This window comes from Ranitomeya variabilis, chromosome 8 (assembly GCF_051348905.1).
Source record: "Ranitomeya variabilis isolate aRanVar5 chromosome 8, aRanVar5.hap1, whole genome shotgun sequence".
In the NCBI taxonomy this organism is placed as follows: domain Eukaryota; kingdom Metazoa; phylum Chordata; class Amphibia; order Anura; family Dendrobatidae; genus Ranitomeya; species Ranitomeya variabilis.
In genome coordinates, this window is record NC_135239.1 from 153,732,308 (window position 1) to 153,988,741 (window position 256,434).

General features: G+C 46.7%; 1 protein-coding gene across 1 annotated transcript; it reads right to left on the reverse strand.

Annotated features, from left to right (window-relative positions):
• Positions 1 to 4,623: 4,623 nt before the first annotated feature.
• LOC143787962 (cytochrome P450 2D15-like) lies at positions 4,624 to 176,537 on the reverse strand. Its single transcript, XM_077277232.1, has 9 exons — positions 176,161 to 176,537; positions 147,087 to 147,258; positions 51,995 to 52,147; positions 31,152 to 31,309; positions 13,634 to 13,807; positions 7,927 to 8,068; positions 7,633 to 7,820; positions 5,776 to 5,917; positions 4,624 to 4,958 (listed from the first exon to the last, which is right to left on the reverse strand). Exons 1-9 carry the CDS (start codon positions 176,353 to 176,355, stop codon positions 4,777 to 4,779), a joined length of 1,506 nt encoding a protein of 501 aa, XP_077133347.1. The 5' UTR covers positions 176,356 to 176,537; the 3' UTR covers positions 4,624 to 4,776.
• Positions 176,538 to 256,434: the final 79,897 nt, after the last annotated feature.

The following is a 256,434-nucleotide window of genomic DNA, read 5'->3' on the forward strand; positions in this document are numbered from 1 at the left end:
AGGATTTGCTTTGCTCCTTTTTGTAGTTATTACATTTTCCTTATTTATTTTTTTTTTCTATTATGACAGACTTTGATATTTATGACAGATTTTAATATCTATTCATGCTTCCTCACTGTATATTAGTAAATTCTATTTTTATATGGATGTCTTCGCCTAAGGCTGTTATTATAATGTATTACATATATCCCTGGTCATCACTAGGATAATATACTTCAATTGTACTTCTATAATTGCTTTTCCTCTTTCTATCATACATTTACTTGATAGTCATCATCTTTCATATTACCCTTGTTTATCTCCTGATATATAGGATTAATACTATATTTAATCTGCACTAAGCACTTTTCTTACTTTACTCTTATTCATGATTATAGAGGATTAGCACTTTTTCAGGATATGGCAATAATTAGTATTGTCTTTGGCCCTTTATTAGCACTCATCACTTTCTCTCTAATTAAAATTAAAAAATTACTTGCACATGGCTAATTATTAGGTTGTAAGATATGTATATGGGTGTTATAATAACCACTTCTGTCCTATGGTCTCTTCTTCAGCACGTTTTACTTTTCACTTTCAATATATCTGCTTTTTAATTTATACTTTGTCTTAGATAATTATTACGGGGAAATCTTAGTTTATACGGTTATTAGAATGGGATCTTGATTATTTGGTGTTTCCTTCTTCATACCTGTCCCAGCACTTAATCACATTATGTTTATTATATACTTGATCTTTATACGTGCACTGTCACTTTAATTACACTAATTGAATAAAGTATCTAATCCAATATCTATTGTGTATGTTTTCCAAGGGGCTTTACACCCATTTATAATTTATTCCTTTCACTATTTGCTCCTCTATTTTGGGTATGTAATTTAGTTTTTATTATTATAGTACTAGACTTTATATTCTTTTTATCTTAAATCGTGTCCGCACTACTATTGTGCCATTAGATGGAATATATTATTCTTTCCATTTGTGCATTTCTTAATTTACATCATTCATTTTCATTGTCACTACCCCATATTGGTTATAAACATGTTACAAACCTCCATTACACTTGTTCATTTACTGATTTTTATTTATTTGCATATATCCCATACAATGATACAATCGTACAATCTTACATCATATCGTTGCTCTGCTATTTCCCCTTCTTGCTTGCCGACCGAGGACACTGCGCATGCTTTTCTTCTTGCAGCCCCTGCACCTCTGCGAGTGCTCTGGATATGGACCGCATGCGCTCCAGCATGTGTTCCATGGAGCGCGGTGCTGGAAGTGAGGTATTTAATGAGGGGCGTGACAAGGGCTTCATGCGCTAATCATGTCCATCCGGCTCCGTTCGCATGGCGCTACAGCATGTGCCTCATTGTTTACTAGACACCAGGTATTACCAGCACACCTGTATGACTAATGGGATCGCATTGTTCCAAGGGCTAGGACCTTACTGACCACATTATTCATGTCCACTTGACCAGTCTTTTACTCCTCAGCACCAGGTACTTATACCACCTTTCATCCATCTTCAAACACGCCCCCGGAAAAAGATGAAATTGAGTAACATGCGTCGGGGTGAGGGGGGAACATCGGGTCTGTCCTGCAGGCGATACCTTTGGCTTATCATTAAGGTAATAACTTTTATAGCTTATACCTATTGGTCACTTGACATGTTTTGCGCATTATAATTCTGATTGATGTGTTTGTACGCTGTATCTTCCTACATAAGGATCTTTTGCCTTATGTTGATTATTACATAGTGACACTTATTACTTATACCTTCATCCTATATATTGATTTGTGTCCTCTTTTCATCTATTTAGGATTTTGATCTCCTCTCTTTGGCATTAATTATTGTATGTGTGATTATTTCCATTATACTATTATACTTATTTACTAGCCCTATAGTATTAGAGTATATACTAACATATATCACACCCTTTATACAGGACATATGTATTGAACCCCCTACTGGGCACTCTGCTAATTTTAGTTCATTTTGCCTTTTTTAATGATTTTTTTAGTACAGTTTTTATCTTGTTACAAATAAAGCATTGTAGTATTAATGTCTCTCTTATTTTGGCTGGATATTTTTATGTTAGTCCAATTTTGAGTTGATAGATTTGTTTGAACTGCCATTACCTATAGTTATATTTTGGACACCTTTGTATTAAATATACAGCTATAGGTAAAAAAAATGGTAGCTGTTTTTCGCGGTCGTACTGTCACAAACAATCTATAATGTCGATTCAGTGTTTTAAACTTTTTCTCGCCATTATTGCTGCTAAGATATGAGCTGTTACTATTAAAATTGCCCACAAAATGGCTTCTGCTTTCCTTGCCTTTGGATTTACACAGGTTATGATAGTGTCTCTTGATTGATTGTGCTGTACCATGTGATGTGATAGTTGCAAGCTTTATCAGTAAGAGTACACGGGTGTACCTGGGGTCATGTGAGGCTTCTCTGGTATAAGCAATCTTTTGCCCCGATGAGCGTTTCACGATAGCTTCTTCCTTTTTGGTGGTCTTGTGATGAAAAAGGAAGAAGCTATAGCGAAACGTGCGTCGGGGCGCCACCTGCAGTCAGGTTATGTATATTCTATTCATGCAAAACTTTTACCTCCTCACCACTATTACCTAGTCACTGAATAGCACTATGCATTTGAGTTTATGCACTATGCTGATTGAACCTTGATAATTACATTATACATGTGCCTTCAGCATTAACTAGCATTGCCAACAGCACCTTTACTACTATTAATATGAAGGGTGCATATTGTTTTTAGATGAGGAGTGTTTTCTTGTGGTATTCTTTTAGGTCTTCTCTTGATTTTGAGTTTCTACCTAGCACTGGAATCTAGTTATTCGACTATTTATTAGGTACTAGATGGTGGCCCGATTCTAACGCATCGGGTATTTTAGAATATGTATGTCCACGTAGTATATTGCCCAGCCACGTAGTATATTGCCCAGTTACATTGTATATTGCCCAGTGACGTAGTATACAGCAGAGCCACATAATATATTGCCCAGTGATGTAGTATATTGCCCAGTGACGTAGTATACAGCACAGAGCCACATAGTATATTGCCCAGTGACGTAGTATATTGCCCAGCCACGTAGTATATTGCCCAGCCACATAGTATATTGCCAAGCCACGTAGTATATTGCCCAGCGACGTAGTATATTGCCCAGCGACGTAGTATATTGCCCAGTGACGTAGTAAATTGCCCAGTGACATAGTATACAGCACAGAGCCACGTAGTATATTGCCCAGCCACGTAGTATATTGCCCAGTGACGTAGTATATTGCCCAGTGACATAGTATACAGCACAGAGCCACGTAGTATATTGCCCAGCCACGTAGTATATTGCCCAGTGACCTAGTATACAGCACAGAGCCATGTAGTATATTGCACAGCCCATGTAGTATATTGCCCAGCTACGTAGTATATTGCCCAGCCACGTATGACACAGGTTAAAAAAACAAACATATACTCACTTTCCACAGGCGCGTTGTAGCTCTGTCGCCTGTGTGGGGTGCAGGCGGCAGCTTCCGGTCCCAGGGTGTGATGACGTCGTGGTCACGTGACCGTGTTGCGGTCACATGACCGTGATGTCACGACAGGTCCTTGTCGCGCAGGACCTGTGATGACGGCGCGGTCACATGACCGTGACGTCATGGCAGGTCCTTCTGCCAAACCATCCTTGCCATCGGAACGTGCTGCTTGCATCGCGAGGAGCGGGAAGGCGGCGTAGGTGAGTACATAATCATTTTTTATTTGTTTTATTATTTTTAACATTAGATGTTTTTACTATTGACGCTGCATAGGCTGCGTCAATAGTAAAGATCTTGGTCACACAGGGTTAATAGCAGCGGTAACGGAGTGCATTACCCGCGGCATAACGCGGTCCGTTACCGCCGGCATTAACCCTGTGTGAGCGGTGACCGGAGGGGAGTATGCGGGCACTGGGCAGTGAGTGCGGGGAGTAAGGAGTGGCCATTTTCTTCCGGACTGTGCGCGTCGCTGATTGGTCGTGGCAATGGTCGTGGGCGTTTTGCCACGACCAATCAGCGACTTGGATTCCATGACAGACAGAGGCCGTGACCAATGAATATCCGTGACAGACAGAAGGACAGACAGACAGACAGACAGAAAGACAGAAGTGACCCTTAGACAATTATACAGTAGATACTACTAGACCTTAATAATACAGTATTTATTGAATATATTATTTTTTTATATATTTTTTAATATAAATTTGGAACTTTCTAATACTATTTATTACTTATACTGTTGAAGGGTCTATTAGTATAAGGATACATCATCGATTGGAAAATCCTTTGCTTATACGTCGAATATTATAAGCACTAACTGAATTTTAAAATTATTTCTCATAAATTAATTAATGTTGATTTCTTGATAACCATGAGAGACCAATTTATCTAAAAGAAAAATAATCACTCGTATATATACACTTAGATATTAATTTTCCTCTGCTTGCAGATCCATTTGGTATTTACCCGCTGATTAATTCTTTTAATTTATGTATGTTTTTCAGTATTTAAAAAAGATTTTTTGTATTTTCTTAAATAATTTGGCATATGCTTCGTGTGTATTTGTAGGTTTAATCTTTAATGTGGAAGTGCCACTTATAGCTAGGCCAGCTCTTGTTTGTTTAACATTATACTGATTAAATTTCATTTTCTATCTACAGGGAAATAAAGAGGTAGATGCAGTAATGTAAAATATATCAGATCTTGTGATTTGAAAGTTACACCCTAGCTACAACATGAATAATGTAGGGCTGAGGACTTAGTGTAAATGCAAAAAAAGGATCTTCTCTTGGGCGAGGTTGGTCATTTGGAATCTCAAAAGTAAGTTGTTGTAAAAGGGTGGTAAAAAACAGGAAAAGTTCCATTCTGGCAAGTTGTTCTCCCAAGCAAGCCCTCCGACCTACAAAAGAAAAAGATCTTTTGAAAACTAGTACACACTGCAGCTTAATCAAATTGTCAGATAGAAAGGGATATCCAATTTGTATGTCTTATCTAGGTATAATAAAATAAATGTCACAAGAGACCATGTGTCACTAGAGTCAAAGATTAAGGTTTTCAGCCCTGAACTTCTTGCCTGGTGACCCTGATCTCCTGCGACCACAAATTTGAACTGAATCAACATCAACATAATGCCAATACAGTTTAATCCCATGGCCTACAGCTTACAAGATGAAAAGGTCATCATATTGTTTGTGGAATTGTTGGGTAGCATACTGTGTAGAGGATGGGTGGGGGAAAATACTGTGTGTGGGTGCCTGTGGGGGATCATATTGTAGCAGCTGTGGGGCCATCATACTGTGTAGGAGGAGTTGGGGGGGCATTGTACAGTGTGATATGTGCTCCAAGGGTATCATACTAATGGGGGAAGATGTGGGGGTGTCATACTGTGTGGGGTGGGCTGTGAGGAGTATCACGCCGTGTGAGGACTATGGGGACATTATTCTATGGGGTATGACAATGACATAATATTGTGGAGAGGGGTCATTGTTGCGGGAACATATTGTGTTGGACTGGTACTGTGGGACTTCATACTGTGTGCAGGGGACATTTTGGAGGGCATCATACTTTATTGGGGACCTAAAGGAGTATCAAAGTTGAGGTTTCAGTAGGGGTATAGCTAACTGATCCCTAAATTATCACAGTAGCTATACTGCCCCAATAATGTATAACCCTTGCATATAAGATATGATCACTAACACAAAGAAGACTTTCCTTACCTGCAGAAAATGGGATAAATGCCTCTCGTTTTAAAAACTTTCCATTCTCATCAAGGAAATGTTTAGGGTAAAATTGTAAAGGTTTCTCCCAGACTTCGTGATCTTTGAGCACAGAGGACAGGTTGGTGATGATATTAGTGCCCTGTGGAAAAAAGGATGACAAATCTTTAAGACTGAAATAGAACATGAATATAAGCATCATGTATATATATATATATATATATATATATATATATATATATATATATATATATACTGCTCAAAAAAACAAAGGGAAAACTTAAACAGCAGAATCTAACTCCAAGTAAATCAAAGTTCTGTGAAATCAACCTGTCCATTTAGGAAGCAACACCGTTTGACAATCAATTTCACATGCTGTTATGCAAATGGAATAGACAACAGATGGAAATTATTGGCAATTATCAAGACACACTCAATAAAGGAGTGGTTCTGCAGGTGGGGACCACAGACCACATCTCAGTAGCAATGCTTTCTGGCGCTGATGTTTTGGTCACTTTTGAATGTTGATTGTGCTTTCACACTCGTGGAAGCATGAGACGGACTCTACAACCCACACAAGTGGCTCAGTTAGTGCAGCTCATCCAGGATGGCACATCAATGCGAGCTGTGGAAAGATGGTGTGCTGTGTCTGTCAGCGTAGTGTCCAGAGGCTGGAGGCACTACCAGGAGACATGCCAGTACACCAGGAAACATGGAGGGGGCCGTAGGAGGGCAACAACCCAGCAGCAGTACTGCTACCTCAGTCTTTGTGCAAAGAGGAACAGGAGGAGCACTGCCAGAGCCCTGCAAAATGACCTCCAGCAGGCCACAAATGAACATGTGTCTGCACAAACGGTTAGAAACTGACTCCATGAGGATGGTCTAAGTGCCCGACCTCCACAGATGGGGGTTGTGCTCACAACCCAACACCGTGCAGGATGCTTGGCATTTGCCACACAACACCAGGATTGGCAAATTCACCACTGGTGTCTTGTGCTCTTCACAGATGAAATCAGGTTCACCTTGTGCACATGTGACAGACATGACAGAGTCTGGAGACGCCATGGAGAGCGATCTGCTGCCTGTAACATCCTTCAGCATGACTGGTTTGGCAGTGGGTCAGTAATGGCATGGGGTGGCATTTCTTTGGAGGGCCGCACAGCCCTCCATGTGCTAGCCAGAGGTAGCCTGACTGCCATTAGGTACCGAGATGAGATCCTCAGACCCCTTATGAGACCATATGCTGGTGCGGTTGGCCCTGGGTTCCTCCTAATGCAGGACAATGCCAGACCTCATGTGGCTGGAGTGTGTCAGCAATTCCTGCAAGATGAAGGCATTGCAGCTATGGACTGGCCCACCTGTTCCCCAGACCTGAATCCGATTGAACACATCTGGGACATCATGTCTCGCTCCATCCACCAACGTCACGTTGCACCACAGACTGTCCAGGAGTTGGCGGATGCTTTAGTCCAGGTCTGGGAGGAGATCCCTCAGGAGACCATCCGCCGCCTCATCAGGAACATGCCCAGCAGTTGTAGTGCGGTCATACAGGCACGTGGAGGCCACACACACTACTGAGCATCATTTCCTTGTATTGAGGCATTTCCACTGAAGCTGGACCAGCCCGCAATTTGATTTTCCACTTTGATTTTGAGCATCATTCCAACTCCAGACCTCCATGGAATATTAGCTGTGATTTACATTGATCATTTTTAGGTTTTACGCTTCTCAACGCATTCAACTATATAAAGTAATGAAATGTTGGCTGTAATAATGTCATAATTGTTAGTGGACCCTGGATATTCCTCCTGTTTATCTGGCAATACAAAAATCCAAGATATTACCCATCTATTTTACCTTTGGAATAAAGTAACCTTTTATCTCCATGTCTCGGTAGGTCATGTGAGGAAAACCCAAGGGAGCAATATCTCCACATCGTTGTACTTCATGGATCACAGCATTAGTATATGGCATTAGCAGAACATCTCCCATTGTTGGTTTCCGTTCTCTTCCAATTATTCGATCAATTTCTTCCTGTACTTTGACTGAACACAAATGAGCATTACTACAGGAATATTTATCCATACCTTACTATATGATGAATGTACCTTATTATGTGATTACTACACCTTACTATATGTTTTTACTCACATTGTACATCTGGGTAGAGGATCATAAACAGCACTGCCCACCTCAGGGTGGTACTTGTCGTTTCTGACCCAGCGATAAATAAATCATATGTTGTCATGAGCAGGTTTGCTTCATTAAAACTGCTGGAACCATCTTCTTTCACCTAGAAGAAACCAGTTTTAATCATGTGATATTTGGGTTTAGACTCTGGATCATGGGGAAACAGCATTGGGCCTCCTATATGAGCAGTAGTTGGCACAATACACTTAATTCACTATGTACAGACAGGCAGAATGTCATTCATTCATTTAAAGGGAACTGGACAGCTGATACATGCTGTCTGATTGACGGGCAGCATGTATCAGACATTGGCTGCATAATTTCAGCCATGCATATTTAACTCAATCACTGCAGCATTTCAGAGAGCAATATAGTTTAATAGCTGTATGCAAGTGATATTGTCGCATTAGTAGATTTAAAAGATAGAAGGTTAGAGGAGGGTTACACACTGTAGCAAATAAGTGCAGCGACCAGCTGTAACTGTCACTTGTCTATGGTGACAGATACAGATAGTTAGGTAGTGAGTGATTTCACTATATTATGCAGAGTAATTTATGATCAAAGAATTATGAGACTAAATAGTCAATCCCAATTTGTACAATCCATGAAAAAGCCTGGAGTAAGAGGAAAAACTCCTGTGAAGTCATTAGAAGTCCATCAATCATTGGAACTGAACTGAACACCTGTCAGGAGGATGTCGGTCATACAGATTGGACAAATCAAATGCACGTGCAAAGTATTTCTTACGGACTACATTTAAGCAGCGGTGGTTCCTGCTGAAATGTAGATTCCTACTATAAAGTGCAGTGTGCCTCATCCATTGTGTGCCCCCCCCCATCTGTTATCAACTGCGGTGGATCCTTTGTACAAATTGGGATTGACTACTTTGTCTCATTATAATTCTTTGATATTATATATGTATAAGTTACTCTGCATAATATATTGAAATCGCTTCTCTACCTAAGTATCTGTCACCATGGTCGCTGCAATTATTTGCTACAGTGTGTAACCCTCCTCTAAACTTCTATCCTTTAAATATACTAGCGCAACAGTATCACTTCTCTTAATATATACATACCTTGTAATGTTTTCATATCCTGTTCCATCCAAATGTGTCTGGATCCCAGAATTCCAAGCAGCGGAAGTTCACTGACCGCCATAATGGGACACCCAAGTGATGGGTGTCTCAATATGGTAACTGCTGGTGGTACGAGCCTCTTGCCTCTTTCTAGTTATATTAAAAATATAAATCTGAAAATTGTTTGTATTCAGCTCCCTGAGTTAATACTTTGTAGGTCCATCTTTCATTGCAATTACTGCTACAAGTCTTTTGGGGTATGTCTTTTGCCCATCTAGAGGCTGAAATTTTGCCCACTCTTCTGTTTGAAATTGCTACAGTTTAGCGAGGTTGCATGGAGGTGCCTGTGAGCAGCTGGACTTGGAGCATCTAATGTGATGCGCTACTTCTGGGGCAGCTGAGGGCTTGTATTTTTAGGCTTAGAAGGGCCCAATAACCGGGGAACTTTCCAGTCTGATAATATCAGCTCACATCTGTCTGCTTTATCTTTGCTGGTTTCATAAAATAGGGGATACCCCACAAATTAATTAATTTATTAAATTAAACAAGCACAAAAAGCTGTAGAATAAACTCCACATGAAAGGCAATAAAGGGTGCAATTTTAAAATATGTAGTGAGGTTGCGAAATTATACAGTACTAGATGGCAGCCCGATTCTAAAGAATCGGGAGTCTAGAATCCATATATACTTTATTTATTCAAATGTAAGAATAATACAATTAATAAATAATAGTAAGAAAGAACAAAAAATGGCTGCACTCACCAGCTCTTGACAATTCTTGTTATTTAAGGTACAGTTACACAGGATCCATGAACATGCTTATGAGGGGAGTGATGAAAGACATCAGACAACAACTTTGCGTGTTGTGGCAAATGCCACAACAACGGTTCTTTGCTTAAGAACAATAATGTAAATAATAAATAATATATATCAATAACTATGTATATTGGTATGTTCTTTCTTGGCACAAATTGCAGGAAGTAGTATTCTAGGCAATTATATATTAGATGGGCATTTCCTGAAGGAAATACATGGTGCTTGAACAGCGCTACCAGCTTTACAGCAGCACTTTTCACACACGGGACTGGGGGGCGCGCTTACTTTTGCACCCGGGGCCGGGGGCGCGCTTACTTTTGCACCCGGGGGCGCACTTACTTTTGCACCCGGAGGCGCACTTACTTTTGCACCCGGGGGCGCACTTACTTTTGCACCCGGGGGCGCACTTACTTTTGCACCCAGGGACGCACTTACTTTTGCACCCGGGGCGCACTTACTTTTGGGGCCGCACTTACTTTTGGTGGGCGGGGCTCCTCGGCCTCCGATTTGGTTGGTGGGGCCCCTCGTCCTCCGATTTGGTGGGTGGGGACCCTCGGCCTCCGATTTGGTGGGCGGGGACCGGCCTCCGATTTGGTGGGCGGGCACCCTCGGCCTCTGATTTGGTGGGCGGGGACCCCGGCCTCCGATTTGGTGGGCGGGGCCCCTCGGTCTCCGATTTGGTGGGCGGGGACCCTCGGCCTCCGATTTGGTGGGCGGGGACCGGCCTCCGATTTGGTGGGCGGGCACCCTCGGCCTCTGATTTGGTGGGCGGAGACCCCCGGCCTCCGATTTGGTGGGCGGGGCCCCTCGGCCTCCGATTTGGTGGGCGGGGACCCTCGGCCTCCGATTTGGTGGGCGGGGACCCTCGGCCTCCGATTTGGTAGGCGGGGCCCCTCGGCCTCCGATTTGGTGGGCGGGGAACCTCGGCCTCCAATTTGGTGGGCGGGGCCCCTCAGCCTCCGATTTGGTGGGCGGGGACCCTCGGCCTCCGATTTGGTGGGCGGGGACCCTCGGCCTCCGATTTGGTGGGCGGGGCCCCTCGGCCTCCGATGTGGTGGTCAAGGCCCCTCGGCCTCCGCTTTGGTGGGCGGGGCCGGGCCCCTCGGCCTCCGCTTTGGTGGGCGGGGCCGCTCGGCCTTCGATTTGTTGGGCGGGGCTCCTCGGCCTCCGATTTGGTTGGCGGGGCCCCTCGGCCTCCGATTTGGTTGGCGGGGCCCCTTATCCTCTGATTTGGTGGGCGGGGACTCTCGGCCTCCGATTTGGTGGGCGGGGACCCTCGGCCTCCAATTTGGTGGGGGACCCTCGGCCTCCGATTTGGTGGGCGGGGACCCTCGGCCTCCGATTTGGTGGGCGGGGACCCTCGGCCTCCGATTTGGTGGGCGGGGCCCCTCGGCCTCCGATGTGATGGGCGGGGACCCTCGGCCTCCGCTTTGGTGGGCGGGGCCAGGCCCCTCGGCCTCCAGTTTGGTGGGCGGGGCCGCTCGGCCTTCGATTTGGTGGGCGGGGCTCCTCGGCCTCCAATTTGGTTGGCGAAGCCCCTCGGCCTCCGATTTGGTTGGCGGGGCCCCTCGGCCTCCGATTTGGTGGGCGGGGACTCTCGGCCTCCGATTTGGTGGGCGGGGACCCTCGGCCTCCGATTTGGTGGGCGGGGACCCTCGGCCTCCGATTTGGTGGGCAGGGACCCTCGGCCTCCGATTTGGTGGTCGGGGACCCTCGGCCTCCGCTTTGGTGGGCGGGGCCCCTCGGCCTCCGATTATGTGGGCGGGGTCCCTCTGCCTCCGATTTGGTGTGCGGGGACCCTCGGCCTCCGCTTTCGTGGGCGGGGCCCCTCGACCTTCGATTTGGTGGGCGGGGACCCTCGGCCTCCGCTTTCGTGGGCGGGGCCCCTCGACCTTCGATTTGGTGGGCGGGGACCCTCGGCCTCCGATTTGGTGGGCGGGGACCCTCGGCCTCCAATTTGGTGGGCGGGGACCCTCGGCCTCCGATTTGGTGGGCGGGGACCCTCGGCCTCCGATTTGGTGGGCGGGAACCCTCGGCCTCTGATTTGGTGGGCCTGGCCCCTCGGCCTCCGATGTGGTGGTCGGGGCCCCTCGGCCTCCGCTTTGGTGGGCGGGGCCGCTCGGCCTTCGATTTGGTGGGCGGGGCTCCTCGGCCTCCGATTTGGTTGGCGGGGCCCCTCGGCCTCCGATTTGGTTGGCGGGGCCCCTCGGCCTCCGATTTGGTGTGTGCTCTGCCTGGGGCCACTGTGCTCTGCCTGGGGCCCCATATGCTGCCTGGGGCCCCTGTGCTCTGCCTGGGGCCCCATATGCTGCCTGGGGACCCTGTGCTCTGCCTGGGGCCCCTGTGCTCTGCCTGGGGCCCCATATTCTGCCTGGGGCCCCTGTGCTCTGCCTGGGGCCACTGTGCTCTGCCTGGGGCCCCATGTTCTGCCTGGGGCCACTGTGCTCTGCCTGGGGCCCCATAAGCTTCCTGGGGCCCCTGTGCTCTGCCTGGGACCACTGTGCTCTGCCTGGGGCCCCATATGCTACCTGGGGCCCCTGTGCTCTGCCTGGGGCCACTGTGCTCTGCCTGGGGCCCCATATGCTGCCTGGGGCCACTGTGCTCTGCCTGGGGCCCCATATGCTGCCTGGGGCCCCTGTGCTCTGCCTGGGGCCCCATATGCTGCCTGGGGCCCCTGTGCTCTGCCTGGGGCCCCTGTGCTCTGCCTGGGGCCCCTGTGCTCTGCCTGGGGCCACTGTGCTCTGCCTGGGGCCCCATATGCTGCCTGGGGCCCCTGTGCTCTGCCTGGGGCCCCATATGCTGCCTGGGGCCCCTGTGCTCTGCCTGGGGCCCCTGTGCTCTGCCTGGGGCCCCATATGCTGCCTGGGGCCCCTGTGCTCTGCCTGGGGCCCCTGTGCTCTGCCTGGGGCCCCATGTTCTGCCTGGGGCCCCTGTGCTCTGCCTGGGGCCACTGTGCTCTGCCTGGGGCCCCATATGCTGCCTGGGGCCCCTGTGCTCTGCCTGGGGCCACTGTGCTTTGCCTGGGGCCCCATAGGCTGCCTGGGGCCCCTGTGCTCTGCCTGGGACCACTGTGCTCTGCCTGGGGCCCCATATGCTGCCTGGGGCCCCTGTGCTCTGCCTGGGGCCACTGTGCTCTGCCTGGGGCCCCATATGCTGCCTGGGGCCCCTGTGCTCTGCCTGGGTGTAGGACACTGGTGACGTCACTTATCTCCGGACATTAGCTCCGGACATTATCTCCGGACATTAGCTCCGGACAAAGCCACGGAAGTTGGCACAAATTGCAGGAAGTAGTATTCTAGGCAATTATATATTAGATATCTGCAGGATATCTATCTACATATTATAATGTGTATTTAATATCTTTGTATCACCTATCTATCTATCTATCTATCTATCTATCTATCTATCCGTCTATCTCTTTATATTTTTTTTCTTGGCTGCCAGGAGAGTAATGGCTGTGAATTTATTGTACTTTGCTGGTACCTTTGAGATGTGTGTGTAAAAATTGGACGTCTTACAGATGGTCAGAGTACCGTCCATTTCTTTTCTCGCAGCCTTAGACTTGCGATGGTGAGTCTAGTCATACGCGGACACTTGCAGCATGCTGTGATTTTTTTCCTCACTCCAAATCCAACTGAGTAAACATGCAGCTATGTACTGCCTCATTGAATAACATTGGTCAGAGTGCAATGCAATATATTTTTTCTTGAATTGCACTAGTCCGTTTTATATGCTAATGTGAGAGAGCTCTAACAATGGCAAAAGTGTTCCTACCTTTTCCATCTCCACTAGGTAGGCATCAATAAAATCTCGGGTATAATTCGGATCCCAAGTTTCCCGATGCTCTGCAATCATTTCCTTTAAAAATGCGACCATCTCATAGTCCGGTTCCATCACTTGGTCAACAAGCCATGGGATGTGGTTGAGAAAAGGAATTTCATTTAGAATCTAATTCAAGAATAGGACATAGAATCATAATTAATATCTACTGAATATATGACTGTTCAGCGTGTTCATAACAGGGTCATTTGCTAATGGTCCATAAGGAATGTGATTCATTGCTATGACATTTGTTAGTAAAGTGACAAAATAAAATGTACAAAAGTGTGAACCACTGTAACTACAGGCAGTGCTGCATTTGTTGTAGAGGAAGCAATGAACCAGGGAATCGATATCATATTTCCCCCATTCAACATATTGCATGATACATATTTTTACCCTATTCAATGGAGGTTATACCTGAAATCTAAATATAGCCTGAATACCTCTTAACTTAAAGGGGTTGTCCACTACCAGAGCAACCCCTTCTTAAATAAAATGTTCAGCCCCAATAAAATATACCTATACTCACCTACCGTGTAGGCTCTGTTCCAGCACTTGATGCCCGGTGCTCAATCAGCGCTGGCGTCACTGTCTCCTCCTTCGGACCAACTGAGCATGAAGCGTAAATCCAGGCTACAGCTGATCTCAGGCTTCCTCTTCATGTTCATTTGGACAGGAGGCAGAGAAAGTGACACAAGTGCTGAATGGGCATCTCATGTCATTTCACTGCATCACAGCCCCAGAACCGCGAGTGCAGACACCACTGGAACTGAGCAGACACAGAAGGTGAGTATAGGTGTATTTATTTTATTAGGCCAAACATTTAGTTTCGGAGGGGGTTGTCCTTGTAGTGGTTAACTCCTTTAATGGCAATAGTAATAAAAAATTTTATGATCGTCATGATGATCACAATTAGAGATGAGCAATGATTTGTGCCACCATGAGCATCCGCTGCAGTCAATGCAGAGGCACCCAGGATTCTGGGCCAGGGATGCTGGGCACAGGAGTGAAGACTGGCTACCATTGACTGTCACGTAGTTATCACTATTAAAAAAAAATACATGTCCAAGAAGTTCACTCGAGGGATGGTAAATGATGGAGAGGATGGCTTATAAGTGCAAACATAATGCAAGACAGTCTGCTCCAAAAGAGATAATCTTTCCCTTCTCATCCCAATTGTCGATGCACTGAACCAAAATTTTTACATTCACATAATTATTTATGGGATTTTTTTCTAAAAAAAATAAATAAAAAGCATCCAAGCATTTTTACAAACCATCAAAGATTCCCACAGTGACCAGCTCTCGGAGTAGACAATTCCACAGATTAATAGTTCTTCTGGCAAAGAAGACTTATCTCTTCTGGAGATGGAACCATTTTTTCAACAGATGGATGGAGTGCTCTTTTGAGGGAGTTTTACATGACACTACTTTTGCCCATATTTTGTATGTGGGTCATGACTACGCAACTTAAAAAAAAAAAAAAAGCACCACTATAAGGGTTTTTTAAATTTATTTTGGTGCTAGAGTATTATTACTAATTTATGTTCCCTGACTCTAGTAATATACTTACCAGCCACCATTTTCTGCTCTTCCTGGTGCTGCTCCGGTCCCGATCCAATTTGCTGTGACCGCAACTTCTGACTGACTGTAAGTCAGAGGTATCAGTCACAAGCTCTCAATGTAAGCCTGTGCAAGCCTTGTTATGACTTCTTTCTGTCTCTCAGACTTAGGCCGGAGTCACACTAAATATATGAAAAATCGGTCCGAGTCTCCCTGCCAAGAGTGGCACGAGTGTAATGCAAGTGTCATGCGAATACAATCCGATTTTTCACACCTAGCATCCAATTTACATCCGAATGCAATGTGATTGCTATCCGATTGCAATGCGATTTTAACATGAGCTTATACATAGAGCAATTCTCTACAGTATGTCATTTACACATTGTTTTCAAAGGAAATATTCATCAAAACACACATATTATACATATATATGTGAGGCAGTGACGGGTGTCACAGGTAGGGGTCGCTGTTTGCGCTCCCTAGGATGCACACGGAGGTGTATTGAGGTCATGAGGGGGTATTGCAGTCACAGGTGTAGCTGTGATTGCAATGGTGAAGAAGTGACTGATGTCACAGGTAGGGGTCGCTGTGTGTTCTCCCCAGGACATTCATGGAGGCGTATGAAGGCCATAGGAGTGCATGGCTGTAATGGGCGTAGCGGTGACTGCAATGCTGACTAGAAATAATAAAAATAAGTGTAGTCTTGGACATGTTAGTGTCCAAGGCAGATTTAGGGAAAACCTGCTCTTGGATGTTGTGTTGTGAAACAGACTGCAGGATGGTAGTCGTGCAGTTCATTTCATTCCGGGCATGGTTTTCCATGTGGCTGAAGGCCACAGGTTTCTTTGCTAAAAACCCTGTAGGAAAGGGTTTGGGTGTGTTAGGTGTAATGCCAGTATGAGTCTGGTGTTCAGCGAGAGTACAGAGTAGAAGCCCTGCAGAACACTGTTTTGTGTGTGAAGAGAAACAAACAAGTGGAGTTGCAGTTCCAGCAGCAGCAAGAGGTGCTGCATTTGCAACAGCGGCAGCCTGAGGTGCTGCAGTGGAAGCTACCAGAGCTTCAGCGGTGTCCAGAAGAGGCCAAAAAGGTAAGGGGTGATCAGTGGGTCCACCAATGGTCCTATGTAGAGTCTCGGTCTGCCAGGTCTCAGGTAAATGACTTGATGTAGTTGGTGGAGGAGTGGCTCAAACCTAAGTTTTGTCCCTGACTGAGATGGTGGAGAGAGTGGTAGTTGATCGGAGGGTGCGGGCTCTGCTGGCCGCCATGCAGTGTTGGGTCGGGCTAAGGGACCTAGGCACCGTGTACATGCTGATCGGATTGATTGAGTGGTATATACCCACTCAGGATGTAATACGAGAGCCCGGGCATGGGGCTATCAACTGTTCTATGATATCTGAGCCCATGGACTGCAGGAACACGCACCATGAATCTATGTGTGCCCAGCCAGTATGTACCACCACTACGGGCACTGGTGGCAGCGAACTGCAATTTTGCCAGGTATTTGTAAACAGGTGCTGAACAGAGACTCTCCTGGACACAAGGAGTAAAGTGACTCTGGTCCATAGGTCCCTTGTTACCGTGGACAACCCCAAAGGATGGAAAGGGAAGGTGATGGGTATTGATGGGAAAATCCATAAATATCCAACTGCGAAGGATACATTTTCCACATCATGTGGGGACTTTAAACATGTGGTGGGAGTGGTGAAGATCCTTCCATAAGGGACTGTGTTAGGGAGAGACTTGCCCCTGTTTTGGTTCCTGTGGGAGACCAGGGTCAACCCTCTAATGGTAAAGGTTGTGCCGGGCATAGAACCTGAAGATGCTGAGATACCTGCCATAGGGGTGGCCAACCTAGGGACAGAGTGTAATCCTGATAGGTACCCCATAGAGGTGCTGGCAGGAGAGGTGGAAAATGTTGTTTCGGGCATAGAACCCAAAGATGCAGAGATACCTGCCATAAGGGTTGCCAACCTAGGAACAGAGTTTAATCCCAATAGGCTCCCCCTAGAGGCATTGGCAGGAGAGACCGAAAATGTTGTTTCGGACGAAGAACCAGAAGATCCGGTATCAGGGATATCTGCCACAAGGGTCGCCAACTTAAGGACAGGGTGTAACCCCAAAAGGCTTCCCCTAGAGGTTGTGGCAGTAGAGGTCATGGAGACCCCACTGATCCCCGAGCTGGAAATATCCCCTGGTAAGTTCGGGACAACTCAGTTCCAGCGTCCCATGCAGAAAGGCCGGTGTAAAAGCCGCAGGTTTAAGGAAGAACCGGGAGTGTATGGTCGTGGAGGTGACTGGGCACGTATGCATGAGGAACCCTCTGGCACCAGCCAAGAATGTGCCTGGGGCTCAGGGTAAAATATATAGAGGGCTCGCTAGACAGCCACGCTGGGAGGCTCGATGTCAGGACTCTGAACATTTTTTACCTTTTGTGCATTACTGCCCTTTTCCAAGATGGCGTCTTTGGTCTCATGTGCACTGTGTCTTCCTGCTATAAAACTCCACCCCAGCCTTCAGTCTGTGCTAGAGTATTCTGCCTTGCATCCAGCTCCTGACCTCTGATTACTCCCTGGCTATATACCTGCTCCTGTGAACCTGTGTGGTGATCCTGCTACTCTGCTCTGAGTTCCTGCTGCATACACCAGTTTCCAGTAATCCTCCTTCATCTGCTGCTCGTGTTTACTTCCACCTGCATTTGCTGGACATGTAAGATGTTTTTGCTCTGCAAAAACCTGAGACTATTAACCATGCCTCCCTGGTTGAGCTAAGATATGATTTGAACTGCCTTATAAGCTTATCTATCTGTGTTTGGACTAGGACAAGGATTTATTCGTGTCAAGTATCCTCAAGAATAACTGTGCTTCATAAACTTTCTGCTTGATTGCATTTTCCTCTGAAGTTTCCTATAGACTGCTAAGCTGTGTTTAATATTTACACCAAGTGTTGTGGACTTGAGTTTCTCTCTGCACCTGTTTGAATTACCGTATGATAATATAGACTTTACCACTTATAAAACTGTGTCCTGTAGTTGTCTTGTTCCATGCAAAGAGTCTCCTGAGTTACCCCCTATAATTATTACACTCGGGTTCGGGTGTGACATAATATGTATGTATGCTCGGAGTCGCAGCGAAGAACTGAGGTGTTTCAGCATGACGTAGTCACCGAGGCACGGGTAAGACTATGGAGGAAATGGTATCAAGGGCCCGAAGGCAGGTACTTAGGTGACAGGATGAGCTGCGGGGTTAGTGAAACCAAAATAAACAAGGTCGAGACCACCCGAAACCAGCCGAAATCTACAGTTAAACATAAAAGTGGGTGTGTCGTCTGCAACAGAGAACGGGGAGGTGGGTGGTCCCGTAGTGAAGTATGGAGGAGAAAGGCAAAAGGGAAAGATGCATGTGCCGATCGATGGTACCGGCATCTTTGGTTTCTTAGTGCAGTATCGGGTGGGGATGTCACAGGGTTATGCAGATGCCTTGTCACATGCCCATGTGGGGTGACAAGTGTTCAACCCCACAGAGGGGGGGATATGGGAGGCAGTGATCAGTGTCACAGGTAGTGGTCGCCATTTGTGCTCCCCAGGATGCACACAGAGGCATACTGAGGTAATGAGGGGGTATTGCAGTCACAGGTGTAGCTGTGATTGCAATGGTGAAGCATTGACTGATGTCACAGGTAGGAGTCACTGTGTGTTCTCCCCAGTATGTGCATGGAGGCGTATGAAGGCCATAGGAGTGAATGGCAGTCATGGGCGTAGCGGTGACTGCAATGCAGACTAGAAATAATAAAAATAAGTGTAGGTTTGGACATGTTAGTGTCCAAGGAAGATTTAGGGATAACCTGCTCTGGGATGTTGTGTTGTGAAACAGACTGCAGGATGGTAGTCATGCAGTTCATTTCATTCCAAGCTGGGATTTCCATGTGGCTGAAGGCCACAGGTTTCTTTGCTAAAAGCCCTGCAGGAAAAGGTTTGGGTGTGTCAGGTGTAATGTCAGTGTGAGTCTGGTGTTCGGCGAGTGTGTAGAGCAGAGGCCCTGCAGAGCACTGGCTGTGTGTGTGAAATGACACAAGCAAGCGGAACCGAACAGCCAAGGCAGCTGAAAGGTCTGACAAAACATGGCGGTGCAGATGCCCACGGCAACTGGTCAAAGGGAGGTCCAGCATGTTTAGGGACTGCAATCTAAAGCAGTGTAGTATGTAGTGTATGAAATGGACATTAATACTACTATGCACTTGTGTGGATTGGACCATTAATATTATGAAGTGAACACATTAGAGACTTTGTGTTTGAACTTTGTGGGTCACTACCTCATCACCGCACAAGTGTGCTACTGTGGTGCCCCTGAGGGTCCAGTGACCACAGAAGTACTGCACCTCAGCCAGAGGTGTGATAGCCCACTCTCGGGTAAGGAGGGGGCACTACCCGGTACCCGCACACTAGCATTCCACACAACACCACTCCAGGCCAGAGAATCTGGGTGGACCCTATTTAGGGAGGGCCCCATGTCAGGCAGGAGGGGGAACTAGGTAGAGTGTGTGGGTGGAGGAAGAGTTGTTATAGAAGTGGAAGTGAGGCGGAGTTAGTGAGTAAGAGGAGGATGGAGGAGTCGGAGAAGAGCTCGAGAGAGAGAAGGAGTCCTAGGGGAGAAGGAAGTGAAGAATCCACCCGTGGTGCCCAAATCCACGCCAACCATAGTCGGGTGGAGGGACCAGGTCGCAGTGGGGGGACCTGCTCCAGACTAGTGGAGAGACTTTAGGACTCAGGACTGTAGGACTCAGCTAGCAACCCGGAGGCTGTGGTATCTGTAGGTTCCACAGCCAAATCTACACACATTCGCTAAAAAAGCAACTAAATAGGGTCAAGGGGACCAGGAGGATGTCACTGGACAGGAGCTAAGGCTGCTGGCTTGGGACACTGTGCGTAAGGGCAGAGACACACTGACAAATTTGTCGTGCGAGAATCGCATCGTAAAACTCATACTAAATGTTGGCTCTCCTGACCCGAGCTTGACAGCTGCATAGTAATGCATCATGCTGTCATGCTCAGGTCAGGAGAGGTGCCGACCAGTCCGTGCAGTGTGATATGATTCTCGCATGAGAAATACAGCAGTCTGACTCTGCCCTAAGGCGCAGGGCAGGAGGGTGATAGCCAGGGCTGGTGATTGTAACCTGGAGCCTGTGAGTAAAGTGTGAAAATGGCACCCTGCTGTGTCCTCAGAATTATTTACTGCATCACCTGCCCAGTACTGCAACATTGACCATCATCAAGTTTTCCACATTTCTGCCCTGAGGCCCCGCTCTACCCATGGAGAGCCGTAACATCTTTGCTGCGTCACCATCGGTTCCAGTGGACCTGAACCGCAGCGTCGGCCATCCCTTGCCGAACAACACAGGTGGCGATACGACTTAATCCCCTATAAACTTTACCCCCTTACATATCATTTTTTTATTGCACGCCCAGGACCACGGATTAGGGTCACGGCCCCGTGACTTCCCAAAAGAACTGTCCAACCCGGTCCAGAGTACCCCATGGCCCTGGTGGGCATCGCACTACCGCTGCACTACTATATATATATATATATATATATATATATATATATATATATATATATATATATATATATATATATATATATATACACATACACATACCTCCCAACTTTTGAAGATGGGAAAGAGGGACAAAGTTTGCGGCGCGCGTTGCGCGCCGCGGAACATTTTAGGCCATGTCTCTGACCACACCTATTCATAATTAGTCACACCCATATCCACATCCCAACCACACCCATTTAGCACTGCTGATCACACTGTTTCATATACAATAATTATAAACAAAAAAATATGGCAACACAGTGCTCCATACTGTATAATGGCCACACATGATGCTCCATACTGTATAATGACCACACATGATGCTCCATACTGTATAATGACCACACATGATGCTCCATACTGTATGATGACCACACATGATGCTCCATACTGTATAATGACCACACATGATGCTCCATACTGTATACTGGCTGCACATGATGCTCCATACTGTATGATGGCCACACATGATGCTCCATACTGTATAATGACCGCACATGATGCTCCATACTGTATAATGACCCCACATGATGCTCCATACTGTATAATGACCGCACATGATGCTCCATACTGTATAATTATCCCACATGATGCTCAATACTGTATGATGACCGCACATGATGCTCCATACTGTATAATTGCCCCATATGATTCTCCATACTGTATAATGACCACACATGATGCTCCATACTGTATAATGACCGCACATGATGCTCCATACCGTATAATGACTGCAAATGATGCTCCATACCGTATACTGGCTGCACATGATGCTCCATACCGTATACTGGCTGCACATGATGCTCCATACCGTATACTGGCTGCACATGATGCTCCATACCATATACTGGTTACACAAGATGCTCCATACCGTATAATGACCGCACATGATGATCCATACTGTATAATGACCGCACAGGATGCTCCATACCGTATAATGACCGCACATGATGCTCCATACTGTATAATGGCCACACATGATGTGCCATACCGTATAATGACCGCACATGATGCTCCATACTGTATAATGACCGCACATGATGCTCCATACTGTATACTGGCCGCACATGATGCTCCATACTGTATAATGACTGCACATGATGCTCCATACTGTATAATGACTGCACATGATGCTCCATACTGTATACTGGCTGCACATGATGCCCCATACTGTATTCTGGCTGCACATGATGCTCCATACTGTATAATGACTGCACATGATGCTCCATACTGTATAATGACTGCACATGATGCTCCATACTGTATAATGACTGCACATGATGCTCCATACTGTATACTGGCTGCACATGATGCTCCACACTGTATAATGACCGCACATGATGCTCCATACTGTACAATGACCGCACATGATGCTCCATACTGTATACTGGCCACACATGATACTTCGTACCATATAATGGCCACACATAGCTACTCCTACAAACGCGGCTGCGCTCCGTACACTTTGCACACACGGCTCCGCTCTGTACACATGCGCTCCGCTCCATACACCTCGTACACACATGGCTCCGCTCCATACACCTCGCACACACACGGCTCCGCTCCATACACCTCGCACACACACGGCTCCGCTCCATACACCTCGTACACACATGGCTCCGCTCCATACACCTGGTACACACACGGCTCCGCTCCATACACCTCGCACACACACGGCTCCACTCCATACACCTCGCGCACACACGGCTCCGCTCCATACACCTCGCACACACACGGCTCCGCTCCATACACCTCATACACACACGGATCCGCTCCATACACCTCATACACACTCGGCTCCGCTCCATACACCTCGTACACACACGGCTCCGCTCCATACACCTCGTACACACTCGGCTCTGCTCCATACACCTCATACACACTCGGGTCCGCTCCATACACCTCGTACACACATGGCTCTGCTACATCCACACTGTACACCTCCTGACCCCATACAAGGCATTACTTACCTCATCGTGGTGGCAACCAGCACAACTGAGTCCTGCAATCCACGGAGGTCCCGATCATGTGACCCCTGACTCCTCCCCTCCTGTGACCTCATCATAGGTCCTGCAAGCAGCCATATGGAAGGGTAAGGGCCCGGGGCATGGCTTAACACAAGGGGGCGTGTCGGTCCTGTGCTGTCTGCGGTCCGGGATCAGAGCGTCCAGTGCGGGGCAAAGGCAGAAAACCGGGACAGTCCCGCACAATGAGGGACGGTTGGGAGCTATGTATATATAAAATATATATATATGTAGATCTATACATATCTTTGTCTTTGTACATATACTGTTCTGAAAGTGCACGTCTGTTAACTTGTACAGCAAAGTAGTGCTTTCACAGAAAAGGTGATACTTCTGTATTGTTCTGCTCCACTCATTGATCCATTATCTTGCAGAAGCTTCAGCCTTCCCCTCTTCCATCAACATCCTGCTCCTACACATCACATACTGCTATCATGCAGCACATATTCCTCCTGCACTTAAACCAGTTACCTACCCTTTCTGGCTCTCTGCACACTGTGAGTTCAGTGGAGGAGGGATGAAAGTAGCAGCACACAGACACTGAGTGAAGAGGACCTTGCAGAAGTCATTGCCTCTTCTGTGTCTACACTACTTATCAGCTGGCGGCTGATTACACTTGCACTGTTTACAAAGCAGGACTTGTGGTTGATATTCAGAGTGCCAGAGCTGCTAGCTTTCACCAGTGCAGAGGCTAAGGGTACCGTCACACAGTGCCATTTTCATCGCTACGACGGCACGATCCGTGACGTCGCAGCGTCGTATGATTATCGCTCCAGCGTCGTAGACTGCGGTCACACTTTGCAATCACGGCGCTGGAGCGATGCCGAAGTCCCCGGGTAACCAGGGTAAACATCGGGTTACTAAGCGCAGGGCCACGCTTAGTAACCCGATGTTTACCCTGGTTACCAGCGTAAACGTAAAAAAAACAAACAGTACATACTTACATTCCGCTGTCTGTCCCCCGGCATTCTGCTTCTCTGCACTGTGTAAGCACCATAGCCGGAAAGCAGAGCGGTGACGTCACCGCTGTGCTCGCTTTCCGGCCGGCAGGCGCTCACAGTGCAGAGAAGCTGAGACGCCGGGGGACAGACACCGGAATGTGAGTATGTACTGTTTTTTTTTTTATGTTTACGCTGGTAACCAGGGTAAACATCGGGTTACTAAGCGCGGCCCTGCGCTTAGTTACCCGATGTTTACCCTGGTTACAAGCAAACACATCGCTGGATCGGTGTCACACACGACGATCCAGCGATGTCAGCGGGTGATCAAGCGACGAAAGAAAGTTCCAAACGATCTGCTACGACGTACGATTCTCAGCGTGATGTCTGATCGCAGTAGCGTGTCAGACACAGCGATATCGTAACGATATCGCTAGAACGTCACGAATCGTGCCGTCGTAGCGATGAAAATTTCACTGTGTGACGGTACCCTTAATGCACAAACTAATAATAATAATAATTTTATTTATATAGCTCCAACATATTCCGCAGCGCATTACAAATTATAGAGGGGATTTGTACAGACAATAGACATTACGGCATAACAAAAATCACAGTTCAAAAATAGATACCAAGAGGAGTGAGGGCCCTGCTCGCAAGCTTACAAACTATGAGGAAAAAGGGGAGACACAAGAGGTGAATGGTAACAATTGATTTGTTGTTCGGACCAGCCATAGTAAGGGTATGTGCACACGTCAGGATTTCTTGCAGAAATTTCCTGAAGAAGACCGGAAATTTTCTGCAAGAAATCCGCTTTTTTTTTTTTCCGCTTTTTCCCGGTTTTTTTCGCAGTTTTTTTTAGCATTTTGCAAGCGTAATTAGCTTGCAGAATGCTAAAGTTTTCCAAGCGATCTGTAGCATCCCTTGGAAAACTGATTGACAGGTTGGTCACACTTGTCAAACATAGTGTTTGACAAGTGTGACCAACTTTTTACTATAGATGCAGCCTATGCAGCATCAATAGTAAAAGATAGAATGTTAAAAATAATTAAAAAAATGGTTATACTCACCTGCAGACAGCCGATCTCCTCAGCGGCGTCCGTTCCTATAGATGGTGTGTGTGTGCAGGACCTTCAATGACGTCGCGGTCACGTGACCGCGACGTCATCGTGGTCATGTGACCGCGACGTCATCGCAGGTCCTTCACACACACCATCTATAGGAACGGAAACGGCAGCATGCACCGCTGAGAGGCGGGAAGACTCCGGGGGCCATCGAAGGTGAGTATATGACTATTTTTTATTTTAATTATTTTTTTTTTACCAATTATATGGTGCCCAGTCTGTGGAGGAGAGTCTCCTCTCCTCCACCCTGGGTACCAACCGCACATGATCTGCTTACTTCCTGCATGGTGGGCATAGCCACATGCAGAAAGTAAGCAGATCAATGCATTCCTAGGTGTGTGGAACCCCCACAATTCCGCAAATTTAATGAACATGTTGCTTTTTTTTCAGCAATGCGATTTTTTCGCGGAAAAAAATGCAACATTTGCACAAGAAATGCGGAATACACTGAAAATAATGGGAGGCATATGTAAGCGTTTTTTTTGCATTTTTTTGCGTTTTTATCACGTTTTTATAGCGAAAAAACGTGAAAAATACTGAACGTGTGCACATGGCCTAAAACTCACTTCTCAAACTCACTTCTTTTGATGCTGGGCATCATGTGAGAGTGATGACAGCAGAGCAGGGGAGCTTGGGGAATCCCTTGGAGTGGACTCCAGCTGAAGTCGGCTCATCTGACAGAGGCTCCTGCCACGAAGAGGAGCTTTTCTCTGGTCTGGTGTATGCTTTGCTTGGCAGTTTTTTTTGTTAAATCATTAATATAACATCAGCTTTTAAAATAAATAATAACAATTTTAGTTCACTTTAAGCCATGCATTTAATTACCTGACTTCCCTCTCTCTCTCCTGTGATGTGCATGGCACAGTCAATACTCAAAAGAATACTACTTTGAAGATCGTTCCCTTCAGCTTGTAGCATAACTAGTGTTGAGCATTCCGATACCGCAAGTATCGGGTATCGGTCGATATTTGCTGTATCGGAATTCCGATACTGAGATCCGATACTTTTGTGGTATCGGGTATCGGTATCGAAACAACATTAATGTGTAAAATAAAGAATTAAAATAAAAAATATTGCTATACTCACCTCTCCGACGCAGCCTGGACCTCACCGAGGGAACCGGCAGCGTTGTTTGCTTAAAATGCGCGCTTTTCCTTCCTTCCGTGACGTCACGGCTTCTGATTGGTCGCGTGCCGGCCATGTGGCCGCGACGCGACCAATCACAGCAAGCCGTGACGTAATTTTCAGGTCCTTCTAGGCATTCAGTATTTTAAAATTACGTTCCGGCTTTGTGATTGGTCGCGTCACGGCCAACATGGCGACGCGACCAATCACAAGCCGTGACGTCACGGGAGGCAGGAGACGCGCGCATTTTAAAATGCGCGCGTGTCCAGCCTCCCGTGACGTCACGGCTTGTGATTGGTCACGTCGCCATGTTGGCCGCGACGCAACCAATCACAGAAAGCCGTGACGTAATTTCAGGTCCTTCAGTATTTTAAAATTACGTTCCGGCTTTGTGATTAAAATGCGCGCGTCTCCTGCCTCCCGTGACGTCACGGCTTGTGATTGGTCGCGTCGCCCATGTGACCGCGACGCGACCAATCACAAAGCCGGAACGTAATTTTAAAATACTGAATGCCTAGAAGGACCTGAAAATTACGTCACGGCTTGCTGTGATTGGTCGCGTCGCGGCCACATGGCCGGCACGCGACCAATCAGAAGCCGTGACATCACGGAAGGAAGGAAAAGCGCGCATTTTAAGCAAACAACGCTGCCGGTTCCCTCGGAGAGGTGAGTATAGCAATATTTTTTATTTTAATTCTTTATTTTACACATTAATATGGTTCCCAGGGCCTGAAGGAGAGTTTCCTCTCCTTCAGACCCTGGGAACCATCAGGGATACCGTCCGATACTTGAGTCCCATTGACTTGTATTGGTATCGGGTATCGGTATCGGATTGGATCCGATACTTTGCCGGTATCGGCCGATACTTTCCGATACCGATACTTTCAAATATCGGACGGTATCGCTCAACACTAAGCATAACTCTTTAAAATTATTTTTAAGGTTCCTCCACCTACCACTTATTCTATCATTTGTTCCCACGTGGACTATGACAGCTGGATCATCACCAGCTGTTGTGGTCCAACCGATTATCAACCTGCTCCTCCACATGCCAAGCCCTGGCAGTAGGGAAATAGCAAATGATTCGGGTGAGGCGGTTCCGGCAACAAATTATTCTATCCATCTTCTCAATCACAGAATGTCTATAACAACCAACTGTCCAACTTTACCTACATTACCTTCTCATCTACTAGCTGGGCTGTTATAAAGAGCAAAATTCACTATGATTGCCATTTCTGAGACTGACACCCTTGCATCATCACCCAAGTAGACAATTTTGATTGGAAGCACAGACATTGGAGTGGTGTTCCTTTTCTTTGACTCTTTTGCACTACTGCTTACTACATTAACCCAGCTACTTACCTACTCATTATTATTACCATTATTATTATTTATTATTATAGCGCCATTTATTCCATGGCCCTTTACATGTGAGGAGGGGTATACATAATAAAAACAAGTATAATAATCTTAAACAATACAAGTCACGACTGGTACAGTAGGAAAGAGGACCCTGCCCGTGAGGGCTAACAATCTACAAGGGATGGGTGAGGATACAATAGGTGAGGGTAGAGCTGGTCATGCAGCGGTTTGGTCAATTGCTGGTCAAGCTTGTCGGAAGAGTCTTCGGGTTCTTTTTGAAGGTTTCGATGGTAGGTGAGAGTCTGATATGTTCTGGTAGAGACTTCCAGAGTAGGGGTGATGCATGAGAGAAATCTTGTATGTGACTATGGGAAGAGGAGATAAGAGGGGAGTAGAGAAGGAGATCTTGTGAGGATCGGAGGTTGCGTGCAGGTAAGTGCCGGGAGACGAGGTCACAGATGTATGGAGCAGACAGGTTGTGGATGGCGTTGTATGTCATGGTTAGGGTTTTGTACTGGAGTCTCTAGTCAATGTAGAGCCAGTGAAGGGATTGACAGAGGGGAGAGGCTGGGGAATAGTGGGGGGACAGGTGGATTAGTCAGGCAGCAGAGTTTAGAATAGATTGGAGGGGTGCGAGAGTGTTCAAGGGGAGGCCACAGAGTGGGAGGTTACAGTAGTCAAGGCGAGAGATGATGAGGGCATGGACTAGGGTTTTTGCAGATTCTTGGTTTAGGAATGTACGGATCTGTGAAATATTTTTGAGTTGAAGGCAGCAGGAAGTGGAGAGGGCTTGGATATGTGGTGTGAAGGAGAGATCAGTGTCAAGGATTACCCTGAGGCAGCGAGCTTCTGTGACTGGGGAAAGTGGGCAGCCGTTTACTGTAATGGATAGATTCGTTGGGGGGGTCATGTGAGATGGGGAAAGATAATGAATTTTGTTTAGAATTTTGTTGTTTAGAAATCTAGTGGAGAAAAAGGATGAAATATCGGACAGACATTGCGGGATTTTGGTTAGTAGGGTGGTGATATCTGGTCCAGAGAGGTAGATTTGTGTGTCATCAGCATAGAGGTGATACTGAAAGCTGTGAGATTCTATAAGCTGTCCCAGGCCAAAGGTGTAAATGGAGAAGATCAGGGGCCCCAGGACTGAACCTTTTGGGACTCCGACAGATAGGGGTGAGGTGAGAAGGTGGTGTGTGAGTGGGAGATGCTGATTGTCTGGTCTGTTAGGTATGATGAGATCCAGGATAGGACCAAGTCTGTGATGCGAAGGGATGAGAGGGTCTGTAATAATAGGGAATGATCCACTGTGTCAAAGGCAGAGGACAGGTCCAGGAGGAGGAGGACAGAGTAGTGTCGCTTGCTCTTGGCGATTGTAAGCGGTCGAAGAGGGAGCAGGAAGAGAGGTAGGAGGATGGTTCAAGATGGATGTGTTGTTCCAGTAATATTGAGGCATAGGGGAGATGTGATATTGAGCGATAGCTAGATACAGAGGATGGGTCAAGAGAGGGTTTTTTGAGGATAGGTGTGATTGAGGCATGTTTAAAGATTGAGGGGAAAACACCAGTTGTTAGTGATAGGTTGAAGAGATGGGTTAGGGTTGGAATGAAGACTTTGGTGAGGTTTGGGATGAAGTGGGATGGAATCGGGTCAAGTGCACAGGTGGTGAGATGCGATCTTGAGAGTAGAGTGGAGAGTCGATCTTCTGTAATGGTGGAGAAGTTGGCTTTGGAGGTGGAGGGCTGGGAAGTGGGGAGGAAGGGCTCTGGGGGTTGTCGACCAAAACTGTCTCTGATGTTATCAATCTTCTGCTTGAAAAATGAGGCAAAGACTTGAGCTGAGATGAGTGGGGAGGGATGAGGTGCTGGGGATGGAGGAGAGAATTGAAGGTGTTGAATAACTGTTTAGGGTTGTGAGACAGGGAGGATATGAGAGATGAGAAGTAGGTTTGTTTAGCTGTGGCGAGTGTGGCCTTGAAAGTAGTGAGGGACTGTTTGAATGCGATGAAGTGCTCGTTGGAGTGGGATCTCATCCTGACTTGCTCATCCATCCTCTATGTCTTTTCGACTGCTTGCTTGTTCAGTGAGCATCATGCTCCTCCCAAGATTGCCCTGAGAATTTCACTTAGCACGTCCAGATTTCTAATACAAGCTTCCAGATGGAGAACATGTTCAAATTTGTCATAGTGGTTGTTATGGTAAATATTTTATACTTTGCTTTATTATTTAGACAATTGAATCTACTTATATATCTTCGATAGTTTGTATTTTAGTATTAGCTTTATAAGTGTTATTCATAAAAGCAATAACACAGGGAGTTATCTCTAATATAGAAGTGTATGTGTGTTCAACATTTCTTTTGTCTGTGAAAGTATGGTAAGCTGACTAGAACTGGCTAGAATTTTTTTTTTACAGAATCCATAATTTACGATTTTGTTTTTCCCAACTTAAATATCTTCTGCCTTATGTAAGCCATTCCCACTTTTACTTTTCTTATCTCTGTGCTTGTAATAAAAACTTACAGATTGGGATAATTGTGATAAATTTCTGCGCTGCTGAATCACTAGAATTCCAGAATTATCAGTACACGTGGCTTTATTATTATACTCGTTTCAGAGTTCAAGACTCCTTCATCAGGAAACACTACAGGAACAAGTAGTGTCCTGATGAAGGAGTCTTGAACTCTGAAATGTGTAGAATAATAAAGCCACATGTACTAATAATTCTGGAATTCTAGTGATTCCGCAGCGCAGAAATTTACCACAATTATCCCAATCTGTATCTAACAGCTGGTCCTATCTGGACTCCTGGATCTGCTGCAGTGAATCCTTTCAATGCTTCAACTCAGCTACATCTGGTGAGTGCAATCCTATGGATTAACGTTTTAATCTTCTCAGATAAGACACTACAGTATTTGCACTCTTTACATGTAATAAAAACTTGTGACTGGGCTTCTGGGATCAGTCAAGCCAGTACACCAAGAAGCCCTGCTTGTGTGCCCTTGCCTCCGATCGATTGACTCCCTGATTTGATCAGAACTGGCAAACTGTAAAAATTTTTGAGTTTCTCTCCAAGCGGGTTTCCACTACATGGTTTTCAACCTGATACTGCTGCTCCAGTTGTGCATACATTTCTGCAATAAAGGAAACCTCCAATATTGCTATCCATTACCCAAACAAGCAGTAAAGAACAATAAATGTTGGGGAAAAGTAGCAATCCTTGAAGTTAATATCGACACTTTACCAAATCTTGTCACATGACTTACACCAATTTGGCACTCTACACAAGAAGAAGCATTACCCCTAACACATCCTGTCTAAGGCCTCTCACCCAGGCAAATCAAACACATGTATACAACTGGAGTTTCTGGATTGGCTTCTTACCCCAGGTCATGAGGTATGACTGTCTAAAGCAGTGTTTCTCAACTCCAGTCCTCAAGACTCCACAACAGGTCAAGTTTTCAGGATTTCCTTAGTATTGCACAGGTGATAATTTCATCACCTGCTCAAGCATTAATTCCATCGCCTATGCAATACTAAGGAAATCCTGAAAACATGACCTGTTGTGGGATCTTGAGGACTGGAGTTGAGAAACACTGGTCTAAAGGGTCAATATTAACTTTTATGATTGCTACATCCAATAGGTGGCATTAGATTTCCAGTTTTCTTCCTCTCTGAAAAGGCTACCTTGGTATTTTCAGAAAGAAGATATTAGTGACTGTAACGTTAAAGCTGTTTAATTACCTGAGCCAAGAGCCCGGATTCAGCCTTCAAGACTGCATTAAAGATGCGTAAAAGTCGTAGAAATTTTTCATCATTGTACTCAAACCGATCTCCAAATGTAATGGAACAGATCACATTACTAACAGCATTGTTTATGAAGTAAGTTGGATCAAACTGATCTGTAGAAAACACAATAATGATGAAAATGTAATATGTGAAATCGCATGTACAGAGTTAGAGGTTTTCACATTAAGGTAACATGGTACTGATAATTATTTGCCTAAAGAACTGGGAATATTAAGTTTACAGAGCAGTGAGGTACTCGGTATCGGGTCCGGTCTTAAAGGGGATGTCAAAGTGGCTGTGACCCGGTCTGTGGCCATGGGCGCCCAATAAAAGGGGAAAGGTCTTTTAAAAGAAATTGTGAATCAAGTCTGTTGTTCGTTACACCACCTGTGGTGTTCAGTCAGTAGGGACCGATGCTGCTTAAAGGGGTCCTCTGGAGTGATGTTGTTGCAGCAAGATGGTAACGCTTCCCACAGTTGAAGCGGGATCCCCAGGGCTTCCCAGGTGTAGGGCACCGATGATGTGGTGGATGGTATGGCGAATAACAAGGACACAGGTTTGCAGTCTTTACCTGGTTTACTGTAGCTTCAGGCAACTGAAGTCCAGGGCACCAGACAACAGGGACAGGCAGGGCTCGGCTGGCTTAAAAGCAATTCCAGAGTCCCCTTCACCAGGTGGAGATCAAAGCCTTCCTCCAAGTGCGGTGGTGATGTGGTCTCTTACTGCCTAAGGCTTCACATAAGATCCTCACAGTTCCTCTCTGTCCCCCATGAAGGTTAGGACACAACCCGTATGACAGGTGAGCTGGGCCTTTTTACAGGGTCTGTTGCATGACCCAGGCCCTATAATTATCACTGTGTCTCCTGGGTCTAAATGCGGACAGGTGATGTGCAATCCAGCTGTCCTGCCGGTTTCTGCTATGCCACTATAGAGTTCAGCACGGCCATGGTTTTCCGGCTACCGGAATCTGCACTAGCAGGGAGGTAGCCTCTTCTCTGCTGTGCTCCACTTGTGTTTCTCTCCTGTGCTTTCTCCCTCCTACTCTCTTTTTACAAGTTGTTCTTTCCTTCTCAGTTTCCTCTTTCGGCCAGTTGCTGCAGACCCCCACGTCTGCTCAGCTATTCTCCTATCGTACCAGCTCCACCTTGGCTGATGTTCCATGACAAGCTCCCTTCTGGCAATCTCTCTCTCCAGGGGCTGTAGTACCTCAGACTACAGGGCCCCTTCAGACTTTCTGGCACTCACTGCCGTCTGCTCTCTCCTCTGCCTCTCTGACAGGAACCGACTACTTTCCCTCCAACCAGAATGTATTTATAGGGGAGTTTACCCTAAACCGGTTTCAGAGCTCCCCCTTCTGGCCTGGAGTGTGAACGTGTTGTATGTGAGATTTACATAGTGAAATATATCCTTCATTGCTTCTAAGCGTGACATCCCTCTCCCCAAGGGGAAAGCAATGCCACTGTGACGACCAGGACCTGGGGATCCACATAAGTCCTGCCAGACCTTCTTGGTTATGCCTCTTCTGTCAGCCCCATACTACGTTCATCTTGAGCCCACGAGTTGAGCAAATATTTTGAGAAGTAGACTCTTGGCTTTTTGGCAATTAGAGATGACCAAATCATGTTTTATATTTGTGTTTCAATGTAGGCAAATTTTTCATTACAGAGCAATATTTAGGAATTCTAAGATAATAGAGATTGTAGTGCTGTAATACAGATTCCTATTTTAGCCTATTATGAAAAACTTATTAGTGAGTAAGATTTGATTATCTCTGCAAGCAAAATATTCTCAAGAACAAAACATATTTTGATCAATCTAGTAGGAAAAATGTATCATAGACGCACTGTATATCCAAGTAACTTGAACAAAAAGTGTGCATGTATTGTTTACATTTGTGTACATCTACTATATAATTGTCTAAGGGTCACTTCCGTCATTCTGTCTGTCTGTCTGTCTTTCTGTCTGTAACGGAAATCCCAAGTCGCTGATTGGTCGCGGCAAAACAGCCATGACCAATCAGCGACGGGCACAGTCCGGTGGCAAAATGGCCGCTCCTTCCTCCCCGCAGTCAGTGCCAGCTCCATAATCCCCTCCAGTCAGCCCTCACACAGGGTTAATGGCAGCGTTAACGAACCGCATTATGCCGCGGTGTAACGCACTCCGTTAACGCAGCTATTAACCCTGTGTGACCAATTTTTTACTATTGATGCTGCATATGCAGCATCAATAGTAAAAAGATCTAATGTTACAAATAATAATAATAATAAAAAAAGGTTATTCTCACCTTCCGATGTCGCACGCTGTCCTCGGCAGTGCAAGCAGCAGGTTTCGGTGCCAAGGATGCTATGCGAGAAGGACCTGCCATGACGTCATAACGTACATCTCTGTGCTATATACTATGTAGCTGGGCAATATACAACATGACTGTCCAATATACTATGTGGCTGTACAATATACTACGTGCTCTGTGTTATATACTACGTAGCTGTGCAATATACTATGTGGCTGTGTCGGTTCTGTTATATACTACGTCAACTGTGCAATATACTTCGTAGCTCTGTTATATACTACGTGGCTGTGCAATATACTACGTGGCTGTGCAATATACTACGTGGCTATGTTATATACTACGTGGTTCTGCTATATACTACGTCGCTGACCAATATACAACCTAGCTGTGCAATACACTACGTAGCTGTGCAATACACTACGTGACTGTGTTATATACTACGTGGCTGTGCAATATACTACGTGGCTCTACAATATACTATGTGGCTATGTTATATACTACAAGGCTCTGCTATATACTATGTGGCTGGGCAATATACTACGTGCCTGTGCAATATACTACGTGGCTCTACAATATACTACGTGGCTATGTTATATACTACATGGCTCTGCTATATACAGCACAACGTGGCTGACCAATATACTACGTGCCTATGCAATACACTACGTAGCTGTGCAATACACTACGTGGCTATGTTATATACTACGTGGCTGTGTTATATACTACGTAGCTCTGCTGTATACTACGTATGCTGTGTTACATACTACGTAGCTCTGTTATATACTACATAGCTATATTATATACTACGTCGGTTGTGTTAAATACTACGTCACTGTGCAATATAGTACTAACCCAATGGGATACAAAGTATCAGAAAACACCACTCAGGAGATGGTATAAAAGAGTAACAATTTTTATTGAAAATACACATATACTAAGACAATTAATAATAAACAAAACAACAAAAAAAACAGTAAGAGGAAGGATAATACCCGAGTAAAGTGCACAAAAACCAGAAGAATGAGGTAGAAGGATAATATTGCTGCAGGCTATGGGGATGAAGTAGATATCAATAGTATACTAACTCCGTAATAACATACATGAAAATTGGCCATCTTAGCCTGAATATAAAGTGCCAGTGCAGAAAAGAGCTAGCATAGTTGTAAACACATACCCATAAAATCCGCCTGTCTGTCCTCAGCCTCACAAGGGAGCCCCGACGCGCATTTTGCGTTCTTTGCTTTATCAAGGGGAGAGAAATTGTGCGTAGTACGTAGCCTGTGCTATATACTACCTACATATTCTAGAATACCCGATACGCTAGAATCGGGCCACCATCTAGTATATATATATATATATATATATATATATATATATATATATATATATATATACATATGTATATATATATATATATATATATATATATATATATATATATATATATACAGTTATATATTGTGAGGCAGTAAGGGCAATCATATACAAGGGCCGTTATTTGTCTAACGGATGTGCATAGAAGTGAAAGGGTGAGGCAGGAGACATCATACTGTTGTACACCAAAAGTCAAGCCTGCAAGGAGTGTATTTAACCCATTAGTGACTGAGACAATTTTGACCTTAACCCCTTCATGACCCAGCCTATTTTGGCCTTAATGACCTTGCCATTTTTTGCAATTCTGACCAGTGTCCCTTTATGAGGTAATAACTCAGGAACGCTTCAACGGATCCTTGCGGTTCTGAGATTGTTTTTTCGTGACATATTGGGCTTCATGTTAGTGGTAAATTTAGGTCGATAATTTCTGAGTTTATTTGTGAAAAAAATGGAAATTTGGTGAAAATTTTGAAAATTTCGCAATTTTCACATTTTTAATTTTTATTCTGTTAAACCAGAGAGTTATGTGACACAAAATAGTTAATAAATAACGTTTCCCACATGTCTACTTTACATCAGCACAATTTTGGAAACAATTTTTTTTTTTGCTAGGAAGTTATAAGGGTTAAAATTTGACCAGTGATTTCTCATTTTTACAACAAAATTTACAAAACCATTTTTTTTAGGGACCACCTCACATTTGAAGTCAGTTTGAGGGGTCTATATGGCTGAAAATACCCAAAAGTGACACCATTCTAAAAACTGCACCCCTCAAGGTGCTCAAAACCACATTCAAGAAGTTTATTAACCCTTCAGGTGTTTCAGAGCAGCAGAAGCAACAAATAGGGGAAAAATTTACATTTAACTTTTTAGTCACAAAAATGATCTTTTCGCAACAATTTTTTTATTTTCCCAAGGGTAAAAGGAGAAACTGGACCACGGATGTTGTTGTCCAATTTGTCCTGAGTACGCTGATGCCTCATATGTGGGGGTAAACCACTGTTTGGGCGCACGGCAGGGCTCGGAAGGGAAGGAGCGCCATTTGACTTTTTGAATTAAAAATTGGCTCCAATCTTTAGCGGACACCATGTCGCGTTTGGAGAGCCCCCGTGTGCCTAAACATTGGAGCTCCCCCACAAGTGACCCCATTTTGGAAACTAGACCCCCGAAGGAACGTATCTAGAAGCATAGTGAGCACTTTAAACCCCCAGGTGCTTCACAAATTAATCCGTAAAAATGAAAAAGTACTTTTTTTTTCACACAAATTTTCTTTTAGCCTCAATTTTTTCATTTTCACATGGGCAACAGAATAAAATGGATCCTAAAATTTGTTGGGCAATTTCTCCTGAGTACGCCAATACCTCATATGTGGGGGTAAACTACTGTTTGGGCACATGGTAAGGCTCGGAAGGGAAGGAGCGCCATTTGACTTTTTGAATGAAAAATTATCTCCATCGTTAGCGGACACCATGTCAGGTTTGGAGAGCCCCTGTGTGCCTAAACATTGGAGCTCCCCCACAAGTGACCCCATTTTGGAAACTAGACCCCCCAAGGAACTTATCTAGATGCATAGTGAGCACTTTAAACCCTCAGGTGCTTCACAAATTGATCCGTAAAAATGAAAAAGTACTTTTTTTTCACACAAAATTTTTTTTAGCCTCATTTTTTTCATTTTCACATGGGCAACAGGATAAAATGGATCCTAAAATTTGTTGGGCAATTTCTCCTGAGTACGCCGATACCTCATATGTGGGGGTAAACCACTGTTTGGGTGCACGGCAAGGCTTGGAAGGGAAGGCGCGCCATTTGACTTTTTCAATGGAAAATTAGCTCCAATCGTTAGTGGACACCATGTTGCGTTTGGAGAGCCCCTGTGTGCCTAAACATTGGAGCTCCCCTACAAGTGACCCCATTTTGGAAACTAGACCCCCCAAGGAACTAATCTAGATGTATAGTGAGCACTTAAAACCCCCAGGTGCTTCACAGAAGTTTATAACGCAGAGCCATGAAAATAAAAAAATATTTTTCTTTCCTCAAAAATGATTTTTAGCCCGGAGTTTTTTATTTTCCCAAGGATAATAGGAGAAATTGGACCCCAAATGTTGTTGTCCAGTTTGTCCTGACTACGATGATACCCCATATGTGGGGGTAAACCACTGTTTGGGCGCACGGCAGGGCTCGGAAGGGAAGGCACGCCATTTGGCTTTTTGAATGGAAAATTAGCTTCAATCATTAGCGGACACCATGTCGCGTTTGGAGAGCCCCTGTGTGCCTAAACATTGGAGCTCCCCTACAAGTGACCCCATTTTGGAAACTAGACCCCCCAAGGAACTAATCTAGATGTATAGTGAGCACTTAAAACCCCCAGGTGCTTCACAGAAGTTTATAACGCAGAGCCATGAAAATAAAAAAATATTTTTCTTTCCTCAAAAATGATTTTTAGCCCGGAGTTTTTTATTTTCCCAAGGATAATAGGAGAAATTGGACCCCAAATGTTGTTGTCCAGTTTGTCCTGAGTACGATGATACCCCATATGTGGGGGTAAACCACTGTTTGGGCGCACGGCAGGGCTCGGAAGGGAAGGCACGCCATTTGGCTTTTTGAATGGAAAATTAGCTTCAATCATTAGCGGACACCATGTCGCGTTTGGAGAGCCCCTGTGTGCCTAAACATTGGAGCTCCCGCACAAGTGACCCCATATTGGAAACTAGACCTCCCAAGGAACTAATCTAGATGTGTGGTGAGCACTTTGATCCCTCAAGTGCTTCACAGAAGTTTATAACGCAGAGCCATGAAAATAAAAAATTATTTTTCTTTCCTCAAAAATGATTTTTTAACCCACAATTTTTTATTTTCCCAAGGGTAACAGGAGAAATTGGACCCCAAAAGTTGTTGTGCAGTTTCTCCTGAGTACGCTGATACCCCATATGTGGGGGTAAACCACTGTTTTGGCACACGTCGGGGAGCGGAAGGGAAGTAGTGACGTTTTGAAATGCAGACTTTAATGGAATGGTCTGCGGGAATCATGTTACGTTTGCAGAGCCCCTGATGTGCCTAAACAGTAGAAACCCCCCACAAGTGACCCCATTTTGGAAACTAGACCCCCCAAGGAACTTATCTAGATGTGTGGTGAGCACGTTCAACCCCCAAGTGCTTCACAGAAGTTTACAACGCAGAGCCGTGAAAATAAAAAATAATTTTTCTTTCCTCAAAAAAGATGTTTTAGCAAGCAATTGTTTATTTTCACAAGGGTAACAGGAGAAATTGGACCCCAATATTTGTTGCTCAGTTTGTTGTGAGTACGCTGATACCTCATATGTGGGGGTAAACCACTGTTTGGGCGCACGTCAGGGATCGGAAGGGAAGTAGTGACATTTGAAATGCAGACTTTGATGGAATGGTCTGCGGGCGTCACGTTGCATTTGCAGAGCCCCTGATGTGCCTAAACAGTAGAAACCCCCCCACAAGTGACCCCATTTTGGAAACTAGACCCCAAAAGGATCTTATCTAGATGTGTGGTGAGCACTTTCAACCCCCAAGTGTTTCACATAAGTTTATAACGTAGAGCCGTGAAAATAAAAAATAATTGTTCTTTCCTCAAAATTATGTTTTAGCAAGTAATTTTTTTTTTTTTGCAAGGGTAACAGGAGAAATTGGACCCCAATAGTTGTTGCCCAGTTTGTCCTGAGTACGCTGGTATCCCATATGTGGGGGTAAACCACTGTTTGGGCGCACGTCGGGGCTTGGAAGGGAGGGCGCACCATTTGACTTTTTGAACGCAAGATTGGCTGGAATCAATGGTGGCGCCATGTTGCATTTGGAGACCCCTGATGTGCCTAAACAGTGGAAACCCCTCGATTCTAACTTCAACACTAACCCCAACACACCCCTAACCCTAATCCCAACTGTAGCCATAACCATAATCACAACCCTAACCCCAACACACCCCTAACCACAACCCTAACCCCAACACACCCGTAACCCTAAATCCAACCCTAATCCTAACCCTAATCCCAACCCTACCCACAACTGTAACCCCAACACAACCCTAACCCTATCCTTAACCCTAACCACAAGCCTAATCTTAACCCTATTTCCAACCCTAGCCCTAATTCCAACCCTAAGGGTACCGTCTCACATAACGATTTACCAAAGATCACGACCAGCGATACGACCTGGCCGTGATCATTGGAAAGTCATTGTGTGGTCGCTGGGGAGCTGTCACACAGACCGCTCTCCAGCGACCAACGATGCCAAGGTCCCAGGTAACCAGGGTAAACATCGGGTTACTAAGCACAGGGCCGCGCTTAGTAACCCGATGTTTACCGTGGTTACCAGCGTAAAAGTAAAAAAAAAAAAACGTACATACTCACATTTCGGTGTCCTTCAGGTCCCTTGCCGTCTGCTTCCCGCTCTGACTGAGTGCCGCCATACAGTGAGAGCAGAGCGCAGCGGTGACGTCACTGCTGTGCTGTGCTCTCACTTTCCGGCCGGCAGACAGTCAGAGCGGGAAGCAGACGGCAAGGGACCTGAAGGACACCGAAATGTGAGTATGTACGTGTTTTTTTTTTTTTTTTTACTTTTACGCTGGTAACCACGGTAAACATCAGGTTACTAAGCGCGGCCCTGCGCTTAGTAACCCGATGTTTACCCTGGTTACAAGTGAACGCATCGCTGGATCGCTGTCACACACACCGATCCAGCGATGACAGCGGGAGATCCAGCGACGAAAGAAAGTTCCAAACGATCTGCTACGACGTACGATTCTCAGCAGGGTCCCTGATCGCTGCTGCGTGTCAGACACAACGTCATGGATCGTACCGTCGTAGCGACCAAAGTGCCACTGTGAGACGGTACCCTAACTCTAATTCCAACCCTAACCCTAAGGCTATGTGCCCACTTTGCGGATTCGTGTGAGATTTTTCCGCACCATTTTTGAAAAATCCGCAGGTAAAAGGCACTGCGTTTTACCTACGGATTTACAGCGGATTTCCAGTGTTTTTTTGTGCGGATTTCACCTGCGGATTCCTATTGAGGAACAGGTGTAAAACGCTGCGGAATCCGCACAAAGAATTGACATGCTGCGGAAAATACAACGCAGCGTTTCTGCATGGAATTTTCCGCACCATGGGCACAGCGGATTTGGTTTTCCTTAGGTGTACATGGTACTGTAAACCTGATGGAAAACTGCTTCGAATTCGCAGCGGCCAATCCGCTGCGGATCCGCGGCCAATCCGCTGCGAATCCGCTGCGTATCCGCTGCGTATCCGCTGCGTATCCGCGGCCGATCCGCTGCGTATCCGCTGCGTATCCGCTGCAGATCCGCTGCGGATCCGCTGCCGATCCGCTGCGGATCCGCTGCCGATCCGCGGCCGATCCGCTGCGTATCCGCTGCCGATCCGCTGCGGATCTGCGGCCGATCCGCTGCGTATCCGCGGCCGATCCGCTGCGGATCCGCTGCCGATCCGCTGCGGATCCGCTGCCGATCCGCTGCGTATCCGCTGCCGATCCGCTGCGGATCTGCGTCCGATCCGCTGCGTATCCGCGGCCGATCCGCTGCGTATCCGCTGCCGATCCGCTGCGGATCCGCGGCCGATCCGCTGCGGATCCGCTGCGTATCCGCTGCGGATCCGCTGCCGATCCGCTGCGGATCCGCGGCCGATCCGCTCTGTGTGCACATGCCATAACCCTACCCCAAACCCTACCCGTAACCCTAACCCTACCCCTAACCCTACCCCTAGTTCTAACCCTAGTTCTAACCCTAACCCTAGTGGAAAAAGAAAAAAAAAAAATTCTTTATTTTATTATTGTCCCTATGGGGGTGATAAAGGGGGGGGTTATTTATTATTTTTTTTATTTTGATCGCTGTGATAGAACCTACCACAGCGATCAAAATGTACCTGTAAGGAATCTGCCGACTGGCAGATTCGGCGGGCGCACTGAGCATGCGCCGGCCATTTTCCAAGATGGCGGCGCCCAGCGAGGAGACGGCCGGACACCGGGAGGATCGGTAAGTATGAAGGGGTGGTGGGGGGGGGGTGTCGGAGCACAGGGGGGGTGATCGGACCACAGGGGGGCTTTATTCACACAAGGAGGGAGCGGACAGGAGGACGGGGGAGCCGGCAGGCGGACGGAGGGGACCGGAGGACTAACGGAGGACTGGGGGGGCGATCGGTGGGGTGGGGGGGGTCCACTTAAGTATTTCCAGCCATGGCCGATGATATTGCAGCATCGGCCATGGCTGGATTGTAATATTTCACCAGTTTTTTAGGTGAAATATTACAAATCGCTCTGATTGGCAGTTTCACTTTCAACAGCCAATCAGAGCGATCGTAGCCACGGGGGGGTGAAGCCACCCCCCCTGGGCTGAAGCACCACTCCCCCTGTCTCTGCAGATCGGGTAAAATCGGAGTTAACCCCTTCACCCGATCTGCAGGGACGCGATCATTCCATGACGCATACGCTGCGTCATAGGTCGGGAAGGCACAGACTTTCATGACGCAGCGTATGCGTCAAAGGTCGGGAAGGGGTTAATAACCAAGCCAATTTTTACAATTCTGACCATTGTCAATTTATGAGGTTATAGCTCTGGAACGCTTCAATGGATCCCACTGATTCTGAGACTTTTCGTGACATATTGTACTACATCTTAGTGGTAAAAATTCTTCAATATAACTTGCGTTTATATATGAAAAAAACAGAAATGTTGCAATTTTCAAACTTTTAATTGTTGTACCCTTAAATTAGAGAGTAGTGTCACACAAAATAGTTAATAACTAACATTTCCCACATGTCAACTTTACATCAGCGCAATTTTTGATACATAATTTTCCTTTGTTAGTACATTATAAGGGTTAAATTTGACCAGCAATTTCTCAATTTTGCAACAAAATTTACAATACCATTTTTTTAGGCACCACATCACATTTGAAGTGACTTTTGGGGGTCAATATGACAGAAAATAACCAAAAGTGACACCATTCTAAAAACTGCATCACTCAAGGTGCTCAAAATCACATTCAAAAAGTATATTAAAGGGCCACTGTCACCCCCCTCCAGCCGTTATAAACTAAAAGAGCCACCTTGTGCAGCAGTAATGCTGCATTCTAACAAGGTGGCTCTTTTAGTTTTAGGTTCAAGTATACCCCAAATGAAGCGTTTTTATACTTAGCCACAATTCCTGTCTCTAGCCAGGGAGGCGGGTCCTCACTCCCCAGCTTGGCCAGCTCCTCTGCTGTCACTCACATCTTCCTGCACTTTCGGCGCCGCCCCCTCAGCGCTGTTATAGTTTCAAAACCGGTGCCTGCGCTGTGTAGTGGTGTCCTGTGCAGACGCAGTAAGCTCTGGCCATCTGATGTCCCAGCCAGGCTTGCACGCTGCGCCTGCGCGGGCATTGCGGCCAGCCACCTTTGGAATCCCCGCCCCGCACTGTGTTATGCATTATGCACAGTGCGGGGCGGGGATTCCAAAGGTTCCACCTATACAGAATATTCCGTGTAATGGCTGATACCAGAGAACAAAAGACATCCACAGAACACCAGGATGGATCGCTGCACAGCAAATAGCTGTAGGACCTGCGATGACGTCACTGCCATGTGATTGCCCTAATCACATGGCAGTGACGTCATCGTAGGTCCTACAGCTATTTGCTGTGCAGCAGATCCATCCTGGTGTTCTGTGGATGTCTTTTGTTCTCTGGTATCAGCCATTACACGGAATATTCTGTATAGGTGAAACATAAATATATACTGATAAGAAGACGTTTTCCGGGGATTCCAAAGGTGGCTGGCCGGCGGCCGCAATGCCCACGCAGGCGCAATGTGCAAGCCTGGCTGGGACATCAGACGGCCAGAGCTTACTGCGTCTGCGCAGGACACCAGTACACAGCACAGGCACCGGTTTTGAAACGATAACAGCGCTGAGGGGGCGGCGCCGAAAGCGCAGGAAGATGTGAGTGACGGCAGAGGAGCTGGCCAAGCTGGGGAGTGAGGACCCGCCTACCTGGCTAGAGACAGGAATTGTGGCTAAGTATAAAAACGCTTTATTTGGGGTATACTTGAACCTAAAACTAAAAGAGCCACCTTGTTAGAATGCAGCATTACTGCTGCATAAGGTGGCTCTTTTAGTTTATAACGGCTGGAGGGGGGTGACAGTGGCCATTTAACCCTTCAAGTGCTTCAAGAGAACTAAAGCAATATGGAAGGAAAAATTAACATTTAACTTTTTTCACAAAAAATTTACTTTACACCCAAACTTTTTTATTTTCTCAAGGGTATCAGGAGAAAATGGACCAAACTATTTTATTGTGCAATTTCTCCTGAGTACACCCATACCCCTTATGTGGGGAAAATCCATTGTTTGGGCACATGGCAGGGCTCAAAAGGGAGGCAGCATTGTTTGTCTTTTTGAACGCAAAATTGTCTGGAATCAATGGTGAGCATCATGTCGCGTTTGGAAACTCCCTGATGTACCTATACAGTGGAAATCCCCCAATTCTAACTCCAACCTGAAGACAACCCTAACTCCAACCCTATCACTAACACACCCCTAACCCTAATCCTAACCCTAACTACAACACAACCCTAACTCCAGCACAACCCTATCCTCAATACAACCCTAACCGTAACACAACCCTAACCACAGCTCTAACCCCAACCCTAAACCCAACCCCAATCCTAACCCCAACCCTAAGCCTAACTGAAAAGAATGGAAGCTTTTTTAAAAAATTGTTATTTTTATGAAGCTAAGGGGGTGACAAAGAGGGATCTGATTTACTATTTTTTTTTTTATGATCACTGGGTTACGGTCTATCACATTGATCAAATTTAACCAATAGGAAAAATTACTGTTATTATTTATTATTATAGCACCATTTATTCCATGGCGCTATACATGTGAGGAGGGATATACATAATAAAAAACAAGTGCAATAATCTTAATCAATACAAGTCACAGGTTGGAGCAAGAGGCCCTGAGGATTGCTGAGGTACCAGGGGAGCTGAAGGGACCGCATTTTTCTCTTCTGATATGCTAGATCATATCAGAGGAAAGAAAAATTAATTGAAAATCGGACTTTTTTTTTTTTTTAGATTGGGGACCATAAAAACCAGACCTGATCATCTTCTCCAGGGTCTCCGCTACCCCTGGTGGCCGTAGCCCCCTGGGCCATTAAAAAGGGGAATAAATACCCTTAACTGCCACCATTAAAAGGTGTATCGGCGATCGTAAAAAGGTTAAATATGTGTTGTGATGTGGTTTTATTGTATTTCGTGAGTAGTGTGATCTGTGAATATGCATAGAGTTCTATAGGCACTAATTGATAAGTTAATGTAATGTACTGTAACTAATATATAGTGTTGTAAGGTACTGATAGTGTTGCGTAAATACTGTAAAGTTAATGCCGCCTATTGTGAGTAACATGCACTCAGCTCAAGTGTAGGGAAAGTCTAGGATATACCTCAGAGATTATGACATAGAGCTGATTAGACAGTGATAGGCATTGTACGTGTAATGTGCTTAGTGCTTAGGCCATGTGCACATGTTCAGGATTTTTCGCGGTTTTTTTTCACGTTTTTTCGCTATAAAAACGTGATAAAAACGTGAAAAAACGCGAAAAAAACGCTAACAAATGCCTCCTATTATTTACAGGGTATTCCGCATTTTTTGTGCAAATGTTGCATTTTTTTTCTGCGAAAAAATCGCATCGCGGGAAAAAAAGCAACATGTTCATTAAATTTGCGGAATTGCGGGGATTCCGCACACCTAGGAGTGCATTGATCTGCTTACTTCCCGCATGGGACTGTGCACACCATGCGGGAAGTAAGCAGATTATGTGCTGTTGGTACCCAGGGTGGAGGAGAGGAGACTCTCCTCCACGGACTGGGCACCATATAATTGTTAAAAAAAAAAGAATTAAAATAAAAAATAGTGATATACTCACCTTCGATGGCCCTGGAGGCATGCTGCCGCTTCCGTTCCTTTAGATGGTGTGATGCAGTGACCCCTGTAACAGGTAGGGGGCGCTGCATGGTCTCTCCAGCATATGCACGGAGGCATATTGAGGCCACGGGTATGCATGGATGTGGTAGTGAGACAGTGTCCGGCATTGTGGTTAATGGGAGGTATGTGTCACAGGGATGGATGCTCCCTGCGATGCAACCCAGAGTATCTTGTCATTAGAGCACGTAAGCACTGATGATGTCATTTAGTGCACCTGGGTCCGGGTTGTGGGTAGCTATGAGAGATGGGAGGGTCTGGCTACCCACATCCCTCACCACTGGGTGAGGGCACTCACTGTACCTTTTTCCCTGCAGGAATACGAGGACCTGTAGTGATGTCATGATCACGTGATCAGCCCATGTGATATACCTCACCTATGGGGTGTGGTTACAAGGTACATAATGTGACCAGGGTGTGGGTCACAGCTCTCTGTGTAAGTTCCTGTGTTGGAAGACCTGGGAGAAGGCTTCCTGAAAGCACATGCTGGTGTTGGGAGGTCTTGGGAGGAGGACCGGATCCCTGAACAGCACAAGGAAAGGACTACATGTATGTGTTTTATTGAAGGTCAGTTACTGAACTGTGCGGCATGCAGTCACCCAGGACAACTGGACAAAGTAAGGTCCTGCATGTTTACTGACTGTGCTTCAAAGCCATATACTGTGAAGTGCTAAGTATTATGTGAGGTCTGTGATGTGGAACATGGCCTTCCGTGGTTTATGCTGAGTGGATAATAAACCACATGGACTATTTATGAGAAAAAAACATGCCTGTCTATGTTTATCCTGCTGCCAAGCGAGTATTCCCAACCCGCAAGTAAGTGCAATCTTACATATGGTGCTCGATGCGGGCAACGATCCAGCACGCACACGTGGAGTTAATTGCTGTGGCTCGACAGGGCCACGAAGATTGTGTCTGGCTGTAACTCAGCGGGGTTACCAAGCTGACAAGCGGCTTGCAGTGGATCGGCGGGTCCACGAAGGGGACAAGCGGCTTGCTGTGGTTCGGCGGGTCCACGAAGTCTGCGGTAGAGCCTTGTGGAGTGTGGCCGCGGTTGCAGCGTGAGGTTCCGCAGCAGCTGGAGCTGCAGTGGCAGCAGCGGCGTCTTGTGGTCGTCAACCGGAGGTGCCAGTTGTGTGTGACTGCAGCGGGAGCTGTGGCGGTACCAGCGGGAGCTGGTGAAGTGACATATAAAAAAAAAAAAAAAAATTTTGTGCAGACTCTTAAAGGGCCAGTACTAGCCCAGAGACATAGGGGTGTACTGGGCGAACTGGGGCCTGAGTGCCGTGGGGAAGTCCACGGGGTGTAACCCAAGGAAGGGAGTATCCCTAATAGTGAGTGGTGACCCAAATGGGGATGGTTGCCCAAAAGGGGCGGAGTCCCAAAAAGGGGCGGTAACCCGAACAGGGGTAGTAGCCCAAAAAGGGGTGGAATCCCAAAAGGGGGCTGTTTCCTGAACAGGGGTGGTGTCAAAAAGCAAAGCACTTGCCCAAAAGGGGGCAGAGCCAAAAAAGGGGCGGCAATCAGTGAGGAGTCACGACTGTGTTCTTTTTGGCTGGATGGAGAGTGTGTACGGGGGTTGATAGACCCGGGGAGAGAAGCGTCTTTGCTGAGAACCCTTCCAGGAAGTTCTGTGTCACCTGGGGACACTAAACATCTCCAGGTAGCCACTCTCTACATTGTCGCAACTGATGTTTCCACATACCAGGAGGTGGCTGTAGTCCCAAACTTGCCATATCCTATCGTAATAGGACAAGATGTGGAAGCACTGTGGGACTGGTGGAAAAAGAGTGAAGTATTTGTGGAAATTATGTGTATGAGAGGTAGTAATGTTGAGAATGTGCCCCCTAGAGTTGACAGTCCTAAGGTGGGCATGACCAAGGAAAATGGTGAATGGGCCCAACTTAGTGACACAACGTTGGCAGAAACACCTTCCAAGACTGATGGGTCAGACGACGGGTTGACCAGTGGGGTGGGAGCATCTGCCCAACTTACAGACATGTCACCTGGTGTGTACCCCAAGATGACTTTAAGTGACGTGGTTAATAAAGCCCCTGAAGCTGACACCCAGTTAGGGAGCAGCGGGAAGGTTCACCATGTTGTGGGGTGTGAGACTGGCTCTGGGGGTGACTGTGACATGTCTTGGCCAGTAACAAGCACTACAGCAGAGTATGACGCTGTGCAATCAGAGGTACTGACACAGAGAAATGACAGGGCTCCACAGGCTGAAGTCATGATAGCGGTGGCAGCCATTCCAGAAAATGTGACTTGTTTAGGTGGGGACGGTTGGTTCCCGGATGACTGATCGGGTGGTGGTGACTCCCATTCAGACGGTGACGAAAGCGGAAAAGAGGGCAGTAAGACTGACTCTGGTATAAATAACAAAACTTCCCGTCGCCGGAGACGTAAAAGAGGAAAAGGGGCTGAACAAATTGCACCCTCGGAGAAGAGTGGTAAAGAGGAGACCGGGACAGATGCCAACAAAAATAATGTCCTTGAGATAGAAGTTGCCAACTCCGCGCAGCTGGATCAGGTGCGTTACCTGGAGTCCGAGCTCTCAGCAGTCAAGGCCTGGCTTGTAGCGAAGGAAGCACAGGGGTTCGAGGAACTCGCTAAAGGATTATCTCGTGAGAAGGAAAAGGTGGCAGATCTACAGGCCGAAATAAAAATACTAAAAGGGCATGTGGAACGAGAAAAGGCCCTGAGACAAATGGCGGAGCACAGGTTGGGTGAGCTGGAGAAGGACGTCTCTGAGCTCAGAAGTCACCTGACAGTGTGGCACAGTGAGAATAAGGCCTTAGGCGAAAATGTGGTAGTGCTACGAGAAGCAGTAAGAGATCTTCTGCCAGAGGAGAAGTTACAAGTCCGAGACGTACAGCTGTCAACCCTGAATGATAACAAGGCAGAGCTGCCGATGCCCATCTTGGCAAAGGATGTTGAGAAGTGTAAAACTGAGGAAGAGCTCGCGCTAAAGGCAGAACAAGACAGTCACCTGGTCGTGACAGATGTCTTGATGGAAGTTTCGGAGGTAAACCAGGAGCCATCTGTCCGTGAAGAAAATGAGACCTCGCTCTTCAAGTGCGTGGTGGAGATACCCGAGGACATGCGGGGTGCATGTACTAGTGAGCGTGCGCATGAGGCCTTTAAAAAGGCAGTAGAAGCATGTAGTGTGCACTGGGTACCAGAGACAGAACAGTTGGTGATACTGTTGACTAAGGAAGTCACAGTGAAGCGGGTGGCTATTCTAAGGGATATGCACCTACAGTACAATGTCTCCACATGAAACGGATGATCCTGTTGAGAAATGAGGAAGCCGCACGACGTCTGGAGCTTGCGAGAGAAGCTCAAAATCAGCTAGGCTTTGTGGAAGAAGTCATCCAAGTGCCCAAAGCTCTGGTGGCGAAAGTCGTCGGAAGACTTGGGAGAGTGATGCAGGAGATAGTGAATAAATCCGGTGTGAAGAGACTAAGGATTCCGGCAGATGACGAGGCCCAGGACGTGGGTGAAGATGGGATGGTTCCATTCCTTATTGTCGGGTCCATGGAGAGTCTTGAGAATATCCGGATGCTCCTGGGGTATCGCGTGGCGTACCTAAAAGAAATCGAGCAGCTAAGACGTGAGAGGGAGCAGATCAATAAAGAGCTGCAGAAAATGGGAAACAGATGGCCGCCAGCTTCATCTCATGGGTTAGAGAGGCGAAGAGGTTCGCTAACGGCTGAAGGTCCTCAAGGTGAAGCTAACAGAGGACATAAAGACCATGGAAGAAATGGCCAGCAGAGAGGTTACAGAAAGAGGCCTGATGAAAGAGATAAAAGAAGTGTCATCTCAGTTAGCTCAGGGCTGTTTGACTTAGGTGGGAGACCCGGTAGAGGACGTGTTGACAAACAGTCAGTCCAGACAGGTCATATGGGTGCAAGGGGATTGCGACGCCAGATTGACCATGATGCCCAAACCCAACTGAGAGGGCCCTCTCGACTAGTAGGACAAGGTGACGTGGGTTCCCGGTATCGGAACCCCGGGTTTATGTCATGTGTCCACCCCAATAGGGTTGAACAAAGGGGGGAGGTATGTGATGCAGTGACCCCTGTAACAGGTAGGGGGCGCTGCATAGTCTCTCCAGCATATGCACGGAGGCATATTGAGGCCACGGGTATGCATGGATGTAGTAGTGAGACAGTGTCCGGCATTGTGGTTAATGGGAGGTATGTGTCACAGGGATGGATGCTCCCTGCGATGCAACCCGGAGTATCTTGTCATTAGAGCACGTAAGCACTGATGATGTCATTTAGTGCACCTAGGTCCGGGTTGTGGGTAGCTATGAGAGATGGGAGGGTCTGGCTACCCACATCCCTCACCACTGGGTGAGGGCACTCACTGTACCTTTTTCCCTGCAGGAATATGAGGACCTGTAGTGATGTCATGATCACGTGATCAGCCCATGTGATATACCTCACCTATGGGGTGTGGTTACAAGGTACATAATGTGACCAGGGTGTGGGTCACAGCTCTCTGTGTAAGTTCCTGTGTTGGAAGACCTGGGAGAAGGCTTCCTGAAAGCACATGCTGGTGTTGGGAGGTCCTGGGAGGAGGACCGGATCCCTGAACAGCACAAGGAAAGGACTATGTGTTTTATTGAAGGTCAGTTACTGAACTGTGCGGCATGCAGTCACCCAGGACAACTGGACAAAGTAAGGTCCTGCATGTTTACTGACTGTGCTTCAAAGCCATATACTGTGAAGTGCTAAGTATTATGTGAGGTCTGTGATGTGGAACATGGCCTTCCGTGGTTTATGCTGAGTGGATAATAAACCACATGGACTATTTATGAGAAAAAACCGTGCCTGTCTATGTTTATCCTGCTGCCAAGCGAGTATTCCCCAACCCGCAAGTAAGTGCAATCTTACAATGGTCTGTGTGAAGGACCTGCGATGACGTTGCGGTCTTGTGATTGGTCGCGTGACTGCTCATGTGACCGCTCACGCGACCAATTACAAGCCGCGATGTCATCGAAGGTCCTGCACACACACAGCATCTATAGGAACGGACGCCGCTGAGGAGATCGGCTGTCTGCAGGTGAGTATAACCTTTTTTTTTAATTTTTTTAATTATTTTTAAACATACTATCTTTTACTATTGATGCTGCATAGGCAGCATCTATAGTAAAAAGTTGGTCACACTTGTCAAACACTATGTTTGACAAGTGTGACCAACCTGTCAATCAGTTTTCCAAGCGATGCTACAGATCGCTTGGAAAACTTTAGCATTCTGCAAGCTAATTACGCTTGCAAAATGCTAAAAAAAAGTGAAAAAATGGGAAAAAAAACGCAAAAAAAAAAATGCGGATTTCTTGCAGAAAATTTCCGGTTTTCTTCAGGAAATTTCTGCAAGAAATCCTGACGTGTGCACATACCCTTACTGTTAGAAAACAGTGACTGTAATTATGTGAATGGTTATATTTGCACAGCAACAGACTGCTGGGGCAGACAGAGTAAAAAGACAGTAATGTTTGGTCCAGCCCAAGGGGTTAGGGCCAGTAAAAGTCAACCATTTCCTGGTTTAGTCAGTTAGGCTGGGTTCACACTTGCGTTTGGCTTGTCTGCGTACTTCCTCCCTTAAGCTCTGCTTACTTCCGCATGCGTCCTGTGTCTTCCTGCGTACCTATCTTTAATATTGGGTATGCAGGGACATGCATTGTATGCGGATGCATCCACATGCGGCATTTTGACGTGCCCACCGACCGCACGGGAACGCAAAAAGTTGCTTTCCCGTGCGGTCGGCGGGCACATCAAAACGCCGCATTCGGACGCATCCACATACATCGCATGTCCCTGCGTACCCAAAGTTGAAGATAGGTACGCAGGATGACGCATGCGGAAGTAGGCAGAGCATAGGCGGAGCTTAAGGGACAAAGTATGCTGCCATACGCAGACCAGCCAAACGCAAATGTGAACTTAGCCTTAGTGAAAGAGTTCATTGGTGACAGTTGCTAGGCAGAGTTTAAGGTGCAGTAGACTGTAAGCAGGACAAAGTACAAGTTATGCTGGGCGGTATGAGGTGTTATCAAACTCACTGCGGATATTCCTGCAACGTCCGAAGCTCAAGTCAGTGGCTATGGAGAGCACCAACACCCCTTCCATACAGAGGAAGTTGGAGGTGAACTGCGTGAGGGAAGTGTTATGGTTCTCGGCAATACTGCAAGGCTGAATGGAAAATTCAAAATTTCGCCACTTTACAAAGGCATACTAAACCTGGAGAGCATTGCAATTAGAGCCACAGCTGTGGTTACAATGCAAAATAAAAGAGTGTGGATTAGGTCAAACTATTTGACCAAGTCAGATTTAAGAAAACCTGACATGGGTTTTTATTTTTGGAGAGACCTGTAGGAAGGTTGTGGGGCGGATCCCAGTTAAACTTTCATTTAAGGTTTGGGTGTGTTAGTTTTCAGTTTGCAAGTATCAGAGCAGGAGCCCATTAGGACAGGTCTGTGTGAGATTCAACGCAGGCTAGAGCCAGAGAAAGTAAAACCTCATAAAGACATTCCGGCTGCAAACCGAAGGATAAAACTGCTGGATTTATTTTGTTAGTTTGAAAATAAAGACGTTTATGTTGAACTTTCTTGAGTCATTGCCTAATACTGCACGGAAGAGAAAACAGATGCCTTACAAATATTTATATCTCTATATATAATCGCCAGTTGGGACTTCCGGCTGCTGTCCCCGAATCCCATAAGGTACCGCAGCAGTGTCACTTGCACCTGCGCAAGTGACATACACGTTTCCTCTATTCCCAGGCAGGCGCAGAAACAGCCGTGCCGTTAGTATGCATGCGTGGGAATAGCGGTGATGTGTATGTCACTTGCGTCTGCCCAAAAATACAAAAATGCAGAGGGATGATATAGAACAGATATGTTGGAAAGCGCAAATGGCGTGAGACATGTCCTCTGCTTCTGTCAGCACCACTAGGCATACACAGATGTTAATTTCACCGCACTCCCAATGCGATAGCAGCGGGCCTATTTCTAGTATATATATATATATATATATATATATATATATATATATATATATATATATATATATATGTTTTATTTCATTTTTATTTTTTTACTATAATCCTTACACAACCTTCTGTAACTCACCTTTTTGAGATTTAAATTCAGAACAAAGGAACTGTGCTTCTTCTGTCACTCTCTCCTCCAGGGATTTCTTGCCCATCCCAAAGTTTCTAAGTGTTGTCAAAGCAAATCTTCTTTGTTCTTTCCAAGAGCTTCCATAGTGAGCTACTACTATGCCTAAAATATAAAATGTTCATTATCAGTGAAAGAAATATAATGTTTAACCTTCAATTATATGATCTATTTTGATTTATTCCAGTATAAAAGGTGAATGTTTTTAGCCATTAATTATTGCTGATTATTCTGGAATCTGGAGTAATAATATGAATGCTATTTTTCCATTAACACCTACCAAGCACTGAAGCTAAGAAAAGATTTTGTTCATTCATGCTGGCACCATGTGTTTACAGAAAACATTTTATTTTCAAATTACTGTTAGATAGGGGCACTAGTATATGCACGTTAAACAGCTGCAAATTATACCACATAGATCAAAGGAGAACTAGAAATATAATGTTAATTATTTGCGCTATGGTTAGATGTGCATGCTAGACGATAATTATAGAAAGGACAAGAAAAAGGAACAGAAGAAGGAAACCAATAGATTTCCAAAACGTGTTGAATTTTGGTCTTTTCTGCTCACCGTACCTGATCGCGTCATCATCACATGATCGCGACCTTCAAGTGACCAAAGACATCACACAGGTCCTGCAAGTATTGAAGGCAATACCGCCGGGCTCTGTGCACAACCGCTTGTCACTGGCCGGACCAGCGCTCCAACTTTCTACAGTTTCTACTACTTGCCTCACAAGCTGCCCGCCAGCAATATTCCTAACCCAGGGAATTTATTTAAACTAATACGGATGACTTTTTGGGGAACACTAAGGAGACATTGACCTTCCCACAGCCACACAAGTTACTCTCTGATCAGTTCCATTATTAATGCATGCATAGTATCATCTGAGGTGAAAAACCTTTCTTTTTCTCTTCCTTTCTATAATTATCTTCTAACACGCACATCTATCCATAGCACAAATAACTAACATAATATAACATTTTATTTTCCTATTAAAAAAGTCTGGAAAAAATATCTTTAACCCCTTTACCCACGAGGGTGGTTTGCACGTTAATGACCAGGCCAATTTTTACATTTCTGACCACTGTCACTTTATGAGGTTATAACTCTGGAAAGCTTCAACGGATCCCGGTGATTCTGACACTGTTTTCTCGTGACATATTGTACATCATGACAATGGTAACATTTCTTTGATATAACTTGCGTTTATTTATGAAAAAAATGGAAATAAGGCGAAAATTTTGAAAATTTTGCAATTTTCCAACTTTGAATTTTTATGCCCTAAAATCAAACAGATACAGTGCCTTGCGAAAGTATTTGGCTCCCTGGAACTTTCAACCTTTTCCCACATATCATGCTTCAAACATAGAGATACCAAATGTAAATTTTTGGTGAAGAATCAACAACAAGTGGAACACAATTTTAAAATTGAACACAATTTATTGGTTATTTAAAATTTTTGTGGAATTTCAAAAACTGAAAAGTGGGGCGTGCAATATTATTCGGCCCCTTTAACTTAATACTTTGTTGCTCCACCTTTTGCTGTGAATACAGCTGCAAGTCGCTTGGGATGTGTCTCTATCAGTTTACCACATCGAGAGACTGAAATTCTTGCCCATTCTTCCTTGGCAAACAGCTCGAGCTCAGTGAGGTTTGATGGAGATCGTTTGTGAACAGCAGTTTTCAGCTCTTTCCACAGATTCTCGATTGGATTGAGGTCTGGACTTTGACTTGGCCATTCTAACACCTGGATAAGTTTATTTGTGAACCATTCCATTGTAGATTTTGCTTTATGTTTGGGATCATTGTCTTTTTGGAAGACAAATCTCCGTCCCAGTCTCAGGTCTTTTGCAGACTCCAACAGGTTGTCTTCAAGAATGGTCCTGTATTTGGCTCCATCCATTGTCCCATCAATTTTAACCATCTTCCCTGTCCCTGCTGAAGAAAAGCAAGCCCAAGCCATGATGCTGCCACCACCATGTTTGACAGTGGGGATGGTGTGTACAGGGTGATTAGCTGTGTTGCCTTTACGCCAAACATATCGTTTGGCATTGTTGCCAAAAAGTTTGATTTTGGTTTCATCTGACCAGAGCACTTTCTTTCACATGTTTGGTGTGTCTCCCAGGTGGCTTGTTGCAAACTTTAAACAACACTTTTTATGGATATCTTTGAGAAATTACTTTCTTCTTGCCACTCTTCCATAAAGGCCAGATTTGCGCAGTGTACAACTGATTGTTGTCCTACGGACAGATTGTGCCACCTCAGCTGTAGATCTCTGCAGTTTATCCAGATTGATCATGGGCCTCTTTGCTGCCTCTCTGATCAGTCTTCTCTTGTTTGAGATGAAAGTTTAGAGGGGCGGCTGGATTTTGTTAGATTTGCAGTGGTATGACACACCTTCCATTTCAATATGATAGCTTGCACAGTGCTCCTTGGGATGTTTAAAGTTTTGGAAATAATTTTCTATCCAAATCTGGCTTTAAACTTCTTCACAACAGTATCACGGACCTGCCTGTTGTGTTCTTTGGTCTTCATGATGCTCTCTGTGCTTCAAACAGAACCCTGAGACTATCACAGAACAGGTGCATTTATACGGAGACTTGATTGCACACAGGTGGATTATATTAATCATCATTAGGCATTTAGGACAACATTGGATCATTCAGAGATCCACAATGAACTTCTGGAGTGAGTTTGCTGCACTGAAAGTAAAGGGGCTGAACAATATTGCACGCCCCACTTTTCAGTTTTTGATTTTCCATTTGGCATCTTTATGTTTCAAGCATGATATGTGGGAAAAGGTTGAAAAGTTCCAGGGAGCCAAATACTTTTGCAAGGCACTTTAGTTAGTATTTAAATTCTCCACAAATCATCCAGCGATGATCTTCACACTTGATTTTTTCAAGAATCAGAGCCAAATTTTCATAACTTTCCTGCAGATGCACAGAGTCCAACAGGAAGTGATGTGTGATGTGAACTCATTTCCATTATGCAGCAAGACTGCGTTTAGGCTTGTTTTGGAAGTACTTTTAAATAAGTAACATTGGGATGATTCATATTTGATTATTATTGCCTCATGAGCCAGGGACTTTACTACAAAAAACAAGATTCCCCTCTTTAGAATAAAACAATGTGAATTCATGTTGAGGCCTGTCATTCATAGAAATGTCAGAGCTGGAATCTTCCTGTGCTGGTACTGCATTTTCTTTTTCATCATCTAACTTGATCTCATCAAAATTAGGGGACGCATGCAATACTGCTAGTTTGCTGCTGTGAACTACTGGACGAATAGCTGATTTTAAGTTAGGGTAAGTTAGTCCTTTTTTCGTTCATCTATTGAAACTTTTAACGTCAACTGAACAAGAATAGCAGTCATGACTGTGGTCCAGCTATTCATACCACATCACTGGAATAGCAAAGCGAAAACTTGGCTTCTTGCCTTTGTACCACAAGCGGAAGATCTTCGCATATCCTGCACACCTTATGGGGAGCTCAGGTCTTGATCCCCAAGCTGCAAGTAGGCAAAATAGACTTTCTTCACAAAATCACTTGTTTTTTTGTTGCGTTTCAACAGTGTATTCAAAACAAATAAAACAAAAACAGTTCAGAGAAATAACACAGCCTCTTTGCAGCATTTTCCAAGAGTAAAGTTTGAACATTAACAAAATTGAATTGTATTGTACTGTACTGGCACGCTCAAATGCACAACTAGTTATGATGGAGTTACTGAATGGGACACGTCAGGGCTTGTTCAGCCTGATTGTCTCCAACCACAACTCACCCCCACCATAACGACTACCAAGAATATAGAATAAGATAGAACATGATTGACTCTGCGATGTAGTCCAAATCCCCTTCCCCAAACTACTGATATAATTATCACTGTCCCTATTTCCTTCCCATTTCCTTCTCTCCTCCTCACTTTCCTCGTTTTTCTTTTGTACTCTTCATCTTCTTTTTCGATATCTGTTTTCAAATAGGGAATAGCTCAGAAAATGTTTGTTACATTTATAAATTCAGCAGCTGTACACCCAAAACAGCTACAAACTCATGACAATAGAGGTGAACATGATACATAGATATGTAAAAAGAGGGACACAAATGTGCAAGGTGCAATCAGGTATTCCTAAAAGTAAGCTGGTAAGTGATACTAAGTAAACCAGAAAGGAACCAACACACCTAATAGTGAAAAGTTGAAAGAGGAATATTAAGTGTAACTTGTATAGAGCATGGTTTACCTTGAAGTGCCACCACCCCAACGCGCGTTTCGGGTACAATGCCTGCTTCTGGGGGAGTGGCATCGCAAAGATGTGGTTGCTTTAAATAGTTGCCAAGAACGAATGGACAAAACTGTGACATATCGAGTGTATATGAGACTGTTCTGGATAGGCACGTGAACAGCCGACACAACCCAGAAGTCGGTATAGCCAAGGGCGCCATTGGGAGAAGAGAATGCACAGCTCACAGGAATGGCAACACTTGAAACTAAAATTCTAGTACGTTATCCTTACTCTTTACAGGGTCATTTGACTGTCTGTTGTGAACTGTGACTTATTGCTCTTATATGATTTATCTTATTTCCAGATAGGTGTATATTTCTCTCACTGGGAGATTGAATTTTAGTTTAAGGTACTAAATAATCTTCTTTTTTTCTTTCAGTATCTTAGCTAAGTTTCCGATTCTGTTCCTTTCCTATAGTTTGTAGTCAAAATGCGGGTTAGCTATTTTTAGAACAGAAATAGTGATTTTTCCTAATGAAACTGGTGTCATTTGGAATTTGGTAGCCTTGTACAATACTTTCTATGCTTAAATCACTGAATTAATGATCGAGTAGGATGGGGGATGTAATGAATGGTCTAAAAGATGAGCTTCGATTACGGTAGTGAATTTATGGGTGTGTTTTTATCAATGGACTTTTCTAATTCTGTCCAACTGGGTCTATTAGTTCTTTTTATGAAAACATTCTTACTCTGCATAATTATATTGGAAAGATAATAGGCAATTAAGTTTGGAACACCCATACCATATCATTTTAGTTTTTGTTTGCAGATAGTCTGCTTGGAAACCCTAGGTGTTTTGGAGCTCCATATAAATTTATATATTTGTTTCTAAAACTTTCTCATCCAAATTTCAGAAATATGAATAGGTATTGATGAAAGATGTACTGAAATTTTGGAAGTAGCGACATCTTATAAAGGATAATCTTTCTTAACCAGAATGTTTCTATTTTTTATATATTAATGATGATGTTTTGAATTCCTTATATACAGAAACCACCGGATCACTAAACGGAGGAGGACATGACTTTGGGAGGGGTGGACCTTTAACTCCTGCAGCTTTGTTTGTATAGCGGTGTAGATTTCAAGAAAGAGTGATGTTGCTTTAAGACGAAGGAGCACAGTATTTCTGTGCCTGGTGTGTTGCTGTGAGGAGGGTGGGGCTTATATAGAGGAAATAACTGTCTCTCTCCCTTTTGGGTATGTGCACATGTTGCAGATTTGCTGCGGATCGACACGTCGCAGGTTTGCTGCGGATGGGACAGTATAGTCCCATCATCCGGCTACTGTGTTCAATTTGAAAACAAAACACATACAAACATATAGACATAGAGTATATACAACATACAGTATATACTCACCACACAGCTAATCCCCGAAGCCATCGTTCATCTGTAAGAAATATAAAAATAAAAAGCCAACAATATACTCCCTGATCCGCAGTATTCCATGTAACAACGAGTGTCCCACGACGATCTGCCGTGGACAGCTGGCACATTGGCAGATGTGACCGATCTCCAGGGGCTCCGGTAATACAATGACGGAAGGTATCCTTCTGCACTGTATCCCTCCACCGCTGTGAGTACAGTATAGTTCATACTGTCACTTGCAGGACAGCTGCGTGGGAAAATTCTCACGAGAGAAATGAACTCATTGAACCCTCAGTGATAACACTGCAGAAGCCATTGTCTCCTGTCACTGTGTCACTGGAGCAGTGACATCACCCGATGTTACTGTTCTATAGGGGAGAATGTCGTGGGACACTCCTTATTAATTGGACTGTGTCGGACAGGAAGTATATGGTTTGTTTATTATTTTTTGCAGGTGATCAATGGTGGTTGTAAGTATGGTGAAACTAAGAATATTAAAATACTTTTTTCTGGCTGTCTTTTTTAACTCCTTCAGTACTATAGGATTAGTAATGGATAGGTGTCTTATTGACACCTCTTCATTACTAACTGGGCTTAATATCACCTTACAATCAAAGGTGACTTAACCCCTTATTACCCCATATGCCACAGCTGCAGGGCAGTGGGAAGAGAGAGGCTAAGTGCTGGAATTGGCGCATCCTACAGGTGTGCGATTTCTGGGGTGGCTGGGAGCTGGTATTTGTAGCCGGGGGGGTAGGCAATATTCATGGTCCCTCTCTGGGCTACAAATATCAGCCTGCATCTGTCTGCATAGCCTCTCTGGCTATACATTATAGGGGGACCCCACGTCATTTTTTTTTTGGGGGGTCCCCCTAATTTAATAGCCAGTAAAGGCTAAATATACAGCTGCGGGCTGATATTCATAGCCTGGGAAGCTCCATGGTTATTAACCCCTTCCCAAGCGATAAACATCGGCCCCCCAGTCACTGGCTTTCCCACTCTGGACTTGAAAATTGACGCCATTTTTTTTCCCATTTTTTGATAAATTAAAGTTTTTGCATTTAAGGCCTGGGTCACACTTGCGAGGAACTCGCACGAGTCTCGCACCTCAATACCCGGCACTGCCACTGGCACTCGGGACTGGAGTGTGCGGCTGCATGTATTTCTATGTAGCTGAACGCTCCAGTCCCATTGCCGGTGGCAGTGCCAGGTATTGAGGTGCGAGACTCGTGTGAGTTTCTCGCTAGTGTGACCCTGGCCAACGCAGATTTTGTGTGTGTGTGTGTGTGTGTGTGTGTGTGTGTGTGTGTATCTTTATGTACCATATTATTATGTTTATTACTAAACATCGAGCTTGGTATTATCTATCTATAGCTCTATCTATCTATAGATCTATCTATCTGTTATCTATCGATTTATCTATCTGTCTGTGCCGCTGGATCCTTTTTTTTCTCACAGACTTGTATTAGCGACGGATTGCGACGGATGGCCTCACGTTTCCTGTCGTTCGCCGGATCCGTCGAAAATTGTCTGTCTGGTGGCCAGAGACAACGGACAAATTAGCGTTTTTTGTGCACATTGAAAAAAACGGACAGTGACGGATCCGTCGCCATCAGTCGTTTGCTAGAATGGAAGCCTATGGTGCCGGATCCGTCAAATGACGGAATCCGGCGACGGATTTGTTTTTTTTAAATTGAGCATGCTCCAATTTTTTTTAGGATCCAATTAGCCGGATCAGCTAGTCGGATCTGGCGAAAAAACAGATTTGTCACATCAGTTTTTCACAATCTGCGAACGATACGCTTTTTTCAACATTCGACGGATTGCGACTGATGGCAAAAAATTGATGTGTGAAAGGGGCCTAACCGCCAAGTTACCTCATGTGTCTGCTGCCACTTACCTCACACACTGCAGAGGCAGCTCCTGTGTGACCTCCCTGCAGACATGGCTGATATATCATATTACTGCTGTATTATACAGAGTCTTCATGAGTTTTGGGTGCTGCTGACTATATAATATGGGGAACAAGGGTTGTGAGCAGATATCTGCCATGACACAGTGTCTGCCATTACTATAGTGGAGCTGGGCAGGCACATGTACTAGACTAGACATGTGTGAGAGGGGAGCAGTTGGGGGATGGTAGTTGGAGTGCCCCCAGATGCAGGGCCGCGGGGTATTTGGTACCGGGCCTCTCTGTCTCGGTCCTGGGGTTGTCACGGTGGCTAGACCCAGTCCGTGACCCTGCTAAGGGGCGTCCAATGAAAGGTATGATGATGGTGCGTGGTGCGATGAATAACGAGGACACAGGGTTGCAGTCTCTTTACCTCTTTACTGAAGGCTTCGGGATCTGCAATCCAGAGCACTGCTAACAGGGCTGGCTGAGACCGGCCGGTCCGAAGGCACATCCAGAGTTCCCTTTGCAGGTGGAAATCAGTGCCTACCTTCTAGCGCCTGTGTGTTGTAGTACCTCCCTGCTGAGCACCACGGGATAGTCCTCACAACTGTTGTGTCTGTTTCTGATGTTCTTTCTCTCTCCGTCCCCCAGATGATATGGCTAGGACGCACCCGTATGACGGGGTAGGCCTGGAGTGGATAGGGACCCTAGAGACGCCCCTCTCCCACAATTGCCTCCGTTGTCTTCGTTAGGTGTAAAAGGGTGAGACAACCAACCTGAAGTTAACTGTCCTGTCGTAGTTCGAAGTAATACTTAGAGTCTGTTACTTCCTCGGTGCCCCGGCCACCGGCTATGCGCCTCAGTAGGATGTTGCCACGATCTTAGGGCACGACTCCTACTGGTTCTATTCTCCTTTGTGCTGTGATCTCGCTTCTCACTTCTCCACAATAAACCTCGCTTCATGTCCTTTCTAAGAAGCCTGCCGCTATATCACTCAAGCACGGCTCCGTAACGATCTGTCCTTTTCGCTAGGCCACTGTCAGGATCCCACCCCTGACAGGTCCTCTCCCGAACTCCCTCGGGCTGCTTTCTCTCTAACTTCCTGTCCAACCCTCAGTTTTACCAGAGCGTGAGGAGTGGCCTACTAAATAGAACCACCCTCCTGGGGGCCGGAGTGTGAAGTGTAGTCTGTGTGTGATACCTGGTCAGGTGAACTCCTTTAGTGCAATCAGACGTAACATCACCCTCCTTAGCGGCAGAGCGACATTACTGCAACGACCAGGACTCTGGGGCGCTGCACTCCCCCCCCCCCCGGTTAAATCCAGTACTCCCAGACTAGGAAAATAAGAACAACAATACACGTTAGCAGAAAACACACAACATTTTGAAATACTATAAACAATTAAACACTATGAACAAGTAAATATACGTAACAGTGCTTCCCTTTATGGGAGGTGAGAACACTTGGACGTTGCAAAAACTTTGGTCATGCACAGTTCATGACTCCCAGTTCAGTGGGTGCAAACTTGAAAAAGTAGGGATCCCGGGTAAACAAAGGGATCCCTTTTGAAAGTTTTGGAGCAATTCACCTTCCATTACTCCATTGTCCATTGTTTTAAACTTGTAACAAAGATATTTACACAAACACTTTGAACCAAATGACAACTATCGTTAATATTTCCAAGTTTTGTAGCGAAGGGGAGTCTGATTCTTGGTGCTACGTGTGGACCTCCACAGTGCAGGAGTTGCTACCGGCCTAACAGGGCCCGCTGCACTTGCTATCACTGGTGTAGTGCACTGTCTCCTAGCTACACTTCTAGTAAGCCTAGGTAGCACTGGCATGTTGGAGCTCTCAGGGCTGTTGCTACTAATGGTGGGCATGGCAGATTCACCGATAGCAGAGGAAGGACTTGCCGGTTCAACTGCTGACACGGCATCTTCCGGTGGGGTCGGCTGTGCTTGCGGGCTCAGATGACCCGGCACCACATTTAGTTCTGACGGTTTCGGTTGATGAAACCTTAGGACCGGTACCACAATGGCCTGATTTATTTGAGTCCAAGACTGGGGAAAATCGCCAAGGACAGTGTGTATCATCTTCTCTTCTTCCACGGGGAAGACGTCCCGGGGTCTGTCTCCCCATCTCTCAGCTTGTCAGGGTATATTTTAAGGTGGTCCCTGGATATTGCCGCTGAGGTTTCCCCTAAATCTTTGCTGATGAGACAGACCTTCGTATTGTCGAAGTCGGATGGCAGGATGGTATACGGTTCCGCTTCCCAGTGGTCATCGAGCTTGTGTAGTCTCCTCTTCCATTTGAGGACTTGCTCACCGGGTGACAAGGGAATCGCAGGAGCATGCTGGTTGTAGTCTCTTTCTTGTTTTTGTCTGGCTTGAGCGAGACTCCTTTCCACGCATTCCTGTACTTCACGGTACCTTTGTTGCCTCTCTGTATCCCAATCCGCATCTGGCGAGATATCTTCGGGGGTCAGGACCCTCATGTCCAGATCAACCGGTAACTTGCTAGACCTTCCTCGCATCAGGTACGCTGGAGTGCAGTTGGTGGAATTCACCGGGATGTGGTTGTACATATCCACCAGGTCCGGCAACTTTGTGGGCCACAAGTTCCGTTCCTCCACAGGTAAGGTCTTCAGTAAGTCAATCACCACCTGATTCATTTTCTCACACATCCCGTTGGTTTGTGGATGGTACAGTGTGGTTCTGATCTTCTTACACCCGTACAAATTGCAGAACTCCTGGAACACCTCCGCTTCAAATGCGGGCCCCTGATCGGTCAGTACCTTCTCCGAGTACCCATGGGGTCTACAGAAGTACTGCTGAAAGGTTTTGGCAGCCGTCCTAGCCGTTAGATCTTTGACCGGCACGACTACCAGGAATCTGGAGTAGTGGTCCACGATGGTGAGAGCGTAGATATAACCTGACCGGCTAGGTGTTAGTTTCACGTGATCTAGCGCGACCAGCTCAAGCGGCCGTTTGGTGAGGATGGGCTGCAAGGGAGCCTGTTGGCTGTCACAATCCTTCCTGCGCAGGCTACATGGGCCACACTCTCATCACCACTTCTCGATGGTTTTCTTCATGCCAATCCAGTAGAACCTCCCACGGAGTAGCCTCTCTAGCTTCCTCCATCCGAAATGTCCTGCCCCATCATGGTATGCTCCCAGGACTATTGGCACATCTTGTCTTGGGACCACAATCTGCCATACCAATTCATGAGTGCGTGGGTCGATGCTTCTCCAGCACAGTTTACCATCGTGAATAAACAGTTTGCCCCTCTCCTTCCACAGCTTTAATGCCTCTGGTGGATCATCCGGGCCGGGAAGCAAACCTGCCTGCGTCAGGAGCTCTTTCACCCGACGGACCGCAGGGTCACCATCCTGGTTCTCTGCCCACCTGTGATGGGGCAGGGGATTCAACGGGGTGCCCTGCTTATCCTTGCGCCTGTTCTCCACCTGATGGGAGCACTGGGTGGCCTTGGGGCGATGGAAAGCGGGCAGCTCTACCTCTTCAAATGCTTCTGGATCTTCCTCCGTTTCGGGCAAGTGGGGCATTCGGGACAATGCATCGGCATTCGCATTCTTGTGCCCTGCCCGGTACTTGATGGTGAAGTCGTAATTGGACAACCGGGCCATCCACCGCTGCTCCAAGGCACCGAGTTTCGCTGTGTCCAAATGCGTTAGCGGATTATTATCCGTGAAGACGGTGAATTTTGCTGAGGCCAGGTAGTGTTTGAACCACTCCGTCATGGCCCAGACGACGGCAAGGAACTCCAGCTTAAAGAAACTGTAGTTGTCAGGGTTCCTTTCAGTGGGGCGAAGCTTCCTACTGGTGTAAGCGATTACTCTTTCCTTGCCTTTCTGGACCTGGGACAGCACGGCTCCCAACCCCACGTTGCTGGCGTCCGTATACAATACAAACGGCTGGTCATATTCAGGGTAGGCTAGTACCTCTTCTCCCGTCAGCGCTGACTTTAAGCAGGTGCACGATCCTTCCAGTCCATTGTTCGAATCAAATGGGGTATTCTTACCCTTGGGTTTCTTGGATTGGCCCACCAACAGGTCTTGCAATGGCGCAGCCTTCTTGGTGAAGTCCTTGATAAACCTCCGGTAGTAGCCCACCAACCCGATGAACTGCCGGACTTCATGAAGGTTACCGGGCGTCAGCCAGTCCTTGATCACCGTGACCTTGTCGGGGTCGGGGGCCACTCCTTCAGCACTCACCACATGGCCCAGGTACTGTACTTTAGGTTTTAGCAGATGGCATTTGGACGGTTTCACCCTTAAGCCAAAGTTGGACAGAGCTCAAACACCTCGGCCAGGTGCTTCAAATGGTCTTCATAGGTCTTAGAGAATACAATGACGTCGTCCAGATATAGCAGCACGGTTTCAAAGTTCTTGTGTCCCAGACAGCACTCTATCATCCTCTGGAACATTCCCGGGGTGTTACACAATCCGAACGGCATGTAGTTGAATTCAGAGACCCATCGGCATCGTGAAGGCTGTCTTTACTTTGTCCGCCTCTGCCACAGGAACCTGCCTGTACCCACTAGTGAGATCCAAGGTGGAGAAGTAGTTAGCGGAGTTTAAAGCAGCCAAGGACTCCTCTATCCTGGGCAGGGGGTATGCATCCTTATGTGTAATGCGGTTTAGTTGCCTGTAGTCCACACACATCCTCATGGTGCCATCTTTCTTCCTAACGAGGACTAAGGGAGCTGCCCAGGGGCTACAACTGTCTCTCACTACCCCAGCCTCCTTCATCTCTCGCAACATGTCCTTGGCACACTGATAATGAGCTGGGGGTACAGGACGGTATCTTTCTTTTATGGGGGGGTGATCTCCTGTGGGGATATGATGTTGAATCCCTTTTACCTGCCCGAAATCTAGGGGGTGCTTGCTGAATACCCACTCATACTCATGAACCACCCTGTAGGCTCCCTGTTTCTGATGAGATGGGGTAGAGTCAGTGCCCAAGTGTAATTCCCGACACCAATCTTTCGTCTGCCCTGCAGAGCCGTTGCTCTCCGCCGGATTGGACGGGACCAAGGGCCCGGGTGCCTGTGTCACACTATTATTAACAGTAAACAGCTTGGCAAGTGTGACATATTTGGTTAGGTGGACCTCTTCCTCCCCACAGTTAAGAACACGTACTGGCACCCTTCCCTTGCGGACGTCAACCACCCCTCTGGCTGTCAGGAGAGTAGGCCTATGATCTGAATACACAGGTTCTACCAGGGCCTGATAGTCATAACCCCTGAGGCCTATGGCTGCCCGACACCATATTAACATTTCACTCCTGGGGGGTATTGCAATTTTGGTTTGAATCACTCACTGTGACCCGGCCAATCTCACCACCAGTCAACTCCACCTGCTGTCTCTGCATCAGAGCTCTGATTTCTTTCTGCAAGGCACGTTGTTCAATGTAGCCAGCTGTTTCTGCTACCTGCTGCAACAAGACAATATCTTCCGCAAGACAATTTTCTATGACATTAGTACCAATGGTCATCATGGGGTTACTTTCACGTCGGTCAATATCAACAATGACAATTCCCTGGGCCTCCAATTCTACCTGCCCCACATTGATGGTGACCTCTTTATACCCCACTTGTGGCAATGGCTGACCATTACTAGCTATTATGGCGAAATCATCATCGGGGCCACGGGTAATGTTGGTGTCCTCCCAATAACGTCTATAAAGGATGTAAGGCATAGTCGTCACCTGGGAACGGGTATCCAGCAAAGCGTTCATGGGGATACCGTCGATCACGATGGGGAGAACTGGCCGCCCTCCGATGTATTTGGCTCTCCAATTTTGCGGGCCTGACCATCCTACTTCTGGGGGTTGGCCCTCTGCCCCAGGGGTTGCTCGTTTAAATGACAGTACCTTGCAAGATGGCCCACCCGGTGGCAGCGGCAGCGGATAGGTCGTCCGTCCCAATGAAAACGATCGTCGTCTCTGCCTCTGGTCGACGGAACCCTCCTCGGTCGCTGCCAGGGGACATCCTCCGGTCTGGAAGCCAGCTGGATCTTCTCCTTGGGGGCCTCCTGCAGGGATTGGACGGTCCGGGCTAGGGCAGCAACGCTCTTGGTTAGCTCCTGCATCTGCAGGGGAGTCGTCCTCCAGGGTCTGGGCATCGGCCTCAGCGGAAATGGGCGCGTCTGGCGCCACCTCCTGGTGGTACATGAGGGCTTGACGCGTGGGAAGTACGGCATGGCTGGGCTGTCGCTCTGGTAGCGCCTGGATGGCTTTATCTTTGAATTGCGCAAAAGTCAGGTCTGGATTCTGCATGGCCAGGAAGTGCAGTTGGGCCCTTTGGTGACTGCACAGGAGCCCCTCGATGAACCGCTCTTTCAGGAGTTTATCTTCATCTTGCATGCTGTTTGGGTCACTCTGCCTGATGGCCCGCAGTGCCTCCTGGAGATTAAGGGCATAGTCCCGTAAGCTATCCTGCGGCCTCTGCTTGCGCCCATAGAACGTCAATTTAATTTCCGTAGCGGTGCGGGTGTCAAAGGTGGCTTTGAGCTTTGCAAAGACCTGCTGTGCAGTTCTCTTATCCGCGGCGGGCCAGGACTTCACTTCTCTCATAGCCGCTCCAAAGAGTTGGCCGGTTATCATATGAACTTTCTGAGGCTCCGTCAAGGAAAAAAACTCGAGCAGGCTACAAATCCCTTCTTTAAAGTCAGTTAATGTATGGGATTCTCCAGAGTATCGCGGGAGCCAGGCTGCTCCAGGTAGGTACGGCATGGAGAAGGGGCATGTGTTGTGAATTCCGTCTGGGCTCCCTCTGGTGGCCTTTAGCGTTACTGCGGGTCTGTAGCAGGGCTCAGCTGCCTCATTTCCTGCTATGCTGGTTCCTATTTAACTCCACCTGGACCTTTACTTGTTGCCTGCTGTCGTTGTATTCAGTACTGGTTCTGACCTCTCCTGGATTTCCCTTGTGACCTGTCTTTTTCTGAGAAGCTAAGTCTTACTAGATCTTTTTGCTCATTGTTTCTTTGTATATGTTTCTCAGTATATGATGTGTTCAGTCCAGCTTGCTTATATGTGATTTTTCGCTTGCTGGTAGCTCTGGGGTGCAGAGTGCGCCCCTCACATCGTGAGTCGGTGTGGGGGTTCTTGTACTTTCTGCGTTGATAGTTTTTGATAGTTTTTGTGCCGACCGCACAGATCCCTTGCTATCTTCTGTCTATTTAGTGCTAGCGGGCCTCATTTGCCTAAACCTGTTTTTCATTCCTACGTTTGTATTTTCCCCTTAACTCACCGTTATTATTTGTGGGGGGCTGTCTAAACTTTGGGGTTATTTCTCTGAGGCAAGTGAGGCTTTGCTTTCTCTCTAGGGGTAGCTAGTTTCTCAGGCTGTGAAGAGGCGTCTAGGTTTTTAGGTAACGCTCCACGGCTGCCTTTAGTGTGTGTGGATAGGATCAGGATTGCGGTCGGTATAGTTTCCACATCCCCGGAGTTTGTCCTACTATTCAGGTTTACCTATCAGGTCAGTTTGGTGATCCTACCACCGGATCATAACAGTACAGCAGGCCAGTAAAGAGTTAATGCATCGCAAAAGAGGGATAAGAGAAATCCTGAGTTCATTTTTTTTTTCCTCTGCAGTGTGTCTAGCCTTTCTCCTCCCCTTAATCTCTGGGTGGTTCAGAATTCAGCTGCAGCTATGGACCTTCAGAGTCTGTCTTCTAGTGTGGATCGTCTCACTACAAGGGTACAAGGCATTCAGGATTATGTAGTCCACAGTCCTATGTCAGAGCCTAAGATACCTATTCCTGAGCTGTTCTCCGGAGACAGATCTAGGTTTTTGAACTTTAAAAATAATTGCAAATTATTCCTTTCTCTGAGACCTCGTTCCTCTGGTGATCCGGTTCAGCAAGTTAAAATTATTATTTCTTTGTTGCGTGGTGACCCTCAAGATTGGGCATTCTCTCTGGCGCCAGGAGATCCTGCATTGCTAAATGTGGATGCGTTTTTTCTGGCGCTTGGAGTGCTTTATGAGGAACCTAATCTGGTAGACCAAGCAGAAAAGGTTTTGCTGGCTCTGTCCCAGGGTCAGGATGAAGCAGAGGTTTACTGTCAGAAGTTTAGGAAATGGTCTGTGCTCACGCAATGGAATGAGTGTGCCCTGGCAGCGATTTTCAGAAAGGGTCTTTCTGAAGCCATTAAGGATGTTATGGTGGGGTTCCCCACGCCTGCGGGTCTGAATGAGTCAATGTCTTTGGCCATTCAGATTGATCGGCGTTTGCGGGAGCGCAAACCAGTGCACCATCTGGCGGTATTCTTTGAGCAGAAGCCTGAGTCTATGCAATGTGACAGGATTCTGACCAGAATTGAACGGCAAAATCACAGACGTCAGAATGGGTTGTGCTTTTACTGTGGTGATCCTGCTCATGTTATCTCAGAGTGTTCAAAGCGCACAAAAAGGTTTGCCAAGTCTGTCACCATTGGTACTGTACAACCTAAATTAATTTTGTCTGTTACTTTGATTTGCTCTCTGTCATCCTACTCAGTTATGGCTTTTGTGGATTCAGGTGCTGCCCTGAATTTGATGGATTTGTCTTTTGCCAGGCGCTGTGGTTTTGTCTTGGAACCTTTGCAATTCCCTATTCCACTAAAGGGAATTGATGCCACGCCATTGGCCAAGAATAAACCTCAGTACTGGGCTCAAGTGACCATGTGCATGACTCCTGCACATCAGGAGGTGATTCGCTTTCTTGTGTTACATAATTTGCATGATGTTGTCTTGTTGGGTCTGCCATGGCTGCAGGCTCATAATCCAGTCCTGGATTGGAAAGCAATGTCTGTGTCAAGTTGGGGTTGCCAGGGGATTCATGGCGATGCTCCTTTGGTGTCAATTGCTTCTTCTACTCCTTCTGAAGTCCCTGAATTTTTGTCGGACTACCAGGATGTATTTGATGAGCCCAAGTCCAGTGCCCTACCTCCTCATAGGGATTGTGACTGCGCTATAAATTTGATTCCTGGTAGTAAGTTCCCTAAGGGACGACTTTTTAATTTGTCTGTGCCAGAACATGCCGCTATGCGGAGTTATATAAGGGAGTCTTTGGAGAAGGGGCATATTCGCCCGTCCTCATCCCCTTTGGGTGCGGGGCTCTTTTTTGTGGCCAAGAAGGATGGTTCTCTGAGACCCTGTATAGATTATCGCCTTCTAAATAACATCACGGTCAAATTTCAGTATCCTTTGCCACTGTTGTCCGATCTGTTTGCTCGGATTAGGGGGGCCAGTTGGTTCACCAAGATAGATCTTCGTGGAGCGTATAATCTTGTGCGTATAAAGCAGGGCGATGAATGGAAAACAGCATTGAATACGCCCAAAGGCCATTTTGAGTACTTGGTGATGCCTTTTGGGCTTTCTAATGCCCCTTCTGTTTTCCAGTCCTTCATGCATGACATCTTCCGAGAGTATCTGGATAGGTTTATGATTGTGTACCTGGATGATATTTTGATCTTTTCTGATGATTGGGAATCTCATGTGAAGCAGGTCAGGATGGTATTTCAGGTCCTGCGAGCCAATGCCTTGTTTGTGAAGGGCTCTAAATGTCTCTTCGGAGTCCAGAAGGTTTCCTTTTTGGGCTTTATTTTTTCTCCTTCTACTATTGAGATGAATCCAGTCAAGGTCCAGGCTATTTATGACTGGACTCAACCTACATTGGTAAAGAGTCTTCAGAAGTTCTTGGGTTTTGCTAATTTTTACTGTCGCTTCATCACTAATTTTTCCAGTGTGGTGAAACCTTTGACGGATTTGACCAAGAAGGGTTCTGATGTGACGAATTGGTCTCCTGCGGCCGTGGAAGCCTTTCAGGAGCTCAAACATCGGTTCTCTTCGGCTCCTGTCTTGCGTCAGCCGGATGTCTCTCTTCCCTTCCAGGTCGAGGTTGATGCTTCGGAGATTGGAGCAGGGGCTGTCTTGTCACAGAGAAGCTCTGATGGCTCTGTGATGAGGCCATGTGCTTTCTTTTCAAGAAAGTTTTCGCCTGCCGAGCGGAATTATGATGTTGGTAATCCGGGAGTTGTTGGCAATGAAGTGGGCATTTGAGGAGTGGCGACATTGGCTTGAGGGAGCCAAACATCGTGTGGTGGTCTTGACGGATCACAAGAATTTGACTTATCTTGAGTCTGCTAAACGGTTAAATCCTAGACAGGCTCGATGGTCGCTGTTTTTCTCCCGTTTCGATTTCGTGGTTTCATACCTTCCGGGTTCGAAGAACGTGAAAGCTGATGCCCTTTCTAGGAGCTTTGTGCCTGACTCTCCGGGAGTTTCTGAACCGGCTGGTATCCTCAGAGAAGGGGTGATTTTGTCTGCCATCTCCCCTGATTTGCGACGGGTGCTGCAGGAGTTTCAGGCCAATAGACCTGACCGTTGTCCACCGGAGAGACTGTTTGTCCCGGATAGATGGACCAGTAGAGTCATTTCCGAGGTTCATTCTTCGGTGTTGGCGGGTCATCTGGGTATTTTTGGTACCAGGGATTTGGTGGCTAGGTCCTTCTGGTGGCCTTCCTTGTCGCGGCATGTGCGTTCCTTTGTGCAGTCCTGTGGGATTTGTGCTCGGGCCAAGCCTTGCTGTTCTCATGCCAGTGGATTGCTTTTGCCCTTGCCTGTCCCGAAGAGGCCCTGGACGCATATTTCCATGGATTTTATTTCGGATCTTCCAGTCTCTCAGAGGATGTCTGTTATCTGGGTGGTTTGTGATCGTTTTTCTAAAATGGTCCATTTGGTGCCCTTGCCTAAGCTGCCTTCCTCCTCCGATTTGGTTCCACTGTTTTTTCAGAATGTGGTTCGTTTGCATGGTATTCCTGAGAACATTGTGTCTGACAGAGGATCCCAGTTTGTGTCCAGATTTTGGCGGTCCTTTTGTGCTAAGATGGGCATTGAATTATCTTTTTCATCGGCCTTCCACCCTCAGACGAATGGCCAAACCGAACGAACTAATCAGACCTTGGAGACTTATCTGAGATGTTTTGTTTCTGCTGATCAGGATGATTGGGTGACTTTTTTGCCATTGGCTGAGTTCGCCCTCAATAATCGGGCTAGTTCTGCTACTTTGTTTTCGCCTTTCTTTTGCAATTCTGGTTTTCATCCTCGTTTTTCCTCAGGTCAGGTTGAGCCTTCTGACTGTCCTGGGGTTATTCCGTGGTGGATAGGTTGCAGCAGATTTGGAACCACGTGGTGGACAATTTGACGTTGTCACAAGAGAAGGCTCAGCGCTTTGCTAACCGCCGTCGCTGTGTGGGTCCCCAACTTCGTGTGGGGGATTTGGTATGGTTGTCTTCTCGTTATGTTCCGATGAAGGTTTCCTCTCCTAAGTTCAAGCCTCGTTTCATCGGTCCTTATAAGATTTTGGAAATCCTCAACCCTGTGTCATTTCGTTTGGACCTCCCAGCATCGTTTGCCATTCACAATGCGTTCGATAGGTCATTATTGCGGAGATATGTGGTGCCTGTGGTCCCTTCTGTTGATCCTCCTGCTCCGGTCTTGGTCGAGGGCGAATTGGAGTATGTGGTGGAGAAGATCTTAGATTCTCGTATTTCGAGACGGAAGCTTCAGTACTTGGTTAAATGGAAGGGCTATGGTCAGGAGGATAATTCCTGGGTTGTCGCCTCTGATGTTCATGCGGCCGATTTGGTTCATGCCTTTCATTCGGCTCGTCCTGATCGGCCTGGGGGCTCTGGTGAGGGTTCGGTGCCCCCTCCTCAAGGGGGGGGGTACTGTTGTGAATTCCGTCTGGGCTCCCTCTGGTGGCCTTTAGCCTTACTGCGGGTCTGTAGCAGGGCTCAGCTGCCTCATTTCCTGCTATGCTGGCTCCTATTTAACTCCACCTGGACCTTTACTTGTTGCCTGCTGTCGTTGTATTCAGTACTGGTTCTGACCTCTCCTGGATTTCCCTTGTGACCTGTCTTTTTCTGAGAAGCTAAGTCTTACTAGATATTTTTGCTCATTGTTTCTTTGTATATGTTTCTCAGTATATGATGTGTTCAGTCCAGCTTGCTTATATGTGATTTTTCGCTTGCTGGTAGCTCTGGGGTGCAGAGTGCACCCCTCACATCGTGAGTCGGTGTGGGGGTTCTTGTACTTTCTGCGTGGATAGTTTTTGATAGTTTTTGTGCTGACCGCACAGATCCCTTGCTGTCTTCTGTCTATTTAGTGCTAGCAGGCCTCATTTGCCTAAACCTGTTTTTCATTCCTACGTTTGTATTTTCCCCTTAACTCACCGTTATTATTTGTGGGGGGCTGTCTAAACTTTGGGGTTATTTCTCTGAGGCAAGTGAGGCTTTGCTTTCTCTCTAGGGGTAGCTAGTTTCTCAGGCTGTGAAGAGGCGTCTAGGTTTTTAGGTAACGCTCCACGGCTGCCTTTAGTGTGTGTGGATAGGATCAGGATTACGGTCGGTATAGTTTCCACATCCCCGGAGCTTGTCCTACTATTCAGGTTTACCTATCAGGTCAGTTTGGTGATCCTACCACCGGATCATAACAGGCATGATGGCTGCCGTAGCCGCGGCGGTATCCGGCGGGCTGATGGGGGCGGCAAGCTCTGCGGCATACGGCGGTGATACAAGGCCCGCGGCTGCGTCTACTGCAGGGCCTGGAGGTGCCCCCGAGCCTGCGGCTGCGGCCGCCGCCTCCACTTCTCCCGAATCAGATATGGCCGCTCCTCCCCTCTGCTAAGCTGGTGGAAGTCGGGGTTCCTCTTCCGGATTCGGCACCTCACCGCGTCTCCTCGCTCCGTGCTCTTTTCGGCCGACTCCGCCCACGAAGCTATGGTGGATTTTGGCGGGCACTTTTGGCGGCAAGTGACAATACACAGTCTTTGCAATAAATCACGGTTCAAGCACAATTCAGACACAGTTCCAAGGCACATATGACCTGATTCTTCAGGCTTAAGTAGATCCTGTTCGTGACGCCAAGTTGGAGCGCCCCCAGACGCAGGGCCGCGGGGTACTCGGTACCGGGCCTCTCTGTCTCGGTCCTGGGGTTGTCACTGTGGCTAGACCCGGTCCGTGACCCTGCTAAGGGGCGTCCAATGAAAGGTATGATGATGGTGCGTGGTGCAAGGTGCGATGAATAACGAGGACACAGGGTTGCAGTCTCTTTACCTCTTTACTGAAGGCTTCAGGATCCGCAATCCAGAGCACTGCTAACAGGGCTGGCTGAGACCGGCCGGTCCGAAGGCACATCCAGAGTTCCCTTTGCAGGTGGAAATCAGTGCCTACCTTCTAGCGCCTGTGTGTTGTAGTACCTCCCTGCTGAGCACCATGGGATAGTCCTCACAACTGTTGTGTCTGTTTCTGATGTTCTTTCTCTCTCCGTCCCCCAGATGATATGGCTAGGACCCACCCGTATGACGGGGTAGGCCTGGAGTGGATAGGGACCCTAGAGACGCCCCTCTCCCACAATTGCCTCCGTTGTCATCGTTAGGTGTAAAAGGGTGAGACAACCAACCTGAAGTTAACTGTCCTGCCGTAGTTCGAAGTAATACTTAGAGTCTGTTACTTTCTCGGTGCCCCGGCCACCGGCTATGCACCTCAGTAGGATGTTGCCACAATCTTAGGGCACGACTCCTACTGGTCCTATTCTCCTTTGTGCTGTGATCTTGCTTCTCACTTCTCCACAATAAACCTCGCTTTGTGTCCTTTCTAAGAAGCCTGCCGCTATATCACTCAAGCACGGCTCCGTAACGATCTGTCCTTTTCGCTAGGCCACTGTCAGGATCCCACCCCTGACAGGTCCTCTCCCGAACTCCCTCGGGCTGCTTTCTCTCTAACTTCCTGTCCAACCCCCAGTTTTACCAGAGCGTCAGGAGTGGCCTACTAAATAGAACCACCCCCTGGGGGCCGGAGTGTGAAGTGTAGTGTGTGTGATACCTGGTCAGGTGAACTCCTTTAGTGAAATCAGACGTAACATCACCCTCCTTAGCGGCAGAGCGACATTACTGCAACGACCAGGACTCTGGGGCGCTGCACTTATGTATGATGAGGAGAGGCTGCACTAAATGGCAGTGCAGTGTATACTGACCCTGGGTTGTGCTGATTATCCACCCTTTCCGATTTATGGAGTCTGGTAACCTGTATGTGATCTCATCTCTGCTACATACTAATCATGCTAGGTATACAGATCCCTTGTATCCAGCTTACTCTCACTATATGGCTTTATTCACACAAATATTTTTGATCGGTATTTCATCAGTATTTGTATGCGAAAATCAGGAGTGTCTCCAAAACACAGAACGGGAGTTCCACTCCTGCTTTTGGCATACAAATACTGATGCAAAATACTGACCAAATACTGATGTGTGAATAATCCCTGTATGTGGTATCTGAGTGCAGACTCCATCCATATGCTGTATACTTATCATGTATACAGACCTGTGATACATGGTATCACTTCTCACTCTGCAGTGTACGGATCATGCGGTGTATAAAGATGCTCGAGTGCTCGTTGCTCGGGTGGAGCAAATTGGAATATTCGGGTACTCGGACAGAACAACGAGCCCAATGTAAGTTTATGGGGGACCCAAGCACTTTTACCGTGATCCCCCCCAGAGGCCCGTTTAAGGTCTAAAAACATTTGAAAATGATGGAAACACTGCTCAATTTACACGGGATCATCATGGCAAATGTCCCTGGAAACATTTCTGACTCCTAGGTCACAGCTGTAAACAATGTTGTCAGAGTTTCACGCCATTTTTACAGGTGCACCAAAAAACATACAAAAACAAAACCAAACTGGATTTTGGTGGGAAATATGTTAAGATACATCCTTTCCAGGGCAATGATTTGTATATAAGGCAAAATAATTAACCCCAGACCAAAATGTTCCTCCACCACTTGGGTTATGTTCACATGCAGCGTTTTTGATGCGTTTTTCAACTTTAACATTGCTTTCAACCAATACAAATACATTCTCTGGGAAATGTAATTGCAACATTTAACAACCCTAGCTGGCCATGTGGTGTGTGACACACAAGCAGACCCATCTTGTTTCATTTATGAAGGAGGGACTCTTAAAGTCACAAAGCCTATTTTTAGAGGGGCATAAGGCGGCATTAATATTCTAAAAGGGCCATGTTTAAACATGCTGTTGTTGCCTATGCAGTGAGTGGCTGTGCTGCCAAGAATTACGACACACCCCAATACCCCTTTCCCAAGAGATACAGGAGCGCTTCCTGAAAAAATGTTGCATTGAATGCAAGGCCTGCCCTGCTACCAAGTCATATGCACCCCAATAAGCCTTTGAACCCAGGTACTGGATGGCTACAGGAAACCCACTTCACATTATTCATTTTGTAATCCCATACTGTTTTCTTATGCATTGACTGCAAGGCCTGCCCTGCTACCAAGTCATATGCACCCCAATAAGCCTTTGAAACCACATACTGGATGGCCACAGGAAAACCCACTTCACATTCTTCAGTTGTTCCTGCCATACTGTTTCCTTATGCATTGAATGCAAGGGCCAGATTCACCCAAATTTGCATGCACCCCAATCCCCCCTTGGAAGAAACATGGAAGAGGGCCTCATAAAAAAACACTTTCCCATTACAAAGGAGCCGGTCTCCTAGACTTGTAATGCCCATACACTAAGTGTATGGGCTGGCAAAGATTTTTTTCTGGGGGTACACATAAAAAAAATGAAGAAAATAACAAAAGGGTATACTTAGTTTTATAACCACAAAAGAAAAACAACCCTAAAAGATTATTTTTAACAAATGTACGATTAAAATTTTTCTTTACTTACAAATACTATTACCAACACCAAAAAAAAATAGGCTAAGTATCAGGGCCGGCTCCAGGTTTTTGAGGGCCCCGGGCGAAAGAGTCTCAGTGGGCCCCCCCCCCCCTTTAAAATATATCACGATTCATGATGCCCAGATACAGCGGAGAAATATAGGTATAGTACAATGCCAGATTTCACTTCTTACATGAGTGATAGCTATTGTAAATTCTGCAGTGTATATATACAGGGGAGAGGTACTGTGCAGTGTATATATACAGGAGGAGTGGTACTGTGCAGTGTATATATACAGGAGGAGAGGTACTGTGCAGTGTATATATACAGGGGAGAGGTACTGTGCAGTGTATATATACAGGAGGAGCGGTACTGTGCAGTGTATATATACAGGGGAGAGGTACTGTACAGTGTATATATACAGGAGGAGAGGTACTGTGCAGTGTATATATACAGGGGAGAGGTACTGTGCAGTGTATATATACAGGAGGAGCGGTACTGTGCAGTGTATATATAGAGGAGGAGAGGTAATGTGCGGTGTATATATAGAGGGGAGTGGTACTGTGCAGTGTATATATACAGGAGGAGTGGTACTGTGCGGTATATATATACAGGAGGAGTGGTGCTATGCAGTGTATATATACAGGAGGAGTGGTACTGTGCAGTGTATATATACAGGAGGAGTGGTACTGTACAGTGTATATATACAGGAGGAGTGGTACTGTACAGTGTATATATACAGGAGGAGTGGTACTGTACAGTGTCTATATACAGGACAGGAGGAGTGGTACTGTGCGGTGTATATATACAGGACAGGAGGAGTGGTACTGTGCGGTGTATATATACAGGACAGGAGGAGTGGTACTGTGCGGTGTATATATACAGGAGGAGTGGTACTGTGCAGTGTCTATATACAGGACAGGAGGAGTGGTACTGTGCGGTGTATATATACAGGAGGAGTGGTACTGTGCAGTGTATATATACAGGGGAGTGGTACTGTGCAGTGTATATATACAGGAGGAGTGGTGCTATGCAGTGTATATATACAGGAGGAGTGGTACTGTGCAGTGTATATATACAGGAGGAGTGGTACTGTGTGTACAGTGTATATATACAGGAGGAGTGGTGCTATGCAGTGTATATATACAGGAGGAGTGGTACTGTGCAGTGTATATATACAGGAGGAGTGGTACTGTACAGTGTATATATACAGGAGGAGTGGTGCTATGCAGTGTATATATACAGGAGGAGTGGTACTGTACAGTGTATATATACAGGAGGAGAGGTACTGTGCAGTGTATATATACAGGACAGGAGGAGTGGTACTGTGCAGTGTATATATACAGGACAGGAGGAGTGGTACTGTGCACTGTATATATATACAGGACAGGAGGAGTGGTACTGTGCAGTGTATATATACAGGACAGGAGGAGTGGTACTGTGCAGTGTATATATACAGGACAGGATGAGTGGTACTGTGCAGTGTATATATACAGGACAGGAGGAGTGGTAATGTGCAGTGTATATATACAGGACAGGAGGAGTGGTACTGTGCAGTGTATATATACAGGGGAGTGGTACTGTGCAGTGTATATATACAGGAGGAGAGGTGCTGTGCGGTGTATATATACAGGAGGAGTGGTGCTATGCAGTGTATATATACAGGAGGAGTGGTACTGTGCAGTGTATATATACAGGAGGAGTGGTACTGTACAGTGTATATATACAGGAGGAGTGGTGCTATGCAGTGTATATATACAGGAGGAGTGGTACTGTGCAGTGTATATATACAGGAGGAGTGGTACTGTACAGTGTATATATACAGGAGGAGTGGTACTGTACAGTGTATATATACAGGAGTGGTACTGTACAGTGTATATATACAGGAGGAGTGGTGCTATGCAGTGTATATATACAGGAGGAGTGGTACTGTGCAGTGTATATATACAGGAGGAGTGGTACTGTACAGTGTATATATACAGGAGGAGTGGTACTGTGTGTACAGTGTATATATACAGGAGGAGTGGTGCTATGCAGTGTATATATACAGGAGGAGTGGTACTGTGCAGTGTATATATACAGGACAGGAGTGGTACTGTACAGTGTATATATACAGGGGAGTGGTACTGTGCAGTGTATATACTTCAACAGCCGCCCAGCCCAGGCCCCCAGCACCTGTCCTGTATATATATTATATACACTGTATCTATACAGGCTGTGCTGGGGGCCTGGGCTGGGCGGCTGCTGTAGTATATATATATCAGCTGCAGCCGCCCAGCCCATGGCCGCCCCAGGTCACCCAGTCCCAGACTGTCAGAACATACAGCGATATAGCATTGCACTCACTCAGGTGCTGGTAGGAGCTCGGTCTCCTTGATAAGTTCAGGAGTGCACACAGTCAGGAGATTCAGAGCAGGAGAACTCTCCGCCCACAATGTCACGCTGGCTGTGTCCTTAATTAACCCCTATGTGTGCCTGGCCCTGCACTGACAGTGAGAAGATGCTTGTGCCAGCGCAAATTGAAAGGGTAGAAAGGGTTAAAGCAGCCAGATGGCTCTATGACTGTGTGAGTGGGCCCCCCTGTCTCGTCAGGGCCCCGGCAATTGCCCGGCTAGGCCGGGTGTTGACGCCGGCCCTGCTAAGTATTGATATTGATAGGTAAAGGTCTTTATTATGCCAGGGATATCGGATAGTGGTACCAAAGTCCTACTTTGACCCTAATCAGTTCCTAATGGACTGTACTTTCCTGGCAGTGGAGGTTGGCACTCTAAATTCGACATGGCGCCCCCACTCCGCATCGGCTGTCGCTCATGACCCTATGATGCCCTATCAACTACCCAAGCCCAAAACCTAACACTATGCACACAAAAACACTTGATCTACCTGAGTAGTGTATCTTGTGTTAACTTTCAGGAAAATAGAAGTGATAATACACTTCAGCCAATTGGTACAGACTAAAATGGATCTATACTGGTATAGAAGAAGAAGAGCACTCACCCTCCGCAAACTTTTTTAGTCTTTATTCTGGCATCATATGAATAGCAGGACCATATAGGGAGAACAGTGGATCCAAAAGACGACGGCCGTTTTGCGCTGCCGCGCTTCTACAGGTCTAGAAGGCAATTGGCTATTGGCAATATAACGCAAAGCCAGCTGTGATCAGTATGTGCTGATTATCTAGCGTGCTGTTGGTGTGGACTCAATTTTTTCTTTTTTTTGCTAAAATGGAGCTATACTTCCTTATTTGCGTTTAAATAAGAAACTATTCTTGGCAATACCCTCCAATCTGGGTTAGGATATATATAGAGCCTGATTAGCCACCGAAAACATCATGGAGGGATAATGACCCAAAAAAAACAGAAAGAAGGGGGGAGATTTATGTGGAATCTCCTCCAATATAAATGACTTCTTTTGCCATTGAACAAAAATAGAATTATTCTTACCGTTAATTCGGTTTCTAGGAACCTTCCACGACGGCATACGGAGGTTGTCTCTTTGCCCTAATGGGGAACAGGAAACACAGAGAGGTTAAAAGGACCTCCCACCTCCCACTTGCCAGTGACTTACAACTGAGACCATAGCATCGGTTTACCTTCTGAATCCCAGAATTAATCCAGGAATATATAGAGGGAGGGAATTAGCGCCGTCGTGGAAGGTTCCTAGAAACCGAATTAACGGTAAGAATAATTCTATTTTCTCTAGTCACCTTCCACGACGGCATATGGAGGAATACCAACTAATTTGATACTAGGGAGGGACAACGGCCTGAAGAACCTTGCGGCCGAAGACCAAATCCTTATTGGATAACACATCCAACCTATAATGTTTGGAGAAGGTGTGAAGTGAGGACCACGTAGCTGCCCTGCAGATCTGCTCCGGAGATGCGCCTGCTCTTTCTGCCCAGGAAACTGATGTAGATCTGGTTGAGTGGGCCTTGATCCCTACCGGAGGAATTTTGTTTTGAGCAAGGTAGGATTCTGTTATAGCTTTTTTAATCCATGTAGCAATGGTATTTTTGGCTACCTTTTTCCCCTTATTTTGTCCTGAGGAATGGACAAAAAGGTTATGATCAATTCTAAGATCTCGAGTTTGATCCAGGTAATGAAGCAGGATACGACGAACGTCCAGAGTGTTAAATTTCCTTTCCTCTGAGTTTGCAGGTTTGTTACAAAAGGTAGGTAGAACGATTTCTTGAGAACGATGAAATTCAGAGACCACTTTAGGAAGGAAAGAAGGATCCAGACGGAGTATTATTGAGTCATCTCTAACCAGTAAATAAGGTTCTCTTATTGATAAGGCCTGTAATTCACCCACTCTTCTGGCTGAAGTTATAGCCACCAAAAAAACAGTTTTGTAAGCAAGATTTTGTGGGGAGCAGGAAGACAGAGGTTCAAAGGGTGGACCCGTAAGACCTTGAAGTACAATGTTAAGATCCCATGGAGGAACTATGATTTGTTGCCTAGGGTTTATTCTGACTGCTGAGGTCATGAATCTTTTGATCCAGCGATGGCCTGCTAGATCTTGATTGAACATAGAACTGAGCGCAGAAATCTGGACCTTCAGGGTACTGGGTTTCAGGCCCATTTCCAAGCCTTTCTGTAAGAAATCTAATATCTTAGGTATATCCGGCCTGAGAGGGTCTGGAAGAATAGGTAGGCAAAAAGATGAAAACTTTTTCCAAATTTTATTGTAAATGGCGTTTGTTACTGGCTTCCTGGATTTTTGTAAGGTGGCTATGACAGGGATTGATAGCCCCTTTGCTCTCAAAACCTGGGCTTCAGAAACCATGCCGCTAAATTCCATTTCTGAGGGTCTGAGTGGAGAACTGGCCCCTGAGAGAGGAGATTGTCTTTTATTGGTAACATAACCGGCCCGTCCACTTGTAGTTGGATGATCAAGTTGAACCAACTTCTTTTGGGCCAAAAAGGAGCAATCAGAATAGTTGGAGTCCCTTCCATCCGAATTTTCCTCAGCACCTTTGCAAGGATTGGGATTGGTGGGAATGCGTAGGCCAGATGAAAGTGCCAATCTTGAACTAGAGCATCCACTGCTCTGGGATTGCCTGTTGGGTTCAGGGAAAAAAATGTTTCGACTTTTGCATTTTGATGGGAGGCAAAGAGGTCGACATCCGGGAGACCCCACCTGCTTACTAAAAGATTGAACATTTGAGGATCCAGACTCCATTCGCCCGGGTGGATGTCTCGCTGGCTCAGATAATCTGCCTGAATATTGGCAGTACCATTCAGGTGAGTTGCTGTCAGGGAAAGCAAGTGATTTTCGGCCCAAGCAAAGATTCGAGCAGAGATCTTCTTTAAGCTGGCGAATTTTGTACCGCCCTGGTGTTTGATATGAGCCACCGTGGTCATGTTGTCTGAGTGTATCAGAACATGTTGGCCAGAAATCTGATGATCTGCTGCCAAGAGAGCTTCTTCCACCGCTTTGAGTTCCCGGAAATTCGAAGATCTCCCTCTGATCGTCTGGTCCCAAAGACCCTGATAAGGAACCTGATTTATCACGGCTCCCCAGCCCCTCTTGCTGGCATCTGTCTTGATTGTAGTTATTGGGGACTGAACCCAACTCACACCTCTGAGAAGATTTCTCGATCTCATCCACCATGTTAAGGATGCTTTCACCCGACCTGGTGTGCGAATCCTTCTGGTCAGTGAGCTGGGACGACCATCCCAATTGTCTAAGACATGGGTTTGAAGAATTCTTGAGTGGGCTTGAGCCCAAGCCACCGACTGAATGCATGCTGTCATGGAGCCTAACAGCGACATTCCCTCTCGGAGTGTAGGAGATCTCATCTCCTTGTATTTCCTGATCTTTACTACTAATGGTAGTCTGTGATCGTCTGGAAGAAAGGACATTTGTTTTATTGAGTCCAGAACTACTCCTAAAAACTTCCTGGTTTTTGAGGGTTGAAGCTGAGATTTCTTCATATTCGGAATCCAACCCAGAGACTTCAATATCTCCAATGTAGCTGACACATGGGATATTAGGGTTGCCTCGGTGGGAGCTACTATCAGCAGATCGTCCAGATAGGGCACTACACAAACCCCTTGTCTCCGGATAAAGGACACTGCCTCTGCCATTACTTTGGAGAACACCCTCGGGGCTGATGAAATGCCGAATGGGAGGACTCCGAACTGATAGTGCTCCACCTGGTGATTTCCCTGTATCGCAAACCTGAGGTATTTTCTGTGTCTCGGGTGGATAGGAATGTGGAAATATGCATCCTTTAGATCTATAGTTGCCATAAAGGAGTGTTGATTTATTAAAGGGATGGCTGATTTTACAGACTCCATCTTGAATCTTCGATATTTCACGTACTGATTCAGACCCTTTAAATTTATAATAATCCGAACTTCCCCTGATGGTTTGGGAACCAGAAATAAACGGGAATAATGTCCTAGACCCTGTTCTGACTGAGGAACCGGGGAGATCACGTTTGATCTCAGAAGATTTCTGAGACCCAATGTTAACAAATTGTGATGTCTTGCCGGAAGGGAAGTAATTTTTAGACCCTGAGGGGGGGGAGAAATTAACTCGATCAAAAGGCCCTGCTTGATAACATTGAGGACCCAGTGGGAATTGGTGATGTTTTCCCACTGATCCACATATTTTGAGAGTCTTCCCCCCACCGGGTCGGAGTCATTGTTTATCTTGTTGGGATGACTGCTGCTGCTGCTGCTGCTGCTGTTGAGGGACAAAAATATTTTTCCCTCTCCCTTTTGCATAGCTCCACCTGCCGGTTTTGCCTTTACCCCTCGGTTGAGAGGGCTGCGACATTGGGGCACGAAAAAAACGTTTTTTCGGTTGTTTTTGCTCCGGGAGCGCTTTTTTCTTGTCAGTTGCTTTGTCAAGAATGTCGTCTAATGCTGGGCCAAACACATAGTCTCCTTTAAATGGAATGGCGCACAATTTAGCTTTAGAGGTGATATCGCCACTCCATAGCTTGAGCCAGAGAGCCCGTCTGGCAGAGTTGGAGAGTACTAGAGACCTGGCAGCGACTCTAACGGATTCCAGAGAAGCGTCCGCCAGGAACCCAGTAGCTCTAAGCAGTATAGGAAGTGAATCCAACATTTCACCTCTAGGGGTACCCTGCGATATGTGAGACTCTAGTTTTTCTAGCCAGCAGGAGAGGGCTCTGGCTACGCAGGTAGAGGCGATATTAGCCTTCAGGACAGATGTAGAGGATTCCCAAGACTTCTTCAGGAGACTCTCAATCTTCCTGTCCATAGGATCTCTCAATTGCGAAGAGTCCTCAAAGGGGAGTGCCGTTTTTTTGGCGACTCTGGCAACCTGCACATCAACTTTGGGAATGTCTAGTTTGACAAAATCACCCTCTAGAGGAAATCTATGTTTCATCTCTGAAGACATGCTAAGGCGCTTTTCAGGGAGTTCCCATTCCTGCTCAATCATGTTAATCACATTAGCATGAATGGGGAACCCTGTCTTTTTCTCCGATCTGAGCCCACCAAACATATGATCCTGTATGGACTGTGGTACAGGTTCCTCTTCAAGTCCCATCGTGTTACGTACAGCAGAGACTAGGTCCCCGATATATTCTGAGGAAAAGAGGTATTTCCTGACCTCAGCCTTAGGGGATGCAGGATCTTCCCAGCCAACAGATGAAGTTTGAGAGTGGTCTGAATCAGAGTCTGATTCAATGACCTGTATCTTCCTCTTCTTAGCTGGGGAGTGTGGTGGCGGAGGTGGAGGTGTGAAAGCTGCCAAGGAAGATTGTACCTCCTGTTTAACAAGAGAGCGAATTTCATCTAGTAGTGATGGTTGCTCCGCTTTAATTATCTTGTCAGTGCAAGGCTGACAGAGTTTTTTATCCCAGTTAGGAGGGAATTTAGCAGCACAGACCGGGCACTTCTTCCTATAGTTAGCTTTGGGGGTAGACCTTTCTCCCTGAAATAAAGAGGGAGAGAGGAGTGAGGAGCTAAACCCCCTAATGGAACTACCTCCCGGATCCCGTCCCTGCATACTCACAGTAGCAGGGGCAGCGCTGGGCTCTGCAGATGCAGGGCATAAGGAACCGTCCATACTGAAGAATTTTTGGTCTTACCTCAGTGGTGGTTCAGCAGGTTTTTATGGAGAGCGCTCCCAGCACCTGCCTCCAGCGGCCGAATCTCCCCCTCCCCCTCCGGTATCCATGTGTGGGACGCCATTGCTCCGAACACGCCGGCCGGCGAAACCCGGAAGTACCGGCTTCAGGGAGCATACGAAAAAAACGGAAGTGACGCGCGCGACCGCTGACGTCACTTCCGGAACGCCGAGCCGCATGGAGGGGAAGAAGCCGGGAAGCTCAGGAGGATCCCGGCTGGGGATCCAGGCCTGCTTTACCCTCGCGGGGGCGCAGGAAGGCCTGGAGGGGGTCCCGAGGTACCTGGCATACAGGACGACGGGAGCAGCGTAAGGGGAGGCACAGAGCGACGCCAGCTGCCCGGCTAAGCAGGTAAAACCCGCATAAAAAAAAACAAAAAAAAAACACTGTATCATGCTAGATAAAACATAATAGCCCACTTATCTGAATAGCATAAAGTTGTTTGTCCCGATGTCCTTGTCCCTATGCGTTTCGCCCCCTCCTAATGTAAGGGCTCATCAGGGTGTAATAATTATAGGAGATAACTCAGGAGACTCTTTGCGTAGAACAAGACAACTACAGGACACAGTTTTATAAGTGGTAAAGTCTATATTATCACACAGTGATTCAAACAGGTGCAGAGAGAAACTCAAGTCCACAACACTTGGTGCAAATATCAAATGCAGCTCAGCAGTCTATAGGAAACTTCAGAGGAAAATGCAATCACGCAGAAAGTCTATGAAGCACAATTATTCTTGAGGATACTTGACACAAATAAGTCCTTGCTTAGTCCAAAACACAGATAGATATGCTTATAAGGCAGTTCAAATAATATCTTAGCACAACGAGGGAGGCCTGGGTAATAGTCTCAGGTTTTTGCAGAGCAGAAACAGCTTACATGTCCAGCAAATGCAGATGGAAGTAAACACAAGCAGCAGATGAAGGAGGATTACAGGAACTGGTGTATGCAGCAGGAACTCAGAGCAGAGAAGCAGGATCTCCACACAGGTTCACAGGAGCAGGTATATAGCCAGGGAGTAATCAGAGGTCAGGAGCTGGATGCAAGGCAGAATACTCTAGCACAGACTGAAGGCTGGGGTGGAGTTTTATAGCAGGAAGACACAGTGCACATGAGACCAAAGACGCCATCTTGGAAAAGGGCAGTAATGCACAAAAGGTAAAAAAATGTTCAGAGTCCTGACACAGGGGACCATGAATAGGAGCAAGCTGTAGTGGCATCATAGTGGATGTGGAACATCCACATCCACTATGATGCCACTACGGCATGTTTAGGTCAATAGCGACCAGCTAAATTAAGAAAACATTATGACAGTTGCACTATGGCATTGCACTGTGTTGTTGTCATAAGAGACCAGCAAAATTGAGGAAACAATATGATTTTCTTTAGCATGCTATGCATTATTATCTTGATCACTGATAATCAATAATGGAGCGGGAGCCAATTAAGGCATTATAGTAGAAAAAAGGAAATATACATCCTAGTCAGGCAGTGAGAGGTTACTTATTCCCACACAATAAGGTTCACACATGTAACTATTGTGCATATGGTATCTGAGTGGTATAATAGGTTATTTATGGAGAAATTGATGTAATACATTGGGGTACGCAACCTAATCGGGCGGTTGTATTTTTGCATTTGTATCTTCATTTTTTATAAAAAATTATTTTATTACTTGGTTAATCGTAAATAAAGTGATCAAAATTTTACTACAGGCATATGCTTCCTTTTCTCTGCTTGGATTGAGTATTGGTATGGGAAGCGCCATTGTTTAAGCCTTGTGTATATAGGTCTAAGGCATTATAGTATTTGCAGCCTTTAAGCACACTAGCATTTTACCTTTAACCAAGTTTTTGTTCAATGGCAAAAGAAGTAATTTATATTGGAGGAGATTCCATATAGATCCCCCCCCCCCCCCCCACTTCTTTCGGTTTTTTTGGGGGTCACTATCCCTCCATGATGTTTTTGGTGGCTAATCAGGCCCTATATATATCCTAACCCAGATTGAAGGGTATAGCCAAGAACAGTTTCTTATTTAAACGCAGATAAGTATCACTCCATTTTAGTCTGTACCAAATGGCTGAAGTGTATTATCACTTCTATTTTCCTGAAAGTTAATACGAGATACACTACTCAGATCAAGTGTTTTTGTGTGCATGGTGTTGGGTTTTGGGCTTGGGTAGTTGATAGGGCATCATAGGGTCATGAGGGACAGCCGACGTGGAGTGGGGGCGCCATGTCGAATTTAGGGTGTCAACCTCCAGTTCCATTAGGAACCGATTAGGGTCAAAGTAGGACTTTGGTACCACTATCCGATATCCCTGGCATAATAAAGACCTTTACCTATCAATATCAATACCTAGCCTATTTTTTGGGGTACACATCAACATTCTGTGTAAATATTTTTATTACAGGCATCATAAACACCTTTGCAAAAAACTGGAGTGGCTGTAGCAGCACAGAACACGTTAACCCTATTGATCTAGTGGCGGTGGATGATGAGACGTAAAAATTACCCCAATTTAAAGGAGCGGGTCTCCTATACTTGGAATGCCGACACACTAAGTGTATGGGCTGACAAACATTTCCCCATGGGGGTAAATTTAAAAAAAGTTTATTTGCGGGCATCATAAACACCCTTGCAAAAATCTAGAGAGGCTGTAGCAGCACGGAAGACATTAACCCTGGTGATCTAGTGGCAGTGGATGATGAGACGTGGAGGGAGGCCTTATTAAAAAATAGGCCCAATTTAAAGGAGCGGGTCTCCTAGACTTGTAATACCCATACAATAAGTGCATAGGCTGAAAAATATTTTCCCCTGGGGGGGACACCTCAACCTACTGTGTAAATAATTGTTGTTACAAACATCCTAAACACCCTTGCAAAGCAATGTAGTGGCTGTTTCATCACGGAACATGGTCACCCTGGTGATGTAGGGGTGGTGAAGGAAGAGACATGGAGCATGGCCTGTGAAAAAGGTCTTCAGAGTTTAAAGGAGCAGGTCTCCTATACTTGTAAAGCCCATACACTAAGTGCATGGGCTGACAAACATTTTCCCATGGGGGTACATTTTAAAAATTTTTTTTATGGGGATCATAGACACCTTTGTCAAAAAATTGACTGGCTGTAGCAGCATAGAACACGTTCACCCTGGTGTTTTAGTGGTGGTGGATGATGAGGATAAGGAGAAGGAGTACACCAAATAGCCAAAATCAGGAAGCGTATACCCATGTGTGGGTGTGAAGAGGTGAATAGGAATACACCTCCCAAAAAGACACTGTATTGGAGGTTGAGTTTCACTATCATCTGGTGGTGTAAGGAAGTCTGGCCCAATCCAGCCCTTGTTCATTTTTATAAGAGTCGGCCTGTCTGCATTTTCCGTTGACAGGCGAATGCGCTTATCTGTGATAATTCCACCAGCGGCACTAAACCCCGCTCTGACAAAACGCTAGCAGCAGAGCAGGCCAGGATCTCCAAGGCGTAGAGAGCCAGTTCATGCCATGTGTCCAGCTTGGATACCCAATAGTTAAAAGGCACAGGGGAATCACAGAGGATGTTGGCACGGTCAGCAAGGTACTCCCTCAACATCTTAGAAAACATTCCATTACTTGTTACATTAACCCACACCTCAGGGCCAGAGCGATGAGAGGGTCTGAGAAAACTGTCAAAGAACTTTGCCAGTGTTCCCCTGCCTCTGCTGGATTGGAGTTGAGTCTCTCTCACCTGTACTCCTTGGTTGTCCAACAAACTATTATGTCTACAGTCAGCGTTTTGAGACAGGAATTTTTTTTCTAATTCTGCAACAATGGCCCTCTGTTAATGCACCATTTTAGTACACATGTCTGCCTCTGGAAGATGAGATTGAAAGTTCTCCTTGTAGCGTGGGTCTAAAAGAGAAACTACCCAGTAATGACTGTCACCCAAAATTTTTATAATACGAGGGTCACGGGAAAGGCAGCGCAACATAAAATCAGCCATGCGTACCAGACTGGTAACAGGCAAGCCTTCCGTGTGCTCACAAACAGGACGACTGACCAAGGTATCCTCCTCTTCTTCCTCCCTGACATCAGGTCATCCACGCTGAACAGACGGTATGACAGATGCGCTTGTAGTACCGTCTACAGCGCATGAAAGTAGCTCCTATTTTTCCTCCTCCTCCTCTTCCTCAATGTCAAACAATCCATGTTGGGATGATATAAGGCTGGGCTGTGTGTAATCATCCTGTATGGTTCCTTGCTCCATGTCCTCCTGCTCCGACTGCAATGCATCTTCTTGCATTGTGAGCAGAGAGCTTTTAGGAATGCAGAGAAGCAGTGGTGATGCTAATTATTGCATCATCGCCGCTCACCATCTTGGTGGACTCCTAAAAGTTTTGGAGGATGTTACATATGTCTGTCATCCATGTCCACTCTTGAGGTCTTATGTGTGGAGTCTGAACTGAATAACGATGGCCTTGTTGATGCTGCTATTCAACAATTGCCCTCTTCTGCTCACAAATCCTTTCCAAAATCTGCAGTGTAGAGTTCCAACACGTGGGCATGTGGGTACATCACACACCAGTCGGTGAGCCAGAAGCTACAATCGCTGCTGAAGCACAGCAAGGGCGGCTGAAGTTGTAGCTGACTTTCTAAAATGGGCATACGGGCGGCGTACTTTCACAAGCAGATCCGGCAGTTCTGGGTAGCTTTTTAGAAACTGTTGAACAACGAGGTTAAGCACATGGGCCAAACATAGTACATGTGTCAGTTCGCCTCGCCTCAGAGCCGCCACTAGGTTCCTGCAATTGTCACGCACAACCATGCCTGGCTGGAGATTCAAGGGTGTCAGCCACAGATCTGCCTGCTCTTTCAGAGCTGTCCACAACTGTTCAGCATTGTGCGGTTTGTCACCTAAGCATATTACCTTCAGCACAACCTGTTGCCGCTTGGATTTGGCAGTGCTGCAGTGAATCCAGCTTGGGAGTGATGTGCTCATTTCAGAGATGGAGGCTGAAGAGGAGGAGGAGGTGCAGGAGCTGTAGACTGTTTAGGCAACCCTGATTGACATAGGGTACCCAATCCTTGTCGGCTGGAGTACGTGTTCCATCCCAAGGTCTGACTGGGTCCCGGATTCCACTATGTTAACCCAGTGTGCCATCAGCGAGCTGTACCATCCCTGGCCACAAGCACTTGTCCACATGTCTGTGGTTAGGTGAACTTTCCCACTAACTGCATTGTTAAGGGCACAGGTAATGTTGTGGGACACGTGCTTGTGTAATGCTGGGATGGCCCAGCAGGAGAAATAGTGGCAGCTGGGGACCGAGTACCTTGGGACGGCCGCTGCCATCAGGTTGCAGCAAGATTACATCTCCACGAGCCTAAAAGGCAACATTACCAGCGCAAGCAGATGAGAAATGTGTGAATTTAGCAGTGTGGCCTGTGGGGCGTTGGCTGCTTATTTCCACTTGCGTTCCAATGACTGGGATATGGACAACTGAAGGCTGCGCTGGGACAAGGATGTGGACTTGCCTGATGATGGTGCTATTTGAGTGTGGGTAACGGCAGGTGCAGGGCAGGAGTCATCTTCGCAAGCACCGTGGACAGGGGATTGGCTTGCATGCACAACAGTGGAAGAAGCAGTGGTGTCACCCGCAGACACTTCCTGGAGCCTGGGGTTGGGCCCACAAAGTCGGCTGCTTTGCTGCCATGTGCCTGATCATGCTGGTGGTGGTCCAACAGTTGGACTGGCAACTTCCGTCATGTTGGTGTTACGGGAAACGGTTGCCTGCCTTCTGTCTGCAGCCACCACACTGCTTCTCTCTGCCTGAAGGGGTGCTATGCCTCCCTGCCCCTGTGTGCTGCTGTCCTTGCTCTGCATGTCCTCCTGCCAGGTTGGGTCAGTTACTAGATCATCCACCACCTCATCTTCCACTTCCCCACCCTGGTCCTCCTCCTGATTTTCTGGCAATTGTGTCTCATCATAGTCCACCTCTTGTGACCGTGGCTGCTCAAAAATTTGGTCATCACTACATGGAATCTCATCTTGCCCCACTTCAAGTGGACCTGGCAAGAGGTCCGAATCTATAAATGGAAAAGGGAACAGCTCTTCAGAGTGTCCAAGTGTGGGATCAGTTGTCTCAGGGCACTCAGCATGGTGGATGGAAGAAGGATCAGGTGAGTAATAGGCTGTAGGTAATAGCAATTGGATATCTAAAACTTGACTTTTATTAAATCATGTTTAAAAATTCAAAAAAGATGCGACATATAAACACCAAAAGACAATATGGGACAGGGGACCCTAGTGAGGAAAGTGCCCTATGCCCTACACAGAAGGAAAAGACTCACAAATATACATATAATAAAATGACAGTACTGATTGTTCCCTAACTGGTATTATACCAAACCAGGGATGGTGCGAGTTTCCACTAATTGTATAGTGGGAAAATAACGCCTATTTTTCTTTATGACCCTTGGGAAAAGAATTACCAATTAATGAGCAAAGGGCACTGTATCCCAACCCAATCATCCATATAGGGCACAAAGTAAAGTGAACTGATACCTTCCTGTGAATATCAGTGCAGATTGGTGTCCAACCTTGCAATGCACTTGTACACAATATGCAAAACCAATCATACAAAGATTATTATGTTGAGTTCCAGCCCACAGTATTATATCAGTAGGCTTTTTAAAGGAATCATAAGGCCTGCATTTGTCACTATGCCGGTCTATTCAACTATGAAATTATATTCACTAAGGAATTATATCAGGAGGCTTATTCCACCATTCATATAAACATCCTTCTTATCAAACAGTAACTGTCAATAGCAGCATAGCAGTGAGGCTTCATCAAGCTTATACCAACATCCTAAAGAAACTGCAAACCAGCATTTTTTTTAAATAATGGAACATTATGGCCTTTTAGCAAAAGTTCCTGGGCATCCCTTTATAATGGGTTAACAAATACTGGACTTGGTATGTATATGTGTATAGCTTGTTTTAGCTGGACAAGCATCTTTAACCAGTATATATAATAATAATAATAATAATAATAATAACAGAAAAAACCCAAATTAATGGGTGGATCTCATCGGAGATTTGGAGAGATTCCCCTCTGTCTGGAGTCTCCCAGTGTGGTGAGCGGAATAGAAGCCCCAGCTATGGACAGCGTCTCCCGACGCGTTTCATCCTATGGAATCATCAGGGGAGTATAAAAACCTGCATTTGCCGCTATCGCCGGTCTCTCCCATTCTGTGCTGTTTTATAGATTCATACTTCTGGCGCGTCTAAGAGGCTCCGCCCCTGGCGTGTGACGCGTCCTTAGTTCAAGGATCTACTTCCGGTATATTCGGAGCACTCGTACCTATGATGAGACGCAAGTATCCCAGAGAGGTGGAACCCAAGCGTTCACCTCTAGGAAGACTGACACTCAAAGTGCGCAATAGTTTAACTGTCTCCTTACCGAAATAATTGGATGCATATGGTGCGCCGATGGGCAAAACAGCGCTCCAATAATCCAAATAGTGCAGCGCATGTATTATAGAGATGTCCGAACCTATACTAGCAGACATTTCTACATGGGCTGAACATTTCATAAAGAACGAATTTTTTAATATACTGCGCTCTTTATGTGCACCATGTGGCATGATACAGTTTTATCTCGAACACAAAAACCCTTAACACTGACTGAAGTTCTCATTGGCTTGGGGTTGCCGATATATGGGCAAAGGGGGACCAGGTATCAGGAGCGGTGGACAAAGGATTTAATTTGGACGAGAAAAAAGGGTCATAAAGAAAAATAGGCTTTATTTTCCCACTATACAATTAGTGGAAACTCGCACCATGCCTGGTTTGGTATAATACCAGTCAGGGAACAATCAGTACTGTCATTTTATTATATGTATATTTGTGAGTCTTTTCCTTCTGTGTAGGGCATAGGGCACTTTCCTCACTAGGGTCCCCTGTCCCATATTGTCTTTTGGTGTTTATATGTCGCATCTTTTTTGAATTTTTAAACATGATTTAATAAAAGTCAAGTTTTAGATATCCAATTGCTATTACCTACTTTGAGTTACTCATTGGATTACGCACCGTGCTTATATATATGAGTAATAGGCGGTCCAGATTCATGGCTAATCATCTTGACCGTGTGGAAGACAGGGTGCTGGTGCTGGTGGCCAAGTAACTGGAAGTATTATCCGCTATCCAACCAATAATCTTTTCACACTGCTCTGGCTTCAATAGTGCTGTCTTGCTGCGGTCCCCTAGAACTTCGGACACTAAGGTCCAGCGAGAAGATGTGGGTGTTTTTGGTGGCCCAATTTCAGTTTTCCCACGGCCTCGGCATGCACCATCACCATCACGTCCACTACCCCGTCCCTTGCCATGCACCTTGTCCATTGTAAATGGACTAGAATATTTTACGCTTTCTCTACAAATGGCTGAATTGGGAGCGAACTTGTATGTGATACATGTGAGGGAAAACCACACTTTAAACTATCTGGACTGTAGTTAAAAATGTTTCTTTGGTTATTAAATTGGTGTCAATAAGTAGGGAAACAGCAAAAACACTAGAATATCTAGGCCTAAAATGGTCAAATTTTTAGCACAGATATATGAGGCCTGTCCCGGAGAAACCACACGGACAAATATGTGGCCTATATTTTTTATTTTTTTATGCAAAATAGTAATGTATATAACCAGAGTAACAGACAGGAAAAACACTAGAATACCAGCTTAAAATGCCCAAACTTGGAGCACACAGATATGAGGCGTGTCAAGGAGATACCACACTGCCAAATATGTGGCCTGTATTTTTTATTTTTTAATGCAAAATAGTGCTGTATATAACTAGAGTAACAGACAGGAAAAAGAATGGAATACCGGCCTAAAATGCCCAAACTTGGAGCACACAGTTATATGAGGCCTGTCACGGAGATACCATACTGCCAAATATGAGGCCTGTATTTTGGGGAGGTCTGGTAAATAGTGCTGTATATAACTAGAGCAACAGACAGGAAAAAGAAAGGAATACTGGCCTAAAATGCCCAAACTTGGAGCACACAGATATATGAGGGCTGTCATGGAGATACCACACTGCCAAGTATGTGGCATGTATTTTTTTTTTGAGGTCCGCTAAATAGTGCTGTATATAACTAAACTAACCCAAACAATAGATACATAGTATCAAAACACACCACTCGAAGAGGAAGAGTAAAAAAGTAACACATTTTATTAAAGTGCAATTATTACAAAATTCATAACAAAATACAAAATAAGAGGAAAGGATTTTTACCCAAGTATGATGCACAAAAATAGGATAGAGGCGGTGAATGACTCAGGCTCTGGGGTTATGTTAGCATATAGAGCCATCAGCGTGGTAACATGCATAGCAAGATAGCCATATCTCTAAAGTGCAGAGTGCAAATGCATGAAGAGTTAATACAGCAGCCAACACATACCCATGTAGTATGCCTGTCCTCGATCACGGAAAGCCCCGACGCACGTTTCGCGTACCGCTTTATCAAGGGGGAGAAAAATTGTGCGTGTTGTGTCCCAGAAAGATCCCGGTTTTTAAGGCATCCATATTAACATAGCAACCAATAATGCATCGCGCATGGCACCGCCGCCTCCGGGTCCCAGTTACATCCGTTTCCGGCACTCATTATCGGCATACGGGGAGGAAATCCTCCATGACGTCATATCCGCACAGCCGATAAAGCAGAGGCCTTCAACAAAATGGTGGATCCCGAGCGCAGTGCGCACGTGCGTCGCCATCTTGCCAGAGCCGAAATTTTAGTATAGGGAAAAGGTAATCATTTCCAAAACAGGGCCCATTTAAATGACATGCGCCGCCAGAAACCACAGCAGTGAACAATGCGGAGCACAAAAAAAGAAGGAGAGGAGAAAAAGATAAAAGGTACCACCACCAGGTCACAAACAGAATCTATTGGCAGCCAGTTAATAACATATACATATAACGTATATTGGGCCATATTATCACATTAGATCATGTATAAAAAGAGAAACATAGAGAAAAGACACAAAAGCAATATAATATACAATAGACAAAAAATCATATAACTTATTATCCAAAGAGTCCCTTCCATACATTCTCCTTATCTCCAAGTCAGACCAATAGAGAGTTCCAAGTTGATACTCGCAGAAGGCTGTAATAGTATCCCTTACGTGTTCCACTAGAGATGCCGAAAAGAATATAATAAGGTGCCCAATCAATGTAAAGAAAAAAAATGCCTTAGACCGGAGCATTTTTGAAGATGACTTTTCCATAGTTATTACTAGAGTAAAAAAAATAATGAAAAAAGAAGAACATAAACACATAAATAAAGACACAACAAAAATTAAAAACATGCAGAAGACTGTAAAAACGGAGCAAAGCTCAATTTTTCATTAAGTCCCACAGGGGACATAGTGCCAAGTTCCACAATCCACCTGGTTTCGGATTGTGCTAATAGCTGCTTCAACTAAAGTAACAGACAGAAAAAAACACTGGAATTCCGGCCTAAAATGCCCAACCTTGGAGCACACAGATATATGAGGCCTGTCACAGAGATACCATACTGCCAAATATGAGGCCTGTATTTTTTGGGGGGTCTGCAAAATAGTGCTGTATATAACTAGAGTAACAGACAGCAAAAAAATGGAATTTAGGCCTAAAATGCCCACATTTTTAGCACACAGTTGTATGAGGCGTGTCACAGATATACCACACTGTAAAATATGTGGTCTGTATGTTTTTTGTTTTTTTTTGGGGGGGGGGGTTCAGCAAAATGGTGTGAAGAAATTGTGTACGACACGCAAAAAAAATCTACTCTACCGTACCACAAAAAAATGAAAGATTTTTCTGCGTACTCATAAGTGACTTTTGGGACCCCTTTAAAATTGCTGGATTTTCACGCTGTGCTAGGAAAAGGATCTGGCGGTATTGTGCAGTGTCAAAAAAGTAAATGGAGAAAAAAATGGCTCTGGATTGCTTTGCAATAAAATAATCTCTATTAACCTGGCAAAAAAAAAATTCCTAGCCAATTATACCTGGGGCTAGGTATATACGGTCAAAATATCCTATAGGTAGCAGCAGCAGACCGTAATGGAATGGACCCTCTTGATGTATGCAATGATATCTATATACACACATACAATGCCTGCAGGCCTTGCACTGATATGTATAGAGGACGTACAATCCCCTGCCTACCTAACACTGCAGTCTATATACTCCGGAATTAGTCCTTAGAAGGACTGTTGGTTTAGCTGGATTTGAGTAGTTTAGGATGGTAGACCCCACACAAACTAAGAAATCCCCAAATCTGACCCTATCTCAGCAGCAGCTCTCCCTATACTGTCTGATTCCGGAGCTGAATGTGCCGAGCAGGGTGGCGTCCGGTCTCTTATACCCCTGATGATGCTGTGCGGCCAGCCAATCACTGCAAGACCACAACAAAGATGGCTACGGCGTTACAGTGCCTGGCAGACACTCCCTACATGTTGATTGGGACTCTAAAGATCACCAAAAATGCAAGCTGGAGACCCGAGTTCCCACTGAGTAATCCCGGAAATGCTCGGTGCTCACCGAGTACACAGAGTGCAGTGATACTCGGACGAGTAACAAGTAGTGGCGAGCATGTTCGCTCATCACTACATATAATCTGTACATGACTTCCAGCTCAGTGCTTTATTTCTGTAGCTATGGCAGCCTTTAGTCCTCTTATGTTACATGGTGTCCTGCCTGATATATCCATCGTGTTTCTGTATATTGTCCCCCTCATATGTTTGCAGGATCGGTGTATACCCACCAAGTGCTTGTTTTATATTACCTAAGATAGTGAATAGCACAGGCCTGAGTGGATCACCTGGAGCCTTACTACATATGTTTTATCATATATAAAATAAATATTTGGGGAATAACTCAGCACATGTTGGGGCAGTGAGTGGGCACTAATAACTCAGCGCATGGCGGGGCAGTGACTGGGCACTCATAGTGTGATGCTGCACCTTGTTCTGGAGGACACATCATGGGCCCATATTTCAGCTGTCTCTCGTCAATTGTATGTAGGTAGCGTGACTGACTGGGTTATAGACCTTGCAGTTTTCGGCATATACACCTATGGCTGCAGGCAGCTTATACTAGACCTAAATATTATATTTCTTTCTATTTATGTGCAGCTGGTGATTTGAGAGCCATGTCAGTCTGTAACGGCTGTAGAAGAGCAGGCAGCTTCTCATTTATTGTTGCAGCATATAACACAGCATTACTCATCACTAACTAGATCTGACCTTATGATGCAATATTTTCCAGCATCAACCCGTTGTATCCCTTGGTTGTAAACTGTAACTTATATGTATATACATGGTGTTTCATCCTCACTTATCCCACATATTATACATTTGAGGAACTGAATTTAAAAAAAAGTTTTATGAGGGTAAAGAGTTCTCAAAATTAGTGTCTAGTAAAAGATACCTATGTTTTCAATTAAACTTCACAATAAGCTGTCATGCGGATACACTGTTGCTGGTCATTATATGTATCTATATAATACATTTAAAAAACCAGTTACCGTATTTTCCAGCGTATAAGACGACTTTTTAACCCCTGAAAATCATCTCACAAGTCGGGGGTCATCTTATACGCTGGGTGCGGAGTGTGCAGGGGGCGATCCTGGATGGTTCCCAGGGTCTGGAGGAGAGGAGACTCTCCTTCAGGTCCTGGGATCCATATTCATGTAAAAAATAAAGAATAAAAATAAATAATATGGGATATACTTACCCTCTGACAGCCCCCGGCTCTCAGCGGTGCAAGCAGCGGCCTCCGTTCCTAAGGACGCATTGAGCGAAGACCTTCGATGACGTTACACGACCGCGACGTCATCAAAGGTCCTTCACTTAATGTATCCTTAGGAACGGAGGCCGCTGCTTGCACTGCTGAGAGCCGGGGGCCGTCGGAGGGTAAGTATATAAAATATTTTTTATTTTTATTCTTTTTTTTACATGAATATCGATCCCAGGGCCTGAAGGAGAGTCTCCTCTCCTCCAGACCCTGGGAACCATCCGGACCGCACACGCTGTATAAGATGACTGGGAATATAAGATGACCCCATCTTATACAGCAAGTATATCCCAAACTCCATATTTTATATTGAAAGGTTGGGGGTAGTCTTATACGCCCAGTCGTCTTATACACCAGAAAATATGGTATTTGTTTTTCCTTTTTAATAGGTCCTTGAAATTACTTATAATTTGGTCAGTAGGGGTAACTATCTCAGGTATGGACTCCTGGTGTGAAGGGGTAACCATCTTAGGTACACCCCCCTGGTTTGGAGGGGTGTCCATCAAAGTATGACCCCCTGGTAAGGAGGGGTAACCATCTCGGGTATGGCCTCCTGGTATGGAGAGGTGACCATCATGGTATGGCTCCTTGGTCTCCAGAAACATTTATATCTTATAAGACCGGCTGAGGCTCTAACTGTGCGCGCTATAAGAGAAATTAAGGCAGTGCAGTGAATATTAATTTCTTTTTAGCAGAGAGCACAGTTACAGCCGCAGCCGCTGGCTCCTGCCTCTGTGACCCGCTGCTCTGCCTATCCCCCTCCCTCGCCAACAAAAAAGTGTGCTGAAAAACTTGGCTTATACATGAGTATATAAGGTATATCAAGGGCAATTAGACCTGTTTTATATTGCCTTAAATTGGTGGGTATACCTTTAATAGAGTCATTTATTCTGATTGCTACTATCTTTGGTTCCATAATTAATGAAAATAAGATAGGGCACAATAGACACCCCTGTCTTGTTCCATTAGAAATATTGAATACTTTAGAGGGAAAATTGTTCACTAAGCCACTGGCTGATGGATTAGTTGCTGACATATAATTCCAATTTAGCCTATCAAAGCCTTTCTCTGCATCCAGGGAGATAACAAAAGCTGGGGTTCTTTATTTTTCTATATATGATATTATGTTGATAGTGCTAGTGGCATCTGTTCATTGCCTTCCTTTTACAAAACCAACTTGATCTCTGTGGATGCAGTTAGGAAGAAATTCTGCTATTTTTTTGATAATTTTTTTATTTTAATGTCTGTATTTAACAAAGATATATTGGTCTATAATTTGAGACCATGGTGGGATCATTAATTGTTTTTGGATTATTGATATTGTGGTTTAAAGATTCTCTGGTAAGAAGTCACTATATAAGATGAGCAAACTTGTCCGGAAAACGTTCGTCAGTCTCAAATTTGGCAAAAACCTTTCACATACTGATTCGTGTTTGGATTCCCAAGCTGTTCTCCTAAAGATTGGAAAAGGTTGGACAAAGTTCGGTAAATGACCTAATTCACTAAGGGTTCTTTCAGACCTCAGTGTTTCCTGTGGCAGTATGGGCCGCAAAATGTCCCTGTGTAATCAGTGTGACACATCAGCTGTACTATTCCCGCTGCTCCCCTGCGCTGGGTGATGAAATGAAGACAGCTCACATCAATGTCCCCTGATCATGCTGCAGTCAGCGCTAGCATGGGACAATGTTCAGAATTGTATTCAACTGTTATCAGCGAGAGCAGGTGGCTGCTGATGGGAGTATTCATCAGCCGCAGCCTGCGTTATAAGTAAATACATTTTAAGAAATTACTTGGGGTTCCCCTGTATTTTTGAAAAACAATAAGTCAAAACTGATAGCTGTGGGCTGCAACCCTCAGCTGTCAGCTTCAGCAAAGTTGGTTATCAAGACAAGAGGGGTCCATTATTTTTTAATTATTTAAATAAATAATTTTAAGAAATGTTGTGGGGTCCCTCCCATTTCTGACAACCAGCCAAGCTAAAGCAGACAGATGGGGGCCATTGATATTGCCCCCCAGCCTAAAAATAGCAGCCCGCAGTCGCCCCAGAAAAGAAGCATTTATTAGATTGTACCAATTCTGTTGCTTTGCCCGTCTTTACCCACTTGCCCTGTGGAGATGGCAAGTGGGGTTTATATTTGTAGGGTTGATGTCACTTTTGTATTGTCCGGTGACATCAAGCCCATGGCTTAATAATAGAAAGGTATCTATAGTTGTATTGTAAATAAACACACCCAGAATAAAGTCCTTTAATTGAAAGAATGACACAGACTCCTTTAATGAATCTAAATTAAACCATACTCATGTCATTGCCTATGCCACTGAAGCCATTGTCTCCTGTAATATAACAAAAATAAAAAACAACCTTATCTCTCATCTGTCCATTGTTCTGTCCCATGCCATAATCCATGTCTGGAGATAAACAGTTTTCAACCTGGACAGTGCCAAGATGCGACCATCCAGGCTGAGAACCACTGAGGATTGAGATGCTGCAAGCGCAGCATCCGTGAATAGTGGTGACGTCATTGAGGTTTTCACCAGTTATCTGGCCCCTGAACTGCGGTGATCTCACCAGGTGAGTAGTTCTCTTGGTGGGCAACTTTGTGTAACATTTGATAAGACCCTATTTGCGCTTTTGTGTCTTCCTCTTTTCTCTGACTGCGGTGACCTCAGTGAGATCTGCGCTGCACCATCAGATTTTTTCTCACTGTGTTAGCGGTGATCTCACCCAATTTGTATGGGATAGATTTGAATCTGAGAATACTGTTTACTTCTAAAAACTATTTCCTCCAGCTCAGTGCCTCTCTAGAAAGGTCTGTAGAAACTTTTATGTCCTGAAATGCTGTTGGCAATTTTGGAATTTCTTCTCATGTCCATCAAAATTTTGTTTAGTTTGGTAAAAGTAGAACCTATCGATAACCTCTCTGGGTGTTTCTCTTGAGAGAAATTTTGTTTTTTGCAGTATATGCGCTCTGTCTGGTAGATCTAGTAGACTTGTAGATGTAAGACTTTGTGGACCATGTCCTTAATAGTGATGAGCGAATATACTCGTTGCTCGGGTTTTCCCGAGCACGCTTGGGTGGTCTCCAAGTATTTGTGACTGCTCGGAGATATCGTTTTCTTCGCCTCAGCTGCATGATTTATGGCTACTAGCCAGCTTGATTACATGTGGGGATTCCCTAGCAACCAGGCAACCCCCACATGTACTCAGGCTGGCTAGCAGCCATAAATCAGGCAGCTGTGTCAACAAAAACTAAATCTCCGAGCACTCACAAATACTCGGAGACCACCTGAGCATGCTCGTGAAAACCCGAGCAACGAGAATATTCGCCTATCACTAGTCCTTAATAGAAGTTGCTAAATTAATTTGTGCCATGTTTTCTGGAATACCACTAAATTTGACATTGTTACAGTGGTTTTGATCTTCTATGACTGACAGTTTTAGTTACATCTGCTTTAATGCATGTTTTAACAATATATGGTCTTTTTCAAGCTAATGGTGTTTAACTGTCATTCCGGCTACCTTTTTTTTTTCATTTTCTAGTACCTTGATTTTTATAGAATCCGTAGAGTATCTATTTTTTTTTTAAATATTGTTTTCAATTTGTATAACCTTGTCCATAAATTGTTTCATAAGTTGTTCTATCAATGTAGATTCAGGTGTATGAGTATTTGAAGTTGGGGGGTATTTGATCTTTGAGAAAACGGTGGATATTACTGGTCTAGTTTAGGGCATCGTTTATCAGGAGAATTGTCTGATTCTTCACTAGGGTCAGATTTATAATTGGAACATCTACAGCTCTGGCAAAAATTAAGATACCACTGCAAAATGTTCAGTTTGTCTAATTTTTCTCTTTATATGTATATTTCTGAGTAAAATGTAAATAGTTATTTTAGTCTACAAACTTCTGATAACATGTCTCCGAGTTTCAAAGCCATAAATGTTGTTTTTTTTTTCTGAAAAGGAGAAATTGTCAAAATTAAAAAAAAGTGCTTTCAGACCTCAAATAATGCAAAGAAAACAAGTTCATAATAATTTAGAAACAACAATATCAATGTTTTAACATAGGAAGAGTTCAGAAATCAGTATTTTGTGGAATAACCATGATTATTTAATCACAGATTTCATGCGTCTTGGCATGCTTGCCAAAAGTCTTTCACCCTGCTTCTGGCGCAAACATTTAAGCAGTTCCTCTTTGTTTGATGGCTTGTGACTATCCATCATCCTCTTGATTACATTCTAGAGGTTTTCAATGGGGTTCAGGTCTGGAGATTGGACTGCCCATGACAGGGTTTTGATGTGGTGGTCTCTTAATTTTTGCCAGAGCTGTATATTCAGAATGGAACTTGACACTCACCTTCTTTTGTGTATTAGCCACAGGGCCGGACTGGCCATCGGGCACTTCTGGCAAATGCCAGAAGGGCCGGTGCCAGTAGTGGGCCGCTCGATCCGCCTCCCCCCGCTGCCGACGACTCACCCCCCCACCGTCGCATTCAACTACGCCGGTACAGTTGAATGCAATGATGGAGCAGAGAGTGCCTAGAGACGCTCCCTCTCCCATCATTCCCCGCTCTGCCTCTGACACTGGGGGTGTGCGATGAGGACATATCATCACGCACCTGCTGTGTCCCAGGCAGACTGCAGCCGCTGAGACAGGAGCAGGAAGCAACGTGGGGCACCAGGAGAGGTGAAGAGTAGTGTTGAGCATTCCGATACCGCAAGTATCGGGTATCGGCCGATACTTGCGGTATCGGAATTCCGATACCGGGATTCCGATACTTGCCGCGTATCGGATACCGGAATCGGAAGTTCCAAGATTCAAAATGCAGAAATTCAGCCAATGAGAATGATTCCAAGTGTGGGCACATCCTGTTTAGCATGGAGGGCATGAAACTACTGGCAAGGCTGTGATTGGCTGCTGAAATGATGTCATGATGCAGTTTAAAAGTCGCTGGCGCCATTTTGCGATCACTCTGCTGTGAATTCAGTTAGTGACAGGACGCTGTTTGCTGACTGAGGGACAGTTTAGAGATAGCGATTTGCTTCTTTGTGCTTTCCAAAGGCTAATTTAGCAACCGCTGTGTTCACCTACTATTCACCTTGCTTTTGCCTTGTAGCGCTGTTTTCACAGCGATCTGCAAGGTCTGTGTGTGTGTGTGTGTGAGTGCAGCCCACTCTCTAGTCTGAGTGCAGCCACATAGGCCATCCATAGCTGGTTGTATTCAGTTCAGGGAGGGTGGTTCATTGCCTCATTTTTTTTTTTATTTTTTTTTTCAAGTAGTGTAGTCTGCTGCTAATTTATTAAAAAAAATCCTATTAGTGTCTTTCCACCCGTCTCCAGCTAATTTGTGGAAAAACACTACATAGGATAACGTAGAGGAGGGTTTTTGGGCCTTGCAGCGCCGTTTACGGCTGTCTGCACGGTCTCCGTGTGACTGCAGCTCGCCCTGTAGTCTGTGAGCAGCCATAGCCTGGTTGTCTCCAGCTCAGGGTTGTTCACTGCGTCATACCGCCAAATCAATTTTCATTTTGTTTTAAGTAGTGCAGGCTGCTGCACATTTTTTCCAAAAATTCCTATTAGTGTCTTTCCACCCGTCTCCAGCTAACTTGTGGAAAAACACTATATAGGATAACGTAGAGGAGGGTTTTTGGGCCTTGCAGCGCCGTTTACGGCTGTCTGCACGGTCTCCGTGTGACTGCAGCTCGCCCTGTAGTCTGTGAGCAGCCATAGCCTGGTTGTCTCCAGCTCAGGGTTGTTCACTGCGTCATACCGCCAAATCAATTTTCATTTAGTTTAAAGTAGTGCAGGCTGCTGCACATTTTTTCCAAAAATTCCTATTAGTGTCTTTCCACCCGTCTCCAGCTGATTTGTGGAAAAACACTACATAGGATAACGTAGAGGAGGGTTTTTGGGCCTTGCAGCGCCGTTTACGGCTGTCTGCACGGTCTCCGTGTGACTGCAGCTCGCCCTGTAGTCTGTGAGCAGCCATAGCCTGGTTGTCTCCAGCTCAGGGTTGTTCACTGCGTCATACCGCCAAATCAATTTTCATTTTGTTTTAAGTAGTGCAGGCTGCTGCACATTTTTTCCAAAAATTCCTATTAGTGTCTTTCCACCCGTCTCCAGCTAACTTGTGGAAAAACACTATATAGGATAACGTAGAGGAGGGTTTTTGGGCCTTGCAGCGCCGTTTACGGCTGTCTGCACGGTCTCCGTGTGACTGCAGCTCTATCCGTTGTCAGTTCAGCCCCCAAAAAATAAATAAATAATAAAGTTCACCAAACACACCAGTTACACCACTTTACATTTGTGTAGGCCACATTAGCTCATATTAAAGTCTAGTCCACACTTTAGAAAATTAGTGTTTCTTATACCTGTTAGGAGGAGTTGCTCAGGAATAAGCACACAAAGCCGTTAGTACTTTTCTGCTTATCTTTATCAGTCAACCAAGATGAAGAAGGCAGTGAGTAAGGCACGTGGGCGTGGGCGTGGGCGCGGAGCAGGGAGGGGACGTGGGGATTCTGTGCCTGCTGCGGGCACCGGTGACTCATCAGCACCCACTTTCACCAGGCAACAGTCATTCATGCGCAGCTTTGTGTCAGAGCGCCGTACACCGCTGCTGCGTGAAGACCAAATTGAAGCCGTTGTCGGATGGATGGCAGCTAATGCATCAACTTCAATTAGTGCCACATCCTCTCAGACACAGAGCACTGGAGAGCAGCCATCTGTCTCTTCACCACCTGCCAAATTGCCCAGGCAGACAGAGAGCCCAGGACAGGAGCTGTCTCTACTTCTGTTCTCTGAATCTCTTGGCTTGGAAACAGGGGGCCAGCCAAGCAGCATTGGAGAAATGGAAGAAGAGGCAGGGTGCAGTGATGCCCAACAGCTTTTTCTCTCTTCCTCTGAAGAGGCGGGTGGGCCAGTGCCTCCGGTCACCACATCGCAGGCCGCATCAGCTGATGATGACACTCAGGTGCCACTTACTGGTGCGTGCTCTGCTGCTGAGACTACCCAGGAGGAGCAGTTGGGGGCAGAGGGTAGTGTAGATGATGAGGTCCTTGACCCATCTTGGCGTGAGGGACAGGAAGGTGGTGGGAGCAGCTCTGAGGAAGAGATTCCCCGTACGGCCCAAAGAGGGAGAGGGAGGGGGAAGACTGCGGATCCTGCAGCCTCCGCTTTGGCACCCGTTAGGAGCATGTCTCTTCCAAAAGCCAAAAAGGGCGCTCCCAAGACTTGCAGTGCCTGGTCCTTTTTTGACACAGTTGCAGATGACATTTGCTATGTCAGATGCAAGGTGTGTCATCAAAAAGTCAAAAGAGGTCGAAATGTCAGCAACCTCAATACCTCCAACATGTGGAAACATGTGCACAACAGGCACCCGGCGGAGTTAGAAAAACACACTGAAGAGCTAGGCCAACCAACAGCGGCAGCTACCACCTCTTCAGCTCGTGTTGCCTCTTCCTCTAGCTCACACGCAGCTGGTTCGGCTTCCTCCCAGGATCGCCGTGGAAGAACCTCTGGCCCTGTTGTCCAGAGACCCGCTGTAATTCCACCCGCAGCACCACTTTCCCAGTCATCCACACACTCCCAGCCCAGTCTACAGCCATCGGTAGTACAGGCATGGGAGAAAAGGCGGCCTTTCTCGTCAAACCACCCACGAGCACAGGCTCTGACTGCAGGCATTGCCAAACTTCTGTCACTGGAAATGCTGTCATTCAGGCTGGTGGAGACTGACAGCTTCCGTGACTTGATGTCATTGGCAGTCCCACAGTACAATATGCCTAGCCGCTTTTACTTCAGCAGGCAAGCCGTCCCTGCCCTGCACAAGCATGTGGAGGGACACATAAAACACGCGCTACTGAACGCCGTCAGTAGCAAGGTCCACCTCACCACCGATGCGTGGACCAGTCAACATGGACAGGGGCGATACCTTTCCCTCACTGCCCATTGGGTTAATGTCGTTGAGCCGGGTACAGACCGTGCGAGTGGCGCAGGACGTGTCCTGCCCACTCCAAGGATTGCAGGAATCCATTCTGTACGCATTGACTCCTCCTCTTACACCAGTTCCTCAGAATCATCGCTGCAGGAGCCGTCACAGTCCACCTCCACATGGACCCGTGATGAACGTGTACCTGTTACGACCGACATGAGCACAGCCGTGGCCAAACGTCAACAGGCCGTCTTGAAATTAATTTTTTTGGGGAATCGTAGCCACACAGCGCAGGAGCTCTGGAATGCCATCAAGCAGGAGAGCGATGTGTGGTTTGTGCCAGCGAATCTCCAGCCAGGCATGGTAGTGTGTGATAATGGCCGAAATCTGGTGGCAGCTCAGGGCCTCGGCAACCTCACTCACATCCCATGTCTGGCACATGTGCTCAATTTGGTCGTGCAGAGCTTTTTGAGGGACTATCCGGATCTTGATGCACTGCTGCACAAGGTCCGCCTAGAGTGTGCTCACTTGCGGCGTTCCAGCACGGCAAAAGCGCGCATTGCGGCTCTGCAGCGCCGACACCGCCTGCCGGAACATCGCATCATATGTGACCTACCTACCAGGTGGAATTCCACGTTACATATGTTGGAGCGGTTGTGTGAGCAGCAGCAAGCTGTAATGGAGTACCAGCTGCTTCAGGCGCAAAGAAGTCGCACTCAGCGCCGTACAGACTTCACAACCACAGAGTGGGCCACTATGAATGACGTCTGCCAGGTTTTGCGTCCCTTTGATTATTCCACGCGGATGGCGAGTGCAGATGATGCACTAGTCAGCATGACTGTCCCCCTTATCTGCCTGCTTGAAAAATCACTGCAAGCGCTAAGGGATGATGTTGTGGAAGAGGTGGAGGATGAGGATTCACCATTTCCATCATCTTCTGGACAGTCAGCGCCACGTGGTTCCTCACAAACGCGTAGGCAGGGGACAGTTTGTGAGGAGGATGAGGAGGAGTCAATGGAGGAGGAAGACATCCGTCCAGAGGAGGGAGTTACCGAATTGTCCAGTACTCAGTGTGTACAGCGAGGGTGGGGTGATGACGAGCGGGCAGATATCACGCCTCCAGCAGGGGACAGCGTTTCTTGGGCAGTTGGCAGTCTGCAGCACATGGTGGATTACATGCTGCAGTGCCTGAGAAACGACCGCCGCATCGCCCACATTCTCAACATGTCTGATTATTGGGTGTTCACCCTCCTCGATCCTCGCTACCGGGACAACGTAGAAAGCCTCATCACACCGTTGAACCGGGAGCGAAAAATGCGGGAGTACCAAGACACACTGGTCAATTCCATCATCTTCTCCATTCCAACTGAGAGAAGTGCTGCTAGTGCATTCCAAAGCAGCTCAGTGCGTCCAGGCAGTGGTGGAGGCTCTGCACAAAGAGGGAGCAGAAGCAGTGCCTCTGCCCAAGGCAAGACCAGTATGGCCCAACTGTGGCACAGTTTTCTGTGCCCCCCACAAAAGTCTACACCATCACAGACGGCTCCAGTCAGCAGGAGGCAACGGTTCCGTCAGATGGTGACAGACTACATGTCTTGCCCTCTTGCTGTACTCCCAGACGGCTCTTCCCCTTTCAAGTTTTGGGTCTCAAAGCTGGATACATGGCCAGAGCTAAGCCAGTATGCATTGGAGGTGCTGTCTTGCCCTGCGGCCAGTGTATTATCGGAACGTGTCTTTAGTGCTGCAGGTGGTGTACTAACTGACCGTCGCATGCGACTATCCTCCGATAACGTTGACCGGCTTACTTTCCTGAAAATGAACAAGGCCTGGATCTCGCAGGAATTTGCCACTCCTCCTCCTGATTAAATAATTAGGTCACTGTATACGTTATCCAGGTCTCCTGTTGTGTTCATCTTTCTACCACCCGAACTTAAATTCCTGGGCTCCAACACCGCCAGTTGAGGCTCAGAAGTGCCGTCTGCACAGTCAAAACATACGACCCAGTGTTATTGGGTTTCAGTAACGTCAGCTGATCCCCAGCTGTGTAGCCGGCAATGTGTCATGCGACCGCCACGCTGACACAACAACTGAAATGTAAGGGAATCTGTCCCCCCCCCCCAAGGCGTTTGTTACTGAAAGAGCCTCCTTGTGCAGCAGTAATGCTGCACAAGGAAAAGGTAGCTATTTTGGTTTAGCTCCTTGCACACGCAGAACTTAACACTTATAAAATGTGTCCACTGATACCGTAAAACCGTCCCGGAGGAGGGACTTTCCTTCGTAATATGACGCAGCACAGCCGTCATTCCTCCCCCCCCGGCGCCGCGCCCCGGCTCCTCAGCGTTGTTTGATTCCGTCCCGGAGCCTGCGCTGTTATGTTATCCCGTGGCCAGGCACACTTAGCGCTGCCCGTCTTCTGGCATCATTTGGTGTCAGGATGGCTGCGCCTGTGCGGCCGCGCTGGCCGAGGGCCCGCCTCGCAGTGTCTTCTGATTTAATCCCACTGGGGGCCTGGGATCCATGGACATGCGCAGTGCATATCTGAACCTCCACCTCTCACTCATCTCCCTACGGCTTCTTCAGACTGTTCGGTGTCAGCTGGTCCCTAATAGCATGCCACGGCCGTGACACCGCACAGTCTTAAGAAGCCGTAGGGAGGGGAGTAAGAGGCGAGGATATGCACTGCGCATGGCCATGGATCCCAGGCCCCCAGTGGGATAAAATCAGAAGACACTGCGAGGCGGGCTCTCGGCCAGCGCGGCCGCACAGGCGCAGCCAGCCTGACACCAAATGATGTCAGAAGATGGGCAGCGCTAAGTGTGCCTGGCCAAGGGATAACATAACAGCGCAGGCTCCGGGACGGAATCAAACTACGCTGAGGAGCCGGGGCGCGGCGCCCGGGGGGGAGGAATGACGGCTGTGCTGCGTCATATTACGAAGGAAAGTCCCACCTCCGGGATGGTTTCACGGTTTCAGGGGACACATTTTATAAGTGTTTAGTTCTGTGTTTGCAAGGAGCATGATGAAAAGAGCCACCTTTTCCTTTTGCATCTTTTGTGCTGCACAAGCTGGCTCTTTCAGCTACAAACGCCTTGGGGGGGGGGTTAAAGGTTCCCTTTTGACTTTCTCAGGCTTCGGCCTACATTGTGTTCCTCTGCTTTTCCACCTGTCCCTGGGCTCCAACACCGCTAGTTGCCGTCCAGAAGTGCTGTCCGCACAGTCCCAACAGTCCCTCCTCTGTTATTGGGGTTCAGTAACGTCAGCTGTTCCCCTGCTGTGTGTGTGGCAATCCCTCCTACCTCCTCCACCTCCTCCTCCTCCACCTGTCCCTGGGCTCCAACACTGCTAGTTGTTGCCTGGTAGTGCTGTACGCACAGTCAACAGTCCCTCCTCTGTTATTGGGGTTCAGTAACGTCAGCTGTTCCCCTGCTGTGTGTGTGGCAATCCCTCCTACCTCCTCCACCTCCTCCTCCTCCACCTGTCCCTGGGCTCCAACACCGCTAGTTGTTGCCTGGTAGTGCTGTACGCACAGTCCCAACAGTCCCTCCTCTGTTATTGGGGTTCAGTAACGTCAGCTGTTCCCCTGCTGTGTGTGTGGCAATCCCTCCTATCTCCTCCACCTCCTCCTCCTCCACCTGTCCCTGGGCTCCAACACCGCTAGTTGTTGCCTGGTAGTGCTGTACGCACAGTCAACAGTCCCTCCTCTGTTATTGGGGTTCAGTAACGTCAGCTGTTCCCCTGCTGTGTGTGTGGCAATCCCTCCTACCTCCTCCACCTCCTCCTCCTCCACCTGTCCCTGGGCTCCAACACCGCTAGTTGTTGCCTGGTAGTGCTGTACGCACAGTCAACAGTCCCTCCTCTGTTATTGGGGTTCAGTAACGTCAGCTGTTCCCCTGCTGTTTGTGTGGCAATCCCTCCTACCTCCTCCACCTCCTCCTCCTCCACCTGTCCCTGGGCTCCAATACCGCTAGTTGTTGCCTGGTAGTGCTGTACGCACAGTCCCAACAGTCCCTCCTCTGTTATTGGGGTTCAGTAACGTCAGCTGTTCCCCTGCTGTGTGTGTGGCAATCCCTCCTACCTCCTCCACCTCCTCCTCCTCCACCTGTCCCTGGGCTCCAACACCGCTAGTTGTTGCCTGGTAGTGCTGTACGCACAGTCCCAACAGTCCCTCCTCTGTTATTGGGGTTCAGTAACGTCAGCTGTTCCCCTGCTGTGTGTGTGGCAATCCCTCCTACCTCCTCCACCTCCTCCTCCTCCACCTGTCCCTGGGCTCCAACACCGCTAGTTGTTGCCTGGTAGTGCTGTACGCACAGTCAACAGTCCCTCCTCTGTTATTGGGGTTCAGTAACGTCAGCTGTTCCCCTGCTGTGTGTGTGGCAATCCCTCCTACCTCCTCCACCTCCTCCTCCTCCACCTGTCCCTGGGCTCCAACACCGCTAGTTGTTGCCTGGTAGTGCTGTACGCACAGTCCCAACAGTCCCTCCTCTGTTATTGGGGTTCAGTAACGTCAGCTGTTCCCCTGCTGTGTGTGTGGCAATCCCTCCTATCTCCTCCACCTCCTCCTCCTCCACCTGTCCCTGGGCTCCAACACCGCTAGTTGTTGCCTGGTAGTGCTGTCCGCACAGTCAACAGTCCCTCCTCTGTTATTGGGGTTCAGTAACGTCAGCTGTTCCCCTGCTGTGTGTGTGGCAATCCCTCCTACCTCCTCCTACCTCCTCCACCTCCTCCTCCTCCTCCTGTCCCTGGGCTCCAACACCGCTAGTTGCTGTCCAGAAGTGTTGTACGCACAGTTAACAGTCCCTCCTCTGTTATTGGGGTTCAGTAACGTCAGCTGTTCCCCTGCTGTGTGTGTGGCAATCCCTCCTACCTCCTCCACCTCCTCCTCCTCCACCTGTCCCTGGGCTCCAACACCGCTAGTTGTTGCCTGGTAGTGCTGTACGCACAGTCCCAACAGTCCCTCCTCTGTTATTGGGGTTCAGTAACGTCAGCTGTTCCCCTGCTGTGTGTGTGGCAATCCCTCCTACCTCCTCCACCTCCTCCTCCTCCACCTGTCCCTGGGCTCCAACACCGCTAGTTGTTGCCTGGTAGTGCTGTACGCACAGTCAACAGTCCCTCCTCTGTTATTGGGGTTCAGTAACGTCAGCTGTTCCCCTGCTGTGTGTGTGGCAATCCCTCCTACCTCCTCCACCTCCTCCTCCTCCACCTGTCCCTGGGCTCCAACACCGCTAGTTGTTGCCTGGTAGTGCTGTACGCACAGTCCCAACAGTCCCTCCTCTGTTATTGGGGTTCAGTAACGTCAGCTGTTCCCCTGCTGTGTGTGTGGCAATCCCTCCTACCTCCTCCACCTCCTCCTCCTCCACCTGTCCCTGGGCTCCAACACCGCTAGTTGTTGCCTGGTAGTGCTGTACGCACAGTCCCAACAGTCCCTCCTCTGTTATTGGGGTTCAGTAACGTCAGCTGTTCCCCTGCTGTGTGTGTGGCAATCCCTCCTATCTCCTCCACCTCCTCCTCCTCCACCTGTCCCTGGGCTCCAACACCGCTAGTTGTTGCCTGGTAGTGCTGTCCGCACAGTCAACAGTCCCTCCTCTGTTATTGGGGTTCAGTAACGTCAGCTGTTCCCCTGCTGTGTGTGTGGCAATCCCTCCTACCTCCTCCTACCTCCTCCACCTCCTCCTCCTCCTCCTGTCCCTGGGCTCCAACACCGCTAGTTGCTGTCCAGAAGTGTTGTACGCACAGTTAACAGTCCCTCCTCTGTTATTGGGGTTCAGTAACGTCAGCTGTTCCCCTGCTGTGTGTGTGGCAATCCCTCCTACCTCCTCCACCTCCTCCTCCTCCACCTGTCCCTGGGCTCCAACACCGCTAGTTGCCGTCCAGAAGTGCTGTCCGCACAGAGCCAAACACCTCGCCAATGTGTTAGTGGGGTTCAGTAACGTCAGCTGTTCCCCTGCTGTGTATACGGCAACGTGTACTGCGACCGCCACGCAGGCACAACAAGTTAAATTTAAGGGAACCTGTCCCCCCCCCAGGCGTTTGTTACTGAAGGAGCCACCTTGTGCAGCAGTAATGATGCAAAGGGAAAAAGTGCCTCTTTTCGTGGTGCTCCTTGCACATGCTGAACCTAACACTTATGAAAAGTGTCCCCTCCTACCGTGATACCGTCCGGTAGGTGGAACTTTCCTTTGTGATGTGACGCAGCACAGCCGTCATTCTTACCCCCTTGGCGCCGTGCGCCGCCTCCTCAGCGTTGTTTGAATCAGTCCCGGAGCCTGCGCTGTTAGGTTAGCCCTTGGCCATGCACACATTTTGCGCTGCCCGTCTTCTGACATCATTTGGTGTCAGGCTGGCTGCGCCTGTGCGGCCACGCTGGCCGAGATCCCGCCTCGTACTGTCTTCTGATTTCATCCCACTGGGGGCCTGAGATCCGTGGACATGCGCAGTGCATATCTGAACCTCCACCTCTCACTCATCTCCCTACGGCTTCTTCAAACTGTGCGGTGTCAGCTGGTCCCTAATAGCATGCCACGGCCGTGACACCGCACAGTCTGAAGAAGCCGTAGGGAGGGGAGTGAGAGGCGAGGATATGCACTGCGCATGGCCACGGATCTCAGGCCCCCAGTGGGATTAAATCAGAAGACAGTACGAGGCGGGATCTCGGCCAGCGCGGCCGCACAGGCGCAGCCAGCCTGACACCAAATGATGTCAGAAGACGGGCAGCGCAAAATGTGTGCATGGCCAAGGGCTAACCTAACAGCGCAGGCTCCGGGACTGATTCAAACAACGCTGAGGAGGCGGCGCACGGCGCCAAGGGGGTAAGAATGACGGCTGTGCTGCGTCACATCACAAAGGAAAGTTCCACCTACCGGACGGTATCACGGTAGGAGGGGACACATTTCATAAGTGTTAGGTTCAGCATGTGCAAGGCCAAGGACCATAATTAAAAGAGCTAAGTTTACCTTTTCCAGCATTAGTGCTGTACACGATGGCTCTTTCAGCTACAAACGCCTGGGGGGGGGTTAAAGTTTCCCTTTCAACTTGCTCCAGTGCAGGCTTCGGCCTACACTCTGCTCCCTCTCCTCCTCCTGCTGACCCCGGGCTCTAACACCGCCAGTTGGGGCCTGGTACTGCTAGCTGCACAGAGAAAAACACCAGCCAATGTGTCAGTGGGGTTCAGCACCGCCAGCTGTTCCCCTGCTGTGCAGCCGGCATCGTGTCCTGCAAAAGCCACGCAGACACAAGAACTGAAATTGAAGGGAACCTGTCCCCCCTCCCCCAGGCGTTTGTACGTTTTTAAGGCCACCTCGTACAGCGGTAATGCTGCATGTGTGCAAGGTGGCTCATAAACGTATTCTCCTCGCACATGTGGAACTGAAAACACGTCTAAAATGTGTCCTCTGTGTGACCATTTAACCGTCCCGGTGGTGTGACTTTCCTTTGTAATGACACGCTGCAACCCCCTTGGTAGCGCTGCCCGTCTTCTGGCATCATTGTTTGGCTGCCTGCGCCTCTGCGGCCGCCCTGACCCACACAACGCCCCTCGGTGTCTTATTTCTTGGGACTGCGAGGGTGTGATTTATGGGCATGAGCGGTGCATATCTTCGCCTGTTGTCACTCATCTCCATCCGCCTTCTTCAGACTGTGCGGCTTCATGGCCGTGGCATGCGATAAGGGATCAGCTGACGCCGCACAGTCTGAAGCGGGTGTAAGGACCCGAGTGTCAGAGGCGAACATATGTGCTGCGCCAGGCCATGAATCCCAGCCCCGCAGTGTTTTAACAATGTTAAGACACTGCGGGGCTGGGATTCATGGTCATCGCGAACCGCACCGGCCGACATTACATGAGGTCAGAAGATGGGCAGCGCTAACAGCGCTAGGCCAGGGGATAACACGACAGCGCAGACTCCTGTACAGCAAATAACAACGCTCAGGAGGCTGCACCCAGCACCAAGGTGGGATTCTTGACATCTGTGCTGCGTCTCATTACGAAGGGAACTCGCGCCTCCAACACAGTTTGACTGTATAAAGGGCTAAATGTTATACGTGTTTCATTCGGCGTGTGCAAGGAGAAAAATTAAAAGAGCAACCTTTGACTTGTGCGGCACTACTGCTGCATAAGCTGTGGCTCTTCTAGTTTGTAACCCCTGAGGGGGGGTTAAAGGTTACCTTTGAAATAGGTTCAATTAGGCTTCGGCCTACACTCTGCTCCACCGGCAGAGCCCGGGCTCCAACAACGCTAGTTGCTGTCCGGAAGTGCTGGCTGCACAGAGCCAAACACCTCGCCAATGTGTCAGTGGGGTCCAGCACCGCCAGCTGTTCCCCTGCTGTGTAGCCGGCAACGTGTCCTGCGACCGCCACGCAGGCACAACAGACCCAAAGCTGCCGCCAGTGCAGGCTTCGGCCTACACTCCCCTCCCCCTTGCTCCTCCTCCTGCTCCTCCTCCTGCTGACCCCGGGCTCTAACAACGCCAGTTGGGGCCCGGTACTGCTAGCTGCACAGAGAAAAACACCAGCCAATGTGTCAGTGGGGTCCAGCACCGCCAGCTGTTCCCCTGCTGTGTAGCCGGCAACGTGTCCTGCGACCGCCACGCAGGCACAACAGACCCAAAGCTGCCGCCAGTGCAAGCTTCGGCCTACACTCTGCTCCATCTCCTCCTCCTGCTGACCCCGGGCTCTAACACCGCCAGTTGGGGCCCGGTACTGCTAGCTGCACAGAGAAAAACACCAGCCAATGTGTCAGTGGGGTTCAGCACCGCCAGCTGTTCCCCTGCTGTGCAGCCGGCATCGTGTCCTGCAAAAGCCACGCAGACATTTGCTCTTGTACCTTCTGCTCCCCATCCTGGTTCCAGTACCGTCAGCTGGTTCCGGGCAGAGCCTTTGGCTTAGGTGCCTCCCTCTGGGTATCCGAGTTCCACCAACGTCAGGTGGTCCTTGGTAGTGCTTTCAGGCACGGGTACCTCCTGCTTAGTAACCGGGTTCCAGTAACGTCAGCTGGTCCTCGGTAGTTCCATTGGCTCTTGGACCTTCGGCTACCCATCCGGGTTCCAGCACCGTCAGCTGGTTCTCGGCACTGTCTTTTGCTCTTGTACCTTCTGCTCCCCATCCTGGTTCCAGTACCGTCAGCTGGTTCCGGGCAGAGCCTTTGGCTTAGGTGCCTCCCTCTGGGTATCCGAGTTCCACCAACGTCAGGTGGTCCTTGGTAGTGCTTTCAGGCACAGGTACCTCCTGCTTAGTAACCGGGTTCCAGTAACGTCAGCTGGTCCTCGGTAGTTCCATTGGCTCTTGGACCTTCGGGTAGCCATCCGAGTTCCAGTTCCATCAGCTGGTTCTCGGCATTTTCTCAGCCTTCTTGTACCTTCTGCTACATTTCCAAGTTCAAGAGACTAAACACGATGACCCGGAAGACCACCCCTAAGATGACGACGACACCAGAGACGACAACCACCGTGATGACGACGACCCTGGAGACGATGACCCTGAAGACCACCCCGATGACGACGACCCAGGAGACGACGACCCTGGAGACGACGACGACCTGGAAGACCGAGAAGCAGAAGAACAAGAGGCTGCAGAACAAAGAGCAGAAGAACATTAAGCATAACACTAAATATCAGAGCAAAAAATATTATCTAAATTATAAGCAGAAGAAGACTAAGCAGTGTATGGGGGTGAGTCCGTTCCTCCTCGTGGTGCCCCTGGATAAAGCCTGATGCTGTAGGCCAAACTGAACGCGGACAAATGTAACTCTTTTGTGACAGGCAGAACGGAAGGTGTAATCTTCAAACTTTTATAGATAACAACTACGGGAATGCCTGTCACAAATAAGAATATGATGAAGAAGTTGAATATGAAGAAGATAATAGTTAAATAAAAAGAATATGAACAATGTAAAAAAAAAAAATTAGAGGTAGAATAAGATGAATAAGGTGAAGATAGTTGATGTCAAAGAAGCTGATGATGAGGATAATGAAGAAGAAAGTGTGGGAGAAGTAAAAAAGAAGGTGAAGGGCGTGGAAGTAGTGAAACATCAATATCTGACAAAATAAAAAAAAAATTAACATAGTCAAAATCTTTCTACCGCCGAACGTCATAAAAAAAAAAAAAAATCCTGCTATTCTATTACATTGGGCTAAACCTCTGTGCCTTTAATATCTCCGCCACGTCCCCCAATACATCCTACATTATTCTTAGTTGTTTTCCTTCATGTAGAATGAACCTACAAGTTTATAAAGGGTTTATTTTAATTCCGATATTTTCGTACCATTGACTTGCATTGGGATCGGGTATCGGTATCGGATTAGATCCGATATTTTGACGGTATCGGCCGATACTTCCCGATACCGATACTTTCCGATATCGGAAAGTATCGCTCAACACTAGTGAAGAGTGTGTTTTTTGGTTTTTTTAACTGGACTGTGGGGTCATTCTCGGGGGGTGGGGAGGAGGAGAAGAGATGCGGGCTGTGCTGTATACTACTGTGCGGGCTGTGCTGTATATAGTACTGTGTGGGCTGTGCTGTATATAGTACTGTGTGGGCTGTGCTGTATATAGTACTGTGTGGGCGGTGCTGTATACTACTGTGTGGGCTGTGCTGTATATAGTACTGTGTGGGCTGTACTGTATACTACTGTGTGGGCTGTGCTGTATATAGTACTGTGTGGGCTGTGCTGTATATAGTACTGTGTGGGCTGTGCTGTATATAGTACTGTGTGGGCTGTGCTGTATATAGTACTGTGTGGGCTGTGCTGTATACTGTACTGTGTGGGCTGTGCTGTATAGTACTGTGTGGGCTGTGCTGTATACTACTGTGTGGGCTGTGCTGTATATAGTACTGTGTGGGCTGTGTTGTATATAGTACTGTGTGGGCTGTGCTGTATATAGTACCCTGTGGGCTGTGCTGTATATAGTACCCTGTGGGCTGTGCTGTATACTACTGTGTGGGCTGTGCTGTATATAGTACTGTGTGGGCTGTGCTGTATACTACTGAGTGGGCTGTGCTGTATATAGTACTGTGTGGGCTGTGCTGTATATAGTACTGTGTGGGCTGTGCTGTATATAGTACTGTGTGGGCTGTGCTGTATATAGTACTGTGTGGGCTGTGCTGTATATAGTACTGTGTGGGCTGTGCTGTATACTGTACTGTGTGGGCTGTGCTGTATACTACTGTGTGGGCTGTGCTGTATATAGTACTGTGTGGGCTGTGCTGTATATAGTACTGTGTGGGCTGTGCTGTATATAGTACTGTGTGGGCTGTGCTGTATATAGTACCGTGTGGGCAGTGCTGTATATAGTACTGTGTGGGTTGTGCTGTATACTACTGTGTGGGCTGTGCTGTATATAGTACTGTGTGGGCTGTGCTGTATATAGTACTGTGTGGGCTGTGCTGTATATAGTACTGTGTGGGCTGTGCTGTATACTACAGTGTGGGCTGTGCTGTATACTAGTGTGGGCTGTGCTGTATATAGTACTGTGTGGGCTGTGCTGTATATAGTACTGTGTGGGCTGTGCTGTATATAGTACTGTGTGGGCTGTGCTGTATATAGTACTGTGTGGGCTGTGCTGTATATAGTACTGTGTGGGCTCTGCTGTATATAGTACTGTGTGGGCTGTGCTGTATACTACTGTGTGGGCTGTGCTGTATATAGTACTGTGTGGGCTGAGCTGTATATAGTACTGTGTGGGCTGTGCTGTATATAGTACTGTGTTGGCTGTGCTGTATACTACAGTGTGGGCTGTGCTGTATACTAGTGTGGGCTGTGCTGTATATAGTACCCTGTAGGCTGTGCTGTATATAGTACACTGTGGGCTCTGCTGTATATAGTACTGTGTGGCCTGAGCTGTATATAGTACCATGTGGGCTGTGCTGTATATAGTACCGTGTGGGCTGTGCTGTATATAGTATTGTGTGGGCTGTGCTGTATATAGTACTGTGTGGGCTGTGCTGTATATAGTACTGTGTGGGCTGTGCTGTATATAGTACTGTGTGGGCTCTGCTGTATATAGTATTGTGCGGGCTGTGCTGTATACTGTGTGGGCTGTGCTGTATATAGTACTGTGTGGGCTGTGCTGTATATAGTACTGTGTGGGCTGTGCTGTATATAGTACTGTGTGGGCTGTGCTGTATATAGTACTGTGCAGGCTGTGCTGTATATAGTACTGTGTGGGCTCTGCTGTATATAGTACTGTGTAGGCTGTGCTGTATACTACTGTGTGGGCTGTGCTGTATATAGTACTGTGTGGGCTGTGCTGCATATAGTACTGTGTGGGCTGTGCTGCACATAGTACTGTGTGGGCTGTGCTGTATATAGTACTGTGTGGGCTGTGCTGTATATAGTACTGTGTGGGCTGTGCTGTATATAGTACTGTGTGGGCTGTTGTGATTTTGCTTTTTGCTCCCTCTAGTGGTCATTAGTGATTTGACTCTGGAGCTTCTGTCTTTTCCTATATCCTCACCTGGGCCGTTAGTTCAGGGGCGTTGCTATATAAGCTCCCTGGACCTTCAGTTCTATGCCTGGCATCGTTGAAATCAGAGCTAATCTGTTGTGCTCTTGTCCTGTGATCCTGGTTCCTGTATTTCTAGCTAAGTCTGCTTCCTTGCTTTTTGCTTTTGTTTTGTTTGGTATTTTTGTCCAGCTTGTTCCAATCTGTATCCTGACCTTTGCTGGAAGCTCTAGGGGGCTGGTGTTCTCCCCCCGGACCGTTAGACGGTTCGGGGCTTCTTGAATCTCCAGCGTGGATTTTTATAGGGTTTTTGTTGACCAGATAAGTTATCTTGCTATATTCTGCTATTAGTAAGCTGGCCTCTCTTTGCTGAACCTGGTTCATTTCTGTGTTTGTCATTTCCTCTTACCTCACCGTTATTATTTGTGGGGGGCTTGTATCTTGCTTTGGGGTCCCTTTCTCTGGAGGCAAGAGAGGTCTTTGTTTTCTTCTCCTAGGGGTAGTTAGATTCTCCGGCTGGCGCGAGTCATCTAGCGATCACCGTAGGCATGATCCCCGGCTACTTCTAGTGTTGGCGTTAGGAGTAGCTATTTGGTCAACCCAGTTACCACAGCCCTATGAGCTGGATTTTTGAATCTCGCAGACTTACACGTTCCTCTGAGACCCTGTCCACTGGGGTCATAACAGTATGCCAGGCCAGTATTAAATGTTTAATGCATTGCAGAAGTGGGATTATAAGAAAGAAAATTTTGAGGTTTTTTTTTCCCTCTCTCAATTTTTTTTTTTTTTTTTTTCTTTTCCCCTTTACCTCAGAGTGGCTTAAGCTTGCTGCAGACATGAATGTCCAGACCTTGATTACAAGTGTGGACCAGCTTGCCGCTCGTGTGCAGGGTATACAAGATTATGTTACCAGAAATCCTAGGTCTGAACCCAAGATTCCGATTCCTGAACTGTTTTCAGGAGACCGATTTAAGTTTAGGAATTTCAGGAATAATTGTAAATTGTTTTTGTCCCTGAAACCTTGTTCGTCTGGAGACTCTGCTCAACAAGTAAAAATTGTTATTTCATTCTTACGGGGTGACCCTCAAGATTGGGCTTTTTCGTTGGCGCCAGGAGATCCGGCATTGGCTGATATTGATGCGTTTTTTCTGGCGCTCGGTTTACTTTATGAGGAACCCAATCTTGAGATTCAGGCAGAGAAAGCCTTGCTGGCTATGTCTCAGGGCCAGGACGAGGCTGAGGTGTATTGCCAAAAATTTCGGAAATGGTCCGTGCTGACACATTGGAACGAGTGTGCACTGGCCGCTAATTTTAGAAATGGCCTTTCTGAGGCCATTAAGAATGTTATGGTGGGTTTTCCCATTCCCACAGGTCTGAATGATACCATGTCCCTGGCTATTCAAATTGACCGGCGGTTGCGGGAGCGCAAAACCGCAAATTCCCTCATGTTGTTGTCTGAACAGACACCTGATGTGATGCAATGTGATAGAAAAACCGCAAATTCCCTCATGGTGTTGTCTGAACAGACACCTGATGTGATGCAATGTGATAGAAAAACCGCAAATTCCCTCATGGTGTTGTCTGAACGGACACCTGATTTGATGCAATGTGATAGAATCCTGACTAGAAATGAGAGGAAAATTCATAGACGCCAGAATGGCTTGTGTTACTACTGTGGTGATTCTACACATGTTATCTCAGCATGCTCTAAACGTATATCTAAGGTTGTTAGTCCTGTCACCGTTGGTAATTTGCATCCTAAGTTTATTCTGTCTGTAACTTTGATTTGCTCACTGTCATCTTATCCTGTCATGGCGTTTGTAGATTCAGGTGCTGCCCTGAGTCTTATGGATCTCTCATTTGCTAAGCGCTGTGGTTTTATTCTTGAACCATTAGAAAATCCTATCCCTCTTAGGGGTATTGATGCTACACCATTAGCAGAAAATAAACCGCAGTATTGGACACAGGTTACCATGTGCATGACTCCTGAACACCGCGAGGTGATACGTTTTCTCGTTCTACATAAAATGCATGATTTGGTTGTTTTGGGGCTGCCATGGTTACAGACCCATAATCCAGTCCTTGACTGGAAGGCTATGTCAGTGTCTAGTTGGGGCTGTCGTGGTATTCATGAGGATTCCCTGCCTGTGTCTATTGCTTCTTCTACGCCTTCGGAAGTTCCGGAGTATTTGTCTGACTATCAGGATGTCTTTAGCGAGTCCAGGTCCAGTGCACTGCCTCCTCATAGGGAATGTGACTGTGCAATAGATTTGATTCCAGGCAGTAAATTTCCTAAGGGAAGACTGTTTAATCTGTCGATACCTGAACATACCGCTATGCGTTCATATATCAAGGAGTCTCTGGAGAAAGGACACATCCGTCCGTCTTCTTCCCCTCTTGGTGCGGGATTCTTTTTTGTGGCTAAAAAGGACGGATCTTTGAGGCCTTGTATTGACTATCGGCTTTTGAATAAGATCACTGTCAAATTTCAGTATCCTTTGCCGCTGTTGTCTGACTTGTTTGCCCGGATTAAAGGTGCCAAGTGGTTTACCAAGATAGACCTTTGTGGTGCGTACAACCTTGTGCGCATTAAGCAAGGGGATGAATGGAAAACCGCATTCAATACGCCCGAAGGTCATTTTGAGTACTTGGTGATGCCTTTTGGGCTCTCTAATGCCCCTTCAGTTTTTCAGTCCTTTATGCATGACATTTTCCGGAACTATCTGGATAAATTTTTGATCGTTTATCTGGATGATATTCTGGTTTTTTCTGATAATTGGGACTCGCATGTGGAGCAGGTCAGGATGGTCTTTAAAATTTTGCGTGAAAATTCTTTGTTTGTCAAGGGCTCAAAGTGTCTTTTTGGTGTACAGAAGGTTCCCTTTTTGGGGTTCATTTTTTCCCCTTCTGCTGTGGAGATGGACCCAGTCAAGGTCCGAGCTATTCTTGATTGGACTCAGCCCTCGTCAGTTAAGAGTCTTCAGAAGTTCTTGGGTTTCGCTAACTTCTACCGTCGTTTTATCGCTAACTTTTCTAGCATTGTGAAACCTTTGACGGATATGACCAAGAAGGGCTCCGATGTGGTTAATTGGGCTCCTGCTGCCGTGGAGGCTTTCCAGGAGTTGAAACTTCGGTTTACTTCGGCGCCTGTTTTGTGCCAGCCTGATGTCTCGCTTCCCTTTCAGGTTGAGGTGGATGCTTCAGAGATTGGAGCAGGGGCCGTTTTGTCGCAGAGAGGCCCTGGTTGCTCTGTTATGAGACCTTGCGCCTTTTTCTCTAGGAAGTTTTCGCCTGCGGAGCGAAATTATGATGTGGGCAATCGGGAGTTGTTGGCCATGAAATGGGCATTTGAGGAGTGGCGTCATTGGCTCGAGGGTGCTAAGCATCGTGTGGTGGTCTTGACTGATCACAAAAATCTGATGTATCTCGAGTCTGCTAAACGCCTGAATCCTAGACAGGCCCGCTGGTCATTGTTTTTCTCCCGTTTTGACTTTGTTGTCTCGTATTTACCAGGTTCAAAAAATGTGAAGGCCGATGCTCTTTCCAGGAGCTTTATGCCTGATGCTCCTGGAGTCGCTGAACCTGTTGGTATTCTTAAGGATGGTATTATCTTGTCAGCTATTTCTCCAGATCTGCGACGTGTGTTGCAGAGATTTCAGGCTGATAGGCCTGATTCTTGTCCACCTGACAGACTGTTTGTGCCTGATAAGTGGACCAGCAGAGTCATTTCCGAGGTTCATTCCTCGGTGTTGGCAGGTCACCCAGGAATTTTTGGCACCAGAGATCTGGTGGCCAGATCCTTTTGGTGGCCTTCCTTGTCTAGGGATGTGCGGTCATTTGTACAGTCCTGTGGGACTTGTGCTCGAGCTAAGCCTTGCTGTTCTCGTGCCAGCGGGTTGCTCTTGCCCTTGCCTGTCCCTAAGAGACCTTGGACACATATCTCCATGGATTTCATTTCTGATCTTCCGGTGTCTCAAGGCATGTCTGTTATCTGGGTGATATGTGATCGCTTCTCCAAGATGGTCCATTTGGTTCCTTTGCCTAAGCTGCCTTCCTCTTCCGATCTGGTTCCTGTGTTTTTCCAGAACGTGGTTCGTTTGCACGGCATCCCTGAGAATATTGTGTCAGACAGAGGATCCCAGTTCGTTTCCAGATTCTGGCGATCCTTTTGTAGTAGGATGGGCATTGACTTGTCGTTTTCGTCTGCTTTCCATCCTCAGACTAATGGACAGACGGAGCGAACTAATCAGACTTTGGAGGCTTATTTGAGGTGTTTTGTCTCTGCTGATCAGGACGATTGGGTGACCTTCTTGCCGTTGGCTGAGTTTGCCCTTAATAATCGGGCTAGTTCCGCCACCTTGGTTTCACCGTTTTTCTGCAACTCTGGTTTCCACCCTCGTTTTTCTTCGGGTCATGTGGAACCTTCTGACTGCCCTGGGGTGGATTCTGTGGTGGATAGGTTGCAGCGGATCTGGAATCTTGTGGTGGACAACTTGAAGTTGTCACAGGAGAGGGCTCAGTGCTTTGCAAACCGCCGCCGCGGTGTGGGTCCCCGACTACGTGTTGGGGATTTGGTGTGGCTTTCTTCCCGCTTTGTTCCTATGAAGGTTTCCTCTCCCAAATTTAAACCTCGTTTTATTGGTCCTTACAAGATATTGGAAATCCTTAATCCTGTATCCTTTTGCCTGGATCTTCCTGTGTCGTTTGCTATCCACAACGTGTTTCATAGGTCCTTGTTGCGGCGGTACGTTGTGCCTGTGGTTCCTTCTGCTGAGCCTCCTGCTCCGGTGTTGGTCGAGGGCGAGTTGGAGTACGTGGTGGAGAAGATCTTGGATTCTCGTCTCTCCAGGCGGAGGCTTCAGTACCTGGTCAAGTGGAAGGGCTATGGTCAGGAAGATAATTCCTGGGTGGTCGCCTCTGATGTTCATGCGGCCGATTTAGTTCGTGCCTTTCACACCGCTCGTCCTGATCGCCCTGGTGGTCGTGGTGAGGGTTCGGTGACCCCTCACTAAGGGGGGGGTACTGTTGTGATTTTGCTTTTTGCTCCCTCTAGTGGTCATTAGTGATTTGACTCTGGAGCTTCTGTCTTTTCCTATATCCTCACCTGGGCCGTTAGTTCAGGGGCGTTGCTATATAAGCTCCCTGGACCTTCAGTTCTATGCCTGGCATCGTTGAAATCAGAGCTAATCTGTTGTGCTCTTGTCCTATGATCCTGGTTCCTGTATTTCTAGCTAAGTCTGCTTCCTTGCTTTTTGCTTTTGTTTTGTTTGGTATTTTTGTCCAGCTTGTTCCAATCTGTATCCTGACCTTTGCTGGAAGCTCTAGTTGGCTGGTGTTCTCCCCCCGGACCGTTAGACGGTTCGGGGGTTCTTGAATCTCCAGCGTGGATTTTTATAGGGTTTTTGTTGACCAGATAAGTTATCTTGCTATATTCTGCTATTAGTAAGCTGGCCTCTCTTTGCTGAACCTGGTTCATTTCTGTGTTTGTCATTTCCTCTTACCTCACCGTTATTATTTGTGGGGGGCTTGTATCTTGCTTTGGGGTCCCTTTCTCTGGAGGCAAGAGAGGTCTTTGTTTTCTTCTCCTAGGGGTAGTTAGATTCTCCGGCTGGCGCGAGTCATCTAGCGATCACCGTAGGCATGATCCCCGGCTACTTCTCGTGTTGGCGTTAGGAGTAGCTATTTGGTCAACCCAGTTACCACAGCCCTATGAGCTGGATTTTTGAATCTCGCAGACTTACACGTTCCTCTGAGACCCTGTCCACTGGGGTCATAACAGTGGGCTGTGCTGTATATAGTACTGTGTGGGCTGTTCTGTATACTGTACTGTGTGGGCTGTACTGTATACTACTGTGTGGGCTGTGCTGTATATAGTACTGTGTGGGCTGTGCTGTATATAGTACTGTGTGGGCTGTGCTGTATATAGTACTGTGTGGGCTGTGCTGTATATAGTACCGTGTGGGCTGTGCTGTATATAGTACTGTGTGGGCTGTGCTGTATACTACTGTGTGGGCTGTGCTGTATATAGTACTGTGTGGGCTGTGCTGTATATAGTACTGTGTGGGCTGTGCTGTATATAGTACTGTGTGGGCTGTGCTGTATATAGTACTGTGTGGGCTGTGCTGTATATAGTACTGTGTGGGCTGTGCTGTATATAGTACTGTGTGGGCTCTGCTGTATATAGTACTGTGTAGGCTGTGCTGTATACTACTGTGTGGGCTGTGCTGTATATAGTACCGTGTGGGCTGTGCTGTATATAGTACTGTGTGGGCTGTGCTGTATACTACTGTGTGGGCTGTGCTGTATATAGTACTGTGTGGGCTGTGCTGTATATAGTACTGTGTGGGCTGTGCTGTATATAGTACTGTGTGGGCTGTGCTGTATATAGTACTGTGTGGGCTGTGCTGTATATAGTACTGTGTGGGCTGTGCTGTATATAGTACTGTGTGGGCTCTGCTGTATATAGTACTGTGTAGGCTGTGCTGTATACTACTGTGTGGGCTGTGCTGTATATAGTACCGTGTGGGCTCTGCTGTATATAGTACTGTGTAGGCTGTGCTGTATACTACTGTGTGGGCTGTGCTGTATATAGTACCGTGTGGGCTGTGCTGCATATAGTACTGTGTGGGCTGTGCTGCATATAGTACTGTGTGGGCTGTGCTGTATATAGTACTGTGTGGGCTGTGCTGTATATAGTACTGTGTGGGCTGTGCTGTATATAGTACTGTGTGGGCTGTGCTGGATATAGTACTGTGTGGGCTGTGCTGTATACTGTACTGTGTGGGCTGTGCTGTATACTACTGTGTGGGCTGTGCTGTATATAGTACTGTGTGGGCTGTGCTGTATATAGTACTGTGTGGGCTGTGCTGTATATAGTACTGTGTGGGCTGTGCTGTATATAGTACCGTGTGGGCTGTGCTGTATATAGTACTGTGTGGGCTGTGCTGTATACTACTGTGTGGGCTGTGCTGTATATAGTACTGTGTGGGCTGTGCTGTATATAGTACTGTGTGGGCTGTGCTGTATATAGTACTGTGTGGGCTGTGCTGTATACTACAGTGTGGGCTGTGCTGTATACTAGTGTGGGCTGTGCTGTATATAGTACTGTGTGGGCTGTGCTGTATATAGTACTGTGTGGGCTGTGCTGTTTATACTACTGTGTGATCTGTGCTGTATATAGTACTGTGTGGGCTGTGCTGTATACTACTGTGTGGGCTGTGCTGTATATAGTACTGTGTGGGCTGTGCTGTATATAGTACTGTGTGGGCTGTGCTGTATATAGTACTGTGTGGGCTGTGCTGTATATAGTACTGTGTGGGCTGTGCTGTATATAGTACTGTGTGGGCTGTGCTGTATATAGTACTGTGTGGGCTCTGCTGTATATAGTACTGTGTAGGCTGTGCTGTATACTACTGTGTGGGCTGTGCTGTATATAGTACCGTGTGGGCTGTGCTGCATATAGTACTGTGTGGGCTGTGCTGCATATAGTACTGTGTGGGCTGTGCTGTATATAGTACTGTGTGGGCTGTGCTGTATATAGTACTGTGTGGGCTGTGCTGTATATAGTACTGTGTGGGCTGTGCTGTATATAGTACTGTGTGGGCTGTGCTGTATACTGTACTGTGTGGGCTGTGCTGTATACTACTGTGTGGGCTGTGCTGTATATAGTACTGTGTGGGCTGTGCTGTATATAGTACTGTGTGGGCTGTGCTGTATATAGTACTGTGTGGGCTGTGCTGTATATAGTACCGTGTGGGCTGTGCTGTATATAGTACTGTGTGGGCTGTGCTGTATACTACTGTGTGGGCTGTGCTGTATATAGTACTGTGTGGGCTGTGCTGTATATAGTACTGTGTGGGCTGTGCTGTATATAGTACTGTGTGGGCTGTGCTGTATACTACAGTGTGGGCTGTGCTGTATACTAGTGTGGGCTGTGCTGTATATAGTACTGTGTGGGCTGTGCTGTATATAGTACTGTGTGGGCTGTGCTGTTTATACTACTGTGTGATCTGTGCTGTATATACTACTGTGTGGGCTGTGCTGTATACTACTGTGTGGGCTGTGCTGTATATAGTACTGTGTGGGCTGTGCTGTATATAGTACTGTGTGGGCTGTGCTGTATATAGTACTGTGTGGGCTGTGCTGTATATAGTACTGTGTGGGCTGTGCTGTATATAGTACTGTGTGGGCTCTGCTGTATATAGTACTGTGTAGGCTGTGCTGTATACTACTGTGTGGGCTGTGCTGTATATAGTACCGTGTGGGCTGTGCTGCATATAGTACTGTGTGGGCTGTGCTGCATATAGTACTGTGTGGGCTGTGCTGTATATAGTACTGTGTGGGCTGTGCTGTATATAGTACTGTGTGGGCTGTGCTGTATATAGTACTGTGTGGGCTGTGCTGTATATAGTACTGTGTGGGCTGTGCTGTATACTGTACTGTGTGGGCTGTGCTGTATACTACTGTGTGGGCTGTGCTGTATATAGTACTGTGTGGGCTGTGCTGTATATAGTACTGTGTGGGCTGTGCTGTATATAGTACTGTGTGGGCTGTGCTGTATATAGTACCGTGTGGGCTGTGCTGTATATAGTACTGTGTGGGCTGTGCTGTATACTACTGTGTGGGCTGTGCTGTATATAGTACTGTGTGGGCTGTGCTGTATATAGTACTGTGTGGGCTGTGCTGTATATAGTACTGTGTGGGCTGTGCTGTATACTACAGTGTGGGCTGTGCTGTATACTAGTGTGGGCTGTGCTGTATATAGTACTGTGTGGGCTGTGCTGTTTATACTACTGTGTGATCTGTGCTGTATATACTACTGTGTGGGCTGTGCTGTATACTACTGTGTGGGCTGTGCTGTATATAGTACTGTGTGGGCTGTGCTGTATATAGTACTGTGTGGGCTGTGCTGTATATAGTACTGTGTGGGCTGTGCTGTATATAGTACTGTGTGGGCTGTGCTGTATATAGTACTGTGTGGGCTGTGCTGTATATAGTACTGTGTGGGCTCTGCTGTATATAGTACTGTGTAGGCTGTGCTGTATACTACTGTGTGGGCTGTGCTGTATATAGTACCGTGTGGGCTGTGCTGCATATAGTACTGTGTGGGCTGTGCTGCATATAGTACTGTGTGGGCTGTGCTGTATATAGTACTGTGTGGGCTGTGCTGTATATAGTACTGTGTGGGCTGTGCTGTATATAGTACTGTGTGGGCTGTGCTGTATATAGTACTGTGTGGGCTGTGCTGTATACTGTACTGTGTGGGCTGTGCTGTATACTACTGTGTGGGCTGTGCTGTATATAGTACTGTGTGGGCTGTGCTGTATATAGTACTGTGTGGGCTGTGCTGTATATAGTACTGTGTGGGCTGTGCTGTATATAGTACCGTGTGGGCTGTGCTGTATATAGTACTGTGTGGGCTGTGCTGTATACTACTGTGTGGGCTGTGCTGTATATAGTACTGTGTGGGCTGTGCTGTATATAGTACTGTGTGGGCTGTGCTGTATATAGTACTGTGTGGGCTGTGCTGTATACTACAGTGTGGGCTGTGCTGTATACTAGTGTGGGCTGTGCTGTATATAGTACTGTGTGGGCTGTGCTGTATATAGTACTGTGTGGGCTGTGCTGTTTATACTACTGTGTGATCTGTGCTGTATATACTACTGTGTAGGCTGTGCTGTATATACTACTGTGTGGGCTGTGCTGTATACTACTATGTGGGCTGTGCTGTATACTACTACTGTGTCGGCTGTGCTGTTTATACTACTGTGTGATCTGTGCTGCATATACTACTGCGTGGGCTGTGCTGTATATACTACTGTGTGGGCTGTGCTGTATACTACTATGTGGGCTGTGCTGTATACTACTACTGTGTGGGCTGTGCTGTTTATACTACTGTGTGAGCTGTGCTGTATATACTAATGTGTGGGCTGTGCTGTATATACTACTGTGTGGGCTGTGCTGTATACTTGTCATGGGGAGACTAGGTAAGCTAAGGCTGGTTACCTGGGCCCCTGCAATATCCCTCAGACTAGGGAAAACCCTGTCTGTCCCTCTCCCAGAATTTACACTAATGGTGTGCTTGTCTGGGCCACCAGGCCTGGCCCTGACTCCTGTTTCAGCCCTATGCTGAAACCACTACTCACCACCCAGTGAATAGACCACACATCAACCCCCACAGAAAGCACAGACAGGGAAGACTAAAAAAGCACCACGCCGCAGACACACAGGAAAACACAATAATGTGCCCAGGGCAAAACAAATACAAATATAGGAAGGAGAAATATAACAAAGGATAATACACCACCAGATACGATATTTCTTCTCCAAGACCACCAGTCCAGACCGGAATCACTAGGCACGAGGCACAAGCTATAATCAGCGATGCCCAAAGTCCAGCAATACTATTTAAAGGCCGTGGGCGTGACCCAGCCTCCAAACCGAGTACCAGCTAGATTAACCCTGGGCAACCAGGATAAAAATCTAGCCGGCGCCACTGAGCGTATAGTGGACGAATGTGGAATTACCGCTGTCTGTCGGACGCCCTAGTGTGAATAGCGTCCAACATGACAGTACCCCGCCTTCTACGAGGGACCCCAGGGCCCACACGGCTTATAGGACCCGGCTTGTCCGGATGGTGGCGGTGAAACATACTGACCAGCCGGTCCGCATGTATGTCCGAGGCTGGTACCCAAGACCTCTCCTCCGGTCCATAACCCCGCCAGTGTACCAGGTACTGTAAAGTGTGGCGCACTACTCAAGAGTCAACCACCTTGGAGACTTCAAATTCCAAATTGCCATCCACCAAGACCGGAGGTGGCATCGGCGCCGCGTCCACGGAACCCACCACCTTTTTTAATAAAGATCTGTGGAACACATTGTGTATCTTATATACGGTAGGGAGCTCCAATCGGTAGGCTACCGGGTTAATGATGGCGGCGACCCTAAATGGACCAATAAACCTTGGACCTAATTTCAGGGATGGTATTTTGAGCCTTATGTTTTTTGTGGACAACCACACCCAGTCACCCACACTCAGGTCCGGACCTGGCACACGTCTACTGTCAGCCACACGTTTGTACCTAGCACCCATGCTCAGCAAGCGCTGTTTCACTCTCCTCCTGACAGATGACAGTTGTGCTCCTAGCTGGTCCTCCTCCGGGACGTCAACAGAGCCCCCCTGACGCAGAGTACAAAATTAAGGATGGTGCCCGTAAACACAAAAGAACGGGGACACCCCAGACGATTCCTGACGGTGATTATTTATGGCAAACTCCACCAAAGGAAGGAACGTCGACTACACCTCCTGATTGTCAGAAACAAAGCAGCATAAATACTGCTCCAAATTCTGGTTCATATGCTTGGTCTGACCATTTGACTGAGGATTAAACGCAGAAGAATGCGACAACTTGATCCCCAGCCGTGAGCAAAATGCTTTCCAAAATTTTGCCACAAACTGAGCACCCCTATCAGACACGATGTCAGATTGACCCCGTGAAGTCTGACCACCTCCTGAACAAATACCTGAGCCTGAGTCTTCGCGTTAGGCAACGAAGGCAAGGACACAAAGTGCGACATCTTTGAGAACCGATCAACAACCACCAGGATGACCGTGTTCCCAGCTGAGGAGGGCAAGTCTGTAATAAAATCCATGGAGATCTCCGTCCATGGCCTACTGGGTACCCTGAGAGGAGTAGTGTGCCAGCAGGACGGGAGCAGGGCGTCTTAGCCCTAGCGCACGTGGTGCATGCTGACACGTACGAGACCACGTCCTGTCGGATTTTGGGCCACCAAAACCGACGCGACACCAACTCCAAGGTACCCCTAACCCCTGGGTGGCCAGCCAGGACAGCATCATGATGCTCACCCAACACCTTTAGGCGAAGATGGAGCGGTACAAACGATTTGTTAATGGGAATGCTGGTTGTACCTCCTCCTGAGTCTCAGCAATCTCAGCCTCAACCTCGGTCGTGAGAGCCGAGACCACTACACCCTTTTGGAGGATGGGTACCGGATCTTCCCGAGGTTCTCCCCCCTGAAAACACCTGGACAAAGCATCCGCCTTAGTGTTCTTAGACCCCGGTCGGTAAGTAACAAAAAAGTTGAATCGCGTGAAAAACAATGCCCAGCGAGCCTGCCTGGGGGACAGACGCTTGGCTGACTCTAAATAAAGCAGATTTTTATGATCGGTGATAACTGTAACCTGGTGGACCAACCCCTCCAAGAAGTGTCGCCATTCCTCAAAAGCCAACTTAATAGCCAACAACTCCCTGTTGCCGATATCGTAGTTACGTTTGGTGGGCGACAGCTTCTTGGAAAAGTAGGCGCATGGACGCAACTCGCCCAAGGATGAGCCTTGAGACAGCACCGCCCCCACTCCAACCTCAGATGCATCGACTTCCACGGTAAATGGTTTTGATACGTCTGGTTGCACCAGAATGGGGGCCGAAGCAAAACTGTTCTTCAGGAATTTGAATGCGCGCACAGCAGCCTCAGACCAGGCGGAGAAATTGGTACCATTTTTCGTCATGTCAGTGAGCGGTTTAGCAATGATGGAAAACCCAAGGAACCTCTGGAGCGTTTTTAGGTTATCAGGCCGTTCCCAACGCAGCACCGCTTGCACCTTAGCGGCGTCCATTTTAAACCCTGAAGCAGACACAATATAACCCAAGAAAGGCAACTCCTGAACCGAAAATTCACATTTCTCAAGTTTTGCATAGAGCTTATTCTCTCTGAGTAGCTGTAACACCTGCCTAACATGCTCTAAATGAGTATCACAGTCGCATGAATAAATGAGAATGTCATCTAGGTACACAATAACGAATTTCCCCAGGACATGCAAGAACACATCATTTATGAAATGTTGAAATACAGCAGGCGCGTTTGTCAACCCAAATGGCATCACCAAATTTTCAAAATGACCCTCAGGACTATTAAAAGCCGTCTTCCACTCATCCCCTTGACGGACACTTATGAAGTTGTACGCCCCCCTGAGGTCAAGCTTGGAGAACCACTTAGCACCAGCCACCTGGTTGAACAAATCAGGTATCAGCGGCATAGGGTATGAATCACGAACCGTAATCTGGTTTAACTCCCTGAAATCCAGACACGGGCGTAACCCACCATCTTTCTTCTTAATGAAGAAGAACCCCGCTGCCACAGGCGAGGACGAAGGCCTGATGTGCCCTTTGCTCAGACTCTCAGCAATGTAGTCTTTTAAAGATTGCCTCTCAGGACCAGAAATGTTAAACATCATTGCTTTCGGCAATTTGGCCCCCGGTTTTAACCTAATAGTACAGTCATAGGGTCGATGTGGTGGCAATTCTGAGCAACCCTTCTCAGAGAACACATCCGCGAAATCCAGCAGTGACTCAGGAATGCTAGGAGTCACAGCGGACACACATGTGGCCAGGCAATTCTCCTGGCAGAATCCGCTCCACTGGATTATGTCCTGGGTTTTCCAGTCAATCACCGGGTTGTGCATAGATAACCATGGAAAACCCAGAACCATTTGTGCAGGAAGATTACTGAGCACCCTACATGTAACCTGCTCAAAATGTAGGACACCAATGTGGAGTTTCACCTCAGCCACAAACTCAGTAATCTCCCCCTGTGGGAGAGGAGCGGCATTGATGGTGACCACCCGGATAGGATGAGGCAGTTTTTCGATCCTGAACCCGGCTGTGCGCGCAAACTCCTCATCAATGAGATTAGTGGCAGAACCACTATCCACAAAAACAGTGATTGGCAGCTCTCTGCCAGCGACCATAACTCTGGCAGGGAGCATACATTGAGAGAACACCATGGAAGATATGCATAAGCTCAGATTGGCCTCTTCCACACCCTCTGAGCTTAGTAGTTTTCTGCCGTTGCACTTTTCTTAGATAACAGAGGACAAGCATTTACATAATGCCCATTATTATTTTACCACAGCAAAAACAGACTCCCTGCTTCCTGAGTGAGGGGTCTCAATGATGTGACACCCCTGCGATTTGCATAGGCTGCAGCTACCTCACGTGCACCTACGCCCTCCCCCATAGGCGGCATCTCTTGCGCCCCCTGATGCAAACGGCGATCAATGCGGATAACAAGACTCATAGCAGACTCTAGAGAAGCAGGAGTCTCATACATCAGGAGAGCTTGTTTAACCCTTCTCGAAACCCCATGAACAAACTGACTCCACGGCGTGGGGTCATTCCATTGTGTGTCCACCGCCCAGCGGCGAAATTCAGAACAGTAATCCTCCGCCATTCGCTCCCCCTGGCGGAGAGCACATATTTTAGATTCTGCTAGAGCCATTCTGTCAGGATCATCATAAATGAGCCCAAGAGCAGAAAAAAACTCTCCACTGAGTTAAATGCAGCTGAATCAGATGGTAAAGAAAATGCCCATGCTTGGGGGTCCCCGTTCAGTAATGACAACACCAGGCCCACAAGCTGAGCCTCATTATCTGAGGAGATCGGTAGCATACGAAAATATAATTTGCAAGCTTCACGAAAAATAACAAATTTACTGCGTTCCCCAGCAAACCTCTCAGGTAAAGGGATCTTTGGCTCTGCAACTCTACCTGCAGTTTCAGCTTGCACATTAGATACTACTAGACCCTGTTGCTGAACCGCCCCCTTCAACTCAGTGACCTGTAAGGACAGCGCCTCCAACTGGCTGGTTATGGAAGTCATGGGATCCATGGAATACAAAATTTGGGGGCCGATTATAATGTCACGGGGAGACTAGGTAAGCTAAGGCTGGTTACCCGGGCCCCTGCGATATCCCTCAGACTAGGGAAAACCCTGTCTGTCCATCTCCCAGAATTTACACTAATGGTGTGCTTGTCTGGGCCACCAGGCCTGGCCCTGACTCCTGTTTCAGCCCTAGGCTGAAATCACCATTCACCACCCAGTGAATAGACCACACACCAACCCCCACAGAAAGCACAGACAGAGAAAACTAAAAAACGCACCACGCCGCAGACACACAGGAAAACACAATAATGTGCCCAGGGCAAAACAAATACAAATATAGGAAGGAGAAATATAACAAAGGATAATACACCACCAGATACGATATTTCTTCTCCAAGACCACCACTCCAGACCGGAATCACTAGGCATGAGGCACAAGCTATAATCGGCGACGCCCAAAGTCCAGCAATGCTATTTAAAGGCCGTGGGCGTGACCCAGCCTCCAACCCAAGTACCAGCTAGATTAACCCTGGGCAACCTGGATAAAAATCTAGCCGGCGCCACTGAGCGTATAGTGGACGAATGTGGAATTACCGCTGTCTGTCGGACGCCCTAGTGTGAATAGCGTCCGACATGACAATACTACTACGCGGGCTGTGCTGTATACTACTGTATGGTCTGTGCTGTATACTACTGTGTGGTCTGTGCTGTATACTACTGTGTGGGCTGTGCTTTATACTGCTGTGTGGGCTGTGTTATCTACTATGCGGGCTGTGCTATATTATGCAGGCTGTGCTATATACTATGCGGGTTGTGCTATATACTATGGGGAGTATATTATATTCTATGTGGGGAGGCCATGTTATGTACTATGTGGCTGTATTATATACTATTGTGGGGGTATAATATATTCTATGGGAGAGGCTGTGTTATATACTATAGGGGGCTGCATTATATTCTATGGGGGGCTACATTATATATTATGGGGAGGTGGGCTGTATTATATTCTATGGGGGTTACATTATACTCTGTGGGGTGGCTGCATTATACTCTGGGGTGTCTGCATTATACTCTGTGGGGTGGCTGCATTATACTCTGTGGGGTGGCTGCATTATACTCTGTGGGATGGCTGCATTATACTCTGTGGGATGCCTGCATTATACTCTGGGGTGGCTGCATTATACTCTGTAGGGTGGTGGCAGCATTATACCATATGTGGGCTGCATTATACTGTATCGAGGACTACGGGAATACGTTATACTATATGAAGAACTATGGGGTGCATTATACTATGGGAAGTGAATTGGACTACATGGATGACTATGGCGGGTCATTATGCTATATGGAGTACTATGAGGAGTGTATTATGCTATATGGAGGACTATGAGGAGTGTATTATACTATGTGGAGGACTGAGAAGTATTTTAATATATGGAGGACCATAGGGAGTGTATTATACTATATGGAGGACTGTGGTGCACATTATAATATATGGAGGACTATGGGGTGTATTTTACTAAACAAGTAAAATGCTGCATATTCAGATTGTTTTTGCCGGAACAAAAATCATTGTTCTCAGCAGCACATCGCCGGTGTAAACTGTAGATGTGCTGCTGATATCATGATACTGTATGGTGATTTGTTAGTGATCTATTAGTGATCGTTCTGTCCCATCATTATTCCTCAGCTGGTGAAAAGAGGCCAGGAAACAAGCATTGAACAACTTCAGTATTGTCGATCAAACTCATTTAGCGGCCTGAACTCAGCGCACGTAAATACAACAGAAATGCTTTTGTGTGATGTGCAATATGTTAGCATTTGAGGCCACATTTTAAACTTTGCATAGGGCCCCACTTTGCCTAAAACCGGCCCTGCCTACAAGTGTACAAATATATTATACAGTCACCATGTGACAAGTGGGCCTGTGTAACTTCAAATGCCAGGGCTGAATTTTAGTCCCAGTCCGGCCCTAATTAGCCATATACCACTAATTTCTGTTTGGCAATCGTGATATTTATTGTGAGCTGAGGGCTTAAATTTTATCACTCTATTAATACATGTATAGGGGCTACAAGGCCTCCAGCCATCTACAGTGGATTATTGGCTTATTGTATGGTGTACAATTCTCACCTTATTTTATGATACCTATAGTTGAATACAACTAAAGGTACATTCACACTGACCAACTTTCCAACGATAACGATAGCGATCCGTGACGTTGCAGCGTCCTGGATAGTGATATCGTTGTGTTTGACACGCAGCAGCGATCTGGATCCTGCTGTGATATCGTTGGTCGGAGCTAGAAGGCCAGAACTTTATTTGGTCGTCAGATCGGCGTGTATCGTTGTGTTTGACAGCAAAAGCAACGATGCCAGCAATGTTTTACAATGGTAACCAGGGTAAATATCGGGTTACTAAGTGCAGGGCCGCGCTTAGTAACCCGATATTTACCCTGGTTACCATTGTAAAAGTAAAAAAAAAACACTACATACTCACCTTCTGATGTCTGTCATGTCCCCCGGCGTCCGCGCTGCTGCTCAGAGCTTCCTGCACTGAATGTGTCAGTGCCGGCCGTAAAGCAAAGCACAGCAGTGACGTCACCGCTGTGCTTTAGGGCCGGCGCTTACACAGTGCAGGGAAGCGGACGCCGAGGGACGCGACAGGCACCGGAATGTAAGTATGTACTGTTTGTTTTTTTTACATTTACACTGGTAACCAGGGTAAACATCGGGTTACTAAGCGCGGCCCTGCACTTAGTAACCCGATGTTTACCCTGGTTACCCGGGGACTTCGGCATCGTTGGTTGCTGGAGAGCGGTCTGTGTGACAGCTCTCCAGCGACCACACAACGACGAAACAGCGATGCTGCAGCGATCGGCATCGTTGTCTATATTGCTGCAGCGTCGCTTAATGTGACGGTACCTTAAGAGGCAGGGTTTCATCCTTAAACCCTTTTGGCTGTTATGCTTTGGTAACTGGTTATGATATCTGACTCAGATGCACAAGGCAGAAATAAATGCAAGGCCAACAGCACATCTGACAAAAATTAACAGGAATTAACCAGACCCAGGTGGAAGAGAACATACCATAAGTAGAAGTGAAGGACAGCATCCAATCGAGGTGAAAGTGAAAAATTCTTCTTTATTGTGCCATAAAATGCGACGTTTCAACCCAAATGGCTTGATAAAGACCCATTTGGGTTGAAACGTCGCATTTTATGGCACAATAAAGAAGAATTTTTCACTTTCACCTTGATTGGATGCTGTCCTTCACTTCAACTTATCAGATGCACAAGGGTCTGTTATATGTTTTGTGTGTCATATTATGTGGGGTTTTTTAGAAACAAATCTTATTTTTGACTAGCACAATAAAAGTTATGTTTTAAAATCCCCTTTTTGCTATAGCAATTATTCACAACTGGGATTCCGGTACTTATTGTCCGTTTTTTTTCGTCTTTTGACAAAAAAGACAAATTTGTTGTTTTTTATTTATTACAGATCCAGAGCTGCCCAAAGCCTGTATCTATGCTGTTAGCTGGGAATGACTCAGCTATTTCTCGGTTGACAGTGGCTGTGAAGAAAAATCTCAATCCAAACTATTTTTTTCCGCATTTCATGGGATCCAAAAGAGTTCCTTGATAGTCATGAAGTATCCAGGCAAGATTTGGTCCAAAGTTTAAATTTTTAAAATCCACTGGAATTTCTTTGTGGTAGCTTTTGCAGGACTTCTTCTGTAAGAGCTCAGTTGAGCATGTCCATGCTGCTTGAGCTTCAGCTCACACTTTTTTACTTTTTTGTTATATATTTCTTTTGAATGGAGTAAAAGGGTGATGATTAGTGATGAGCGAGTTTGCTCGTTACTCGAGGTTTCCGAGCATGCTCGAGTCTGAACCAAGTGCTGTCGGTGCTCGAAAACGATGCTCAGATCCCTGTCCCGCATGTTGAGTGGCTTAAAAAAAAATTGCCTGCCATACACGGTTAAGCTGTAGCCATGTTTATTGGCTGAATTACAGCCACGAAACATGCAGGGCAGGGATCTGAGCATTGCATCTGAGCACTGGCAATACTCGGTTGAGACTCGAGCATGCTCGGAAAACTCGAGTGACGAGCACGCTCGCTTATCACTAGTGATGATTTAAATGTGTTTTTTTAATGTTTAATATTTTTGAAGAGTTTTTTTTTTACTTTTTACTGGCTTCAATTGTCCCCATAGGGGACTTGAACCTGCGATCATTCAATCCATACATTCGCCTGAGCTACATGCAGTGGGGCTTCAGCTGTGCCAGAAAAGAAAAATAATGACAAAGTAAAAAGGTAGAATGTATAGTGTATTATGTTAATATAGCAGAATGAGATCTTGTCTTATATTTAAGCAGTTTGGTATGTTTGTTTCTAGAGTAAATATCCATTTGGATTCCCTGGTGAATAGTTTGCGTCTATGATCTCCTCCATTTGAGGGTCTGTAAACTTTCTCTATTCCCATGAATCTAAACTCTGTTAAGTTACCATTGTGAATTTGGGCAAAGTGTTGGATATGGCAGATGCTGAAATAGCCGAAGGGCTAACTGCATTTTAAAGACGCCTCCTTATACGCCCTTTCAGAGGTCCAGTTGTGCAGCCCACATATTGGATCTCACATATGGTACATTCAATGAGATATATTACATGTGTGGTACGGCAAATGATGACATCCTGTATCAAAAAAATGTGTTTGCGATATATAGAGTTGAAATAATTTTTTTTGTGCATATTTGCAAGATCTGTAGCAGTTCACTCCACATATTTAAAAAATTGTTAAATGAAGCCATATTTTTTTTTGTTGTGATATTTATTACTATCACTGTACTGTTGGTAAGCTGGCAAACACGTATCTGCCACGCCACAAACTTTGTCTGACCTACCCCCTGCCATAGGGAACTGTAGGGCCAAAACCTTGGGTACTACCACCCTACTAGTGTGTTGCCACGGGGAGCAAACCTGTGGAGGTCCCTCCATCAGTGTAGCATTAGCAGGGCTGTGCATAACATTACCTCTAATAGCAAGTGAAGAGAACTGTGCTCCGGCCGCCCGGAGAGGCCTTAAGCCTGCTTGTTTTATAAGAAGAGGACACCTTCTTTCCTACGCACAATATCCAGTGTAACCTATACTACCACCACTCAGTCTTTAAATGAGAGAGACTGTACACTGTTTTCTCCTTCAGTAAAGTGTTACATTTACCAAATCACAGGGGTGTCTGGCTGCTTGTATTGCATGAACATCACGGGTGCTCCAACACCTGCACCCAGACACCATCTCTACAGGAGTGCCCTTCGAGGGTCTTATGTCATCTCCATAAGTATTACCTACTGCTATTGGCAATTGTTGTGGACACAAGGGAATTGTTAGGGGTCCAGCGACCCACTTCAGCTACTGAGAAATTACAATCTGCTGCCAGTAGAAGTACATGTCCCATTTGACCCCTTTGTAACATCTGGGGCCTCCCCCATGGCTCACCACATTATGGTTAAAAAAAATTGTCAGAATGGCATAAAAAACAAGAAGTGATACTCAACCTACCTACCACTCGCTGTCCCCCTGCCCTCCTTTCCCAGGCCTCTACCTCCTGCTGCAGCAATGACATTCCATCATAAGAACATGTGATCAGTCATAGTCGGTTGATCACTGGCTGAGGAGGGTCTCTGCTGTGGTCAATGTTTGTCTCAACAGTCATTTAAGTTTATCAAAAAGGTAAAGGTAGTGTAATGGAAGCGGTGGGTGTCCATAGGGAGAATATCACTGCTTGTTCTTTTAATGTTATTGTTAAAAATAATTTGTCAATGGAAAATGACACATTTAAAAAAAAAAAGTTAAATGAAGCCATGTTTTTTTTCTTTGTGATACTTATTGTTATCAATGTACTATTGGTAAGCTGGTACACCCAATATTTTTTGCTTATTTACAGGGGTTGCCCTCAATGAAAGATTTTCTGGTATCTCCGTACCCAGTCTACTATTACTGATTGAAACAGTTGTCATGTAGCTGTAGATTTGTTTCAGTGTGCCAGTGATACTTTGGGTACTGTGAGATATGAGATGTCGTCATACATTGAGTTTTGTAATGTGCATACACTGAAGATTCATAAATTTGTGTTGTAAATTGTATTTTGCTGCCATCTACTGATCAGTGTACAGTTGTGTGAAAAAGTGTTTGCCCCCTTCCTGATTTCCTATTCTTTTGCATGTTTGTTACACTTATTGCCCGCCATCTAAAAACCTAAAATTAACTGTGGTTTATCACATCTTTGGGAATTGGAATTCAACTGCCACACCAGTTCTCAATCAAGATATCACTTGAAGGGAAACTACCGTGTTTATAGATCATTAATAAATCAATGTAATGTAGCATAATATGCTGTTATAACCAAGTTTTGAATGCATTTCAAACATATTTCATGTGTTATAGGAGTTTAAAGAAGGCACTGGAGGCTGACATCTTGCTTTCACAGTAGCAGCACGACACTTTCACTCGAACTAACTCCCTATAGACATTATTTCCCCTTCATTTCATTAATTTTATTGGACGTGACTGGGTCACTGCTGCTGTGACAACCCCATTAAGAACCGTCGGACCCAGCCGGAGTACCCCACTGCCCTGGCGGGTGCTCCACTACCTGACACTCACTATCCCCCTGCCCTCTTTTCCCAGAAGTCTACTTCCTGCTGCAGCAATGACATTCGAACATAAGAACATGCGATCAGTCGTAGTCGTAGTTGGTCGATCACTGGCTGAGGAGGGTCTCTGCCGTGGTCAGTGTTTGTCTCAGCAGTGTTTTCATTTTGTCAAAATGGTAAAGGCAGTGTAATGGAAGCGGTGGGTGTCCATAGGGAGAATATCACTGCTTATTCTTTTAATGTTGTCATTAAATACAATGTGTCATTGGAAAGTGCCTTATTGCTTAAATCAGGATTTTGTGTTAAATGAACATTTCTTCATGTTTGTGCTTATGCAACATTAGTGATGGCCCTTGTTGACAGTAATAATCCAAATAGCACATAACTACTGTGGTGTAGCACAACCAGATATTTACTTCAGGCTTTGCTTGCAACACATTGTTATAGTATATATATATATATTTATTTATATAGAGTTGTGTTAATTCCAAAGTGCAAAATAGGCAGGCTGTGTGAGCCTTGTATGTGTGTATGTCTATGAGAAAGCTCTGAATGAGGTGAAAGGAAAAGAAAAAAAAACAATCCCTGAATGAGCATGTATGAATGAGTCATCATTATATAAGTATCATTACTTATCTAACTGTTGTTGAAGGTCCAGGATGAATGAGTTGTGGATATGTCTATATGTGGTTTGGCCGGACGCGGTCAGAATCAGCTTATTCAAGTTGTGCAGTGATTTGCCTGTATAGAGAAACTGTTTTTAATTCCTAGAGGATGAATGTTTGAATGTTTTATAGAGATTAAGTCTGAAAACTGCTGCAATCCGTTTCTGTGTGTGTGAGGCACCAAGCTCTTATCAGCGCGAAATACCTGATGGGAGGGGTGAGTCAAGCCCCTGCGCTAATTGCTTGTAATTTCTCCCCTCGGTGCTGTGGGCCAGAGGAAGGGGGGCATGGAGCTACGCTCAAATATTGTCCTTGGTTTAGTACACGCTGAGAGATTTGTGTTTAAAGCAATAAGTACTGTATGAAATTGAAAGTGATAAAGAACTGTGCCTATTTTAGAGGAAACTTGTAAGTGATTGAAAAGATTGGTAAAAGATTCTCCTGCTTCAAGTTGAGTGATTGATATAGCAAATTGAGGATCAACAGAGGAGGTAGCCAACTGCACAGCTGATGTAGTAGGTGAGAGGCCTAAGACAGCTGGGCCTTCCTTCTACAGTGAATTTACGGGTCAGAGGTGGCATAACCTTCCCGTCCATGGAACTGAGCTAGTGGGTCAGAGGCCTAACACATCTGGGCCTTCCTTTTCTAGCCAGCTGATCTAACGGGTGAGAGGCAGTTTTAGCCTTCTCGTTACATCCTTTAGGTTTACCGGGTTAGAGGTGGCATAACCTTCCCTCTAAATCTTGACACTCACACTGCAGGTGAGTTGTCTGAGCGGATAAGTTGAAGCCATGGGCAACTTATTCTGTGTGCAGTCAGGGCCCCCAATGGGATCCAAAAACCGCTGTATAGATTGGAAAAAGGAAGCAGTGAAAGATGTAAAACCAGTATTGAAAAAGGCAAAAATGCCAGTGAGTGGATGTTGTTGTTCAAAAAGGCACAGACAAAGGAGGAAAATAGCAAATGGATAAATGGCATCTGAGAGAGTGCAGCAGGACGAAAGTAAGGTGTATTATGAATGTTTTGATGCTTAAAAGTCTGACTATGACTGACACATTACTGCTACGGTCATACCTTTGTATAACCAGAGACCCAGACAAGACAGATGGACTGTGGTCAGACAAACCCAGACTGGAGAAATACTTGTATGATCTGTGCTGCAACCCGACCTAAGAGAATTACACTGAATCCTGTCCAGACAAGATCACATGTAGTGACATAAGAAGCTGACACAGGATTGTGGTTGGTGGATAGTGGGGACATCAACTTTTGGGAGTAGGCTGACAGTAATCCTTTTGGGAAGGAGCTGTAGACCAGCATGTCATGTCACCCCCAACCGGTCATCTAGTCACCCCCACCACCAGAGAACCAACCACATCAGGTAGGGTAAGGCAGATACAGGAGTATTATCCCTGGAGGCCCTCTGATTAGCTAGCTACGCTAAAACAATTGGCTGACTCTAAGAACCAACCTTTCCCATTTTTCAGATAAAGACAATATGATGGACGTATAAGTGCACCCACCTGGGCAGGCCTAGGGAGTTAGTGAGCACAAAAGCAGGTGACGTACTAAGATGCAAATTAAGACTTTTACGGATGTGACAAAAGGAGAGAGTGTAGAGATGTACTTTAGATGGTTACAGCTGAAATGGGAAGACATGGGGTACAGTCCAGTAAACCCACTTGATGTTAAAGTATTGGTAAATACTAGTGTTGAGCGATACCGTCCGATACTTGAAAGTATCGGTATCGGAAAGTATCGGCCGATACCGGCAAAGTATCGGATCCAATCCGATACCGATACCCGATACCAATACAAGTCAATGGGACTCATGTATCGGACGGTATTCCTGATGGTTCCCAGGGTCTGAAGGAGAGGAAACTCTCCTTCAGGCCCTGGGAACCATATTAATGTGTAAAAGAAAGAATTAAAATAAAAAATATTGCTATACTCACCTCTCCGACGCAGCCTGCACCTTACCGAGGGAAGCGGCAGCGTTCTTTGTTTAAAATTCGCGCTTTTCTTTCCTTTACAAGAAGTCCAGGCTTGTGATTGGTTGCGTGCCGCCCATGTGGCCGGGACGCAACCAATCACAGCAAGCCGTGACGTAATTTCAGGTCCTTCAGGATTTTAAAATTACGTTCCGGCGTTGTGATTGGTTGCGTCGCAGTCACATGGGCGACGCAACCAATCACAGCAAGCCGTGACGTAATTTCAGGTCCTTAAGGATTTTAAAATTACGTCCCGGCTTTGTGATTGGTTGCGTCGCAGTCACATGGGAGACGCAACCAATCACAAGCCGTGACGTCACGGGAGGCTGGACACACGCGCATTTTAAAATGGGCGCGTGTCCAGCCTCCCGTGACGTCACGGCTTGTGATTGGTTGCGCCGCGGTCAACCAATCACAAGCCGGGAGGCTGGACACGCGCGCATTTTAAAATTTTAAAATTTTAAAATGCGCGCGTGTCCAGCCTCCCGGCTTGTGATTGGTTGACCGCGGCGCAACCAATCACAAGCCGTGACGTCACGGGAGGCTGGACACGCGCCCATTTTAAAATGCGCGCGTGTCCAGCCTCCCGTGACGTCACGGCTTGTGATTGGTTGCGTCTCCCATGTGACTGCGACGCAACCAATCACAAAGCCGGGACGTAATTTTAAAATCCTTAAGGACCTGAAATTACGTCACGGCTTGCTGTGATTGGTTGCGTCGCCCATGTGACTGCGACGCAACCAATCACAATGCCGGAACGTAATTTTAAAATCCTGAAGGACCTGAAATTACGTCACGGCTTGCTGTGATTGGTTGCGTCCCGGCCACATGGGCGGCACGCAACCAATCACAAGCCTGGACTTCTTGTAAAGGAAAGAAAAGCGCGAATTTTAAACAAAGAACGCTGCCGCTTCCCTCGGTAAGGTGCAGGCTGCGTCGGAGAGGTGAGTATAGCAATATTTTTTATTTTAATTTTTTCTTTTACACATTTTTACATTAATGTTGTTTCGATACCGATACCCGATACTACAAAAATATCGGATCTCGGTATCGGAATTCCGATACAGCAAGTATCGGCCGATACCCGATACTTGCAGTATCGGAATGCTCAACACTAGTAAATACATTCATTGACGGTATGACCAAAGACTTACGAGACGCAGTACAGACAGCTAGACCTGAATGGAGGAATGTAGATCCAAAAGATCTCCTGAAAGTTGCTAAAGGAGTTGAACAAACTAGGACAATAAGACGACGTGTCATGTATGCTGGAGTACAAGGAAAACAGTAGAGATGTAATGAGGGACCTAAAGACTTAGAAACAGTAAAGTGCTGGAATTGTGGAGAAAATGGACACTCAGACCAATCTTCCACCTTCTTCACCTCCAGACTAGGAAACTGACAAACCAGTGACAAATGTGTGCCCTGTTCTTGTCCCCTCTGGACCTGGTCCGTCCTTGATGGCCACCATACCAATGCCGGGAGGGAAAGAGACAGAATTCTTGATTGACACTGAGGCAGCCGGAACTGTGGTACACAAAGACTTGATAACGTCAGACATGATTACTGACGAGACTGTGGAATACGTGAGTGTAGAGGGACAAGCGACTGAAGCCCCTATGACTAAACAAATAAGACTAGAATCACGAGACCGTGCTTAGAAGAGCTGCTTACAAACTTATTGTTAGTGACAATACCCCTATGGATTTGCTGGGAGTAGAGTTGAGTGCTGGCTAGGCCATCATACAGTACTCTCCTGAGGGTATTACAGTCACAAGTCCCCTTTCATATAAACGCTTGGTGCAGAGGGACGTCAGGGTCTTCCACGTGCACATTATACCACAGGTAAATCATGCCCTATTATAGTTACACTTAATTCCATTCATTTACCAGTTTAGTAGTTTCCTTACACAAGATGGTATAGTTACCGTGTATTTCTAGGTTGTCTTCATATGATATATAGTTTTTTTAGCCATTCATTATATTGGCTCAACCCATAATCACTGTTTATTTGTCTCTTCCACTTCCTATACCTTATCGCAAGCAACTGGTATTGATATTTGGTATTTTTCAAATCCCTTCTTTTGTATTTGGAACTGTTAGTTATGGATTTATATAGGGCTGCTACATTCTTAAAATAAGCTTGTGCTTTGCTGTGGCCTATGGCATTGTGCTCTCCCATTTTACGACTCAGTATCTTTCGTAAATATATATTTTCATATATATATAATTTTCTTTTGGTAACATATTCTGTGAATCAAATTTAGTTTTCTTAAGAGGTACTCTACCCAATCAAATACGGGTATAAATAGTATTTGGACATTAGTGTCTGATTTATATAAACACTTGTGTAATATTTCAAAAATGGTGTATATGGCAAGAGTGGTGAAGGTAATGCCTGACACCAGAATGTCTGAGGACAGGAAAAAGAGTCAGGTGCCAGACACCTTTGGGCAAGGGGAAAATCTGAGGTGGGTCGACTGCCCATTCCCCTTGTTTTGATTAAATTAAAAGAAGGGACCACTCCTCTTTGGTTAAAGCAACACCCCTTTGTATCCCATTAAGAAAAAAAAAGGACCCAAGGGTTCCCCTGACACAGAATAGTTCATGACTTACAGGCCATTAATGATGTTACAGTGAGTGTGATCTCAATTGTCCCTAATACACACACCGTACGGTCACAAAATGTTTTACAGTCATTAATTTGGCAAATGCATTTCTTCTCTGTACCCCTGCACCCTGACTGACAGCATCTTTTCTCTTTTACTCACGAAGGTAAACAATACTGTTGGACGGTCCTCCCAAAAGGGGGAAAGAACTCCCCAACCATCTATTCAACAGTGATGGCAGGGATTCTTGAGCAGTGGCAACCACCTCATCCACAGACTGTACTATTGCAGTACGTGGATGAACTCTTGCTCTGCTGCCCGGACCAGACAGCAGTTCCCTTGCTGTGTTTTTTTTTGGCAGAGAAGGGTTGCAAGGTCTCACGTGACAAATTACAGTATTACAAACAAAAGGTGACATTTTTAGGACATTGTATTGCTGAATGTACAAGACACCTGACTGAAGACAGAAAACAGGCAATACAAAATCTCCCTTTACCCAGGTCACACCAGCATCTACGCATTTTCCTAGGTTTGGTGACCTACTGTAGGCCTTGGATAAGGTCTGCTTCACAAATGATGCAACCACTCTATGACAGGTTGTCATCAAACCCCTACAATCTCACTCAAGAAGCAATTGATTCTCTGAAGCTGCTCATTGTGCCAGCCCCGGCCTTAGGCATTCCAAACTATGATCAGCCATTTTTCTTATTTTGAACAGAGCAGGGAGGACATGCTACCGCAGTACTGACACAGCAACGTGGAGAGGAACAGAGACCAATAACTTACTACTCAGCACAACTAGACCCAGTGATTAGAGGGTCTCCTACATGTGTCCGTGTTGTAAGAACTGCTGTATTACTGTTAGGGATGTGAGCTCACACTGACTTTTTCTTTTGACAATTTGTTCCCCACATGACATTAATGCCATACTCGTACAAGTTCAACCAAACCATCTGTCCATGGCAAGACAGATTAGACTTGAATGTGCTCTAATACTAATTTAATGAATACGTCACCCTCAAAAGATACAATGTTCTGAATCCAGCCACTCATCTGCCTGTGGATTCAGAAAAGGGGGAATTGGTGACAGCATTAGAGGGAAAAAAAAAAAGTACACTGGTACGTTGACGCACAAACATGACTGCATAGGAACTGATGAGTCAGGAGACAGTATGTTTTACATATGTTTATGAAAAACCTGTTCCTAATGCATATGTTGAGGTTTTTATTTTTGTAGATGGCTCCAGATACCACCAGGATGGGCGATTCTACACTGGACATGCAGTAGTATCCTCACATGAGGTAATCCGAGTTGAACCACTCCCTCCTCACATGTCGGTGCAGGAGGCAGAGTTGAAGGCACTCACTGAGGCGTGTAGAGCTGCTGCAGGTAAAGTCGCTAATATTTACACAAGATTCGAATTGTGCATGGGGAATATCCCATGATTATCACCCTGTCTGGAGAAGCATAACGTTTCTTACATCAGCCGGTAAGCCCATTAAAAATGCAGAGCTGGTGAAACAATTAGTGGAGGCATTGACGTTACCAGTCCAGGTTGGCATCGTCAAGGTAACAGCACACACGGACGGTGACTCTGTGGAGGTAGAGGGCAACAGAAGGGCGGACGAGGCTGCTGAAGTAGCAGCAAGGTGGCCTAGGGAGCAGTGGATGGTGGCGGAGAGTCAGCGTATTCCAGCCACACTGAGCCTAGATGTCCTGAAATCCCTCCAGCTGCCCAAACAGAGAAGGAACACGGGGGAGAATGGGAGCTGAGCTGAACTCAAGAAGAGTTTTGGGAGAATAAGGATAAATTGTATATACCAAGGTCCCTGTTCCTAATTATGACACAAGCAACACTTGGCCCCATTCACACCTCAAAATGTCACATGTGTCCATGGTAGATGCCTTCCGGATCGCTCCTGGTTTCAGTTACGCAGCAGCAAAGCTCGTACGGTCATGCCTCATCTGTGCACAGCACAACCCTGGTAAAACAGTAAAAATCCCTAAGAAAGCGACACCCAGGCCTCTCTACCCGTTTCAGAGACTGCAGACTGACTACATACAGCTAGCCAAGGTAGGAGTGTGTGAAAAATGTCCTAGTATGTGTAGATCTCTTCTCTGGTTGGCTGGAAGCCTATCCGATAAAATGTGCAAATGCTAAAGTGACTGCAGACAACCTGATGAAAGAACTGATCTGCAGGTATGGTGTCCCAGAAGCCACAGAGAGTGATAGGGGTACACACTTCACGGGAGAAATATTGAGGGAAGTCATGCAGGCCCTGGGAGTACAGCAAGCATATCATGCACCATATAGACAACAAAGTAGTGGGAAAGTGGAAAGACTAAATGGGACACTTAAACTGAAAATTCAGAGGCCATGGCAGACACAGGAAAGAGCGGGGTAGAGTGCTTGTCTCTTGCACTCTTTCTAGTCAGACACACTCCAAATAGAAAGACAGGCTTGTCCCTTTTTTGAAGTCCTGTTTAGTAGTTTGCCAAAGACTGGTCTGTACTTCCCACAGGTGCTACAAATGCAACACGGTGCTATGGCAGCCCATGTCCAGGCCTTGCAGAAAATACTTAATGTGGTGCATAAACATATGTTTTCATCCATTCCAGATCTTAATGCCAGTGCAGACGCACATCTGCTGATTCCAGGTGATTGGGTGGTCATACACAGACACGTGAGAAGGAGCCTAGATCCACGGTTTGACGGCCCGTTGTAAAGTCCAGCTGACCACATTCACTTGAGGGAACGCCCACCTGGATCCATGCCAGTCACTGCAAAAAGATCTTTTCACTAGCAGAAAGACTGTTGTTCTAATCACCTTGCTGGCAGTGGTAGGATGTTTTGCACCTTACAGAGACACTGAATACACTTTTAAATGTCGACAAGGACAAAAACTGCTGGACTGTTGGATCTGTACACACAGCCCAGTATCTGCAAGGACTATGCTGTACTTTGCCATACCCCAGGAGCCAAGGAGGGTATTAACACCACACTGCATACACAATGAGACTTGGACTCAGATTTTCTTGGTTCCTTAAAGTTATTAATAAGACTAATACAGTATAGAGACTCCTTTTTAAATCCAGCCGATTGGCTTAGCGGCCTAGAGGGTGGGATTATTTTTTACTTGACTTGACAGACTTGTATGCAAATTTTGTTGCTTTGCTTATTGTTTTATGTAGCCGTAAAAGCGCTAATATATGTATTACCTAAGGCTGAACCTTCTGTAGTATATCATAGGCCCCGTATGGCCACTGCTGACGGGGGAGTTGAGTGTCCACACTGAGGGTGGATGGGCGAAGCAGGTAGAAAGCCCCCTTGTGGGTACTAGACCCATGAGACAGTAGCTCCTTTGTGGACATCAGCTGACCCCCTGGAAAAGGTTATACCATTTACAAAAGGGGGAAATTGTTATAGAAGGGTTAATAGTTTGCCTTTAACTGCCTTGCCTTTAAGTGCCTTTTACCTTTAAGTGTTAGAATTACTAGAATCTGTTGACGCAGTAGTCTGATGGTCTCCCCCTTCAAGGAGACTACACTTCTTATCATGTATGTTCTCAATAGTCAATCACAACATGTTCTGAGCTATGGTAAATAGAATATGACCCTGGGTGATGGTGGGGGCTACATGAGTTACATTGAAATGCATTATGTGTAAATGGTATAAAACATTACTTTGGCTTTTTATATATCAGATAAAAGTGACGTGCTCACAGGATACGTGTGAGGTGTCTTTTGTCTCCAAGCGCTTGTTAATTAAGGGCGTAAATCCACAATTAGGCCTCACTGGTGATCTGTCAGCTGACGTTAGGTCAGAATGAAAACAGCTACGACAACATAAATAATCTTTCTAAACATTGTACCTTTAGTATCTCCAACACATCCCATTTTTTCATAAGTAGGAAATCGCGGACGATCTGCTATGTCTTCAGACCTGTTGATCAGAGCTTCCTTATTCACTTCAAATCCATTGAGTACCACCATTTTTGTCCAGAAGAACTGCAGACTATATACATTCCCAAACTGTTTTCCTAGCTGTGAAAAAAGAATAACATATATATTTATAAAGAACACATGTCATGTTTTCGCTGTGAAAAAAGAATAACATATATATTTATAAAGAACACATGTCATGTTTTCGCTAAATTAAATCAATGAAGAATGCAGAAATCCTAACTTGACCATAGATATAAAAAAAATACAGTTAGGTCCTGAAATATTTGGACAGTGACACAAGTTTTGGTATTTTTAAGCCATTTACCAAAACATATTCAAGATACAGTTATATAATCAATATGGACTGAATGTGAAGACTCGACTTTAAATTGAGCATATTCACATCCTAATTGGAGTAAGGGTTCAGAAATTAGAGCTCTTTAGCTGCCACATTTTAAAGCGTCCCAAATTAATTGGACAATTATCTCAAAAGCTCTTTAATGGACTGCATGGACTAATCCCTCATTAGTCCATCATCATTTAGACAAATAAATAAAAGGTCTGGAGCTGATGCCAGGTGTGGCATTTGTATTTGGAAGCTGTTGCTGTGAACCCACAACATGCAGTCAAAAGAGCTCTCAATGGAAGAGAAACAGACCATCATTAGACAGAAAAAATAATAAATCCATCAGAGAGATAGCATAAATGTTAGGAGTAGCCAAATCATTGTTGCATTCTGAAAAAAGAGCTCACTAGTGAGCTTGGGAACACAAAATGTCCTGAACATCCACAGAAGATAACAGTGGTGTATAATAGCAGAATACTTTCCATGATGAGGAACTACCCCTTCACAACATCAACCCAAGTGAAGAACATTCTCCGAGAAGTAGGTGTTTCAGTATCTAAGTCTACAATAAAGAGAAGACTACATAAATGCAAATACAGAGTGTTCACTACAAGGAGCACCCCATTAATTAGCCTTAAAAAAGAAAAGTTAGATTGGATCTTACAAAAAACATCTAAATATGCCAGCCCAGTTCTGAAAAAGCATTCTTTGGACAGAAGACACTAATATCAATCTGTACCAGAATGATGGGAAGAAGAAAGTATGGAAAAGCTCATGATCCAAAGCACAAAACATCCTCTGTAAAACATGGTGAAGGCAGTGTGATGCCATGGGCATACATGGCTACCAATGGCACTGGGTCACTAGTGTTTATTGATGTTACTAAAGATAGAATCAACTGGATGAATTCTGAAGTGTGCTGGGTGATACTCTCTGCTCAGATTCAAAATATACTATGAAAGCAACCAAGGAGTTTTTTTAATTCAAAGAAGTGGAATATCCTGCAATGGATGAGTAAATCACCAGCTTTCAACCCCATCGAGCATGCATTTCCCATGCTTAAGATAACACTTAAGGCAGAAAGACCCACAAGTAACCCACAACTGAAGTCAGCTACAATAAAGGCTGTTAGAATCTGTTTAGTTTGTTACTATATGCCATTTTCTTGTGGAGTTCTGGCTGCTGGTCTCTTTCCTCTGGTTCTGGGTTTGTCTTGGGTCAGGTGTTTGTTTCACTCTTTATTAACCAGCATCTGCCTCCCAGTCCTTGCTGGACAACAGTCTTAATCTGCTTGAGCTCTAGCTTGGTTTTTTTTCGTCAGTGTCCCGTGTGCGCTAGGTCTAAGGCTTCTCATACTCCGGCGGCAGGGTTGCTTTGCCCGTTAGAGGTTCCTAGTTCAATGGATTTTATCACCGACCTGCCGGTCTCTGAGGGTTTTTCTGTTATCTGGGTCGTTGTGGACTGATTTAGTAAGATGTGTCATCTGGTCCCATTCAATAAATTATCCTGTGCTAAGACACTTGCCAGGGCATTTGTGAAAGAGATTGTCAGACTCCATGGTTTTCCCACGGGCATTGTCTCCGATAGGGGACCACAGTTTGTGGCTCATTTTTGGTGTGCCTTTTGTGACAGACTTAAGATTCATTTGTCATTTTCGTCGGGCTATCATCCACAGTCCAATGGACAGACCGAGAGGAAGAACCAGGACGTTGAGCAGTTTTTGAGATGTTTTGTAGCGGACAATCAGGAGATGTGGTCGGAAAATCTACCATTAGCTGAGTTTGCTCTCAATAATCATATAACTTCTTCGGCTGGGTGTTCTCCTTTCTTTTGTTGTACTGGGAAGAATCCATCTTTCGGTCCTTTTTCTAGGATTGGGGCGGCAGTGCCTGAGGAGGAGAGTTTTTCTGGAAATTTGGAAAGGGTTTGGACCAATGTGCACCATAATCTTAAACAGGCTAATAGGAGGTCTAAGAAATTTTTTGACAAGAGTAGAAGGGAGGCGAGGTTTGTTGTTGGGGACACGGTTTTGTTGTCCTCTAGGAATCTGCGTTTAAAGATCCCTTCTAAAAAATTGGGGCCGAAGTTTGTGAGACCTTTCAAAGTGGTTCACATGGTCAATTCGGCAGCGGTGAGATTAGACATTCCTTTGTCCTGGAAAATAATTCAGTTTTTCATGTATCTTTGCTGAAGAAGGTTGACACGCCAGATAAGGTGGCTATTCCATCTGCTCCTCCAATTGATGAGGACTACGAGTTTGAGATTTCACGCATTCTTGATTCCAGGTGGCATAGAGGAGGGTTACAGTATCATGTGTCCTAGAAGGGTTTCGGTCCCGAGGACATTTCGTGGGTGAAAGCTGTGGACGTCTCAGCTTCAAGATTAATTAAGGCTTTTCACAGGAGATTTCCAAATAAGGCCCAGCCTAGAGGATCCGGGCGATCCTCGTTAAACGGGAGGTACTGTTAGAATCTGTTTAGTTTGTTACTATCCGCCATTTTCTTGTGGAGTTCTGGCTGCTGGTCTTTTTCCTCTGGTGCTGAGTTTGTCTTGGGTCAGGTGTTTTTTTCACTCTTTATTAACCAGCACCTGCCTCCCAGTCCTTGCTGGACAACAGTGTTAATCTGCTCGTGCTCTAGTTTGGTGCTTTGCTTAGTGCTCTGTGTGTGTTATTTGTGCAGTACTGGTACCTCTGGTTCTGCTAGTCTTAGTTTCTGTTTTCTACTAGGAGGTGACCCGTTTTTGTACCCAGTCCTTAGTTCTATTAGGGTACCCCTTCCCCTTATCTATAGGTCTTTGCTTGAGATTAACCTAGGATCATTGGTGGGTCTATTCGCAAGGAATGGGTTGCCTACTCCATCGTAGGGTTTCAGCCTAGTCAAAGTGCAGGGTCAGTTTTCCCCCTTCTACCTTAGTCCTGTGTTGCAGATCCATAACAAAGGCCTGGCAAAGCATTACAATTGAGGAAACCCAGTGTTTGGTGATGTCATTGGCTTCCAGACTACAGGTAGTCATTGCCTGCAAAAAATTCTCTGCAAACTACAAAAAATTAACATTTTGCTTACGGTAAAGTTAATTTTTCCAATTACTTTTGAGCCTCTGAAATGAGGAGGCTTTGTAGAAAAATGGTCGCAATTCCTAAACATTGTGTATAAAAGCTGTTGTTACATAACAGAATGTATTTTCAATGAGTTTAACAATATATATAATTTTCTGATCAATGACGGTTTTATGCTTGTACTTTTATTTACATAATATTCCTTGGATCAGGGTCCCTTTCCTGTTGGAGTTGAGTCATATTAAAGCTGTCATGCTGTGGCGATCTTCGGTAAGAAAGAGAGGCCTCAAACTCTCCATGCAACTGGGACCCTAACTATTCCTGTCCTGGGGGTACTTTTGTAGGTAGAAAGGCCCAAGTTTCTGACCTTAATATGCTCCTGTTAAACCCTGATCTATCCCCTCATCCAACATATGAGGCTTGGGACAGAAATATAAGGTAAACAAGACACAAAGACAAAACAGGGATAATAGAAACCAACAAACATACAAACACTCACCAAAGGTAAAGAGGTACATAGGGAAGGATGGGAATGTGCCAACCAAATGAGAATAGGACAATGAGGAAAGCACCCAAAAACAGCATGTAATAATCTCCAGTAGCAACATCAATCTCCTATTCAGCACAAAAACTCCAAGGAGCTAGGAAGCAAAGCTTTCACTGGCAAGACAGATAAGGTCTGACCAGGTTTTATATTGAAAGGTAATGACCAGATCAGAAGCAGCTGAAAATGGAGCTACAAGTTTCTGATCAGAATAGAAAGGTTTGATAACCTCTTCAGCAATAAAGGAAACCAAATCAATTTAATGTGGGACACAACCACACAAATGGAAGATCTGCGATTCACAATACATAGTAATCTTCTAACCTCAAATCTCAAAGGAAGATGTGACACACTTGTGACATATACATTTCTCACCAAAACACTATTCCGTTTTCTGGGGTACATTTTTTATGATATATAACACTCCGAAAAAGCATTAAAGTTTTTTGCTGTGTTAAATTTCTCACCCATACACTATTCCGTCTTCTGAGATGCATTTCATTATAATATAACCCTCAAAAAACAAATGTATTGGTATTATATTGGCTATCCATAAAGTATTACGTGTTTTGAGGTACATTTTTTAAGCATATAACCCTCAAAAACCTTGTTTAAAAATGTATTGGTATTATATTGCTTAACCATAGATTTTTTACATATTCTTGGGTAGATTACGGTGGTATATAAGCTGTTATGATCCGGTGACCTTGGAGCCGCATGAAAACTTTCTCTGGAGTCGGTGGAACCTGTACTGACCACAAATCCTGAACTAACACCGCAACTAGAAGTAGCCGTGGGGTGTGCCTAAAAAACCCTAGACACCTCGACACAGCCGGAGGACTAAATACCCCTATAGATGGAAATAGAAATGCTATCTTGCCTCAGAGCAGACCCCCAAAGGATAGGCAGCCCCCCACGAATAATGACTGTGAGTAGGAGAAGAATAGACACACGCAGGTAGAAAACAGGATTTAGCAAAAGAGGCCACTCTAGCTAAATAGGAAAGGATAGGACAGATTACTAGGCGGTCAGTATTAAAACCCTTCCAAAAATATCCACAACAGATAATACAAAAAGTTCCACAATCTAACTAAAGACATGGAATGTATATCTGCCACTCCAGAGAATCCAGCAAGACTGAGAAAATACTGACAAAATCTAAGCTGGACAAGAAAACACAAAGAATAGCACTGAATTGTGAAGCACACAGCACGTGTGCCACAGGAAAAAAAAAACCAGACACTTATCTTTGCTGATTTGGCAGAAAGACAGGAGGAACCAGGCAGAGGTCCACACCTCCCAACAACAATTGACAACTGGCAAGGACTAATGAATCCTGCCACCTAAATACCCCAGTCAGAACTGCAATCAGCAGACACACCTGACCAGGACTGCAACCCAGGGACAACTGCATTAACACCTACTACCATCGGAGGGAACCCAAAAGCAGAATTCACAACAGTACCCTCCCCTTGAGGAGGGGTCACCGAACCCTCACCAGCGCCCCCAGGCCGATCAGGACGAGCCAGATGAAAGGCACGGACCAGATCAGCAGCATGGACATCAGAAGGAAAAACCCAAGAATTATCCTCCTGGCCATAACCCTTCCATTTGACAAGGTACTGAAGCCTCCTGTTGTGAACTCTGTTTCCGGGCTCCCTCCTGTGGTCATGAGTGGTACTGTGTGAGTTCTCTCTTTGGGCTCCTCCTGGTGGCTCTTTTTGTTATTTTGCAGGTTTCTGGCAGGATCAGCTGTCTCGTCATCTGCTAGTTAGGTTTCCTGTTTAATCCACCTGGTCCTTCATTCCTTGCCTGTTGCCGTTGTATTCAGTGCTATTCTGATTGCTCCTGTCTACATCCGTTATCAGTCTCTCCAAGAGAAGCTAAGTTCTGTTTGCTTATTTTTGCTCATCTGTGTTCAAGATGTTTCCTAGTATATGATGAGTTTTTGTCCAGCTTGCTAATATGTGACTTCCCTGCTTGCTGGTGCTCTGGGGTGCTGAGTTGCTCCCCCCACATCGTTAGTTGGTGTGGGGGTTCTCGCATTCTCTGCGTGGATATTTTTGCATAGGGTTTTTTACTGACCGCACAGATCCCTTGCTATTTTCTGCTATCTAGCGTTAGCGGGCCTCATTTGCTTAACCTGTTTCATCTCTGCGTTTGTCTTTTCCTCTTAACTCACCGTTATTATTTGTGGGGGGCATCTATATCTCTGGGGGATTTCTCTGAGGCAAGTGAGGTCTTTACTTTCTCTTTAGGGGTAGTCAGTTTCTCAGGCCGTGAAGAGACGTCTAGGATTTCAGGAAACGTTCCACGGCTGCCTATAGTGTGTGCGGTTAGGATCAGGTTTGCGGTTAGTCCAGTTACCACATCCCCAGAGCTCGTCCTATTATTTTCTACTTAGCTGGTTAGATTTGTGATCCTAAGCCACTAGGATCATAACAGCCTCCGCCTCGAAAAACGAGAATCCAAAATCTTCTCAACCACATACTCCAACTCCCCATCAACCAAAACAGGGGCCGGAGGAGGGAACAACAGGCACCACATATTTCCGCAATAAAGATCTATGGAAGACATTATGGATAGCAAAAGAGGCCGGAAGCGCCAATCGAAAAGACACTGGATTAATAATCTCAGAAATCCTATAAGGACCAATAAACCGAGGCTTAAACTTAGGGGAAGAGACCTTCATAGGAACATGACGGGAAGACAACCAAACCAAATCCCCAACCCGAAGCCGGGAACCAACACACCGACGACGGTTAGCAAAACGTTGAGCCTCCTCCTGAGACAACACCAAATTGTTCACCACATGAGCCCAAATCTGCTGCAACCTGTCAACCACAGAATCCACACCAGGACAGTCAGAAGGCTCAACCTGCCCAGAAGAAAATCGAGGATGAAAACCAAAATTACAAAAAAAAGGCGAAACCAAAGTAGCCGGACTAGCCTGATTATTAAGGGCAAACTCAGCCAATGGCAAAAAGGCCACCCAATCATCCTGATCGGCAGACACAAAGCATCTCAAATAAGTCTCCAAAGTCTGATTAGTTCGCTCGGTCTGGCCATTTGTCTGAGGATGAAATGTAGAAGAAAAAGACAAATCAATGCCCAGCCTAGCACAAAAGGCCCCCCAAAACCTAGAAACAAACTGGGAACCTCTGTCAGACACAATATTCTCCGGAATACCATGCACACGAACCACATGCTGAAAAAACAACGGAACCAACTCTGAAGAGGAAGGCAATTTAGGCAAAGGCACCAAATGAACCATCTTAGAAAACCGGTCACAAACAACCCAGATAACCGACATCGTCTGGGAAACCGGAAGATCAGATATAAAATCCATAGAAATATGCGTCCAGGGCCTCTCAGGGACCGGCAATGGCAAAAGTAACCCACTAGCACGGGAACAACAAGGCTTGGCCCGCGCACAAGTCCCACAGGACTGCACAAAAGAACGCACATCACGCGACAATGAAGGCCACCAAAAGGACCTACCAACCAAATCTCTGGTACCAAAAATACCAGGATGACCAGCCAACACAGAACAGTGAACCTCAGAAATCACTCTACTAGTCCATCTGTCAGGAACAAACAATTTCCCCACAGAACAGCGGTCAGGTCTATCAGCCTGAAATTCCTGAAGAACCCGCCGTAAATCAGGGGAAATGGCAGAAAGGACCACCCCTTCTTTCAGAATGCCGACCGGTTCAAGGACCTCAGGAGAATCAGGCAAAAAACTCCTAGAAAGGGCATCAGCCTTAATATTCTTAGAACCCGGAAGACACGAAACCACGAAATCAAAACGGGAAAAAAACAAGGACCATCGAGCCTGTCTAGGACTCAGCCGTTTGGCAGACTCGAGGTAAATCAAATTCTTATGATCGGTCAGGACCACAATACGGTGCTTAGCTCCCTCAAGCCAATGTCGCCACTCCTCAAACGCCCACTTCATAGCCAACAACTCCCGATTGCCGACATCATAATTGCGTTCAGCAGGCGAAAACTTGCGGGAGAAGAAGGCACACGGTTTCATTAAAGAACCAACAGAATCGCTCTGAGACAAAACGGCCCCTGCCCCAATCTCAGAAGCATCAATCCCAACCTGAAACGGAAGAGACACATCTGGTTGGCGCAACACCGGAGCAGAAGTAAATCGGCGTTTAAGCTCCTGAAAGGCAGAGACAGCCGCAGAGGACCAATTCGCCACATCAGCGCCTTTTTTCGTCAAATCAGTCAAGGGTTTAACCACGCTGGAGAAGTTAGCAATGAACCGGCGATAAAAATTTGCAAAACCCCAAAATTTCTGAAGGCTCTTCACGGATGTGGGTTGAATCCAATCATGAATGGCCTGAACCTTAACCGGATCCATCTCCATAGATGAGGGAGAAAAAATAAAGCCCAAAAAAGAAACCTTCTGCACTCCAAAGAGACATTTAGACCCCTTCACAAACAAAGCATTGTCACGAAGGATCTGAAATACCATCCTGACCTGTTTCACATGAGACTCCCAATCATCGGAAAAAATTAAGATGTCATCCAAATATACAATCATGAATTTATCAAGATAATTCCGGAAGATATCATGCATGAAGGACTGAAAAACAGATGGAGCATTAGAGAGCCCGAATGGCATCACAAGGTATTCAAAATGGCCTTCGGGCGTATTAAACGCAGTTTTCCATTCGTCACCCTGCTTAATACGAACAAGATTATATGCCCCCCGAAGGTCAATTTTAGTAAACCAACTAGCCCCCTTAATCCTAGCAAACAAATCGGAAAGCAAAGGTAAAGGGTATTGAAACTTGACCGTGATCTTATTCAAGAGGCGATAATCAATACAGGGTCTCAAGGAGCCATCCTTCTTAGCAACAAAAAAAAATTCCGCTCCCAACGGTGAAGAAGATGGCCGAATATGCCCTTTCTCCAAAGACTCCTTAACATAACTCCGCATGGCGGTATGTTCCGGCACAGACAGGTTGAAAAGTCGGCCCTTAGGAAACTTACAGCCTGGAATCAAGTCAATAGCACAATCACAGTCCCTATGCGGTGGAAAGGAACTGGACTTGGGCTCATCGAATACATCCTGAAAATCAGACAAAAATTCTGGAACTTCAGAAGAGGAGGAAGAGGAGATTGACATCACAGGAATGTCATTATGAACCCCCTGACAACCCCAACTAGTCACAGACATAGACTTCCAATCCAACACAGGATTATGTATCTGCAACCATGGAAACCCCAGCACAATAGCATCATGCAAATTATGCAACACCAGAAAACAACAATCTTCCTGATGGGCTGGCGCCATGCACATGGTCACCTGTGTCCAAAACTGGGGTTTATTTTTAGCCAAAGGTGTAGCATCAATGCCCCTTAAAGGAATAGGGTTCTGCAAAGACTGCAAGGGGAAACCACAACGCCTGGCAAATTCAAAGTCCATTAAGTTCAAAGCGGCGCCTGAATCCACAAACGCCATGACAGAAAATGATGACAATGAGCAGATCAAGGTCACAGATAACAGAAATTTAGGTTGTACAGTTCCGATGGTAAATGAACTAGCGATTCTCTTTGTACGCTTTGGGCAGACTGAAATGACATGAGAAGCATCGCCACAATAAAAACACAACCTATTCTGACGTCTGAATCCTTGTTGTTCCATTCTAGACAGAATCCTATCACACTGCATAGGCTCAGGCATCTGCTCTGAGGACAACGCCACAGCGCGCACAGTTTGACGCTCCCGCAAGCGCCGATTGATCTGAATGGCCAGAGACATAGAATCACTCAGACCAACAGGCGTGGGAAACCCCACCATAACATCTTTAACAGATTCAGAAAGACCCTTTCTGAAAATTGCCGCCAAAGCATCCTCATTCCATTTAGTCAGCACAGACCATTTTCTAAATTTCTGACAATACAATTCTGCCGCTTCTTGACCCTGAGACAGGGCCAACAAGGTCTTCTCCGCTTGATCCACAGAATTTGGTTCATCATATAATAATTCTAGAGCCTGAAAAAAGGCATCTACACTAAGCAAGGCCGGATTCCCAGATTCCAGGGAAAATGCCCAATCCTGAGGGTAGCCACGCAGCAGGGAGATTACAATTTTAATCTGCTGAATGGGATCACCAGAGGAACGAGGCTTCAGAGCAAAAAACAGTTCACACTTGTTTTTAAAACTCAAAAATTTGGACCTGTCCCCAAAAAACAAATCAGGAGTAGGAATCCTAGGCTCTAAAAGCGGAGTCTGAGCAATATAATCAGAAATACCCTGTACCCTAGCAGCAAGCTGGTCTACACGAGAAACTAATCCCTGAACATCCATGCTAGCAAAATACTCCTCAGTCACCCAGAGGAAAAGAGGGAAGAAAAGACAAAACAGGCTACAGAAAAAAAATGGCTCTTTCTTCCCTTCTTCTGAGATGCATTTAACTCATTGTTGGCCAGTTGTACTGTTATGATCTGGTGACCTTGGCGCCGCATGAGAGACTTTCTCAGGAGTAGGTGGTACCTGTACTGACCGCAAACCCTAATCTAACACCGCAACTAGAAGTAGCCGTGGGATGTACCTAACACGTCCTAGACATCTCGACACAGCCGGAGGACTAAATACCCCTATAGATGGAAATGGGAATTCTATCTTGCCTCAGAGCAGAACCCCAAAGGATAGGCAGCCCCCCACAAATATTGACTGTGAGTATAAGAGGAAAGACACATGCAGGCAGAAAAATAGGATTTAGCAAAAGAGGCACTTCTAGCTAAATAGAAAAGGATAGGACAGAATTCTAAGCGGTCAGTATTAAAATCCTAAAAACATCCACAGCAGATAATACAAATATTTCACATCTAACTAAAGACATAGAAAGTATATCTGCATCTCCTGAGAATCCAGCATGACTGAAAAATCCAAACAAAGTCTAAGCTGGACAAAAACATAATAAATTGCACTGAATTGCAAAGCACACTGCATGTGTGCACAGAGACAAAAAAACAGACACTTATCTTAGCTGAATCTGCAGCAGGGCATGAGGAGCCAGAGAGAGATACAATCCCTCCAAGTACAATGGACAACAGGCACAAACTCATGGATCCTGCACACCTAAATACCTAATAGAGCTGCAATCAGCAGAAACACCTGCCCGGATTACAACCCCAAGACAACTGCACTACCACCAACAACCACCGGAGGGAGCCCAAGAGCAGAATTCACAACAGCTAACAGGAGAAATTGGACCCCAAATGTTGTTGTCCAGTTTGTCCTGAGTATGATGATACCCCATATGTGGGGGTAAACCACTGTTTGGGTGCACAGCAGGGCTCGGAAGGGAAGACACGCCATTTGGCTTTTTGAATGGAAAATTAGCTCCAGTCATTAGCGAACACCATGTCGCGTTTGGAGAGCCCCTGTGTGCCTAAACATTGGAGCTCCCCCACAAGTGACCCCATTTTGGAAACTAGACCTCCCAAGGATCTAATCTAGATGTGTGGTGAGCACTTTGAACCCCCAAGTGCTTCACAGAAGTTTATAACGCAGAGCCATAAAAATAAAAAATAATTTTTCTTTTCTCAAAAATGATTTTTTAGCCCACAATTTTTTATTTTCCCAAGGGTAACAGGAGAAATTGGACCCCAATAGTTGTTGTCCAGTTTCTCCTGAGTACGCTGATACCCCATATGTGGGGGGAAACCACTGTTTGGGCACATGCTGGGGCTCGGAAGGGAAGTAGTGACGTTTTGGAATGCAGACTTTGTTGGAATGGTCTGCGAGCATCATGTTTCGTTTGCAGAGCCCCTGATGTGCCTAAACAGTAGAAACCCCCCACATTTTCCATTTTGGAAACTAGACCACCCAAGGAACGTATCTAGATATGCGGTGAGCACTTTTTACCCCCAAGTGCTTCACAGAAGTTTACAACGCAGAGCCATGAAAATAAAAAATCATTTTTCTTTCCTCAAAAATGATGTTTTAGCAAGCAATTTTTTTTTCACAAGGGTAACAGGAGAAATTGGACCCCAATAGTTGTTTCCCAGTTTGTCCTGAGTACACTGATACCCCATACGTGGGGGTAAACCACTGTTTGGGCACAAGTAGGGGCTCGGAAGGGAAGTAGTGACGTTTTGAAATGCAGACTTTGATGGAATGGTCTACCGGCATCACATTCCATTTGCAGAGCCCCTGATGTGCCTAAACAGTAGAAACCCCCCACAAGTGACCCCATTTTGGAAACTAGACCCCCCAAGGAACTTATCTAGATGTGGGGTGAGCACTTTGAACCCCCAAGCGCTTCACAGAAGTTTATAACGCAGAGCCATGAAAATAAAAAATAATTTTTCATTCCTCTAAAATTATGTTTTAGCAAGCAATTTTTTTATTTTCGCAAGGGTAACAGGAGAAATTGGACCCCAATAGTTGTTGCCCAGTTTGTCCTGAGTATGCTGGTACCCCATATGTGGGGGTAAACCACTGTTTGGGGCGCATGTCAGGGCTCGGAAGGGAGGGAGCACCATTTGACTTTTTGAACGCAAGATTGGCTGGAATCAATGGTGGCGCCATGTTGCGTTTGGAGACCCCTGATGTGCCTAAACAATGGAAACCCCTCAATTCTAACTCCAACACTAACCCCAACACACCCCTAACCCTTATCCCAACTCTAGAAATAACCCTAATCACAACCCTAACCCCAACACACCCCTAACCACAACCCTAACCCTAATCCCAACCCTAACCCTAATCCCAACCCTAACCCCAACCCTAACTTTAACCCCAACACACCCCTAACCCTAACCATAACCCTAACCACAAGCCTATTCTTAACCCTATTTCCAACCCTAGCCCTAATTCCAACCCTAACTCTAATTCCAACCCTAAGGCTATGTTCCCCTGTTGCGGATTCGTGTGAGATTTTTCCGCACCATTTTTGAAAAATCCACAGGTAAAAGGCACTGCGTTTTACCTGCGGATTTTCAGTGTTTTTTATGTGGATTTCACCTGCGGATTCCTATTGAGGAACAGGTGTAAAACGCTGCGAAATCCGCACAAAGAATTGACATGCTGCGGAAAATACAATGCAGCATTTCCGTGTGGTATTTTCCGCACCATGGGCACAGCGGATTTGGTTTTCCATAGGTTTACATGGTACTGTAAACCTGATGGAACACCTGCTACGAATCCATAGCCAAATCCGCACCGTGTGCACATAGCCTAATTCTAACGCTAACCCTAGTTCTAACCCTACCCCTAACCCTAACCCTAGTTCTAACCCTAGTGGAAAAAAAAAATTATTGTCTTTATTTTATTATTATCCCTACCTGTGGGGGTGATAAAGGGGGGGGGGTTCATTTACTATTTTTTTTATTTTGATCACTGTGATAGGTTTTATCACAGTGATCAAAATGTAGCTGGAACGAATCTGCAGGCCGGCAGATTCGGAGGGCGCACTGCGCATGCGCCCGCCATTTTGGAAGATGGCGGCACCCGTGGAGAAGACGGACGGACACCGGGAGGCTCGGTAAGTATGAGGGGGGGGATCGGAGCACGGGGGGTGATCGGAGCACGGGGGGAGCGGACAGGAGGACGGGGGAGCGGACAGGATGACGGAGGGGAGCGGAGCACAGGATGGAGAACTGGGGAGGAGATTGGTGGCAGTGGGGGGGGACAGATCAGGTTTTCCAGCCATGGCCGATGATATTACAGCATAGGCCATGGCTGGATTGTAATAATTCACCAGTTTTCATAGTGAAATATTACAAATCGCTCTGATTGGCTGTTTCACTTTCAACAGCCAATCAGAGTGATCGTAGCCACGGGGGGGTGAAGCCACCCCCCCTGGGCTGAAGTACCACTCCCCCTGTCCCTGCAGATCATGTGAAATTGGAGTTAACCCTTTCACCCGATCTGCAGGGACGCGATCATTCCATGACGCCACATAGGCGTCACAGGTCGGATTGGCTTTCATGACACGTACGTGGCGTCAAAGGTCGTGAAGGGGTTAAAAGCAAAAATCCTGTTGCTCTTTTCTGCAGTTATCTTGTTTATTTGTCCACACTTTTGTGTGCAGCAGTCCTTTTTGTTGCTGCCATACTTGTCCTGAGATCATTGTAGGGAGATAGAAATAGAACTACAGTCCTTGGATTTTTTCAGATATCTTCCAGCCACTTGCTGCCACTTACATTGCGTTGTGTTACACACTGTGCCTGAGTTGTGGTGCTGTCTCCCCCCCAAAAAAAGGGAGATTCAAATTCTCACAAAGTGGATATACGTCAGTTCTGTTAGTTTGTTGTATATCAGCCAGCCACGTTCTGCCACTTACATTGTTACATAGTTATTAAGGTTGAAGGAAGACTTTAAGTCCATGTAGTTCAACCCATAGCCTAACCTAACATGCCCTAACATGTTGATCCAGAGGAAGGCAAAAAAAAAACATGTGGCAAAGAGTAAGCTCCACCTTGGGTAAAAAAATTCTTTCCCGACTCCACATACAGCAATCAGACTAGTTCCCTGGATCTACGCCCTATCAAGGAATCTAGTGTATATACCCTGTAACATTATACTTTTCCAGAAAGGTATCCAGTCCCCTCTTAAATTTAAGTAATGAATCACTCATTACAACATCATACAGCAGAGAGTTCCATAGTCTCACTGCTCTTACAGTAAAGAATCCGCGTCTGTTATTATGCTTAAACCTTTTTTCCTCCAGACGTAGAGGATGCCCCCTTGTCCCTGTCTCAGGTCTACGATTAAAAAGATCATCAGAAAGGTCTTTGTTCTGTCCCCTCATATATTTATACATTAAAATAAGATCACCCCTTAGTCTTCGTTTTTCCAAACTAAATAGCCCCAAGTGTAATAACCTATCTTGGTATTGCAGACCCCCCAGTCCTCTAATAACCTTGGTCGCTCTTCTCTGCACCCCTCTCTAGTTCAGCTATGTCTTTCTTATACACCGGACACCAGAACAGTGCACAGTATTCTAAGTGTGGTCGAACTAGTGACTTGTATAGAGGTAAAATTATGCTCTCCTCATGAGCATCTATGCCTCTTTTAATGCATCCCATTATTTTATTTGCCTTTGTAGCAGTTGCCTGACACTGGCCACTGAATATGAGTTTGTCATCCACCCATACACCCAGGTCTTTTTCATTGACGGTTTTACCCAGAGTTTTAGAATTAAGCACATAGTTATACATCTTATTACTTCTACCCAAGTGCATGACCTTACATTTATCCCCATTAAAGCTCATTTGCCATTTATCAGCCCGAGCTTCTAGTTTACATAAATCATCCTGTAATATAAAATTGTCCTCCCCTGTATTGATTACCCTGCAGAGTTTAGTGTCATCTGCAAATATTGAAATTCTACTCTGAATGCCCCCTACAAGGTCATTAATAAATATGTTAAAAAGAAGAGGGCCCAATACTGACCCCCGTGGTACCCCACTGCTAACCGCGACCCAGTCCGAGTGTGCTCCATTAATAACCACCCTTTGTTTCCTATCCCTGAGCCAGCTCTCAATCCACTTACACATATTTTCCCCTATCCCCATTATTCTCATTTTATGTAACAACCTTTTGTGTGGCACCGTATCAAAAGCTTTTGAAAAGTCCATATACACTACATCCACTGGGTTCCCTTGGTCCAGTCCGGAACTTACCTCTTCATAGAAGCTGATCAAATTAGTCTGACATGAACTGTCCCTAGTAAACCCGTGCTGATACTGGGTCATGAGGTTATTCCTCTTCAGATACTCCAGTATAGCATCCCTTAGAATGCCCTCCAGGATTTTATCCACAGTAGAGGTTAATCTTACTGGCCTATAATTACCGAGTTCAGTTTTTGTCCCCTTTTTGAATATTGGCACCATATTTGCTATAAGCCAGTCCTGTGGTACAGACCCTGTTATTATGGAGTCTTTAACCCCTTAACGACCGCCGATACGCCTTTTAACGGCGGCCGCTAAGGGTACTTAATCCACAGCGCCGTTAATTAACGGCGCTGTGGAAAAAGTGAATAGCGCCCCCCAGAGTCGGATTTTCTCTGGGGTCTCGGTTGCCGAGGGTAGCCGAGACCCCAGAGAACATGATTCGGGGGGTTTTTACCGACCCCCGAGTTGCGATCGCCGGTAATTAACCGTTTACCGGCGGTCGCAACAAAAAAAAAAAAAACGCGATTTGCCGTTTAATTTCTCTGTCCTCCGATGTGATCGCACATCGGAGGACAGAGAAATGTGGTCCCCGATGGCCCCCAATAGCCCCCCAATACTTACCTACCTCCCCCGGTGCTCCTCGTGTCTCCCCATGGGCGCCGCCATCTTTTTTCCGGGAAAAAATGGCGGGCGCACGCGCAGTGCGCCCGCCGCCCGGCACCCGGATGTTCTTTGGGGTCTCGGCTGCCGGGGGTAGCCGAGACCCCAAAGAACATGATCGGGGTCGGTTTGCACCGACCCCTGCTTTGCGATCGCCGGTAATTAACAGTTTACCGGCGACCGCAAAAAAAAAAAAAAAAAAGCGATCAGTTATTTCTCTGTCCTCTGATGTGATCGCACATCAGAGGACAGAGAAATAGGGGGATTCGGGGACCCTATCATACTCACCCGGGGTCCCTGGATCCTCTTCTGTCTTCTCCTGCCAGCCGGCTTTTTCATCATGGCGGGCGCATGCGCAGTGCGCCCGCCATCTGCTGCCATCTGCCGGCCGGCAGGAGAAGACAAGTTAGGGCTAAAATTAGGGTTAGGGTTAGGGTTAGAGTTAGAGTTAGGGTTAGGGTTAGGGTTAGAGTTAGGGTTAGGGTTAGAGTTAGGGTTAGGGTTAGGGTTAGGGTTAGAGTTAGGGTTAGGGTTAGAGTTAGGGTTAGGGTTAGAGTTAGGGTTAGAGTTAGGGTTAGGGTTGGGGCTAAATTTAGGGTTAGGGCTAGGGTTAGGCTACTTTCACACTAGCGTTTTTTGGCTTCCGTCGCAATGCGTCGTTGGAGAAAAAACGCATCCTGCAAAAGTGCTTGCAGGATGCGTTTTTTCTCCATTGGCTTGCATTAGCGACGCATTGCGACGGATTGCCACATGTCGCATCCATCGTGCGACGGATGCGTCGTGCTTCGGCGGACCGTCGACACAAAAAAAACTACATGTAACTTTTTTGTGCGACGTGTCCGCCATTTCCGACCGCGCATGCGTGGCCGGAACTCCGCCCCCGCCTCCCCGCACCTCACAATGGGGCAGCGGATGCGTTGAAAAAACAGCATCCGCTGCACCCGTTGTGCGGCGCTTACAACGCTAGCCTCGGTACGTCGGCCCGACACACTGCGATGGGCCGAGTACGACGCTAGTGTGAAAGTAGCCTTAGGCTTCTTTCACACTTGCGTCGGTACGGGGCGGTCGCAATGCGTCGGCCCGATGTACCGACGCACGTTGTGAAAATTGTGCACAACGTGGGCAGCGGATGCAGTTTTTCAACGCATCCGCTGCCCAGTCTATGTCCTGGGGAGGAGGGGGCAGAGTTACGGCCACGCATCCGCGGAAAAATGGCGGACGCAACGTACAAAAAAAAGGTTACATTGAACTTTTTTTGTGATGACGGGGGCTAAAGTTATGGTTAGGGTTGGGGCTAAAGTTAGGGTTGGGGCTAAAGTTAGGGTTAGAGTTGGGATTAGGGTTAGGGTTTGGATTAGGGTTGGGATTAGTGTTGCGTTTGGGATTAGGGTTGGGATTAGGGTTAGGGTTGGGATTAGGGTTAGGGGTGTGTTGGATTTAGGGTTTTGATTAGGGTTATGGTTAGGGTTGAGATTAGGGCTGTTTTGGGGTTAGGGTTGTGATTATCGTTAGGGTTGTGATTAGGATTATGGATCGGGTTGAGATTAGGGTTAGGGCTGTGTTGGGGTTAGGGTTGGAGTTAGAATTGGGGGGTCTCCACTGTTTAGGTACATCAGGGGGTCTCCAAACACGACAGCCAATTTTGCGCTAAAAAAGTCAAATGGTACTCCCTCCCTTCTGAGCTCTGCCGTGCGCCCAAACAGTGGTTTACCCCCACATATGGGGCATCAGCGTACTCGGGATAAATTGGACAACAACTTTTGGGGTCCAATTTCTCCTGTTACCCTTGTGAAAATAAAAACTTGGGGGCTAAAAATCTTTTTTGTTGGAAAAAAATATATTTTTTTATTTTCACTACTCTGCATTATAAATTTCTGTGAAGCACTTGAGCTTTCAAAGTTCTCACCACATATCTAGATAAGTTCCTTAGGGGGTCTAGTTTCCAAAATTTGGTCACTTGTGGGGGTTTCTACTGTTTAGGTACATAAGGGGTCTGCAAACGCAACATAACGCCCGCAGACAATTCTATCAAAGTCTGCATTCCAAAATGGCGCTCCTTCCCTTCCGAGCTCTGCCGTGCGCCCAAACAGTGGTTTACCCCCACATATGGGGTACCAGCATACTCAGGACAAATTGGACAACAACTTTTGGGGTCCAATTTCTCTTGTTACCCTTGTGAAAATAAAAATTTGGGGGCTAAAAAAATCTTTTTTGTGGGAAAAAAAATATTTTTTATTTTCACTACTCTGCATTATAAACTTCTGTGAAGCACTTGGGCATTCAAAGTTCTCACCACATATCTAGATAAGTTCCTTGGGGGGTCTATTTTCCAAAATGGGGTCACTTGTTGGGGGTTTCTACTGTTTAGGTACATTAGGGGTCTGCAAAGGCAACATAACGCCAGCAGACAATTCTATCAAAGTCTGCATTCCAAAATGGCACTCCTTCCCTTCCGAGCTCTGCCGTGCGCCCAAACAGTGGTTTACCCCCACATATGGGGTACCAGCATACTCAGGACAAATTGGACAACAACTTTTGGGGTCCAATTTCTCTTGTTACCCTTGTGAAAATAAAAACTTGGGGGCTAAAAATCTTTATTGTTAAAAAATATATATTTTTTATTTTCACGACTCTGCATTATAAACTTCTGTGATGCACTTGGGCATTCAAAGTTCTCACTACACATCTAGATAAGTTCCATGGGGGGTCTAGTTTCCAAAATGGGGTCACTTTTGGGGGGTTTCTGCTGTTTAGGCACATCAGGGGCTCTCCAAACGCGACATGGCGTCCGATCTCAATTCCAGTCAATTTTGCATTGAAAAGTCAAATGGCGCTCCTTTGCTTCCGAGCTCAGCCATGCGCCCAAACAGTGGTTTACCCCCACATATGGGGTGTCGGCGTACTCAAGACAAATTGTACAACAGCTTCTGGGGTCCATTTTCTCCTGTTACCCTTGGTAAAATAAAAATTTGGAGGCAAAAAGATCATTTTTGTAGAAAAAATTCGATTTTTTTATTTTCACGGCTCTACGTTATAAACTTCTGTGAAGCACCTGGGGGTTTAAAGTGCTCACCACACATCTAGATAAGTTCCTTAAGGGGTCTAGTTTCCAAAATGGTGTCATATGTGGGGGGTCTCTACTGTTTAGGCACATCAGCGGCTCTCCAAACGTGACATGGCGTCCGATCTCAATTCCAGCCAATTCTACATTGAAAAAGTAAAACGACACTCCTTCTCTTCCAAGCTCTGCGGTGCGCCCAAACAGTGGTTTACCCCCATATATGGGGTATCGACGTACTCAGGAGAAATTGCACAACAACTTTTGTGGTCTAATTTCTCCTGTTACCCTTGTGAAAATAAAAATTGGGGGGCAAAAAGATCATTTTTGTAGAAAAAATGAGATTTTTTATTTTCACGGCTCTACGTTATAAACTTCTGTGAAGCACTTGGGGGTTCAAAGTGCTCACCACACATCTAGATAAGTTCCTTGGGGGGTCTAGTTTCCAAAATGGTGTCACTTGTGGGGGGTTTCCACTGTTTAGGCACATTAGGGGCTCTCCAAACGCGACATGGTGTCCGATCTCAATTCCAGCCAATTCTGCATTGAAACAGTCAAACGGTGCTCCTTCACTTCCAAGCTCTGCGGTGCGCCCAAACAGTGGTTTACCTCCACATATGGGGTATCGGCGTACTCAGGAAAAATTGCACAACAAAATTTGTGGTTAAATTTCTGTTTTTACACTTGTGAAAATTAAAAAAAATGGTTCTGAAGTAAAATGTTTGCAAAAAAAAGTAAAATGTTCATTTTTTTCTTCCACATTGTTTTAGTTCCTGTGAAGTACGTAAAGGGTTAATAAACTTCTTGAATGTGGTTTTGAGCAGCTTGAGGGGTGCAGTTTTTAGAATGCTGTCACACTTGGTTATTTTCTATCATATAGACCCCTCAAAATCACTTCAAAGGTGATGTGGTCCCTAAAAAAAACATGGTGTTGTAAAAATGAGAAATTGCTGGTCAACTTTTAACCCTTATAACTCCCTAACAAAAAAAAAAATTGTTTCCAAAATTGTGCTGATGTAAAGTAGACATGTGAGAAATGTTATTTATTAACCATTTTTTGTGACATATCTCTCTGATTTAAGGGCATAAAAATACAAAGTTTGAAAATTGCAAAATTTTAAAAATTTTCGCCATATTTCCATTTTTTTCATAAATAATCGCAAGTAATATCGAAGAAATGTTACCACTAACTTGAAGTACAACATGTCACGAAAAAACAATCTCAGAATCAGCGGGATCCGATAAAGCGTTCCAGAGTTATAACCTCATAAAGTGACACTGGTCAGAATTGTAAAAATTGGCTCGGTCATTAAGTACCAAATTGGCTCTGTCACTAAGGGGTTAAAGATTAAAAATAATGGTCTATCAATGACTGTACTTAATTCCTGCAGTACTCGAGGGTGCATCCCATCTGGGCCCGGAGATTTGTCAATTTTAGTGATTTTTAGACGCCGCCGTACTTCCTGCTGGGTTAAGCAGGTGACATTTAATTGGGAATTTTTATCACTAGTCATTTTGTCTGCCATGGGATTTTCTTTTGTAAATACTGATGAAAAAAAGTCATTTAGCATATTGGCTTTTTCCTCATCCTCATCCACCATTTCACCCAGGCTATTTTTAAGGGGTCCAACACTATCATTTTTTAGTTTCTTACTATTTATGTAGTTAAAGAATATTTTGGGATTATTTTTACTCTCTCTGGCAATGAGTCTCTCTGTCTCAATCCTTGCTGCCTTGATTTGCTTTTTACAGAATTTATTTAATTTTCTATATTTATGTAATGCCTCCTCACTACCTACTTCCTTTAATTCTCTAAATGCTTTCTTTTTGTCACTTATTGCACCCCTTACAGCTCTATTGTGTTATAAAATACAGTGGGCCTGAGTTTGGGTTCAGTCTCCCCCCAAAAAAAGTGAGATTGAAATGCTCAAAGTGGATATACCTCTGTCCTCTTAGTTTGTGGTGTATCAGCCAGCCACTTGCTGCCACTCACATTGCATTGTAAAATACACCGGGCCTGAGTTTGGGTTCTGTGTCCCAAAAAAAAAGTGAGATTGAAATTCTCACAAAGTGGATATACCTCGGTCCTCTTAGTTTGTGGTGTATCAGCCAGCCACTTGCTGCCACTTACATTGTGTTGTGTTATTCACTGGGCCTGAGTTGTGGTGCAGTCTCCCCCCCAAAAAAGGGAGAATTAAATTCTCAACAAGTTTATATACACCTTCTACCTTGTTTTACAGTACCATATAACGGTTGTTATTTTGGTTAGATTTTCACAAAAATGAGGAAGTCTGGTGGAAGAGGCCGTGGGCGGTCGTTGCTAGCTGGTACTGATGGTGGTGGTGGTGGTGGAGCATCTGGTGGTAGTGGGAAAAGCAAAATAGCAGCTAAGGCTGGAGGTGATGAGCCAGCATCATCGTCTGCCTACACAAGGCCTCGAAGGCTCCCTTATCTGGGAGTAGGAAAACAAGTTTTAAAGCCGGAGCAGCAGGAAAAAGTCTTGGCTTTCATTGCTGACTCAGCCTCTAGCTCTTTTGCCTCCTCTTCAGAAAGTTCCAAATTTAAAAGCAGCGAGTCGTCAGTGGATGCTCCCGGTCAGGAACAAGGCGCTTCCTTGTGTCCTTCACCAAAACCAAAAGTGAAGGATGCGTCAGGAGATACTACAGGTTACTCCATGGAGCTCTTTACACATACCATGCCTGGGTTAGAAAGGGAAATTGTTAACAGCCCATTACAAGATGAATCGGACATGGAGTGCACTGATGCACAGCCACAGCTAGATTATTATGCTGTTCCATTAACTCAGATCACTGCATTGCCCTCGCAGTGTACTGAGACTGAATCTGACCCTGATGAGACTATGGTGCCCCGTCCCGAACGCTATAGCACCTTACACGGTGACACAGAGAAAGGTGCATGACATTGAAGAGGAGGTGATAGATGACCCAGTTGTTGACCCAGATTGGCAGCCATTGGGGGAAGAGGGTGCCGCAGACAGTAGCTCAGAAGCGGAGGAGGATGATCCGCAGCAGCCATCTACATCGCAACAGCTTTCAACTGGCAGGTCCGTCTCAGGCCAAAAACGTTTGTCAACCAAAAAAATAGTTTTAGGATAGCGTGGCCAGCCGGTGAAAGTAGCACAGCGTGCAATGCCTGAAAAGGTATTCCATAGTAGGAATAGTGGAGTGTGGCAATTTTTTAACCAAGATCCGAATGATCAGTGCAAAGTTATCTGTAGGAAATGCTCAAAGACCTTAAGCAGAGGGAAGAATCCCCAAAATTTAAATACAACGTGCATGCATAGACATTTAACCAGCATGCACTTGCAAGCCTGGACTAACGACCAAACGTCCCATACCATTAGTGCACCTGCTCAGAATGAAGGTAGTCATCAACGCTACATTGCTTCCCTCACTGTAAGCCCACCGGTTAGGACACCACCAGGAGCAAATGTGGAGGTATCGTCGCAAGGCCAAAGCAGTCAGGGAATCACAAGGTTTTTGGTAGGAAACACTGTATGTAGGTCAACCTCAAGAATACCATCACCAACCCTCTCTCAATCCGCCATGTCCACCACCACCACCACCGCTTGTTCCACCATATGCAGCTCTCCAGTCCAGCTCACCCTACAAGAGACTCTCGTTAGGAAAAGAAAGTACTCATCCTCTCATCCGCGTACACAGGGTTTGAACGCCCACATTGCAAGACTAATCTCGTTAGAGATGATGCCCTACCGGTTGGTTGAAAGCGAAGCTTTCAAAGCCCTGATGGCCTACGCAGTACCACGCTATGACCTACCCAGTCGACACTTCTTCGCTAGAAAAGCCATCCCAGCCCTCCACCAGCATGTCAAAGACCACATTGTCCATGCACTGAGGCAATCAGTAAGTAGAAAGGTGCACCTCACAACAGATGCATGGACCAGTAGGCATGGCCAGGGACGTTACGTGTCCATCACGGCACACTGGGTTAATGTGGTGGGTGCAGGGTCCACAGGGGACAGCCATAGTGGGACAGTTCTGACTAGCCCACGGTCTAGGAAACAGTTGGCTGTAGGCGTTCGCCACCCCTCCTCCTCCTCCAAAAGCAAAAGCTCGTCCACAGAGCGCAGTCGCACGACCACTCCATCCACAGTTGCCAGTGTTGCACATGACGTGTCCCATTATGGAACAGCTAGTGGTAAGCGTCAGCAGGCTGTGTTGGAAATGAAGTGTTTGGGCGACAACAGACACACCACGGAAGTACTGGCCGAGTACTTGCAGCAAGAAACTCAGTCATGGCTGGGCAGTGTACATCTTGAGGCAGGCAAAGTAGTCAGTGATAACGGAAGGAATTTTATGGCTGCCATAGCCCTTTCAGAACTGAAACACATACCTTGCCTGGCTCACACCTTGAACCTGGTGGTGCAGTGCTTCCTGAAAAATTATCCGGGGTTACCAGCCCTGCTCCTGAAGGTGCGAAGACTTTGCTCACACATCCGCCGGTCGCCCGTACACTCCAGCCGTATGCTGAACCATCAGCGATCGCTGAACCTTCCCCAGCACCGCCTAATAACCGACGTTGCAACAAGGTGGAAATTCACACTGCACATGCTTCAGAGGCTGTGCGAACAGAGACATGCTGTAATGTATTTGTGGGAGGATACACATACACGGGCTGGCAGTTGGATGGCAGACATGGAGTTGTCAGGTGTGCAGTGGTCGAAGCTACAAGACCTCTGTCAAGTCCTTCAGTGTTTTGAGGAATGCACACGGCTGGTAAGTGCAGACGACGCCATCATAAGCATGAGCATCCCACTAATGCATCTGCTGATGCAAAGTTTGACGCACATTAAGGAGCAGGCGTCTGCAGCCGAGGACGAGGGAAGCCTTGATGACAGTCAGCCATTGTCTGCTCAGGGAACTCTCCTGGACGAGGTGGGGGACGAAGAGGAGGAGGAGGAGGATAATGGGGATGAATATTTATGGGAGGAGGATGCTTCTCAGGGGGCAATAGAAACTGGTGACGTTGCAAGGTCAGGTACAGGGTTTTTGCGGGACACAAGTGATGTTGATTTGCAAGAAAGTGCTCCTCAACCCAGCACAAGCAGTGAATTGACACCTGGAACATTGGCCCACATGGCTGAGTATGCCTTGCGTATCCTAAAAAAGGACCCCCGCATTATCAAAATGATGACCGATGACGATTACTGGTTGGCCTGCCTCCTGGATCCACGATATAAAGGAAAATTACAAAATATCATGCCACATGAGAACCTTGAGCAAATATTGGCTACCAAACAAGCAACTCTTGTAGACCGTTTGGTTCAAGCATTCCCAGCACACAGCAGCGGTGATGCTTCTCACACGAGCTGTAGGGGGCAAAATGGCAGAGGTGTTAGAGGTGCACAAATCAGAAGTGGCGTTGGACAGAGGGGTTTTATGACCAGGTTGTGGAGTGATTTCGCAATGACCGCAGACACAACAGGTACTGCTGCATCGATTCAAAGTGACAGGAGACTGCATTTGTCCAGTATGGTTACGAACTATTTTTCCTCCCTTATCGATGTTCTCCCTCACAGGTCATTCCCCTTTGATTACTGGGCATCTAAAATAGACACCTGGCCTGAATTGGCAGAATATGCATTACAGGAGCTCGCTTGCCCTGCTGCTAGTGTGCTATCAGAAAGAGTCTTCAGTGCTGCTGGTTCAATACTGACCGAAAAAAGGACTCGTCTGGCTACCCAAAATGTTGATGATCTATCCTTCATTAAAATGAACCAATCATGGATTTCAAATTATTTTGCCCCACCTTCCCCTGTTGACACGTAGCTTGCTTACAAAATTTCTTGCTTTTGGCCTCCTCTTACTGACTGCTCCAATTCCTCCATTTGCAGCTGCTGAATGTCCACCATAGGCCATTTTTTTACCTCCCTAAATGGGCTGACTCCCCCCACAGGGCCGTGGTCACCACCAGGCGCAAGCACCCATGCGAGTGCCGTTTGCCTGGACAGGTGGTGGTGCCCACTTTTGGGCGACGGCACTGGCACAGGGTCCCTCATAGTACAATGAAGTGTCTCTGACGGTGGTGGGGCACAACCAACATCAGACACACCGTCGTAATATGAGGGGCCCTGTGCCAGTACCGCAGCCCACGAGAGAGTGTTCCCCCCAGCTCGAACAGTGCTCTACCACTTGCAATACTTACCTCTCCCTGCTCCACCACAGTGTAGTCTGTGCTGATAAATCCTTCAATGTCACTGCCAATACAAATTTGTTGAAATGATAGATGATAGTAAAAATATACAGGGGCCCTGACCTCCATCATTTAGACCAGTTAATACTTTGCGCCAACTACCACTGTCTGCTACTCAGCAGAGGAGCCCACCCCTGTACCTAGCTATGCCACCTGTTTATTTATGAACATATTTTTGGCAGACATTTACCTCACTTTATTATTTTGGCCTACTAACTGTGTCAGCCACTCCTTACAGTTGTCCTCCACTGAACAAAGCTATGCCGCCTGTGTACTCCTGTTACCAGTTTTGAAGTGCATTTAGCCTACTTTTTTATTTTAGGCCTACTAAGTCTCTGCGCCACTCCTTACACTTGACCTCCACTGAACAAACCAATGCCGCCTGTGTACTCCTGTTACCAGTTTTGAACTGCATTTAGCCTACTTATTTGGGCCTACTAACTGTGTCTGCCTCCCATTACAGTTGTCCTCCAATGCACAAAGCTGAGCCGCCAGTTTACTCCTGTTTCGACTATTAAACTGCATTTGGCCTACTTGTTTGGTTGGGCCTACTAACAGTGTCTGCCGCTGGTTGTTGTTCTCCTCCACTGAACAAAGCTGAGCCGCAATTTTCATCCTGTTTCGAATATTAAACTGCATTTGGCCTAATTATTTGGTTGGGCCTATTAACGGTGTCTGCCGCTGCTTGTTGTTCTCCGCTGAACAAAGCAGTACCGCCTGTTTACTCCTGTTACCAATTTTGAACTGCATTTGGCCCACATTATTACTTGGGTCAACTAACTGTGTCTGCCACTCATTACAGTTTTCCTCCACTGAACAAAGCAATGCCGCCTGTTTAGTCCTGTTACCAATTTTGAACTGCATTTAGCCTACTTTATTATTTGGGCCTCTATCTCTGTTTTTCCTCCTCATCCTGCCCATTGCCCAGCCACTGCTAGATGGGTCTGCTGGTACATTGACCCAGACCACTACATTCCCCTTGCACTCTACACAGCCAGAATTTGACCCTGCTGAAAGTCAGGTTCCCCTTCCCGCATACTATACCACCTTACACGGGGACAAAGAGGAAGGTGCAGATGAAAGTGCAGGTTCCTTCATCAGGTGGGGGGGCATACTCGTTGGCGACGTCACTGGCACAGGGCCCCTCATAGTACGCAAAAGTGTCTCTGCCGGTGGGAGGCGCCACCGCCGTCAAACACACCGCCGTACTTTGAGGGGCCCTGTGCCAGTGCCAATGCGAACGAGTGGGCCCCCCCTGCTTGCTCAGGATCACAGCACTTGGAAAGTTGAAATACTTACCTCTCCCTGCTCCACCGCCGTGACGTAGTCCGCGTTTCCTGGGCCCACGAAAAACTTGAACCAGCCCTACCCCCCCCACAACTTTAGCCAAATGACTCCCAATTTTCAATGCCTATTATTATAAGGTAAATTAAGATTGACAAGCTTAAGTAACAAGAATTGACGTTTTTGGCATTAAAATGTGCACCGTAGGTGTTTTCCTGTCCTCCACTTACTGCCGACTTTGATTCCCCATTGACTTGCATTGGGTTTCGTGTTTTGGTCGGCCCCCGACTTTTCGCAATAATCGGCCGATTTCACCCTACCTGACTTTTGAGAAAGTCGGGTTTCGCGAAACCCGACTCGATCCTAAAAAAGTAAAAGTCGCTCAACTCTACTCATTACTCCAAATGAGCATTCGAGTATTAGGTATTAGGAATTGCTGGGTTCAAGCAACGAGCACCCGAGCATTTTACTGTCCGCTCATCTCTATTGTCCATCCATTTGTGGCCTTACATGTCATAATTGTGTACTTGCAACCACTAGCCATTGCAGTGAAATCCAGTCATGAATGGCAATGATCAATACATTTCTGGACAACCTGAGGAAGGTGCAGAACTTTTTTCCAATGTCCATAAACCACAATATCATTGGTGCAATCTGTGCAGCTGTACAGGGGCCCAAGAAGTATGGAGGCCCATTTTCTTCTCTAAAGCAGGCTGGATTGTGCATCATGACAAGGGCCCATGTACTGTTCTTGAACAGGGGCCCTCTTCTGTCTGTGTCCGCCATTGCATATTAATATTATAAACTGTAGACAAATTACTTTTACAATCTTCATAACTTTTTATGGTTTTCCATTATATTGGCACAAAAGCTTTCCAGTATCGGTGCTCGCCATGTGGTGACCGGCTTCTGATAGGCTGTCACTTCCCTCACTGCCTGTCTACTATACCTGCTCAAGTACAGACCCACGGGCAGCCCAGGAGTGTGTCCAGCCGTCCTGGTCCGAATTCCACATTTATGGAACGATACCTGCTGTGTAGCATGACAAAGTCTACAACCATTTCAGCCACACAAATAATGCATATCAGTGCAGTGACAGCATGGCACTTCTAATATAACTTTTTACCACTTTCAACAATGAATTTACTAAAGTATAAATAAAGCGGTCTGTGATTTTGGATTCGAAATAATCAGGTTGGCAACCCTGGTCACCATATAAGGACTGAAAGGATTGTTGGGGGCAGTCTGCAGATTGTCGACAGAATTAATTAAAGGATTGTGCTAAGTAACCTACAGACACTGTCAGGTCGGTGCCGTTATACTGATTAAAATGATACTTTGGTTGATGAAATCCATCTTGTGGTTGTTTTTTGGTTCTTATTTTCAGTTTTGAGTTAATGATATGTTCGTGCTCCAGGGCGGCCTGTAGGGGTCTTCATGTGGCTCTCTCATTCTCTATTCATAATGAATACTGCTGACAGGTCACTGCTCACTGACCTGCCCCCTACTTTACATAATGAATATTATATATATTGGGAAAAAAATTGCCTGGGCTGCAGCATGATAGCATGTGTAATGTGCATTTAGTTCTTTTATTTGATGCTATAAATAAATTCATTAAAAAAAAGTGTCTCAAAATGGTGCCGGCTGCGCAGTAGCGGCTATTGGCCATCCGATAGATGCTACTGCACAGGCGCCATCTTGCTGGAGATTAAAAATTAATTTTGGAATTTTGTTTCCTGTTTTTCAGTACAAGATATGTTAAAACCAATCATGTCTTTCAAAAGCACAACTTTTCCGGCAAAAAGCAAGTGCTCACATGGCCATTTTGACAAAAAAATAAAAGAGTTATGGCTCTGGGAAGAAGGGGAGCGAAAATATCTCCTGTTGTTATAGGGTTAAAAAATTGAGTACAGAATATTGAGAAATTGTCAAATCCCAGACTGAAAATACACAACAGAACCACTGGGTGGCCACATATAGACAGACAACGCACAATCGGAAACCATGGTATTTTTTCAAAGCTGATAATCTCAGTTATGTAAGCCAAGAAGGGAGGTGAGAAATGTAATTTCAGGAAGCTTTTCACTAGTGTTCATGCACAGAAGTCTGCAGGATATATGTATCTTTCCAGTAGTAGCACATACAGTACTATGCACATACTGTACCTGATTAAATGTTACTGCAGGATTTCTGAAGTCTACTTGCAGAATGTTGCCAAGAAATGGAAGACCTCTTGGACCTGGAGGAAAGTGTGATCCGTTCTTCCTGCTCTTCATAAAGTCCAAGAGGAAAAGGCAAACAATGAATGTTGTACCCAATAAAAATACATTGGATAACAACAGGGAGATAAATTCTGCCATCTCCTCTCTGTGCTACGTCTACTTGATCTTATTAGCTCTCGCTCACAGATCTTACTATCCAAGTGTATGAATCATTTCTACGTATGGAATCGAACTAGACCTCTGTACCCACTGTAATAATCAGTAAGCAGCTCCCTGGATCCGCCCTTATATTATAGCTGTCAAAGATCCCAGAGTGACCAGGACTGCTGAGCCAAAATGGGTGGGGTATATGCAAACCACGTCATAAAGTGGGCAATCCAGGGCAGGCAGATGGGCTCTGAAGGGTGCTGGGATGTTCCCAGAAGGGCCAGGGGTGGGGTTGGCAACTATTGTATTCTATAATCCCATAGATCTATTTAAAGGGGGAGAACACACAAAAAGCCATGCTCTCTGCCAGCAACATAAATACACAGTGCAAGTGTGTGTCAGAGGTTGGGAGATGCAGTGACAGACAGGAGGCAGAGCAAGGGTTAACGATTTTACTTGAACAGGGGGATACTCCATGCAGGGAGGCAAACAGTTTAAACAAGGAAATAAACAGTTAAATGGCAGAATGAACGGTTCAATGGCAAAAGGATATGTGGATCGCCCCGTCAGGGCAGCGGGGCACTCGGTACCCGGTTCTTCGGTTCACAGGGGGATGTCACGGTGGCTGACCCCGTCCGTGGCCCTGAGACGTCCATATAAAAGGGAAAGGTTTGGAATGTTTGTGATTCCACCTGTAGTATTCGGTCAGGGTGACCGACGCTGCTTTAAGGGGTCAGCTGGGGTGATGTTATGGCAGCTAGATGTTATACCTTCCCACAGGTGAAGTATGTCCCCAGGGCATCCCGGTGTGTAGATGGTGGATGGTGAGAGGCGCAGTGAAGAACGAGGACACAAGGTTGCAGTCTGTTTACCTTTACTGAAGACTCCAGCATCCACAGTCCAGGGCACCAGATCACAGGGCAGGCAGAGTCCAGCTGGTTTGGAGGCAAGTCCAGAGTCCCCTTGTCCAGGTGGAAATCAGTAGCCTTCCCTTGCGCTGTAGTGGTGTAGTCCATTACTGCTAAGCTTCTCATAAGGTCCTCACTAGGGTTGAGCGACCTTAACTTTTATAGGATCGGGTCGGGTTTCACGAAACCCGACTTTCTCAAAAGTCGGGTCAAGTGAAATCGGCCGATCCTATAAAAAAGTCGGGGTCGGGGTCGGCCGAAACCCGAAACCCAATGCACTGCAATGGGATACTATGGTTCCCAGGGTCTGAAGGAGAGGAAACTCTCCTTCAGGCCCTGGGATCCATATTTAAGTGTAAAATAAAGAATTAAAATAAAAAATATTGATATACTCACCTGTCCGGCGGCCCCTGCAACTTACCGAGGGAACCGGCGGCCTGCTTTGGTTAAAATGAGTGCGTCCAGGGCCTTCCGTGACGTCACGGCTTGTGATTGGTCGCGACGGCCCATGTGACCGCCACGCGACCAATCACAAGCCGCGGACGTCATTCTTTAGAATTCTAGGAATTTAGGACCTGAGAATGACGTCAGCGGCTTGTGATTGGTCGCGTGGCGGTCACATGGGCCGTCGCGACCAATCACAAGCCGTGACGTCATCTTAAGGTCCTTCACGCGCTGATTCTTAGGAAGGAAGGCTGCCGGAAAGAAGCAAGGCGCGTCCGAGGGTGAGTATATTCCTATTAGGTATATACTCACCCTCGGCTTCTTTCCGGCAGCCTTCCTTCCTAAGAATCAGCGCGTGAAGGACCTTAAGATGACGTCACGGCCTGTGATTGGCCGCGACGGCCCATGTGACCGCCACGCGACCAATCACAAGCCGTGATGTCACCGCAGGCCATTCACGCGCTGATTCTTAGGAAGGAAGGCTGCCGGTTAGTACCAGGGCGCGTCAGAGGGTGAGTATATCAATATTTTTTATTTTGATTCTTTATTTTACACTTAAATATGGATTCCGATACCGATTCCCGATATCGCAAACATATCGGAACTCGGTATCGGAATTCCGATCCCAGATTCAGAAGATCGCCGACCTCATGGCCGACCCCACACAGAGGTCGGGTCGGGTTTCATGAAACCCGACTTTGCCAAAAGTCGGCGACTTCTGAAAATGGCTGACCCGTTTCGCTCAACCCTAGTCCTCACAACTGTTGTAGATGTTAAGTCTCTCTGTCCCCCGGATAGGATAGGACAAACCCGTATGACTGGTGGCTTGAGGCGGTCTATAGGGACTCTATCATGCCCCAGCCTCTAAGGGGTGCCACCGTGCCTCCTGGGTATAGGGCGAACAGGTAATGTGAAATTAGCTGTCCTGCCGGTCTCTGGAGCAAGGCATAAAGGGTCGTTGCTCCCTCGGTGTGCCGGCTACCAGGATTCTGCGCCTCAGAAGGAGGCTGCCTGTGTAGGGCTGGTCCCCTTCTGATAACCACTCCTTTGCTACGACTTCCTTGCACGCTCGCTGCAATATAGTTCTGCCTTCGGTGTCTCTTTCTGAGAGCTGCAGCTCTGAGGGCATGCACAGCTCTGTGTCCTTCTCCCTCGATCTCTGACAGGATCCCACCCCTGCCAGGGACCAACTACATGAGCGAAGCTCAGCCAGCAACTAACTAACTTTACCTACATACCACCAGTTTTACCTAAGTGTGGGGAGTGACCTAATAAATAGGAGCAGAGCTCCCCCTGGTGGCCTGGAATGTGAAATGTGTTGCATGTTTGTGATACCTGGATGCAGTTGTCCTTCTTTGCCTCCAAACGTAACACCACTCTCCCCTAGAGGAGAATGATATTACTGCAATGACCAGGACCCTGTGGCGCTGCATATGCAGGGTTGAAAAATGTTAGATTTAGTAAAGGCAGTTCCTTTGTACACTTATTGTGTTAGAAGTTTCACCGACTGTAGATGCTGCTTGAAGGTCAGTATCGCCGACAACAGCTGGTGCGGTGCTTGTCCAAGAAGGTCCTGCAGGTTACGGTGGTCTGTCTTCTGGCGGCAGTGGTCGGTGTCTGGTACCTTCCACTGATCCCCTAGTCCATAAGTGGCTGCGGCCAACGCAGGCAAGGCCGCAATACTGTCAGAGTCCTGGTTGAACAGTGTGGCAACGTCTTGCAATGTGTACAGCAACAAACAGTCCTGCACACTGCCCTTGCTCTTAAGCTTACGTGCAGTGCTCAGTAGAACAGGGCTCCCGGCTCTCTCCCTGTCACTGCGGCAGCCTCCGGTAGCATCCTGGCATATGGCCGGCCACGTTTCATCTCTGCATGGCTGCGCACCTCACGTAGCACGCTGCGCACGCACCTTGCTCCTCTCACGGCTGGCGGGAAAGGTTGAGCGTGGGTCTGTGCAATATTGATGCTCGAGGGCTGGAGCACTCATGTCCCCCTGCTGCACATTGTCTGTTCCTGCTAAGTCTCTCTCTAGGCCACCGGGTCTGTCTGCTGCAGTCCATCGCAGCGCCGGCGGGTTGGGTGCATAGCACTCTGCCTGCCCTGCTGCTCACACGCTGGCGATAGGGGCCTCTCTGCAGCTTCGTGCACTTTCCCTCTCAGATTCCGGACAGGTTCCCACTAGGGTTGAGCGAAACGGGTCGATCATTTTCAAAAGTCGCCGACTTTTGGCTAAGTCGGCGTCTCATGAAACCCGATCCGACCCCTGTGCTTGTCGGCCATGCGGTACGCGACTTTCGCGCCAAAGTCGCGTTTCAATGACGCGAAAAGCGCCATTTCTCAGCCAATGAAGGTGAACGCAGAGTGTGGGCAGCGTGATGACATAGATCCTGGTCCCCACCATCTTAGAGAAGGGCATTGCAGTGATTGGCTTGCTGTCTGCGGCGTCACAGGGGCTATAAAGGGGCGTTCCCGCCGACCGCCATCTTACTGCTGCTGATCTGAGCTTAGGGACAGGTTGCTGCCGCTTCGTCAGAAGCAGGGAGAGCGTTAGGCAGGGTCCACTAACCACCAAACCGCTTGTGCTGCAGCGATTTCCACTGTCCAACACCACCTTCGGTGTGCAGGGACTGTGGAAGCTATTTTTTTTTTTTTTCCCCTCAGCGCTGTAGCTCATTGGGCTGCCCTAGAAGGCTCCGTGATAGCTGTATTGCTGTGTGTACGCCACTGTGGAAACCAACTGCTTTTTTCCTCTTTATCCTCTTTCCTCTATCCTCTTTTTTTTTTTTTTTTTTTTTTCCCCTCAGCGCTGTAGCTCATTGGGCTGCCCTAGAAGGCTCCGTGATAGCTGTATTGCTGTGTGTACGCCACTGTGGAAACCAACTGCTTTTTTCCTCTTTATCCTCTATCCTCTATCCTCTTTATCCTCTTGTTCCTTCCTTTCTGCACAGCTATCTTTTTTGTTTGTCCACACTTTTTATTTAATTTGTGCATCAGTCCACTCCTATTGCTGCCTGCCATACCTGGCTTACATTACTGCAGGGAGATAGTAATTGTAGGACAGTTTTTTTTTTTGTTTTGTTTTTTTTTGTGGGAGATTAAGATTGGCATTTCTGCTACAGTGCCATCCCTGTGTGTGCCATCTCTCACTGAGTGGGCCATAGAAAGCCTATTTATTTTTTCCGTGATTTGTGTTCTAAAATCTACCTCAACACAAAAACACTACATCAATCAGTGGGAGAAAAATATTGGCCTCAGTCAGGGCTTGTGTGCCACTGCTGTGTGTGCTATCTCTCATTCAGTGGGCTATAGCAAGCCTATTTTTTTTTTTTTTTTTTTAATATTATTTGGTTTCTAAAGTCTCCCTGAAAAAAAAAAAAAAACCTAAAAAAACAGTGGGAGAGTAATATTGCCCTTTCAGCTTGTGTGCCAGTCTTGACTCCTGGGTGTGCCACCTCTCTCCCTCTCATTCAGTGGGCCATAGAAAGCCTATTTTTTTTTTTTTTTAAATATTATTGGGTTTCTAAAGTCTCCCTTAAAAAACAAAAAATACATAAAAAAACAGTGGGAGAGTAATATTGCCCTTTCAGCTTGTGTGCCAGTCTTGACTCCTGGGTGTGCCACCTCTCTCCCTTTCATTCAGTGGGCCATAGAAAGCCTATTTATTTTTTCCGTGATTTGTGTTCTAAATTCTACCTCAACACAAAAACACTACATCAATCAGTGGGAGAAAAATATTGGCCTCAGTCAGGGCTTGTGTGCCACTGCTGTGTGTGCTATCTCTCATTCAGTGGGCTATAGCAAGCCTATTTTTTTTTTTTTTTTTTTTATATTATTTGGTTTCTAAAGTCTCCCTGAAAAAAAAAACAAAACCTAAAAAAACAGTGGGAGAGTAATATTGCCCTTTCAGCTTGTGTGCCAGTCTTGACTCCTGGGTGTGCCACCTCTCTCCCTTTCATTCAGTGGGCCATAGAAAGCCTATTTATTTTTTCCGTGATTTGTGTTCTAAATTCTACCTCAACACAAAAACACTACATCAATCAGTGGGAGAAAAATATTGGCCTCAGTCAGGGCTTGTGTGCCACTGCTGTGTGTGCTATCTCTCATTCAGTGGGCTATAGCAAGCCTATTTTTATTTTTTTTTTTTTAATATTATTTGGTTTCTAAAGTCTCCCTGAAAAAAAAAAAAAAAACCTAAAAAAACAGTGGGAGAGTAATATTGCCCTTTCAGCTTGTGTGCCAGTCTTGACTCCTGGGTGTGCCACCTCTCTCCCTCTCATTCAGTGGGCCATAGAAAGCCTATTTATTTTTTCCGTGATTTGTGTTCTAAATTCTACCTCAACACAAAAACACGACATCAATCAGTGGGAGAAAAATATTGGCCTCAGTCAGGGCTTGTGTGCCACTGCTGTGTGTGCTATCTCTCATTCAGTGGGCTATAGCAAGCCTATTTTTTTTTTTTTTTTTTAATATTATTTGGTTTCTAAAGTCTCCCTGAAAAAAAAAAAAAAAACATACAAAAAACAGTGGGAGAGTAATATTGCCCTTTCAGCTTGTGTGCCAGTCTTGACTCCTGGGTGTGCCACCTCTCTCCCTTTCATTCAGTGGGCCATAGAAAGCCTATTTATTTTTTTTTTTAAATATTATTTGGTTTCTAAAGTCTCCCTGAAAAAAAAAAAAACATAAAAAAACAGTGGGAGAGTAATATTGCCCTTTCAGCTTGTGTGCCAGTCTTGACTCCTGGGTGTGCCACCTCTCTCTCTCTAATTGTGGGCCATAGAAAGCCTTTTTTTTTTTTTTTTTTTTTAAATATTATTTGGTTTCTAAAGTCTCCCTGAAAAAAAAAAAAACATAAATTAGGTGGGAGATTAATATTGACATTAGTGCTTGAGTGACAGTCCTGCGTGTGTGTCATCTCTGTGATTTTGTGCCACAGAAAACAGAGTGTGTAACATTGTGCCTGATTTTCCTTGTGGTCTCACCAACCTGTTAAGGGATATTGAAATCATACTGAAGTTATAGCTCACCGTGTAAGTTGTTTGACAGCAACAAATAAAGTTACTTTGGTTAAGATTTTAAAACAATGAGGAAGTCTGGTGCAAGAGGTCGTCGTGGGCGTTCATTGTCAGCTGGTAATGATGGTAGTGGTAGTGGAGCATCAGGTGGTCGTGGGGATAAAAATATTCCACCTAAGTCTGGAGCTGTGGAGCCAGTTTCGTCGTCAGGCTACACAAGGCCTCGAACGCTCTCTTTTCTGGGAGTAGGAAAACCGCTTTTAAAGGCGGAGCAGCAACAGCAAGTTTTGGCTTACATTGCAGACTCAGCCTCTAGCTCTTTTGCCTCCTCTTCCGAAACTGGTAAATGTAAAAGCAGCGCGTCGCTTGTGGATGTTCACGGTCAGGGACAAGTCGCTTCCTTGTCCTCCTCAGCAAAAACTACAACAAGAGAGAAGGATGCAGCAGGCGACACAACGGGTCACTCCATGGAGCTCTTTACACATACCGTCCCTGGCTTAGAAAGTGAAACATTTAACAGGCCATGCCCATTACAAGTATATTCTGACATGGAGTGCACTGATGCACAGCCACAGCCAGAGTACTATGCTGCTCCTTTGACTCAGACCACCACATTGCCCTCTCAGGGTACAGATCCACAATCAGACCCTGATGAGACTATGTTGCCCCGCCACGAACGCTATACCACCGACCGACACAGTGACACAGACGAAGTTGCACACGAGCTCGAAGAGGAGGTAATAGATGACCCAGTTATTGACCCCGATTGGCAGCCATTGGGGGAACAGGGTGCAGGCGGCAGTAGTTCAGAAGCGGAGGTGGAGGAGGGGCCGCAGCAGGCATCAACATCGCAACAGGTTCCATCTGCCGGGCCCGTATCTGGCCCAAAACGCGTGTCAAAGCCAAAACCTGTTGGAGCACAGCGTTGCCATCCGGTTAAAGCTCAGTCTGCAATCCCTGAAAAGGGATCCGAGTCTAGGAAGAGTGCAGTCTGGCATTTTTTTAAACAACATCCAACTGATCAGCGCAAAGTCATCTGTCAAAAATGTTCAACTAGCTTAAGCAGAGGTCAGAATCTGAAAAGTCTAAATACTAGTTGCATGCATAGACACTTAACCACCATGCATTTTCAAGCCTGGACTAACTACCAAACGTCCCTCAAGGTTGTAGCACCCTCGGCCAATGAAGCTAGTCAGCAACGCAACATCCCTTCCGTCACTGTAAGGCCACCATTTTCCGCACCACCGGCAGTATCTGTGCAGGTTTCTTTGCCAGCCAAAAGCAGTCAGGGTCAGGGAATCACCAGTTTTGTAGGAGGAAATATTGCATCTAGGGCACCGGCGGAAACAATACCGTCTCCAACCGTCTCTCAGTCTGCCATGTACACCGGCACACCCGAAAGTTCCACGATCTCCAGCTCTCCAGTCCAGCTCACCCTACATGAGACTCTGGTTAGAAAAAGGAAGTACTTATCCTCGCATCCGCGTACACAGGGTTTTAACGCCCACATAGCTAGACTAATCTCGTTAGAGATGATGCCCTACCGGTTAGTTGAAAGCGAAGCTTTCAAAGCCCTGATGGAGTACGCTGAACCACGATACGAGCTACCCAGTCGACACTTTTTTTCCAGAAAAGCCATCCCAGCCCTGCACCAGCATGTTAAACAGCGCATCGTCCATGCACTCAGGCAATCTGTGAGTACAAAGGTGCACCTGACTACAGATGCATGGACCAGTAGGCATGGCCAGGGACGTTATGTGTCCATCACGGCACACTGGGTGAATGTGGTGGATGCAGGGTCCACAGGCGACATCAATTTAGGGACAGTTGTGCCTAGCCCACGGTCTAGGAAACAGTTGGCTGTAGGCGTTCGCACCCCCTCCTCCTCCTCCTCCTCGTCCTCCTGCAGAAGCTACAGCTCTTCCACAGAACGCAGTCTGCCAACCACTCCATCGGCAGATGACACTGTTGCACACCAGTTGTCCCATTATGGGCCAGCTACTGCCAAGCGTCAGCAGGCTGTATTGGCTATGAAGTGTTTGGGCGACAACAGACACACCGCGGAAGTTCTGTCCGAGTTCTTGCAACAAGAAACGCAGTCGTGGCTGGGCACAGTAGATCTTGAGGCAGGCAAGGTAGTGAGTGATAACGGAAGGAATTTCATGGCTGCCATCTCCCTTTCCCAACTGAAACACATTCCTTGCCTGGCACACACCTTAAACCTGGTGGTGCAGTGCTTATTGAAAACTTATCCTGGGTTCTCCGACCTGCTCCTCAAAGTGCGTGCACTTTGCTCACATATCCGACGTTCGCCTGTACACGCCAGCCGTATGCAGACCTATCAGCGGTCTTTGAACCTTCCCCAGCATCGCCTCATCATAGACGTTGCAACAAGGTGGAACTCAACACTGCACATGCTTCAGAGACTGTGCGAACAGAGGCGTGCTGTTATTTATTTGTGGGAGGATACACGGGCAGGCAGTAGGATGGCAGACATGGAGTTGTCAGGTGTGCAGTGGTCTAAGATACAAGACATGTGTCAAGTCCTTCAGTGTTTTGAGGAATGCACACGGCTGGTTAGTGCAGACAACGCCGTAATAAGCATGAGCATCCCCCTAATGCGTCTGCTGATGCAAAGTTTGACGCACATAAAGGAGCAGGCGTCTGCACCAGAGGAAGAGGAAAGCCTTGATGACAGTCAGCCATTGTCTGGTCAGGGCAGTGTACAGGACGAGGTAGCGGGCGAAGAGGAGGTGGAGGACGAGGAGGATGATGGGGATGAGTATATTTTTAATGCCGAACCTTTCCCGGGGGCACAGGAAATTGGTTGCGTGTCACGGCCGGGTTCTGGTTTTTTGAGGGACACAAGTGACGTAGATTTGCCTGCAACTGCCCCTCAACCAATCACAACCGGAGATTTGACAACTGGAACTTTGGCCCACATGGCGGATTATGCCTTACGTATCCTAAAAAGGGACACACGCATTACGAAAATGATGAACGATGACGATTACTGGTTGGCCTGCCTCCTTGATCCACGCTATAAAGGCAAATTGCAAAATATTATGCCACATGAGAACTTGGAACTAATATTAGCAACCAAACAATCAACTCTTGTTGACCGTTTGCTTCAGGCATTCCCAGCACACAGCGCACGTGATCGTTCTCACACGAGCTCCAGGGGGCAGCAGACTAGGAGTGTTAGGGGTGCACACATCAGAAGTGGCGTTGGACAGAGGGGTTTTCTGACCAGGTTGTGGAGTGATTTTGCTATGACCGCAGACAGGACAGGTACTGCTGCATCAATTGAAAGTGACAGGAGACAACATTTGTCCAGTATGGTTACTAACTATTTTTCATCCCTTATCGATGTTCTCCCTCAACCATCATTCCCATTTGATTACTGGGCCTCCAAATTAGACACCTGGCCAGAATTGGCAGAATATGCATTGCAGGAGCTTGCTTGCCCGGCAGCAAGTGTCCTATCAGAAAGAGTATTCAGTGCTGCAGGTTCAATATTAACCGAAAAAAGGACTCGTCTGGCTACCCAAAATGTTGACGATCTAACATTCATTAAAATGAACCACAACTGGATTTCGAAATCTTTTGCCCCACCTTGCCCGGCCGACACCTAGCTTTCCTATGAAAAGCTCTTGCCTGTGAATTACTTTTCTAATGTCTAATTTGCTGCAGCTGATTGTACAGCATACGACATGTTTACACCTCCCTAAATGGCAAAACTCCCCACACGGGGCCGTGGTATCGCGACTTGGCGCAAGCACCCGTGAGACTGCTGTTTGTCTGAAGAGGTGGGTGTGCTCGCTTTTGGTTGACGGCATTGCTACTGGGTCCCTCATAGTACAATGTAGTGTCTCTGGCGGTGGTGGTGCGCACCCAACGTCAGACACACCGTTGTAACATGAGGGGCCCTGGGGCGGTCCCGCCGGCCTCAAGAGAGTTCCCCCCTACCCCAGCTCAAAATGTGCTCTACCACGTCCAAAATTATGTCGCACAGCTCCACCAATCTTTAGTCTATTCGCTGACATCATTCAATGTCTGGCACTGACAATACAAATTTGTAGACATCTATGATGCAACTTAAAGTAGTCTGTGTCTGTGTCCTATATTGGCACCATTAAATAGTTACTGCCAAATTACTATGTCAGAAACTCAGTAGATGAGCCCACCCCTGTACCTAAGTATGCCACCTTTTTTTTTGTTGTGGTTGTTTTGCGAGACATTAACATCTATTTATATTTTGGGAGTACTGGGACAGACACTCCTTGCACTACTCCTCCACTCACCACCAAGCTGCCTGTGCATCCATGTAACCGCTGTAAAGCTGCCATGAGCCTATTGTTTGTTATTTTAGGCCTTTGAAGCCTGTCTGCGGTCCCTCCTTCCACTAGTCCTCCACTGACCAGACCACTGCTGCCCGTGTACCCCTGGAACCAATTATAAAGTGCCTACAGCCAGCCCATTTTCTTATGTTAGGCCTTTGAAGCCTGTCTGCGGTCCCTACTTTAAATACTCCTCCACTGACCACCAAGCTGCCTGCCCGTCTATCCATGTAACCGCTGTAAAACTGCCATGAGCCTATTGTTTGTTATGTTAGGCCTTTGATAGCCTGTCTGCGGTCCCTACTTTAAATACTCCTCCACTCACCACCAAGCTGCCTGTGTATCCATGTAACCGCTGTAAAGCTGCCATGAGCCTATTGTTTGTTATTTTAGGCCTTTGATAGCCTGTCTGCGGTCCCTACTTTAAATACTCCTCCACTGACCAGACCACTGCTGCCCGTGTACACCTGGAACCAATTATAAAGTGCCTACAGCCAGCCCATTTTCTTATGTTAGGCCTTTGAAGCCTGTCTGCGGTCCCTACTTTAAATACTCCTCCACTCACCACCAAGCTGCCTGCCCGTCTATCCATGTAACCGCTGTAAAACTGCCATGAGCCTATTGTTTGTTATGTTAGGCCTTTGATAGCCTGTCTGCGGTCCCTACTTTAAATACTCCTCCACTGACCACCAAGCTGCCTGCCCGTGTATCCATGTAACCGCTGTAAAACTGCCATGAGCCTATTGTTTGTTATGTTAGGCCTTTGATAGCCTGTCTGCGGTCCCTACTTTAAATACTCCTCCACTCACCACCACCAAGTTGCCTGCCCGTGTATCCATGTAACCGCTGTAAAACTGCCATGAGCCTATTGTTTGTTATGTTAGGCCTTTGATAGCCTGTCTGCGGTCCCTACTTTAAATACTCCTCCACTCACCACCACCAAGTTGCCTGCCCGTGTATCCATGTAACCGCTGTAAAACTGCCATGAGCCTATTGTTTGTTATGTTAGGCCTTTGATAGCCTGTCTGCGGTCCCTACTTTAAATACTCCTCCACTCACCACCAAGCTGCCTGTGTATCCATGTAACCGCTGTAAAACTGCAATGAGCCTATTGTTTGTTATTTTAGGCCTTTGATAGCCTGTCTGCGGCCCCTACTTGCAATACTCCTCCACTGACCACAATGCTGCCTGGAGTGCCTGCCTGTGTATCCATGTAACCGATGTAAAACTGCCATGACTGCCTACTGTTTGTTATTTTAGGCCTTTGATAGCCTGTCTGCAGCCCCTACTTGCAATACTCCTCCACTGACCACACCAATGCTGCCCGTGTACCCCTGGAACCTATTTAAAAGTTCATAGAGCCTAGTTATATATTTTATTTACTATTAATAAGGCCATGATGGACTACGCTGTACCACGCTACAAGCTAACCAGTCGACACTTCTTTTGCGAGAAAAGCCATCCCAACCCTCCACCAGCATGTAGAAGACCGCATTGTCCATGCACTCTGGCAATCTGTGAGTACAAAGGTGCACCTGACAACAGACGCATGGACCTGTAGGCATGGCCACGGAAGATTACGTGTCCATTACGGCGCAATGGGTTAATGTGGTGGATGCATGGTCCACAGGGGACAGCCTACTAAGTCTGTCTGCAGTCCCTAATTCAAATTGTCCTCCACTGTCTAAATCGGAGCTTCCACCTTCTGGCTTTCGGCCTATAGTATCAGAAATTAAACTGCATTTGGCCTTCAACTTTGGTTAGGGCCTACTAACGGCTTCTGCCCCTCCCTGGTGTTGCCCTCAACTAAATAAAGCTGAGCTTCAACCTTCTGCTCCAAATTACCATTTTGAAAAATGCAATAGGCTTTTCCGGCCTACTAAAGGTGTCTGTCTGTGTGCCACTGCCTGGTGTTGCCCTCAACTAAATAAAGCTGAGCTTCAACCTTCCGGCTCTCATTAAGTGGTTTTAAAAAAAAAAAATGGTGGTTAGGGCCTACTAACGGCTTCTGCCCCTCCCTGGTGTTGTCCTCAACTAAATAAAGCTGAGCTTCAACCTTCCGGCTCTCATTAAGTGGTTTTAAAAAAAAAAATGGTGGTTAGGGCCTACTAACGGCTTCTGCCCCTCCCTGGTGTTGTCCTCAACTAAATAAAGCTGAGCTTCAACCTTCCGGCTCTCATTAAGTGGTTTTAAAAAAAAAAATGGTGGTTAGGGCCTACTAACGGCTTCTGCCCCTCCCTGGTGTTGTCCTCAACTAAATAAAGCTGAGCTTCAACCTTCCGGCTCTCATTAAGTGGTTTTAAAAACAAAAATGGTGGTTAGGGCCTACTAACGGCTTCTGCCCCTCCCTGGTGTTGTCCTCAACTAAATAAAGCTGAGCTTCAACCTTCCGGCTCTCATTAAGTGGTTTTAAAAAAAAAAATGGTGGTTAGGGCCTACTAACGGCTTCTGCCCCTCCCTGGTGTTGTCCTCAACTAAATAAAGCTGAGCTTCAACCTTCCGGCTCTCATTAAGTGGTTTTAAAAAAAAAAAATGGTGGTTAGGGACTACTAACGGCTTCTGCCCCTCCCTGGTGTTGCCCTCAACTAAATAAAGCTGAGCTTCAACCTTCTGCTCCAAATTACCATTTTGAAAAATGCAATAGGCTTTTCCGGCCTACTAAAGGTGTCTGTCTGTGTGCCCCTGCCTGGTGTTGTCCTCAACTAAATAAAGCTGAGCTTCAACCTTCTGCTCCAAATTACCATTTTAAAAAATGCAATAGGCTTTTCCGGCCTACTAAAGGTGTCTGTCTGTGTGCCCCTGCCTGGTGTTGTCCTCAACTAAATAAAGCTGAGCTTCAACCTTCCGGCTCTCATTAAGTGGTTTTAAAAAAAAAAAATGGTGGTTAGGGCCTACTAACGGCTTCTGCCCCTCCCTGGTGTTGTCCTCAACTAAATAAAGCTGAGCTTCAACCTTCCGGCTCTCATTAAGTGGTTTTAAAAAAAAAAATGGTGGTTAGGGCCTACTAACGGCTTCTGCCCCTCCCTGGTGTTGTCCTCAACTAAATAAAGCTGAGCTTCAACCTTCCGGCTCTCATTAAGTGGTTTTAAAAAAAAAAATGGTGGTTAGGGCCTACTAACGGCTTCTGCCCCTCCCTGGTGTTGTCCTCAACTAAATAAAGCTGAGCTTCAACCTTCCGGCTCTCATTAAGTGGTTTTAAAAAAAAAAAATGGTGGTTAGGGCCTACTAACGGCTTCTGCCCCTCCCTGGTGTTGCCCTCAACTAAATAAAGCTGAGCTTCAACCTTCTGCTCCAAATTACCATTTTGAAAAATGCAATAGGCTTTTCCGGCCTACTAAAGGTGTCTGTCTGTGTGCCCCTGCCTGGTGTTGTCCTCAACTAAATAAAGCTGAGCTTCAACCTTCTGCTCCAAATTACCATTTTAAAAAATGCAATAGGCTTTTCCGGCCTACTAAAGGTGTCTGTCTGTGTGCCCCTGCCTGGTGTTGTCCTCAACTAAATAAAGCTGAGCTTCAACCTTCTGCTCCAAATTACCATTTTAAAAAATGCAATAGGCTTTTCCGGCCTACTAAAGGTGTCTGTCTGTGTGCCCCTGCCTGGTGTTGTCCTCAACTAAATAAAGCTGAGCTTCAACCTTCTGCTCCAAATTACCATTTTAAAAAATGCAATAGGCTTTTCCGGCCTACTAAAGGTGTCTGTCTGTGTGCCACTGCCTGGTGTTGCCCTCAACTAAATAAAGCTGAGCTTCAACCTTCTGCTCCAAATTACCATTTTGAAAAATGCAATAGGCTTTTCCGGCCTACTAAAGGTGTCTGTCTGTGTGCCCCTGCCTGGTGTTGTCCTCAACTAAATAAAGCTGAGCTTCAACCTTCCGGCTCTCATTAAGTGGTTTTTAAAAAAAAAATGGTGGTTAGGGCCTACTAACGGCTTCTGCCCCTCCCTGGTGTTGTCCTCAACTAAATAAAGCTGAGCTTCAACCTTCCGGCTCTCATTAAGTGGTTTTAAAAAAAAAAATGGTGGTTAGGGCCTACTAACGGCTTCTGCCCCTCCCTGGTGTTGTCCTCAACTAAATAAAGCTGAGCTTCAACCTTCCGGCTCTCATTAAGTGGTTTTAAAAAAAAAAAATGGTGGTTAGGGCCTACTAACGGCTTCTGCCCCTCCCTGGTGTTGTCCTCAACTAAATAAAGCTGAGCTTCAACCTTCCGGCTCTCATTAAGTGGTTTTTAAAAAAAAAATGGTGGTTAGGGCCTACTAACGGCTTCTGCCCCTCCCTGGTGTTGTCCTCAACTAAATAAAGCTGAGCTTCAACCTTCCGGCTCTCATTAAGTGGTTTTAAAAAAAAAACTGGTGGTTAGGGCCTACTAACGGCTTCTGCCCCTCCCTGGTGTTGTCCTCAACTAAATAAAGCTGAGCTTCAACCTTCCGGCTCTCATTAAGTGGTTTTAAAAAAAAAAAATGGTGGTTAGGGCCTACTAACGGCTTCTGCCCCTCCCTGGTGTTGCCCTCAACTAAATAAAGCTGAGCTTCAACCTTCTGCTCCAAATTACCATTTTGAAAAATGCAATAGGCTTTTCCGGCCTACTAAAGGTGTCTGTCTGTGTGCCCCTGCCTGGTGTTGTCCTCAACTAAATAAAGCTGAGCTTCAACCTTCTGCTCCAAATTACCATTTTGAAAAATGCAATAGGCTTTTCCGGCCTACTAAAGGTGTCTGTCTGTGTGCCCCTGCCTGGTGTTGTCCTCAACTAAATAAAGCTGAGCTTCAACCTTCCGGCTCTCATTAAGTGGTTTTTAAAAAAAAAAATGGTGGTTAGGGCCTACTAACGGCTTCTGCCCCTCCCTGGTGTTGTCCTCAACTAAATAAAGCTGAGCTTCAACCTTCCGGCTCTCATTAAGTGGTTTTAAAAAAAAAAATGGTGGTTAGGGCCTACTAACGGCTTCTGCCCCTCCCTGGTGTTGTCCTCAACTAAATAAAGCTGAGCTTCAACCTTCCGGCTCTCATTAAGTGGTTTTAAAAAAAAAAATGGTGGTTAGGGCCTACTAACGGCTTCTGCCCCTCCCTGGTGTTGTCCTCAACTAAATAAAGCTGAGCTTCAACCTTCCGGCTCTCATTAAGTGGTTTTAAAAAAAAAAATGGTGGTTAGGGCCTACTAACGGCTTCTGCCCCTCCCTGGTGTTGTCCTCAACTAAATAAAGCTGAGCTTCAACCTTCCGGCTCTCATTAAGTGGTTTTAAAAAAAAAAATGGTGGTTAGGGCCTACTAACGGCTTCTGCCCCTCCCTGGTGTTGTCCTCAACTAAATAAAGCTGAGCTTCAACCTTCCGGCTCTCATTAAGTGGTTTTAAAAAAAAAAATGGTGGTTAGGGCCTACTAACGGCTTCTGCCCCTCCCTGGTGTTGTCCTCAACTAAATAAAGCTGAGCTTCAACCTTCCGGCTCTCATTAAGTGGTTTTAAAAAAAAAAATGGTGGTTAGGGCCTACTAACGGCTTCTGCCCCTCCCTGGTGTTGTCCTCAACTAAATAAAGCTGAGCTTCAACCTTCCGGCTCTCATTAAGTGGTTTTAAAAAAAAAAATGGTGGTTAGGGCCTACTAACGGCTTCTGCCCCTCCCTGGTGTTGTCCTCAACTAAATAAAGCTGAGCTTCAACCTTCCGGCTCTCATTAAGTGGTTTTAAAAAAAAAAATGGTGGTTAGGGCCTACTAACGGCTTCTGCCCCTCCCTGGTGTTGTCCTCAACTAAATAAAGCTGAGCTTCAACCTTCCGGCTCTCATTAAGTGGTTTTAAAAAAAAAAATGGTGGTTAGGGCCTACTAACGGCTTCTGCCCCTCCCTGGTGTTGTCCTCAACTAAATAAAGCTGAGCTTCAACCTTCCGGCTCTCATTAAGTGGTTTTAAAAAAAAAAATGGTGGTTAGGGCCTACTAACGGCTTCTGCCCCTCCCTGGTGTTGTCCTCAACTAAATAAAGCTGAGCTTCAACCTTCCGGCTCTCATTAAGTGGTTTTAAAAAAAAAAATGGTGGTTAGGGCCTACTAACGGCTTCTGCCCCTCCCTGGTGTTGTCCTCAACTAAATAAAGCTGAGCTTCAACCTTCCGGCTCTCATTAAGTGGTTTTAAAAAAAAAAATGGTGGTTAGGGCCTACTAACGGCTTCTGCCCCTCCCTGGTGTTGTCCTCAACTAAATAAAGCTGAGCTTCAACCTTCCGGCTCTCATTAAGTGGTTTTAAAAAAAAAAATGGTGGTTAGGGCCTACTAACGGCTTCTGCCCCTCCCTGGTGTTGTCCTCAACTAAATAAAGCTGAGCTTCAACCTTCCGGCTCTCATTAAGTGGTTTTAAAAAAAAAAATGGTGGTTAGGGCCTACTAACGGCTTCTGCCCCTCCCTGGTGTTGTCCTCAACTAAATAAAGCTGAGCTTCAACCTTCCGGCTCTCATTAAGTGGTTTTAAAAAAAAAAATGGTGGTTAGGGCCTACTAACGGCTTCTGCCCCTCCCTGGTGTTGTCCTCAACTAAATAAAGCTGAGCTTCAACCTTCCGGCTCTCATTAAGTGGTTTTAAAAAAAAAAAATGGTGGTTAGGGCCTACTAACGGCTTCTGCCCCTCCCTGGTGTTGCCCTCAACTAAATAAAGCTGAGCTTCAACCTTCTGCTCCAAATTACCATTTTGAAAAATGCAATAGGCTTTTCCGGCCTACTAAAGGTGTCTGCCCCTCCCTGGTGTTGTCCTCAACTGAACAAAGCTGAGCTTCCACATTCTGGCTTTCGCCCTATACTATCAGATATTAAACTGCATTTGGCCTACTAGTGTGGTTAGGCCCTTGAAACAGTGTCTGCTGCTCTTGGGTTTGCTACTCCACTGAACAAAGCAATGCCGCCTGTTTAGTCCTGTTACCAATTTTGAACTGCATGTAGCCTACTTTATTCTTTGGCCCTATATCTGTTTCCTCCTCATCCTGCCCATTGCCCAGCCACTGCTAAATGAGTCTGCTGGTACATTGACCTAGACCACTACATTCCCCTTGTACTCTACACAGCCAGAATCTGTCCCTGCTGAAAGTAAGGTTCCCCTTCCCGCATGTTATACCACCTTACACAGGGACAAAGAGGAAGGTGCAGATGAAAGTGCAGGTTCCTTCATCAGGTGGGGGGGCATACTCGTTGGCGACGTCACTGGCACAGGGCCCCTCAGAGTACGCAAAAGTGTCGCTGCTGGTGGGAGGCGCCCCCGCCATGCAAACACACCGCCGTACTTTGAGGGGCCCTGTGCCAGTGGCAATGCGAACGAGTGGGCCCCCCCCTGCTTGCTCAGGATCACAGCACTTGCAACTTTTAAATACTTACCTTTCCCTGCAACACCGCCGTGACGTAGTCCGCATTTCCTGGGCCCACGAAAAACTTGAGCCAGCCCTACTCCCCCCACAACTTTCCCCCAATTCCCTATGCCCAACTATTATTATACAGTTAATTAAGATTGGCAAGCTTCAGAAACAAGAATGGATGTTTTTGGCATTAAAATGGGCACTGTAGGTGTTTTCCTGGCCTCCACTCACTGCCGACTATGCTTCCCCATTGACTTGCATTGGGTTTCGTGTTTCGGTCGATCCCCGACTTTTAGCGATAATCGGCCGACTGCACTCGACTCGACTCTGGACAAAATCGGGTTTCCCAAAACCCTACTCGATCTTAAAAAAATGAAAGTCGCTCAACCCTAGTTCCCACTCTAAACACGCCCCTTCTTCCTGCGTCATGAGGCCTCTCGGGTCCCCTATTCATACCCCCAGGAAACAAGGGATGCAGCCTCAGCAGTTTCGGGACGGCTCAATACAGGTACTTGCAGCCTGGTCTTCCTCCTTACACAAACACTGACAAACTCCATGTATACACCCTCGGCCAGCCTTAAGCTGAATGGTGTCCTGTGCAAATTTACCTTTTGGTGCCCATACCCCAACTCAGCACACATGATCGGGCATGCTTGTATGGGTGAAAAAAAACAGTGCAGTGTATGGAGCTGTTATTGAATTCACTTCTTTCTGCCTGGGATCTGCAAACAGGCGAATATGGAGTTTCCAGGTGGCAGACCTAGGGTACTGTCACACATTGAAATTTCCATCGCTACGACGTTACGATTCGTGACGTTCTAGCGATATCGTTACGATATCGCTGTGTCTGACACGCTACTGCGATCAGACACCCTGCTGAGAATCGTACGTCGTAGCAGATCGTTTGGAACTTTCTTTCGTCGCTTGATCACCCGCTGACATCGCTGGATCGTTGTGTGTGACAGCGATCCAGCGATGTCTTCGCTTGTAACCAGGGTAAACATCGGGTAACTAAGCGCAGGGCCGCGCTTAGTAACCCGATGTTTACCCTGGTTACAAGCGTAAACGTAAAAAAACAAACCGTACATGCTCACCCGTCGGTGTCCTTCAGGTCCCTTGCCGTCTGCTTCCTGCTCTGAGTGCCGGCCGGAAAGTGAGAGCAGATCACAGCGGTGCTGCGCTCTGCTCTCACTGTACGGCTGCACTCAGAGCAGGAAGCAGACGGCAAGGGACCTGAAGGACACCGACGGGTGAGTATGTACTGTTTGTTTTTTTACATTTACGCTGGTAACCAGGGTAAACATCGGGTTACTAAGCGCGGCCCTGCGCTTAGTTACCCGATGTTTACCCTGGTTACCTGGGGACTTCGGCATCGCTCCAGCGCCGTGATTGCAACGTGTGACCGCAGTCTACGACGCTGGAGCGATGATTATACGACGCTGCGACGTCACGAATCGTGCCGTCGCAGCGATGAAAATTTCAATGTGTGACGGTACCCCTACAGTACATACAATCTGTTGTTAATGACTTATCTAAAGGATAAGGATCTGGGTACTGGACAACCTCTTTAAGCTTTTTGATAAGTACAGGTTACGGTAGTTGTGTACATGCAGAATACAAGCCTTCTAATAAGAATAACAGCCAGATAGCAGTCCTTAATATCTAGTATGATACTGTTTGCTGAGATTGGGGATGAGCGAGTAGTGATATATTTGGACTCGCTATACTTGTAATGAGTACGTCCTAATACTCGGGTATTCGAAATGAGTAGCGAGTCCAATGCAAGTCAATGGGTGCAAGGAAAAATCGCACAGCACTTGCAGCATGCGAGTGCTGTCCGATTTTTACGCACCAGTGTCCTTTGAAGAGTCGGCAATTCATATGCGGCAAGGTAAAAGGTACAGTAAAATCACACTGACATGTTAAAATAGAATAGATAGAATACTTACATGCACATAGAATAGGTGTGTATATATATATATATATATATACGGTATATACATATATATATATATATATATATATATATATATATATATATATATATATATATATATATATATATATATATATACAGTACAGACCAAAAGTTTGGACCCACCTTCTCATTTAAAGATTTTTCTGTATTTTCATGACTATGAAAATTGTAAATTCACACTGAAGGCATCAAAACTATGAATTAACACATGTGGAATTATATACTTAACAAAAAAGTGTGAAACAACTGAAAACATGTCTTATATTCTAGGTTCTTCAAAGTAGCCACCTTTTGCTTTGATGACTGCTTTGCACACTCTTGGCATTCTCTTGATAAGCTTTAAGAGGTAGTCACCGGAAATGGTTTTCACTTCACAGGTGTGCCCTGTCAGGTTTAATAAGTGGGATTTCTTGCCTTATAAATGGGGTTGGGACCATCAGTTGTGTTGAGCAGAAGTCTGGTGGATACACAGCTGATAGTCCTACTGAAAAGACTGTTAGAATTTGTATTATGGCAAGAAAAAAGCAGCTAAGTAAAGAAAAACAAGTAGCCATCATTACTTTAAGAAATGAAGGTTAGTCAGTCCGAACAATTGGGAAAACTTTGAAAGTGTCCCCAAGTGCAGTGGCAAAAACTATCAAGCGCCACAAAGAAACTGGCACATGAGGACCGCCCCAGGAAAGGAAGACCAAGAGTCACCTCTGCTTCTGAGGACATGTTTATCCGAGTCATCAGACTCAGAAATCGCAGGTTAACAGCGGCTCAGATTAGAGACCAGGTCAATTCTACACAGAGTTCTAGCAGCAGACACATCTCTACAACAACTGTTAAGAGGAGACTTTGTGCAGCAGGCCTTCATGGTAAAATAGCTGCTAGAAAACCACTGCTAAGGACAGGCAACAAGCAGAAGAGACTGGTTTGGGCTAAAGAACACAAGGAATGGACATTAGACCAGTGGAAATCTGTGCTTTGGTCTGATGAGTCGAAATTTGAGATCTTTAGTTCCAACCACCGTGTCTTTGTGCGATGCAGAAAAGGTGAACGGATGGACTCTACATGCCTGGTTCCTACCGTGAAGCATGGAGGAGGAGGTGTGATGGTGTGGGGGTGCTTTGCTGGTGACACTGTTGGGGATTTTTTCAAAATTGAAGGCATACTGAACCAGCATGGCTACCACAGCATCTTGCAGCGGCATGCTATTCCATCCAGTTTGTGTTTAGTTGGACCATCATTTATTTTTCAACAGGACAATGACCCCAAACACACCTCCAGGCTGTGTAAGGGCTATTTGACCAAGAAGGAAAGTGATGGGGTGCTACGCCAGATGACCGGGCCTCGACAGTCACCAGACCTGAACCCAATCGAGATGGTTTGGGATGAGCTGGGCCGCAGAGTGAAGGCCAACAAGTGCTAAGCATCTCTGGGAACTCCTTCAAGATTGTTGGAAGACCTTATCCGGTGACTACCTCTTGAAGCTCATCACGAGAATGCCAAGAGTGTGCAAAGCAGTCATCAAAGCCAAAGGTGGCTACTTTGAAGAACCTAGAATATAAGACATATTTTCAGTTGTTTCACACTTTTTTGTTAAGTATATAATTCCACATGTGTTAATTCATAGTTTTGATGCCTTCAGTGTGAATTTACAATTTTCATAGTCATAAAAATACAGAAAAATCTTTAAATGAGAAGGTGTGTCCAAACTTTTGGTCTGTACTGTATATATATATATACGTATATCAGGTGGTGAACTTAGATTTTTGCCTTATTGAATGATCCCTGTAACAGACTATTCATTGGTGAACTGTTGTGAACTCTATTTCTGGGCTCCCTTTTGTGGTCACAAGTGGTACTGTGTGAGTGCTGTCTTTCTGCAGGTTTGTGACTGGCATCAGCTGTCTCGTTATCTGTGGGCTGGTTTTCTATTTAAGCTCACTTGGACTCTCAGTCTATGCCTGCTGTCGTTGTATTCAGTGCTATTCTGATTGCTCCTGTCTACATCCGTTATCAGTCTCTCCATGAGAAGCTAAGTTCTGTTTGCTTATTCTTGCTCATCTATGTTCAATATGTTTCCTAGAATATTATGAGTTTTGTCCAGCTTGCTAATATGTGATTTCTCTGCTTGCTGGTAGCTCTGGGTTGCTGAGTTGCTCCCCCCACATCGTTAGTTGGTGTGGGGGTTCTCGCATTCTCTGAGTGGATATTTTTGTATAGGGTTTTTTACTGACCGCACAGATCCCTTGCTATTTTCTGCTATCTAGTGTTAGCGGGCCTCATTTGCTTAACCTGTTTCATCTCTGCGTTTGTATTTTCCTCTTAACTCACCGTTATTATTTGTGGGGGCCTGTTCTATATCTTTGGGGTTATTTCTCTGAGGCAAGTGAGGTCTTACTTTATCTCTAGGGGTAGTCAGTTTCTCAGGCCGTGAAGAGACGTCTAGGATTTCAGGAAACGTTCCACGGCTGCCTTTAGTGTGTTTGGTTAGGATCAGGTTTGCAGTCAGTCCAGTTACCACATCCCCAGAGCTTGTCCTATCATCTCTGACTTAGCTGGTTAGATTTGTGATCCTAAGCCACTGGGATCATAACAGTACAGCAGGCCAGAAAAGTGTTTAATGCATCGCAGAAGTGGGATAAGAGAAGTCCTGAGTACAATTTTTTTTTTCTTTTTTTTTTTTTTTCCCCTCTCCCTTTGCTGCAGTCTGTCCAGCTTCTCTCATCCCCTTAATCTCTGGGTGGCTTTGAGTTCAGCGGCAGACATGGATATTCAGAGTCTGACTTCTAGTGTGGATCATCTTGCTGCAAGGGTGCAAAGCATTCAGGATTTTGTTGTTCACAGTCCTATGTCTGAGCCAAAAGTACCTATTCCTGAGTTGTTTTCTGGAGATAGATCTCGGTTTCTGAATTTTAAGAATAATTGTAAATTATTTCTTTCTTTGAGACCTCGTTCCTCTGGTGCTGTGATTTTGCTTTTTGCTCCCTCTAGTGGTCATTAGTGATTTGACTCTGGAGCTTCTGTCTTTTCCTATATCCTCACCTGGGCCGTTAGTTCAGGGGCGTTGCTATATAAGCTCCCTGGACCTTCAGTTCAATGCCTGGCATCGTTGAAATCAGAGCTAATCTGTTGTGCTCTTGTCCTATGATCCTGGTTCCTGTATTTCAAGCTAAGTCTTCTTCCTTGCTTTTTGCTTTTGTTTTGTTTGGTATTTTTGTCCAGCTTGTTCCTATCTGTATCCTGACCATTGCTGGAAGCTCTAGGGGGCTGGTGTTCTCCCCCCGGACCGTTAGACGGTTCGGGGGTTCTTGAATCTCCAACGTGGATTTTTATAGGGTTTTTGTTGACCAGATAAGTTATCTTGCTATATTCTGCTATTAGTAAGCTGGCCTCTCTTTGCTGAACCTGGTTCATTTCTGTGTTTGTCATTTCCTCTTACCTCACCGTTATTATTTGTGGGGGGCTTGTATCTTGCTTTGGGGTCCCTTTCTCTGGAGGCAAGAGAGGGCTTTGTTTTCTTCTCCTAGGGGTAGTTAGATTCTCCGGCTGGCGCGAGTCATCTAGCGATCCGTAGGCATGATCCCCGGCTACTTCTAGTGTTGGCGTTAGGAGTAGCTATTTGGTCAACCCAGTTACCACAGCCCTATGAGCTGGATTTTTGAATCTCGCAGACTTACACGTTCCTCTGAGACCCTGTCCACTGGGGTCATAACAGTATGCCAGGCCAGTATTAAATGTTTAATGCATTGCAGAAGTGGGATTATAAGAAAGAAAATTTTGAGGTTTTTTTTTCCCTCTCTCATTTTTTTTTTTTTTTTTTTCTTTTCCCCTTTACCTCAGAGTGGCTTAAGCTTGCTGCAGACATGAATGTCCAGACCTTGATTACAAGTGTGGACCAGCTTGCCGCTCGTGTGCAGGGTATACAAGATTATGTTACCAGAAATCCTAGGTCTGAACCCAAGATTCCGATTCCTGAACTGTTTTCAGGAGACCGATTTAAGTTTAGGAATTTCAGGAATAATTGTAAATTGTAACCTTGTTCGTCTGGAGACTCTGCTCAACAAGTAAAAATTGTTATTTCATTCTTACGGGGTGACCCTCAAGATTGGGCTTTTTCGTTGGCGCCAGGAGATCCGGCATTGGCTGATATTGATGCGTTTTTTCTGGCGCTCGGTTTACTTTATGAGGAACCCAATCTTGAGATTCAGGCAGAGAAAGCCTTGCTGGCTATGTCTCAGGGCCAGGACGAGGCTGAGGTGTATTGCCAAAAATTTCGGAAATGGTCCGTGCTGACACATTGGAACGAGTGTGCACTGGCCGCTAATTTTAGAAATGGCCTTTCTGAGGCCATTAAGAATGTTATGGTGGGTTTTCCCATTCCCACAGGTCTGAATGATACCATGTCCCTGGCTATTCAAATTGACCGGCGGTTGCGGGAGCGCAAAACCGCAAATTCCCTCATGTTGTTGTCTGAACAGACACCTGATGTGATGCAATGTGATAGAAAAACCGCAAATTCCCTCATGGTGTTGTCTGAACGGACACCTGATTTGATGCAATGTGATAGAATCCTGACTAGAAATGAGAGGAAAATTCATAGACGCCGGAATGGCTTGTGCTACTACTGTGGTGATTCTACACATGTTATCTCAGCATGCTCTAAACGTATATCTAAGGTTGTTAGTCCTGTCACCGTTGGTAATTTGCATCCTAAGTTTATTCTGTCTGTAACTTTGATTTGCTCACTGTCATCTTATCCTGTCATGGCGTTTGTAGATTCAGGTGCTGCCCTGAGTCTTATGGATCTCTCATTTGCTAAGCGCTGTGGTTTTATTCTTGAACCATTAGAAAATCCTATCCCTCTTAGGGGTATTGATGCTACGCCATTAGCAGAAAATAAACCGCAGTATTGGACACAGGTTACCATGTGCATGACTCCTGAACACCGCGAGGTGATACGTTTTCTCGTTCTACATAAAATGCATGATTTGGTTGTTTTGGGGCTGCCATGGTTACAGACCCATAATCCAGTCCTTGACTGGAAGGCTATGTCAGTGTCTAGTTGGGGCTGTCGTGGTATTCATGAGGATTCCCTGCCTGTGTCTATTGCTTCTTCTACGCCTTCGGAAGTTCCGGAGTATTTGTCTGATTATCAGGATGTCTTTAGCGAGTCCAGGTCCAGTGCATTGCCTCCTCATAGGGAATGTGACTGTGCAATAGATTTGATTCCAGGCAGTAAATTTCCTAAGGGAAGACTGTTTAATCTGTCGATACCTGAACATACCGCTATGCGTTCATATATCAAGGAGTCTCTGGAGAAAGGACACATCCGTCCGTCTTCTTCCCCTCTTGGTGCGGGATTCTTTTTTGTGGCTAAAAAGGACGGATCTTTGAGGCCTTGTATTGACTATCGGCTTTTAAATAAGATCACTGTCAAATTTCAGTATCCTTTGCCGCTGTTGTCTGACTTGTTTGCCCGGATTAAAGGTGCCAAGTGGTTTACCAAGATAGACCTTCGTGGTGCGTACAACCTTGTGCGCATTAAGCAAGGGGATGAATGGAAAACCGCATTCAATACGCCTGAAGGTCATTTTGAGTACTTGGTGATGCCTTTTGGGCTCTCTAATGCCCCTTCAGTTTTTCAGTCCTTTATGCATGACATTTTCCGGAACTATCTGGATAAATTTTTGATCGTTTATCTGGATGATATTCTGGTTTTTTCTGATAATTGGGACTCGCATGTGGAGCAGGTCAGGATGGTCTTTAAAATTTTGCGTGAAAATTCTTTGTTTGTCAAGGGCTCAAAGTGTCTTTTTGGTGTACAGAAGGTTCCCTTTTTGGGGTTCATTTTTTCCCCTTCTGCTGTGGAGATGGACCCAGTCAAGGTCCGAGCTATTCTTGATTGGACTCAGCCCTCGTCAGTTAAGAGTCTTCAGAAGTTCTTGGGTTTCGCTAACTTCTACCGTCGTTTTATCGCTAACTTTTCTAGCATTGTGAAACCTTTGACGGATATGACCAAGAAGGGCTCCGATGTGGTTAATTGGGCTCCTGCTGCCGTGGAGGCTTTCCAGGAGTTGAAACGTCGGTTTACTTCGGCGCCTGTTTTGTGCCAGCCTGATGTCTCGCTTCCCTTTCAGGTTGAAGTGGATGCTTCAGAGATTGGAGCAGGGGCCGTTTTGTCGCAGAGAGGCCCTGGTTGTTCTGTTATGAGACCTTGCGCCTTTTTCTCTAGGAAGTTTTCGCCTGCGGAGCGAAATTATGATGTGGGCAATCGGGAGTTGTTGGCCATGAAATGGGCATTTGAGGAGTGGTGTCATTGGCTCGAGGGTGCTAAGCATCGTGTGGTGGTCTTGACTGATCACAAAAATCTGATGTATCTTGAGTCTGCTAAACGCCTGAATCCTAGACAGGCCCGCTGGTCATTGTTTTTCTCCCGTTTTGACTTTGTTGTCTCGTATTTACCAGGTTCAAAAAATGTGAAGGCCGATGCTCTTTCCAGGAGCTTTGTGCCTGATGCTCCTGGAGTCGCTGAACCTGTTGGTATTCTTAAGGATGGTATTATCTTGTCAGCTATTTCTCCAGATCTGCGACGTGTGTTGCAGAGATTTCAGGCTGATAGGCCTGATTCTTGTCCACCTGACAGACTGTTTGTGCCTGATAAGTGGACCAGCAGAGTCATTTCCGAGGTTCATTCCTCGGTGTTGGCAGGTCACCCAGGAATTTTTGGCACCAGAGATCTGGTGGCCAGATCCTTTTGGTGGCCTTCCTTGTCTAGGGATGTGCGGTCATTTGTACAGTCCTGTGGGACTTGTGCTCGAGCTAAGCCTTGCTGTTCTCGTGCCAGCGGGTTGCTCTTGCCCTTGCCTGTCCCTAAGAGACCTTGGACACATATCTCCATGGATTTCATTTCTGATCTTCCGGTGTCTCAAGGCATGTCTGTTATCTGGGTGATATGTGATCGCTTCTCCAAGATGGTCCATTTGGTTCCTTTGCCTAAGCTGCCTTCCTCTTCCGATCTGGTTCCTGTGTTTTTCCAGAACGTGGTTCATTTGCACGGCATCCCTGAGAATATTGTGTCAGACAGAGGATCCCAGTTCGTTTCCAGATTCTGGCGATCCTTTTGTAGTAGGATGGGCATTGACTTGTCGTTTTCGTCTGCTTTCCATCCTCAGACTAATGGACAGACGGAGCGAACTAATCAGACTTTGGAGGCTTATTTGAGGTGTTTTGTCTCTGCTGATCAGGACGATTGGGTGACCTTCTTGCCGTTGGCTGAGTTTGCCCTTAATAATCGGGCTAGTTCCGCCACCTTGGTTTCGCCGTTTTTCTGCAACTCTGGTTTCCACCCTCGTTTTTCTTCGGGTCATGTGGAACCTTCTGACTGCCCTGGGGTGGATTCTGTGGTGGATAGGTTGCAGCGGATCTGGAATCTTGTGGTGGACAACTTGAAGTTGTCACAGGAGAGGGCTCAGCGCTTTGCCAACCGCCGCCGCGGTGTGGGTCCCCGACTACGTGTTGGGGATTTGGTGTGGCTTTCTTCCCGCTTTGTTCCTATGAAGGTTTCCTCTCTCAAATTTAAACCTCGTTTTATTGGTCCTTACAAGATATTGGAAATCCTTAATCCTGTATCCTTTTGCCTGGATCTTCCTGTGTCGTTTGCTATCCACAACGTGTTTCATAGGTCCTTGTTGCGGCGGTACGTTGTGCCTGTGGTTCCTTCTGCTGAGCCTCCTGCTCCGGTGTTGGTTGAGGGCGAGTTGGAGTACGTGGTGGAGAAGATCTTGGATTCTCGTCTCTCCAGGCGGAGGCTTCAGTACCTGGTCAAGTGGAAGGGCTATGGTCAGGAAGATAATTCCTGGGTTGTCGCCTCTGATGTTCATGCGGCCGATTTAGTTCGTGCCTTTCACGCCGCTCGTCCTGATCGCCCTGGTGGTCGTGGTGAGGGTTCGGTGACCCCTCACTAAGGGGGGGGTACTGTTGTGATTTTGCTTTTTGCTCCCTCTAGTGGTCATTAGTGATTTGACTCTGGAGCTTCTGTCTTTTCCTATATCCTCACCTGGGCCGTTAGTTCAGGGGCGTTGCTATATAAGCTCCCTGGACCTTCAGTTCAATGCCTGGCATCGTTGAAATCAGAGCTAATCTGTTGTGCTCTTGTCCTATGATCCTGGTTCCTGTATTTCAAGCTAAGTCTTCTTCCTTGCTTTTTGCTTTTGTTTTGTTTGGTATTTTTGTCCAGCTTGTTCCTATCTGTATCCTGACCTTTGCTGGAAGCTCTAGGGGGCTGGTGTTCTCCCCCCGGACCGTTAGACGGTTCGGGGGTTCTTGAATCTCCAACGTGGATTTTTATAGGGTTTTTGTTGACCAGATAAGTTATCTTGCTATATTCTGCTATTAGTAAGCTGGCCTCTCTTTGCTGAACCTGGTTCATTTCTGTGTTTGTCATTTCCTCTTACCTCACCGTTATTATTTGTGGGGGGCTTGTATCTTGCTTTGGGGTCCCTTTCTCTGGAGGCAAGAGAGGGCTTTGTTTTCTTCTCCTAGGGGTAGTTAGATTCTCTGGCTGGCGCGAGTCATCTAGCGATCCGTAGGCATGATCCCCGGCTACTTCTAGTGTTGGCGTTAGGAGTAGCTATTTGGTCAACCCAGTTACCACAGCCCTATGAGCTGGATTTTTGAATCTCGCAGACTTACACGTTCCTCTGAGACCCTGTCCACTGGGGTCATAACATCTGGTGATTCCACTCAGCAAGTTAGAATTGTTATCTCCCTGTTACGTGGCGACCCTCAAGATTGGGTTTTCTCCCTGGCGCCGGGAGATCCTGCATTGCTGAATGTGGATGCGTTTTTTCTGGCGCTTGGATTGCTTTATGAGGAACCTAATCTTGAGAACCAGGCAGAAAAGGCCTTGCTGGCTCTCTCTCAGGGCCAGGATGAAGCTGAGGTGTATTGTCAAAAATTTCGGAAATGGTCGGTGCTTACTCAGTGGAATGAGTGTGCCCTGGTTGCAAATTTCAGAGAAGGTCTTTCTGAAGCCATTAAGAATGATATGGTGGGGTTCCCCACGCCTGCAAGTCTGAATGACTCAATGGCTTTGGCCATTCAGATTGATCGGCGTTTGCGGGAGCGCGAATCTGCGCACCATCTGGCGGTGTTGTCTGAACAGAAACCTGAGTCTATGCAATGTGACCGAATTCTGACCAGAATTGAGCGGCAAAATCATAGACGTCAAAATGGGTTGTGCTTTTACTGTGGTGATTCAACTCATGTTATCTCAGCATGCTCTAAGCGCGTAACAAAGATCGCTAAATCTGTCACCGTTGGTACTATACAGCCTAAATTCATTTTGTCTGTTACTTTAATTTGTTCTTTGTCATCCTACTCGGTTATGGCTTTTGTGGATTCAGGTGCTGCCCTGAACCTGATGGATTTGTCGTTTGCCAGGCGCTGTGGTTTTGTCCTGGAGCCTTTGGAATTCCCTATTCCACTGAGGGGTATTGATGCTACACCATTGGCTGAGAATAAGCCTCAGTATTGGACTCAAGTGACCATGTGCATGACTCCTGTACATCAGGAGGTGATTCGCTTTCTTGTGCTGCATAATCTGCATGATGTTGTCGTTTTGGGTCTGCCATGGCTGCAGGCCCATAATCCAGTTCTGGATTGGAAAGCTATGTCTGTTTCAAGTTGGGGTTGCCAGGGGATTCATGGCGATGCTCCTTTGGTGTCAATTGCTTCTTCCACTCCTTCTGAGGTCCCTGAGTTTTTGTCGGACTACCAGGATGTATTTGATGAGCCCAGATCCGGTGCCCTGCCTCCTCACAGGGATTGTGATTGTGCTATAAATTTGATTCCTGGTAGTAAGTTCCCTAAGGGACGACTTTTTAATTTGTCTGTACCAGAACATGCCGCAATGCGGAGTTATATAAAGGAGTCTTTAGAGAAGGGACATATTCGCCCGTCCTCCTCCCCTCTTGGTGCAGGATTCTTTTTTGTGGCCAAGAAGGATGGTTCGCTGAGACCTTGTATAGATTATCGTCTTCTAAATAAAATCACGGTCACATTTCAGTATCCTTTGCCATTATTATCTGATCTGTTTGCTCGGATTAAGGGGTCCAGTTGGTTCACCAAGATAGATCTTCGTGGTACGTATAACCCTGTGCGTATTAAGCAGGGGGATGAATGGAAAACAGCATTTAATACGCCCGAGGGCCATTTTGAGTACTTGGTGATGCCTTTTGGACTCTCTAATGCTCCTTCTGTGTTCCAGTCCTTCATGCATGACATCTTCCGAGAATATCTGGATAAATTTATGATTGTGTATCTGGATGACATTTTGGTCTTTTCTGAGGACTGGGAGTCCCATATGAAGCAGGTCAGGATGGTATTTCAGGTCCTGCGTGCTAATGCCTTATTTGTGAAGGGCTCAAAATGTCTCTTTGGAGTACAGAAGGTTTCCTTTTTGGGTTTTATTTTTTCTCCTTCTACTATTGAGATGGACCCAGTCAAGGTCCAGGCTATTCATGACTGGACTCAGCCTACATCTGTTAAGAGTCTTCAGAAGTTCTTGGGTTTTGCTAATTTTTACCGTCGCTTCATCGCTAATTTTTCTGGCGTGGTTAAGCCCTTGACGGATTTGACCAAGAAAGGTTCTGATGTGACTAATTGGTCTCCTGCGGCAGTGGAAGCCTTTCGGGAGCTGAAGCGCCGGTTTTCTTCAGCTCCAGTATTATGTCAGCCTGATATCTCTCTTCCTTTCCAGGTCGAGGTGGATGCTTCTGAGATTGGAGCAGGGGCTGTTTTGTCGCAGAGAAGCTCTGATGGCTCTGTGATGAAGCCTTGTGCCTTCTTTTCAAGAAAGTTTTCGCCTGCCGAGCGGAATTATGATGTTGGTAATCGGGAATTGTTGGCTATGAAGTGGGCATTTGAGGAGTGGCGACATTGGCTCGAGGGAGCTAGGCATCGTGTGGTGGTCTTGACTGATCACAAAAATCTGATTTATCTCGAGTCTGCCAAGCGCATGAATCCTAGACAGGCTCGTTGGTCATTGTTTTTCTCCCGTTTCGATTTTGTGGTCTTGTACCTGCCTGGTTCGAAGAACGTGAAGGCTGATGCCCTTTCTAGGAGTTTTGTGCCTGACTCTCCGGGAGTTTCAGAGCCGGCTGGTATCCTCAAAGAGGGAGTGATTTTGTCTGCCATTTCCCCAGATTTGCGACGAGTGCTGCAGAAATTTCAGGCTGATAGACCTGACCGTTGCCCACCAGAGAGACTGTTTGTCCCAGATAGATGGACCAGCAGAGTTATTTCCGAGGTTCATTCTTTGGTGTTGGCAGGTCATCCTGGGATTTTTGGTACCAGAGATTTGGTGGCTAGGTCCTTCTGGTGGCCTTCCTTGTCGCGGGATGTGCGTTCCTTTGTGCAGTCCTGTGGGATTTGTGCTCGGGCTAAGCCTTGCTGTTCTCGTGCCAGCGGTTTGCTTTTGCCTTTGCCTGTCCCGAAGAGGCCTTGGACGCACATTTCCATGGATTTTATTTCAGATCTTCCAGTATCTCAGAGAATGTCTGTCATCTGGGTGGTGTGTGATCGTTTTTCCAAAATGGTCCATTTGGTGCCCTTGCCTAAGTTGCCTTCCTCCTCCGATTTGGTTCCTTTATTTTTTCAGAATGTGGTTCGCTTGCATGGCATCCCTGAAAATATTGTGTCTGACAGAGGATCCCAGTTTGTGTCCAGATTTTGGCGGATTTTTTGTGCTAAGATGGGCATTGATTTGTCTTTTTCGTCGGCCTTCCATCCTCAGACGAATGGCCAAACCGAGCTAACTAATCAGACGTTGGAAACTTATTTAAGATGTTTTGTTTCTGCTGATCAGGATGATTGGGTGACTTTTTTGCCATTGGCCAAGTTTGCCCTTAATAATCGGGCTAGTTCTGCTACTTTGGTTTCGCCTTTTTTCTGCAATTCTGGTTTTCATCCTCGTTTTTCCTCGGGTCAGGTTGAGCCTTCTGACTGTCCGGGGGTGGATTCTGTGGTGGATAGGTTGCAGCAGATTTGGAACCATGTGGTGGACAATTTGAAGTTGTCACAGGAGAAGGCTCAGCGCTTTGCCAACCGCCGTCGCGGTGTTGGTCCCCGACTTCGTGTTGGGGATTTGGTATGGCTGTCTTCTCGGTATGTTCCTATGAAGGTTTCCTCTCCTAAATTCAAGCCTCGCTTCATCGGTCTTTATAAGATTTTGGAAATCCTTAACCCGGTGTCTTTTCGTTTGGACCTCCCAGCATCGTTTGCCATTCATAATGTGTTCCATAGGTCTTTGTTGCGGAGGTATGTGGTGCCTGTGGTTCCTTCTGTTGAGCCTCCTGCTCCGGTGCTGGTTGAGGGCGAATTGGAGTACGTGGTGGAGAAGATCTTGGATTCTCGTATTTCCAGACGGAGGCTTCAGTATTTAGTTAAGTGGAAGGGCTATGGTCAGGAGGATAATTCCTGGGTTGTCGCCTCTGATGTTCATGCGGCCGATTTGGTTCGTGCCTTCCATGCGGCTCATCCTGATCGCCCTGGGGGTCTTGATGAGGGTTCGGTGACCCCTCCTCAAGGGGGGGTACTGTTGTGAACTCTATTTCTGGGCTCTCTCTTGTGGTCACAAGTGGTACTGTGTGAGTGCTGTCTTTCTGCAGGTTTGTGACTGGCATCAGCTGTCTCGTTATCTGTGGGCTGGTTTTCTATTTAAGCTCATTTGGACTCTCAGTCTATGCCTGCTGTCGTTGTATTCAGTGCTATTCTGATTGCTCCTGTCTACATCCGTTATCAGTCTCTCCATGAGAAGCTAAGTTCTGTTTGCTTATTCTTGCTCATCTATGTTCAATATGTTTCCTAGAATATTATGAGTTTTGTCCAGCTTGCTAATATGTAATTTCTCTGCTTGCTGGTAGCTCTGGGTTGCTGAGTTGCTCCCCCCACATCGTTAGTTGGTGTGGGGGTTCTCGCATTCTCTGTGTGGATATTTTTGTATAGGGTTTTTTACTGACCGCACAGATCCCTTGCTATTTTCTGCTATCTAGTGTTAGCGGGCCTCATTTGCTTAACCTGTTTCATCTCTGCGTTTGTCTTTTCCTCTTAACTCACCGTTATTATTTGTGGGGGGCTCTTCTATATCTTTGGGGTTATTTCTCTGAGGCAAGTGAGGTCTTACTTTATCTCTAGGGGTAGTCAGTTTCTCAGGCCGTGAAGAGACGTCTAGGATTTCAGGAAACGTTCCACGGCTGCCTTTAGTGTGTTTGGTTAGGATCAGGTTTGCGGTCAGTCCAGTTACCACATCCCCAGAGCTTGTCCTATTATCTCTGACTTAGCTGGTTAGATTTGTGATCCTAAGCCACTGGGATCATAACAGTGAACACTGATGAAAAGTGGCTGTTTAATATCTCAGCCTTTCCTTTGTCCTCTATAATTATCTTGTTATTGTCATCTTTTAAGGGGCTGATATCATCTGTTTTAGTTTTTTGGCATTAATGTATTTATAAACATTTTGGGGTGTAACAAATGAAAGCGGAGGCACAGGTGGTGAAGTTCACATTCGTTTTTTATTGATATTTTTGTGGAACCTTGGGACCACGGTCCGGGGGGCTCCGAAAGGGGAGTGACTATGTGAGCCCCAGGCACCTGTGGTAAGCCCCCTCGAACAGGGTCAGAATGGAATGCCTGGGGGACATGGGTGCGACCTCCAGTTAGACCCCGGACACATGGCAGCTGTCCCAGTGGGACAGACGAACAAGCAGGGTTAACAGATGTCATGGAGCTGACCGCTGGTTGCCAGGTGTATGGGTAGGAGCTTGCACAGGTGGTACTGGCATTGCCCAGAGGTACGGATGGCTGAATGGTGGGACATGACAGAACTGGTGTAGACAGAACAGACAATGTCCAGGATAGCCAGGCAACAGGTAGCTGATAGAAACCGAACACACCAACAAGTAACATAAGGTATTGGATTATAATATTAGATATAAAGTAATAATATATAAAAGTGACAATGCACAAAAATCCAAACTAAACAGGGGGGAGCTAAAACTTCAATATTTTATTTAAGAAAAACATAACAAAGTATATAAATAAGCACAGGAGACAACAGCAACGAATGGCAGAATAACAGCTAAAAGGTGGGCGCCTCAGATGGTATAGAAGGCGCTACAAGATAACACATATAAATCCCTGCTGCAGGGGCCGCAACAGCACAACTGCCGGTGCCATGAATGAATAGAGTGGCAGTAAGTCACTACTGAATAATACTACATATATAAGTTAACACACTATGGCACTAAATACCTCAGGTCCTCAGTAACTGTGATGAGGTGCGGTAATGTGCAAAAGGAATGATAGACATTACGCCGACACTGGCTAATCAACATTACTTTGGGATGTCATAGCAGCAGAGGAGTGCGGGCATGCAGCAGGGTGTGGAGAGCCTCGACGTGCATTTCACCACCTTGGCTTCGTCAGGAGCAGCCCCTGCAGCAGGGATTTATATGTGTTATCTTGTAGCGGAACAAAGTCCAGCTCACCATACCGACATTCCCCAGGTCTCGGAGCACGGAACCGCTGTGTCAGGGCGTGAACAAACAGGAAAAAAGGAGAAGATCCAGCTCAACGATATAGTGAAAAGTCCATAGTTTTATTTCACCTCGAAAATAGCATGGTGTAAGGACAAAACATCAGCATACAAAAGGGTTAAAAACCAAGATCAACGCGTTTCCGGTGACTAAGCACCCTTAATCATGATACCTGGCACATGTCATGTCTCGTACTTTTATACTGGTATCCGGTCGGCACACCGGCATGACAATTAATCATTCCAATAGAATGGACACACATGAAAAATAAGCACAAAACAAGCATGGTGATAGAACTAAGGCAAATGTTCTAGTTGGATGGAATTACGGAAAAAGGAATACAGAAAAAGCATAGAAAAACTACATACAAAATTTAACACTGAAATAATTAATTAAATAAATAGATCTATACAAAGTTTAATTATAATTGTAATTAAATAACCTAAAATATATAGAAAAAATTATTTATATGATATATAATAAAATATATTCTAATGACAATATGAAAAAAATACTATTTTTAAATATAAATTAAATTTGTGGAAGCAACCTAATCCACTTGAGTTGATGACAATTTTACATGGGAGGGAGAGAAATTTACAAGGGAAAACAAAATCGCCTGAAGTGGGACACGAACTCATATGAGTTCTTTATTCGGAGGTGAGACATGCATGTAAATCTCGTAATGAACGGAGCTACAAGCTTCTTTGACTCGAGAGTCGGCCTTGGAATGTTACGGACTTATAGATGGCCAAGGCTGAAAGAGCAAAGTAAACAAATTAGAGGCAATCAAAGTCGAAGTGAATTAGTGCACAGCAGGAGACGCCGTTACAATGTAGAAGCGGCCGACAGGAAGGAATCATTTTAAATGGATAGTAAATAATAGATAAATAAATAAAAAAATATTATACATAACAGGAAAACAGGGAAACATACAGAAAATGTAACCTATACATATAGTAAGCAGATAAACGAATGCGCAGTCCATAAGCTGTCAGAAGATTAATAGAAGAGCATTAGATCCTTTCTTTTGTTTAAGCCATGTGGTATTCTAGTACCAAGCTTGAAGATCCACCATGTTTCTCTATTTCTAAGGATCACCTCAACATCTCCTCCTCTAAATGATTTGTGAATTTTTTCAATCGCATAAACTTTAAGTGACTCAAGATTTGAATGATGAAAATTAATAAAATGTTGTGAAACTTGTGATATGTTTCTGTTGACATTGATATTCTCAACATCATAAATGTGTTCACGGATGCGTGTTTTTAGGGTACGTATGGTACTCCCCACATATTTGAGGTTACACATTGTGCATTCCATGATATATACCACATTTTTGGTGTTGCAATTCAAAAATGTTTTGATAGGGAAAGTATTCTGGTCACTAGCATCAGTAAAATTACAGCGTTTTCCCGAAAATTTGCAAGTTTTGCATGTCACCGCACCACATTTGTAAAAGCCTTTCGTACTAAGCCAATGAGAGGGCTGTGCAATAGGGGTATTGAGAGAGCTCGGTGATAAGCTGGAACCCAAAGAAGGTGCTTTTCTGGATACAATTCTACATCCATTACTCAAAATTTTGGCCATATCAGGATCCTCTTTTAGAATAGTCAAATTATTAATAATCGTTTTTTTGATTAAATTAAACTGATTACTATACTGGAGAACTATAGTGATTGGATCTTGAGGAAGTAGACTTTGGTTTTGTTTTTTGTGAAAACGTGGTCGTCGTGCGACGATTTTTTCTGCTCTTTTTAAGTGCCAGTCACTATAGCCTCTCTGTGAAAGTCTTTCTTTTATACCCTCGATTTCTTGTGAATAATCTTTCTGTGTGCTACAGTTACGTTTTGCTCTTACCATTTCCCCCACAGGAATACTTTTAATTGTATGTTTGGGATGGTGACTGTTTGCGCGCAATATCGTGTTTCCTGCCGTGGTTTTCCGAAATGTGGAGGTAACAATAGGAGCATATGGTATGCCCTTCAATTTTAGGTCTAGAAACTCTATACAGGTGTAATCTTGGCGAGAAATAAATTCAAGATTAAAGGGATTGCCGTTGAAATAATTTGTTAAATCCTGTACGGTAGATACATCAGAATTCCAGATTAATATCAAATCATCGATGTATCTACCGTACCAACATATGCAGTCCTTAAATGGGTTTTCATCATTGTATATATAGGATTCTTCCCACCAACTCATTACCAAATTGGCAATGGAAGGTGAGTATTTAGCACCCATTGACACTCCGCTAATTTGCATGAAATACATTTGATTAAAGCAGAAAAAATTGTTGGTCAATGAGGTCATTTGCTCTTAAATTTCACATGCAGAAATATAGTGATTTCTCTGCGGACCTTCAGTCCTATGTTATAAAGGTCACCTCTTTTCTCATGACCAACAATTTTTTCTGCTTTAATCAAATGTATTTCATGCAAATTAGCGGAGTGTCAATGGGTGCTAAATACTCACCTTCCATTGCCAATTTGGTAATGAGTTGGTGGGAAGAATCCTATATATACAATGATGAAAACCCATTTAAGGACTGCATATGTTGGTACGGTAGATACATCGATGATTTGATATTAATCTGGAATTCTGATGTATCTACCGTACAGGATTTAACAAATTATTTCAACGGCAATCCCTTTAATCTTGAATTTATTTCTCGCCAAGATTACACCTGTATAGAGTTTCTAGACCTAAAATTGAAGGGCATACCATATGCTCCTATTGTTACCTCCACATTTCGGAAAACCACGGCAGGAAACACGATATTGCGCGCAAACAGTCACCATCCCAAACATACAATTAAAAGTATTCCTGTGGGGGAAATGGTAAGAGCAAAACGTAACTGTAGCACACAGAAAGATTATTCACAAGAAATCGAGGGTATAAAAGAAAGACTTTCACAGAGAGGCTATAGTGACTGGCACTTAAAAAGAGCAGAAAAAATCGTCGCACGACGACCACGTTTTCACAAAAAACAAAACCAAAGTCTACTTCCTCAAGATCCAATCACTATAGTTCTCCAGTATAGTAATCAGTTTAATTTAATCAAAAAAACGATTATTAATAATTTGACTATTCTAAAAGAGGATCCTGATATAGCCAAAATTTTGAGTAATGGATGTAGAATTGTATCCAGAAAAGCACCTTCTTTGGGTTCCAGCTTATCACCGAGCTCTCTCAATACCCCTATTGCACAGCCCTCTCATTGGCTTAGTACGAAAGGCTTTTACAAATGTGGTGCGGTGACATGCAAAACTTGCAAATTTTCGGGAAAACGCTGTAATTTTACTGATGCTAGTGACCAGAATACTTTCCCTATCAAAACATTTTTGAATTGCAACACCAAAAATGTGGTATATATCATGGAATGCACAATGTGTAACCTCAAATATGTGGGGAGTACCATACGTACCCTAAAAACACGCATCCGTGAACACATTTATGATGTTGAGAATATCAATGTCAACAGAAACATATCACAAGTTTCACAACATTTTATTAATTTTCATCATTCAAATCTTGAGTCACTTAAAGTTTATGCGATTGAAAAAATTCATAAATCATTTAGAGGAGGAGATGTTGAGGTGATCCTTAGAAATAGAGAAACATGGTGGATCTTCAAGCTTGGTACTAGAATACCACATGGCTTAAACAAAAGAAAGGATCTAATGCTCTTCTATTAATCTTCTGACAGCTTATGGACTGCGCATTCGTTTATCTGCTTACTATATGTATAGGTTACATTTTCTGTATGTTTCCCTGTTTTCCTGTTATGTATAATATTTTTTTATTTATTTATCTATTATTTACTATCCATTTAAAATGATTCCTTCCTGTCGGCCGCTTCTACATTGTAACGGCGTCTCCTGCTGTGCACTAATTCACTTCGACTTTGATTGCCTCTAATTTGTTTACTTTGCTCTTTCAGCCTTGGCCATCTATAAGTCCGTAACATTCCAAGGCCGACTCTCGAGTCAAAGAAGCTTGTAGCTCCGTTCATTACGAGATTTACATGCATGTCTCACCTCCGAATAAAGAACTCATATGAGTTCGTGTCCCACTTCAGGCGATTTTGTTTTCCCTTGTAAATTTCTCTCCCTCCCATGTAAAATTGTCATCAACTCAAGTGGATTAGGTTGCTTCCACAAATTTAATTTATATTTAAAAATAGTATTTTTTTCATATTGTCATTAGAATATATTTTATTATATATCATATAAATAATTTTTTCTATATATTTTAGGTTATTTAATTACAATTATAATTAAACTTTGTATAGATCTATTTATTTAATTAATTATTTCAGTGTTAAATTTTGTATGTAGTTTTTCTATGCTTTTTCTGTATTCCTTTTTCCGTAATTCCATCCAACTAGAACATTTGCCTTAGTTCTATCACCATGCTTGTTTTGTGCTTATTTTTCATGTGTGTCCATTCTATTGGAATGATTAATTGTCATGCCGGTGTGCCGACCGGATACCAGTATAAAAGTACGAGACATGACATGTGCCAGGTATCATGATTAAGGGTGCTTAGTCACCGGAAACGCGTTGATCTTGGTTTTTAACCCTTTTGTATGCTGATGTTTTGTCCTTACACCATGCTATTTTCGAGGTGAAATAAAACTATGGACTTTTCACTATATCGTTGAGCTGGATCTTCTCCTTTTTTCCTGTTATCTTGTAGCGCCTTCTATACCATCTGAGGCGCCCACTTTTTAGCTGTTATTCTGCCATTCGTTGCTGTTGTCTCTTGTGCTTATTTATATACTTTGTTATGTTTTTCTTAAATAAAATATTGAAGTTTTAGCTCCCCCCTGTTTAGTTTGGACTTTTGTGCATTGTCACTTTTAAATATTATTACTTTATATCTAACATTAAAATCCAATACCTTATGTTACTTGTTGGTGTGTTCAGTTTCTATGGTCTCAGCTTTTGAGGGGGGGACTTCCTCTGGTGGCTCTTAGGACTTCTTTGTAGGCTATAACAGGTAGCTGATAGTCTGCATAGACAAACAGTGTAAGCGTAGCACTGGCAGAACACTTCAGAAGCTAAAGCACACACTAGCCGAAACCGGAAGCTAGCAACAGAGGATACTTGTTGCTCCAGCACCCTCCCTAAGGTGGAGGAGCTAGAAATAGTGATTACTAAAACACCATTGGACAGAAGTACTTTTTGAAAAATGCGCACTGTCTCTTTAAGAGACCCGAAGCGCGCACGCACGCTGCCTAAAAACTCTACCAGAGAACCTGCTGGCTGTGCGCCAGGAAGCAGGGGGAAGAGAGGAAGCAGAGGCTGCAGTAGGACGGTGTGGGCCGGCACAGAGTGGGAGTCCCATCGGGGACCCCGTGAAGGTATGGGACCAGGACCGGGTGTAACAGCATCCCCTTTTTACACCCCCTCTTTTTCAAGCCTGCGTAGAATCTTTTCAGTAGCAGAGGGGCCTGGATGTTCTCTTTAGGCTCCCATGACCACTCCTTAGGACCAAAGCCCCTCCAATACACCAAATAACAGGTCTTACCCCTTACTTTTTTAGTGGTCAAGATATTTTCTCCCTCAAAGACATCCTCCTTACTGATGGGATCAGGAGTGGGACCTGGGTCCTTAAAGAAGGAGCTCAAAACTACTTGTTTGAGGAGGGAAACATGGAAAGAGGCACACGTACAGAAGCAGGCAATTTCAATTTGTACGAAACTGCATTGATTTGTTTCAAGGACCAATGAAGTGGGGACTAGTGTTGAGCGATACCGTCCGATACTTGAAAGTATCGGTATCGGAAAGTATCGGCCGATACCGGCAAAGTATCGGATCTAATCCGATACCGATACCCGATACCAATACAAGTCAATGGGACTCAAGTATCGGACGGTATCCCTGATGGTTCCCAGGGTCTGAAGGAGAGGAAACTCTCCTTCAGGCCCTGGGATCCATATTAATGTGTAAAAGAAAGAATTAAAATAAAAAAATATTGCTATACTCACCTCTCCGACGCAGCCTGGACCTCACCGAGGGAACCGGCAGCGTTCTTTGCTTAAAATGCGCGCGTTTACTTCCTTCCGTGACGTCACGGCTTGTGATTGGTCGCGTGCCGCCCATGTGGCCGCGACGCGACCAATCACAGCAAGCCGTGACGTAATTTTCAGGTCCTCAATGCCTAATTCTAGGCATTCAGGATTTTAAAATTACGTTCCGGCTTGTGATTGGTCGCGTCGCGGTCACATGGGCGACGCGACCAATCACAAGCCGTGACGTCACGGGAGGCAGGAAACGCGCGTGGAGCGCCCCCACACCGCCGCAGGGCCGAGGGGTACCCGGAGCCGGGCCTCTAGGTCTCAGTCCTGGGGTTGTCACGGTGGCTAGACCCGGTCCGTGGCCCTGTCTGTCAGTGGGGGACGTCCGGTGCAATAAGTGATGTTGTAGCGGTGCAGTTGTGGGGTGCAGGTCGCGGTAAATAACGAGGACACCAGGTTGCAGTCTCTTTACCTCTTTACTGAAGCTCTCTGGGTCCTCAGTCCGGAATACGGCTCACCAGGCTGCGCAAGTCCGGCCGGTCCAATGGCACTTCCAGAGCTCTCCTTGCAGGTGGAAATCGGTGCCTTCCTTCTAGCGCTATGTGTTGCAGTCCTTCCCTGCTGTGCTTACGGAAAGTACCCCACAACTGTTGTGTCTGTTTCTCGTGTTCCCTCACAACAACTTAATTCGCAATGATCTTCCTCGTCCCTCCAGATACTATGGTAGGAACGCACCCGTATGACGGGGAGGCTCGGAGATCTTCTGGGACTCTATCTGCGCCCCTCTCCTGTTGGTACCCCCCTTTGCCTTCCTGGGTGATGCGTGAGACAGTCCGCCTAAAGCTAACTGCCCTGCCGTAGGTCTGAGGTATGGCTTGAAACTCTTTACCTCCTCGGCGTTCCGGCCACCGGTAGTGCGCCTCAGTAAGGTGCTGCCTCTTTCAGCACAACCCTCACTGGTATCTCCTTTCGCTTGACTTCGTTTCTCACTCAGCACAATCTATCTCGCTTCTAGTCCTTTCTTGAGTCCCGCCGCTTCCAGGAGCCTGCGCGGACCCGTTACGTTCTTTCAATGCCAAGCCTCTGCCAGGATCCCACCCCTGGCAGAGACCCTACAGTCTCTCCCTTCACAACACCCCCTGCCACAGGGTGTTGCTCCGTTCAATCCCGTCAGCGTTCTCTTCTAACTTCCTGCCTGACCCCCAGTTTACCCACTATGGTGGGGAGTGGCCTAATGAATAGCACCCTTAGCTCCCCCCGGAGGCCCAGCTGTGAAATGTATTGGTGACTGTGATACCTGCTCAGAGAACTCCTTCAGTGCCATCGAACGCACCATGGCCCCCCTTAGTGGCTGAGCCATGATACTGCAACGACCAGGACTCTGGGGCGCTGCACTCCCCCCTGGTTAAACACAGTACTCCGGGACTGGGAAGAAAAACAACAATACAGGTTAGCAAAAAGACATACAATTTTGTTGAGTGCAAATAACAGTAAGTATACTTAGGTAAGCTTCCCTTTATGGGAGGTGAGGACACTTTTAACGTTACAAACATAATCAACATTATAAATTACAGAGCATAAATAACTTCTGTTACCCAACCGGGTATTCTACTTAGTGCAATTTTTGGAACAATAACTTAACATTGCCTTTAAGAAACTCACACTCTTAGTCTATCAAAGGCCTTCCTATAATCACATTATAAGGCATTTCAACTTTACATTCTCCTTCTTGTGAACCTGCAGGACCGCCTGTCCCTACGGCACCAGGCCTACTGCCTCTCCTTTCTTTTACAGGACCGCCCTGTTCAGCCAGGGCCTACTGCCTTTCGCTACTATACACAGTATAGACATAACATTCCTTTCATTTAAAGAACTCTGAGCCCGCTCTACTCGGCTCCTTTAAGGACTCACTCTCTAACCCCTACGGGTTCACTCTCTGTCCTTAGTAACAAAGTAACTTTTCAATGGGGACGCAGGGTTTACCTTCTATCCTCACCCTCATTATTACTTCTTTTACTTTCAACTATGCAGGCTTCTACATCTACCCCTACGGGCTCTCTGCATCTTTCCTTTCTACAAAACATTATTCAGATTTCACATTTCAACAACTTCAACACATATAACTCGGCATGTAAAACAGTTACATTTTCTTTTTCAAGGCATCATTATCACATTACTGTTCGGTAACAGTATCTCTTTCAAATTTACTTCGTCACATCCCCTTTAAGAGGGGACCAAGTCTTTCTGAGGTAGCTCGTCTTCTCAGCCTACCAGTCTTATGCAAAGTTCCAGCCCGGGATCTTCACAAAGTGTCTTTAACTAGGACTAGTAGGAAAGGTTTCTTCGCAAAGTGTCTTTAACTAAAACCAGTAGAGAAGGAATCTTCGCAAAGTGTCTTTTGGCTCAAACCAATAGGGCAAATATCTTCGCAAAGTGTCTTTGGCTAAAACCAGTAGGGAGCACCTTTAAGAAGGTGCAAACTATTTACAAGGGAAGTTCGAATCATGCACAGTCCATGATTTCTGCAGTTCTTTTAAACTTGTGCAAAACTTTGAGAACAACAATAGTGGCCCCGGATCAACAAGGGGTCACCTTTAACCCTAGACGGGTTTAGTAGCAAACAGGAACAGTTAAAGGAATGAACAGTTAACTATTTACATTTTCATAAAGTGACTCTTCTTTCAGAAGTTTCCATGAGGCGCCTCCTGGCGGGCGGACCCCTGCAATCCAGGTTTCAGGTCCACTCCCGCTGCCAGATACACCCCATGGGTTCGGGTCTGTTGCACGACCAGGTCGTGCGCGGCGATCAAGGTCTGTGTTCCCATTTCTCTCTGTGCTGGCACATCAGGGACATTGATCACCCGCAGAGGAACTTCTTTAGCCACTACGGTGGTTGTGGCGATCGGGCGGCAGATCGCTAGTTCTGTGGTTGGGCAGGTGGAGGCGACCAGGGTGGTTACAGGTCGGTCACACGGCGGCACTTTGGCTACAGGGGCTGGTTTCTCTTTCTTGTAGACGTTCAGGGCGAACCACCCTTTTTCCCCAAAATGCCGGGTGTAAGTAACACTGTCTCCCGGATAGAGGTCTCGATCTGGATGTCCCTCTCTAAGGTGTGACTCAACATCCCGTCGGTTAACAAAGACCTCCGCGTATAGCCCCGGTTCTTTAATGAAGCCCCAGCCTCCTTGGAGTTTAAAGACAGTGACGATACCCTGCCTACGCGGGGCCTGGTGAGTGGTGGGGTCCTTACGGGCCCGGTCCTTGACCGCCAAATCTTTTTGATGGTAGGCCTCCCGTTTAGCCTGATGTGCTTTCTCTTCCTCTCGCCACCGCTGTTCTAGCTGGATCTGGTATTCCTCCCAGCTTAGGGCCTGTACCATTTCTCCCTTCTGGGTCTCCACCCCGGGGAACCCCATGAGATTGGATCCAGGGTTCACCCAGCGGCACACCGTGCGCTCCGCGCTGACCTCACACGGCAAGGGAGTAGGGGTGATTGGGGCTCGCATACGGTGTTCCATGCCCGTGGCTTCCTCCCATGGTAACAGGCGCTGAAGTCTATGGGTCCCCGGGAGAGGTGGTGCTGCTACGGGACCCACTAACACACCCTCTGCTAGTGGGGTAGGATCGGCGGACTCACCCACTGGTACGATTCCACCTTCTGCGACAGGTCCCGTTGGTTCTTCCGATGTCCGGGAATCCACTGCCGGTCCTACCTGATGCGGGGCCTGGACTCTCACATGCAGTTGGAGGAGCTGGTTATATAAATCCTCCATCTCGGCTCTCAGGAATTTGGTGTTATCCACGGAGGACAAGCTGCTGGGCTCAGCCGGGTAGTCAGGGGAGACTTCCACTTCAACCCCGCTGTCGGGTTCGGAGCTGCTAGCCATAGCGTCCTCCACGTGGGTCGCTTCCTGGTCTTTTTCCCGCTCTCTCCTGCGTGAGCAGTTTCGTTTTCTCTGCCTCCGCCCCCCATTAAGGATTAGGAGGCGGATCTCTGCTGCTGACGGACACGTCCTCACTGCACAGAAATATTTAGACTGGGCGGCCATTACTGTTCGCGCTCTCCAGCTCGGCTACGCCCACTCCACGCCCCTCTTCTCTTCCTGCGCTCTCCTCAGCGCTGCAATGGCGGCGGATTTTGGCGGCAAATGGCACAGCACACAGTCTTGCAATAAAGTACAGTCCAAGCACAGTAAATCACAGTCTCTAGGCACACATGACCTGATTCTTCAGGCTTAAGTAGATCCTGTTCGTGACGCCAAGTTGGAGCGCCCCCACACCGCCGCAGGGCCGAGGGGTACCCGGAGCCGGGCCTCTAGGTCTCAGTCCTGGGGTTGTCACGGTGGCTAGACCCGGTCCGTGGCCCTGTCTGTCAGTGGGGGACGTCCGGTGCAATAAGTGATGTTGTAGCGGTGCAGTTGTGGGGTGCAGGTCGCGGTAAATAACGAGGACACCAGGTTGCAGTCTCTTTACCTCTTTACTGAAGCTCTCTGGGTCCTCAGTCCGGAATACGGCTCACCAGGCTGCGCAAGTCCGGCCGGTCCAATGGCACTTCCAGAGCTCTCCTTGCAGGTGGAAATCGGTGCCTTCCTTCTAGCGCTATGTGTTGCAGTCCTTCCCTGCTGTGCTTACGGAAAGTACCCCACAACTGTTGTGTCTGTTTCTCGTGTTCCCTCACAACAACTTAATTCGCAATGATCTTCCTCGTCCCTCCAGATACTATGGTAGGAACGCACCCGTATGACGGGGAGGCTCGGAGATCTTCCGGGACTCTATCTGCGCCCCTCTCCTGTTGGTACCCCCCTTTGCCTTCCTGGGTGATGCGTGAGACAGTCCGCCTAAAGCTAACTGCCCTGCCGTAGGTCTGAGGTATGGCTTGAAACTCTTTACCTCCTCGGCGTTCCGGCCACCGGTAGTGCGCCTCAGTAAGGTGCTGCCTCTTTCAGCACAACCCTCACTGGTATCTCCTTTCGCTTGACTTCGTTTCTCACTCAGCACAATCTATCTCGCTTCTAGTCCTTTCTTGAGTCCCGCCGCTTCCAGGAGCCTGCGCGGACCCGTTACGTTCTTTCAATGCCAAGCCTCTGCCAGGATCCCACCCCTGGCAGAGACCCTACAGTCTCTCCCTTCACAACACCCCCTGCCACAGGGTGTTGCTCCGTTCAATCCCGTCAGTGTTCTCTTCTAACTTCCTGCCTGACCCCCAGTTTACCCACTATGGTGGGGAGTGGCCTAATGAATAGCACCCTTAGCTCCCCCCGGAGGCCCAGCTGTGAAATGTATTGGTGACTGTGATACCTGCTCAGAGAACTCCTTCAGTGCCATCGAACGCACCATGGCCCCCCTTAGTGGCTGAGCCATGATACTGCAACGACCAGGACTCTGGGGCGCTGCACGCGCATTTTAAAATTACGTCACGGCTTGTGATTGGTTGCGTGCCGCCCATGTGACCGCGACGCGACCAATCACAGCAAGCCGTGACGTAATTCAGGTCCTGAATGCAGAATTAGGCATTCAGGACCTGAAATTACGTCACGGCTTGCTGTGATTGGTCGCGTCGCGGTCACATGGGCGGCACGCAACCAATCACAAGCCGTGACGTAATTTTAAAATGCGCGCGTTTCCTGCCTCCCGTGACGTCACGGCTTGTGATTGGTCGCGTCGCCCATGTGACCGCGACGCGACCAATCACAAGCCGGAACGTAATTTTAAAATCCTGAATGCCTAGAATTAGGCATTGAGGACCTGAAAATTACGTCACGGCTTGCTGTGATTGGTCGCGTCACGGCCACATGGGCGGCACGCGACCAATCACAAGCCGTGACGTCACGGAAGGAAGTAAACGCGCGCATTTTAAGCAAAGAACGCTGCCGGTTCCCTCGGTGAGGTCCAGGCTGCGTCGGAGAGGTGAGTATAGCAATATTTTTTATTTTAATTCTTTCTTTTACACATTAATGTTGTTTCGATACCGATACCCGATACCACAAAAGTATCGGATCTCGGTATCGGAATTCCGATACCCGCAAGTATCGGCCGATACCCGATACTTGCGGTATCGGAATGCTCAACACTGGTGGGGACCCATTTTGTAGGAGGACACCTTCAGATGGATGTGCCTGGAGGAAAGCCATACCTTATCTCCGGGCCGAAAGTTTGGAGCATCCAAGCATCTTTTGTCCGCATGCCTCTTCATACGTTGTGAGGCTTTCTCCAAGGCAACCTTGGTGTCACTCCACTTTCGAGAATTCCTCTGTAAAGGTGTCAGCTACAGGGATGCCTGGAGGCCCAGAGATGGGAAGAGGAATCACAGGTTGGAGTCCAAACACAACCTGAAAGGGAGATCTTCCTGAGGATTCACTTACTTGATTGTTATACGAGAATTCCGCCCAGGGCAGCAACTTGACCCAGTCATCATGATGCGCATTGACAAAGTGACGCAGGAATCCGGTCAAGATTTGATTGGTCCTCTCTAATTGCCCATTGGATTGAGGGTGGTAAGCAGAAGAAAAGTCCAGTTCCACTTTCACTAATTTACATACTGCTCTCCAGACCTTGGAGGTGAACTAGATGCCCCTGTCGGACACAATGTGGAGAGGAAACCCATGAAGATGAAAGATGTGCTGTATGAAATGGTCAGAGAGCTCAGGAGCAGACAGAAGACTGAAGTGGGCCATCTTTGAGAAGCGATCCACCACTACCCAGATATTGGAACAGCCGGAAGAGAAGGGAAGATCTGAAAGTCCATAGCGATGTGCTGCCAGGGAACTGAAGGAACAGAAAGAGGTAATAGCTGCCAGGAGGGCAGATGTTTAGCAGTCTTGTTGCGGGCACACGAAGGACAGTCTGTTACATATTCCAGGATATCTTTGCCCATGGTGGGCCACCAGTAGTAACGGGAGATGAGTTGCAGAGTCTTTTTCTGACCGGCGTGGCCGGCCAACTTGGAAGAGTGACCCCACTGGAGGACACGACTCCGGTCCAAAGTGAGTGCAAGAGTCTTTCCCGGGGGAAGCCGAGCAAGATTAACTGAGGCTACAGGCACCAACCTGGTTGGCTCAATGATGTGTTGCGGTTCTTCCTCAGAATCAGGAGGCAGGAACGCTCTAGAGAGTGCATCGGCTTTAATATTCTTGTCAGCTGGACGAAAATGAAGGACAAAATTAAATTGAGCAAAAAACAAAGCCCACCGGGCCTGATGGGGATTCAGCCTCTGAGTGGATTGGAGATAAGCGAGGTTCTTATGATCAGTGAAGATGACAACCTGATGGACTGCTCCCTCAAGGAGATGTTGCCACTCTTGCAGAGCCAGCTTGATTGCCAACAGTTCTCAATCTCCCATGGAGTAGTTCCTTTCAGAAATGGAAAAAACCTTCGAGAACAAACCACAGGTGACCATACAACCGGTAGACGACTTCTGGGTGAGAACCGTTCCAGCACCTATGGAGGAAGCTTCAACCTCAAGCAAGAATTGCTTATCTGAGTCCGGTCAATGAAGAACAGGTGCAGAAGAGAAGGCCTGTTTTAGAGAAACAAAAGCTTCCTCTGCCTCGTGAGTCCAATCCTTGGCGTTTGCGCCTTTCCGGGTCAAAGCCAAGATGGGTGCCACTTGGGTGGAAAAGTGTGGAATGATTAAACGGTAGTAGTTGGCAAACCCCAGGAACCGTTGTATGGCTTTCACATTCATTTTTCTTTGATATTTTTGTGGAACCTTGGGACCACGGTCCGGGGGGCTCCGAAGGGGGCATGACTAGGTTGGTCCCAGGCACCCGTGGTAAGTCCCCTCGAACAGGGTGTGAGGGACAAGGGAGAATCCATTTTGGATTTTAAGTTCAGGACATCTCCTTCCTCTCCTGAAATGTGCCCCCACCCTTGGGATTCCATAGGCTCATTGTTTTCTTTTAATTAAAAGAGCTAGGAAAAGCTCTTTTGAAGCTGTTAACACAAGGGTGCGAACTATTCTGCATCTATAGCAACCTAAAACCTCTTTGTGTGACCAAGCACATGGCACAGCAAGGCTATGAGGTATGGAATCTGGAAAATGAGCTATAATAACAGAATGCAATATCTCTAAGATGAGCAGAGCACATATTCCGAATCAGCGTTTTTTTCCCTGTATGCCCATATTATTTAGCCACGTGTAGCACTCTGGATTATGGAGTTATAAAGCATAGCTAGCAGTAATTACATACGGTAGTCATATTTAGTCTCTATGCGCAGATAAAATCCAGCGGAATCCAGTGGCGGTACAACCAATCCATTCAGAGCTTTGGGCGCAAAGTTATGGGCCAGCCACAGTTCTAGGCAGAACCTCATTTTCTCAGACATGGGAGGAGAGAGGCTGCACCACCGAGGGGTGGGAGCAGATGTGTGAGGTAGCAGCCTAGGAGATATAAGGCAGCCGCTTATTTTGGACTGAGGTTTTCTGATGGCCGTAAGATACGTTTGCTGAAGTAGCCCGGAAAGCCTGTAACTAAGATTTGGACTTGTGATCCATCAGCACCTCCCTGTGGTCACATGCTACATAACATGGTAATTGCAACCTATCTATAACCTATCCTTGTACTACACTCCTGACTGTATATATTTGCTCTTGTATGTATAGCTGTATTTTCTAGTGCACCCCTCGGTGATTAAATATAAAATGAATCTTGGGCTGCTCTTTTATCTCGATCCACGAATCCCCACATCCGCATGCTCTGTTGGTTATATTATATGCTACCACAGGGTTGGTTCCTGACCCGACAAAAGCCTGCTGTCAGATGGGGCTTATTTTAAATGAGGAACTAGTGGCAGAATACCATTAGTGATGAACTCTGGCAGTGATGGCCGGGAGATTTAGATATACAGTACTGATCAAAAGTTTGGACACACCTTCTCATTTAAAGATTTTTCTATATTTTCATGACTACGAAGGCATCAAAACTATGAATTAACACATGTGGAATTATATACTTAACAAAAAAAGTGTGAAACAACTGAAATTATGTCTTATATTCTAGGTTCTTCAAAGTAGCCACCTTTGGCTTTGATGACTGCTTTGCACACTCTTGGCATTCTCTTACTGAGCTTCAAGAGGTAGTCACGCTGGACTAGTGATATATATCTCCCCTCACTGGGAGAGCCTCACTAACTTGTACCTATAAGGGAAGCCTTTCCGGTGACTATTTGCCCTCGAGCAGTTCCCTGAATGACCTGAGGCAAGTGTTGGTGCCAGAGAGCCACTCCCTGCTGGGTCCTTCTCTCCCCTCCCCCGAGGTGAGTGAAGTCGACGCCCCCCTTTCCCTGTGAGATACCTTACAGATTGTAGGCAGCACGGTGGGATCGAGATAATAGTGTGCGTGGGATCCCTACTCCCAGACAATAAGGACTAACAGTAATAGCTATTGCTGCTTGAGTCTTAAGATCAGCTCAGCACTAGACAGTCTGAGTGCAAAGTACAGTAGGTGTGTGGGTGCTCGGGTTGCCGCTGTGTCGGTCACGAGGGATGAAAAGACTCACTGCAAGCACTTGAAGTCGGACAAGAATGATGTCCGTGGAGCTAGCCCGTAATGCGGAGAATGACTGCACTCATTCCGAAGAAGGGATGAACCGGGGGGGACCCTCTCAGGCTCCCCAAGCGCCTCACCACAAGTGCACTACCCTGCCGCAGGAGAGCGCCCTCCCACTGCCCTTCTCCCCGGACAGCTCAGATCAGTGGCCCTCTTTCAAGCTGCCTTGGTGAGTCTCGAGGCAGGGAGTGAGGAAGTCTACGCAGCCCTCCTGAAAGTGGCGGAGCGCAGTCAGATCAAGAGGTGGCAGAGCACCAGACAGATCAAGAGGTGGCGCAAGCAGAGCGGGAGCGAGAGGTGGCAGAGCGCCAAGCGAGAGCATCAGGTGGAGTTGGCTCTGCAGGATCTCTTACAGCCCCCACAGCACCTCTGGAACCCAAGCCAGCCAAGGTCAGAGCCGAGGACTTCCCCTTGCTGGAGAAGGATTGAGACCTGGACTCCTTTCTGTGAGCCTTTGAGCGGACCTGCCGACAGCACCATCTGGCCTCGGATCAGTGGGCCAAGTTTGAGGGGTAAGTCTCTGAAAGTTTTGGGGGACTTACCTGCCGGGGTGGAACAGAACTATGAGAGCATCAAACAGGCCCTGATGCAGCAGTTCAACCTCACTCCGGAGTCTTACGCAGAAATTTCCGGAGCCTGCAAAAAGGCCCTAAAGACACGTGGGCCGACCACATGTGGGCCCTTATGAGAGCTGCAGAGCACTGGACCAAGAGTCTGGAGCTCAACACCAGCCAGGAGATCCAGGAGGCATTTGTCACAGAGCAATTCTTGTGGAACTGCCCAGAGGATTTTCAACAGTACCTCCGTGACCGGAAACCACAAGGGGCTGCTGCTACAGCCGCCCTGACAGATGAATATGCCAATAACCGGGCCCTTGAAGCCAAGCGGGCCGCCCACAGCACCTGGAGTAAGACTCATCCTGCCCATTTTCCCAGCCCCTAGAATGCAAGGGGCGCCTGTCATGTCGGACGCTGTTCAGACCAGGTCGTCCGACAGACAGCGGTAATTCCGCTTTTGACCACTATTGGCTCATTAGCGTCTGCTAGATTTTATCTAGCTGTTCCGGGGTTAATTTACCTAATCCTCGGATTGGAAGCTGGGCCATTCCCATTGCCTTTAAATAGTTCTCCTGATCATTGGGCATCGCCTATTATAGCTTCTGTCTTGTACGTTGTTATCTCGGTCTGGAGTAAAGAGCTGGTTGTTGGAGATTCGTTGCTGGTGGTGTATTTTCCTCTGTCTTATTTACTCCTTCCTATATTTGTATTTGTTTTGCCCTGCACATGTATAGTGTATTCCTGAGTGACTGCGGCGTGGTGTATATTTTTTCCTTTATCCTTGTCTGTGCTAACTGTGGGTATTGGAATATTACCTCTTCACTGGGTGGAGGGCGGAGGTATCAGCCTAGGGTTAAAACAGGAGACAGGGTGAGGTTCGAGGCCTGGACATGCACACCATCAGTGTAAACTCCAGGTAGAGGGTCAGTCAGGATTTCCCTAGTCTGAGGGAAACTGCAGGGGCCCGGGTTATTAGCTCTCGCTCACCTAGTCTCCCCGTGACATTATAATCGGCCCAACAAAAAAAAAAAAAAAGGGGTTTCTTTTTTTTTTTTGTGTTTTGTCATGGATCCCATTACTTCCATAACCCGCCAGTTGAGGGCGCTGTCCCTACAGGTCACTGAGTTGAGGGGGGCAGTGCAGCAACAGGGACTAGCAGTATCTAATGTGCAGGCTGGAGCGACAGGAAGAGTTGCTGAGCCTAAATTTCCTTTGCCTGAAAGATTTACTGGGGAACGCAGTAAATTTGTTTCTTTTCGTGGAGCTTGCAAACTATATTTCCGCATGCGCCCGATCTCCTCGGGTAATGAGGCTCAGCGTGTGGGCCTGGTGTTGTCATTGTTAAGCGGGGATCCCCAAGCATGGGCGTTTTCTTTGCCATCTGATTCTGTTGCATTTGACTCTGTGCAGAGTTTTTTTCCTCTCTTGGGAAAATCTACGATGAACCTGACAGAATGGCTCTAGCAGAATCTAAGATACGCACTATTCGCCAGGGGGAGCGAGTGGCAGAGGATTACTGTTCTGAATTTCGTCGCTGGGCGATCGATACACAATGGAATGATCCAGCATTGCGGAGTCAGTTTATACATGGGATTTCTGGAAGGGTTAAAAAAGCCCTTCTGATGTACGAGACTCCAGCTTCTCTAGATTCCGCCATGAGTCTGGTTGTCTGCATAGATCGCCGTTTGCGTCAGGGGGAGCATGAGACACCGCCTATGGGAGAGGGTTTAGGTTCACGTGAGGTTGCTGCAGGTGAGCCCACGGAGCCTATGCAAATCACAGGGGTGTCACATGTCAAGCGTCAAGCCCCTGAGCTCAGGAAGCAGGGAGCCTGTTTTTACTGTGGTAAAACTGGTAATTTTATTAACATCTGTCCTCTGCTGTCTAAGAAAAATGCAACGGCGGAAAACTTCTAAGCTCAGAGGGTGTGGAGGAGACCAATCTGAGCTTATGTATATCCTCCATGGTGGTTTCTCAATGCATGCTCCCTGCTAAGGTTTTTATTACTGGCAGTGAGTTGCCAATTACTGTTTTTGTGGATAGTGGTTCAGCCACAAATCTCATTGATGAGCAGTTTGCGCGCACAGCAGGTTTTAGGATTGAAAAACTGTCTCATCCTATCCGCGTGGTCACCATCAATGCTGCTCCTCTCTCTCAGGGGGAGATTACTGAATTTGTGGCTGAGGTGAAACTCCACATAGGAGTTCTACATTCCAAGCGGGTTACATGTAAGGTGCTCAGGAATCTTCCTGCTCAGGTGGTTTTGGGTTTTCCTTGGTTGTCTATGCACAACCCGGTAATTGACTGGAAAACTCAGGACATAATTCGGTGGAGCGAGTTCTGCCAGGAGAATTGCCTGGCCACATGTGTGGCTGCGGTGACTTCAAGCGTTCTGGAGTCACTTCTGGATTTTGTGGATGTGTTCTCTGAGAAGGGTTGTTCAGAGTTGCCACCACATCGTCCTTATGACTGTTCTATCAGGTTTAAACCAGGGGCCAAATTGCCTAAAGCAAGGATGTTTAACATCTCCGGTCCGGAGAGACAAGCGTTAAAAGATTACATTGCTGAAAGCTTGAGCAAAGGGCACATCAGGCCGTCATCCTCGCCGGTGGCTGCAGGGTTCTTCTTCGTGAAGAAGAAAGATGGCGGATTACGCCCGTGTTTTGATTTCAGGGAGTTGAACCAGATTACGGTTCGTGATCCATACCCTATGCCTCTGATACCAGATTTGTTCAACCAGGTGGCAGGTGCTAAGTGGTTTACCAAGCTTGACCTCAGGGGGGCGTACAACCTCATAAGAGTCCGTCAAGGTGATGAGTGGAAGACGGCTTTTAATACCCCTGAGGGTCATTTTGAAAATTTGGTGATGCCGTTTGGGTTGACTAACGCACCTGCAGTGTTCCAACATTTCATCAATGATGTGTTCTCGCATGTTTCGGGGAAATTCGTTATCGTGTACCTAGATGACATTCTCATATATTCTTGCGACCGTGATGCTCATTTACATCATGTCAGGCAGGTGTTACAGCTTCTCAGAGAGAATAAGCTGTATGCTAAACTTGAGAAATGTGTATTTTCTGTTCAAGAGTTGCCTTTCTTGGGTTATATTGTGTCTGCTTCTGGGTTTAAAATGGACGCCGCTAAGGTGCAGGCGGTGCTGCATTGGGAATGTCCTGATAACCTGAAAGCACTTCAGCGGTTCCTTGGGTTTTCTAACTACTATAGGAAATTTATCAAGGATTTTTCCATCATTGCTAAACCGCTAACTGACATGACTAAAAAGGGTACCAACTTCTCCGTTTGGCCTGAGGCTGCTGTGCGCGCATTTGAATTTCTTAAGAACAGTTTTGTTTCAGCCCCCATTCTTGTGCAGCCAGACGTATCAAAACCCTTTGTTGTGGAAGTCGATGCGTCTGAGGTTGGTGTGGGGGCGGTACTATCTCAAGGCTCATCTTTGAGTGGTTTAGGTCCGTGCGCCTATTTCTCCAAGAAACTGTCGTCCGCCGAATGTAACTACGATATCGGCAACAGGGAGTTGTTGGCAATTAAGTTGGCTTTTGAGGAATGGCGACACTTCTTGGAGGGGTCGGTTCATCAGGTTACTGTTATTACAAATCATAAGAATCTGCTGTATTTGGAGTCAGCCAAGCGTCTGTCCCCCAGGCAGGCTCGCTGGGCATTGTTTTTCACGCGGTTCAATTTTGTGGTCACTTACAGACCGGGGTCTAAAAACACTAAGGCGGATGCTCTGTCCAGGTGTTTTCTGGGGGGAGAACCTCGGGAGGATCCAGTACCCATCCTCCAAAAGGGTGTTGTGGTTTCGGCTCTCACTGCCGAGTTTGAGGCTGAGATTGCCGAGGCTCAGGAGGATGTACCATCTGAGCTTCCCGTCAACAAATCTTTTGTACCGCTTCATCTCCGCCTAAAGGTTTTGGCGGAGCATCATGATGCTGTCCTGGCTGGCCACCCAGGGGTTAGAGGTACCTTGGAGTTGGTGTCACGTCGGTTTTGGTGGCCCAAGATCCGACAGGACGTGGTATCATACGTGTCAGCTTGCACCACGTGCGCTAGGGCTAAGACGCCTCGCTCCCGTCCTGTTGGCACACTACTTCCTCTTGAGGTACCTAGTAAGCCTTGGACGGAAATCTCCATGGATTTCATCACTGATTTGCCCTCATCAGCTGGGAACACGGTCATCTTGCTGATTGTTGATCGGTTTTCTAAAATGTCGCACTTTGTGTCTTTGCCTTCGTTGCCTAACGCTAAGACTCTGGCTCAGGTATTTGTGCAGGAGGTGGTCAGACTTCATGGGGTTCCGTCTGACATCGTGTCTGATAGGGGGTCTCAGTTTGTGGCAAAATTTTGGAGAGCATTTTGCTCACGGCTGGGGATCAAGTTATCTCATTCTTCGGCGTTTCATCCTCAGTCAAATGGTCAGACTGAGCGTATGAACCAAAATTTGGAACAGTAGTTACGCTGCTTTGTCTCTGATAACCAGGAGGAGTGGTCTACCTTTCTTCCTTTGGCTGAGTTTGCTATCAATGATCACCATCAGGAGTTGTCTGGGGACTTCAAACAAAAGGATCACAGCGCTCCATCCAGATGTAGTATTTTCAAAAAGGTAGCTTTATTATGCCATCAAAGTGACGTTTCGACCACATAGGTCTTTATCAAGCATACAGAAGATAAAAAGGGACGGCCTTAAATAGTGTGGATACCACGCAGGGCACCAATCACCATCAGGCCGCCACCCACAAACTATACATACTACAACAGTGTTTAAAACAGACATCAGACATTTATATATTAAAAATCAATTAGCATTGATATATATAGTAGCAATCAAGTGCAAAATTTCTTCAGAATTGGCAAAAACCACAAATATAAACAAACCACCGTGCAATCCGCTCCATGCATTATCCGGTTGTCATGGAGATATTCACCAATCAGCTTGGAGCAAAGGCACAACGCCGGACCAATAAAATATAGTCCGGTTTACTGCCAAATCGTGCCTAAACGCGTATCAGCGATCCCAGGACAGTCAGTCCTGTCCTAATCTCCAATTGAAGAAGCCGTAACTGACTGCCCCCGACATACATCATCATCCGGCGTCCAGCTCTGGTCACCAGTCAGCGGCAAAGTGAGTGCGCAGGCGCACCGCGGACAGGAAGTGTCCACACCATCAAAACAAGATGCGGACCAACCAGCGATGTCATCCATCCGCTCCACACCCACCGCATCATGTGACACAGGGCAGCGTCGGTCACCTAGGCAACGTACAAGCTTCTGTAGCTACGGCAAATTTCACAAAGGGGAAATCCCTCCTGATTTAGAAAATACCTATCCACCCGAATCCTATATTGCACAATACAGCAAACAATTATAACTACCAAAACAACATACATACAAAGTGCACTATTAAGCAACAGTCGGGGGGCATAAGGAGGGGACCAAAGGGAGATCATATAATAATATATGGATACACAGTCCTAAACCTTATTCCCAGGTATCCCAACCTCCTGATGACCGACTGTAGCCAACCCATCTAAAAGAAAAAACAAAAAAGGGAAAAAAAAAAAAAAAAAAAAGAAAAAACAGAGTCATTATATATACATTGCACAATGTCAAATTAAAAACAAATACCGACAAATAACCCCATATCATATATTATCCTATTAAAAAGCACAGGTATGTAGATTGAAACCAATATTCAGGCCCTTTGGTTGTAAAGAACCCAATGTATAGATCCATCGCAGTTCCTTCTTTTTCAAAATCTGTAACCTATCACCACCCCTCCTGGAAATCGGGACACTATCTATCACCCTGAACCTAAGTTGGTTCACTGAATGTCTATTTTCAATCAAATGTTTTGGAACCGGTAACTCAGTGAGGCCCGTCCTCACCGTACTCTTATGCTTGCTAATGCGGGCCCTCACCTCCATAGTCGTCTCTCCCACATAGGTAAGTCCACACGGGCACACAATCATGTACACCACAAAGCTGGAGGAACAGGTATACCTCTCCTTTAAGAAATTCTTCTTGCCTGTATGAGGGTGGTGAAAAAATTCCCCCTTTAGCATATTATTGCAACAAGCACAGCCCAAACAAGGAAAATTTCCAAGTTTGGCTGTGCTTAAGGTTTTTTGGACCAAAGATTTTGAAGGTCCAATATCAGATTTCACCAACCTATCTCTTAGGTTGCGTCCCCATCTATACGACATCATTGGGTATATTACAAAACCCGGAACTGTTGGTAGGCCTCGTTGTAATAGGGCCCAATGTCTCCTAAGAATATTGCCAATAGCATTGCTTGCTGCATTATATGTGGAAACAAAAGGAATACGTTCACATGTCTGTTTGGCCCGAGTTCTATTTCGAGTACTCTCACGGGTACATTCCATAGCCTTTTCCTTGTACTTAGCCACCTCTCTACCAGGATACCTCCTTGCTATAAACTTGGAGCACATTTCATCCAATCGTTTATTGATCCTCTCATCATCCGAAACTATTCTCCTCACTCTCAATAGTTGGCTCCATGGTAGAGAGCCAACCATTTTCCTCGGATGATTACTGTCAAATGCCAATAACCCATTCCTATCAGTTTCTTTAACAAAAATGTCGGTACACAGGTTATTCTCATTTTTATAAACCAACGTGTCTAAAAACTGTGTTTGTGTTAAAGAAGATGTTAGGGTAAATTGTACTTCAGGGTATATTTGATTTAGCTCTAAATGGAATCTGTCCAAATCTTCAAAACCGCCGTAGCTACAGAAGCTTGTACGTTACCTAGGTGACCGACGCTGCCCTGTGTCACATGATGCGGTGGGTGTGGAGCGGATGGATGACATCGCTGGTTGGTCCGCATCTTGTTTTGATGGTGTGAACACTTCCTGTCTGCGGTGCGCCTGCGCACTCAGTTTGCCGCTGACTGGTGACCGGAGCTGGATGCCGGATGATGATGTAAGTCGGGGGCAGTCAGTTACAGCTTCTTCAATTGGAGATTAGGACAGGACTGATTGTCCTGGGATCGCTGATAGGCGTTTAGGCACGATTTGGCGGTAAACCGGACTATATTTTATTGGTCCGGTGTTGTGCCTTTGCTTCAAGCTGATTGGTGAATATCTTCATGACAACCGGATAATGCATGGAGCGGATTGCACGGTGGTTTGTTTATATTTGTGGTTTTTGCCAATTCTGAAGAAATTTTGCACTTGATTGCTACTATATATATCAATGCTAATTGATTTTTAATATATAAATGTCTGATGTCTGTTTTAAACACTGTTGTAGTATGTATAGTTTGTGGGTGGCGGCCTGATGGTGATTGGTGCCGTGCGTGGTATCCACACTATTTAAGGCCGTTTCTTTTTATCTTCTGTATGCTTGATAAAGACCTATGTGGTCGAAACGTCGCTTTGATGGCATAATAAAGCTACCTTTTTGAAAATACTACATCTGGATGGAGCGCTGTGATCCTTTTGTTTGAACTTACCTCATTGTCCTGGAAGGTTCCCTGGACCTTGAACGGGCGCCCCAGTAAGTGAGTGCTGTCAGCCATCTTTCTTCATTCTTGAGCTGTGTGAACCAGGTTTGATGTGCACCTAAACCGTAATGACGGAAACAAGAAGAATTCCAGAGGTGGGTGATCTGGAAAATGCCACAACCTTTTCATATACCGATGATGATGCTGTTCGTATTTTATCTGGCACTGGTATGGATGTTACCTTTCTAAGTAAACCAACTACTGAGATGCTCAGACGTAAACTGGAGAATGAAAGGAGGAGGTTAATCTCCTTGGAGTTACATGTTATGACTTTGAGTGAGTACTTCAGGGCTCGAAGGATCCCACGAGGGTTGCGACCTCATTTGAGACCGACCCTGCTACCAGACAATGTACAATTTTGTGCAAAGTTTGAATCCATCTCTAACAAATATGCTTTTGATATTATGTTACTAAACATTGAATTCTTGAAGGAGGAGTTGGTGATCGTTAGAACGAATATTGTGGATTTGGAGGACCAAGTGAAAGCCCAGCTGACAGCACAGGACTGGGGTCCCTTGCAGACCAAGATGGAGGAGAGTCTGATGAAGTTCAGGAGTGATATTGAGATTACCAAAAGGACTAAATGGTTCCGAGATGCTGAAGATTATAAGGTGGGCCGCATTTTTTCCTGGCAGATGGGTCCTAATCAATATCCCGGCAATGGGAAGAAGAAATTCTTGACATCTAAAACGAAGAGGAGACCACAGGACAGGAAACAGTAAAATTTCGGCTTCACCTCGGCTGATTCAGAATCTACGGATGATTCTAATGTGAGTGGAACCGTGAGAGATCATCTTTTTTTAGGGAAAGAAAAAGTGGACAGAGGTATTCCAGGTCGCGTGGTCGACGAGGGGGTCGCAAACACAGGAAATGTAGGGAAATCTCGGGAACAACGAGTGGGACGGAGTACCGCAATGAGGACGAGGAATGCGAAGGACAACTAATGGATGACAAACAGCTGGTGGTAAATATTTCTTCTGTGACTCTTTCTGACATCGAGATTAAGGTTTTGTCCAAAGGACTATCGTTTTGTCCAACTAATAGTCCAGACTGGTTTGGAGTGGAAGGTGATCTGCAGACTTTTTTAGGAGACTGAGATTATCTTCCTTTTTTTCAGATAAGGTTGATAAGCCAGAAATGGGTGCGAGTGAGGGGAGGGGCTTCACTTTAAAGGAGGTGGGGTTATATAATAAGAGTAATTTTCAACCACCCAATAGAAATCATTTTGTGGAGTCCTATATTGAGCTCGTACAGAGGGACATTGAGAAAATGAGAACTAACTATAGACCTGCTAGAACCCAGAATTTGACATCTAGTGAAAGGGTGGCTCTGAAAGCCCTGGCAGAGAATACCTTACTTACGATTAAGCCAGCCGATAAAGGCGGTGCGGTTGTGATTATGGACAGTATGGAAATATAGAGCTGAGATCTTACGTCAATTAGATGATGCCACAGTGTATGAAAAATTAACATGTAATCCGACTCTTCGGTTCCAGAACGAATTACAGCTTGTTGTCAGTGACTCCCTAGCCATGGGACTCATTGACAACAAACTGTCTGATTATTTGATTACTGAGGCTCCGGTGATACTGGTACTATATGTATTACCTAAAATACATAAGGATTTGATGAACCCCCCGGGGCGACCTATCTTCTCGGGGAGGGGTTCCCTTTTTAACAAACCGGCTATTTTCCTTGATCGTGTGTTGCGCCCGTATGCTACCTCAGCTAGATCTTACATTAGGGACATGAGTGATTTCCTTGACAAAATTGATGATGTTACAGTATCTGAGATGACTATCCTGGCATCCTTCGATGTGGTGTCTTTATACACGTCAATTGAACACAATAAGGGTCTGGAGGCGGTATCCCATGTGCTATCAGGCTCTGACGTGGCCCCGGAGTGTGCACAGCTTGTCCTCACACTGCTGGAATTTATCCTCAGACGGAATTTTTTTCTGTTTGGGGATGAGTTTTTCTTGCAGTTGAGAGGTACCGCCATGGGGTCCAATGTGGCCCCCACTTATGCCAACATCTTTATGGCGGTACTTGAGGACAGGTTCATGTACAATTCCAGCCTCTGGCGCCACGTCAGAGCCTGGTGGCGCTATATAGACGATATTTTTGTAATTTGGGAAGGGAGTTTTGAAGATCTGGACAGATTCCATTTAGAGCTAAATCAAATATACCCTGAAGTACAATTTACCCTAACATCTTCTTTAACACAAATACAGTTTTTAGACACGTTGGTTTATAAAAATGAGAATAAACTGTGTACCGACATTTTTGTTAAAGAAACTGATAGGAATGGGTTATTGGCATTTGACAGTAATCATCTGAGGAAAATGGTTGGCTCTCTACCATGGAGCCAACTATTGAAAGTGAGGAGAATAGTTTCGGATGATGAGAGGATCAATAAACGATTGGATGAAATGTGCTCCAAGTTTATAGCAAGGGGGTATCCTGGTAGAGAGGTGGCTAAGTACAAGGAAAAGGCTATGGAATGTACCCATGAGAGTACTCGAAATAGAACTCGGGCCAAACAGACATGTGAACATATTCCTTTTGTTTCCACATATAATGCAGCAAGCAATGCTATTGGCAATATTCTTAGGAGATATTGGGCCCTATTACCAAGAGGCCTACCAACAGTTCCGGGTTTTGTAATGTACCCAATGATGTCGTATAGACGGGGACGCAGCCTAAGAGATAGGTTGGTGAAATCTGATATTGGACCTTCAAAATCTTTGGTCCAAAAAACCTTAAGCACAGCCAAACTTGGAAATTTTCCTTGTTTGGGCTGTGCTTGTTGCAATAATATGCTAAAGGGGGAATTTTTTCACCACCCTCATACAGGCAAGAAGATTTTCTTAAAGGAGAGGTATACCTGTTCTTCCAGCTTTGTGGTGTACATGATTGTGTGCCCGTGTGGACTTACCTATGTGGGAGAGACGACTATGGAGGTGAGGGCCCGCATTAGCAAGCATAAGAGTATGGTGAGGACGGGCCTCACTGAGTTACCGGTTCCAAAACATTTGATTGAAAATAGACATTCAGTGAACCAACTTAGGTTCAGGGTGATAGATAGTGTCCCGATTTCCAGGAGGGGTGGTGATAGGTTACAGATTTTGAAAAAGAAGGAACTGCGATGGATCTATACATTGGGTTCTTTACAACCAAAGGGCCTGAATATTGATTTCAATCTACATACCTGTGCTTTTTAATAGGATAATATATGATATGGGGTTATTTGTCGGTATTTGTTTTTAATTTGACATTGTGCAATGTATATATAATGACTCTGTTTTTTCTTTTTTCTTTTTTTTTCCCTTTTTTGTTTTTTCTTTTAGATGGGTTGGCTACAGTCGGTCGTCAGGAGGTTGGGATACCTGGGAATAAGGTTTAGGACTGTGTATCCATATATTATTATATGATCTCCCTTTGGTCCCCTCCTTATGCCCCCCGACTGTTGCTTAATAGTGCACTTTGTATGTATGTTGTTTTGGTAGTTGTAATTGTTTGCTGTATTGTGCAATATAGGATTCGGGTGGATAGGTATTTTCTAAATCAGGAGGGATTTCCCCTTTGTGAAATTTGCCGTAGCTACAGAAGCTTGTACGTTGCCTAGGTGACCGACGCTGCCCTGTGTCACATGATGCGGTGGGTGTGGAGCGGATGGATGACATCGCTGGTTGGTCCGCATCTTGTTTTGATGGTGTGGACACTTCCTGTCTGCGGTGCGCCTGCGCACTCACTTTGCCGCTGACTGGTGACCGGAGCTGGACGCCGGATGATGATGTATGTCGGGGGCAGTCAGTTACGGCTTCTTCAATTGGAGATTAGGACAGGACTGATTGTCCTGGGATCGCTGATAGGCGTTTAGGCACGATTTGGCGGTAAACCGGACTATATTTTATTGGTCCGGTGTTGTGCCTTTGCTCCAAGCTGATTGGTGAATATCTCCATGACAACCGGATAATGCATGGAGCGGATTGCACGGTGGTTTGTTTATATTTGTGGTTTTTGCCAATTCTGAAGAAATTTTGCACTTGATTGCTACTATATATATCAATGCTAATTGATTTTTAATATATAAATGTCTGATGTCTGTTTTAAACACTGTTGTAGTATGTATAGTTTGTGGGTGGCGGCCTGGTGGTGATTGGTGCCCTGCGTGGTATCCACACTATTTAAGGCCGTCCCTTTTTATCTTCTGTATGCTTGATAAAGACCTATGTGGTCGAAACATCGCTTTGATGGCATAATAAAGCTACCTTTTTGAAAATACTACATCTGGATGGAGCGCTGTGATCCTTTTGTTTGAAGTTACCTGATTGTCCTGGAAGGTTCCCTGGACCTTGAACGGACGCCCCAGTAAGTAAGTGCTGTCAGCCATCTTTCTTCATTCTTGAGTTGTCTGGGGAGTCTCCGTTTTTTTGTGTTTACGGGCTACATCCTCAATTTTGTACCTTGAGTCAGAGGGGCTCTTCAGGCGTTCCGGAGGAGGACCAGTTAGGAACACAATTGTCATCAGTCTGGAGGAGAGTTAAACAGCGCCTGTTGAGTGTTGGTGCTAGGTACAAACGTGTGGCTGACAGTAGGCGTGTGCCAGGTCCGGACCTGAGTGTGGATGACTGGGTGTGATTATCCACAAAAAACATAAGACTCAAAATACCGTCCCTTAAATTGGGTCCACGGTTTATTGGTCCATTTAGGGTCACCGCCGTCATTAACCCAGTAGCGTACCGATTGGAGCTCCCTATGGTGTATAAGATGCACAACGTGTTCCACAGGTCTCTTCTAAAGAAGGTGGTGGGTTCTGTGGACGCGGCGCCTATGCCATCTCTGGTCTTGGTGGATGGTAATTTGGAGTTTGAAGTCTCCAAGGTGGTTGACTCTCGTGTAGTGCGTCGCACTTTACAGTACTTGGTACACTGGCGTGGTTATGGGCCTGAGGAGAGGTCCTGGGTACCAGCCTCGGACATTCATGCGGATCGGCTGGTCAGGTTTTTTCATCGGCGCCATCCAGACAAGCCGGGTCCTATAAGCCGTGAGGGCCCTGGGGTCCCTCGCAGAAGGCGGGGTACTGTCATGTCGGACGCTGTTCAGACCAGGTTGTCCGACAGACAGCGGTAATTCCGCTTTTGACCACTATTGGCTCATTGGCGTCTGCTAGATTTTATCTAGCTGTTCCGGGGTTAATTTACCTAATCCTCGGATTGGAAGCTGGGCCATTCCCATTGCCTTTAAATAGTTCTCCTGATCATTGGGCGTCGCCTATTATAGCTTCTGTCTTGTACGTTGTTATCTCGGTCTGGAGTGGAGAGCTGGTTGTTGGAGATTCGTTGCTGGTGGTGTATTTTCCTCTGTCTTATTTTCTCCTTCCTATATTTGTATTTATTTTGCCCTGCACATTTATAGTGTATTCCTGAGTGACTGCGGCGTGGTGTATATTTTTTCCTTTATCCTTGTCTGTGCTAACTGTGGGTATTGGAATATTACCTCTTCACTGGGTGGAGGGCGAAGGTATCAGCCTAGGGTTAAAACAGAAGACAGGGTGAGGTTCGAGACCTGGACATGCACACCATCAATGTAAACTCCAGGTAGAGGGTCAGTCAGGATTTCCCTAGTCTGAGGGAAACTGCAGGGGCCCGGGTTATTAGCTCTTGCTCACCTAGTCTCCCCGTGACAGCGCCACCCTCTTTTTCCCTCTCCAGGCCAGGGGCAGAACCAGTGGTGTAACTACAAAGTTATGGGCCCCGGTGCGAACTTCCAAATGGGGCCCCCCCCCCACCCCCCCCACCTTCCCCCGCCCCCACAACCCCCCCACCTTCCCCCGCCCCGCTTCCCCTAGATACGCCTCGGACTGTTGCAGGAATCTCCTGCACTGCAACATGGTGTTGGGTGCCAGCACAGCCCGCACAGTGGTCTATCCAGCACAGCCCGCACAGTGGTATATCCAGCACAGACCGCACAGTGGTATATCCAGCACAGACCGCACAGTGGTATATCCAGCACAGACCGCACAGTGGTATATCCAGCACAGCCCTCACAGTGGTATATCCAGCACAGCCCGCACAGGGGTATATACAGCACAGCCCGCACAGGGGTATATACAGCACAGCCAGCACAGGGGGTATATACAGCACAGCCCTCACAGTGGTATATCCAGCACAGCCCGCACAGGGGTATATACAGCACAGCCAGCACAGGGGGTATATAGAGCACAGCCCTCACAGTGGTATATCCAGCACAGACCGCACAGTGGTATATCCAGCACAGACCGCACAGTGGTATATCCAGCACAGACCGCACAGTGGTATATCCAGCACAGCCCTCACAGTGGTATATCCAGCACAGACCGCACAGTGGTATATCCAGCACAGACCGCACAGTGGTATATCCAGCACAGCCCGCACAGTGGTATATCCAGCACAGCCCGCACAGGGGTATATACAGCACAGCCCGCACAGGGGTATATACAGCACAGCCCGCACAGGGGTATATACAGCACAGCCAGCACAGGGGGTATATACAGCACAGCCCTCACAGTGGTATATCCAGCACAGCCCGCACAGTGGTATATACAGCAGAGCCCGCACAGTGGTATATACAGCAGAGCCCGCACAGTGGTATATACAGCACAGCCCGCACAGTGGTATATACAGCACAGCCCGCACAGTGGTATATACAGCACAGCCCGCACAGTGGTATATCCAGCACAGCCCGCACAGTGGTATATACAGCAGAGCCCGCACAGGGATATATAGAGCACAGCCCGCACAGTGGTATATCCAGCAGAGCCCGCACAGTGGTATATACAGCACAGCCCGCACAGTGGTATATACAGCACAGCCCGCACAGTGTTATATACAGCAGAGCCCGCACAGTGGTATATAGAGCACAGCCCGCACAGTGTTATATACAGCAGAGCCCGCACAGGGATATATACAGCACAGCCCCCACAGGGGTATATACAGCAGAGCCCGCACAGGGATATATACAGCACAGCCCCCACAGGGGTATATACAGCAGAGCCCGCACAGGGATATATAGAGCACAGCCCACATCTCATCCCCCCCCCCCCCCCCCCCGATAATGGCCCCACAGTCCGGTTAAAAAGAAAAGCAAAAAAAACTCTCCTCACCTTTCCTTTTGCCCGCGCTGCTCTTGGCGGCTGCAGTCTGCCCAGGACACTGCAGGTGCGCGATGATATGACGTCATCGCGCACCCGCAGTGTACTGTCAGAGGCAGAGCGGGGAATGATGGGAGAGGAAGCGTCAGGTGACGCTCTCTCCTCCCATAATTGCATTGAACTATACCGGTGTCATAGACGCCGGTATAGTTAAATGCGGTGGCGGCGGCGGCGGCACTGGGGGGGGTTCCGGGGGAGGAACAGTGCAGCGGCCCACTACTGGCATCGGCTCTTCTGGCATTTGCCAGAAGTGCCCGATGGCCAGCCTGGCCCTGCTCAGACCTGCCGGCGTGGGGCCCCTGACCTGCGGGGCCCGGTCGCAATGGCGACCGCTGCGACCGCGGTAGTTACGCCCCTGGGCAGAACCTAGGAGGTGTCACCTCTGCAACCAACCCGGACACTTTAGGGCCATGTGTCCCCAATGCCCCAAGGCCCCATCCTCATCCCCAAAATCATCCTCTGTCATGTGTGTGGGTGGTGGTGGTGGGAGGTCCCGTGACAATTACCAGTACATCACTGTAAACCATGCCGCCTCTATGGGACTGCGGGACACCGGCGCCGAGATAACCCTTGTACGGCCTGAGATGGTCTCCCCCCAGGACTTGTTACCCTGAAAATCTCTTGCCATCTCCGGGATTGGAGGCGTTGAACCGGCGCTGCCCCTTGCCAGGGTTCATCTGGGTTGCCGGGTGGGGACTGTGGGAGGTGTGAGTGTCGGCGAATATTCCAGAGAGTGTTTTACTTGGGATGGATTTGGGGCAGCTAGTGTCACAGTATGTGGCTACTAAGACCCCAAGTCTTAGTCCCCCACTGTGTCTTGATTTGTCTACTGCTAGCAATGTTATAAGTGTGTTGCCTGTTCCTTCTGCGTCAAGGGGGAGGTGGGGGCTGAGAGTCACTCCTGCACTGACAGGACACATGCAGCTTGTGCAGATGAGACAGAGCCAGAAGACACAGGAAGGTGTGGAAATGCCCCCAGGTGTGATGAGACAGTGAGCTCTGGAGGGAGAGGTAATGGGCAGGTAGTTGCAAGGCTGGAACAAGAGTTGGTGGGAGGGGCTGCCGCAGGGATGGTAGGGCCCCTAGATGAGTCCAAACTGCTGGGTTCTGCGCAGCTGCAGGAAGGGGAATGTGCCAATGGGGTTTGGGGCTGTCACAGGAGAGGTGGAGCTTCCAGGTAAGGCTCCAGGGCAGGAGGTCCCCACCCCCGGGATGCCAGGAGACCAGGTGACTTGTGTGGTGGCCGAGGGAAGGCAGGCACTACCCAGGGTAACAGAGGTCGTGGCTGCTGTCACCAGGAGTGGGAGTGCTGGAGCCCAAGGAGCCTCACAGAGGTCCGACGGCCTTCCCCCTTCTGACCAAGTGGCGACTGAGCCAGAGGGAGACCTGGAGATGGGTCCCAGGGAACTAACAGAAGACATGACAGTTTCGTCCATTCTGGCCATGTCTAGTCAGGGGTTTTAGGCAGCGTTGGAGGTCAATGACAGCCTGAAGGCCCTTAAGGAGCAGGTGACACAGCCTTTCATGGACTCAGACCTCGAGCGGGTGGTCTGGGAGCAGGGACGACAGTACCGGGTGTCGGTTCAGCATGAGTCACCAGAGGCGTGGCCTAGGGATCGACAGTTAGTGGTACATTATCCGTTCTGGGCGGAGTTGTTGCGGATTGCACATGAGGTTCCGGTGGCCAGACACTTAGGGATCACTAAGACCAAGTCCAGGCTAGCCCAGCATTTCTACTGGCCTAAAATGGGGACCGATGTGGCTGCCTACTGCCGTTTGTGTGACACGTCAGAGAGTGGGGAAGGCGGGGCGACACCCCAAAGCCCCACTGGTGCCATTGCCCATCATTGACGAGCCTTTCTGGAGGGTGGCTGTGGATCTCATTGGACCGCTGTCCATTCCCAGCTGCTCCGGGTAACGCTACATACAAACGGTAGTGGATTATGCCACCCGATACCCGGAAGCTGTAGCCTTGTTGTCCATTCGGGCTGACAAGGTGGCCACCGCTTTACTGGAGATTTTCTCCAGAGTGGGATTTCCCCAGGAAATGCTCACTGACCGAGGGACCCAGTTCATGTCGCAGCTGATAGAGACCCCCTTTGTAAGCAAATACAGGTGCAACATCTGGTGGCCAGCCAGTACCATCCACAGACTAATGGTCTGTGTGAGCGGTTCAGTGGCACCCTCAAGCAGATGCTTAGGATGTTGGTTGACTCCCACTGGAGTGACTGGGAGCGGTATCTCCCTCACCTACAATTTGCTTACCGGGAGGCTCTACAGGCCTCAATGGGGTTCATCCCATTCGAGCTCCTGTATGGGCGGCGTGTACGAGGGCCTCTTGCTCTGGTGAAAGAGGCATGGGAAGGAGACTTGGCCACCCCTGGAGTGTCAGTCGTTGAGTATGTTGGGCGCTTCTGGGACAAAATGACGGCCTTGTCGTGGCTGGTGCAGGACAATATGGCCCAGACTCAGGCTGACCAGAAGCGCTGATACGACCAGAACGCTTGTGAAAGGACCTACCAGGTGGGTCAGAAAGTGTGGGTGCTGGTCCCCGTATCACAGGACAAGATTCAGGCAGCCTGGGAGGGCCCATACCTCGTGCACAAGCGACTCAATGATGTCATGTACCTGGTCACCCTAGACCACGCCCGTAGGAGGAAGGCCTTCCATGTGAACATGATGAAGGCACATCATGAGCGAGAGGCCTGCGCCCTCCCTGTATGCAACCTTCCCAAGGAAGGAGAGACCGAAACCCTCCTGGATCTGCTCACCCAAGCCAAGGCAGGTGGATCCATCAAGGACGTAGAGGTTGGCCACCAGCTCTCCAAGGACCAGTGGCCCCAGATGGTGCATACTCTACGCCCCTTCCGGGAGCTGTTCAGCAGCCTTCCCGGAAGGACCGAGTTGGCTGTTCATCACGTGGACACCGGGGATCACCCCCTGATCCAGCGGTCAGCATATCAGGTCTCTCTCAAGGTGCAGCAGCAGATGCACCAGGATATTGATGAGATGCTGAAGCTGGGGGTGATCCAGGCATCCAAAGTACGTGGGCATCGCCCGTAGTCCTCGTCCTCAAAAAGGACTGAACCACCCAGTTATGCGTGTGCTACCTGGGGCTCTACGCTGTCACGGTCACCGATGTGTTCCCTATGCCACGCATTGATGACCTGCTCAATCAGTTGGCCGGGGCTAAATACCTGACCATCATGGATCTGAGCAGGGGATATTTGCAGATCCCGCTGACCCATGAGGCCCGGGATCGCTCTGCCTTTATCACCCCGATTGGACTGTATGAGTCCACTGTGATGCCATTCAGCATGAAGAATGCCCCTGCCACTTTTCAGCGGATGGTCAACACGCTGCTCCAGGGACTTGAAGGGTACGCGGCTGCGTACCTGGACGAAATTTCCATCTTCAGTCCCACATGGGAGGATCACCTAGAGCATCTGACGCAGGTGCTTAGGCGGATTGAACGGGCAGGTTTGACTATCAAGCCGGAAAAGTGTCAGCTGGGTATGAGCAAGGTCCTTTACCAGGGTCACTGGGTAGGCGGGGGGTTCTGATGCCAGAACCTGGGAAGGTGGATGCCATCACATCCGGGCCCACTCCCAGGACCAAGAAACAGGTGATGTCCTTCCTCGGCACCGCTGGGTACTATAGGAGGTTTGTTCCACACTATAGCACCCTGGCCAAGCCCCTGACGGACCTCACCAAGAAAAAGCTGCCAATTGCGGTAGACTGGTCATTCGCCTGCGGGACCGCTTTTCAGGCGCTCAAGACTGCTCTCTCCAGCTCCCCAGTACTACAAGCTGCTGACTTTATGTGGACATTTGTAGTACAGACCGACGCCAGTGACTTTGGTCTTGGTGCCGTGCTCAGCCAGGTCAACACAGTGGGCCAGGAGAATCCCATCCTGTACCTGAGCAGGAAGCTATTGCAGAGAGAGGTGGCCTACTCCACGATGGAAAAGGAGTGCCTGGCAATTGTGTGGGCCCTGCAGCGTCTGCAGCCATACTTGTATGGGCATCCCTTCATCGTGGAGACAGATCACAACCCCCTCAGCCAGTTGCACACGGTCTCCGGGACATATGGGAGGTTGCTGCTTTGGAGCCTGGTGCTCCAGCAGTACTACTTCTCCATTTGCAACAAAAGCGGCTAAGACCATGGCAACACTGATGGGCTATCTGGGCAAGGAGAGATTGCAGGAGTGCGCTCGGGAGAACACAGGAATGTGATGCCACCTAGCGCCCTCTAAAACGGGGAGGGCATCAGTACCACTTCTGCTGCCCTATATATATACACTGCACAGTACCACTTCTCCTGCCCTATATATATACACTGCACAGTACCACTTCTCCTGCCCTATATATATACACTGCACAGTACCACCTCTTCTGTCCTGTATAAATACACTGCACAGCACCACTTCTCCTGTCCTGTATATACACACTGCACAGCACCACTCCTCCTGCCCTGTATGTATACACTGCACAGCACCAATCCTTCTGCACTGTATGTATACACTGCACAGTACTCCTCCTCCTATCCTGTATATATACACTGCACAGTACCACTTCTCCTGTCCTGTATATATACACTGCACAGTATCACTTTTTCTGTCCTGTATATATACACCTCACAGTACCACTCCTCCTATCCTGTGTATATACACTGCACAGTACCACTTCTCCTGCCCTGTATATATACCCTGCACAGTACCACTTCTCCTGTCCTGTATACACCAGGACTGGAAAAGTGGTACTGCGCAGTGTATATATATACACTGCACAGTACCAGTTTTCCGGTCCTGTATACTGGTGTAATTCTCTGTATCTGTATTAGAGTTCTCTCACACAGGAATATAACGTGACTGAGTGCAATCTGATGTTTTAGCACATAGAATTTGGCCCAATGTTATACCATGGAGTAGTGCAGATCTGCTTCTTTATTCTCATGCTGATTCGGCATGAGAAAATAATCACAGGATGCTGTGAGTGGCTCTGATAGGTGGTTCACGCACCACTGAACTCATGTCACCCAGTGCACTTGTCTGTTTCCTCAGGCTAGAGAGGTATGTTCAGGCCTGATCCTGTGCTTGTCTGAGGCCTCTATCTGAGGCACAATCTGATTTATTGCAACAGCTTGCACCTTCACACAGATCAGGTCATGCTGTCAGTGGGAGTCATTGGCTTCAAAGTTATCGTATGTGTATGAAAGTTCAGTCTGAAACAATAATTCACAGTGAGGGTCAGATAAAGAGATTGCAGACAGACGTATACAGAACCATGCTGCACTGACGGATCCTGAGCCTGGCTCAAGGACATCATCTACAGTATATATAACCATTTATTATAGCATATGATGTGCTGCAGCAAGGTGCAGGTGGAGGATCAGTCTGTGCATATGACATTGTATATATGTGCACAGTATAGCACATCCAATGGTCACATTTTTATATGTCATCTGATGTCTGTAGTCACAGTATATAATATACTAATCTGAACACTGGCTGTACCATACTATGTGCGCGAACATCAGATGGTCAGTGGCATAACTAGAGGCATACAATGCCACTAGGGTATATAGAATATGACCCACATACACTCACTGGCCACTTTATTAGGTACACCTGTCCAACTTCTTGTTAACACTTAATTTCTAATCAGCCAATCACATGGCGGCAACTCAGTGCATTTAGGCATGTAGATGCAGCGCCCCAGAGTCCTGGTCGTTGCAGTACTGTGGCTCCGTCACTATGGGGAGCTATGGTGCGTCTGATGGCACTGAAGGAGTTCATCTGACCAGGTATCACAGACACCAATACATTTCACAGCCGGGCCTCCAGGGGGAGCTAAGGGTGCTATTCATTAGGCCACTCCCCACCATAGTGGGTAAACGGGGGGTCAGGCAGGAAGTTAGATCAGAAAGCTGACTGGGTTGGAACCAGGCAACACCTTGTGGCAGAGGGTGTTGTAGGGGAAGATACAGTAGGGTCTCTGTCAGGGGTGGGATCCTGACAGAGGCTTGGCAACGAGAACGAACGTAACGGGACTGTGCCTGCTCCGGGTAGTGGCGGTGCCCAAGAAAGGATTAGAAGAGAGATAGATTGTGCTGAGTGAGAAACGGGATCACGCAAAGGAGAAATACCAGTAGGAGTCGTGCTGTAAGACCGAAGCAACATCCTACTGAGGCGCACTACCGGTGGCCGGAACGCCGAGGGAGTAGAATAACATTCAGCTTCAAGCAATACTCCAAACAGCGGCAGGGCAGTCAGTCTCAGGCGGGCTGTCTAACTCAAATCACCTATGAAGTCTTGGGAGGCAATTGCGGGAGAGGGGCGTCTCTAGGGTCCCGGAAGAACTCCAGGCCTACCCGTCAAACGGGTGCCGTTCCTACCCGAACCTCAGGGAGGGACGGAAGATTAGCAGAACATCATCTAATCGAGTTGTGAGGGAACATCAGAAACAGACACAACAGTTGTGGGGTACTTTCCGTAAGCACAGCAGGGAAGGACTACAACACATAGCGCTAGGGGGAAGGCACAGATTTCCTCCTGTGAAGAGAACTCTGGAAGTGCCATTGGACCGGCCGGACTTGCGCAGCCTGGTGAACCGTATTCTGGACTGAGGACTCAGAGATCTTCAGTAAAGAGGTAAAGAGACTGCAACCTGGTGTCCTCATTATTTACCGCGACCTGCACCCCACAACTGCACCGTTACAACACCACTTATTGCACCGGACGTCCCCCACTGACAGACAGGGCCACGGACCGGGTCTAGCCATCGTGACAACCCCAGGACTGAGACCCAGAGGCCCGGCTCCGGGTACCCCTCGGCCCTGCGGCGGTGTGGGGGCGCTCCATTTTGGCGTCACGAACAGGATCTACTTAAGCCTGAAGAATCAGGTCATGTGTGCCTTGGAACTGTGATTTATCGTGCTTGGACTGTGCTTTATTACAAGGACTGTGTGTTGCCACTTGCCGCCAGAAGTTCCCGCCAAAACCGCCGCCATTACAGCGCTAAGGAGAGCGCAGGAGAAGAAGAAGGGCGTGGAAGTGGGCGTGAACAAGCTGAAGAGCGCGAAAGACAATGGCCGCCCAGTCTAAATATCTCGGCCCCTTGAGGACGTGTCCGTCAGCAGCCGAGATCCGCCTCCTGATCCTTAATGGTGGGCAGAGACAACGAAAACGAAACCGCCCACGAAGAAGAGAGCGGGAAAAGGACCAGGAAGAAGGAGCGAGCAACATGGAGGACGCCATGGCCAGCCGCCCGGAGCCGGAGCGTGGGGTCGGAGCCGAGGACTCCCCCAGCTACCCGAAGAGGCACCGCAGCCAGACCTCCACAGTTGACGCTGACCTCCTGCAGACCGGAGCGGACGCGCTGATCCATCAACCCCGGCGGATGCAGCTGAGCACTGAGGCCGGGTGGAAGAAGACCATCATCGGGAGCCTCGCCAGACGTCTGTCGGCAGCCTCGTCTGGTCCGGAGCAAGAAAGAAGTTCCAGCGCTCCGAAGCCAGAAAGCAAGGCCCTGCCGGAAAGCGAGATGCTGCAAGCAGAGATGACAACGCCGCAGCACAAGGCCCCGCAACCAGCGTTCCAGACCCCAGCGGAGGCGGAGCAGACCGGCACCGGAGGGACCGCATCTGAAGCAGGTAGGAAGAGCCACCCTGCCCTGACGACCGACACCACTCCAGCGACAGCTAGTGCCACAGCTGCTGACTCCGTTCCAGTGACTGATCTTGCAGCAGTCGCTACCTCTGCTGCAGCAGATGCCCATACTCAAGCTGCGCAGACCTCCATCGCTGCGCATGATTTAACCGTACATGAAAGACGGATTAACGGCGTTTGTCCAGCACTGGGTGTAACCCTGGACCTCACTTTGCCCAGGCCAAGAAGGGTTAAGTGCCAGGTGCAGCCCTGGAAGCTGTCCAACTAAGCCTCGGAAACCTGAAACTGTAAATAGTTAACTGTTTATTTCCTTGCTGTTTTGCTGCTAAAACCCGTCCTGGGTTAACTCTTAAAGGGATCCCTTTGTTTACCCGGGATCCCTATTGCTTTTTATTTTTGCTTTCACTTTCATTTTTTTTTTTTCTTCAGTGCAGCGCCCCAGAGTCCTGGTCGTTGCAGTACTGTGGCTCCGCCACTATGGGGAGCTATGGTGCGTCTGATGGCACTGAAGGAGTTCATCTGACCAGGTATCACAGACACCAATACATTTCACAGCCGGGCCTCCAGGGGGAGCTAAGGGTGCTATTCATTAGGCCACTCCCCACCATAGTGGGTAAACTGGGGGTCAGGCAGGAAGTTAGATCAGAAAGCTGACTGGGTTGGAACCAGGCAACACCTTGTGGCAGAGGGTGTTGTAGGGGAAGATACAGTAGGGTCTCTGTCAGGGGTGGGATCCTGACAGAGGCTTGGCAACGAGAACGAACGTAACGGGACTGTGCCTGCTCCGGGTAGCGGCGGTGCCCAAGAAAGGATTAGAAGAGAGATAGATTGTGCTGAGTGAGAAACGGGATCACGCAAAGGAGAAATACCAGTAGGAGTCGTGCTGTAAGACCGAAGCAACATCCTACTGAGGCGCACTACCGGTGGCCGGAACGCCGAGGGAGTAGAATAACATTCAGCTTCAAGCAATACTCCAAACAGCGGCAGGGCAGTCAGTCTCAGGCGGGCTGTCTAACTCAAATCACCTATGAAGTCTTGGGAGGCAATTGCGGGAGAGGGGCGTCTCTAGGGTCCCGGAAGAACTCCAGGCCTACCCGTCAAACGGGTGCCGTTCCTACCCGAACCTCAGGGAGGGACGGAAGATTAGCAGAACATCATCTAATCGAGTTGCGAGGGAACATCAGAAACAGACACAACAGTTGTGGGGTACTTTCCGTAAGCACAGCAGGGAAGGACTACAACACATAGCGCTAGGGGGAAGGCACAGATTTACTCCTGTGAAGAGAACTCTGGAAGTGCCATTGGACCAGCCGGACTTGCGCAGCCTGGTGAACCGTATTCTGGACTGAGGACTCAGAGATCTTCAGTAAAGAGGTAAAGAGACTGCAACCTGGTGTCCTCATTATTTACCGCGACCTGCACCCCACAACTGCACCGTTACAACACCACTTATTGCACCGGACGTCCCCCACTGACAGACAGGGCCACGGACCGGGTCTAGCCATCGTGACAACCCCAGGACTGAGACCCAGAGGCCCGGCTCCGGGTACCCCTCGGCCCTGCGGCGGTGTGGGGGCGCTCCATTTTGGCGTCACGAACAGGATCTACTTAAGCCTGAAGAATCAGGTCATGTGTGCCTTGGAACTGTGATTTATCGTGCTTGGACTGTGCTTTATTACAAGGACTGTGTGTTGCCACTTGCCGCCAGAAGTTCCCGCCAAAACCGCCGCCATTACAGCGCTAAGGAGAGCGCAGGAGAAGAAGAAGGGCGTGGAAGTGGGCGTGAACAAGCTGAAGAGCGCGAAAGACAATGGCCGCCCAGTCTAAATATCTCGGCCCCTTGAGGACGTGTCCGTCAGCAGCCGAGATCCGCCTCCTGATCCTTAATGGTGGGCAGAGACAACGAAAACGAAACCGCCCACGAAGAAGAGAGCGGGAAAAGGACCAGGAAGAAGGAGCGAGCAACATGGAGGACGCCATGGCCAGCCGCCCGGAGCCGGAGCGTGGGGTCGGAGCCGAGGACTCCCCCAGCTACCCGAAGAGGCACCGCAGCCAGACCTCCACAGTTGACGCTGACCTCCTGCAGACCGGAGCGGACGGGCTGATCCATCAACCCCGGCGGATGCAGCTGAGCACTGAGGCCGGGTGGAAGAAGACCATCATCGGGAGCCTCGCCAGACGTCTGTCGGCAGCCTCGTCTGGTCCGGAGCAAGAAAGAAGTTCCAGCGCTCCGAAGCCAGAAAGCAAGGCCCTGCCGGAAAGCGAGATGCTGCAAGCAGAGATGACAACGCCGCAGCACAAGGCCCCGCAACCAGCGTTCCAGACCCCAGCGGAGGCGGAGCAGACCGGCACCGGAGGGACCGCATCTGAAGCAGGTAGGAAGAGCCACCCTGCCCTGACGACCGACACCACTCCAGCGACAGCTAGTGCCACAGCTGCTGACTCCGTTCCAGTGACTGATCTTGCAGCAGCCGCTACCTCTGCTGCAGCAGATGCCCATACTCAGCTGCGCAGACCTCCATCGCTGCGCATGATTTAACCGTACATGAAAGACGGATTAACGGCGTTTGTCCAGCACTGGGTGTAACCCTGGACCTCACTTTGCCCAGGCCAAGAAGGGTTAAGTGCCAGGTGCAGCCCTGGAAGCCGTCCAACTAAGCCTCGGAAACCTGAAACTGTAAATAGTTAACTGTTTATTTCCTTGCTGTTTTGCTGCTAAAACCCGTCCTGGGTTAACTCTTAAAGGGATCCCTTTGTTTACCCGGGATCCCTATTGCTTTTTATTTTTGCTTTCACTTTCATTTTTGCTTTTTTGTTCCACAATGTTATAAAAACTGCTGAATCATGAACAATGCATGATACAAACTTCTTGTAAATAGTTTGCACCTTCTTAAAGGTGCTATCTACTGGTTCTATATGAAGAAAGGACACTTTGCGAAGATATTGTTTTTTTTTTTTTTGAAAACATCACTGGAGTCCTTATTGCAAACAGACTTGCAGCTTGAGGAGTTGCACTACCTCATAGAGACTTGGTCCCCTCTTAAAGGGGATGTTCACTGATGGTACTTAGAGAATGATGTTGCTCTAAAAAGAAAGTTAATGATGCTGCTGATATGTTCAAGTTGTATGTAACTAAATTGTTGAAAGAAAGAAGTGTTTAATAATGTGTTCTGAGATAAAGTAATTATTGGAAAGATGCAGTAGACCCGTAGGGGTAGACATGAAGTCCTGCACAAGTGAAAGTTAGAAGAAAGATGCAGTAGACCCGTAGGGGTAGACATAGAGTTCTGCATGATTGCTAGTAAGAAAGTAATGATGGAAGTCAAGAAAATGTTGATAAGGGAATGGGGATAGAAGGTAAACCCTGAGTCCTCCATAGGAAGTTAGTCATTTTAGGAAAAGAGTTAATAATGTGTTACAAAGGACAGAAAGTGAGCCCGTAGGGGTTAGTTAGTGAGTCCTTTTAGGAGTCATGTAGAGATGGCTCAGTGCTCTCAAATTGAAAGAATGTTAGGATCTATACTGTGTATAGAAGTCGAAAAGGCAGTAGGCCCTGGCTGAACGGGGCGGTCCTGTAACAGAAAGGAGAGGCAGTAGGTCTGGTGCCGATAGGACAGGCGGTCCTGCAGATTTAAAGAAGGAGAATGAAAAAGTTAATTTACCTTATAATGTGATTATAGGAAGGCCTTTAGTGGGTACAGAGTGTATGTCCTTAAAGGCAACGTTAAAGTACTGTTCAACAATTTTTGCACTTAGTAGAATACCCGGTTGGGTAAGAAGAATTATTTATAGCATGATGCTATGTTATTTAACCATGTTTGTAACGTTTAAGTGTCCTTACCTCCCATAAAGGGAAGCCTGTTCAAGTATACTTATTGTTATTGCACTCAAACAAAACTGTATGTCTTTTTGCTAACTTGTATTGTTGTTTTTCTTCCCAGTCCCGGAGTACTGTGTTTAACCAGGGGGGAGTGCAGCGCCCCAGAGTCCTGGTCGTTGCAGTACTGTGGCTCCGCCACTATGGGGAGCTATGGTGCGTCTGATGGCACTGAAGGAGTTCATCTGACCAGGTATCACAGACATTTCACAGCCGGGCCTCCAGGGGGAGCTAAGGGTGCTATTCATTAGGCCACTCCCCACCATAGTGGGTAAACTGGGGGTCAGGCAGGAAGTTAGATCAGAAAGCTGACTGGGTTGGAACCAGGCAACACCTTGTGGCAGAGGGTGTTGTAGGGGAAGATACAGTAGGGTCTCTGTCAGGGGTGGGATCCTGACAGAGGCTTGGCAACGAGAACGAACGTAACGGGACCGTGCCTGCTCCGGGTAGCGGCGGTGCCCAAGAAAGGATTAGAAGAGAGATAGATTGTGCTGAGTGAGAAACGGGATCACGCAAAGGAGAAATACCAGTAGGAGTCGTGCTGTAAGACCGAAGCAACATCCTACTGAGGCGCACTACCGGTGGCCGGAACGCCGAGGGAGTAGAATAACATTCAGCTTCAAGCAATACTCCAAACAGCGGCAGGGCAGTCAGTCTCAGGCGGGCTGTCTAACTCAAATCACCTATGAAGTCTTGGGAGGCAATTGCGGGAGAGGGGCGTCTCTACGGTCCCGGAAGAACTCCAGGCCTACCCGTCAAACGGGTGCCGTTCCTACCCGAACCTCAGGGAGGGACGGAAGATTAGCAGAACATCATCTAATCGAGTTGTGAGGGAACATCAGAAACAGACACAACAGTTGTGGGGTACTTTCCGTAAGCACAGCAGGGAAGGACTACAACACATAGCGCTAGGGGGAAGGCACAGATTTCCTCCTGTGAAGAGAACTCTGGAAGTGCCATTGGACCGGCCGGACTTGCGCAGCCTAGTGAACCGTATTCTGGACTGAGGACTCAGAGATCTTCAGTAAAGAGGTAAAGAGACTGCAACCTGGTGTCCTCATTATTTACCGCGACCTGCACCCCACAACTGCACCGTTACAACACCACTTATTGCACCGGACGTCCCCCACTGACAGACAGGGCCACGGACCGGGTCTAGCCATCGTGACAACCCCAGGACTGAGACCCAGAGGCCCGGCTCCGGGTACCCCTCGGCCCTGCGGCGGTGTGGGGGCGCTCCATAGACATGGTCAAGACAATCTCCTGCAGTTCAAACCGAGCATCAGTATGGGGAAGAAAGGTGATTTGAGTGCCTTTGAACGTGGCATGGTTGTTGGTGCCAGAAGGGCTGGTCTGAGTATTTCAGAAACTGCTGATCTACTGGGATTTTCACGCACAACCATCTCTAGGGTTTACAGAGAATGGTCCGAAAAAGAAAAAAAATCCAGTGAGCGCAGTTCTGTGGGCGGAAATGCCTTGTTGATGCCAGAGGTCAGAGGAGAATGGGCAGACTGGTTCGAGCTGATAGAAAGGCAACAGTGACTCAAATCGCCACCCGTTGCAACCAAGGTAGGCCTAAGAGCATCTCTGAACGCACAGTGCGTCGAACTTTGAGGCAGATGGGCTACAGCAGCAGAAGACCACTCCGGGTACCACTCCTTTCAGCTAAGAACAGGAAACTGAGGCTACAATTTGTACAAGCTCATCGAAATTGGACAGTAGAAGATTGGAAAAACGTTGCTTGGTCTGATGAGTCTCGATTTCTGCTGCGACATTCGGATGGTAGGGTCAGAATTTGGCGTAAACAACATGAAAGCATGGATCCATCCTGCCTTGTATGGAGCATCTTTGGGATGTGCAGCCGACAAATCTGCGGCAACTGTGTGATGCCATCATGTCAATATGGACCAAAATCTCTGAGGAATGCTTCCAGCACCTTGTTGAATCTATGCCACGAAGAATTGAGGCAGTTCTGAAGGCAAAAGGGGGTCCAACCCGTTACTAGCATGGTGTACCTAATAAAGTGGCCGGTGAGTGTATACTAGGATATATAGAATATGACCCACATATGGTGTATGGCTCCTAGTAATGAGGCGAATTTAGATGAGTATCCCTCAGGCTTACATCCTTTTTGTACCATATCTTCTACCCTAATGAGTTTAGTAGTGATTTGTATTACAATATTTACGATACAAGCCATTTGAATGAATGATGGCCATGTGAGAATGTCGATAATCCTAAGTGTGCTTTCTAAGAACTAGTACTGTATACTTTCTATGAGTAGGTCTATATTTTCACTAATCTGATTGAAGCAATCACTAATGGGAGTAGCTTCCTTCATCCCACCAAATAGAAAATCTATAACTAAATCGGCCTCTGAGGGCTTATACTGGAGTGTGTTAACAACCATGATTAAAATATGGGCTATAAGTGGATCGGAGTGAAATCTAATTTGTGAATGGTAATATTAAACAGAGTAGAAATGTTTTTCATGAAAAGGTTTATGATGGCACTCAGGATACATCTTCTAGTAGTATTTGGCGTCTATTTTAAGGCTTGCACAGAGATAGTGTGCATGAAGTGTGATAGACCCTATGTAGAGATGGCCTTGCTACTGGGATATATATCTTGCTGCTATCACATCAATATACCGGCGGCAGAAGCACAGCTACCGGGGGGGGGGGGGCAGAGGGGGCCCCGCTTTCTGATGGGGCCCACCCGGAGCTACGCTACTGTAACTGCATCGGCGCAGTTAAAAAAAGTAACCATTAGTAAGGCCGGCGTCACACTCCGCGTATGAAAATACGATCCGTATTTTACGGCCGTAATACGCAGAAATGTTCCAAAAATAGTGATCCGTATGTCATCCGTAGGCAGGGTGTGTCAGCATATTTTGCGCATGTCATCCTCCGTATGTAATCTGTATGGCATCTGTACTGCGATACTTTCTCGCCGGCTTGCAAAACCGACATCTAATGGATTTATGTGCTCAAATGTTCGTTAAAACATATATACAGTATATATATATATATATATATATATATATATATATATATATTAGTAAAAAAATGGAACAGC

Excerpts from the sequence above, each read along its gene's own strand:
- LOC143787962 (XM_077277232.1), bottom strand. The coding sequence starts at position 176,355 with ATGGCAGAATTTATCTCCCTGTTGTTATCCAATGTATTTTTATTGGGT. Across the intron at positions 52,148-147,086 it reads ATGTGTTGGAGATACTAAAG|GCATAGTAGTAGCTCACTAT; the intron begins GTACAATGTTTA and ends TTTATATTTTAG. Across the intron at positions 31,310-51,994 it reads TGAATTTAAATCTCAAAAAG|ATCAGTTTGATCCAACTTAC; the intron begins GTGAGTTACAGA and ends TGTTTTCTACAG.